Source organism: Camelus bactrianus, chromosome 7, assembly GCF_048773025.1.
Source record: "Camelus bactrianus isolate YW-2024 breed Bactrian camel chromosome 7, ASM4877302v1, whole genome shotgun sequence".
NCBI lineage: Eukaryota > Metazoa > Chordata > Mammalia > Artiodactyla > Camelidae > Camelus > Camelus bactrianus.
Genome location: NC_133545.1, coordinates 78,031,626 through 78,319,983, shown reverse-complemented (window position 1 = coordinate 78,319,983; position 288,358 = coordinate 78,031,626). Strand labels below are relative to the sequence as shown.

Below are 288,358 nucleotides of genomic sequence, written 5' to 3'. Positions count from 1 at the left end.
TCAAATGGAGAAGGAATCGAGTTTAAAAAAGAGAAAAGGAGGATTTAGAAGTTAAATAACTGAAACACAGGAACTCCTTTTCTCCTCCTCTGGCAAGTGCTGAATTTCAACATCGTTAAGCTGAGGGAAGTAACACCACCAGCTGAAATAAATACTTCAAAATAATCCTTAAAATACAATTTTAGGTAGATTGCTATAAGCAAAAGCGATGGATTGACTTTAATGAAGGAAAATTTTTCTAAAAGTTAATAACCATCAACCACTAAGTGTTAGCTGCCTACTCAATTTGACATACATGATTTTTCAATAAAGATTTGTTACTGTTATTTTTTTAATTGAGGTATAGTCGATTTACAGTGTTAATTTCTGGTGTACAGCAGAGTGTTATATATATTCCTTTTCATACTTGCTTTCATTATAGGCCATTACAAGGTATTGAATATAGTTCCCTGTGCTGATTTTTCGACACATTTTTTTTAAAAAAGCAGTCAATACATATCATATTTTAGATGCTAATGTGTTTTGTCCAAGTGTCTGATACAAAATATCTTAAATATTTCTGTAGTAAATAGTCATTTCTTAAAACTTCCAAGTACACAAATAAAAGTGTTTGAATATAAATATTATAGGTGACAGAAGCTGATCAGAGAAACAAGCCAAAACCTTTACTTTGGAAGGCCTTAAATCTTCTCTGTGAATTGGTAAGTACTTGTGTTTTTTAAGTTCTTACTGCCCGTCTTTAGGTAGAGCAGTTATGAATTAAGGTAAAGGTAGAAATATGCCAGAAAAATGAAACTTCGGCTCATGAATAATATTCAAGTCTTACGATGTTTAATTGACTACATTTAAGTTAATCCTACTGTGACTCTGATTTTAAAAAAAATTTAAAAGCTTTCCTGAGGCTCTCCAGGCTTACCACCTCAGCCATTAATCTCTCCTACTCATTTTTAAATGAGGTTAGCAACCAGATGCTAAAATCCACAAACAGAGAATAAACAGTGAACTGAGAGAACTTGCCCCATTTAGAGTTGTTTCTATGGCATTCCTGTTAAATATGGATAACAAATATAAACAAAAAAACTTTGCAATTCATGGGCACAGATAGGGAGGCATGTTGTTTCTACCCTCCTCTCACTGGATGTAAACCATCATCTTGCTGCTCTGTTGCGAGATGAAGTGCAGTGGGTGTGCAGCCTTGCAGAAAACCTGTAAAAAGCCTGTGAGGCCTTCTTACCCCTATTTTAGTGACTACCTTAGCACACTCAAACTTGGGGATTCTCTCACTTCTGACATTTCTTTTGAGATATTTAAGAACAGACAGATTTTACTATTTTTAAGACAGTATTGATAAAGACCTGCCTGAACCAATCAGGATAAACTAGTTATTTGCAGTTAAAACAAAAAGAAAAACCTCCCAGATCTCGGGCTAAAAACAACAAAGGTTTATAACTCTCTTCAACTACATAGCCAGAAAAAAATGTATTGGCTAAAGCAGTACCTGCTGCCTTCAGGCATAGCTGGATCAAGGCAGTCTTGAAGGATTTGCCCTATTGCTTCCCTTGGTTCTGCTTTCCTCTATGTTGGCCCCAGTCTCCAGCAGCCTCTACCAGCTCCAGGCTGACATCCATATAATTCTAAGTCCAGGGAGAAGGAGGATTTCTTCTCTCCCAGGAAAATCCCCGTGATGCCCACAAAAATTCCAGAAGTCACCCTAACTGGAAAATTTGAGTTGCATACTCATCCCTGAACCAATTACTGGGAAGAGGGAGATGGAAAGGCACTGATCAGCCTGGAGCCCGTAGAGGGATGAGGCCCATCCAATGAGGTGGGCTGACTGTGCGAAAGGACTGGTCACCTCAAATCTAGGTGGAGGGACGTTAGTGCAAGCCCGCACAGCAGTTTCTGTTGTGTGGTCTGAGACTTAGAATGTCGGACTCAGGCCCTGATGGTTTCATGTTATATGACTGGTGACAGTAAGGACCCCTCTGTGCTCTCTTAATGGTTATGAGTGAAGTTTATTCAATTATATTATTAATGCAACAAGTAGATACTGAGTATATACAATACCCCAGAAACTCTGCCACCTTATAGGAATACAAATTCCACTAAAATACAGTCTTTGCCCTCAAAGAGCTTCTGAGAGGCAAGGACATTTAACACAAAACTACGAATTACTGTCCTACATACTCATTTAAAAAGTACTGTGACATTTGTCCTGAAGTTTACTGGTCATTGAACTTTTCTAGATGAATTCCGAATGTCACAAAGCACACTGAAATCTAATTTTCAAAACTTAGTATTTTTCAGGAGAACAATGTTAACGTAAACAGCCAGGTTTTAGGACCTAAAGATCAAAGTCTAAAATGTGACTTCCTTGTTTCACTGTCAACCCAGGATTTAAAATGAGACACACAGGTGATCTTGAGAGCAGTTCTTGGTTTTGTTTTTGTTTTTTCCAAGCAAAAAATAATGCCTCAGGGAGATGATTGTCACACACTCTTTGAGAAGATACAGCCAACAATTTGCAGTCCCATCTGCCGCTCAGAACGCTGTAGGACTCTCTAGGGAAGACTGACTTATGCTGAAGGAGGTGGCGCCCGGTAGGTACCGGTGGGGGACGGGAGGCTCCTGTCAGCAGGAGTGAAGAGTGAACCAGCTTCCCTAACAAAAGTGAGTCGTTCCTCCTAAACTGGTAACATCTTCAGACGTCAGAGGAAGTTATATGAAATAGAACAGCGAGGAAAAATCTGTTCATGAGTGAAATTTGCAAGGATCCCTAACATGAACGCAAGTCTGGTGGTGATAGTCTTCTGTCTTTGACCGGAGATTTGTTAGGTGAAAGTAGACATTTAAGATAGAAGAAACTTTTCAAAGCATGGAGAATAGTCTTTATTTTCAGCCAAGAAACATTTCTTGAGCACATAAGATGTGCCCCATGTCACATTAGACAATGTTTAGACACAAAGGAATGTTACACAACACTGGTCCCTGTCTCACTGTCTGTTGGGGAGATAAGGGCACAAACAAATAGTTAGAGCATTAGGTCACTGATGCTGTGACAGGCTTTTACAAGGTGCTGGTGGACAGAGTCGGGTGGAGAAGGAGGGAGACGTCTTGTTTAAGTGGAGGCTTCAAAGATGCATGGTAGCTCACTAAGTTGATGAGGTCAAGGAGGGGCCACGTAGCAGAAAGAAAAGGGAAGTAGAAAAAGTCTGTTATGTGTCGGGGACTTCAGGAGATTTAACGTGGGCAGAGGGAAACCACTAAAGCCTTTTGAACAAAAGACTCATATAATCAAAGCTGTGCCTCTGAAAAATCCTTCTGGCAATGTGCTGGAGGGTTAGACTGGAGAAGGGAAGGGTTTGGAAATAGATTCACCAGTCTGGAGGCTCCTGCGGGCTTTCAGACCAGACATGAGGAGAGACTGAACTAAGGGCAATGAGGTTGGAGCGATGGGGCCATGATAGCTAGTTGCTAGTAAGTAGAAAGGACAGGACTTGAGGAGGCAATAGTCAGTGCAGACTATCCTTTCAAGAACTTGGGCGATGAAGTCAAAGGGAGGAAAGGAATAGAGAGTGTGCAGAATAAAGCTTTTTTTTTTCCCCCTTAAGATGGGAGAATTGAGCAGGTATGTGTGTGAGAGCATTGTTCTCAGGAGGTAAGAGAAGGGGATGTCTTCCAGGACAGGAGTACAAAAGATAAAGGTGGCATGGAGACAGACAAATCCTTAGATGGAGTGGTAGAAGGTGAGTGTTAAACAGACTCCTCCTCTGCACATACACGGGCAAAACCAAAATGGCTAATTTTCTCAATGGTGGTGCCGTTACTGAGACTGAAGAGGTCAGCAGAGCAGCGGGGCTTTAGAAGATTATTGAAGGTAAGGCCTTGCGCTCTAAGAAAGGAGACTGACCAGGGACAGATCCAACTGCCATATAGCAGGAAGGCCTCAGCTGCTGTGAGAACAGAGGCCAGTCTCCAAAAGAGGCAGAGCTGAATGATGCTTGAGATCTGTATGGCTGAAAAAATGTTAACAAGCAACTTTGGACCAGGGTATCAAAAGTTCCACAAATGGGCAAGATGGTGACCTGTGAATATTTGTTTGCAATTAAGTTCTGAAGACTATCACAGCATTGGACTCTCACAGCAGCACTCTCCTTTCTTAGGGTTGCCCCGCCTGCCCCAAGCACCCCAAGTCTCCGAGTCTGTGCAGGTTTGGTGAATAATTAATGTCTCACCAAGACCTGAGGCCCCTGCCTCCCTCAGTGGAAAAGATGTAGATAAACTCAAAAAGCAGCTTACTCTATGGTCTAATGATTAATCTTCCCTGGGCCCTGTTTCATTGCAGCTAAGTTAAAAGCTGACCAACTGGACACTTAAACCCTTCTCCCTGGGTGATTAATTACAAAACAAAACCTCCTGACTGGAGGAACAACTAACTCTACTCTCTCGTGGGGGAGTGGAGGTGGTGGGTAAGGGCAGTTTTGCCGGGAGAACCAAAAGATGAAGCTTTGAGTCCACCAACTGCTAAGGCAGCAGAATTGGGCTAATTCACAGAAAAGTTGATAGAGACCCACCACCAGCCTCTGCCCTCTCCAACCCTCAGGAGCTGGGTGAGCATAAATTAACCCCTTATTTAACCAGTCAGGTCACCCACAGTGCTGCTGGAGACCCGTCGCTAGAGGCTCTCTGGCCCACCTCACCGTTTGTACACTGCGGAGTTCCTGTCTAGAATTTGCAAGGTTGTGCTTTGTGCAGATGGTGTGGATGTGAGTCTCACCAGAGACCTCCAGCTTCGTGGCTGAGACAACTCTTAAGGTGAGAAGGGAAAGGTGTCACTAACAATAGTGTCGTTCGAGAAATTACCTGAATTCGAGCCATTGTCTGGATATGGGGGGAAATACAGGCTTTAAAAACAGACGGGAACACAGTGATGCCCTAGCCACCTGTGGGCAGGGACTCCAGGCACATCCCAAGTTGGTGCACAAAGGCAGCGTCGGGAAGAACACTTCGCTTCCTCCGAATGAAGGCGTCACAGGTGCCGCGCCCAGCCGGGGCTCAGCAATACCGGGGGCTTGGCTTCTTGGGAACAAACCTGACAGATCAACCCTCTTTCTAAAGGGTTAACTCGTCTTCTCCGTGAGCTCCGTGCGGGAGTTTGCAGCCTTGGGCACCTTTTTGTGACTCACTCTTTACAAATGTAAATGCACGAGCTCCCGGGAGGTCTGGACCAGCCCCCTCGCCCGCCCAGAGACCTGAACACCTACCTCCGAGACCAGCCCCAACGCCTCCCGTCCCCCGCGCATCGCTCGGGACGCGCGCCCGGCGGCGGCCCCGCACGCAGCCCAGCGCTGGGAACAGGAAGGGCCACTACCCCGCCGCGTCCGCAGAGGCGGCCTTAAAACAAAAGAGGCTGCAGGGGGGAGGTGGGATCTGGACCTCACCCCCTCCCCGCCAAGTTGGGGCCGCCCGCTGCCCGCCCCCTCCGCCCGGCTGCCCGTGTGCGCATGAGCAGAGGCGCCTCCCTCGGTTCCTCCCAGGGCGAAACTTTCTAATTCCCTTCTTTGGGCTCGGGGGCTGCCAGGCGCCGGGAGAGTACTCGCCCCGCCGGGTGAGCAGAACAAAGTGGCGGTGCGATTTTTCCCTCCCCACTCTCCCACCCGCCGCTTCCGTGGGAGCGGCAGGAAATGCGAGGGCCCCTTTCCTCTCTGAACATTTGCCTTTTTTCTCTCCACCTCTCCAGAAAGGAAGACGGGGGAAAAAGAGCCGGGGGCTCGGTGGCTGTGCCCTCCCCTCCTCTGCCGTGTCTTCTCTGCTACGGGGACGGACATGGGGCGGCTCCAGGTGTTCGCGTTCAGTTTCTTAGGTAATTTCGGGGAAACGGTGCCCTGAAGGGGGTGGGATTGGGCGAGGGGGAAGAAAACCCGAGGCGTCGGACTCAGATTCGAGGGAGCCTGGGGGATGGGGAGGGGGACCTGGTGGAAATTCTGCACTGGGATTAATCGCCAGCGCCCTCGGTTGTGGCCGAAGACTGCGCGCGAGGATCGCCGTGGACCACATCCTGGGGGGCTGTGCCCAGAGCTCCGGGTGCTCCCGCAGCCGCCGCCCGGGGCTTTGCACCTTCGGCCTCCTGTTCTCGGTGGATCTCTCCATTGCGGGGGGTCAGATTTCATGGGGCGACGGCTCGCCCTCCGCCGTGGAGGGCTCTCTGGCAGCCTATTTCCCAGGAAAGTGCCTAAGCTGAGCGAAGGCTTCGTCCTGGGAACAGATTGGAACCATGTGGCTTTAATTAACCATCACTGTTTGCCCCCGGATGGCGCCAGAAACAGCTGGACCGGGAGCTTCCCTGGAATGACGAATCGTTGAAGCCAGTCCAAAGCCGCAGGGACTGTCCACTCGCCCCTCGCTCGGGAAAGTGGCGTCTCCCGCGAACCCCACTACTCCCTACCCCTACCCCGCAAAGCGCCTGCGACCTCCAGGCGTGCACGCGCACACACATTAATGCGCCCCCAGGCTCACAGATTTCCGCGCGCACACTCGCACTGTCACACTGAGGATGCACAGGCTGCTGCGTGCACGCGGGTTCACAAGACATACACACGCAAGCGTGTGTGCGGCTTTTGGCCACCTGCCTCCCTCCCTGTGCCCAGTTCCAGGCAAATCGAAGTGGCTGGTCTGCACTTTGGTGATTTTGGTGGCCGGAGCTGCTTCTCAGGGCAGATAAGGGTGGGCGCAAGTGTGGGTGGTTTTCCCTGGAGTGATGCTGTCGGCTGTTGGACAAACCTGATGTATCTGTGTTGCTTTCTGAACCCTCCTCTCCATGTCCTTGCCTCCCTCATGTCTCCATTGTGTCTCTTCTGTGTATTGTGCTTTTTTTTTCTAAATCGAATCTGCCCTGGCTCCTGCTTATTCCTTCTGTTGGGGTCCGCTCCCTACTTGTTCCCTACCCGGTTGCGTGCCCCTTCCACAGCCCTGTGCGGAGCCCGACTGAGCGCCCAAGAACCCGAGTTTAGCTACGGTTGCGCGGAGGGCAGCTGCTATCCGGCCACAGGCGACCTTCTCATCGGCCGAGCACAGAAGCTCTCAGTGACCTCGACATGCGGGCTGCACAAGCCGGAGCCCTACTGTATCGTCAGCCACCTCCAGGTGAGGGCGGAGAGAAGGCTCCAGGCTCTGCGTGCGCCTCCTCCAGTCCAGACCTAAGGGGAAGGCCCAGGGGACCTCGCATCCTCCCAGCTCTCCAGATAGGAAGCGCGGCAGCCAGGGAGTCCGGGATTAAGCTGGTAGTTCACTCTCTTGCCCCATCTCAGTTTGCACAGTTGCATCCGCCGAACATTTCCTGCCGCCACCGCCGCCGACACGGTCAGAATTGAAAGGCAGGGCTGCAGACAGACCTGGCCCCTGCCGGGTGCCCTGACCCAGGGCTTCCAAAAGTCCCATGTCTCGTTTTGTTTTGTTTAATCTTTTCTCTTTGGAAATGTGTATAAAAGGTGGTTTATACTCTTCTTCTTTATATACTGAGTAGCAATCTTGGGTTTTTCCCCATCTTTCCTTGGATAAAGGATGTTCCAGCACTGATGCCTTGCAAGGTCACTGCAATTACTGATCCTGCTTTTCTCTCATTTGGTGCCGTTCCCATCTACCTCCATTAGATACCAGGATCAGATGCTCTCTTCAAAGTGCCCTGGTTGCCATGGTACCCCGATAGCAGAGGACCAAAATGAAATTTCAGAGTGTTCCGTTTCTGCAGGTAGACCCAAATCTTAGATTTCGAAGGTCCCGTTTTTAATAAAACTAATTTTAAAAGGCACAAAGCACGAACTACCCAGAATCAGAATCCCTTTCCTTGATTTTTAAAAAAGGAAACTGGTATTTCTGGCCTCTGAAGCAAGCCTAAGGGATGAGGCTCCCGTGCATAGTAAGTTCCAAGACATTTGCTCTGACTTTGCTGCCTACACCCACCTGTGTATCTGCCCTTTAGGAGTGGGACAGAATGTTGTGTGGTTTGCACCCAGAAGCCTTAAAATTGAGTCACTTTTATTGAGCAGAAAGAGCCCATTATGAAACCCGATAAATTAAACCAAAGGAATGCGGTAAAGTGGATTCCACTCATTTGCTTCCAGGTTTACACAGAGATGTCTAGACTGCTTCCTCCTGATTAGATGCAAAGCTATAATTAAACTTTTTTTTAAGTTCTGGTAATTGTTCTCCAGTCGTAGTTTCCTTGACTACCAGTTAATGAAGGCAGTTTGTTACCTTTTCTAATATTAGTGTTTAAATTTTACCTAAAATGTTACACTAACATTTACCTCAGAGGCCAGAACATCCTGTGAATGCATCGCCAGATCCTGAAACCAGCTTTGACCAGAATGAGAATTGGACTATGTATCTTAAAAGCAAGTAGAGCCAGACTCTGGTTTATATAATGAACCTTGAAATGGTGGAGCGCTCTTCACAGATAGCAGAGCCTCAGAAAGGGCTGGGCAGGTACCTCTCACAAAGATTTAACAGGTGTGAAAACTGAGGCAGGATGCGTAAGTGTTTTGTCCAGCACCCCATTGCATCCCTGACTTCTGGCCTCTATTTCTAGTTAGTACATCTTGCCAGTCTCTAAATCCTTGGGGAGGAAGGTGATAACTTGTAGCTAGCTAAGTAAATACAGATGTAAAAGTACAGTAAGTTGACACTGCCCTTCTAAGGATAGCGCTCTTACATAAATGTTGTTCGCAAGATGTATGTGAGTTTCTGTAGATTCAGTCTCAGTGTCACTTTCATACTTGAGAATAATATGCATTTCAGAAAATGTAGGTAGAGAGCAAAGCTTCGTGTAGAAAAGGGGACTGCTAAGTGATGCTGTTTAAGATTCACCACGATGGAGTGCAAGGAGGGCTCTTTAACTTTCCTGGCCAACTGCCAGGGTGCTGGGACCCCCATTTTAGGGCGAATGAAAATGAGAAGAGAGAAGTTCAAAGCTACTCTAAAACCTGAAGTGTATATCTTAATTCCAGTTCAGATCCAGTTGGGCATTCTTTGAATTGGTCCCAATTCACAGAGCTCCCAGCACCGCAGGACAGCCTGGTGCCCCCTTCCCGAAATTCTGAGCAGTTTGTAGGACAGCCTGCTTGCCTCCACACTGACTCACTGCTTGGGCAGAGTAGAAGCTAAGAAATCTTGCTCTGTGGTTCCCAAAGCTTTTTTTTTTTTTTTTTTACATTTTTTTATTGAATTATAGTCATTTTACAATGTTGTGTTAAATTCCAGTGTAGAGCCAAAGCTTCTTAAATACTTCTGCCTAATACTTGGTTTCTGCCTTCTATAGGTTTTAGAAAATCAGGCCAATTGAATTGTTAGTTTTTTCCTTTCATTTTCAGTTTGCTTTATGTCAGCAGAAATTCTCTAACACCTCCTCTGCATTTTACTTTAAGAGAAAGCTTCTCTAGCAGCTCATTGAGATTAAGGCTTAAGCCTAGAAGTTTTATTTTGATTAAATTAATAGCTTGTGGAAACAATGCCTTCTTTCACTTCGACCTTGAATTTGCAAGAGCAGAGGAAATTTTCAGGAGTATTTCATACTCAGTAAGTTAAAAAGTGAAAGGCATAGATTATGTCATTTAAGTAATTTTGGCACATTCATTTTTCTTGAAGCAAGTAAGTTTGATTTTTGTTTTGGGAGCTTGATTTTTGGTGTGTATATGATTACTTCCTAGACTCATGAAAGTAACTTTGCTTTCAGGAGGACAAAAAATGCTTCATATGCAATTCACAAGACCCTTACCATGAAACCCTCAATCCTGACAGTCATCTCATTGAAAATGTGGTTACTACATTTGCTCCAAACCGCCTTAAGATTTGGTGGCAATCGGAAAACGGTACGTGGTTGGTGTGGGAACAAGTTCCGCGGAGTGACTGGTCACTTGGAAGGAGGGTTCTTGGGTGTTTGTAATTACGATTGGTTTCTCTATCCTGGAATTATGGTCTTTGACAGATTTACTGCCCGAAGCACTAACTTCTCTTGTTAAAATCTGATCCTTCTTCCCAAAGCATGCACTTCCTGTAAGAAAGCAGTTTTTCATGCTCGACCAAAGGAGTATTTCGTAGTCTTCATCCTGAGGGGGGCTTTAGGGAGTGCGGGCATGTGCTGGGGGCTGTCTGGGGAGGGCGTGGGAAAGCCCTGCCCTATCTCAAGCTCTTCTTCCACGAACCATAGCATCTTTCGTTTTGATCAACCCTAAAGGAAAGGGCAGAATCAGCGCCCACCACCACTACCACCTTCCTTCCATCTGGAGAACATTTAATAATTGTACTATGAATACACATTCAATGTAATTCTTTAGACTCTGTCATGACGGATAATGACCCCAAGTTGATTTTCCCAGTGAGTGGGTGAATCCAACCCTTTTTCCTTTCTTTGCCTTTTGGGTTTTGGTTTCATAAGTTCATCAAACAGGATGTTGCTGCTGTGGTGAAACTAAGGCCAGATTCGTTCTGCATTTGTTCCAAACTTGGATGCTGAAATTTGGAGACTAAAGGTAGAGTTATTGTGCTTGTTAGCTAACAATGTACCGTAAGGTCTTTTTTAAAAAGCATTTATGAGAAAAGGTTCTCAGAGAAGTAAGGCTTAGTCTGGCCAGAGAAAGCGTGGGCACTACTGGACCCTTTTATTATAAGCCCTCCACCCAGGAAGCTTTTGGATGCTTGTGGTCACTTGTTCTGTAGCGAGGAACTCCCTTAATAGATATTTTTGTCATCAATTATGAAGTCACACATGGTTCCTAGAAGACTGCTGGCTTCTGGAGGGTGTTGATTATTCATTGGCCTTGGGACTCCACTGGCGATCAACTTGATTGAGGTAGTCTGGGCTTCAGAGGGCGCGTATCCATTAGAGCCTTGTTATTTCTCCTAGGAGGGCTTCTTGGTTGATAGTTCAGTATCAAAGAGAAGGTTCTGTAAACCTGCACTTGAATCACAGAGGACTTCTGAAGGAGCATAGAGTGGACACTGAGAGTTAGTGTCCACGTCCTTCTAGTGGGACAGAAAGACAATTCCAAGAAGGAAGGAGCTGATAGACAGTAAACTAGTTTATCATGTGCTAGAGTTCTAGAGGCGGGTTTGTCTTGGTTACATAAAGAGTCAGTCAGTTTCTATAACTTTGAATTTGTGGGGGCAAGAGAGTCCAAATGCCAGAAAAAAGGGACTTTCAGATGGAGGGGCGTGAGTGCTCTGTCACTGTGTCACAAGAGATTAGATGAGATTAGGCTGATGGAACTTAGTCTCTGGAAAGCCAGACCCATTGTTACTGTGCCCTGTCATCTCTCTGTCATCTGATCGTTCACAGTTGAAGACTTTCTTTATGAAAGTGGTTTTTTGCTATTTTCTGTGTGTTCTGTCCAAGTTGAGCTGAGCGCAATGATGTTAAATTGTCAGTGTTGAGGCGCAGAAATGGGCTTGAGATACGCAGCTACTTTAACTTGCCCTTCATAACGCTCTTCCTCGGTTTGACAAATCAAATACGCTGTATAAGAATCGTCTTGTTTCTTTTCTCCGTGGATTTTTCTTTCCGTATTTAAAACAAACAAACAAACAAACAGTGTTGCTTTATCAGGTCAGAAATCTAAAATGGAATGTGTTTTAAAGTCCACATGGCCACATACATTCTTACGTTACCGAACTGGTCCTAGGCTTGCTCGTGCTTTACATTATTTTGTTATCTCTTTATTTTAAACAAACAGGGCAGGTTTTTAAAAGCCTGAGAAAAGAGAGAAATATAGTTGCTTAGGTAACTTTTCACTCAGAAAGAACAGTCCAGCATGGGCTGGTAATATGGTCCTTTGTAACAAGTCAGATAAGACTGGTCAGTATGATTATAGTGTTTGGCTTTAGCATTCCAACTAACTCATATCCGTTCCACTGACCGCCTTCCCCCATCCCCCACCCCACCCCCAATTGACCTGGCAGTTTTCCAGTGGGAGAGTTTTTCAAAAGTCCTACTGATTTCCTGAAAGTACACCAGCCTGTGACATAATTCATCCTGACACATTCCTGTCTTCCTGCATGTTAAGACTTCTTAGGCTTCGGGAGGTGGACCCCAAAAGCTCTCTCAAGCACTGGAAACAGGGAAGGGTCTCCTTTACCAAACAGGCAGGCTCGAGGGCCCCGGGGATTGGGGAGGAGGTAAGCTTTCCGCCTCTGGAATTCCAGTGGCCTTTTTAGCCTGTTAACGTGGGACGATCGACCCCCAGGGCATAGTGCAGAGGCCCATCTGTTTGTTCAGGCTTTCCCCTGAAAGGGAAGATGTTAGCATTTGTTCTGGGCCGGTTTGTTTACTTGACCCATTCTTTGTCTCTTTGGCATTACTTCTTGACTGTGGAAATGCATCCAAAGGTTTCTCCAACAGGGATCAGTTTTTCTAAATTGGAGTGTAATTAACATAGGTGGTGGACTCGGATTTGTTTTCTTGGCTGCATAGAAAAAAAGGAGTATTTGTGTTTCTACTGGAAAAGGACCACATCCCTGTGCCTCAGACTCCAAGCTGAACCCCTACTGTGCACAGGAAGCGCCCCCTCTTGTTTCCCCTTTGAGAGTCCCTCAGCTTAGAGGGTTGGGAACACTTCATTTTTTTCCTAAGCAAAAGATGTCTTTCTGAACAGCAACGAAAGATTTTCTGCCAAGTGTCTTGTTCCAGGGAGCAGATTCAATACGTTGAACTCCAGAATGATTTGTGGACCATTGATTTTGCTATGTGCGTTATCCCCTCAATCAAGTCGGGGGTTTATTGTTGTGTTATCTTCAGCTCCAGCTTAAGATAGACCTCAGAGAGAATTTCTATGAGGAGCATAAAAGATAGTTTAAGAAAATGGTCTCAATTGTTCACAGATGTTCCTGTTGACGGTTTCCTTTTCTTTTCTTTTTTTTAATCTCCTATAGGCGTGGAAAATGTAACAATCCAACTGGATTTGGAAGCCGAATTCCATTTCACTCATCTCATCATGACCTTCAAGGTAAGGAATCCATAACTGTCTCACAGATGAGAACACTGGGTCATTCCCCTTTCAGAATGGTCGACTTTTGTGAGTTCACCTAAATGGGAACTTAAACATGATTGTTGTTATAAATTGGGATATTTGAGCAGTTTTTAATCATAGGCGTGATTAAGTCCGCTTAACACTCTATATCTCCATGGCAATAAGTAGAGAGAGCCACTGTTTTAAGGTGATTCGACTGTAAACTTTTCATTAGAAATTTTTCATTTCCCCACGGAGAGAGGCAGCTTTGACTCGCTCCCAAACCACAATAAAACATCTGGCGAGTAAGTCCCCGGCACCTCATGTGGTTGTGTTACTGCTGAGTTTGGTGACTGACGAGGAAGTGTGTTATCATTAGTTTTCAAGGTTTTGCAAAATTTGTGGGAAACTTTTTACGGTTCCTTAAGAAATGTGCCTGCCTCCTTAAATGTAGAGTTTTCCCATCCTTTTTCTTTTCGAGATGTAAAATGACTCCCGGACTAGGGAATGTCTCTGTACAAAGTCCCTTTGTTTCTTCTTAAGCAGCTGCCTGGAAATGACAGACTTCACAGGGCTTAAAGTACACGTTGCTGCACAGAAAACCCATAATTTACCTATTGCGTCTCAGATTAAAATCACTTCTGAATAGTTTTCCATTGGAGTTGGGGGCCTTATCTGTACCCTCTCAGGTTGGGGGAAGGTGCCGGGTAGGTTTACCATGTGGGCAGGTAGCCGTGACAGTCTCGCTGGTGTCCTCTGCCGCAGCCTGCGAGGCCAGGGGGCAGCGCTGGGCGTGGAAGTCACGTGACTGGGAAGGATGCTGGACTGCTGGTTCCCAGGCCTGAGCTCTTCATCCTCTTGCTTCTCCCCAGGAAGCTGCTGTTGCTGCTGGGGGCCTGGTGGTGTGGGAGTGGCCCAGGGGAAGGTTTACCTGTGACAGCTGCTACTGAGAGGGTTAAGGAGGGCATTCACGAAACACCTCCTTGTTCCTTCATGGGCCATGCACTCAGTCTGGCGGTTGGAATTGGAACTCAGCCTGGGATGTTGCCTTCACGTGATGCATCACCTGCAAATACTCAAAGGCATCTTTATTAATGTTGACAGTCCTACCTTTTGCTTTGGCAAGGCATCTGTTTGCATCCATGGGTAGTTCTGAGTCCGTTGACATCCACAAGTCATGTGGACATGTATTCTGTAGCTGAATACTCATTCCAGTGAATACCCTGGGCCAAAGATGACAATCTGCACAGACGTGCAGGAAGTCAGAGGAGGCGGTGATTAAACCGAGATGTGAGGACTGGCTACGAGTGGTCAGACTTTGTGGGAGAGAACTCAGCCTTTGGGTTCTAGCTCATGGGTGAACAGCAACATCTGTGTATGGGGTTGCACAGACCTGGGTGTGAATCCTATTCTGCCCCTTGCTGGCGTGCTGGGCCAGAGCTCTGACTTCCTCCTCGGTAAAATGAGAAGAGACCACTTACACTGCAGGTTGTGCGACACACCCCTCTGCTCCGGGGGGAGGGATGGAGGGGTGATCTTACTGCCCTGACAGAGGGTGGGAACGTAATCACTTTTATAAATGTTGATGCTTGGCATGTCATAATGGCTCTGCAAATATTTACTGAATGAATAAGTGGCTAAATGAATTCAGCCATCTTCTGTTTGTAAGAAACTGCCTTAGATTTTAAAGATAGCTTGTGACTGCTCTCCGTTGTCAGAAAGCTTCCAGTCTTCTAGGGGAGAGACCTAGGCTTGGAAATAACTTAAGACCCAAGACAGGATGGCTAACTGGTAAAGCAGGAGTTCAGACTCTGTCCATCAGCATGGAGGAGGGGAGATGAATTTTAGCCTGGGATAAAGGACAAAGCTTTATGAGGAGAGGGCTGGATTGCAGTTGATCTGGGTCAGGGAGAGTGAGCAGGATTTTAAGGGAAGGAGGTAGAAGAAAAGCCGTTTTTGGCAGAGGAAACAGTTTGAGAGCAAAGTACCAGTGGTGGGATGGTCTGGGCAGGGTTTGTTCACATTGCTATGTAGACCTGCCCGGAGCTTGGGGTACTTAGGGAAGGAAAGGGAAGTCGGATGGTAAGGACCTTGCATCCTTGCTGAGGAATGTGAACTTGATGGGAAACAGGGAGCCATCTGTGAGGAAATGAGACCGGTGTTTCAGGAAGGGAGCCAAGAGGAGATAGATGGGCCTGGGGATGGAGGAGAGAGGACGGAGCAGTGGGTGGTCAGCATTAAGGCAGCGCTGACTTGGGAAGGGCTGGTGTTCACGCACAGGCTGGCTGTGCTGCTCAAGGAGGAAGGGGCTGCCTCCTGCAGCCCGGAGCCTGGCAGTCTGACTTGGAGAACTTTTTCAAACCCCACGTCTCCCCTTGCTGCCAGCCTCTGAAACTCTCTGCTACGCTTGCCTTAGGGACCTTTTCCAAAAGGAGGAGCCCCTGTTTTCTAAGGGAGTCAGTCCAACCCTTTAGAAACAAAGGTTCAGCTATGAATTGGAGAAAGATTAGAAGCAGAACGGTGGAAGACAGGGTCAGGAGGGGGATGAATCAAAGACTACTGAGATATCCCAGCTGTGGAAGTAGGAAGGTGGTGATACCACGAACGGTGGCGAGGACAGGAAAGGGACAAGGATGAAGAGTGCGTTTGTCCTTCCCCATGTCTGTGTGGAGATAGGCTGCTGGCTAAGTGGACTGGGTTTTCTTAGGCTGGCAAAACCCATTTAGCATACTCACAGTATGTTTTTTGAACATAGCCAGATATTTCCAAACTCATAGCTCTTTTATTTAGGATAAATTCAGAGGCAGCTCTGCAGCCATGTGACGCCAAGATTTGACGAGTCAGCAAAGAGCGTTGGAAAGGCATCCGCTCTGTAGGTCAAATGTGTTGTCCTGGTTTCCAGCAGCTTCTTAGCTACACAGGAAATTGGATAACTGCTCAATGGCCCTTTGGGACTCAGAAGGTTCCAGAAGGGAGGGAGAAGGAAACACAGCCCAGACGGGCTGTAGGGCTTTTCCTCTCTGCTCCATTGCGACACAGAGACATCAGGCTTGTCTCTCTCCAAGTGTCGCCACCCAGGATGCAGGTCCCTTGGGGAGCTGACCCTGGTTCAGTTAATTATTGGGTTTTTCCCTCCCCTCCTTTAAAATTCTTAGTCTGATACTCTCTTGGGATGAATAAAGTATCATTTTCTCATGTTCCTGAATAGGTCACAAAATAAAACTTGAGCAATGAGTAAATCTATCAGTCAAAGAATCTGTCAGAATGTAACCTTCCATTTCCTTCCCTTGTTCTCCTTTGATCAGTGAGGAAAACCATTGGGATGATTAAGGAAAGCACAGGGAGGTCTGGGCAGGTCCTGGTTGTCACCATTAGTCATCACCCAGGTTTCTGTCATGCATGGGTTTTCATTCAGAAGTGAGTATCTTTCATGCACCCCAGTGTTCATAGCAGCACTGTATACACTAACCAAGACATGGAAACAACCTAAATGTCTATCAACAGATGACTGGATAAAGAAGTTGTGGTAAATACATATAATGGAATACTACTCAGCCATAAAAAAGAATCAAATAATGTCCTTTGCAGCAACATGGATGGACCTAGAGATGGTCATTCTAGGTGAAGTAAGCCAGAAAGAGAAAGAAATGATATCACTCATGTGGAATCTTAAAAAAAAAAAAAAAAAAAAAAAAGACACTAATGAACTCATCTATAAAACAAACAAACTTGCAGACAGTAAACAGTCTTATGGTTACCGGGGAAATGGAGTAGGAAAGGATACATTTGGGAGTTTGAGATTTACAAATGTTAGCCACTATATATAAAAAATATATTTAAAAAATTTCTTCTGTATAGCTCAGGGAACTATATTCAGTATCTTGTAATAACCTTTAATGAAAAAGAATATGAAAATGAATTTATGTATATGCATGACTGGGACATTTTGCTGTACACTAGAAATTGACACATTGTAACTGACTATACTTCAATTTAAAAAAATTTCTTTTTAATACACAAAAACTGACCCCTCCCCAAAAATGAGTATCTTTGTTCAGATTCTGTCCACTAGATCACCTGAACTTTCTTGATCTTCCTCCATCGTACTCTGACTGCCACCTCCCAAAATGCACTTGTCCTGTTGAAGCATCTGCCTAGTTTTAGTGCTCATTCTGCTTAATCTCTTATTTCCAGTGGACCCTACTGGCCACATCCTCCTAAGCCTCCATCCTGCCTCATTTCCAGGATCCTTGTCTTTTTCCTCCTTCCTCTCTGACATCCATTTTTCAGGCTTCTAGTATGCTGTTAGCCAGCGAGGCAGAAAGGTCTTCATTCTGCCTGGATTGAAATCTCTCCACCAAGAGCTAGCAAGTTAGTCATCACTCTGAGCCTCAGTTTTCTCATCTGTCAGACACATGGGTTGTGAAGGTGTATTTGTGCGCTCAGGCTGCCGTAGCAAAGGACCCCAGACTGGGTGGCTTCAACAACAGAAATTTATTTTCTCAGGGTTCTGGAGGCACAAAGTCTGAGATCAAGTTGTTGGCAGAGTTGGTTTCTTCTGTGGCTGCTTTCTTTCCTTGGCTTATAGACGACTGTCTTCTCCCTGGGTCTTCAGACAGTCTTTCCTCTGTGCATGTCTGTGTCCTGATGCCTTCTTATAAGGACGCCAGTCACATGGGATTAGGGCCCACTCTAACAACCTCATTTTACTTTAGTTACCCCTTCAAAGACCCTGTCTCCAAATCCAGTTTTACTCTAGGTACTGGGGGTTAGGTCTTCAACATCAGGACGTGGGGAGGACACAGCTCAGCCCGGAACGGAAGGTGACATGAAACCCCATGGTTAAAGTTCCCAGTGCTGCTCTCTTGCCTTCATCTAGCCCTTGGCTGATGCATTTTCCTGGACCACCGACCTGGGCTCTTTTATCTTGTCCTTTCCCCTCTCTTTTTTGTTTTGGTGGGGAGGAGTAGAATTAAATCTTTGGAGGTTTCAAATATTGTACGTATACAGTGACTCCCAGATCCATGTTACAAGCCCCATTCTCGCAGCTGTGTCCAGACCACTGTTTCCAGTTGTCCAGGGAGCGTCTCCATGTGGAGTCCTTGCACCAACTCGTCCAAAACCAAATGCCTTCACTTTTTTCTTGCGTCTCTGTTAGTAGCAGCACCACCTTCCCCTCCAACTCCCCCACAAGCTACCCAAGCTCAGGGATTCCTGTTTCTCTCCTCTCCCTCCCTTTCTAATGAAATCTGATTGATCATTGAGTGCAATTCAACGTATTTTACTTTCACTAAATATTCAGGGCTATCAGTTTCATCCCTTTCTTCCAGCTATACTGTGATGCTTGAGTTAAGACCTTCCTCTTTTTTTTTTTTTTTTTTTTTCTATCACTTGGTTTCCCTGTCTCTGGTTTTTTCCGTGTCCAAGAACTTGGCCAGAGTTATTTTTTTTAAAGTGCAGTCTGATCACTTCATTCTGTTCACTTAAATGTTTGTGTTCCCCTTCTTTGCATAAAAATGAAGTAAACCCCTCAGCAAGGCAACTAGTTCCTTTCTGCCCTGCCCCAGACACCCCTGCCACCTGCAGCCACCTCTGACTGCTGCCTGGAAAACACCCAGTTATGTATTCGTGACCCAATTTGAGACTGTTTCTCTCTGAAGCATTCCCTAGCTATGGGGGTGTGTATGTGTGCACTAAAGTATACACAACATAAAATCTGACTTTTTAACCATTTATAAATACAGTTCCAGTGGCAGTAGGTATATTCACAATGTGCGTAACCATCACCACTATCGACTTTCAGAACTTGCTCATCACCCCAAATAGAAACTCTGCCTGTGTTGAGCAATAACTCATCATTGCCCCCCGACCCCAGTAACCCCTAGTCTACTTTCTGTCTCTATGTACTTGCCTATTCAAGACATTCCATGTAGTAGAATCATAACATTATTCTTCTATGTCTGGCTTATTTCACTTAGTATGTTTTGCAGGTTCATCCATGGTGTAGGAAGTATCAGAATTTCATCCCTTTTTATTGCTAAATAATACTCCGTTGCAGGTATGTACCACCTTTGGTTTATCCATTCAGCCGTTGATGGACGCTTGGGTGGTTTCCACTTTTTGGCAGTTGTGAACAACGCTGCTACGAATGTTCACATCTGAATCCCTCTTTTCAGTTCTTTGGGGTACATGGCTGGAATTACAGGTTTCTCCAGCATCTTGAGTTAGTAATTCCTTTCTCTTGTTTTCCCAAAGCACACCACATGTAACTCTCCCATGGTGTTTGACATATTGTATAATAAATGATTTCTCGCCATACCTGCACCTCATGGGACGACTTCCAGCATGTAGACCACTGTCTGGTACTCGGTAGCATTCATCACACGTCTACTGAATGATTAAGTGAACGAATGAAAGAACGAGCCCTCAAACTAACCAGTCATGCCGTGGGCATCATGACTGAATAGACCAAACCTTGTCTGCGATGAGGGCTTGTTTATAATCAGCTTCTAAAGAGAAGCAGCTTACTGATCTCTGTTAGGGCGGGAGAAAGTACAAAACTTAGAAGCTGGACACTTTACGCACAATAATATAGATGCTCCATAGAGCAGCTTGAAGGGTTTGAAATCCACCACAGTGTGAAATCCCAGCCACGTGAAGTCAGGGTTGGTAGCACACAGTCAAATGATATTTTCATCTGGGATTTTTAAAAATACAGATTACCAATAGAAAAAAAACATCAAATGCATCTTTTCCACTCTGCCTTTAGACATTCCGTCCAGCCGCCATGCTGATAGAACGATCGTCTGACTTTGGCAAAACCTGGGGCGTGTACAGATACTTTGCCTACGACTGTGAGAGCTCGTTCCCCAGCATTTCCACCGGCCCCATGAAGAAAGTCGATGATATCATTTGTGATTCCCGATATTCTGACATCGAACCCTCAACGGAAGGAGAGGTTTGTTTGCTCTGTTTTCCCTTCTACTTACAGATCTAGTGTTTGAACACTGCGAAAATGCCCATTACTCCTCTGTCTATTTTTAGGTGATATTTCGTGCTTTAGATCCTGCTTTCAGAATAGAAGATCCTTACAGTCCGAGGATACAGAGTAAGCTTGTTTTCAAATAAAAGCATTGATGGAAAATAGCAATCATGGAAGAGCTCTTACCCAGAGCCCTGTACCCAGAATCTAAATATCCACTGCTGAATCCACCCTCTTCATTTCCCTCTTTGTCTGCAGTACTCTACTGGAAGCTCTTGAAATTGTCAGTAATCAGAGTCCTCACTGATGGGGAACACGTTTTGAAAACAGTAAAAGATTTATGTCATAAGTACTCAAACAATTATGCTAGCCAGAATACCTTGTTTTGTTGCTCAATATCACGTATGCATATATATATATATATAGTGTGCGTATATATATGTGTATGTGTATATATATATAATAAATTAAGGTGTAGATTAGGCTGTTGTAACAAAGTAACCCCCAGAATGCAGTGTCTCAAATAAAATCGAAGTTTATTTCTCTCTTAGGTAATCGCCCAGAGGGATTTCCAAGTAAATAGACAGTTCACTTGCCATATGCACGCTCACCGGATAAAATACAGGGTGACACCCAGTTCAGTGTGAATTTTTAGACAAACAATACTTTTTTTTAGCATAACTATATCCCATTTAATGTTTGTGACTAATGCACATGCAATATCTGTGGTTGGTGTAACTACGTCTCGTGGGATCTTTGGGACATACCTGTACGAGAAAGTGATGATCTATCTGAAATTCAAATATAACTGAGCACCTTGTGTATTTATTGCTAAGCCTGGCAGCCCTAGCCTTTAAGTCACCCAGATTCCCACGTTCCTTCTGTCTTATAGTCTGTTTCCCCATAGCTAGAGCTGGACCAACACCCTATCCTTGTCCCACCCTAGGGGAGGGGACGAGTAAAGGGCGGGCAACCTGGAAGCCGTCCATCACTTCTGTTCAGACCCCATTGGCCAGAATTAGTGCCATGGCTGCTCCACAGGAGACGCTGGGAAACCTCTCTAGCTAGGTGGCTGTGTGCACTCTAAAACTCTTGGCTAGGGTTCTTATGGTTAAAGGAAGAAGAGAAGACAGAATCCTGGGAGAACATCAGAAATCTCAGCCTTGCTCAGTGTGCTCAATAAGGTGAGGTTTGTCATTCCATTTCACAAAATAGTCAACTGAGGCCCAGGATTGGGATAACATGGCCAAGGTTACGTGGCTACTGACTGTCAGATCCTGAATGCCTGTTACGATTCTCAGTACAGAGCTGTTTCCTGCATCCCGCCACCATGATTATGTTTTTACAGAAATATGTTTTGATTTTCTTGGGAGGCAGAATGCGCTCAAATTCAGAGAATGGGCTTTGGAGCCCAACAGAGCTGGGTTTAAATCCCACTTCCAGCATATGATAGCTATGTGACTTGGGGCATGTAAATGACCTAAACTAGAGGCTAAAAAAAAGTTTTCTCGTCTGTAAATGAAGATAGTAATACTGACCTTATGGTTGTTAAGGAAGGGAAAGGAGTTGATGGAGATAAATGACCCACCAAGCGCCCAACACGTCGGAAGTGCTGGACCCAGGAAGCTGCTGGCGCTGTGGTCGCTGCAGTCAGCTGTCACTCAGGTCTCTTGCAGACCAGCCCCGCACCTCCAAGTGGGAGGAGGAGTCCCTCTCCAGCTGCTAAGGTGCCATCAGTCCAGCAGAGATGGGGCGGGGTCTGGCTGACCTTGAGCTTGGCCCTCGTCTTAACCAAGGCCCCATGCACTTGCAGGCTTGCAGCGTGGATGCATAGAATGGAAGAGGTCCAGGGCATATGACCAGAAAAGTGAAGTTTCCCCTCTCAAATTAATTTTACGTGTGGCCTGGACCGTCTCTGGTCTGTAATTTACTAAGTAAGACAAGTATTTAATGACATCTCCAGCCCTGTGCCATATGAGTGAGTTCTGGGAGGCCTGCCCTCCCTACTCTCCAAATCCAGTTGCAACAAATATCCCCATGGGCTCTGTGACCAACACCTCCTGGGTTCCTCAAAGGACTCAGGGGCTGCCCCTTTGGGGTGAAATTTGTGGGACTTGGGGAGTATGCTGCTGTGACAATTCTGTTGTCTTTGGCTGTTAAGTGGCATTGGACATTCTATTTCTTTATTTTTATTCTTTATTGAAGTGTAGTTGGTTTACAGTGTTGTGTTGGTTTCTGGTGTACAGCACAGTGATTCAGTCATACACATGTCTATATTCGTTTTCAGGTTCTTTTTTATTAGAGTATTACCTATAGATAATGTAGTTCCCTGTGCTATACTGTAGGATCTTATTTATCTATTTCTTTTTTTTTTATTGAGTTATAGTCATTTTACAATGCTGTGTCAAATTCCAGTGAAGAGCACAATTTTTCAGTTATACATGAACATACACATGCATTCATTGTCGCATTCTTTTTTGCTGTGAGCTACCACAAGATCTTGTATATATTTCCCTGTGCTACATAGTATAATCTTGTTTATCTATTCTGCATATGCCTGTCAGTATCTACAAATTTTGAAGTCCCAGTTATCTATTTCTATATTAAAGCACCCACTTTAACTGATAGTGCTTTGAATGTCCTTTGCAATCAAGGGGACAATACCTCTTCAGTTGTCCGTGCTGTTTTGACTTCTGAGACTCACTTCAAAGGTGATTGTGCCTCTTAGAAGAGCAGGCAATACGAGGCTTCGTTGTTGTTAAATATGGCAGGAGAGAGTGGGGGGAGCGTATTTGCTCTTCTGAGGGCTTCCACAAAGATCAGCTCGAGGGCTTCTAAATACTCCAGCTGCTCTTCAAGTTTGTTGTCTGGCCTCATGTCAATGGGCGCTTGTGCTCACGCTGTGCGGGAGCGTTTGTGCAGGCGAAAATGTTGGCCTTCATAAATTCCATTCAGCTAAGCAGGACCACGGGGTCTCTGTTTAGCTCTGGATTTTTTACAAAGAGCCTAAGTATCATGCATGGACTCATGGACTTTGTCTTTCAACCCACAGCTGTTTCGGTCATCTTCATTGTAAGCTCTGCATACATTATAAGTCTTGAAAGTTGTCTCTGGGCTTTGAAATTATCCGATGCATTGGGCCAATGCCCTGTTGTCCTGTGTTGTAACTGAGAGGAAGTCATCTGCAGAAATGCAAGTAAAGCTTAGAAGCTTAGGGCAAGTGGACTCATCCATCTTTGGGGGCCCTCTTCGGCAAGAGCAACTTAGCAATTAATGAACACACTGGTGGAGAAGGTTGAATGACTCCTGGTTTATCAGGTAACTGGAGGAATTCACTGATGGCCCAGCCTTCTGTAATGAGCTTAGGCCTATAGAGGCAGGAGAAAGAAGAAGAGATAAAATAAGAGAACGTGGTCTCCAAGTAATTTCTATTTAGGAAAAAGTCATTTGCCCCAACATCCCAATACTAAGCTTCTCTATCCTTTCACCACTGTATTATATTGTAAATTATTTTGTAAAACTAGGACAAGAGAATTGTAGATTGTAATGCTGCCTAGAAACTTGGTTAGGATAGTCCATCCTGGATTGATTGATACACAGTGTTGAATCTATTTTAGTAACTTGGATTTCATCTATGTGGGGGGAAATTTCAGACAGTATTTTCCTGTCCAAAAATGGACACCAAAGTGTTTCTAACTATCTTACAATAATAATGAGAATTGGAGGATTTTGATCAACTTTGTCCCACCTGGATGGAATCTTCTGATTTTGAGACTAACGCTAATTGCCGTGGGAACCAGATGGTGTTGCAATAGTTGCGATGACTCTGTGCCGGTGGGTTCTGGCAATCACGCAGCTGCCTTCTTAAATTTCTCCGCTTTCACACTTCTTCCTGAAACATCAGTCTGCAGACAAATCCATCTCAGGACAGATGTTAAACTGATAAGAAGGGAGTAAACTTTTTCTTCCAGAAACTGTCACATTATGTTCAACTTGACTGTTCTGTGCATCTAGGTCATGCAAGGGGAGTAAACTTCACTTAAGCCATTTTTATTCATGACGCCTTTTCTATAAAAGATGTCTAATCGCAGAAGAAGTCTTGCTTGTTTGATCAAACTTGTCGTCTCCTTGGTGGCTTTCGTAGATCTCTTAAAAATCACCAACTTGAGAATCAAGTTTGTGAAACTGCATACTTTGGGAGATAACCTTTTGGATTCCAGAATGGAAATCAGAGAAAAGTACTATTACGCGGTTTACGATATGGTGGTTCGAGGGAATTGCTTCTGCTACGGCCACGCCAGCGAGTGTGCCCCCGTGGATGGCTTCAGTGAAGACGTGGAAGGAATGGTAAGCCCAGCGCACGCTCCAGGCGGCTTTCTTCTCGTCCAGGGGATCCTAAAGAGCAGATCGGAGCTTGTCTTACCTTCAGCCTTGTTTATTTGGGGTTTTATTTTCCCAGACATCTGCTTTCACCCTTTGTGCCGTTCTGGTGGTTGGTTTTGCGTTTTTCTCTTTGCTGACTTTCTTGGACCGGGAGGATGTCAGGACTGCTCATTTCATAGACACCGAGTTAATTTTTAAAGATTGTTGCTGCAGTAAATATTTTAGTCAGCGAGGATTACAAAGTTTTCTAAATAACAATCACATCTTCCTTTACTTGAGAGAACATTAAAAACCACAAGCATTCCAGTCTTGATGCTGGAAGGCATAAATTGATCCCAGCTTAAAGACCCTGGAAATTTGAACCTAGAACCACGGGATACCGTTTAGGGATCAAACGGACTTTTGTTTCTTGGAATCTTCGAGTTTCATTCTTTTCCCACTTTCATGCAGTGTTTTCAAATTGAGTACTTTTAAAAGTTGGGGGTTTGGATGATTTGCAAAGTGGACAAAGTTAGGATATTTTGCCAATTTCTAAGTGAATTGATAATTCTTGTTAGAAGAGACAAGGAATTAAGTAATTTGCCAGAGGGCCGTAAGTAAGTACATGGCAATGGAAATTCAAATCTTCCTCTTCTGACTCTGAACCTGGGTCTCCGTTGGACTGTGGGCCTCGCTTGTTTTTAAAAAAATTCTTTTTTGGGGGGAGGTAATTTTAAAAATCTTATTTTTATTTTTTAGTGTGGATGATAATTAGGTCTATTTATTTTTATTAACAGGCACTGGGGATAGAACCCAGCACCTCATGCATGCTAAGCACTCGCTGTACCCTCCCCTGAGCCTCCCTTTTTGATGAAAGGTGTGTCTTGTGCAGTTGCTGTTTGCCTTTTCAAAGATTATTAGTCTTCATCTAAGAAGGGAAAGGTGTGGAATTGAGTGTATTCAGCTGCCTAAAACTTCTGCCTTCCGTATACTCCAGCGAGAACATTGATTGCACAGATAAAGTTGAATTTTTACCCGAGCCTAAAGGGAGAATGAATGTAGCCTTACGATCTTTTTGCTCCATCATCCAGAGAATGCTGGGTAGATTATATTTAATTCCCAGTGTCATAAATTCAGTGTGTAGCTAACCTCCTGTAGTCATGTCACTAGTCTGCGTCTCGCAGTACTTTATTTTGTCTGTTCCATCCCTTGGTATGTGCTTTGGGATGGGCTCAGTCTTTGTAAAACCACCTTGTAATGAGAGGATTTTAGGCTCCTGTTAACTGCAGTCCTGTCAAGATGGGTCCAGGTGGACCAGTCTGTCCTGTTTGTGAATTCCATTCTGTAGAAACTAGCATTAAGGTGAGGGCCTCGTGTAGGTGAATATTTGCCAGAGCAAAAGAATTTATTTCTCATTTAAGTGCCCCTGGGGCTTAAGTGTGTCGGGGGCAATGCAGACGAGCCCAGCGTGGGCCCTTCCTAAAGCAAAATCATCTGTATCTTTTTCTGAGAATTTATATTTCTTTCCATTAAGGGAGAGAAAATGTCAATACGGTAAATGATTAATTATTAAAATCTCATTTTGGGTTGAAAAAATAATTTTTAAGGGCTATGCCTGAAGTCAAAAACCAGAGCAAGCACACGTACCTTTCTTTTGTGTAGGACAGTAAGAAAAGTGACAGTAATGTGAGTTGGTTCCCACGTGGTCTCTGCACACTTAGTTCCCTGTTATAACTTTTTTTGATTTTTACTGTAATAGATATTTTTAAACCCTTAAATAACTAGTTTTTAAAAAAATTCTTAAGTGACTGATTTTGTTCATCTGTTCTTTCCATTGATATTTCAGTAAAATATCTATTGAGTATCCATTATATGATAGGAACTATTCCTAGAGATGGGAGTTAAAGCCATCAGTAGGACAGAAGGACCCACTGGGGAAAGGGACAAAATGAAAACAAAAAACGGGGGAGGCGGGTAGAGCTCAGTGGTAGAGTGCGTGCTTAGCATGAACGAGGTCCTGGGTTCAATCCCCAGTACCTCCATTAAAAAAATACATACATAAACCTCATTACCTCCCCTCCCCCCAAAAAACCCTCATGGTGAGCTACCAATTAGAATCAGCACAAAAAGAGGGGTTTATATCTTCCATTGATTCTGGAAAAAGTCTGGCCATTAGTATATCTCTTACTTTGCTCTTTCCTGTTTTTGTAACTTTCAAGGTTCATGGACACTGCATGTGCAGGCATAATACCAAGGGCTTAAACTGTGAGCTGTGCATGGATTTCTACCATGATTTACCTTGGAGACCCGCTGAAGGTCGGAACAGCAATGCCTGTAAAAGTAAGTCTCGGGCAGAGGGAAGTTTTTGAATCAGTTCAGACTCCAGTAGCCACTCTCTGAGGAGAGGTGCTGTCATAGTACACTATTTTGCAAAAGGAAGAGAAGTCCCTACACTTCTCCCAGCCTCCCCCTGATACTCTTAGGAAGTCACTGACCACTCAGTTAACCGACTCGATTGGTATTCATTGAGCAATAGCTATGTGTTTCGTAGATTTGGGAGAAGATGGAGATGTGGGTCCTGGCATTGTGCTTGTTTTTAAGGCAAGATGATTGTGAGAGAAAAGTGAGTGAAGATGATGGCATGGTAGATCAGTGAGGTCTAGGAGAGACAGAATAGTTTTCAGCCTTTTTTCTATGCCAGCCCAGCTGTAGCCTGTGCATCCTTCCGTCCATCCCTCCACCCATCCATCCCAGGGTGTGCTCTGGGCAGAGGGGTAGTTTGGAGCACCACCACCCTCCCCACCGCACACAGCGCCTCTGATATCATCTCCCACCTTTGAGGTGTGCCTGCCTCTGCCCCTGCTGAGAAGGACTGTTCTGGGAGCTCAGAAACCAGTGAGGGCTGGACTGGCCAAGGTTTTGTTAGTAAGTCCAACCAGCTGGCCCTTACCAAATAGTTCCAATTGTTTAGGTAAAGAGAAGAAAGCAGCAGGAAGTGGGAGGGAGTTCAGATAAGGAGAACACAAAACACAAGGCTCCAAGGACACTCTCATGACACCAGAGTCTGTGCTGGGAAGTGATCCCGGGGGTTTTATTCAGCCAGCATACCTAGGGCAGTACTCTGCTGAGCACCAAGGGGATGTCGTGATGAGACAGTCCCTCTCTACGGGATGTTGTGGTGCAAAGGGGAGACAGATGAGGCTAGCGTGTAGAGCCCTGGGAGGACCAATTTGAGTTAAGCTTCATTGTGAGAAGACAAGAGGAATTAATTGCTAGAGGAGGGACAGACTGGACCCAGATGGCCAGCTAGAGGGCTCTTAAGGTCTGCTTAACAGAGCCTGGCCTGATGTGGTGGGAAGAGGGAGGTAGGGAATCTGGACTTCGTTCCCTGCTCCTTGAAGCTGGCAGCCCAAACAGGCTCCCCCAGGAATGAACGTATTGCCTAGAAAATCTTCTAGAGCGATGCATTCCTGCCCCTCCTTGAGCATGACCCAGCTGCATCCTCCATGCAACGCAGTCTTCCCGTCGATACGCCTCCAAGGGGACTTTCCCCAAAGATTTCCAACTTTTCACAGCCCATTCTCTTCTGAAAAAGGCAAATTATTGAGGTTATTTCATAAAGGCTACACATAAAGGTTTCCAGCATGATTTAAGATTTAAACTCACGGCATAAGCAGACGTGACCTTTTCACCACCAGCACCTTCTTGTTAATTGCCCTGTTGCCTGAACTTTGTCCCCAGTTTCCAAAATGAGCTTCCTTCCTATCGACCCCATGCTTTCTTGAAAGTGGATTTAAAAGGCTTTTCCTGACACGAGTCTTGTCACGCAGAGTGTAACTGCAACGAGCATTCCAGCTCATGCCACTTTGACATGGCAGTGTACTTGGCCACCGGAAATGTCAGCGGAGGGGTGTGTGATGACTGTCAGCACAACACCATGGGGCGCAACTGTGAGCAGTGCAAACCGTTTTACTACCAGCATCCGGAGAGAGACATCCGTGACCCTAATCTCTGCGAACGTACGTAGGAGACAGTCCCGAGGAGGGAACTATTTAGGTCACCTTTCAACGTGAATATTGAATAGTCTTTCTCTCAGGACTCAGACCCAGCATGATTTTTGCTGCTATCTAAGAGGCTGGGGGTAGAATTTACCTGTTAATCCAGCCTTTTTTAGACTATTTTGGTGACATTGGGAGGGATGGAGGGAACACACATATTTCTCAACACATTGTGTGACCTGACACTTCTCATTCTTAGAATGTACCTGTGACCCAGCCGGTTCTCAGAATGGGGGGATCTGTGACAGTTACACGGATTTTTCTGCCGGTCTCATTGCTGGTCAGTGTCGGTGTAAATTACACGTGGAAGGAGAACATTGTGACTTTTGCAAAGAAGGCTTCTATGGTTTAAGTGCTGAAGATCCATTTGGCTGTAAATGTAAGTACATTTGTTTGAAAAGTTGGAGAGTGTCCTAGGTATGTAATTTGCATCTTTGCAATTCTTCATCCAGTCTACTGCTTTGGACTGACGTGGTTCATGCTTCTTTACTTCTTTCCATCTTTTTGATAAAGCTTGTGCCTGCAATCCTCTGGGAACGATTCCTGGTGGGAGTCCTTGTGATTCTGAGACGGGTTACTGCTACTGTAAGCGTCTGGTGACAGGACAGCATTGTGACCAGTGTCTGGTAGGTAAATCCTAACTACATGCGATGGGAAGTTTGTGCATATGACGTGTTCTGATAGAGAATGATCCTCACTGTTGTTAGGTTCTACAAAACATCACCCTTTTAGGTAAATATGAAAAGCCACGAGCAGATAGTTCACAAAAGAGGAATTACTAATGAATAATTTTGACAAGATATTCACCATCACTGTTGGAACTATAAAACGAAACCACAGTGAAGTGCCATTTTTACAGGCAAAACTAACAAAAAGTTTTTAAAACTGGGAATGCCGGAAGGAGAGGATATAGCTCAGTGGTAGAACACATGCTTAGCAAGCACGAGGTCCTGGGTTCAATCCCCAGTACCTGCATTAAAGATAAATAAACAAATAAACCTAATTACCTCCCCCCCATAAAAAAAAAAGTAATTAGAAAAACAATAAACTGCAATAAAACTGGGAATGCCGGCAATGAAGTGAGGACACAGCAAGGGGCCGGTACTCATGTGCTTCTGATGGAAACACAGACCGGGTTAGACTTTGCAGAAAGCATTTGGAGACAGGTGTCAGGAGCCTGGAGACGTGTGTGTAGCCTTTGACCCAGTCATCCCACTTCTGGGAATCTATCCTAATGAAATAATGAGAAAATTGGACAAAGGTGTATTCACCAGAAGGCTTGTTCCATCTTTTATAATTCATAGCAAAAAAAACTTGGAAGCAACAGTGGGGAAAATAGTTACGTTTGGGGGCTTCTATACAATGTGATATTTGGTTGCCATTGAAAATGATGGTAACATGAGGAAATGCTTATGCTGGGGTGAAAAAAATCACAGGATGTGAGTAGTATCTTGATTATGTAGGGGAAAAAAAATTGATCAAGAAAAACAAACTCTGGAAGGAAACAGACCAAAAAGTTCACTATAGTGATTCTGGGTGGAGTAATCATGAGAGTAATTAAAAAAATATTTTCTATATCTTTTATAACATTCTTGTAATTCCTTTCATAATTTGGAGGGGGGGGTCCACCAACCGCACATTATGTTGATGACCAGTAAATAGGTATATTTACATTTATGCTGATTCTTAAAGTAAATTTCTGGAAGTCTGATTTCAGTTGGCAAGCCTGGTTTTTTATCTGCTCATTAGGGAAAACACTTAGGGAATTTGTTGAGGTGTGCCATTTGTCAATTCTGTGCCATTTCTTTTTATTTCCATCTCCAGTGGTCTTGGAGCTCAGCAATCCCCTCAGCTTTGAGCTGTGCAAACAGCCCTTGCATTAGTCTGTGTTTCTATGTGGACAAATCCTTGGAGAGCTTTCACGGAGTTTACGACTTAGGGAAAACACTAAGTCCTGCCAAATATTTGCCAAAACTCTCACTGCCAGCATAGTTCTAAGGAAAAGTGGCATGTTTGCTGCTAGCTCATATTAATTCTTGGGTGAAGGCTATTTGCAGGGCAAGGAAACTACTCTGATCTGGGCTCGTCAATACGCAACCGCCTCTGACCCCAGCGACCTGCAGCTTGGGTTCCGCATTCTGGAATACTCATCCTCGTGCCTTTTGTAGGCTTTCTGCTTTCATGGTGCAGATGAACGTTTGGAACACCCAAAACACGCCGCGACTTGTCTCTTGCTGAGTCTGTTGTGTAATTACAGGAACCCCCCCTTTAGACATTTAATCTTTTGTTCTGCAGCCAGAGCACTGGGGCTTAAGCAACGATTTGGATGGATGTCGACCTTGTGACTGTGACCTTGGGGGAGCCTTAAACAATAGGTGAGTGGAGCTGCGCGGACACTCTTGGACCCCGTCACCTCACAGAGTCCTCGTGACCTCTAGGACGAGCAGGACGCTCAGGGTGATAAGCAGGGTGCATTCACCTTGGTTTGAATGCCTGATAATGACTTTGACCTGTGCTCTTAAGATTCTCAGACTTCATTATGAGTTAGCTCTGAAGCCTTCCCTTGGATGTTTGTTTCTTGGTTTTTAATCGTGTTAATTTGTTTCATATTTTACTTTTCAGTATTTTTTAAGTTATGGAAACTATGTATGCTCATGGTTTTAAAACAGAATTCAAACAGTTCAGACAGGCATTGTGCCCTTTTTTCTCACCCAGTTCCACTGCCGTCAATTGCTGCTGTTGAACGTTTCTTGTGTCTCTCTAGAAATTAATAATAGTGCTCCGAATACTGGGAAAAAATTAGTTTCTTTCCTCTCATTTCTTTTATTTTTTTTTTTAATTTTTCTGATGAAGGGAGGTAATTAGATTTATTTATTTAGTAGAGGTACTGGGAATTGAACCCAGGACCTCATGCATGCTAGGCATGCACTCTACCACTGAGCTATACCCGCCCCCTCCTCATTTCTTTTTAAATAACAGGTTAGGTTTTGTTTTTTTTAGCAGGTAGGTAGAAAGAAAGAAAAATAATCCGTGATTTCTTACTTAGATTTTTTAGGGACATTTTTTTAATAAATCAAAGTGATATGTGTATGGCTAGTAAGCTGCAACTTTTTTTAATTTGGAGATCTTTTTTCATATCAACATGTATTCATCTAGCTCTTTTTTTTTTGTATTCCATCATGTGAAAGTGACATGATTAATTCCTTTTTGTTTTTTGCTTTTTAAAAATATTGCAGTGAATATCCTGCAGATACATCTTTTTTTATTGAAGTATAATCAGTTACAATGTGTCAATTGCTGGTGTACAGCACAACGTCCTAGTCATGCATATATGTACATATATTCATCTTCATATTCTTTTTCATTAAAGATTATTACAAGATATTGAATATAGTTCCCTGTGCTATACAGAAAAAATTTGCTGTTTATCTATTTTTATATATAGTAGTTAATATTCGCAAATCTCAAACTCCCAAATTTATCCCTTCCCACCCCCTTCCCCCCACTGGTAACAAATTTGTTTACTAGGTCTCTGAGTTTGAGTTTTGTAGATAAGTTCATTACTGTCTTTTTTCTTTTTTTAGATTCCACATATAAGTTATATCATATGGTATTTTTCTTCATCTGTCTGACTTCACTCAGAATGACAGTCTCCAGGTCCATCCATGTTACTGCAAATGGCATTATTTTATTCTTTTTTATGGCTTAGTAGTATTCCATTATATAAATAAGCCACAACTTCTTTATCCAGTCGTCTGTCAATGAACATTTAGGTTGCTTCCATGTCTTGGCTATTCTCGCAGATGTATCTTGATGAATGTTTGCAGACATATCCCCAGATTAGGCTCTCCATGGTGGAACTCCTCATTGAAAGTGCATGTGCATTTTCTATTTTACTAGAGGACATCAGATTGTCCTCCAGACAGATGGTGCTCATCTGTTTGCCTCCTGACTATTACAAAGCCCCTTTTCCCTTGTACCCACCAGCAGTTGGTATCATTAGACATTTTATTTCCTACCAATCCAACAGATAGAAAATGAAGTCCCGTTTTGATGTGTGTAAAGAATTTTTTCATTTCCTCCTTCATGACTTTATTTTTTCCAGCTTCCAAGCACATTCATGAAAATTACCTATGATAATTTTAGTTACTTGAAAATGTTGGTATTCCTTGAATAGATGAGATGTGAAGCTCTCACAAAAATGATCAAAATACACATTTTGGCAAGATGTTAAATGTGTGGGAGTTTGATGAATCACCTTTGAGTCAAAGAGGATTTGAGACTCTGTTACTGGATCAGATTCAGAACATCTGGTCAAAACAGTGTAAGTGACTGTTGGGAGGACAGGCAGATGTTTCCTTGTGGCCAGAGAGAGCACGCTGGGTTCCTTGAGCAAGCTTCATGTGCATGAAAACTGACTCTTATGAGAATGATTTCCCAGCGCTGTGGTAGTCTGCTTGGGAGGGAATAAGAGTTTAGGCAGCAAGAACATGTTCTCTTTGGCCTCTGGATTTGGGTTTGTTCTATTCAAGATAGTGCGGGAAATGCAGTACAGCATGTGGCCTCTGAAACTCCAGGGTGAATTTCTGTTCTTAGAAAACCTCCGAAGGGGAGGGAGCAAGGATAATCCCATAAAAATGGGAAGGAAGACCAACTGCTATCCGCTTATGGAATCATGTCTGAGACTTTCCATCGTGATTCCCAGAACACATGCTGACTCCTTTAGTAATTGATTCATCAATTCCAAGCTGTCATCCCTCCAAAAATCCTTCTTGATTAGCAGAAAGCGGCATATGTAACTCTCCAAATTATGTCCTAAACTCGGGAATGTCCTGTGTTCCTTGATCCTCAACGGTTTCTGTCACTTACACTCCCTCCCTCTTTCTCTCTCTTTCTCACACATGCTTCCTGTCCCTAAATCCACCCACGCACAGCCCCCAGCCTGCCCCCTCATCTCTCCTGCAAACATGTGTAAAAACCAGAATGTGCTAATCAAGAGAGTTTATGAAGCAGAACATTTTAGTGAAGATTTTAAAGTGGGTCGTTATCTTTCTAGCATGATTGATGAGATGCCTTACGTTTTGGCATCATGGATGGGAGGGGAAAAAAAGAAGCTTTAAAGATGCCTCTAGTCTTGTGACTCCACAGTGTTTGGCAGGGATCCTTTTCAAGGCTGTTTTTCCCCACGAGGACTTTACGTGAGAGTCCCAAAGGGGTGATAGAGGTCCTGTCTTCTGAAGTACCGATTCCACTAGAACGCTGGGTGCATGGCAGATACTCAGAATTCACTTACTGAATGATTTCTTGCGAACACTTGTGAATATCTCCCACCTGATAATATTACTTTGCTTTGCCTTGGCCACTTGTTGAATAAATGTTGTTAGAGTAAAAGAATTTGAGAAACAAAAGATTTTTACGATATAAAAACTAAATATGCACTCCCATTGCCTTGGGAGAGGCAATCTCGAAATCAGTCCCAAACACTCCTTAGTTAAGTTGCTTTGGCCAGGGACAGATGAAGTGTAAAATCACGAAGTGGAAAATGTTTCGTTTAATGAGCCGAACGGGTTTTGGTAGAACAATAAAAGTTTAGTAATCCATGTCTATTATGTTGACAGCTAATCTGAACTTGCGAATATTTTAAAGTAAGACTTAATTGATTTAAGTAACATGACTCAAGCCAGGTTAATGAAGTTTTGCCCAGTAGATAACCTGCTTTCATGAATAAGTAAGAGGGGTTGCTAAGGAAAATGCTGCTTGCCAATGTTTAAAACCATTGAAAAATATAAACAACTTTGCAGCATCCTTTAAAATCATTTCATCAATTAAATTTAGGACTTTGATGTCTGGTTTGAAGCCCATCACTTTTTTGAAGAATTCTCCTTCCCAGACTGAAGTCCCCAACCCTCCCTTGATGTGAAAACACATTCACAACAACACGTCACTTCTGTATCTCTGTCCGTCCTGCTTCTGCTCGATTCTGCTCTGTTGTAGCTGTTTGTATTTCCAAGGTCTCTCTGGACAGGGATTGTGTCTCACCTGTTTTTGCGTCTCCCTCTGTGCCCCCAGCACTGTGGTAGGTGCTCAGTAAATGAGGAACTGAAATTTATCATACTTTGAAACCAGAGCAGAAGTTAATAGATATTTTCATCGGCGTATTGAATGATTATCGCGTATCTAACCTTTTGTTAATTGCTATGGCAGCTGGACATAGAGATTTTGGAATATAGCTCCTACCCTTTAAGGAAGTATTCCAGTTGTAGGGAGGTTGGGGGGAGGCAGGAAGGCTTTGGAAAAAAAAAAAAGTATGGTGCTGATTGCTCATCAACGTGGAACCAACTCTTACTTGTAATCAGAATTATGGAGATGTCAATGTTGAACAGAGTAGTGGTCCTTAGAAACGATGCTTTAAAAAAAAAAACTTGGTGGGGGGCAGTAATTAGGTTTATTTATTTTTAGAGGCAGTACTGGGGATTGAACCCAGGACCTCATGCATACTAAGCACACGCTCTACCACTTGAGTTGTACCCTCCCCCAGGAATGATTTTTATCCTTTAATGGCTTTCTTTTTCTGAATTTCTTAATAATAGAGAAGTTGAGTTTTTACAGTATTTTCCCCTGCTCATCACTGTTTAAATGAAATGGTCTGCCTTGCAATAGTTGCTGATTTCTATATTGATGAGAAATCTGTTTTTGAAAGATACCCTTGGCCTTCACCAAGAAAACTGCGCCTGTGTTAGTTGTCTCTCATTGCCATGACACATTACCACGACTTGGTGGCCTGAAACAACATAAACGTATTATCTAACAGTTCTGATGTCAGACACGATCTCAGTAGACTAAAATCAAGATGTCAATAGGGCTGTGTTTGTACCTGAAGGCTCTGGGGAGACTACCCTGCTCATTCAAGTTGTTGGCAGAATTCAGTTCCTTTTGGATGTCGGGTGGCATCCCCATTTTCCTGCTGGCCGTCAGCTGAGGGCCTGTCCTGGCTTCTGGAGGCTGCGTATGTTCCTTGACTCATGGCCTCCTTTGACCTTCCATGCCAGCACCAGTGGGTCAGTACTTCTCATGGCACAGCTCAGGCCCACCTAGATAAGCCAGGATAATCTCCCTTCTCAAGGTGCTTAACTCCAGTCACGTCGGCCAAGTTCCTTGTGTCACGTGAGGTCACATACCAGAGACTCCGGGGATGAGGATGTGGACCTCTCCACATAATGTGAGAGCCATTATTCTACCTGTCCCAGGACCTGATTTATTGTGTTGGACGTCCTCGCCCTACCTGACTGAGCCGATGAATTGAATCTGTATCGAATTACAGGGAAATTGGTGGGAGGAACATATAAAATTGTAAAGTGTACCATTTCTATCCAGTAGGATTTTTACATGAACACAGGAAAAAACAATGACAGTTATGTAATAAATTGATAAATGTATAATGAATAATCTTTCTTCATGCTGTGGAGGAGGTGGAATTTGAACTTCCAGGTGAAGGCACAGTAGGGCAAACGTGGCTTGGTCCAGGTCAGACCAGATCTTGGTCTGATCTTGACCATCTCTGCTCACGTTCCTCTGTTCCCCCCCTTTGTTCTTGTCTTCTCGTCTTCCCTGCCTGGCAGAGCCTCTGTCTGCAACCTTCAGGGCCACCCTTTTCTGGCGCCCCTCAGCCAGATGAATGGTGTCTTCATCTCACCCCTAGTTCTTTGCGCTTAGCTCTGAAAAGGCACCTCCTGCATTTTGAGCTGTGTCTTGGCCAATTGCTCGATTGTTTATCTCCCCAATTAGACGGGGAGTTCTTTAGGACAGGGGCTATTTTTTCCTTCCATTTTGTTCTCCATATCAGTTAGCTGGAAATAATGGACTTAACGAGGACGTAAAGACTGGTTCAGAGGGAAGTTGACAATGGACTAAAATGTGAGAGTATTGACACTGAAAGAACAGCTTTCAGGGCCAATATTTGCTCAGTAAATATTTGTGGAAGAGGCTGAGGAGTGTGGCTGATCTGAAGCCAGGGGCGGGCACGAGAAAGAGAAGCAGTTGCTTTCAGAGGATGGGTCATGGAGGCTGCTGGAAATTGGGCAGAGGCACCATGACTTGATGAAGAAATAAGGGGTACGTCCTTATAAAGTAATGAAGGCGGTGCTGTGGAAAGATGGGTTTGCCAGTGTAAGTGGATGGATTGGGCAGGGGAGACAGAAAAGCTAGAAAGGTCAGTTTGGGAGGCGGCTAGAGTAACAGAGACGGAATGATGATGTGCCGGACCAGGGTCGTAGCAGCAACAACGGGAGGAAACCGCCGAGTTGAGAAACGTCTTGAAATAACACGTGGGTGTCATTGAGGATAAGGGACAGGGAAGATGACGTCTCCCCTACATCAGAAGAATTTAAATCTGCTGACAGATAGCAGAGGTGAAGATACGAAGTCAGTGTGTGGTGATGAACGCTTGGGGACAAGATGAATTAGAGGTGACAGCTGGGCAGACCATGGAAATGTCCAACCGGAGCACAGCTGAGGAAGAACTAAGAGCTGTAGGCGTGAGGGCCGTCTGCAAGGGGCAGGGAAAGCCACAAGAATGAGTTCATCAAAGGGGGGAAACGCTGCACGGGCGCCATGCCTGCCGATGGCAGCAGTTCAAGTGTGAAGACCCAGGCGTGCGAGTGGCGGGGCTGGCGCGAGGGGAATGCCTTTCACACGATCAGGTTGTCACGAGTCCAGTCCCCTTTAGAGCTGTGCTGCGGGTCAGCGGGCAGCAGGAGTCTGCCCACCGTCTTCATCCTCACTCTGCTTTGCTTGCTCTCCTGTGATGGATGGCAGGGGGGCAGAATCTGGGTCTTTTCTTCCTTGGTTCATGTTTTGGACGTTTGTTCCCTCACCACCACATCTGCTGGGGAGGAGAGAAGGATTTTCTTTAGTCCGTATGATGTCATGTCTGCTGCGTGAATTTGGGAAAATGACTTTGGTTGGTGGGTTGAGCCAAAAGAGGGCTAGGTCCTAACTGGAACAAGCTTTCCTCCTCGGGGAATCAGTGACGGGACGTTAAGTATTCTTATCCCTGTAGGATAAAAACTATTTATGTGACACACAGGAAGAAGACTTCAGCTGGACCAGGACAGGGCTGTTTGGGGTGTTTTTAATAAACCTCTGAGTGTTCAGACTTCCTGTGTGTTATAACTTGCCTTAGGTACTTGGTTTAAAATGAACTTTGGGATGAGAGGAGAAAAAAAAAAAAAGAACTCTGGGAATAGGTTTAAAGTAACAGTTCCAAACCACATCTTGATTTTAATGAAGTAAAAATGGGTGCGTGTAGTTCAGTTTTACCTTGTCTTAGAGTCATGATACTGAGGAAAAAGACAGGCTGAGAAAAAAACGAATACATTATAGTTTATCTGAGGTCTTTGTTACCTAAAATAATGAATCATAACAGAAGAGTGATTTATATTAAATCTCCTATTTTTCTTTTTTTCTATTTTATTCAAAATGCCTGTCCTTCACACATTGATCTGTTCAGCCAACGTTGGAGTGTGTCTGCATGGAGAGCATTGGTCCAGGCCCCGGGGGAGGGCGACTGAGGTGACTGAAGCACAGTTCAGGGCTTCAGGGACTTTACAGCCACCGAGGGGGTGAGGTAGTTCTGTCAGTAATTCTGCTGGAAGAGAGAAAGTGATAACTGTCTTAACAGTAGAGATAAAGACCAGTGGAGACCTTAGAAAGCACCACTTGAGAATAGAAGAGGGAGGGGACCAAACAGGACTTTGTGGAAAGGATGACAGTTGAGCAGAGCTTTAAAAAACAGGTAGGATCTGAAGGCATGGTGCCTCAGCTGTGATGTGAACACCTGCTTGGTGATAAGCTTTGCTGTAGATGTTGTACATACATCATTTCCCCTGCCAGGAGGTGGTGGCGTGAAGGAGAAGGAGGTTCTTTGTGTGGAATGGGGAGTGATGGTGAGGAAATATGACAACAGGAGCCACTTGTGAGCTGAATCTTAAAAGAAGAATGGGAAGGATCTTTGATGAGTAGATAAAAGAGCAGGGCATTCCAGGCTGCAGAAACCACACGAGCAAAGGGAAAGGGTCGTGAACAACCCAGGGCTCGGAGAAACTAAGTAGTTGGGTGTGGTTGGAGAGGCAAAGGGGAGAGGGGAGGCTAGAAAGGTAAGGGAGAGCCAGGTGGTGGGAGGCCTGGTGCACCTCCCCAAAGCCATCGTCCTTGGAAATGATAAAGTTGATGGATCTTAGAAAGGTCATTCAGGCAGCTCTGGAGGAAGGAAGGTGGCTGTTTAGGTTGGGAAGTTGGAAGACTGGCAATAAAGATATCAATTAGAAGAGTGTCACTGCTTTTACTGTGAGCAAGAGAGAGAAGGGCGTAGCACAGCCATGGAAGGAGGGGAGAGAGACACAAGATGGCAGGAGGGGAAGTCAGAACTGGGTTCCTCACTGGATGTGAAGAAGGAATCTAAGGAATAACTTCTAGGTTTCTGACCAGGTTGACTCTGTGGGCGGTGATGTCTTCTCCCCAGCAGAGAACACGGGAGGGAGTGGGTCCTGCCCTTTGGGGTCTGTGGTTCGCCTCTGGGACCGCTGACTGGGAGCTGTCCTTCCAGGAGTTGGTTATCTGGGTCCGAGGCCCAGGAAAGGGGCTGCAGTTGGAAATAAGGAGGAAGAGATAAGATCTCAAAGCAAGAATGTATGTGATACCTACAGAAAACCCCCAGCGTGGCGCTGATGGAGCACAGGAAAGAGGCGGCAAGGGAGTTAAAACTGAAAGACCAGGTCGCAGAGAGCTTTCAACCTTGAAGTTTGGGATTAATTTGGAGGCAGTATTTTTCCCACGTACTTATTTTCTGAAGGAAGTAAGAAAAGCCTCCCTGAATATTTCACGCCATTGAATGCTTAATGGCAAATACAGACCTGCATCCAGGGGATTCGTTTATGAACGTGGTGAGCACAGCTGACCCGACTCTCGTTCGTTTCCAGTTGCTCTGCGGAGTCGGGCCAGTGCGTGTGCCGACCCCACATGATCGGACGTCAGTGCGACGAGGTGGAATCCGGTTACTACTTCACCACCCTGGATCACTACATCTATGAAGCAGAAGAAGCCAACTTTGGGCCTGTAAGTAAGGAGGGGGCGCGCCAGATGGGTAAAGGAGTGTTTCCTGGAGCGGTAATGGCATCTGCACATTGTGTAAAGAGACCAGTTAAGAAGCACCTCGTCAGTGAGCGTGGAGAGGGGATCAAGACCGTGCCTTCCTGAGAACAGTCATATTTAAAGCTAAGTACAAAAAAATTAAAAAATAAAAATGAAGCTAAGTATGTCAGTAACTCAGAAAGAGACTTTGGAACACTCAACAGTAAGGCTTTTGGTGTTTTTTAGCGGAGGGGGCTTGTTTTCTCATTTCATTCTTCCCTCTACTGATGCTCCAAAGTTATTGACCTAATACAGTAAATGCTCAGTGAAGCTACTGTTTGTTTTCTATTGTCACGTGACAAGCCACCCCCAAAGTTAGTGGCTTTAAAATACGTGTCTGACACTTCAGCTGGGGTGACGGGGCACTTTTCTCCAAGCAGCCATCTCGAGCTTCCTCACAGAGTGGTGGAGTCAGGGTAGTGAGACTTCATGCATGGCTGCTGGCTTCCAAGAAGGAGGAAACAGAAACTGCCAGGTCTCTTACGGTCTGGGCTGAGAAGCCCCAGAATGTTGTTTTCTCACATTTTGCTGGTCACAAGTCTCAAGTCCAGACCGGATTCAAGGGCAGGGAAACATGGGTTCCCCCTCTTGATGGGTAAGGCCACACACATACATTACAAGGAATGAAAGACTTCATCTTCGGAGATGACTGATCACTGGCGTTGTATATAATCCTTTGGACAAACCTGAATGCATGTTTGAGTTAAATAACTCAGCTTGATCCATTCTTGGTCTCGGTGACAATCAGAATTCACTCATTAGTTGTGAACATGCATGATTGTACCAAGTTTCCTTACTTGTACTTGGAGCTTGAAACAAATGTCAGTGAGAATGACAGACAGAAAGACAGCCACGAGATAGCGGACCAGCCGCGTAGAAATCCAGGACCTGGTCCTAGGCTTGTAACCACGTCTGGGATGTTCTCTCTCCTTCCTTCATGTGCACTTCCCTGGTTGTATCATAGAAGCTGTATCCCAAACCTAGAATCCCATCCCCAACGTCCCAAGACCCTCAACCTAAGAACTAAAAAGAAACTGATTCCCCGTTTATATATCAAAAGCTTTTTTCAGTGTGCTGGGAAAATGTGATTGCAGAAAGAGGTATAATGTCTTCAGTTTTGGACCTTTGGGTGACTGCAGGTTTCTCTGACTGGTTACATCGAATTGAATTGCATTTCCAATAGAGTGGCACTACTGTCCTCTCGTCCTCAGGGGGTCAGCATAGTGGAGCGGCAGTATGTCCAGGACCGGATTCCTTCCTGGACCGGAGCGGGCTTCGTCCGGGTGCCCGAAGGGGCTTACTTGGAGTTCTTCATTGACAACATACCGTATTCCATGGAGTACGAGATCCTAATTCGCTATGAGCCACAGGTAAGCCCTCAGTGGACTAATGGGGTAGGGAATATTGGTAGAAAAGCCCTTCTTCTAATGGACACGATGTCTTTGTGAAATGTGGTTACATTAGAATAGGAAGTTGTCTGACTTGCCATCGTCCATGGAAGTGAAAGTGTACGTTTTTCTTGAATTCAGCGTCACCAGCGTTTAGTGATCTCCTTGTTAGGCACCCAGCCTTGCTGAGAACTGAGGTGGTGGTGAGAAGGTATCACGTCCTCTCCTTGTCCTGACGACTGCACTGCCCAGGGATGGACACGTGCCCCTAACTGTCATCAAAGGTGGAGGGTGGAAGAGCAGAGACACAAACGGTGCTGGAAGATGAGAGGTTCATTCCAGCCAGGCTGGACCAGGGGCTGCCGTGTTTCCTAAAGAATCAGGTGTAGACCTTAAAATCTAGAAGGAGTTTTGCCACAAGAGGAAGTGAGGGATAGCATTAGCAGCGCAGAGAGAGTGTTTAGGGCGTCCTTCCACAGGGCCGGGTCACTGCTATGGTTGGAGATGCTGTTAAGAGAAATGCTAGGATCAGTAAATGAACTTGGACTCTGTATTAACAAGAAGCTTACAGAGGATTCTGGGCAGGGGGTTGTCCTTATCTAAGCTGTATGTTTTGTTGATGTTGTTATTTTTTGTATTTTTAAGTCAAAGAAAGACAAATATGTGGTATCACTTATATGTGGAATCTAAAAAAAACCATGCAAATGAACTTATTTGTAAAACAGAAACAGAGAAACAGACTCACAAACACAGAAAACAAACTTATGGTTACCAAAAGGGGAAAGATGGGAAGAGATAAATTAGGAGTTTGGGATCAACAGATACACACTACTGTATATAAGACAGGTAAACAACTAGGACCTACTGTACAGCACAGGGACCTATATTCAATAGCTTGTAATAACCTATAATGGAAGAGTTTGAAAAAGAATATATGCATATGTATCATTGAATCACTTTGCTGTACACCCAAAACTAATGCGATACTGTAAATCAGCTGTACTTCAATAAAAATAAAGAACAAGGACCTACTTATAGCACAGGGAACTATATTCAATATCTTGTAATAACTTAACATGGAAAAGAGTCTGAAAAAAGGGTATGTATATGTGTATAACTGAATCACTATGCTGTACACCAGAAACTAACACAGCGTTATAAACTGACTATACTTCAATTTAAAAAGAAAGAGCTGTGTTTTAAGAAGGATGGAAAGGAATGTTGGGAGAGGCCTGGAGAGCAGTGGGAAGGCTGTTACAGTGTCCAGGTGACAAGGGATTTGGGCTGGAACTGGGGTAATAATCAAGGAAATGGTAAAGAGGGAAGGGAAACTTCACAAGTGAGTGTTTTCCATTTCAACTTGGCTAATGATCAATCTTGAGAGGTTTTTACAAACAAACGGGCAGCAGTGGGTCAGCACAGAGGGTCCTTCTGATTGTCTGTTTCTTCCTCTAGCTCCCCGACCACTGGGAGAAGGCTGTCATCATGGTGCAGCGACCTGGGAAGATTCCAACCAGCAGCCGATGTGGAAACACTGTTCCTGATGATGACAACCAGATGGTGTCCCTGTCGCCTGGCTCCAGGTCAGTGTGACGGTGGTTTGCACCCCAGTGGAACTAACATGCAAATTCAGTTTTTTTCTGGTGTCTCGCCCTGTGAGTTGTACAGCCGGAGCCAAATGTGGACTGGCGACTTCCTTCCTTTGGGCTGACCAGTATAGAGCTTTGATAGATCAGATATGTAAAGGTGGACCTTTTGTCGCTGTTTCTCTTTTGTTTCGGGGCAGGTATGTGGTCCTCCCACGCCCCGTGTGCTTTGAGAAGGGCGTGAACTACACGGTGCGGTTAGAGCTGCCCCAGTACACGTCCTCCGACAGCAGCGTGGACAGCCCCTACACGCTGATCGACTCCGTAAGTGCAAGGTCGTTGCTGGCACCAGGGGAGGGCTGGGCAGAAAGTGTGCATCCGCCCTCCCGGGGCTTCTGCTGAGGGCAGTGCTAGGCGGTGAGACAGAGTCACTCTTTCCTGCCTCCAAGGCCAGTTTGCTTATTTATTTTAAAAACTCTGCCGTCTGGAAAGGATCTCCTCAAGCTGATCCTTCCTAAGAATATGAAGTACCTTAACAATGATATTTCAAAAATCATCACACGATGTAAGGGATATCTAAACCTTTTCTGGCAAGTGTATTTAAGAATGGGAAGATTTTCACGTGACTCCATGAGTCTTTATTTTTTTTCTTTTCAAGAGTCTTAGAAGCACTTGAGGGTTTTATGTGTTGACTTGGTTCATGGGTGACCCAGGACATGCCCGTAAGAACAGTGTGTTCTTGTTTCTTCCTAGCTTGTTCTCATGCCGTTCTGTAAGTCCCTGGACATCTTCACCGTGGGAGGCTCGGGAGACGGGGTGGTCACCAACAGTGCCTGGGAAACCTTTCAGAGATACCGATGCCTGGAGAACAGCAGGAGCGTCGTGAAGACGCCCATGACCGACGTTTGCAGAAACATCATCTTCAGCATCTCCGCCCTGTTGCACCAGACGGGCCTGGGTAGGTATTGCTGTGCTGCTGCCCCTGCTTCCTCGAGAGCACGAGGACACTTGGCATCACGAGGTGCGCGGGCAGGTGTGCCCTGCGGTTCCTGTGGGGCAGTTAGCACGAGGGAGATAGTCTCAACTACAGTTGGTCTTGATTTTTTCTTTTTTAAAGTGTATTAGTGAAAGAGCATGACTGACAATGGAATCGTCATCCAGAAACAGACTAGGGACCAGGGAAAAGTCCCTGAGACTTTCCACTCGCAGGGTGGGGAGTCAGAATGAAACTTACATTTTTCACTTTGAAAGGTCACTTGGCTTTTGTTGGAGGTCCTGTGATCCCTGAGCTTTGAAGGCAAGGGGAGAAACCCTTCATGACCTCCTTCCTAGAAAAACTGCCTGTATCTGTCAACCCCGGCTCCTGCCACTTCCCTCACACCCCTCTGAGGGATGTTACTGTTCTAAATGGAGATTCTGAAGGAGCAGAGGTGGTGCAGGTGGGGAGGGTCCAGAACCGGGCAGGACACGATGTGCCCATCGCTGTGTGGGAGCGGCTGCCCTGTCTCACAGGCTCTCACCTCTCTGTCCTGCAGCTTGTGAATGCGACCCTCAGGGCTCGTTAAGTTCCGTCTGCAACCCCAACGGAGGCCAGTGCCAGTGCCGGCCGAACGTGGTTGGAAGAACATGTGACAGATGTGCTCCGGGCACCTTTGGTTTTGGCCCCAGTGGATGCAAACGTAGGTTCATGATAACAACCATACCGTGTTCGTTCAGATGATCTGAGTCATGCTAGTGTGGGGCCCTCAGCTTCGGAAGGCGTGCTCCGCTTCAGAAATTGATCACAGGGGGCCCGAGAGTGTTCTGCCGTGGGCACGAGGGGCTGGTATCTAGACGGGATGTGTTTGCATTTACTGGGCTTCTCACCGTGGTCCCTTGGTTGCCTGTTTCTTCAGCTTGCGAGTGCCACCTGCAAGGATCTGTCAATGCTTTCTGCGATCCCATCACCGGCCAGTGCCACTGTTTCCAGGGGGTGTACGCGCGGCAGTGTGACCGGTGCTTCCCCGGGTACTGGGGCTTTCCGAGTTGCCAGCCCTGCCAGTGCAACGGCCACGCCGATGACTGCGACTCGGTGACAGGAGAGTGCTTGAGCTGCCAGGACTACACCACGGGTCACAACTGTGAAAGGTACGTGGACATGACCTCTTGAAATTTTGGGGACGAGGTTGTTTTTGGCTGAGCAAAGAGCATCTTAGACAAACTACAGAAGGAATCTTGTCTCCAGCTCCAGGTGGCTCATTTCTGACCACCTCAGTATCTTCTAGGAACTCATTCATTTCACCAGTCCGTATTTAGTTTATGCCTCCCATGTGCCAGGCATTGTTCTGTGCTGGGGATACAGCTGAGAACAAACCTGATGTGAATCCACCCTCTTTGGGAGTTAGCCTGGAGATCACCTTAAGGCTGGACAGACATCATCTCCCTGTCTCAGCAGATTTTTGGCCGAGGATGAGACTTGTGAAATGTTAAAACTGCCTGATTTGGGTCAAAGTGGAAACCAAATCCAAATGGGGATGAGTCATTTTCAATGGCTCTGTTTTCCGAAATGTTTTACGCAACTATAATTTCTAGGAGGCTACAGAAAATGAACAAAAGTGGATCTGTTCTCCAGTCAGCAAATGTTAATTGAGTAATTATGGATGCCCTGCCCTGCAGTAGGTGTAAGAATGGGACCCAGAGTGGGCCTCAAATAACATGACAGCCCAGCTCAGTACATAAGGAAACATTCATGTGAAAAAATGACATGCCCACTTAATATTGTTTGTTAATAATGAAAAAAGGCAGACGTGCTATTAAACCTGCTTGTTTTGGACTCAGTCTCTAACTTTAATGTCAGAAATCTTCTGTCTTCTAATACCCATCTGCACTGTATGGGATTTTTGTTTTTAAAAAATTCAGCAAATGCTTCAGCCGGTGGGAAAGTTACTCATCAGATGAAGGAGAAATTGTTAGTGAAAAGTGAATATGTGATGATCTTATGGCAGGAAAATGTGCGTGGCAGCAAATACCGGGCTCTTGGCTCCATGCTGGATGGTACTCGTGTGTTTTAGGGATTCCAGTGACTCCTCAGAGTAAAAGTCAGTCCTTCCAACCGCAAAATTGCGTTGGAAGAAGACAACAGGAAAACAGTTACACAAGATCAAAAGGGAGAAATTAATATGTTAGTGTCATCTTTTGTTTTCTGTGTTGTTTTTCATTACTATTCTTTCAATGGGAAATGGAGAGTAATTTCGAGAGAAAGAGACAGATGAGAAACTCAGATGAAAAGTGGGAAAAGCGCGGGTAGGGAACAGATAAACAGGTCAGTGTCCACCAGGCTGATGTGAAGTCAGGCACACTGTGAATTTGATCTGTCAAGCATTTTGATTTCTTGCAGGAGAACTTGAAAGGGTGTAGAAGAAGAAAAGATATTTAGCCCGAGGTGGATGATGAAGTTTCATTTAAGTGCTTTTGGGATTCTGCTCTCTGGTTTGAGCCGATTTCTCATCATTCTTGTCCTCATTCTGGGATGTTGAGAGTTTCAAACCCAGGAATTTAAAAAGAAGCTCTAGGCTCAAATTGGTCCCAAAGGGGACGGGGAGGGGGAGGCAGGAAATGAACATTCTGTTTCTTTCATGATGTATTTGGATTTATTTCACCCAGAAAAGCCTCATAGAAATCTTTCTCAGAAACCGCTGCACTTCGTTGCCTCATCACTGCTGAGTCTTCCAGCACGTAACTGGGGCATGTGTTCTTGTATGATGTCTGTGTCTAATTAAGTAGAAGGCTAATTTCCTCCGAAGAACTTCCCCTTCTATTTCTTCATCCTCTCTGCACTCCCTTTTAAAAATATTACCTCTGCCTCAAAAAAAAAAAAAAAAGACGACACTGAATTAGAAGTTCTAGGACCAGTTCCGCTTCTAACCTGCTCCAAAACCTTGCGTGTGTTAGCTCACCTCTCTGAGTAGCCAACTTTCTGATAGTTGAATATGGAGGCTGGGTTAGATGATCTTCTATTCCTTCAAGCTCTTATGTTGTAGGAAGTAAAAAAAGTAACCTAATTACCAGTCATGTTGAGAAGCAGCATGACATAGTAAAAGAATTCCTTGCTAAAAGTCAGGAGGCTGAATTCAGATCCTGGCTCATTACTAACTAGTTGTAGAAGCCTTGCAAACCATGTAAGCTCCATGGATGCCTTATCTGTTGAGAAGAGATGGGGACCTGTTGGGTTGGGGAATTGATAAATAACATCTCTCATCTCTGAGAAACAGACACAAGAGTCATGCAGGTGGAGAGCATCCTTATCAGCTTTGTTGCTGGTAAAGGCTGGATTGCAGAACAAGCCGCTGTGGCTTGCCAACACATCACCCATCCCAGGCAGAGGTGGAGGCAGACAATCACAAGCTCTCTTTCCCCTGTGCCCCTCTCCCAGACTCCTTAATGCAAGGAGGGGGCTGACCATGGTGCTCAAGGCAGGCAGCTGATAGGACAGTAGGGTGCACGTGGGCAGATGTGCTTCCTCTGGGGAGGAGTGAATGAGGGTCTGAGTGAGGCGAAGGGTGTCACCCTAATGCAATGGTCCTGCAAGTGGGATCCCCAGACCAGCAGCATCAGCATCACCTCCTGAGTCAGAAATGGGGAGAGGAAGCCCGCAATCTGTGTTTCAGCAAGCACTCCAGGGAATTCTGATGGGAGCTGATGTTTGAGCCACGGCTCTGCTGGAAAGTCCTCCATGTGGAAACGTGAGGAACAGGGAATGATGTTCCCAAATAGAGGACATGGATTTTTGGACTTTTTCTTGTAGCAGTTTTCTCCTAACTGTGGTTCATGACCTTCTCTCTCCTGCGGCTGCTGTAGGTGCTTGGCTGGTTACTATGGAGACCCCATCATTGGGTCCGGCGATCACTGCCGCCCTTGTCCTTGCCCGGATGGTCCCGACAGCGGACGCCAGTTTGCCAGTAGCTGTTATCAGGACCCTGTTACTTTACAGCTTGCCTGTGTCTGTAATCCTGGATACGTTGGTAAGTAATGTCCAGACTTTCGGAGGAAAAGGTGTGTCTTTATGAGGTTAGTTGTCAAGGAAGAAAAAAAGATGGAACAGTGAGCCAATTTAGTTGTATTTTTACAATCCTTAATTAAAAATGAAGGGAATCCAAAGTATAAAAGATGCTCTTTTCCTGTTTGTCATGTGGGGTTAGTCAATTCCTGTGTCTCTATGATAATAACGTTATAACACAGAGCACAGTAGCAAACTCATTTAATCCCTAAGTTCCTGTGCACATTTTTCTGTTCTTAGCCAGTAGCAAGATTAATTTACATTTTACATCTCCCTTCTCTAATCCAGTTCCTAGTGGAAGAGTCTTAAAGTAGTAAAATGCCCAATAGTGGGCAGAAGGGAAGAGAAGAATGTTGTGGGGGGACGCCCAGACGACAGAGTCGGTCAGAGCTGGATATAGTCTTTGCTGTTCATTGTACTCGCATTATCTGTCCACGTTCACGGAGTGCAGCGGGTTGGGAACGCAAACTCCTTTTATTTCATCCTTGATGCCACTGTTTCAAATACTCATTATGCTTCCACATCGTTTGGCCAGTTTGCATGTCATTTGAGGACTTCTGAAGAAGAGAAATTGGGGGGGGAGTGGGTAGAGCTCACTGGCAGAGCACGTGCTTAGCGTGCATAAGGTCCTGGATTCAATCCCCAGTACCTCCATTAAAATCCCCTCCTTTAAAAAAAAAAAAAGAAAAGAAAAATTGATCATCACGAAGGGTCCCATTTTTCAGGTTGCTCGTGTAGGCGCAGGAATTTTTCAGTTCATAGAATCCTTAGGATTTAGCATTAAGCCCAGCTTTCCACTGTGAGCTGGTCTTTGCGCTCCTAACCACTCCATCCCTGGGTGATGAGGAGCTGAAGTCCCAGGTGCTGCTCGGCAACCAGGACTGCGCTGCCTGGGCTGGTTCTCCGGTGGGCGGGGATGTGGGGGGGGGCGGTGGCGGGACCCCTCCCCTCCCCTCCCCTCAGGGGGCGCCGGAGGCTCCAAGCTGGTCTTATTGGACGACAGGCTCCAGATGCGACGACTGTGCCGCGGGCTTCTTCGGGAACCCCTCGGACATGGGGGGCACGTGTCAGCCTTGCGAGTGCCACCACAACATCGACACCGCGGACCCGGAAGCCTGCGACAAGGAGACGGGGCGGTGCCGGAAGTGCCTGTACCACACGGAAGGCGAGCGCTGCCAGCTGTGCCGTCGCGGGTACTACGGGGACGCCCTCCGGCAGGACTGCCGCAGTAAGATGCTCGCTGGAGTGGCTTCCACCCTCTTCCTCCTCGCCGGGGGGGGGGGGGGGGGGGGGGTTAATTTGGGTGTTTGTTTCATCGCTTGTTCAGAGAGGGAAAATTTCACTCTCGACAAAGGAAAGATGAGGCTGTGTTGCTTTGTTTTGGTTTTTACGTCGTTGCCTGGCAGGGCTGAAGTGTTGAGCTGCGCCCACAGCCCAGGAGGGAACTAAAAGGAAAAGCTGAGTAGCTGTCACGGTGATCAATGGCACCCAGTAGAGTGTATTGATCTGATGTTCTACCCGTGAACTTGCTGATTGCCTGGGACTTCTGCATCCTAGATACCCGCTTTGGTCCACACCTTCTCTTACATCACTGATGGATAGAGCCTTCCTACTTAAGGGAGAGAAGGAAGTGACATCTCTGAAGTCTGTCTTTCAGTGTTTCTCATGGAGAGACCAGCCAGCATTTCCTGGCCCCCAGGCCCTGTCTTTGTTTATACAAACATGTGTGGAATGTTGAGGACTAGCAGGATTGGATTCCTTAAAGCCTTCCTGGCTTATAGGGGAGGGTGGAGCTCAAGTGGTAGAGTGCATGGTTAGCATGCACGAAGTCCTGGGTTCAATCCCCAGTACCTCCATTAAAATATATGTATATTTTTAAAAAAGCCTACCTAGCTTAAAGGGCTTTACCTGCTACGTTTCACACATCCATCACTGCTGCTTCCTGCCAAGAGTTCAGAATTAGGTATCTCCACTCCCACAGCATAGTCTTCATTTCCAGTTAAATCCTCAATTTTAAAATAATTCACCGGCAGCTTATTAAATCACGTATTTTGAAACACTGCTGGGCAGAATGTGTCATGGTGCCTGTCTGCCTGAGAAATACCAGAACTCTGTAGAACACCATAGAAGATGAAGAACCACGGTTTTAGATTTTTCCTTCTCATCCCTTCTGTTCCTTTCCCTACTTGTTTGCATTTCCAGGTCGAAATCTGGGGAGGGAAGATTGCAGTCGGTTGATGTAGCTAACTTTTGCATTGTCCGGGTATTTTCTCAGGGTGACTCCATAAGTCAGCCTGGCCATGTGGTTTGTTTGCAGAGTGCATCTGTAATTACCTGGGCACAGTGCAGGAGCACTGTAACGGCTCCGACTGCCAGTGTGACACAGCCACCGGGCAGTGCTCGTGTCTCCCTAACGTGATCGGCCAGAACTGTGACCGCTGCGCACCCAACACCTGGCAGCTGGCCAGCGGGACAGGGTGTGACCCGTGCAACTGTGACGCCGCCCATTCCTTCGGGCTGTCTTGTAACGAGGTGAGGTGCTGTGGCTCCAGGTTGAGGGGGAAGGGGGCTAGTGGGAGGCCCTCCTGGCAGAAGGAAAGATAACTTTGAGTCCCTGTGACAGCTGTTTGGCAGCTTGGCCCCACTTAGAGAAAGTCACCCCTCGTAGTCACAGCTTTGTACCAGGGTGCACAGCTTGGCAAACCCAGCACAGACTGGATAGCTGCCCTCACTTATCCCCCCTCAGCTGGGACCATAAAGCTGTCTGTGCCCAGGGGCCCCATCAGATGCACCCAGAGCGCTTCAGCCCAGTGCCCCCACTGCAGATGCAGCCTTGCTTTAGAATGGATGAGAATCAGGCTTTCTTCTCTTAACCACACAGCCTGAAATGAACCATGTAACCATACCCAGCATCATAAAAAGTGCTCTTGTCTCCTGACACACGCACACATATTCTGAAGTTCTCCCCCACTGCAGGTGAGTCCCAGGTGGTCCAAGCTCATCCGTGCTGCGTGAGGGAACATGCGAATTAAGTGGACCGTGCTCCGGGCCCTCCAGTCCCAGGTGCAGGAGAGCAGTGAGGAGATGCCGGCATGGGGCCCTGAGCACCCAGGACGGGAACAAGATTCCCTTTCGCTGGTCAAGCTGTGAGGCTTTCTTAGGCCCACAGTTCAATCCCACTTGCCCTAACTGGCAGCTGAAAAAGGAAAAGGAGCCTGGCCTCTGCCCGGCAGCTGGTTTGACCGAGGTGTGTCTTCTGGCCGCAGTTCACGGGGCAGTGCCAGTGCATGCCTGGCTTCGGAGGCCGCACCTGCAGCGAGTGCCAGGAGCTCTTCTGGGGAGACCCCAGCGTGGAGTGCAGAGGTGAGCTCTTGGATCGGGCGGGAGAGGATGGATGTCTGCAGGACATTCTGTCAACTCTATAAAGTACAGCGCAAGTGGATTGCCCTAGAGAAACTATGCTTGGTTACAAAGGAAATTTATGCTCATTGTTTCAAAAAAAAAAATCGAACTCAGTTAGCCCTAGAGACAGGTAGGTAATAAAAAGTGGACCTGTGTGCTTCCAGCTCCGTTCCTCAGGGGTGATGTTTGTTTGTCTCAGCTTGGACAAACATACCTACGCACCCCAAATACATACTCAATGGCTTTTTAAAATGCTTTTAACCCAAATGGGCTCAGTCACCCTATAGTTGTGAAGATTGATTTTTTTGCGCCTCTGAACAGTATTCTGTGGCAACTTCCTTGCCCGCACGCGCAAAGCTGATCGGTGGTTCTGGTAGGACTGTTGGATCCCAGTGTATCAAGTAGGTGATGCCGATAGTTAAAGTCCTTGGCGTGAGTGTTGGGTCCCCACCAGCGGGAACTGGAGGATGACATCCTAGAGCCCTCGTGTCCCCACAGAGGAATAGGTGGCAGGAGCTCCACGTCTGACACATGCAGTTAAAACCCAGATTCCCACTTAGGCTTATGATTGGGTCTGTGAGGGAAAACTTGGTGTTTTCTTACGAGCAGAAACTTGTTCCGATCACGTGAATCAGAAGGATTGCTCAATTTTGATGCTGTTGCAGTTTTTTTGACCTGCCATATTATTTTTCAGATCTTAAAGCACTTATGAAAAGGACTTTAATAGACCATTTCTATATCATTTTCCTTTTCTTTCTTTCCTACTTGGATTTTCTTCCCCATGTTTTAAGTTTATATGGATATGGATAAATATCTCCTGTAGTTTATTTGCTCTCTGATATGTTTTCTTCATTGCATACCTGGAATCCTAGGTCCCTGTTGGACTCTACATTTAGAAAAAAAATGGTCATTTTCTCTTGGATTCAACTGTAGTGAGAAAAAAAAAAAACAGATTTTCAAACTAGCGGTTTGTCAAAAATCGCTAACCTAGGTATGTGTTCCTTTAGAGTCAAACCGTCTGTTCATTAAGGGCCAGGAAACCTCACACAGTGGACACTACGAGAACAAACGGCGTGTGATGTGGTTTTCCATACGAGGTGCAGCCAGAAGGGTCCGCACCAACATCTGAGACAAGATGGAGGCTTGTTGCACAGGCGGGGTGGTGTCTGCTGTGTTGACACACCAGCGGGTTTTCACTCATCATCCTTCAGTCCAGATGTTGGTTCCTAATGGGATCTGATTTCCTCACTTCGTTAGAAGGTCCGTGACAGTTAGTGGACTGCTTGCTCCAGGATGTCTCCTGCAAGTAAAGTCCTGCTTACACTCTGATTTCTCCGGGGCTCTAACCACTATTCTGTGAAATTCCTCAATCCTGTGCTGCCTCAAGGACTTGGTTTTATTCAGATAATGGTTCTACCATCGTTGATAGCCCAATTCTGTCAGCGTGTGTCATTGGCAAAATGGCCTGGGCTGCAAAAACTTTCCGACCTTTTCCTCCATCCAAGCTTTGTTAGCATGAAAAGCCTGTTGCCCGGAGTTGGAGTCAATCAGAGGATTGTTCATTTAATACTCAGAACTTGACCCCTCCCCCTTTTATCTTTAAACTTTCGCCTCTAAATCTGCCAGAGAAATCGTGGCTTATAGGAACAGTTACCAACTTGTTGAGGTCAAAAGTTAGATCATGTTTTAGAAACTTTGCAGGAACAGAAATCCACAGCGCTGAGGTTCACCAGCTTCCTTGTTCATTTCATCTGGAAGAAAGGTCAGCCTGTTAGGGACCCAAATGCTTTTGACTCCCCTTGGAGGAAGCTTATAACTTACAAAGCACCCAGAGAGGGTGGGAATTGACTAACAGCGGGGGGGTCACGGCCAGCCACGGGCCTTGTGCACACAGGATGGCTGTCGGAGTGGGACCAGGATGATTTGAAGGCGGCAGGGACAAGGATGCAGGTGCAGACGGAGTTCAGGGCTCTCGATACTGGAACATAGTCACCAGTGGTAACGAGAGGACCAGAACTTGAAGGGACAGGGTCCAGCGACCAGCAGGGACAAGAATAAGTGTCACCTGACCTTAGATGGAATGATAGGGGGAAAAAATGTGACCACTTGGCTCAAATTATGTAATGAATTGCGCAGAAGTCTTTAGCTTCAAATCATTCAGCTGAACAGGGCACAAATGTAGCCCCTCTGGGGCCTCCTCACTAACAATATGCTTATAGAAAGACTTAGGTCATGGCCAAGTATTCTTCTTATGGAAAAAACCCAGAGTTATGTGAGAGACAAATGAGTTGGGCCTCCAGCTCATGAATTGTTGAATGTTCCTATTGTCCAGGCGGGTGGGGTCTCTGGGCCAATGGTGCCAAGTCTGAACAAGCCCCCCACTGTGCTGGCTGGAGAGCATCTCGCCCACCCTCTCCTGAACGTGCCTGGGGAAACCTCTGCCTTGTGCTCCAACGAGTCAGGGTCACAGGAGGAATCTTGTTGATGTGGAGATAGCAGAGGGCCTCTGGCTTTTGGGAAACGCTAGTGTCTCCTAAACCTGGGCCAATTGGAAATGTGGGCCAGAGGTGAGAGGCTCTGGAGGGGGGCTGGGGTTTTTTGTTTGTTTTTCATCCAGCTTTTCTCATTTCAGATCATTTTTAGTAGAAAATTTAAGTACATTCCTTTGCTCACACATCCATTCTTTTTAATGCTTATCTTTTCTGTGGCTGGGATTCATTTACCCACCTTACTCTTTATTTCCAGCGTGGCTCAGGAAATCAGATGGCATGGGATTCTTTCAAGAATCACAGATATTATTGTTAGTGGAGGGAAGGCTTGTCTGCAGCTCCGTGCCAAATCCAGCTTGCTGCCCCTGTCGGCAAATAAAGTTTTATTGGAGCCCCACCTTGCCTGTTTGTTTACGGACGGTCTGGGGCTGCCTTTGTTCTGCAGTGTCAGAGTCCAGTAGTGACAGACCAGAGGGCCCACAAAGCCGAAATATTTACTATCTCTTATAGAAAATGTTTGCCAGCTGCTAGACCAGAAAGCCAGCTCATTTCTGCAGCTGAAATTCCATTCATTCTCCAACTTCCATTTCCAAACTGAAGTTCTATTCCTGAGGACAAAAAAAAAAAAAAAAAAGGCGGGGCTGGAGGAGGTAGAGGATGTAAAGAAAAAGACAGTCCCATTGAAGAGATTAAAAAGTATTTCAATTTCCCTTGCTTAGAGTGAAACAGAAGGGCCTCGGTAAAGTTAGAGTAGACCTTTGGGCATTACCGCACCTCCGGGGGTCCCCTGTTGCTGGGAGGCAAGGTCCCTGGCAAAAGCGAAGAGACCCGGTCACCTGATTTTAGGATATAGTACTTTCTCGGTTCCCAGGGAGGTTCGGGTTTCAAAAGGAAAAGCGGGTGACCAGCAGCACCCTGAGTGACAGCCCACTGGCGCCTGGGGCGGGGGTGGATGCAGCAGGGGGAGCTGGAGACAAGCCGTGGGGACCTTTCAGCCGCCAGCAGAGGGGAGTCCGGGAGGAACGGGAGTCATTCAGCAGGTGTCATGTTTTTACCAGATGATGAAAAGCCATTGAGGATGGACTCTCTTCAGTGGCCAGCGGAGGTCCGCAGGGGGAGAGGAGAGGATATGGAGAAAGCAGGAAAGTTGCACGTACTGATAAAGAGGTCCACAGGCCGGTGGTTCCCACTCTGGCTTCGACTCACTAGCCTTTTTCTCGAGGTCTCAGTGTGTGTGAAGTGGGTGCAACATCCTCCATTGACCTCCCTTGTAGAGATCATGTTCTTATTGTTTGGGATTTTTTAAATTGAAGTATTGTTGCTGTATAATATTCTGTAAGTTACAGGGTACAATACAGTGATTCACAATTTGTAAAAGTTATACTCGTATTGTAAAATATTGGCTTTATTCACCATGTTGTACAGTAGCTCCTGGTAGCTTATTTTCTACCTAATAGCTTATCTCTTATTTTTTTATTGAACTAACACTTGATTTACAGTCTTGTGTCTGCTCTATAGCATAGTAGTTCAGTTATGTATTCTTTTCCATATTCTTTTTCACTATAGATTATTACAAGATAGTGAATATAGTTCCCTGTGCTATGCAGTAGTTTCTTGTTGTTTATCTGTTTTATATATAGTAGTTTGTATCTGCTAATCCCAAACTCCTAATTTATCCCTCCTCTTCCCTTCCCCTTTGGTAACCGTAAGTTTGGTTCCTATGTCTGTGAGTCTTTTTCCATTTTGGAAATAAGTTTGTATCATTTTTTTAGATTCCACATATAAGTGATATCATTTGATATTTGTCTTTCTCTGTCCAACTTCACTTAATATGATAGCCTCTATTTCCATCCACGTTGCTGCAAATGGCATTATTTCATGCTTTTTCATGGCTGAGTAGTATTCCACTGTATAAATATACCCCATCTTCTTTATCCAGTCATCTGTTGATGGACATTTAGGCTGTTTCCATGTCTTGGCTGTTGTAAATAGTGCTGCTGTGAACACTGAGGTGCGTGTGTCTTTTTGAATTAGTTTCTTCCAGGATGTATTCCCAGGAGTGGGATTGCTGGATTGTATGGTAACTCTAGGTTTAGTTTTTAAGGAATCTCCATACTGTTTTCCATAGTGGCTGCATGTACCCCTTTGTTTTAAATGAGGAGAAAACTTAGTAAAAATAGAGAGAGCCCACTGACCACATAGCTAAGACTATACCTACAGATGAAGGTAGAATTCTCCTGGCTCTTTAAAATGATTACTGTCTCATTTTTAAATTCCTTTTCTCCATCTTCATGAGTGGTTCATCTCAAAGACCAGGCAACAGCTTTTGTATTATTCTTCTTTCCAAGAGAAAGTTTTTGATCCTCTGCCAAATAATCTCACTTCTTAAAGCCACACTGAGCCACAGGTCCACCTGGACTTCTGTCCCTTTCTCTGCAGAGAGGAGCAGACTCATTGGACACTGTCAGAGACGGTCTGCACAGTTAGGTGATAATTTTTCAGACCCCAGTGAAAGAGATGACTGGAGAGTCTCCTTCACAATTTTAGTGTCTGTGAAGTTTTCAAATTGAACCAACCTTTTTGCTTCAGTAGAAAGGAAAATACTCTTAGGCAGGGTCTTTTTACAGGGTCGTGAGTGCAGGTCTTCCAGAGCTGGCCTCCAGGTGACCCCATCGGAGAAGCTGTTCTGGAAACTCAGGCAGGGAAGGGAGCACTGGTCCACCAGCACTTGAGCGGTTTCCCAGCTTCAGCTGGAAATGGAAACCTGGTGCATCTTAGAGGACAGTCACCCGGCCCCCTTGCAGAGGAAGGGCAGGGTCGCCTCTTGCAGGGATGCCACTGCCAGCCCGCCGTCTGTGACATCTGACCCTGCTTTTCAGATGGAGGAAAGGAATGCTGTCAGCTGAACTGGGCCTGGTCTCTGGAGAGTGCCAACGCTCTTCCACCCTTTGGGATGCTGGTCTTGAAGGGACAGGGTCCAGAGAGCAGCAGGGACGAGAATGGGTATCACCTGAAATTAGGTGGACTCTGGGAAAAGAATGTGACCGCTCTTCTAAAATTATGTAATTAACTGCCAAGTACGTCCCCCACTGCAGATCTTTGTGTTGGGGTGGTTTGTCAGAGGGTACGATTTTAGGTGTTCTGGTACTGCCTGGTACCAGATGTAGAATTTCCCGACCCCACTAAATCATGGTACTCTTACCTGCAGGAGCACGTCCTAAAGCCGAGGGTCTAGGGAAAACACTCAAAGTTACCTATCCACAGCTCACCTAAGCTGTTTCCTAATTCATGAGAATGCCCCCAGAGAATACAGGAAAAATAAAACATGCCTGGAAAGAAAGAATATGCTTGAGGGAAAAAAAAAGTTGAGTGCTTAAAGAAAGAAAAGTTTAGTTTTGAAAACCTAAGGAACCAAGAAAATGCTACAGGTTTTAAAGCCTGAAGGTTGAGGACCAGAGTATTCCAGGCTTCAAATTTTTTAAATAATCAAGAAGTTACTGGCAAATATATAAAGAGAAACACAAGGCCATGACAGTTTCTGTTTTTCCCATGGAAATGCGGTCAAGCAGTGCTCAGGGCAGGGAGCACCAGACCCTTGCCTGGACACAGTGAACATAATGAAAACATTTATTGAGTGCTTACTGTGGGCCACACGCTCCTCTGAATACTTGAGAATTAAGGTGTATCTACCTGCAAGCAAGCCCGGGAGGGTAGGTATCATCACCCCTTCTGCAGACGTGGGCACCGTGACCCAGTTCTGCAGCGCCCCGAGTCTCACCGGTGGGTGCGGGGAAGGCGGGACCCACAGCCAGGCAGCCCGGGCTCTTCCCGCGACACTGTGCCGCCCCAGCTGGCTGCCTAAGAACTTGCAGCGTCATCGTAGGTGGCAAACAAAGGCAGTGAAAAAGCTCGACTAGCAATGCAGGCAGGATGCAGGGAGGGTCATGTGGATGGGATGGGCCACACACACGCGTCCTCCTGGGTCTGGAGTTGAGACATGCTGTGTTTCGCAGGACCATCCGTGACACTGGTTCTGGAAGATGCTTTGTTTTTCCGTCTTTCACAGGCAGCTGGAGCTGCGGACTCGAGGAGGTGTCGTAAAGCTGCCCGAGAGAGTCCTGCTCTGCTGTGCTTTGCCACAGCTGACGTCATGTCTTAGGATTATTTTCTTTTATGGGGATCGTGTCTCTCTGTCTCCCGGGTGCCTCTCCCAAAAGTGAGGTTAGAGCCTCATTTGGCAAAGCCCATTGGACTCCAGTTTGCAAGTTTACCCTGTGCTCAGAGCTGAGAGTGGAAAAATGGGTTAAGGTGCGCGTACCTGTGCCCCTGGGGGCCTCGTCTAGTCAGGGAAATAAGATATTTGTTTTTATTTTTATCCACATTTTCTCCCAAAAGCATTTCAGGCCAGAGGTGAGATGTGGGTTCCAGCCCTTTGTTACTCGAATACGCTGCAAGCACTGTGAAATGTCACGTGTCGACATGAAACTGGCCGAGTCACCTGAGCTTCGGGACTCTAAGCCGGGGTTCAGTGCTGCAGCATCTCAGCCCCAGTCCATCGGCCAGCAGTGCCAGTTTCACCCTGTGTTCCTTTGCTTCTGCCTAAGATGCCAGCCCTCTTGGGCCAGTGAGCGGTGGGGACCGACGGGCTCCGAAGGCCCCTTCCATCACGTCTGACGTTTTCCGAGCCTCTGCTCTCAGTGCTGGGAGTGGGTATCACAGTGGTAGGTGCCCACGAGCTAGATTATACTTATCGGGAAGTCTTTCAACCACATACTTAGAATTCCTGAGACTTCTTTCTGATTTCGTTTTCTTTCTATCAAGTTGATTGCATTGCACCAAGTGTCCGCTGTTCTGCTCTGTGACCAGGAGGGGGAGGTGTGTAGGGAGCTGCTGGTTACTGCTGTATCTCAGGCCAGGGGCCTCACGTCATCGAGGGGGTCACCTGAATTGTCTGTCCTGACAGGTTGCACAGGCAAGTCAGATAAAAGGGAGGCAGAGGCAGGACGGAGCTTAAGAGCACGGACTGGAGATGCAAAGTGCTGAATTAGAATCCTGGCTCCGCCATTTCCTTGCCGGCAGACTTGGGGGCAGTCGTGTGATCTCTCTAAACCTGTTTCCATGGCTGGGAAGCTGATTATGATGACACCTGGATCCCGTAGGGTTATTGTGAGGATCAGATGAGTTGATGCATGTAAATTATTTGTACACTAAATATTCACGGGGAGAAAATGATTCTAATTAAGAAGTGAGCTGGTGGCCACAGCCCCAGGGAGCACCCTTGGGGGCCCCTAGGTTCTTCAGAATGAAATCCAGTGGCCTCCTCTGGGCCCACCACAGCCTCAACTGCCTTCAGCCTTGGTTCCCCCCTGGGGGAGCTGCTGTGGCCTCTTTGGGAACCTCGTCGGCCCAGGGACAGCCCATCTAGGAATGTCCACCCAGCCATTCTGGGGTGGCCCATCCTTCCTCGAGTTGTCACCTGTTAATTTCTACTTTCGTGGATGGCTGGTTGGAAGGAAGTTTCCAGGACAGTTTTTCCTGTTGAGGACCTAACAGTAGGGCAGGAAGGATGCTCGATGTTGGGAGACCTGACCTGAGCTGTCTACCACAGCGGCAGGGGGCGGAGGACGGTGGTTAGAGTGGACAGAACTAGCCAAGGCCAGGCCTCCCGTACAGAGCTCTGCCCGCTGCCTCGCCCTGAGGCTCCCTGCGTTAGCTGACTGCCCCTGCAGGGCTGTGGGGACGTCAGGCAGGGTCCTTCCTCATTCTGGTTATTTTTATAATGAGACTGTTGAATAAAATCAGCTCCACTCTTTTGCAAAAAAAAAAAAAAAGTTAGCTGGGGTTGAGATCATGAGTGTTCTGGAAGGAGCCTCTGAGGGTTGTTGGCAAGTTGTCGTGGACCTTTTACGTAGTTTGCCATTGTGATGGCGGCTGGAGATTCTGTGGTCTGTGATCGAGTGGATCAGCCAGCATTGCTCTTCCCCTTCTAGCCTGTGACTGCGACCCCAGGGGCATTGAGACGCCACAGTGTGACCAGTCCACTGGCCAGTGTGTCTGCGTCGAGGGTGTGGAGGGTCCACGCTGCGACAGGTGCACTCGAGGGTACTCGGGGGTCTTTCCCGACTGCACACCCTGCCACCAGTGCTTTGCTCTCTGGGACTTGATCATCGCTGAGTTGACCAACAGGACCCAGAAGTTCCTGGAGAAAGCCAAGGCTCTGAAGATCAGCGGCGTGATCGGGCCTTACCGGGAGACCGTGGACTCGGTAGAGAAGAAGGTCCATGAGGTCAGAGACATCCTGGCCCAGAGCCCGGCCGCAGAGCCGCTGAAAAACATCGGGAATCTCTTCGAGGAAGCAGAGTAAGTAGCTGATGAGCCCGAGGGAACAGCTCGCGGTGTGGTTTGAACTTCATGAATCAACAGCTCGGTGCTTCCATCGGGAGGCGGGGTTAGTGCTTGGTGCCGGGCGTGCACTTTCCACAGCTGTGACCCTGGGCGTGTGGGTAAGTGAACGCTGGCGTGTCGCTGGGGACCACAGTTGTGGGGACTGCAGTGCAGGATGGGTGCCTGTCACATTCTTCGTCAGCACCCTTGTCTGCAGACCACGCTCTCTGGCAGTACGACGGTGAGGATGCCGGATTCGGGGACGGAGGACCCCTCATGGAGTTGCTGCTCTGGTACTTTCCAGGCTGGTGAGCTTGAGTGACTCACCCATGTCTGAACCTCCCTCTTCTTTCCTGCGGAGGAGGGGAGGATAATATTTGCCTTTCCTTTAGAGGAACAAAAGGATTCGTCTCTCAAATGATCATCTAATTGCAAAAAAAAAAAAAAAAAAAAAAAACCACTGTAAATTTACGTTGTTATCATAGTGATTCCCATCGCCGAGCTGTTGGTCCATAAAGCAGAGCTTCATTCTCTAACTGTAAGAAATTTTCTACAATGAAAATTCCTCCTCTTAGCCGTTCTCTGGGTGATCATCGTCTCTCTGGCTGCAAGGAGTTTATTTTGCCAGAAGAAACAAGAGAACCGAGCTGAGGGATGCAAACTCCCCGTGAGAGCCTTAGCTCTCCGGCTCTCAAACACTGCCGCTCCCTTTGCCAAAGAGAACCCCTCACCCCTCAAACCAGCATAAAACCTAGGCTAAAGGACAAAACAGGAAAGGGTGTGAAGCCATTTGTTTCCCCAAATACTATGGGTTTTTTTTTTTAACTTTTTTTTTTATTGAGTTATAGTCATTTTACAATGTTGTGTCAAATTCCAGTGTAGAGCACAATTTTTCAGTTATACATGAACATATATATTCATTGTCACTTTTTTTGCTGTGAGCTACCACAAGAGCATGTATATATTTCCCTGTGCTATACAGTATAATCTTATCTGTTCTACATATGCCTGTCAGTATCTACAAATTTCGAACTCCCAGTGTGGGTTTTTTTATTGTAGACCTGACATTTGGCACAAGTGGGGGCACTTAGCTAAATTATGTGCGCCGAGCTGCTGTTACAGCAGGATGGAACTGCAGGGACGTGTTTGTGTGATGGGGCTTGAATCAGCATCTCTAAGAAGCCAGATGGACTTTGCATCTCAGCACTATGTGTGAGAAGCAGGAAGCTAAGAGCTGACACACCAGCTCAAGTACCTGGTGGCGGGTTCTTCCTAGACCTTCTAGACTGAAAGTCCCTGGTCCCCTGATTTCAAGCCTCAGATCTTGTGCCCAAGGTCACGTGGTTGGCCGGGGTGTTAGGAGATGTCTGATGCAGGGCGATGACACAATGAGGAGTGTCACCTCACTAAAAAGTCTGATACAGCTCAGCCTCCCTGTATGTAGTGATAACAAGCTTTTGGAGGCTGTGGTCTGAGGGCAAGGCCATTTAGGAAGTGATTTCTTGGCCTTGCTGTCATGCACTAAGGTAGAACAAAATAGTCTGGTACCCTTCCAGAGTCTGCCGGAAGAGAGGTCGCACTCTTGAAACAGCCCTGCTGCTACCTGCACTGCTCATCTCATCAGACAGATTGTATTGTAATCATCTCAGGAAAACTAGTTTCATTAATCTTTTTTCAACACAAGATCCAAGGATGTGTGTTTTAGGATCCAAAGTGGCATTATTTAAAAATATACAATATTAGATGTGATTTTTTTTTGAAGTTACGTTTTATGAGACCTGAGAAAAAATGAAAGCCTTCTGTGAATCAACAGATGAATCAAAGCAAAGCACTGATAACAGAAACTAGCTTCAGGAAGAAAAGCCATTGGGTTTATAAAATGTCACCTAACCTACAAATCCTTGAAGGAGTGGGGGCGTGTACGCAAAGCCCCTTTGGGGTGGTGGCTGTGGGGCTTGCTTTCTGTGTGTCCCATCTTGAAGGAGATCCCTGAGGTTCAGATAAGAGCATTTTTGGCTGGTGGCTGGGAGGCTTAATTCTACACTGGAGTCACTTAGGTCTGAGTGTATGGGATTGTGCAGGCTGAAGCTGCTTATGCACAGAGCTGGATTCCATGCTCTGAGTCCGTGCTCATGTTGCACCAGGTATTCGGAATCCCTCAGCTCACCCACCTGCCACATCACAGCTGAGTGGCATTCCTGGGTTTTTCTTCAAAGTCTTTGAAGAAAGAAAAATTATTAGATTTAATATAGTCTCTTAATGATAAGGAGACTAAAAGCAGTACTTACAGGTGAACTGTTACAAACGACTGAGTTGGTTTGAAATCACAGAGTGGTGGATACAGTATTAGCAGAAAATGTGAAAATGAGACTTCATGTTTTCCCTTCGATTTTGCGCAAGTAAATTGACCCTTCTCTTCCCAGGAAGCTAACCAAAGATGTTACCGAAAAGATGGCTCAAGTAGAAGTGAAATTGTCTGACACAGCTTCGCAAAGCAACAGCACAGCCAGAGAGCTGGACTCTCTACAGGCAGAAGCAGAGAGCCTAGACAACACGGTGAGAGAGCTTGCTGAGCAACTGGAATTCATCAAAAACTCGGACATTCGGGGTGAGTACGTGGGGTTGCGAAGTCATAATCCTGAACAATGGATTTAACTGTCTGTCTAACCTTTTGTAATAGAGCACTTTCGGAAAAAAATTAAGTGCTTTGTAATCATTTTAAAGCCTTTTCTCATTGAGTCTGGGGCACAAATGAGGATTAAAGTCCGCACTTGGGACGTGGGGCACAGACTGACACAGGAGGGGTCGCCTGGAGCGAGCAGTGCTTGTTGCATTCGGATGGACTATTTCCTGATTCGTTTCCAGCTAGTGGTTAACCTCCTTGGCTTCTCTTGGAAAGGGGCCTTTGTGAATAGTGAAGAACTTAACTGTTAAGAAAAAAGTTGATTGGTCTGCAAATCCTTTTATATTCAAGAATGTTACTTGATCAGGAAATCACATTTGCAAATCCTTCTTGTATTGATATCGTAGGCCCTAGTAGAGGACCCTCCCCCAAAAAGCAAAAGAAAGTAAAAACTGTCAGATCACCCTGTCCATCCTGCTTTATGCAGGATCGCTTAATTTTTTTTGGCTAGATTCTTAAAGCCAAAACATGGCGTGCTGTTTTATGTATATGTATCAGCCATTTGAGTGGATCTAAACAGTTAAATGAGAAAAAGGAAAAACTCATCTGGACATGTTGACAGCCTGCCTGACACTAGCTACTTAGAACTGGATGCTTGCCTGTGTGTAGACACAACATCTGAATGATTGACTTAATGTTTTAATCCAGATGTTTGGCATCTTCCACAGCCAGACATGCTGAAGGGGACTCAGTATATTCATGGATCATGAGAGGAAAGTTACATTTTTTCATAAAAATCTTATTCCTTGAATTTTAAAACAAAACTATGCAGTCACTTCAGGGCTGGAACATACAGCCATCGCTTGATGGGGAGATTTGGGTCCATGGGGATTAACTGTGGGCAATCTCATTTCATGCCCCAGGTGCCTTGGATAGCATTACCAAGTATTTCCAGATGTCTCTAGAGGCGGAGGAGAGGGTGAACGCCTCCACCACAGATCCCAGCAGCACTGTGGAGCAGTCGGCCCTCACTCGAGACAGAGTCGAAGACCTGATGATGGAGCGAGAGTCCCAGTTCAGGGAAAGGCAGGAGGAACAGTCCCGCCTCCTGGATGAACTGGCAGGCAAACTTCAAAGTCTAGACCTCTCAGCTGCTGCCGAAATGGTAAGGTTTGAGGGTTTGGCCTCAAGGCTGTCTTGCTGCAGCGGGGAGAAGTGCCCTGCTTTGTCTTTCACTCTGTCCGCTCTGCAGATGAGTCAGCAGGAGTGAAGCTGTTTGCTCTGGTCTCTGGACCCCAGTGTGGGGCAGCCATGACGCCGCCAGATTCTAAACAACAGCATGTGGGTTTCCAGCCCTCTCTCTCTTCCAGCAGTTGCTCTGTGGTTCTGCCAAAGAATCCGGGCTCCTCTCCCACACTGCTGAATTCACTCGGTGACTCCTTACTTAAACCCCATCCTTTTTAGACTGTGCACGTGTCTTTTATACTTTGTTCTGATTGGAAGTGCAAACTCCGAGTGGAGCAATTCAGAATCATTCTGGGAGAGACTTCCTAAAAAACTCAAGGGAGCTAAGGAATTTTTCTCACGGGTGGGTGTTAGTTAAAATGTGCCTTTGTCCCAGTGACTTTACCTGGTGAAGATTAACCCGGTCCAGCTGCTTTCTAGGCTCAGGTCCAGCCTAGAACGTAGATTCATTTCCCAGAAGCTTTTAAAAAGTAACTCTGGAGCCAAATGAAATTGAGTATTGAGTTTAATGAAAATCAGGCAGAAAGCCAAAAAAAAGGGGGGGGAGCCAGACTCAGCCTGCTTCTTCCTCTTGCTTCCTTATTGTTTTTCATGGCCGGGTACCTATCGGAGAGAATTTGGAGGCTGTTTTTTATGTCCCTTTGTAAGGCTTATTTGTGCTCCCTTAGCTTAGAAACAGGGGAACAGGACAAGAAGGGGGAAGGTGGGTGCACAGGAGGCTGGGAAGAGTTCAGATGGATTACAGTTCTCTTAGTGACAGTCCCCCTCCCCGTCTTCTCCCTCCCTCTGGCTTTCTCTTTAAATAGGCAAAAACGTACTGTATCGCGACCAAATTAATTGATGCCTCCACAGTTACATACTCATTACCTTAGGACACTTGTTAGCAGCTTCCACACTGTCGCCACTCATGGAGAGATTTTTGCCCCTTTGTGTTTTTCACATACCTTCACTGCTTTGCCTTTGTATGTATTTAGTTAGACCCGTGGTGCTTTTTCCCCCCCCTAAGCCTGCCAGTCTGCTGACATAACGCAGATATTCTACTGTGTCTTAAGAAAGCATCCCTAGAGATAACGCTTCTGGGCTTAAGGCTCATGTGATTCTGCAGCATGCAGAATAAACTTACTTCCTGAAGCTTTTTATGTGCTCTAAACCAGGTATGTGAAAGACTATTTTATTTATTACTTAAAGATATAATGGGATCATAATTATCACGAAATTATTAAGTTAAAACTGTCCTGATTCCAAAAAAACTTAAAAAAAAAATACTTTCCTTGTTTGGGAGTGTCCTGTGAACTCTTAACTTTTATTCACTGCAGGGTATCTTTTGCCTCTTCTCAGCCTGCGCATTGTTCACAAAAGGATAGCCCCAAATAGTTTTTCCTCCTGCTCAGGCTTTTCCATCATATAGCAAACTTTTTTCAATTTGCCTTTTATATGCTACATCCAAGTCTTGGTCTTTGGAAGTTTCTGGTAGGTAATAATGAAGTCATCCGTGGGGGATTTGGGTGGGTTGTTTATTTGGAAAAAGTAGGACCACCTTTATTTTCTCTCTTCGTTTCCCATCTGGACTATCCCCCCACTTCCCCTGCTCAGATCCCAACAGCCAACCCTCCTTCCCCAACTACAGCCTTCAGTGGTCACTCCTTGGTGTGTTTTCCCATAACTTGCTGCTTCTGACCTGTTCTTGCCTGTTGTGCATAGTGATCCTGTCTGCCTAACTAGACGGGAAGTTACTAAAAGGCTGATAATGGGCCTTTAATGCCACCCTTTTCAGAACAGTTAACATGGTGCTACGTCAAAAGAAGGTTCTCAAAACTTTTCCTCTTGGTGAACCCAGTTGGTTAGTGGAGAGGGGAAGCATCCTGTGGCTTCCATACCGGCGGACTTAAGCCCGACAGAGCGCAGGATGTGCGCACCCCGCACAGACCCCATATGGTGTTCCAGGTCATTAGGGCAGAAGGCACTGATGGAGGGCTGTAAGCAGTCATGGGTTCCTTGGAAGCAGGCAGGTTAGCTTATTCCTAAGCTCTCTGCTCCTCGCTATCCTGAACGCTGTTCTCAAGCACCCTGGCTGAGGAGCTCCTGTCCGGCTGTGAGGCTGCCACAGACTCACTCCCCACCCCTGGCCCTTGCAGACATGTGGGACGCCTCCAGGGGCCTCCTGTTCCGAGACGGACTGTGGTGGCCCGAACTGCAGAACCGACGACGGACACAAGAAGTGTGGGGGGCCCGGCTGCGGAGGGCTGGTCACTGCTGCGCACAGTGCCTGGCAGAAGGCCATGGACTTTGACCGAGATGTCCTGAGCGCCCTGGCGGAGGTGGAGCAGCTCTCCAAGATGGTAAGTCAGTGCGTGGCCTGCTGTGGTTGTTGGATTTCAGTTAGGGACTGGAGGATCTGAAAGGGAGAAGTTCATTCTACATGTGGACTAAAAGGAAAAGAGCGTAAGTTTTTCTGAGGGCACGGAAAGAGAGGGGCTTTTATTCATAGGTGGCTTAAGAATCTGCTTATTTCTCATAATTGAGATAACCATGTTACTAACCAGGGGTCCAGGGTTACGAATGCACCCAGCTGTACTTCAAAAGTTCTGTACTGAGCAACTGAGCCTTTAGTCTTGGGAAGTGACAAGTATTAACCTCATGTTAACTGAAGTATCTGTTGGTACCCAATAAAAAGACTTAAAGCAATTTTATAGGTCACCAAATGTTTTGGAGGAGTGAAAAACCAGAAAAAAACGGTTACACGCTAGCCCTAGCTATAAGAGAATACGCTATAGGCATCTGTATACTGAATACTTCCAGTCTACACTAAAATACATGATGTTTAAGTGGGAGACATCTGTTTCTAAAAGCCGTGATTCCCAGTGCTTAGGTTTTCAACATCACTTTCTGGACCGTGTATGATATTCTCACTGCATTAGAGAGAGTGACATTGTTGAAGGGGTAATTCATTCCTCACATCCAGGTCTCTGAAGCAAAACTGAGGGCAGATGAAGCGAAACAGAATGCTCAGGACGTGCTACTGAAAACCAACGCTACCAAAGAAAAAGTGGACAAGAGCAATGAGGACCTGAGGAATCTAATCAAGCAAATCAGGAACTTCCTGACTCGTAAGGAACTTTTCCATTTTACTTTTACACATTTCTTCCTATCTTGACATACACAGGTTTTATAGGTGGCTGTGTCTGAGAGACCATAACTCACATGAGCATTTTAGACAAAATCATCTTCAGGCAGGGAGTAAAATACTCCCCCCCACCTAAAAAAAAAAAAAAATCCATCTTAAGAAATGTTTTTATTGACTCACAAACACATGTATCTGTGTGTACATACTGGCTGTTTATGCAGGTACAGACACACTTGAGGTGATACCCATGTAGCAAAATCAAGAAGTCGAACATAGGAGAATTAAATTAGGAATGTGCGTTAGAGACGTACATATAATGTCAGAACCATAACTCGAAGGAGGGACTTTGTGTCATTGTCCCCAAAGCTTTGTAATCCTGTTACATACAGGATCTTACACATATGGATAGACAGTTACATACCTTAAGTGTTCTGTACACAAATAGAAAATAAATAGACACAGTACTTGCTCCATCATCCAACAAAAAGATAGAGACTGACAGAGCCTGGCTTGCTCCTCCAGACAAAAAAATACATGGCCAGCGGCACCAGCCTCAACCTCCTCCCTCCACACAGAAACACACTTAGACACTAGCCTCCTCGAGACACACAGACAGGTAGAAAGATAGAGACAGAAGCCCCCTTTTTTCAGAAAGAAACATAGGCAGACACTAGACTCCTCCATTAGAGAGACACACTGACCACCTTCTCCTCAGATAGACACACTAGCCTCCCCCTACTCCATTGGATAGACACTAGCCTCCTCCTCCATTAAATAGATAGACAGAAAGACAAAGAGACACACAACCCTCCTCCTCCCCCTCCAGTAGACAGGTAGCTGACATACAGATAAATACAGACACACTAGCCACCTCCTCCTCCATTAGACAGATGGACAGACAGGAAGACACTAGCCTCCGCCTCTTCCTCCAGTAGATACACATAGATAGACAGACTAGACCGCTCCTCCTCCTCTAGTGATACACAAACACATAGACGGACAGAAAGATACAGTCACACTAACCTCTTCCTCCTCCAACAGGTAGATAGACGGACAGAAAGATACAGACTCACTAGCGACCTTGTCCTCTTCTATTACATAGACAGTGACGTAGACACACACACACTAGACTCCTCCTCCAGTAGATAGATATACAGACAGACATACACACTCTAGCCTCCTTCTCCAGTAGATAGACACACAGAAGGAAAGACACACTAGACTCCTCCAGACAGAAAGATAGATAGATTGAGACACTAGCCACCTCCTCGTCAAGACAGACAGACAGTCAGACGCTAGCCCCCTCCGCCGTACCGTGTCTGAATGGGGGAGCCATCCACGGTTTCCACCTCTTCACGGGAACATCTCTACTTCTAACAGAGGACAGTGCTGATCTGGACAGCATTGAAGCCGTTGCTAATGAAGTGCTGCGAATGGAAATGCCTAGCACCCCTGAGCAGTTACAGAACTTGACAGAAGATATTCGTCAGCGGGTTGAAAGCCTTTCTCAAGTAGAGGTCATTCTACAGCAGAGCGCTGCCGACATCGCCCGAGCTGAGCTGCTGCTAGAGGAAGCTCAAAGAGCCAGGTATCAGAACACAGCATGGCAGCTAGGGGGGCTTATTTCATGTATCCAGCAGGGAGTGAAAAAGCGTTTCTTTAACTAGTGAAATTTCTACAAGTGCTCTCTGAGTTGTGAGTCTCTCTGGGAAGCCTGTTCTTCAGAAGAAATGTTCTCTTCTGAGGAGAAGTACTTTCATGTTCACAGGTATTGTCTCATTCTTTCACTCAGCAAAAGCGCAACAGATGTTAAAGTCACGGCAGAAATGGTGAAAGCAGCTCTGGAAGAAGCAGAAAAGGCCCAGGTTGCAGCAGAGAAGGCCCTTAAACAAGCAGATGAAGACATCCAAGGAACCCAGAACCTGCTGACTTCAGTAAGCGCTGGCAGTCACTTGTGTGTGTGTCAGAAAACAGTCACGCAGTCTGGCACAAGAGAAGTGCGCTCGTCAGTTACTACTGAACATTGACGGAGCCCTTTATAGCTAAACAGATGCTAAAAGTGTTAACAGTTTCGAGGAAGAAAAAGGACTCTGAAGACAAACATAAGCCCCCTTTCATTTTCAGCTCCAAAAAAAGCCTAAGATAAAAACATAATTTCCTATTCCTTCAAGGAGTCACACAGCCTTATTCGGTAGTATGATCCATAGTGTTAATTTCCAAATCCAAGTTAGAAAAGTCCTGCTGTGTTATTTAAAGCAGCCCCAAAATAACTCTATGATTAAGACCAGTGTCTCAAGACCTACTGGGTGCTCATTCACAGAAACATTACTATAGTTTTGAAAACCACTGGAAAGCAACAAAGGTCAAAATGTCTGCTTCCAATACCCAGTTTTGGAGGAAACTACCCGAGATCTTACAGCTGAACAGTCTTGTTCAGAACGCACTGAAAAATTAATTTATAAGCAAAATATCCTTAGAGTCTCCCAGATATTTAAGATCCCCACTAAAATTTTTCACATGGATTTAGTCTGCTGTATTCTAAAAATCTCATCTCTCAAAAGTAATGCAAACATTTTTCAAAACTGTTCTGTAGGCAAATTTTTCCTTCCAATTTTAGGAAAGTTCATTTGTTACGAAAACAGGTAAAAATGATGACTCATTTCATCCACACTCACCTCCTCAGAACGTACTGTGACATTAGAGGCTCCTGTTACTTGGTGTTTATCCTTCTCAAGCCGACAACCCCTAATGTTTAAAACCTGGGAGGTGGGTTTCAACCTGCTTTCCACACCATTAGTTGATACAAACCCATCTTCCCCTATTCTATTTACTGTCAGTAAACTAAGACCAGACAGCTCCCCAGCCACTTTTCTTTCTTAAATTTAAGAATCAGTATTTATGGAGTACTTTGAAGAGAGATCAAGCATGGCTCCTCACCAGCTGCCCAGATGAGACACTTTTTCCCTAAATAATTTTGAGTATCTATAGCTTCCAGCTGTGACTTCCCAGGCCACATGCCATCTCACAACCCTACAGTAACCTCTCAGTTTTAACTCTCCAGGTAGTTTCAAAAGTTGTATAACCGCCACTACTGGAGTTGATGGAAAAAAACTAATGGTGACTGGGGAGTTTCCCCCCCACATTAATTTAGAAACTTAGGTGGAAAAGCCGTCTCCTCACCCACATCTGCTTATTGGTGAATGCTGTTTAGCCAAAGGTTGCAGGTGCCCTTAAAATGCTTTCTCAACAGATCAAGCTACCTGGGCCTGGTTCAGTAAGGGAAAACTCTACATGAGAATTACCAAAACAATAAATGTAATATATGAGATGTAGCAATAACTAACTGTTCTTGAAATGGTATTTTCTTTTTAGTAATTCTTTTCCAGAGCAGTGGCATAGAAGCATTTGAAATCTTCCTCTAACTTGTACTCAGAGCACTTCCTACCGCTTCTTGAATTAACGTCTTACTGGATGACTGACCTTATACTTTCAGATTGAATCTGAAACCGCAGCTTCTGAGGAAACTTTGTTCAATGCCTCCCAGCGCCTCAGTGAGCTAGAGAGGAACGTGGAAGAACTTAAGCGGAAAGCTGCCCAGAACTCCGGGGAGGCAGAATATATTGAAAAAGTAGTATACAGTGTGAAACAAAGTGCAGAAGATGTTAAGAAGGTAAGGAAATCTTTCTAACTTCATAGGTATGTTGATAAAGGAGCAACTATTCTCCCCTTTGACTTCCTTGGAATTAACAGGGGACATGGACCTAACATGGTTATTCATCAGAAACATCCCAAGTGACCTATTGTGAAATAGCAGTCTTCAGAGAGACAGATGGGAAAGAACGGGAGTGGATATTAAAGTATCCTTAAGTGTGATGTAAGCACTTAAATCCCAAAAGTGGGTAAGAGTTTAGAAAAATGAAATTTAACTTACCGGTTAAACAGGCATACTGAGCTTGTATTTCTGTATTTTAATTAGGAATTCTTAAAGCATTTTCTACCCTACCTTTAAAGATTTCTCAAATGGCCAGGTAATTACTGTTTGCCATAAAGATCATCCTCACAGAACAGCTAGGCGGCAACCACATCTCGCCTCTTCTGTGTTCATTTGGAATTAACCACCCCTGGCTTCTCATAGTGTATTTTGCAGTGAAAAATCTCAAACCCAAATTTTTCACTAGAAGCCAGGTAATCATTAAAACACATTTAATTTCTTAATTTGTATAAGCAAATACTTCTCTCTAAAGAAGCTTTTTTAAACTTCTCAGGGGAGTGCTGAAACTGTTAAATGAATACAGGGAGTTATAAATTAAAATGAAGTCAAGATTTTTCCTGGAAGTTACTATAGCTTTTAGGCATTACATACGGGTGACTTCCTTACACTGCTGGGTTGGAGAAGAGAGAAAGAAAAGTTCACTGTCACATCTGTCTCTCGTTCTTTGTAGTTTCCTACAGGTCTGAAAGCATAAATCTCCCAAGTAGTCTTCTTACAGAGCATTCTGCATAAATAATAAAATTTGAGTGCAGTTAAGAGGAACAAAACCCGTTGACATGAAATTCCTCCATCAATCGCTACTATTCAGTGTCTTTCAAAAGAATTACTTGCAACCATCTTTCCAGACCCACACCAACCCTACATGTGCTACAATCTTGTCCTTTTCCCTCTGATTTCCTGATTAGTCTAGATCCAGATGGTCCTCCCATTTTTTCAAAACTTTTTTTGATGTCTAAATATTTGGATCTTAGCACACCTACCTTTGAGAAAACCTGCTTCTCTAAACTCTCCCTCCATACAATTCTCTTACAACACCTTGGACAAATACCAAGCCTGTGACCTAATACAACCCCAAAAGCAGAGTCCTCTTGGTGGTGGCCTTTAATTCAGAATGCTTACCAAGCAAGTTCTATCTATGTTAGCCAAGCTTGCCACAATTATACTACTACTATTAAATGTCACTAATAGTATTACCTCTTTGTGCCTAAATGTGGAACTTCAGACTCTCGACGGTGAACTTGATGAAAAGTATAAGAAAGTAGAAAATTTAATTGCCAAAAAAACTGAAGAGTCGGCTGATGCACGAAGGAAAGCCGAAATGCTACAAAATGAAGCAAAAACGCTTTTGGCTCAAGCAAACAGCAAGCTGCAACTCCTGAAAGGTAGATTTTTCTTTTTCACTTAGGCTCATGATTTTATTAAGCATTTTAAAATTAGGGCAGCTTACTTAAAAGGCAAAAGTCGATTCACTTTCTCTTAGGCACTTAACTTACAGGCAGAAAGGATCGGTATTTGATCTCGAGGTCTTCATAGTGTAACTGCTCAGACCTCTTCTTTTTATCTTCCAGATTTAGAAAGAAAGTATGAGGACAATCAAAAATATTTAGAAGATAAAGCTCAAGAATTAGTAAGATTGGAAGGAGAAGTCCGTTCACTCCTAAAAGATATAAGCCAGAAAGTCGCTGTTTATAGCACCTGCTTGTAACACAGGCGGCGGGAGCTGTAAGTATAAAGGGGCTGAAGTAACCAAAGCCAAATCGCTACGTTTTAAAAACTGACTTAATGATCTTCAAAATAAAACTCCTTATCTATTTAATGTTTTTAATCACCACTTTTTGTATGGAGTTAAAATAAAGTACTGTGCTTTTATATAAATATACATTTAGTACAATTCTTAAATGCATTGTTACTTTCCCTGATTTAGCATTCATGAATCCCTTTATACTGAAAATAACAGTCTTTGTTACAGATGGATTTATAAGCAAGTGGACTGCCTCCATGGGGACCCTCCCTTCTGTTATTTCTGCAAACAGGCTGTATTACCCTTCTGTTTGGTAGGTCAGTATCCTCCACAAATCCGCCCCCAAAATCACCTCCCACTTGGAGTCCAAGGTGGAGATTAAGGAGGAAGGATGCGGCCTGAGCCACCTTCACCATTTCAGTGGCTGTTCAGTTGCTCCAGTCTCCAGAACTCCTGTTATGTATTCCTCGCTCTAGGAAAGAGAACAAAAAGCAATTTTTAGGCAAGCGTGACTTCTAAGCACCACCACCTAGAACAGGGCTAGGTTGCGGAGGTGGAGCATTTAAATTAAACTGAGCCCAAGTTTGGGGACACTGCTATGCCAACTGAGCAGTGCTACACAAAATACAGAAGGATGCTATGATTTCTGATTTTGTTATATTTTATTTGATTTCACAATCATATACCAACCACTTATTCCACAGGCTAAAGAAAACAGCTGGAATACAATTGCCAAGCTTGTGTCAACTTTATCGCTGAGTTAGCTGGGTAACAGGCCAGGCTCTCAGTGGCTTTTTCACACATTCTTCTTGCAGCAAGGCTATCCTGCGTACTACTTACCACCTACCCACAAATCCGACACAGCTGCATTTGAAGCGAGAGCCGAACAAAAGAACAGTAAGGCAACTAAACTTCCGCCCAGTTCCAGGCAATTAATTCTGTCACTTTTTTTAGGATTCCTACCTAAATAGAAGTGGTTGTACATCCTCATCTGCTGGAGCAACTAAGTCTTCCCCCTTATCCCTTGTCGACAAGTATTTTACTTAGATAGAAGTACAATTAAGTTCACTACTCCTCATTCCCTTTCAGCTAAACAACTGAAGATCTCACTTTGAAATTATTAATTTTAATCCGCTCAATGACTGGACAGCTAACAGCCGCACCCTTCACAAGCCAAGAAATTATTTAGAACTTAGTAAATAACAGTAAGTGAACATTTATTTGTTTTACACCCAGGACTTCATTCCCAACCAGATATATTTCATTCTCATATTGAGTAGGAACGCTTAAAGTTATTTAACTATTACTTTGTGTCTCTGTAGAGCTAGGACTTAATGAAATATAGTTTAATACTGTTCTCTAATCAGAAACTTTATCTCCCTAAAGCAGGGGACGTGTCTAAGGTTTAAATAAACTAGCACTTCACATAATACTGGGATTTCAGATTTTAAAAAGATGCAGAGTCTGTTAGCAATAACGTCAAATAGCACATATCAGACCAATACTGCTATACATAACTGAAAACCCTGAATATAAAACACTTGGTACTAGAGAACAACCAGAATTGGGGGTGGGGACACTCAAAGAACAGCACTAAAGCCAAGTTTTGACTGGTGAAGGAATCAGAGGACAGAGTTTGGGGCAACCAATAGCACCTGAAATGGGAGGGGAGGAACCCCAGAAAAGAGACACAAATTCCTTAATTCCTTTCGACTCGGGGACAGACAGACAGACAGACACACACACACACACACACACACACACACACACACACACACACACACACACACACACACACACACACACACACACACACACACACACACACACACACACACACACACACACACACACACACACACACACACACACACACACACACACACACACACACACACACACACACACACACACACACACACACACACACACACACCCCTACCTCTGCCCTAAGAAGAAATTCAGTATGTTTCACCTACATAGCAGAATCCAGCGTCTTTAAAATATATCCCTTCATAATGACCATAAAGGAAAATCGGAGACACATATATAAAAATTAAAACCTAAAGACTACTAAACATTTCCCTTTTATCCATGATCGACTGATGGTATCTTATTCCATACAGCTTTCTACTAAAAAACTTACATTCTCCAACCTTCATTATGATTATATAACCTTTAAATTGCAATCAAGTGAACATCGGGTTTGCATATTTCAGTACTTTAAGAAAGTATGCTATATAAAGCCATCTATCTCAAATTTAAGAACTACTTAATGAATCTGAAATGATTTTTAAATTTACTTCTCATATGCAAAAGCCCATTTAGTACTTAATACTTTGTCATTAAGTGTTTAAAGACATAGCCAGCCAGAATACACGGAAATTCACTTTTCCCTTATGTTGTTTCTCCAATAATTATGCTAAACATTTAGCTGGTATCACTAAAACAGGTAACAGAGTAACCTTTTAAATGCCTTAATACTGTCCTACACTGTGGAAAAAAGATACACCCAGACATATAAAAGTAATTATAAAAAGTAATAAGAATATACACACTAGAGATAGTCATAAAAAATGAGGACCATCTAGACATCCACTCAGAATAACCAGTATGTGAGTATTTAAGACGTGTTTATTTCCCACTGTGATACATTGGTTCTCCATTTAATATTTGAATTTTATAGATATGCCACCTTAATTTGGTTAACTGTATGTAACAATACCTCAGACTGTGGACCTCGATGGAATCTTAAAAATCTAAACACATAAATTCTAGCTCTAAACTCCAAGAATCTGGGGATTAAATAAAAGAGACCATTTTTTATTTACAAGTTGTTGATGTATGTTTTCAACTTATTCTAATGACTGCTTCCAATGTGAAAACCAAGTTTAAAATAACTTGATCACCTTGCTTCAAACACAGCTGTTCACATTACCATACTCCAGCTCCATCCATGTAAGTAAATCCAACTTTACTGTATCAGAAACAAAACCTAGTTAACATAAACTGAGTGAAGTTGAACCATTCATAAACAGCATGAAATTTTCCAGGATGCTACTATACATAGCTTTTTTCTGCAATATGAATGCACTGAAACAAAATATTTAAAATAGATGAGATTATTCCATTCTGTCCAAGCCTATTAAATACATTCCAAAAGTTTCATAATTCAGTCCTAGAAATTTTTGGCGCTCTGAGCATTTCCTGTTCAGAAATGTGACCTCTACAAAAAGCTCCTGGGAAATTTCAGAAAAATATAATCTTCTAATTTAAAAGTTGATTGATTTGCCAAATGATGCCGCCAGGTTTGCTTCTCTGAAAGCTTCTGATAAGGTCTGCAAGGGAAGAAATTCAAAATTAAAAACCAAGGGTCTGTGGGTCAGAAGACAATGTAGGCAGCCGTTAACTGTGGATGCTCACTTACCGGATGTGCGTGACAGACTCTGGCTATATCTTCACAGGACGCTCCATATTCCAGTGCAAGAGCGGCTTCATTTATCATTTCACCGGCACCCTTTAAGATAATACACCAAGAAGTAATTTTGTTTCCATGGCAAAGACGACTACCTTCTGATAGGAGAGACTGTAACAGTTAAGCTTTTCCTGACTGGAGGCAGTTAACAGATAAAGCAGCACACAAGTTAAGAGCTTGGGACCTGGAGCCAGGTGGCCTCGATGCCAATCCTGCCACTTACCACATCAACCGCTTGCTGACTCTGTGCCTCATTCTGTTTATTCACCTCCAAAATGGGAACAGCAACACTTACCTCACAGGGTTGTGAAAATTAAAGTTAATGCACATATTTAGGGAAAAACTGTTCAAGAGTAAATGTTCTGTTATCACTACTGACACATCAGACACCCAGCAGAGGGCACACTTCACATGCAGCGGTAGGAAAAGCTTCTCTTAGAAGGTAACATTGGAGCAGAGACCTGAATAATCATCCTGCCATGCAAAGATCTGGAGGCAGACGATTCTAAGCAAAGGGTACAGTAAGCACAAAGCACACACACACAAAATGGGTGGAGAGATGACTTCAGAGAAAGATAGTCAGGACCAGATTGAGGGGGGCCTTGTGTGTAAGTCTGAAGTTCAAAGGACCGCTAGAGAGTTTTAAGCAGGCAAGTGGCCTGGTCTGCGTTTTAGAGGAATAATGGACAATCTGAGCTCTGGTGGGCAGGACGGTGAGTGCTGGCGGTACTGTCCTAGAAAACGATGCACAAAGAGGCCACATTCAAACCTTTGCTAGTAAGTAACAACCTCAGAAGGTAAACGCCAGGTGGTTTTAAATTAATCTAAATTGCACTGCTTTCCCAGTACTCACAGGTCCGAGAATATGTGCTCCCAATACTCTGTCTGTCGACTTCTGCCCAATAATCTTCACCATGCCGTCTGTGTCAGCATTGGTCTTCGCTCTGCTGTTAGCAGCAAATGGGAATTTCCCAACTTTGTACTCAACACCCTGTGAGAGAGAAAATGAGAACCTACATAAACTCTGAAAGAGTTCGTTCCCCTTTGGTAAAATCTTCTACCATTTGTTCAGAAAACCAATCCCAAGAAGGCAGTTCTTCACAAAGCACACAGAAGGAAAGACCAAAAGGCTTGTTACTGATAAATATTTTGGATACAAACACAAGCAAATGCAAATGTCAGTCCCCGGGGATATATTTCAAAGCTAAAGATAAGAGCTCTAGAATGACTCGTTTTTAAGGAATACAGGCAAGTGAGTGAGCTCCTTGATGATACTAGCAAAGTAAAAAACACACAAACTGACCTATAACGTTCTAGTTATTAAAATGCATTAATGCAATACCAAATGGATTCTCAGCCACCTGTGTCATTAACCCAGTTCCCACATTAGAGTGAAACCACCTGCGTTCAGGATTACCTCTTCTTTCAACTGCTCTTCCGATTTGCCAACCCAGGCAACTTCAGGGTGTGTGTAGATCACCGACGGGACACAATTGTAGTCAATGTGCACGGCGCCCCCGGCCATCCCTTCAACACAGATGATGCCTTCATCCTCTGCTTTGTGTGCCAGCATTGGGCCGGCAACCACATCACCAATTGCATAGATGCTGCCACAGAGATCAAAAGAAACAGTGAACTTCTGAAATCACAGACACTCATCTTCAGTTACGCCATGGTAACAAAAAATTTAAGTTTCCAGTTAAGCCACCAAAAAAGCCAAATAAAGCTCTTCAAATATCTATGAGTTCAGGTTTTAATCTTGGGTAATGAAAAATTCAACTAATTTTTGCTTTCACATGCTAAGTTTAGTTCTTCCTTAAAGCCAATGCATTTTTTAAGCATGACAAAAGTCTTATTTTCAAAACAGTGTCTGAAATTTTTCAATGACTGAAAATACAGATAAATATCCAACTTACTTTGGAATTTTAGTTTGGAATCTAGTATTCACTGGAATTCTACCTCTAGGATCTAGTTCAATTCCAAGTTCTTCTAGTCCCAAATTCTGAGTAAAGGGTCGTCGGCCAATGCAAACCAGGAGTACATCACAAGTGATAACCTCAGCTTTACCACCAGAAGCAGCTTCAATGCTAGACAGTGAACAGTACACATCTGTTAGACACACATCTCCGTGAATAGCTGACAGACTTGGGAATTTAAGACCAGACACTTCTCAGGTATTGATGACACTTCTAACAATGTAAGTTTGTTACAAATACAACAAACATAAGGGTCAGGCAATAAAAAAATGTACATAATCCTCTAGAGGTCCGTCATTAAAATCTCACAACAGGCAGGGGAACACGGGTTAAGAACACAGGTCTTAGAGTGAGACAGACCAGGTTCAAGCAGTGGCTCTGTCCCCACCAGCAATGCGACCTTAGGAAAGTTATTTCAGTATTAAATAAACAGAAAGCCAGGCACACAGTAAGCAATCTAATTATTACTGATTTCCTCATGTATCTGCCAATAAAAATATGGAGTTATTTTATTGAATACTGAATATTGAATAGTTTAAATTTTTCTAAATGCATACTATGAAAAAGGACGTTACACATGAGAACACTGGATTAATTTTTCTAGCATCAATGTGATCATGAATTTCAATGGACAGATTTACCAAGCAATACTGAGTTACATACCATGCAATAAAATGGTATTAAGTTATTTAAAAATCTGATTCTAAAACCTGACTTTCTTCTTAAAGAAACACACAGCAAGGCATCCCATCAAAAGCAGATGCAGCACACTTACGATACATCGATTTTTCCATCTGACTTCTTTGTAGCACCAGTAACTTTCGTGTTCATTTTAAATTTAAATCCTTGCTTTTGAAGGATGCGTTGAAAGTTTTTGGATATCTCCATATCAATTCCAATCCCACCAATATGACCCAAAAACTCAACTGCGGTCACGTCTGCACCAAGTCTTTGCCAAACTGAACCCTGCAGATAATTTTTTAAAAAATGATCATAAAAATAAAAGTTTCTATAGCAAATGTTTGAAAAAATCATCTTAAATAATTTATTGTAAGATTATTTTCCTGTGTTAATGTCCCTATTAGAAGCTCCGAGGTTTAAAACTGTGGCAAGTATGTATAACTTCATATATTTATTCACTCACTCAACACTTACTGGGCACCTACTGTACGCTAGGCACCACTTTAGGTGGTAGGCATATATCAGTGAACAAAACACCGCCCTGAGGGACCCTGAATTCTGAAAGGAGAGACAATTAAGTAAAGTTCAGGCAGAGGATAGTAAAGTGCTATGAGAAAAACAAAGCAGGAGGTAGAACCAGACGACTGAAAGGAGAGGGGTTACAGTTTTAAACAGCGTGGGTAGGGAAGACTCACTGGGAGTGACATCTGCACACAGACTTGGAGAGAGGGAATGAAATACACAGGTAACTCGTCCAGCAAAAGGAACACGTGGGCAGGACGGTCCTTAGGGGAAGAAGTAACATCTTATTGCTATTACTGCTATTTGCAAAATATTAAACTGGTTTAAAAATTTCATGAGTTTTTGGGGTGAGAGCTGAGTTAACTAGAGGCAATACAGCGACATGAAAAATCCAGTAACAAGCATACACAAAAATTAATTCAAAATGGGTCACGGAGCTAAATATAAAACCCAAGACTACAAAACGTCTAGAAGAAAACACAGGAGAGAACCTTTGTGACCCTGAGTTAGGCAAAGATTTCCTAGCTACACCACTAAAAGCACAATCCATAAAATTAAAAAAAGGAAAATTAGACTTCATCAAAATGAAAAACCTCTCTCCAAATGTCAGTATTACGAACACAAAAAAGAAACCATGGGCTGGGAAGAAATATTTGCAAAACATCTGATAAAAGATATATTCAGATTACATAAAGAATTCTCAAAACTCAGTAACAAAACAAACAAACCCAATAAAGAGGAAATATTTATGCAGGCACTTCACCAAAAGAAGACAGAGATGGCAAAAAGCACATATATGTTCGACATTACAAGCCACTAAAAAACTGCAAATTAAAACCACAATTGAGTTACTACTACACACCAGTCAGAACAGCTCAAAAACAAACAAAACCACCACCAACTACTGGCGAGCAAACGGAGCAGCTGAAATTTACACTGCTTTAGCAGTGGGCGGGTGTAAAATGATGTAGCCATTTTGGAAAAGAGAGTTCCTCTAGGGGTTAAACACAGAATTACCATCTGACCCAACAATTACACTCCTAGGTATATATTCAGGAGAAATGAAAACAGATGGTCACACAAAAACTTGTACACAAATGTTCACAGCAGCATTATTCATACTAGTTCCAAAGTGGAAACAACCCAAATGTTCAACCAATGAACGAGTAAACAAAACGTGCTATATCCATAATACAGAGTATTACTTGGCCATCAGGAGAAATGAAGTATACATGAACCTTGAGAACAATGTACTAAGTGAAAGAAGTCAGATACAAAACGCCACGTGCTGTAGGAATTCCATTTGTATGAACTGTCCAGAACAGGCAAATCCACAGACACAGCAGGTAGATGAGTAGTTCCCAAGGGCTGGGAGAAGGGAGGAATGGAGAATGACTACTAATGGGCACAGGGTTTCTTTCTGGGGTGATGAAAATGATCTGGAGTTCGTGGTGACACCTGCACAACTCTGAATATACTAAAAACCAGTGACTGTACACTTCAAATGGGTGAACTATATGATATGTGAATTATACCTCAATAAAAATGTTTTTTAAAAAAGGAACCACTCTTCTGAATCTAAATCAGAATAGTAAGAGTGTGGAAATGATAAGAAGCATCATCTCAAAGTGTGTAATTCAAAGTGGGGAGTCAGCACAGCCAGACAAGTGTCCTGCTCTTCAGGAAAGCTGACCTTGAAATCCCTAGAGATAGGAAAACTCCAGTAACATCTATACCATTCACTTAGAGCTTATTAGACGCCAGGCACTATGTTATGGGTTTTAAACGTATTAACCTTATTAAATCCCAACAAAATCTTATAAGGCAGTTATTCTTATCCCCGTTTTTATAATGAATCAACTAGTTCAGAGAGGGTAGTGAATTTAACAGGGACATAAAGTCATTAAGTGGCAGAACTGAAATTCATTACATTCTTTAAAGCACTACATTAAATTGTAATGGAGGAAGATAAACTATAAAAAATAAGTCATACAAATAATCTTTATGAGAAAGTAAAGAGATATATAGGACTACGTAGGAAGTTCTCTATTAAGCCTAAATTTTTAAAAAGACATGTAAAAAATTCAATATAGTAACAGGCACATAGAACACTGTGTCAAGATGCTTGAAATGATCAAAGGCTTGTACAAATCGTAAAGCAAAGCTGAATTATTGCTTGGCGATATTATTCTATTGACCAACAGAAGAAGGGAAATCTGTTAGTCCTTTTTTCTTGCTTGTTTTATCCATCTATGAGAAAAATTTTCAAAGTAGAGTGAATAGGAGAGATACCACTAAGCAAGAAGTGAAACCCAAGATCAGAACAATTAGTCATTTTGGACAAATTAATTCCCAAATCAAATAAGTTAGATTACAGAACTTAGATAATAGAGACAGTCAGTGAACTCTGGGAACTTAAGTAGTATTAGAAAATTGCCAAAAGGTAGCAGACAGGCAAACGTTGCCTAAATTTTCAAAAGTGGAAAAGAAGAGATTCTAAAAAGAGAACAGATTCTGAAATGTGGAGTGGAGGTCAATCCCTGCTAAATACTAGAAGAGACTATTAAACAGCCAGTTGGACAATCATTAGACAGTACCACAAATGTTTCAAACGGGTCATGTAAACTGCCTATACTTTATTTTCTGAAGATTCTTCTGGGCTGGTTAATGTAGTATACCTTGATATCAGCAAGGTGTCCAAAAAAAAGAAAGAAAATCTCATCATATCTTGTAGATGTGATGGATCAATGGAGACTCAAATACATTTGTAACTGGTTAAAGACTGCAGTATTAGATGGTTTTTCAATACTTAGTACTGACAGTGGATGACACCAGAGAATGATCGATTAACCAATTTTAGATCAGATGATGGACTACGTGCCTTAGTTAACATGCTTCTCCAATTTATGATTTACATAAAGCAAGAAACAGCAGTTAAGTGTAAGCGACAGAATCAAGACAAAGAAACAGACTGGAATAATGTGTGCAAGTGAACAAGATTAAAGAAAGGATAAAGGTCTTGAATATGTGTAAGCACATCTGACTGTCCTTTATGACTGGGTTACTGCATTCTGTTGTTTCTTATTTTGTAGTTGGTTTTATTCCTTTGATAACTATGTAAGTTTAAAAAGCTAAAGATCTAATCTGTTCTTAGAAACAATAATTAGTACACATATGAAAACTGAAAAAATGTGCACTATACTGTTTGTATGTATTTACACGCAATATAATGTTTGTGCAGTCAAGTTGTAATAATTTTACATAATAAAACTGGAAAAGAAGAAAAAAGAGGTGAAAGAGGGAGATGAAAATAGTATTTTTATTTCTGAATATTAAAAGGTATTATCACTTAAAAAAAGATAAAAGTTCAAAGACCTTTATTTACGTTTTAAAAAATTAGAATTCCTCAAGCAAAAGATGTGAGGTTTTCATCTGACTACAAGTCAACATATGCTTTAAAAAAAAAAAAAAACCCTCTTAAAGGATTACATTAAAAGTATATTATACATATCAAAAGATGAAAAGACATTCTCTCCAAAATAATCCAATCAGAACAGCATGCAGAAAGAAATTGGAAAAAAAAAAAAAGAAATATACAAAATAATATAAAGCATGCCAACGTACACACAATAGGGGTCCCAGAAGGAGAAGAAAAAGAGAAGGAAATCTAAAATGCATTTGAAGAAATTATGAACAGACAATATTAACAGACCAATTACCAGTACTGAAATTGAATCAGTAATTTTAAAACTCCCAATAAACAAAAGTCCAGGACCAAATGGCTTCACAGGTGAATTCTACCAAACATTTAGAGAAGAGTTAACATCTATTCTTCTGAAATTTTCCCAAAAATTTGCAGAGGAAGGAACACTTCCAAACTCATTCTATGAGGCCATCATCACCCTGATACCAAAACCAGACAAAGACATCACACAAAAAAAGAAAATTACAAGCCAGTATCACTTATGAATATAGATGCAAAAATTCTCAACAAAATACTAGCAATTAGATTCTAACAATGCATTAAAAGGATCATACACCAGTGACTGGGATTTTTCCCAGGGATGGAGGGATTTTTCAATAGCTGTAAATCAATCAATGTGATACACCACATTAACAAACTGAAGAATAAAAACCATATGCTCATTCTCAATGCATGAGGAAAAAGCTTTTGATAAAATTCAACATCCATTTATGATAAAAACTCTACAGAAAGTAGGCACAGAGGAAACATACCTCAACGTAATATTAAAGGCCACATATGACAAACCCACAGCTAACATCATTAGAGTGAAAAGTTGAAAGCATTTCCTCTAAGATCAAGAGCAAGACAAGGATGCCCACTCTTGCCACTTTTATTCAACATAGTTTTGGAAGTCCTAGTGACAGCAATCACAGAAGAAAAAGAAATAAAAGGAATCCAAATTGTAAACAAAGAATTAAAACTGTCACTGTTTGCAGATGACATGATACTATACATAGAAAATCCTAAAGAAGCGACCAGAAGACTACTAGAACTCATCAATGAATTTGGTAAAGTTGCAGGATATAAAATTAATACTCAGAAATCAAGTGCATTTCTATACACTGACAACAAAATAGAAGAAAAAGAAATTAAGGAAACAATACCATTTACTATCGTACCAAAAAGAATAAAATACCTAGGGATAAACCTACCCAAGGAGGAAAAGACCTATGCTCTGAAAACTGTAAGACACTAAGGAAATTGAAGATGATATAAACAAATGGAAAGATACACCGTGTTCCTGGATTGGAAGAATCAATATTGTTAAAATGGTCATACTGCCAAAGGCAATATATAGATTCAATGCAATCCCTATCAAATTACCAATGACATTCTTCACAGGGCTGGAACAAAAAATGTTAAATTTGTATGGAAACACAAAGACCTTGAACAGCCAAAACAATCTTGAAAAAGAAGAACAGAGCTGGGGGAATCATGTGCCCTGACTTAAGACTATACTACAAAGCTATAGTAATCAAAATCATATGGTACTGGCACAAAAACAGACACACAGATCAGCGGAACAGGATAGAAAGTCCAGAAATAAACCATGCACTTATGGTGTATGACCATAGGAGGCAAGAATATACAAGGGAGAAAAGACAATCTCTTTAATAAGTGGTGCTGGGAAAACTGGACAGCTACCTGTAAAAGACTGAAATTAGAACATTCTCTAATACCATACACAAAAATAAACTCAAAATGGCTTAAAGATTTAAAAATAAGATCAGATACTGTAAAACTTCTAGAGGAAAACATAGGCAGAACACTCATGGACATTAATCACAGCAATATATTTTTGAACCAGCTCCTGCAATAATGGAAATAAAAGCAAAACTAAACAAATGGGACCTAATTAAACTTAATAGCTTTTGTACAGCTAAGGATACTATCAACAAAACAAAAAGACAATCTACAGAACGGGAGAGAATATTTGCAAATGATGTGACCAACAAGGGACTAATTTCCAAAATATACAAACAACTCATACACCTTAATATCAAAAAAAAAAAAAAAAAAAAAGCAACCCAATCCAAAAGTGGGCAGAAGACCTAAACAAGCAATTCTCCAGTGAAGACATACAAATGGCCAATAGACACATGAAAAAATGCTCAGCATCATTAATTGTCAGAGAAATGCAAATTAAAACTACAATGAGGTATTACCTCACACCAGCCAGAATGGCCATCATTAAAAAGTCTACAAGTGATATTGCTGGAGAGGGTGTGGAGAAAAGGGAACCCTCCTACACTGTTGGTGGAGTGTAGATTCGTGCAGTCACTATGGAGGACAGTATGGAGGTTCCTTAAAAAACTAAAAATAGACTTACTATGTAATCCAACAATCCCACTCTTAGGCATATACCCAGAGAAAAATATAATTCAAAAAACAAATGCACCCCAATGTACACAGTAGCACTATTTACAGTAACCAAGATATGGAAACAACCCAAATGTCCAACAGATGAACACACACACACACACGAATATTACTCAGCCATAAAAAATAAAATAATGCCATTTGCAGCAACATGGATGTAACTGGAGATCATCATTCTAAATGAAGTGGGTAGGAAAGAGAAAGAAAAATGCCATATGATATCACTTATATGTGGAATCTAAAAAAATAAGGGACACAAATGAACTATTTATTATTTATAACTTAGATGACTGATTTCTTGAATATGTGTGAGCACATTTGACTGTCCTTTATGATTACTGCCTTCTGTTGATTCTCATTTTGTGTTTGGCTTTATTCCTTTGATAACTATGTAAGTTTAAAAAGCGAAAGCTCTAAACTATTCTTAGAAACAATGAACAGTACATACATATAAATTTTTTAAAATATGTGCAGTATATTGTATATATGTATTTACATGCAATATATTGTATATATGCAATCAAACTGGAACAAATTCTACCTAATAAAGCTGAAAAATGAAAGAAAAAAAGAAATTATGGCTGAAAACTTCCCAAAATAAAAGGAAGCAAATAGCCAGATACAAGATGAACCCAAACAGACCCATACCAAGACATATGAATAAATGATAAAACTTAAAGAGGATTCTAAATATATATATATATATATATATATACACACACACACACACACACGCACTCAGCCATAAAAAAGGATGAAATTCTGCCATTTAGAGCAAAAAGGGTGGACCTAAAGAATATCATACTAAGTGAAGTAAGTCAGACAGAGAAAGACAAATACTGTATGATATATCACTTATATGTGGAATCTAAATACAAATGAATGCATATATAAAACACAAACAGACTCAAAAGATTTTTGATACCAAAGGAGGGGGCAGATAAATTAGAAGTATGGGATTAACAGATACAAACCACAATACAGAAAACAGACAGGCAACAAGGATTTACTGCATAACATAGCAAACAATATTCAGTATCTTTTAATAACCTATAATGGAAAATAATATGAAATATATATATATATGAAACATTGAATCACTTTCCTGTACACATAAAATTAACACAATATTATAAATCTACTATACTTTAAGAAAAAAAAAAAAAAGGAAAGAAAGAGTTTGAACTTATCCTAGTGCTATTTTGAGTCACTGAAAACTTTTAGCAGGGAAGGGACATCATTACATTTGTGTTACAGAAAAATCAATCCAGCCACTCTGAGGAGAACAGATTAGAAACTGGAAAAGTCAGAAAAACCCAGTTTGAGATATGATCCTGGCCTGAACTGGGTCCTAAGCAAATGCATGAAAAAGGGGATACACACATGAGGTATCTATCAGGTAGGATCACACTAGGAAGTAGACTGACTGACAATATGGGGACAAAGGCATTAGAAGAGTCACATGATTCCCAAACTCGTTTAGGCCTCTAGATGGATGACAGTACCACTCACTGTTGTGGGAAATGTTAGAAAAGAAATAGGTTTTGTTTCATTTTGTATTTTGGGGGCAGAGGAGGGAGAGAAAGCTTAAGTTACACACTTATTGAACTGAGTGCCTGTGAGACCCACAAATAAGAGTAGCTAGAAAGCATTCAGATATAAAGTCTGGAAGCAAGGAGAAAGGATTAGGCTGCAAATATGTAAGAGTCCTTGGGTAACTGAGATAAGAGTAAAGAGAGTACCCTGTGGAAAGACAAAAAGGATCTGGGCTAGAACCCTGAGACAGAACCTAGAGTAAGACTAACAATTAAAGGGAAGGCTGAGAAAGGGAACCCACACAGAAGACGGAGAAGCCAGCCCGAAGGGGAGGTGCAAAACCCTGAGTGTGGTTTGGTTAGAGAAATTAAGGGAAAAGTTTCAAAGGCAAGCAAGTCAGCAATGCTGTTTGCTACCAAATAAAGCAGTGAAGAAAACAGTCAACTAGACTGAGCAATAAATCCATTCATGGCCTGTCAAGAGCAATCTGATGGCACAAGAAGCCAAGGACTGCAATGAAAGGAGCTGATGAAATACAGCGTCAACATCTCTTTCAAGAAGTCTGGGTGTAGAGACAAAGTGAGAGGGCAATTAGCAACTGGAGGACACAGAATCAAGAGAAGGCTTATTTTTGTGTACACAGCCTGTGTCTGTGAGTGCAAATGCATCTTGGCGTGTATGGATGCACACAGGTGCCCCAGAGAGGGCTCAAAAGTAGGGGAGTTTGAAGACTAAAAAAAATACAAAAACCACAAAACAAAATCCCTGAAAAGGCAGATGACGCACCACCAAGTACAGGGCTCAGTCTTAGAGAAAAAAGCAATTCCAAAGTTACAGGAGAGAAGATCAAGAGAACAGGTGGAACAACAGGCAAAAATCTCTTCAAAGCTGGGGCATCAGGTTGAGGGAGTTCTCATCTGATGGTTTCTCTCTTAGGTGGTATTTAGGCAACAAGGTCACCTGCAGGGAAGGGAAGACAGTGTGCTGGCAGAAGTGTGAGACAGGTGGGAAGTGAAACAGCCAGCGCAGACACCAGGAGAGTGCACCAGCTAGGGGAATAACGGGGTTGTCAGCAAGGCTGAGGTTCCTGTTGAGATTTGTGCCCAAGCGTTTACACAGGCACTCATCTGCAGGATGTGTGTTTTTTTTCCTGGTATAGTCAATACCCTGAGTATAGCATAAAAAAGGCAGACAGCTGAATTCAACCAGGACCAGAGTTCTGCCAAGCAGGTACGACAGGACAGCAAGGCAAGGGACTCAAGAACACCTGTAAGAAAGTGGTTAAAGTGAAGGACTAAGGAATCGACATTGATCGGGAAAGCAGTCAAGATGGGAAAGGGCAGACAGCAAAAACACAGAGGGATCTGTGGACTAGAAAACTTGATAGTTACTGAGCCTGTCTAACAGGAATAACTGAGTAAGAAAGGAGGTTACGGTTAGAGAATAAAATGTCTGAATTTGTGATTCCAAACTAGATCAATTCTTGGTGATTACGAGGTAAAATGGCCCTGGAAAGGTACCTAAAATGTAAAGAGGTCACTGGACATACAAGAAAGTTGCCAGATGGACAAGGAGGGACAAGAAGGCAGGCAGAAGCCTCAAAACAGCATAGTACTCAGAGAACTGCAAGTATGTGACATCTCTGAAACTTAAGGGGAAGGGAGAAGAGGACGGAGAGGCAGAGAAGAGCCAGATCATGTCTTTATCTGAAATGCAGTCTGCTCAGAAGAAGAGCTGTCTGCTGAAGGGCTGGCAGATTTAAATATCTGAAAGGCTGGCAGATTTTTAAAAATTAGTCCAGTTCTAGGGAACAGGAAGAGTGGAAGATACAGGGAAGCAGATTTCAAAATAAAAGAGAATGTTCTAATAACGAATGATTACATAAATAGACTGTCTTGATAACTCTTTACTACTAGAAGTGTTTAGGTAAACAGTCTGATCTACTTGTGATGCTATGTAAAGAGCATCATTAAACCCTTTCCAACTCCACGGGAATATAAAGAGGCAGAAAAAAACATCACTTACCAATTCTACACCAATTACTCCTGCACCAATGACAACCATCTTTTCCGGAACTTTTTTTAAAGACAAAGCACCTGTAGATGACACTATTGTATCTTCGTCAATCTATAATATGAAAAAGAAAAGAAAAGACACTAAGTCACTTATTTGTTTTGACCTATTTATGACTTCTATCCGTTTACTCATTTTTATCAAAACCCATTAAAACTGCTTGCCTGAAATTTTATCATTCAGCATTTCAAACCAAAATGGTCAATTTTAACTTCACACTGAATTCAAATATATCTTAATATAAAGTGTTCTATTTCTCGTCAAGATCACTGCGGAATAAAGACGGGCCAATTTCCTAAAGCTGAATGACTGTCAGCATATAGTACTTCAGTCAGAAATCTCTCAAAGTCTATATACAGCATAAAGTAGTTTATAAAATACATTTCTGAAGGAAGGGTGTGAGAGCTATAAAACGTGTAAATACCGTAATTCCAGGAAAAGGAGAAACTTCTGAACCTGTGGCTATAAGAATGTTCTTTGTGTCAATAACTTGAGTGCTGCCATCGGCTTTCGTAGCGGTGACCTGAGTTTTCCCAGTTATCTTTCCATAGCCATTCACATGAACAACCTTAATAAAGTAATGTTTATAAATTCACAAAGTTTAAAATGATTTTTTGGATAAACAAATACGATTAGTAAGAAAAAAACTGTTAAATACTTTACAATACAAAATGCTGCCTTCCTTAGTAATGCTATACATGGAGCAGCAAAGATTTTGTTTTATGTATCAGGGAAGTCATTTCAGGTTAACATGCTGTTTTAAATTAAATAAATATCCCCCAGCAGCCAAGCTCTAACAGCATCACTGTCAGCGTAAAGCAATGTTCTATGTGAATATAAAATAAAGCAAAAATCTGAACATTAAACACACTGACCTTATTCTGTTTGAATAAGTGGGCAATTCCACCCGTTAAAGCTTTTACTGCATTATTCTTCTGCTCCATCATCTTCTCTAAATTCAAGCGAACTTCAGACACTATAATTTGTTAAATAAATCTTTAGTCCTTGGCTAAATTCCTGAAGCAATGTGTGATTATTTTTCACAAATCAAGGTCTGAAAAATTAACCTAATGCCTACAGAACTGTACAAAAGGCAATATTAAAATGTTTTAATTTAGTAACTGATATAGTAATTGTAGTGGACAACAGGCCAAAAGCATCCTATCACAGTAACAGAATCTACCATACCCTGTAAAAAGTCTACCTTCAGGAAAAACAAAGCCCAAAATAAAACATTATACCCCACTGTGACAACGTATTCTCCAAACACCTTATGATGATTATCAGTCTGGAAGAGATTTAAGTAATAAAGTAAACCATCACTGGAAATTTTAAATAAAAGGAAATGCTCAATTTCATGAAACAAAAACTACTGAAAATACACATCTGAAAACTTCAAATACAGAAGCTTAGTATAAAAGAGTTTAATCAACTAGATTTTAATCATTCATTTAACTCAGAAGAGAACTCTGAAGCAACAGTAAGATAAAGAAGCTCAACTCAATAGAACTTCAGAAGAGTATCTTAGAAATCAGCTCATGCAACTAACACGTATCTTAGAGAAGAGGAAACAGCCCCTGACAGATTTGATTAACTATGGTTACAGAACTAGAACATCAAGTTTTGCCTACAATGCAGGTCTCTGACTAACCCTGTCTCTTCTTTCTTTGGTGGATAAGCACAGATGGTTTTGATTCAACTTGACATCTAGTTTAATGTATTTGCTTTAATGTCTATACGTCACCCCTATACCTATCAGTCTGCCTACACTACAGACCCATCTTTCAGAAACCTACTGCTACAAAGAAACAGATGAAGGAAAATTAACACCTCTCACCCCTACCCTGCCAAGGTGTGTTTTGGCCCTTCCTAGAACAGACTACCCTCATGGACGGTTCTGCCAACAATACTTGGGAGAGAAAGGATGAAATTAAAACAGCCCATAAAGAATGGCAGAAGATACAACATACCACATTAAAATGTTACCAAGTGTCCTTTCCCACTATGCACGTCCCTCCCTCTCTCCCTGCATCTCCTTCCACCACCACCAACTTAGGCAGACCTGCCTTCCTTCACCGGTATCTGCCCATTGCACTCAGGAATCCGGTGCCCCTTAGTGATCTCTAGGTTTCAGGGAATGAAAACTGACTCCACACACACACTCAAGTTGGCAAAGGAACAGATGTCACAGTAGAAATATGAAGTTAAGCCTTCTTTCTTAAATAAATGTCTCCACATTTTTTAGATTTTTTCTTACTCTTTCCTCACTAAACATATTACACACTCATTAGACACACGTAAGTCCTTAACCAGAAGACTTAAAGTTAAGTGATAACATTGCTGAATATGAAAGATATACATACTTTCAATTCCCCTAGATGCAAAATCTTTTCCATGGGCCAAATGGTAATAATGAGAGTTATTTAATAAAGCCTAAAGGAAATAAAAAGACTAAATTATCAAACATTCAGACTATATATAATCAAAAAACACTTATGAAATGACATTCTCTACATGAAATAGTACATAGGACCGTACCAATTCAGTTTCTGTTCTTATGTAATGAATCTAAGACAAACAATAACGACTTAAACATTCAACAAAAAAGAATGAGAAACAAAACATCTTTTTTTAAAGATTTGCATTCTTTTTTATTGACATATACTCAGTTTACAATGTTTTATCAATTTCTGGTGTCCAGCATGTTTCAGTCCTACAAATACACACCTATATTCCTTTTCATATTCTTTTTCATTATAGGTCACTACAAGATATTGAGTATAGTTCCTGTGCTATACAGTATGAATTTGTTAAAAACATCTTTACTTTTTTTTTTGAAAGCAAAAGATTAAGTACACACTTCAGAACAGCAGGTGAAAAAGGCAGTCACGTTTTCACACATAAAGGGCTTAAAAGAAGAATTTACCACCTATTATCTGTTTCACTGAAAGGAAAGCTAGAGAAAAAAATGGAACATCAGAGACTGTTTGAATGGAAAGGCTAGGCATTCTGAGACAAGAAGTTATTTCAGGAATGTATGGCAGACTGGTGACAGTCTTACCAAGGAAAAACATACATTTTTTTAAAATCATCTATGGGTTATTTTTTTTTTATAACTGTATTAGCTTAATTAGCTTAATATTCTGATCTCAATGTAACCTTCTAGTTGGTGGCTAATGAAAAGATTTCTGCACTGTATAAAACATATGCTCACCTTAGAAGGAATACAACCAACATTCAAGCATGTTCCACCAAGTGTTTCATTTTTCTCAACGCAGACTGTCTACAACCAAAAAATACATTATTTACTGCATTATAACCTGAATTGTTTCAGTTCACTAAAATTCCAAATGTATCTGTCTTAATTGTACAAAGCACACTACTCCAGCTGTGTTTGTGAAAATGAGATACAGATTCCTTTATAATTTATTATTTGAATAATACTAACCCCAAAGTGAATTACCCTAAAAGATTTAACAACCAAATACATACTTTTAATTCTATTATTGTATCTTCCAAAGTGTGATTAGAAGCCAAAACGAAAAGTACTGGGGGGAGGGAAAAAATAATGACTTTTCTTTCCATTTCATGAAAATACTTCAACCGAATAACCCTCAATCTTCATTAGTCTCAGGCCTAAATATAATTTATAGAATTAAAAAATTAGTTTCCATTATTAATAAGCAGCAAAGTATTTTGTAACTATGATCAACTCTTCCCAAATGAAAATGAATCAACACCTAATGTGAATCTAAACCTTACCCTGAAGCCTAACTGGGCGGCTTTAATAGCAGCGACATATCCTCCAGGACCAGAGCCTATCACTGTTACATCAGCATCAACTGCAATAAAAGCACATCGATATAAAACAGTAAATTACTTAATACTGACCCAAAACAGTAACTTTGAAAAACAAACAAAAAAAACTCTTGCATTTTAAACCTCCAAGAATGTGCAAGTAACCAGCATTTTTTACACAGTACTTTTTATTCCTAGGTACCTGATGCTCTTTGCTGTACCCGAAAGCAGCTCAGGACAGGCATTTAGTGACACGTCTATACACAGGAAAGAGCCTGAGCTCTGGGATGTGACATACCTGGCTTCAAATCTCAGCTCTTGCCACTTAGCTCTGTGACCACGGGACTTAATTTTTCTGTCATTTACTGGCTTAAATGACTGACGTTAGGGTTAGATAAATTAATTTCGTATAATACCTTGGTACTCTCAACAGATTTAAGGCTGCTTACACCCCTTTCAGGTACTCAACTGCTAAGATATCAGGGGAAGAAAATCTGCTTCCCTATAACACATGGCAAATACCTTTTGGACTGTATTTGAATAAAGATAAACTGTGTAGTTTAAGATAACAGGCTAAACAGAACATTTGATGAGCTATTCTGGACATTTATCATATAAAGACAAGAAACTGAAAATTAACTTTGATTAGCAGCTTTAGGAATACAATAATTATGATACAAATGTAAAAATAAGTCCAAGGTATTCCCACTCGCAATTCAACATTAAATAAAGCAACAATAACTGTTAAGAGTTAGAGAAGCCTCCTTTCTCCTTCCCCTCCACTGTTCTTACAACCTCAGTTACTCCAGCATTTAGCAGTTTATAACACACTTTCACATATACTATTGTGGGAGACTAGGTTCTTGCCTCACACAGGAAGAACTCAAGAGCAAGGCACAGTAAAGTGAAGGGAAGTTTATTCAGAGACGTATTTCACAGGAAGCAGGGTCTGTCTCACTCAGAAGGGTAAACAGCTTAGGAGATACAAACTCCATAGGCAGAATGTGGGCCACCTCAGGTGAGAGGGAGAGAGGCTGAGAGGTGTGGGAGTGTGTACTTTAAAGCAGAAGTAGACGCACACTCCATAGACAGAGTGCGGGCCTTCTCGGAAGGTGAGAGAGAGAGCGAGGTGTGGAGTTATTACATTTTATGGGCTCAATAATTTCATATCCTAATGAGTAGGAAGACTATTCCAACTACTTTGGGGAAGGGGTGAGAATTTCCAGGAAACACCACCAACCCCCTTTTTGCCCTTTTATGGTCAGCCTAGGAACTGTCACGCGCCTGTGGGTGTGCCAGGAGGCTCAAGGTCTACTGAAAGTCAGATCTTCCGCCATCTTGGTCCTAACCAGTGTGTCCTGTCCTCAGCTGCTGTGTCATTCCTTCAATGGTTGTGCCCTGCCCCCTTTCCGCCCACTTCACTGTCACGTTTGAGTCTCAGGACTTCCTATGAGAAGGTAAGGACTGCATACACCTGACATTCTACAGATAAAAAACACTAAGTTCAGAGAGGTCAATTACGTTGCCCAAGGTCATCTGGCTACTATGCGGCAGAGACAAAATTAACTTTCTGTCTCTCCTTCCAGTGGTCTTTCCATTATTCAATACTTCTCCATTCCTCAATTTAAAACTATCCCGGAGAGCAATAATCAAGCTTTCTAATTACCAGCTATCTGACCTTCAGTGCGTAATTTAACCTGCTTCACTTTCAGATTCCTCATCTGCAAAATAAAGAGCACAAAAAACCTATCTGGGGTCATAATACAGAATAAACAATGTATGTAAATGGCTTAACATAGTACCTGGAACGTACATAAGTATTCGCTATATAATAACTACATGCTGACCTACAAAGACGGCAATTTTAACTTATCACCCCCTCACTGACAAAACACAAATGCGACTGTAGTATCATTCAAAAGACCTTTGCTGGCCTGAACAGAATCACAGAAGTTTTGTGTTGGAAGACAACTAACAAGTTATCCAACCCAGTTATCCACAAAGTCTAAGAATCTTCCTACTGAATAAACCAAAGTACTGGTTATATCAGTTCTCCTTGGTTACACCACGTGATAATTGAGAATACTCGATACGTGAAAAAATACAGCTAGTCCAATTCATGATAAAACTACTGCTTCAATTTCTACTGATCCATTTGTGCTTTTTGGCTGCACTGCTTGGTTCACTCATTCATGTTCAGAATTAAGTATATAATAAAATGCATTTCTATTTTCAAACCTTGAACCAAATGATGACCTAAACAGTATCCCTTAATTTGGGTTCTAATTTTTAATTTCACAGTAATATAAGTAAAAGCTACAAAATGGGTTCCTTTGCTGAATTTTTAACACCTTTTTAGATTAGATTTACTCAATAAATCTGTATATTATAAACACAGAAAAGCAAAAAAACTTGTATTTTATTTCCCAATTTACTATGTAATCTTAGATCTTTTTAAATAGTATTTAAAAAATATCAGAAAAAAGTTCACTTTGCACTGACGATACTGGACGTACCATGCCGTCAGAATCCCACTAACGTGCTAGGAAACACAAAGATGAAGTGAAAAAAGTCTTCATCTAAAAATTTGTCAGCTGCAAGTATAGGAGGCTATGATCCAGTGCAAAGCTTCAAAAATAAGCCATTATTTAGGAGAAATATACCAATGTCTACAACTTACTTTGAAATGCATCAAAAAAGTAAGATGAATGGATGGATACGTATGTGGAGAACAGGTAAGTCACAATTAAGATGGTAAAATATGAAGAATCTATGGGTGTTCCATGTAAAATTCTTGCCAATTTCTAAATGTCTGCAATTTTTCACGATAACATATTAGAAACATAAACCAGGTAGCTCTCACCTTTACCCAAGGCTGCTTGCAAGTGAAAGTTTACAACACGTGATTCTGACTCACCATCTCCTTGTCAAGAAGCATTACTTAATTGGGTTCCCATACGTATTTTTAAAAATTAGGATACAGTAAAGTAGTTAAACATACATTTACTTAGGGACATCTCATGGAAAATTTTACAAAATTAGCATCAGCCTTTAAAAATGAAAAAGAAAAACTGAAAAGAATATACCAATTGATAGCATAAGAGAAGGATGACTAAGCAAAAATGGCAAAAGACAGCTGGATAGCTGTCTGCATTTCAGGTGGCAATAAAATACTGGGAGAAATCTATCAGGTTCATACTTAAAAAAATCCTGGGGTACAATGAGAGGTGACTGACTCAATCAGTCAATGCCATGAAATACACTGAAAAAGTAAGAAAAAGTGCTCTGAAAGTTACTCTAAATCTGTTACTTAAACCATTATAGGGAAAATAAGGACACCACATTACTAAGGCTGCCACTGAAATAAAGGTGTTGGGTTACAAATCAATTGTAATCATCAAATTATACAACATTAAGAAGTTAGCCTGCAATAGTATCTGCCACTTGGGTAACTTACTACAGGCCAGGCAGTGAGCTAAATGCTTCTCGTTGTCTTATTTAAGCCTCAGGACATCTCAGTTACACGGTTATTACTGTCACCTGACAGGGAAGGAAAAAATAAGGCCGAGGGTAACTAAATAACTTGCATAAGGTTGCACATCTAGTAAGTGATCCAGCCAGGATTCAAACCAAGTTCTTGAGATTGAAAAGCCTATGCTCCTACACAACCATGCCTTCCAATCACTTGGAAGATCCCATACTCTCCAGGGCAATCAGGAATTCCAAGTAAGATAGCAAGAAGGTCTCCAGTATCAGAATGAAATCTAATGTTCATGAATGCCTACCCTATGAGGAAATCATCACTGCCTTCAAAAACTTTACATTATAGTTAGGGAAAATAGGCACATATCAAAATGGACATAAACCAAGATTATTTTTAGAAAGAAAAAAAAAAGGGAATAGGGAAAGAAACACCCTAAGGCAATAATCATTAATTACCAAATTCACTAAATGAGTATAAGAGCTGTTTGGTAAGGTTTATTTGTCGTTGTCTTGTTGGGGGGTAGGGGTGGTGTTTAAAATTAACAATAGCCTTAATCTTCAGTCTGTTTCCGTAGTCACACCCTATACTTGTGATCACCAAAAACTGCTCGGCTTCTAAAATCTTCAATCACTTTCTCATCATAACCGTACAACCTCCTAGTTGATAAGGAAAGAGAAACACAGTAAAAGAAGAAAGGATCTGAAGTAAAACAAAGACTTCAAAAATGAGCTCTACCATCTCTTAAATTCTTGGGCAAATTATTTAAATCTCTCTGGGCTTTGACCCAACACAGGGATAATAGTGATGGTAATATCTACACCCCAGGGTTGAGAGGTCAGAGATGAAGTATGTCAAGACCCTGGGAGGATGCCAGGTGCATACTAGGCACACGATAAATGCTGCTTCTCTCAGCTCCACCTCCAAACTTCAGTCCTGCAGCCTCCAGTTCATTCCCAGCCTCCATAATTCCCCCACACTGCTAGCCCCGCTAAAACCCAATTCAGACCTCATTCTCTTGCCCTTCATTGGTTTCTCTGTCTCTTTTTATGGTCCAAGTTCCCAAACACATCATCCAAATCTCTTTAGTAACGATTTCTCCAGCCTCATCTCCCACCACATTCTGCCCACCCCACCAATACCAGGAAGCAATAATGCAGCACCAAATTTTGCTGGTCCATCCATGCATTCTGTCCCATCTCCCTAGAAAGAAATGCCGCAGCGTGCATTTCACATTGCAGACACTATTCTAAGCTCCTGGGCTACCTATAAATAAATGACAGAGCCCTGGTTCCTGTAGTCTAATGAGAAAGAAAAAGCATTACAACAAAAATGCCAATCTGCAACCAGAATGAGCTTTAAAAACAAATTTGATCATCTCACACCCCTGCTTAAAACACTTCAGTGACTTCCAACTTCCCTTAAAAAAAAAGAATCAGGGTCTTTCACAATCTGGATCTCCAACACATTTCAGTTACACGGGCCCTTTTCAAGCTCCTCAAATGCACTACCCTCCTTCTCACACGAAATATCCCCAAAGGCCGTTCCTTCTACCTGGAACACTTCTGCCCAAACCCACTCCCACCTCAACCCTTTTCAGATATCAACATCATTTCCTTAGGAAAGTGCCCGTGACCATTCCCAACCGTGTATAGATTTCATAGCTCCCTATGCTTAGTCTGTGGAGTCCTTGTCACAATTCTGTTCACTGAATGTTTATCTTTCCCAAATGTACTGTAAGCTATAAAGCTGCATCTTGTCTGGCTTGTTCACTGCTGCATCCCAGCAACTAGCCCAATAACTAGCACACAGTAGAAATTCCGTATCTGTTGAAATAATGAATGAATAAATGAATGTAGTAAGTGTGACTAGTGAAGTGCTGTAAGTCCACTCCTGTCTTGAAATGGATCGTATCAACAACACCACACAATACTTTTCAAATCGTGATGAACTTGGTGCATATTCAAACATCTCCCAGATGCTGTAACAGGGACTGTATCATAATAAGCTTCGAACTCCTCAAGCTGGTCAGCCAATGCTCATCTAAGGAAGCAGGCCAAACAGAAACAGGATCAAGAGTCTAAGCTCTAGAGTCAGAAGACTTTTACCAGCTCTGTCGTTTCCTGGCTAACCTCTCTCGATTCAGCTCCTCCATTTACAAAATGGATAAAATAGTAGCTCACACCTTGCAGGATGGCCACTAGGACTAAAGGCTGTGCCTGAGACAGAGTAAGCCCTCAGTGCATCAGTTACTGTTACTGTTGCTGGGTACTTAACTGTGTACCAGACACCACACTGGACGCTTGTGATGGAGCATTAATTACAATAGATGTGATTCCAGGGTTCATTTATTCAATAAATATGTATCGAGTACCCACTGTACCACTGTCAGTGCTAAACAGTCACAGACCTGGCCCTAAAGAAGTGTGCATTCTTGAGGAAAAGACAGCCACTAATTACCTGCCTCAGATGAATATAAATATGTATAGAAAATGCTTGTTATTTTGTCGAAAGACTTCACACACTGCACCTGCACAGGTACCAAGGGATTTATACTCTACTAGATGTCAAGGATCACTAAAATGTTTGATTCATGAGTGCTCAGTTATCCTTGCTCCACTACAATCTAAGCTCCTGCTCAGGGACTGCCTGGCAAACAGAAGGTACTGAATAAATATTTGTTGAATACATAATACCACAGGTGTAGAATTAGCCATGAAGTCTTTAATTGTAGGTTTTGGAAATGAAAATCTAGTATTTCTCCTGTTGAGTTGAGACAAGTAAGTAATATTCCCATTTAACAAAAGAGACAATATGCCTTATAGCTCAATAAAGCTGGGGGAACAGGGGGACAAAGGGTATAATGGGTCCAACTTTTTCTCTTATCATCAAATTAGTATTTTTTAAAGGACTTGACCTGCTCAAATCCAGAATAAATCCCCCATTGTTAGTCATTAGTGACCAGAATCCTCCTACTCTTTCTTCCAGGAATAAAATATGCAAAATGATAATAGTTTGACAACAGCTTAAGGATACAGGATAAAATTATTTCACATGCAGAGAGACTCATGGCCACAGTTCCCCCCAGCTAAAGGTTTCTACAATGAAGGTTTAAGACATGTGCAACTTTACTTATGATTATATGGGCAAATCCAGTAAATGTCAAAATAGATCATTTCAAATAATCAATAGCCTTCATACTGGGAGGCCAAAATATCTTACTATAAATCCATTAACTTCCTATTTTAAATACCTTAAAAAACACAAATCCTTTAGAAACTTCAAAAATAGAAAAAGGTATAATGAAGAAAATATCCATAATCCATAGCATCCTTTCAGGGTATATCTTTCTCGTCTTTAAAGTGTGCTTCTCGGGGGTGGGTATAGCTCAGTGGTAAAGCGCGTGCCTAGCATACACGAGGTCCTGGATTCAACACCCAGTATCTCCATCAAAAAAAAAAAAAAAAAAAAAAGTAAACCTAATTACCTCCCCCCAGAAAATTAATTAATTAACTAATTAATTAAAGCATGCTTCTCTAAGCCCATCAAGATTTCCATTTAGCACGCAAAAGTCATCTCACCATTCCAAAAAGTGTTAAGCAACTAACACACTCAATCTTACCCAGTGGACAGAAGTAACTTTTTAAGTTCAAACTTACAAAATCTCTGCCTTGCTCAAAACCCTTCAGTGGTTCCGCATCACACCTGGAGTAAATCCTGGCCTGGCTCCTAAACCCTCCATGATCTGATCCCTGCCTACCTCTCTGATTTTACACTCTAGGGGTCTCTGCTCCAGCTAAACCAGCCTTCTTGCAATTCCTTAAACCTCACAAGCTAATTCTCATCTCAGACCCTTCTCACTGCTGTTTCCTTCTGCCTAAAATAAACTTTTCACTCCCTCACTTCACTCAGGCCCCTGTGTAGAGAAGTCCTGCCACCCTACCTAAAACAGCCTCCTCTCCTCCCAATTACCGGGTTTAATTTGCAGTCACTTCCCAAAATATCTCCCTGTTACTTGTGTACTGCTTGTCTTTTACCACCGGGCTCTAGGTTCCAAAAGAGCAGGGCTCTGCCTTGTTCACCACCTGGAACACATTAGCTGCTCAATCAGCATTTAAGTGAATGAATATGTGAACAAGTGAATTCTACGGCTGCTTACTTTATTATTAGTTATTCTAATATTCACTTGCTTTTACATTTCAACACAAAGGAAATATGAGCTATTTTGAGGAAAAACTTTCATTGAATACTTACTTGGTTGATCTGCATAAGTTCTCAGCGGCACTGCAGAAACTCCTTGCAGACCATGAGATATTCGACTGAAATGGCCTCTCTGAAAGAAAGAAAATGTTTCTATTATGCAAAATAAAAATTCAAAACATAAAACTACTGAAGGTCCATGAAAACAATGATTTTAGGCAAATGAAGCAAGCAATGATTATTAATGTATCTTCCACTGCCACACAGGTTACATTAGCAATTTCTCCTCTTCCATAACAATCAACTTGCCACACTTATTACTATGAATATCCAACAAATCATCTCATATTTAACCTAACTAAAAAATGTTACTCAATGGTGCTAAGTTTTCTTAAATTTTCAGTAAGCATGGCTAGGTTTTTAGTGCCAAGAATCATTTTAATGTCGTAATTAAAACTTTCAAAGCTCTAGCTTAAGTAGTCGAATAATCTGCACTATGATAGTCCTTTCACACGTAATTATTGTTTCCTAACTCAACTCTACCATGTACAATCTATGAAGATGAGACAAGATACCTCAGGAAAATGCAAAGTAATGTACTCGTATTCAAGAGCTACTACAGTTTTACAAACTGCACCATAATCTCCACAACAATCTCTAAAAATGGATGGCTACTATTTCAAACTAAGACACTGAGGCACAGAGAAACAGAGCAAATAGCAGGTAAACAGAAGGCAGTGACAAAACCTACACTGATCGAGTTAACTTTATCCATTCCAACGCAATTCTTGCACCTAAGGTCAAGACAGCAGACCAAAGCACAGCAGACTAGATGTCAGTCCTGAGCTTTAGTCCTAGCTCCGCTTTTCACTAAAAGTATGACTTCTAGCATGTGACATTAACTTTGGGGAACACAGGCAACTCATCTTTGGAACAAAGAGTTGGATCGCTGTTATTATTCCTAAGGCCTCCATCAGTATAGTATCCTGCCACAATCCCACATACATACAATCTGGCTGTAACTGATACGTAGATGAAAAGGTAAAGCTGTCTTGACGATAAGCCGCTACAATTAAAAATACAAGCTTCTAAGAGGGAAGTCAACGGACACTAGCTTATAGCTGCAAACACCGAAGGCACCTTTGAGGATTTGCTAGGGCTACTTGTTAGGGCTGACTCGGTCTAGGGCTTTCAAGCGCTGGCCCCAAGGTTACCTGCCCACTACGGACAGGCCACGCAGGGGCCGGGATGAGAAGTAGGAAAAGGTGTGAAGAGTCGACCATACAGGGCAAGGGCGACTCAACTTCCTCCAAGCTGGAAAGGACTCCGTGGGACCCCCAGGTCCCACGGCCCAGGCTTGGAGGGGGCTGTGAGTGACTGCTGACCATCACACAACCGGCGGGGCCTCTCCGCAGCCCAGGCCTCCGCCTCGGAGCCGCCGCCGGGGCTGAGCCGGTTCAGGGGCGGAGCCGCAGGTGGTCCAGGCCTGGCCGCCGGCCTCTCCCACCCGCACCAGTCAGGCCGCACCCCGGACGCCGTCAGCGGCCTCTCTGTGCCTCTGGCTCAGCACGACTCCACCCAGTCTGCCCCCACCTTGGCCAAAGAAGAGTACACGCGACTCCAGCTCTGCATCTCGCCGCTAGACTCTCCTTTCCTCCAAGGTTTTCACCTCCGCTCACCGTCGCCGCAGCCTCGCCAAGGTCTCCCCGCCCTGCGCATGCACAAGCGCGGCTTACGTCATTGGTCAGGAGCAACGCGATTGGCCCGCGCGGTGCCGGGCTGCCAGGCTCGGCGTCGTACACTGTCGTAAAGAGCGTAGTGCTTTGTGGCAGCGAGGATAGAGGGACCATTTTACGGGTAGTAGAGTGTCCGGAATTGCAGTGTGACATTAACCCTTGGAAAACGAAATAAATAAAACTGTTGTTGGCTTAATGCACGCTACAGAAAGTAAACCTTCACAAGTTCTTGATTGTGCTAGGCTGAGGAATCTCAGCATTTTCCAGGCATTGTCCTTAACTGTATGAAGGATTACGAGTATTTCCACTTCTTGGATGAGGCCCTGAGAGGTTAAACAATACCCTCAAGGCCTCCCAAGGGATAGGTAACTGCAGCCCCAGGTCAAAGCCTTTTGTCTTAATTATTACTTTATAATCTCTCCCTGGGATCAAATGCCGTATGAGAGATGGGGTCACAGACTTAATCACTAGCATCGTGCTCAAAGTAACTAAGCTAACTGGCAGTATGTAGAAAACACCTTCTACCTCCTCAGTTAAGAAACACACCTCCCTGTTAGAGCACATTAGAATGGGTGGGATGGTGGACGAAATTAGAGGTTTTTATAAGAGACACTGAAAAACACTGTCTTCAAGATTGAGCACGGAGGCTTAACTTCTGGTTCTTGCTTTGCTTTTTGACTATACAGTATGAATAAAACTTATTCTACATTTCTTGTAAGTTTACTGCCTAGGCACCATGCTGGGCTCCGTGGATTTAAATACTAATTAGAAATTACTCCTTAACCAGCTAAGCTGTTTTAGGGGAGAAGATATGAATGATAATCAGTGTTTATATGTTATAGAGGCTGCTACTTGTCATTCAGAATCCATTCTCCCTGTTTTTCCCTCTGTCCATGAGCATTTTGGCCAACTTAACCATTTTCGTGGCTTTAGCACCCACCTGTATACACTGAAAACTCCTAGATCCTTGGCTCCTGTCTCTACTTCTCTCCTGGTCTCCGGTTCCCTATTTTTAGCTGTCTACTGAACAGTTCAAGTGGGTGGTCCTGCCATCACTTCAATTCAATTGTCTAGTATCTGAAATGTTAAATGCATATTTTCTAGCCATTGTCAACTCTTTCCTTTATCCCAGTATCTAAATAGTCACTGTTTTAGTTGATTATGCCTAGAAGCAAACCTGGAGACAAGCATTTGAGTGAGCACCAACAGCCAGAGAAATTGCTCAGGCAAAGAGCCCAAGTGCTTCCAGTCAGAAGGCTTTGGGTTAGCCTGCAGAAGAAAAGTGAGTGCTAAAAGGATGCAGGTGAGACACCACTACGGTCTGCTGCAATCACCAAGTTCTGTCAATTCTGAATGTGAAAATAAGACTGAAGGAAACATTGATGATGGCTCCAAAGTTTCTACCTTAGATGGTGGGGTAGTTAGTGAAACAAATACAGAAATAGGCAGACAGTACAGAAATAGGAGGGAGACCAGCTTTGGAGAAAAGATAATGAATTAAGTTCTTTGAATCTGAGATGCCAGCTGGACAACCCAAACCCAGCTGAGATCTTCAATCATTACTAGAAATACAAGTCCAGAACTTAGACACTTCAGGGATGTACTTGAAAGTTTGCTGGCATATGGATAGCAGTTGACACTTTTAGGAATTGATGAATTTGCTAAGGATAACACTTTTAAAGGAGCTTATGAGGGGGAGTGAGAAGGAGACATCAGAGATTGTACACTCAACAGTGTCCGGCACAGAGCAGGTCCCAGTTACTATTTGTTAAATTACGTTTAGTTGAGCTCTGTGGCCCTCTAGAAGAGACTGGTGCACAAGTAGAATCCCCCATGTACTGCCACTCTCCTCCAAACTGCCTCAGACAAGGGCAGAATTGGGGATACCCTCACAGTGAGATTTAGGGGATCCTTAAAGAGCTCTCTGCCTTGAAATATTTCTGCTCTACACAACCACTGCCCTAACTCCTGGCCTAAAAGTTTCCCATTAAGAGATTCATTCCTGTGGTTCCTTTTCCAAAAATTCTCTATTAAAACGAGCTATTGGATACTGGCTACAATTCTCCCCTTAGGGAAAAGAGGGTAGGGAATTAACGTCTGTCAAGCAGATACTCTAAACACTGTGCTAGAGGCTTTTCATCACGTCTGCATTTAATTCTCCTCTCAGCCCTGGAAACTGGTTTTTCAGTGAATCGTCTTCCGGATGGTCGGTGAAAGAAATAAGATCCTTGAGTGGGTGGAGGGGTTATTCTGGAGGGTAAGAACCTTCCCTTATTGGGCAGATCTGGGATGAGGGGAATGGAACAGAGTGGGTGACAAGTGGACATCAGGTGAAGGGTATAGGCATTTAAAAAAAAAAAAAAAGGAAGAGCCAAAGTAGATCAGAAGTCAAAGATTTGGGGTGGGGGGATAGCTCAAGTGATAGAATGCACGCTTAGCATATATGAGGTCCTGGGTTCAATCCCCAGTATCTCCACTAAAGCAAATAAATACATAAATAGAAAACCTAATTATCTCCCCCCCAAAAAATAAATTTTAAAAATTAGTCATTAAAAAAAAAAGTCAAAGACTTTCTCCCGATGATCGCCTTGAGCGTGAATAGTAACCACTGTAATGATGGTAGTAACAACTCTAATAACATGGGTTTTCTTTATAGTCTGCAAGCTCTCTTTATCCACGCACTTCTTCACTAGGCCAATAATCACTGAAGGCCCACTGCGTGCTGGACATTGTGCTAAACGCTGGGGAAGCAATAGGGGGCAAGCCTAGAGCCAGTCCGTTTCCTCATGGAGTTTGTCCTAATGGGGACATAGCATCAACCAAATACTTCCCTAATTAAACAGAAATGTGTAATTATGATAAGGTGATTGAAGGAGAGACACGGACCAGTTTGACAGGTTGGAGACAGAAGCCTCTCCTAAAAAAGTGATGCTCAAGCTAAGATCCAAACAAGGTGAAGGAGTGCTCCAGGCAGTAAGTGTTATCATCACACTCATTTTACAGTTGGGAAAGAATGCAGTGAGAACTGGAATGACAATTAGGGGACCAAAGTTCTAGTCTCGAGTGCTCTTCACTTTCTGTGTAATCTAGCAGAGGTCATCTCTTGGACCTTGATTTCCCAAATTTTAAAGTGAGGGGCTACAAGCTCCCTTTGAGCTATGGAGCTATTCCACTGAGTTGCAAAAAGTTGGCTTCCAGAGAAGCATATAATAGTCACACCTGTAGTAGATGCTTGTTACTTACTTTGGGAGCTGATGTCTACTGTAACCCTCATTCTGTGTTTGGGGGATCCACTGCAGGGTGAGATCTCACTCCACTGGGAAGCCCAGGTGGCTGTCCCTGGCTCTCCAGGTACACAACCTAAACCAGTCAGATGCTCCTTCCTACCAGGACCAAAGTCAAAAGCAATGGCACAACTGACAACTTAGAATTCATCCCACTGGCAGCTGCAGTGACTCCGGTGTCAGTGGCCAGTGGTGACAATGGCAGTGTTCTATTCAGACCCTTCCTGTGGAAAATCTCAGCTGGGGCCATCTATAGCCTCCTGCTTGCTTCTCAAAACTTCACATTGTTTCTTTCACCATCAGATAGCCTCCCAATGAATTGCCTCTTGCAGGAGTGAACCAGAGATTATTTCTCAGAGACTGCTTGCAATCTAGAAACATACTGGTACATTGCCATTTATTGAAGAGCTGCTGTGTACCAGACACTTTCAATGAACTTTAAAAAAGGAAACCTCATTACATTGCAAGACAGGGATCATTAACCTCATTTTTAAGGGAAAGAAACAGAGGTTCAGACAGTTTAAGTTACATACCTAAGGTCATGCAGTTGATAAGTGGCAAACTCCATTGTGCCCCGATCTTTACACTATTCTGTGTTACATCTGTTCATGCTGGACATGGTACTAACTGTTGAGAAGTTGAGTTCATTGGCTCTTTTTCTCTGCAACCTCATACTCTTGTAGGGGAAGACCTCATCTCTGGCATTAGCCGGCTGATTGTTTAACTCAAGTTTTACTGGGGTTGAATTTCTCCATCTATTAGGAGACAAATCAGCCCAGTCTCGGAGGTAGTGCTCCTAAAACCCTCTCCCCTGGGTATTTTGTGGGTTTTGTTGAGGAAATAATTGTACTTCATTTCCCAATCATCTCCTTTGTTCCTGAGAAGTTTCATTTTCTTAGGTGATGCTTAAGCCATGACAACAAAATTATATCAAAATGCTAATTTGAGCATTTGTGGTTGATTGAGCAGCTAATGATCAGTCAGAGTCAGGACAGTATGTAAATAGAATAATTTTGAGTCAGAAGCCGCCAGTCCTACCTGCCCAGCAGGGGGCAGTGTTCTCTCCTTATGTCATTCACTCGGAGGTAACTCGAAAAAGCAGGGACCTCCATGGGGGAAATGTGTCTGTTGGGGTAGAGATGGAGAGATTCACCACTGTATGCGTCAAAACGGCTGTAAGTGCAAAGATACTTGTCCACAGCACTCACCATCTTCTAAAAGATGGTGGTAATTCCTTAGTGGTGTTTATAAAATTTTCTATGGCTCCGTGAGAGCTACGATTTCTGCTTTGTTCAGTGATAGTTCCCCCAAGTCTACAGCCGTGCCTTGCACGTAATAAACACTCCAAAAAATTACTGAATGCATGAAAGTAGGTAGAAAAGATAAGAAGTGCTGGAGGAGTTTGGAGGTGGAGAGATCCTCGTGGGCTGGGGACCTGAGGGATGTCTTCATGCAAAATATGAGATTCCTTAAATTGGTCTTTGAAAAGTGTATAGGATTTTGACAGAGAAGAGAGGGGGGAAAACACAAAGAGAACATGATTTCAGAGGCATGAACTCTTCTGGGCAAATAGAAATAAAGGACAAAAAGGCATCATAGTTTACAGCATGGTGGAGGAAAAAAGCATAGACTTCAGAGTCATGAACCCTCCCCTTCTGCAATTCACTTATTTGCTTATGCCCTTGGACCAATTTGCTAATCACTAAATCGTTCCTTCATCTGTAAAGCGAAGAGAATGATACTTACACTGAAGATTGTTTAAAGGATTTTTTTAAGCTTAAATAAAGCACCTAGCACATAGTAGGTCTTCAGAGAAATTACTATTACACTGCTCTAACACATTGAGACTTATCAAGAGTATTATTTGGTGGGGGGAGGGTAGAGCTCAGAGGTAGAGCGCATGCTCAGCATGCACAAGGTCCTGGGTTCAATCCCCAGTACCTCCATTAAGAAAAAAAAAAATTTTTTTTAAGCACGTTTGTTGAATTTACGTTCAAAATAGTACATTTTGAGTCACTTGGCTTGACTCTCTGCAGATGTTCTAGTGAATCTTTCATAAAATGGATTAAGGTAGTGGTCATGTGTATGAATCTTTAAGAATCTCTAAGAGTAAGTATGTAATGCCATTCTAGCATTCATAAAATTCCCTCTCACATACACCAGCGCTGTGTGGCCCTGAGCAACCCTGACATCAAAAGTATTAGCAGCATCATTTCTGACGATAAAAAAAAGAAATTCCTGCTTCAGTGAGATGAAGGTACTCGTCCAAGTTTACAAATCTATTAAAGTGACAAAAACAAGACTCACATCCAGGATTTCTGACTCCAAGTCTGTGGCTCTTTTTGAGAAATGATTCTCCATTTCTAATCATTCTAACGGATTTGAGCCACAAATTATACTGTTGGTCTGTTCAATCAATTGAAAGATCCCTTAAGCCAGAAAGAGAAAGAAAATTATCATATGATATCACTCATACGTGGAATCTAAAATAAGAAAAAAGACAGTAATGAACTTATCCACGAAACAGAAACAGACTCCCAGACATAGTAAACAATCTTATGGTTACGGGGTTGGGGAAGGGGGTGGAAAGTGATAAACTTGGGAGTCTGAGATTTGCAAATATTAACTACTATATATAAAAACAAATCTCTTCTGTAGAGCACAGGGAACTATATTCAGTATCTTATAATAACATTTAATGAAAAAGAATATGAAAATGAATACATGTATGTGTATGTATGACTGGGACATTATGTGGTACATCAGAGATTGACCCATGGTAACTGACTGTACTTCAATTAAAAAAAAAGAAAAGAAAAATCCCTGATGCTTCTTAAATCTGGAGCTGCGGAGACTTCATTCATTCCCATTCCCATTCTAATTCTAATAATTGTAATTCTAGTATTCTAATTCTAATTCTTCTCTCTGTCTCTATCTCCCTCTCCCTCTCTCTCGTTGACACTGGGATAAGAGGAACTGGAGTGTAACTCTCAAGGCCACTTTCTGCCAACTTACGAAAGATTTCCTCTTCATAGTTTTCATCCTCACAGAATTAAAAACCCCTTCAGGTAGAAATGGTACTTGAGGGGAAATGAGTTGGAAATACCCTGTACTTTATGTCATTCAACATGTTTCATCGGATGATGTTTCCAGTTAAGAAGGAATTGAGCCATTGAGAGCTTGAAAGAGAAAGCCGCTAAATGACCAAAACACTAAGGTTATGTCAATAAACACACCTTAAGGTGAGAGGGCTGTTGGCATATCCAAGGATTCACAGAGTAAGAAATAATGTGGGAGAAAGCTGTGGTAGGTCTTAGAAAATCCATTAAGCAGAGAGGACCTGGACCTGTGCAAAGAGGGACATAGGGGCGGGTTTATGAATTTATGAATGAACTTGATATAATAGGGTTAGATGAAGAGACTTGGGAGAAACATAACTACTGTAGAAGTACAGTGACCCCTCTGACTGAACGGGTTCTCTGAAATACTATACAAAAGAACATAATCATTGTCTGTACAAAACAGGCATTTCTTTGGTTGCTGTCCACGGGCTAAGGAGGATATTTTGTTTATTTATTTACCAGCATCAAGAAGAAAGCTGCTCAAAGAGGTAATCTCTGCAATTCATTCTTTCTGCATATCTTAAAGAGCTGCAAGTTTCCCCTGTGCCAGTGGTCTTATCCTTTATCATTATTTTTCTGACAAAATGTTAGAATATGTTTCTAACATTCTTTAATAACAAATATTTATTTTCTTAAAATATCCAATCACTGTTTGAATTTCCAATGAAGACTTGTCATCACTTATTTAAATTGAAGTATAGTTGATTTACAGTGTTGTGTTAGTTTCTGGTATATGGCAAAGTGATTCAGTTATACACACATATATATATTCTTTTTCAGATTTTTTCCATTATAGATCATTATAAGGTAATGAATGTAGTTCCCTGTGCTATACAGTAGGACCTTGTTTATCTATGTTATATAGAATAGTGTGTATCTGCTCATCCCAAACTCCTAATTTATCCCTCCCTCGCCCTTTCCTCTTTGGTAACCATAAGTTTATTTTCTATGTCTATAAATCTGTCTTTGTTTTGTAAATAAGCTCATTTGTATCATTTTTTTTTTAAGATTCCACGTGTAAGTGATATCATGTATTTGGCTTTCTCTAAGACTTGTCATTATGAAAATAATATTTACAGAGTACTTCATATATGTCAGTCACTGTGCCAAACATTTTATAAACAGTCTGCAATTTCACCTTCATCATGACACTGTGAAGGAGCTAGGGGCATTAGCCTACATTTTACAGCTGAAGGAACTAAAGCTTAGAGATGGCAAGAAATGTGTTCTGGTCATTGCCTTCAGAAGGTGTACAAGAAAGGGAGAGAAACAACCTGCAGAAACAGAAAGCAGGACCCATTACAACAGATTGCTGACTTACACAGATAAAGGTATGAAGGAGGGAGAAATCTATGTGTCTAGCAGAGAGAAACAAACATCACCCTGGTAAACATTGTCATGAGAATACATTATACAAACTATTAAGGCTTTCCATGCTCTGGTATGAATAGGAATTCCAAAGAAAAGTCATTTTATGATGAGGCTGAGGAGTGTTGCCAGAAATGCCTAGGACTCAAAAATGATCAAAGCCTGTCAGGGGTTTCTGTGACTGCAATATGCATGACCACCACCAAGTGGCAGCAACGTGCAAGCAATATTAAAAGTCGCCAATACCATCCTTGATCTAACCAGTAACAACTGTGCCTTCGATTCTCAAATACTAGAAAGTATTTCAGTAGATCTCTCAGTGTTCCCACCATTTTACGTATGATTTGGGGAACACAAAAGAAACTGTATGACAGTTTTCCTCAAATTATGTTTTATAGACACACTTCCCCTTATGTTATCACCACTTGAAAGCCTTGTTAAAATGCCGATTTTGAAGTTAGTACAAGGAGGGTGTAAAATATTTCATTAGAAAATGTTTACATTGACTAATGTTGAAATGATAATAGTTCATATATACTAGATTAAATTAAATCTATCACTAAATTTCATTTTGCCTGTTTTTACTCTGTTTTTGCCCTTCATTCACGTTTTTTCAAAAACCAGAATTTTATAACTGATAAAAACATTTCCATTGCATCAAAAAACAACTAAATACCAAGAAATAAACTTAACCAAGGAGGTTACCTATACAATGAAAACTGTAAAACATTGATGAAGGAAATTACAGATACAAAGAAATGGAAAAGATACCTTGTGCTCTTGGATTGGAAGAATCAACATTATCAACATGGCTGTACTACCCAAAGCAACCCACAGATCCAATGCAGCCCTTGTCAAAATATTCACGACGTTTTTCACAGAACTAGAACAAACAATTCCAAAACTTATATGGAACCATGAAAGATCCCAAATTGCCAAAGCAATCTTCTGTAGGTCTTTTTGTTCTCTCTCTTTTTTAATTTTGTATTGAAGTGTAGTCGATTTACAATGTTAGTTTCAGGTGTACAGCAAAGTGATTCAGTTACACATATACACAGATATTTTTTCTTTTCAGATTCTTTCCCACTATATGTTATTACAGGAAATTGAATATAGTTCCCTGTGCTGTACAGTAGGTCCTTGTTGTTTATCTATTTTATGTACAGTAATGTGTGTCTGTTAAACTCCAATGTTTTTTGCTTTTTTAAATGTGGCTACTAGAGCATTTAAAATTACATAAGTGGCTTACATCTGCATCTCACATATATGTTTCCCACTATATTTTTCTTGAACATCTGTGCCCCAAAGTCTAGAAATAGAGCATGTGACTCAACTCTGGCCAATCAGAGTGACACATTCCCATGGCCACAGTGATTGGTTCAGGGATTCAGGATGCCGTTAAAAAGTGAAACACATCCTTGCTCCCTCTAGATGTCCATCTAAGTGGATACAGGAGCTGGAACCATTGCAACTGTCTTACTCCCACGCATGGCCCTAAGATGCAGCAAACACCAAGGACTGAGAGCCAAGAAAGGGAGAGAAATGACATCTTCATGATATTTTTTAAGTCCTAGATGAAGCCATACTTGTCCTTAGTTCTGGACTCCTCAGATACAGGAGCTCATACATGCTTTTTTGCTTCAGCCAGTTTGGGTTGGAATTGCTATCACTTGCAACAGAAAGGTCCCTGATTGTTACACCTTTGTATTTGGCACTGGTCATCTCAGAGAGCAAATTCAGTCAGAGGAGGAATGGGTGAAGGGGAGGGATTTCTGTTTGTTCGGTGTATTTTGTTTGTTTTGGCTTGGGGAGAACAGGACTGTCCTCACTGCCTGGCTTCCGGCTTTGCTGTCAACAGCAGCCGGGAGACTGCTCCTGTCACTCTCTCAGGAGTGCAGGCTCAACGTCCGGGCTTTCCTCACCCCACAAGAAGGACCTCTTGAAGTCACCCAAGCAATAAGTTATGAATGCTTGAGGTGAGGAATAGAAGAGACTAAGAATACACAACTAAAGGGCTAGTGGTTGACTGGATGTAAGGGATTAAAAAAGAGAAAGATGACCATGACGCATTGTTTCTTGCTTTGGAACACTTGGTGGTTCATGGTGACATCTGTCACCTACAAGGATGCACAGGAGAGCGAGCAGACATGATGGAGGGGGTGTTAGATATGATGGTTAGTCCATTTCTGTGGTCTCCAAGAACCACAGGAAACTGGGGTGAGGATGCCCCCTAACCTTTTCCTCCCAGTCGCATTACACTTGGCCCTTCGTGCTCTGCTCAAGGGGCTACTAAAAAGCTCTCAGTCTCAAGACCTTGAGACAAGAATTAGACACCAGTCTCCATGATACAGGCCATCCCTCGCCCTTAGAGGACTCTCACCAAACTCTCCTAAAAAGGCTCAGCTAATTCTCCACCCATAGCAGCACCAGAGTGGGCTGCATGTTTGGCTACCCAGCTAGCATCCAGCCAGGGATCAAGAATTGGCCTCCCATTCTTGTAGGATCTCCAGTCTCTGTGAGAGATTCTCTTGGAGACCCGTAGCACTTTGCCTGGGGGGGGGGGGGGGGTACAGAAGAAACTTCCCAACAGGTAGGACAACTCACCAAACAAGGCTAAGAAAGAATTCTTTTTTTTTTGGCATTCTTTTTTACTGAAGTATAGTCAGTTTACAATGTTGTGTCAATTTCTGGTGTATGTTCTGGTATAATGTTTCAGTCATCCGTATATTCTTTTCCATATTCTTTTTCATTATAGGTTACTATAAGACATTGAATATAGTTCCCTGTGCTGTACAGCATAAAATTGTTTATTTTATATATAGTGGTTAGTATCTGCAAATCTCAAACTCCCAGTTTAACCCTTCCCACCTCCTTTACTCCCTGGTAACCATAAGTTTGTTCTCTATGTCTGTAAGTCTGTTTCTGTTTTGTAAACAAGTTCATTTGTGTCTTTTTTTTTTTATTTTAGATTCCACGTATGAGTAATATATAGTATTTTTCTTTCTCCTCCTGGCTTACTTCGCTTAGAATGATGGTCTCCAGGTCCATCCATGTTACTGCAAATGGCATTATTTTGTCATTTTTATGGCTGAGTAGTATTCCATTGTGTAAATATACCACACCTTCTTTATCCAATCATCTGTTGATGGGAATTTAGGTTGTTTCCATGTCTTGGCTGTTGTAAATAGTGCTGCTATGAACACTGCTGTCCACGTGTCTTTTCCAGTTATTGTTTTCTCTGGATATATGCCCAGGAGTGGGACTGCTGGATCATATGGTAAGTCTGTTTTTAGTTTTTTAAGGAGCCTCCATACTGTCCTCCATAGTGGCTGCACCAATTTATAGTCCCACCAAAAGTGTAGGAGGGTTCCCTTTTCTCCACACCCTCTCCAGCATTTATCATTTGTAGACTTTTTAATGATAGCCATTCTGGCTGGTGTGAGGTGATATCTCATTGCAGTTTTAATTTGCATTTCTCTGACAGTGATGCTGAGCACTTTTTCATGTGCCTATTGACTATTTGTATGTCTTCATTAGAGAACTGATTGTTTAGGTCTTCTGCCCATTTTTGGATTGGGTTGCTTGTTTTTTTGATATTTAAGCTGTATGAGCTGTTTGTATATTTTGGAAATTAGCCCCTTGTCGGTCACATCATTTGCAAATATTCTCTCCCATTCTGTAGGTTGTCTTTTTTGTTTTGTTGATGGTATCCTTAGCTATTGCAGAAGCTTTTAAGTTTAATTAGGTCCCATTTGTTTATTTTTGCTTTTTCCCATTACTCTAGGAGCTGGTTTGAAAAAAAATACTGCTGCGATTTATGTTATTTGTTGCTTTTCTCTTGCTGATTTTAATATTGTCTCCTTATCTCCAGGTTTTGTCAGTTTGAATACTGTGTGCCTCGGTGTGTTCCTCTTTGGGTTAATCCTGTATAGGACTCTCTGTGCTTCCTGAACTTGGGTGACTGTTTCCTTTCCCAAGTTGAGGAAGTTTTTAGCTATTATCTCTTCAAATATTTTCTCAGGTCCTTTCTCCTCCTGAAGGAGACGTCCTTTGCATCGCAGCAGCGCACTCCCCTCTCATCACCCTAGGGCCAAGAGCCAGCAGGGCCGCAGGGTGGATTCTGGCCTGCCTTTGCAGACTCCTTCCACCTGCTGTGGAACTGCTGTTTTCTTACTTCTGGTATCTGCCCCCTGGTGGGTGAGGCTGGACTAGAGGTGTGTGCGGGTTTCCTGGCGGGAGGAGTCGGTGCCTGCCCCACTGCTGGGTGGGGCTGGGTCCTGGCCCTCTGGGGGACAGGGCTGTGTGTAGGGGCGTGTCCACAGGCAGCTGTGGGCTCAGCTGAGGGGTGGGGCTGGTTCCCACCCAACGTGGTGTTTGGCCTGAGGCGTTGCAGCACTCAAGCCTACAGGCTGTTGGGCGGGGCCAGGTCTTGGCACCCATGACCCAAGCAAAGTGTCAACCTCCAGGAAAGCCCATGTCGATGAACACTCCCCAAATGCCTGCCACTGCTTTTATGTCCCCAGGGTGAGACACAGCTGCCCCCAGGAGACCTTCCAAAACTGGGTCCCTAGGGAATCACTGCCTCTGCCCTTGGTCCTGGTGCACGGGAGCCTCTGTACACTTCCTAGAGAGTGAAGCCTCTTGTTCCCCCCCGGTCCCGTGGGGGTCCTGGAGTTGAGCCCCACTGGCCTTCAAAACCAGACATCCTGGGGGCTCCTCCTCCCAACACTGGAACCTCAGGCTGGGGAGCCTGACATGGGGCTCAGAACTCTCACTCCTGTGGGAGGGTCCCCACAATATAACTTTTCTCCAGCTTCTGGGTCACCCACCCCGGGGATGTAGGGCCCAATTATATCTCGAGCACACCTCTCCTACCAACCCGCTGTGGTTCCCTCTTTATGCTTCCAGTTGAAGAGGATCTTTTTGCTAGATTCCAGTTTTTTTTATTCACGGTTGTTTAGCAGTCAGCTGTGGTTTTGTTGTGATCATGAGAGGAGGCGAGCTTGTGGTCCTACGACTCTGCCATCCTGACCGGAAATCCTCAAACAAGGCTAAGAACTCTTGACCCTGCTCTCCCCTAAATCATCTCCCCTTCCCCAGCTTTTCCTTATTTAGAGGGTGAGGAGTGCAGGAGTGGCGGCTGACGGCAACAGGGCTGTTTAGGTTGCCTCAGATCACACTTATATAAAGTTGCATACATATATCTATAAATATATTTATACATTGTAAGATACCTGAAAGTTTATTTACCAAAATACTAACAATGATAACACCCCTCTGTTAAATCACTATGTTTTAAAAAATTTCCACTGGAACAAAGATTTAGATACAATAGTATAAAAAGTATTCAAAGCAATATAAGTGCAATATTTGAATGTATTCTTATGCTTTGTATCTTAAAAAAACTAAAATCATACAAGAATAAATACATACGCCTTTGAAATTTCTATATGGGATAGAGGCCATAAGCATCACTGAAAGGCAAATTAAAAGCTAGGAAATAAGGGACAGACTGGGATTTCAAAATGTAGAACAGATAAACAAGATTATACCGTATAGCACAGGGAAATATATACAAGACCTTGTGGTAGCTCACAGCGAAAAAAAAAATGTGTGACAATGAATATATGTATGTTCATGTTTAACTAAAAAATTGTGCTCTACACTGGAATTTGACACAACATTGTAAAATGACTATTACTCAATAAAAAAAATGTTAAAAAAAAAGCTAGGAAATATTTGTGATCCACATGACAAAGTTTTAGTATTTGTAGTATTCAAAGGGCATTTAGAAAATAATTTTTAAAAAAACAGTACATCCCAATAGAAAAACTGTTGAATAACACCACTAACAAAAAAAGGCAATTCACAAATGTCAAGAAACAAATGGTCAGAAAATACATGAACCTCCTACCAAATGAGAAACCCTAGGAAACACACCAGGAATTCAAAGTTACTGATTGGGGCTTTTTTAACTCGTTGTAAAATTAACTCATTCAATACTCAAAACAATTGTTCTATGGTATTGTTTTTTATTATTTATATTTATTATATTATGATTATTTGTCTTCATTGTTTTGTTTTGTTTTTTATTGAAGTGTAGTTGATTTATAATGTTGTGTTAGTTTCTGGCGTACAACAAAGTAATTCAAATATACCTATGGCGCGGTCACACGCCCCCGCCAGCTGAGCATCCCCGCCACACCTACTGCCCAGGCTTCAACAGATCACAGCAAAATGCCATCTAGAATGGAACCAGCCATGGAAACCATGATGTTCACATCTCACAAATTTGCTGGGGGTATATGCTCCTTAACAAAGGAGGACCTGAGAGTACTCAAGGAAAAGGAGTTCCCTGGATTTCTGAAAAATCAAAAAGACCGTCTGGCCATGGACAAAATAATGAAGGACCTGGACCAGCGCCGAGAGGGCGAAGCCGGCTTCCAGAGCTGCTCCTCGCGAATCGCTGGGCTCAGCACTGCATGCAGTGACTCGCAGTGCACGTGAAGCCAAAGGGAAATAAGCAGGCGGCTTTGAGCAACTATTCCCGCCCTGATAAGAAGTCTCCCAAAGGGTGGCTTAAGCAATCTGCCCCACAGCTTCCCTCTGTCTAAGGATTCCCTGAGCAGATTGGGACCCTTAGAAAATATACAGATAAAATCCAACTCCTCTTTGAGAAGCAGAGAAAGGAAAGTCAATTAAAGCCAGATAAGCTTTTGATTTTTATATGGCTTACATTCTCTTGCCCCCAATAAACAAAATCGTTTTTTAGTTCTGAAAAATATGTATATAATTTTTATCTCAATTTTTTTCCCCATTTTATAGACAAGGAAGTGGAGATATAGAGAGGTTGACTAACTTGCCAGAGGTCACACAGATAGTAAGTGATGGGGCAGGGATTTGCATCCAGAGAGTCTGGTTCCAGAGTTCATCTCTCACTATCTTGTTATATGTAAGCACAGATCACCAAGCAACATCTGATAATACTGCCTCCCTCTCCATGCTCATCTCATGTCACCGCTCTCTAGTTCCATGATCTCCAGACACACAGGCCTCTCTTCTGACCCCCAAACATGCTAAGACCTTTCCTACTGTGGAATCTTTGCACTGTTGGTCCTTCTGCCTGCAACACTTTTTCCCCAGCTCTACTGAGGTTGCTTGCTTTATTCCATCACTCATTCATCCTTGAACTCATTCATAGTACATTCAAACTGTCCCAGGCAGTGTTCTAGGGACTAGGGTTACGACGGTAAACAAATCAGAAGAAAATCCTGGTTCTTTCTTATGCTGTAGCCCAACTATTATCTTTTAGAAAAGTGTTCCTCAGTCACTTCTCGGAAGAGGTGCTATGGATGAAATTGTGAGGGTGGGGCCCCTGATGGGCCCTGACAAAAAAAAGACACCAGAGAGCTTGCTCTCCTTCCCTTTCTCTCTGCCCCCACCATTTGAGAACACAGATAGAAGGTGGCTGTCTACAAGGCATGCAGAGAATTCTCACCAGAACCCAACCATGCTAGAACCTTGATCTTGAATTCTAGCCTCTAGAACTATGAGAAAATAAAATTCTGTTGTTTATTGCCACCCATTCTACGGTATTTTATTACAGAAACCCGGGCCTATTAAGACAGATTTTGGTACCAAGAGTAGGGTGCTACCTTAACCAATACTTAAATACATGGAAGCAGCTTAGGAACTGGGCAAGGAGTAGAGGCTGGAAGAATTTCAAGGTGCATGCTAGAACTTTGGATGTTTAAAAGGTGATTCTGGTGAAATCTCAGATGGAAATGAAGAACGTGCTACTGGAAACTGGAGTAAAAGTGATCCTTGTTTAAAAAACGGGGTACAGGAGGTGAGGGTGTAGCTCAGAGGTAGAGTGCTTGCCTAGCATGCAGGAAGTCCTGGGTTCAATCCCCAGTACCTCCATTAAAAACAAAAAAAAATTGGGTGCAAAGAACTTGGCTAAGATGTGTTCTAGTGTTTAATCAAAAAAATGAAATTTGTGAGTGACAAAATGGGATATTTAGCTGAGGAGACTTCTAAACAAAGTGTCCAAGGAGCAGCTTGGTTTCCCTGACTGCTTATAGTGAAATGCCAGAGGAGAGAGAGGAATTGAAGGAGGATGTTGTGAGTTTGTTTCATTAAAGTTGCTCAGCTGTGCCCCAGAGTGGCAGAAGGTGAGCCACAATTCAAAATACTGCAAGGGTAAGAGAAATAGAGAAGTTTATCGCTCGCAGGTCCTGGAGAAGGTACACAGCCTCTCAGGGAGGTCATGGCAGGGTGTGGGTAGAGAGACCCCTCCAGAACTGGGAGCAGCTGCCTTTATTAGGGTGGAGGGCTTTGAGGTTCTCATGCTAAGGCCAGAGTGGTTGGTTCAAACCAAGAGCGAGGTTTTGGTAAGCTTTGCAGGAGTCTTATCTAGGGAGGGTACAAAGGGAAGGCCCTGGGCTGTGGGGGACAGTGCTTATCACAAGCACTGTGGGGGGAGTCATGCCAGGAACTCACATTTACTTGTGACTGCAGGCTGCGGTCTAGGGAGGAGCTAGAGGCTTGCCCCCCCCCCGCCCCCCCTCCAAATGATGCTGACTCGGCAATATTATGAGGTAGTTTAGCTAAACTCTGAACAATGGCATTGTTAAGTGAAAAGGCACCAGAACTTAAAGATTTAGAAAATGTGCAGCCTAGCCACATTGTAGAAAATGAGCTCATTTTTAAAAAATTTTTATTTTGTATTGACATGTAGTTGATTTACCGTGTTAGTTGCAGGGGTACAGCAAAGCGATTCAGTTGAGAAAGCTCATTCTTAAGAGAACGCTAAGGGCGTGGCTGAACAACGCTTTGACAAAATGAGCGTGACCGCGAACCACAGATCTCATCATCCATCTCAGCAGAAGCTAAGAACAGGGCTGGGATCTTTCCAACAGAAACTGCCAGCTGAGACGAAAGGAAACAGAGAAAAGGGGAAGCGTGAAGGAGGGCTGCAAGCTCGTGCGATCCTTCAAGAAAAGGAAAAAATGAAACCAAAGGTGAATCAGAGCTCAGGGAGCTGCCACTCCCACCGCGGGCCAGGGGGCAAGGCTGCTTCCTCCTTTCAGAGGGTGAGGCCCTGGCAGGGAGCTGCTGCATGGGAGGTGGGAGGGGCCCGCTGGGTGGAAGGGACTGGGTCACCTGCAGGGCCATGAGGGTGATAGTGCCACCCCGGCGAGCCTGAACCCAAGAGGGCTGTTCTCCAGCCCTAAGCTAATGCAATTTTGCCTAGCTCAGTTTTGGATTTGCTTGGCACACAACTCCCTTTTTTCCTGTTTCTCTCTTTTAAGAATGGGAATGTCTATACTATGTCTGTCCCACCACTGTTTTGGAAGAAACATTTGGCTTTACACAGCTGGAGAGGAATTCTGCCTCAGAATGAACATACTTAGTGTCTCACCCGTCTCCAATTTAGATGATACTCAAAGATGAGATTTTAGACTTTTGAGTTAATAAAGACTTGGGGAGCTGTTTGGATGGAATGTATTTTGCATGTGAGAAGGACATGGATTGGGAGGACCAAGGGTGGAATGCTATGTGTTGAATTGTGTCTCCCCAAAATCATATGTTGAAGCTTGAACCCCAGTGTGATGGTGTTTGGAAATGGGACCTTTGGGAGATACAGCCATCTCCCTTTATCTGCAATGTCACTTCTCATGGCTTCAGTTACCCATGGTCAATGGCAGTCCAAAATTACTCAGTGAAAGATTCTAGAAATAAACATTATAATGTTTTAAATTCATGCCATTCTGAGTAGGGTGATGAAATCTCACACCGTCCTGCTCTGTCGAGCCCAGGATGTGAATGTCCCTTTGTCCATCCAACGTAGCCCCCATCCCTTTAGTCACTTAGTAGTCACCTCAGCTGTCAGATCGACTGTCATGGTATCTCAGTGCTTGCATTCAAGTGAGGCTGGCAATTCAGATATGACAAAGAGAAGCTGTGAAATGTTTCCTTTAAGTGAAAAGGTGAATGTTCTCGACTTAATGAGGGAAGAAAAAAACTGTTATGGCAAGGTGCTAAGATCTATGGTAAGAATGGATCCTCTAAACAATTGTGAAATTGTGAAGATGGAGAAAGAAATTCGTGCTAGTTTTGCCACTGCACCTCAAACTGCAAAACTTATGATCACAATGCATGGTAAGTTAAGATGGAAAAGGCATTAAATTTGTGCAGTAAGGTATTCTAACAGAGAGAGAGAGAGAGAGAGAGACCACATTCTCATGACCTTTATTGTAGGATAGTGTTATAATTTTTCTATTTTATATTAGTTATTGTTAAGCTCCTATCATGCCTAATTTCTAAATTAAACTTTATCATAGTTAACGTATTTACAGGGAAACTCATAGCATATATAGAGTTCCATATTATCCTTGGTTTCAGGCATCCACTGGGGCGTCTAGGAACATACCTCCCACAGATGAGGGAGCATTACTGTGATGAGATTTAGATGAGGTCATAAGGCAGGGAGGGGGCCCTCACAATGGAATTGGTGCCCTTATAAGAAGAGATTCTAGAGAGGAGGGCAGGGGTCTTGTCTGCTCTATCCCCAGAGTCTAAAGCAGTGCCTGGCTTATAAAAGACACTCAATAGAATTTACTGAATGAGTGAACAAGGAGAGAGAAGAGCTAAATATCCTGCATCTTTAGTTTTTTCAGAAATTTTTTTTAGCTTTTTTTTTTAGGTTGCAGACTCCCCACAGTCCTCAGTTTCCTCCTTTCCCCATTCCTTCCTCTTCTGTTTTCAAGGAAAAATTTAAATCAGATTAATTTGGAGTGGTTTTAACTGGGAAGAAAGAGGAAACGGAAGTGACATCCAGGATCACTTGCACCGCTTAACATCTATGTTTGATTTTATCTAATTAGAAAAAATAAAAATTCCAGTCCTGCAGAAAGAGAGCAAAAGTCAAGAGTCAGGAAAAAGCCAAAGATTACAGGTTACATAAGGCCCCAGCACAATGTAGTTTTATTTTTACTAGAGTTCCTACTTTGTTAAAAATAAGATCAATAAACATTCAACCAAAAGTATACTTCTTCTTTACACTTTGCACTAAGTACACAAAGGCTAGAAAACACAATGATGTTATTTAAAGGAGCAGGAGCTCAGAACTTTTTTTTTTTTTTTTCCCTTCTGGGTCAATCTTGGCCAAAGGGGACTCAGAACGAATGAGAAAATTCTGTGCTTTTTCCAGTGAAATTTCAAGAAGGGGCTTAGAAACTGGCAGACCCAACCCATACAGTTGTTTTTCCCAAAAGATCCAAATTTTGAGATTCTTTTCAATGTGCATTTCCAGTGGCAACGATCAGCTGGAACTAAATGGGTCCCGTCCTCTGTGGGTGATTGTTGAGCTTTAAAGTCTGAGCGGATCTCACTACTTCGTATTTGTCTTACCCTCCCTTCCTTGCCCTTATTTATATCATTTGCTTGGTTCTTGGAAGTTTTAAGTTTGAAATCTCCATCTTAAAATAGAAATCAAAACCACCTAGTTTAGTACCAACTAAAATCAAGCCAGTGTTCAGCCGGGACACAGTGGAGTGGTTGTACCTTTTATTCCCAATGATCATTTTGATTGTGCCCATGTTGTACTGGTTGTTAAATATTTTCAATATAATCCTTGCCTAAAATTCTTCTGGAAAAAAACAGTCTTAACTTGGAAATATGTGTATCTATTTAAGCTGACCGTTGTTTGAATTGGTATTATGTATATTCAAGTAAATGAAAAACTACTATACAATGGAGGCAAAGAAGTTAAACTTGTAGGCAGACAGTTTAAACCCTGTTAGATTTGGCCTAAAAAAATGTCAAACCGTGGATGAGTAAAAAATACTTATTAAATGGCAAAAATCCAATAATATACGTATATAATTCTTTAGGTTAATCTTGTGCATGTTTACCAAGGCAATAAATGTTACAATTTAGGGTGTAACTGATAATTCAATCCTGAAAAATAAAACTCATAATCACAAAATATTTTTAGTGATACACATTGATACACCTACTTGGCTGGGTTTCATTACTGTGATAAGATTTTTTTCATAATCAACAAATCTGTGCCTTTGTCCCTTGTCTTTGCTAAATGAGTTATGTCCATGTCTTTGCTGAATTAATTGGTTTGAAAGACAGATATTCTCAGCCCTGTGTGAGTCACCATAATCACAGAGCCAGTTTCAGAGCAAATCCCAGTAAAAAGATTCTCATAAAATAATGCCAGAGCGCCTCAAGTGGGCCCCTTCCATTTCGTCCTTCCCTGGGATCCACGGGAGAGCTGGTGATGACTGGCCCCGGAGGATGGCATCTTAGACCTCTGCCTGTTTACTGCTTGGTCCACAACAGAAATCCAATCACTCTCCTTTCCCTGTTCTGTCTCGTCTGAAGATGCAAACAATTCAGGGTGAGGGACTTGGGCCTATTTACAAGTGGGTGCAACCACTGAATTATGGAATATTATAGAAGGAAGGAGCCTTTATAGTTTATTTAACCTGCTCCATCTCATTTACAGTTGAAGAAACAGAGGCTCTTATGAGGTCCTACGGTCAGTGAAATGCAGTCAGTTTTAAGAACTTATCCCCATCATTTCTGGTGAGCGTACTGGTAGTGCTGCTATCAGCATAAGGAGATCTCCCAATGGCAAATATACCATATTTCAAAGAAGTTCTACATTTGACTCTAGGATTTTGTATGCCACTGTCCTGCTAAATAACTTGAAGGCATTCTGAAATGCTAGGACTCTCATTAATATTGTGCTCAGCTTTAATGTTGACAGTCAAGACTTTCGGGGTGAGTTAGAAGAAATGTCAACATATGCACACAGTCTGTGTGAGGAAGTGAAAAGAAATTGGCTGTGGTCAGCGTGACCTACGCAGAGGTGCAGCTGACAAAGGAAACTCCTCGTCCCCCTCGCTGGCTTCTCATCCTGTCACCTTTCTTGCTCTGTCCTCTCCCCTAAGCTCCAGATTAAGGCATCACTTGCTGGACATGTCTAGTTGCACAACCACATTAAAAAACCAAAGTGCTCAGCAGTTCTCAAACCATGTGTACCATTGTCCCCATCAAAGTACACTCTACCACCTATTTAACAACTCCAGTTGGCTTTCCCCAACACATCATGCAGCATTTAACTCCTATTTCTACCGTCTTCACCTCCACCTTGGCCGTGTTGTTCCTCCTGTAAATCTCTTCCATCTCAGTGAATGGCCATTCCAGCCCTTTACAGCTTGAGCCCCAAGCCTAGGAGATGGTCTCCACCCCCTATTTCCTCTCTGCCTTCAGTCCTGCAGAGAGCCTTGTTAAATCTAGTTCCAACTATAACTCCACGGAATATCTTTTTTCATCCCTCGTGTTCAGTTTGTGTGGTCTTTCGGTTTGAAGAGAGTCTATTGTAGGCAGTAAATATGTGGGTCTTGTTTTTGTATCCATCCAGCCAGCCTAGGTCTTTTCATTGGAGTATTTAGTCCATTAACATATAAAGTAATTATTGATAGGGATGCACTTAACTGCCGCTTTGTTATTCCATCACTTCAGATTTCTATACAAGTGTCACTACAATGGTAGCACTTAATATTATGGCCTTGGGTTTTTATGGTACTTAATGAAAAGAATAACCATTAGAAAACCACCCCTTCGATCTTAAGTAAAAGTACATTTGAAGACAGTAGCCTCTATTTTGTTCAGTGGCAAAATATCAACTGCTTTGTTCATTTTGTTCAATCAGTAAACGTTTGTTAAACACTTTTGGACAGAAACGTACTGACTATTCATAGATAAATCAACTATTCTAAGAACTCACAGACTAATGTAGGAAATTAAAGTAAACAGATAATTGCAACACGATGAGCCTAATGCAGTACCAGGGGTGTCCTTGTACTAACAAGGTGCCCCTCGGGGCCCCGGTTCCAGCCTGGGCTGGGCAGAGAAGGAGGTTTAAAGGGGTGGCTGGGGTTAGGCAAGTGGACGTGGTTTCTCCAGGTAGAAGACTTGTGTTTAAATTTTAGAAAGACGATTCTGGTAGCCACAAGAAGGGATACTGATTTAACAAACACATATCGTATAGCATTTACCGTGATCCACTCAGTTTTATATGTTTATGTAGAGTAATTCACTTAATTCTCAGAACAACTCTTTGAGGTAAGAACTAACATCCCCCTTCACAGTTGACAAAACAGGCACACAGAGATTACGCAACTTGATTGAAATTGTATGGCTGTTAAGGAACAAAATCAAGATTTAGATCCAGACAGTTTGGCTCCAGAGATGGACTCTGGATGCACCTCACCATTATGCTGCACTGCCTCAGGGAGAGAGACAGAAAGCAGGAGGGAAACTGATGGACCAGTTATATGGCCGATACAATCGTCCAGAGGAAATGGACACCCTGTGTTGAGGTGAAAACAACAGAAAAATGGACTGAAACTCGCTCCCTGATTTCTAGCTTGGGGGAAAATTAGTAAGCTTTTAACTAAGCTTAGGAATGCTAGATGTGCAAGTCTCAGGCTGAAAGGAAGAGGAAAGGGAAATAACATTTAGGAAAACAACACTCATGTTCTAGACACTATGTATTCATTAGAGTAGCTAATGTCCTCGCGGGCATCATGCCAAGTGCAGCAAGTCAGACAGAGCAGGACAAATACTGTATGATCTCACTTATATAAGGAATCTAAAAAACCAAAAACAAAACCAAGCTCACAGATATGAAGAATGATTGGTGGTTGCTGGGGGTGGGGGGGCGGGTGAAAGAGGTCAAAAGGTACAAACCTCCAGCTATAAAATAAATAGGCCATGGAGATGAAATGTACAGCTTAATGACTGTAGTTACACTGTATTGCACCTTTGAAGGTTGCTGAGAGAGTGGATCTGAACAGTCTTCCTCACAAGAAAAAAAAATCTGCACCATGTATGGTGACCGATGTGGACTAATTGTGGTGAGCATTTTACGATATACACAGATATCGAGTCATTATGTTGTTCTCCTGAAACAAATAGAACGTTGTATGTCAATTATACCTCAATAAAAACAATAATAATAAAATTAAATTAAAAGGTGCTTGTTTCAGGGTGAGCAAAGATTTTTGTCAGGCAATTAAATAAAATCAGGTTTACTGAAGTATAGTTTACATACAAAAAAAAATCCATCCTGGTTCGTGAACAGGTCTATGATTTTAACATGAACAGTTGTGTAACTGCCATCAAAGTCAAGATACAGAATTCCCTGGTGCCCCTTTATAGTCGACTCCTACTACCCCAATCCCTGGTAACCACTGATCATTTTTAATAAACAACAAGTTCCTATGATATAGCACAGGGAACTATATTTAATATCTTGCAATAACCTATAATGGAAAAGAATACAAAAAACAATCTATGTATGTGTGTATATATATATATATGAATGAATCACTATGCTGTACACCAGAAACTAACACAACATTGTAAATCAACTACACTTCAATAACAAATAAACAGATAAAATAAAATCTCTGCAGTTTTCCCTTTTCCAGAATGCCATGTAAGTGCAATTTTACAGCATGTAGACTTTTGAGTCTGGCTTCTTTTACTCAGCATAATGCATTGGAGACTTATCCAGGCTGTTCCATAATTATTAGTTCACTTATCAGATAACTTTTTACTGAATGTTAAATGTGTTACGTTGTCAGCCAGTTAATAAATATTTGTTAGGTGGGGCACTGTTCCAGGTCCCGTGGGTAAAGCAGTGACTGAAAGAACCTGGGTCCCTGCCTTCAATGAGCCGATACTCCAGTGTTGGGTAGGGAGGCAGATAAGCATAAACACATAAATAGAACTTTTTAAATAATTTAATTCCAAAGACTTATAAGTGCTAAAAGAAGATATAAGAGAGAGTGGCAGAGGTGGGCAGGGGCTGCTAATTTATCTAGGTGACCTTTCAAGGTCTCTGTAAGAGATGAATTGAGACCCACATAATGAGATGGGAGCAGCCAAGCAAAATTCTGGGAAAAGAGCAAATTGCAGAAAGAACAGCACGTGCAAAGGCCCAGTGAGGATTCAGACTTGGTATGTTCAAGGGACAGAAAGAAGGCTGAAGAGACCAGAGCTTCAAGTCCAAAGGTGAAGGGTCAAGTTCACCAAGGACCAGGGGCGAGTTGTGGGTTAGTTGGCAGGTAGGTTTCATAGGCCAAGGCCAGAGTGTGGGTTTTGTTCTCATTGTAAAGGGAAGCCTCGGGAGAATTTTAAGCCAGAGTGATGTGGTATGATTTACACTTTATAAAGATAGTTCTCACTTCTGTGTGGTGGATGAACTATGTTGAGCAGGTGCAGGGTAAGAGCAGAGGAAGGGAAATGTGTCCGAAAACTTTGAGTGTTTGAGAGGCAGTTGGCAGTGACCCAAACCAGGAATGGAGCAGTGCAGATGGCGAGTAGTCTTGAAATTTTCTACTTTTGTGGCATGGCATGGAAAAAGACAAAAAAAAAAAAAAAATCCCCAAAGCTGTTAAATTTTAGTATTTATTTTAAAAGCTTTGAACTTAAAAATCTCATTAATGCAAACGTGGAGAAATACACTAAATTTAAAATACTCTCTGTAACATAAAATAGGTGAGTGACTAATCTGTAGAGTGCAGGTAAACTGGTCTTAATAACTGAGGTCTCTATATCCTAAATCGTGGAAATTCATTAGATTCACTATGTACACGGACCAGACTAAGCCAGCAGCTCTCCCTACTCCACCTCGTTCGGTGTTGAGACCAGCAGGACGTGAGCTCACAAGTGCCTTTGTCTGTATGCCCTCACATGAACCCCAAATTCAAAGGGCTATCTATATATGGGGGTTAGATTCCAAAGTTAAAAGAGATTCATTGCTGAGGCTGTCCCTGGCCAAAGTCCCACCACAACTACACTTGTCAACCTTTTGGCTTAGAGATGAGAAACATTCATAAAGTTGAGTCAGGAACATGGTAAGCTATTAAAAAAAAGAATCATGATCTCAGAATAGCATCAGTAAAAAGTCCACAAACAATAAAGGCTGGAGAGAGTGTAGAGAAAAGGGAACCCTCCTACGCTGTTGGTGGGAATGTAGCTTGGTGCAGCTGTTATGAAAACAGTATCAAGATCCCTTAAAAAACTAAAAATAGACTTGTCCTATGATCCAGCAATCACACATATATCCTGAGGAAACTAATTTGAAAAGATACACACACCCCAGTGTTCATAGCAGCACTATTTACAACAGCCAAGGCATGGAATAAACTTAAGTGTCCACCAACAGATGACTGGATAAAGCAGCTGTAGTATATTTATACCATGGAATACTACTCAGCCATAAAAAAGAACAAAATAATGCCATTTGCAGCAACATGGATGGATCTGGACATTGTTATACTAAGTCAAGTAAGTCAGACAGAGAAAGACAAATATCACATGATATCACTTATATGCAGAATCTAAAAAAATGATACAAATGAACTTATTTACAAAACAAAGAGTCACAAACTTATGGTTACCAAAGGGAAAGGAGGGGAAGGGATAAATTAGGAGTTTGGGATTAGCAGACCATCTACTATATATAAAATGGATAAACAAGGACCTACTATATGGCACTGGGAACTATATTACATATCTTGTAATAACTTGTAATTAAAATGAATATGAAAAGGAATATATATAACTGAATCACTATGCTGTACACCAGAAATTAACATGACATTGTGAATCAACTATACTTCAATAAAAAAATTAAGAAAGAAAAAAATCACATTCTATGGCTTTCAGTTTTTATTCTCTCCATCCTCCATTCTATCAGGACATTAGGGCTCCTGCAAAAGGCTGTGTTCTGAGATCATCATTTGGGGGTTATCAGTTTGATCTACATATGACCATCAGTTTTCCAGCCAAGACCAGCCTTCCTTGTAAATAAAGATCTCTGTTCAGAGGAAATGAAGGAATGCATCTTGATAGAGTGTTCTGTTACTTTAGCTGTTCAAAGGATCTGAGGACTTTGTTTTGAAACAAGCAACTGGCCTCCTCCAACTACATATTCCTAACCTCCTGGGATAGCCTGCAGGGTGTCAGACCTGAAGGACAGCGGAGGCCAGGGTGACCCTCTGTTGTTGTCCTGTCCCATCCTTGCCTTGCTTTCTGTTGGTTTTTTTGGTTTTGTTTTTAAACCGAGGATATATCTGACATGAGGGTCCTCTGTTCCCCCTTAGATATTCAGTTAGGGCAAAATACACGGCAGGTGTTGGACAGAGACATGATCCAGAACAGGGCCAGCAGCTCATCAGAGATATTGTGGCAGTGAGCCATGAGGGAAATGCAAATTGAAGCTACAGTGAGCTGTCACCTCACACCCATCAGGATGGCTACCATCAAAAAGACCACAAATAACAAATGTTGGCAGGGATGTGGAAAAAAGGGAACCCTTGTACATTGTTAGCGGAAATGTAAATTGGTGCAGTCACAATGGAAAACAATATGGAAATTTCTCAAAAAACTAAAAATAGAACCACTATATGATCCAGTAATTCCACTCCTGGGTATATATCCAAAGAAAAGAAAAACACCGATTTGTAAAGATACATCCACCCTCAATGTTCATAGCAGCATTGTTTACAATTGTTAAGATATAGAAGCAACCTAAGTGTCTACCAATAAGTGAATGGATAAAGAACATATGGTGTACACACACACACACACACACACACACACACACAGAGGAATATTACTTAGCCATTAAAAAAGAAAGATTGTGCCATTTACAAAATCGATGGAGTTACAGAGTATTATGCTTAGTGAAATAAGTCAGGCAGAGAAAGACAAATATTGTATGGTATCATTCATACGTGAAATCTAAAAAATAAAGCAAATCAGTGAATATAACAAAAAAAAAACAGACTCACAGATACAGAGCACAAACCAGCAGTTACCAGTGGGAAGAAGGGGAGGGACAAGATAGGCAGAGGGGATTAAGAGGTGCAAACTATGATGTACACAATGAATAAGCTACAAAGATATATTGTACAACACAGGGAATATAGCCAATATTTTATAAAAACTCTAAATGGAGTAAAACCTTAAAAAATTATGAATCACTATGTTAAACCCCTGAAACATATTTAATATTGTACATCAACTAATCCTCAATAAAATTTTTTTTTATTTAAAAAAAAAGGAGATGGTGTGTCCATTGCGTTATTCAACCAGGACGTAGAAAAATGGAGGATGAGAGGAGAAAACTTAACAGGATTGTCTACAGATCCCTCTCTTCCTTTTTCACCATGAGTCTGCTCCAGGGGAAGTGGCTTGGCCAAGGCCCTGGAAAAATCTTTGTAGGGCATAGGAAGACCCCAGAAGAGGACTTGCCTGAGACGAGAGCATATGCAGGGGAGCAGTGTCCCCAACTCTTCACAAAGTCACACAAGTGTCCTCTCTTGGTCCCTGGCTCCTGTGCTTGTGCCATAAAAACAAGTATGGCACGTGCAAGCCATTTCACAGTAAAGACTCCATCCTTCTGAAGCCTTTTCACACTTTAAAACAAAAAAATTTTTTTAGTGGAGGTACTGGGAGTTGAACCCAGGACTTCACGCATGCTAAGCACATGCTCTACCACTGCGCTATATCCTCCCCTTGGAAGCCTTTTATCACTTTAAGAAGCTTCTTTTGAAAAACAAACACACTTGCAACTAACACGATAACCACGGCTAACCATCTTTCTAGGGGTTAAATAACACCTCGTTGAGGACAAGAGTGGAACGCGAGAGGTATCTCCAGAGGAAGAAAGGAGAGAGAAGAAAGGTATTACTGACGAGGTGGGACAGTACAGTGTCTCCCCAGGGTTGCCTGAATCACACTATTTGAAAATATCTTGTCAGCAACTCTTGGCATACATTCATTTATTCACTAAATAAAAATCTTTTTTTTTTGTACCTGACAAGGTAAGACAGCCCTTTGGCACATCTTAGGTGCTCAATAAATGTTAGTTATAAATGTTATTATTACCACTACTACTAGTATTCATAGTGCTGCTACCATTACTGTATGTCATGTTGAAACTATGATGGGTTCTGGGGGGGCAGAGAGGTGCAAAATTTAGTCTCGGGCCTCGGGGAACTTACAGTCTAGGAGAAGGGACAGGTGGATGAGTGCAGGTCACGCCGCGGAGCCCCCCGTGCTGAGCCGAGGCAGACACACATCTATGGGAGCGCAGAAGAGGAGCACCAGCGGTGGGGCAGGGATGAGTGTGGCTTCTGGAGAAAGTTGTAACTGAGGAGTGTCTTGAAGGAGGAATAGAAGCTAGTCAGGTCTAACAGTCAGAGTCTTAACTGCAAGTAATAAAAAAAAAAAGGGCTCGAGCCAGCAACTACAGAGAGGACTTCAGTTAGCCACATAGTCTCTGAGAAGGCTACGGAACAATTTGGAAAAGCGAATGCTGTCGGTGATGGGGCAGATGTACTATCACAGGTGGCCCCGGGAACCTGCATGCTGCTGCCCCCACCACGGCCATGGCCGGAAGGGGGTCTTCCCTGCTTTGCTTCTCAGTAGCAGTACTTCCAGAAACCACATTCCAGACTGGCCACGGCAGATGGGCCAAGGCTAGCTACCTGTCCACACCCTGGGTACCGGGGTAACTGGCAAATTGAGGACTGGGGCTTTTCCACTTCTGTAAAGGAAGACAGGTGCTCTTTCCCAGTAAGACTCACAAGGGAAGGAGTGTTCTCACATGGAAAGAGGGTTCAGAGGATGTGAGTCAAAATGTGTCAAGTGCTTTCCACAGCAAGTGAAGCAGGAGGCGGAACGCCATCGGAGCTGGGGAGGGGGCGCCAATGTATACAAAGGCCTGACTGTGGGGGTGAGAGATGACATGGTGAATTTGGAGAATATACTCCAATTTGACTGGAGCATGGGATAGGGGAGGGAGATATCTAAAGATGAAACTGGAAAAGCAGACAGAGTCTAGATCAAGGAAAGCCTATTATGTTTTATGTCTTCTAAAGAGTGTGGTCTTCATTTTGTGAATGAAGCTATGATGAGGTTTTAAGTTTGGGAGTAAAGGACAGGATAATAGAGGAGGGATGGGGACTGGCAGGGAAGATCAGATTTTTGAAGGCTGAGCTGCACCCAAGAGTCTTATCAGAGAACACCTTCTTTGTAGTGTTGGATCGGGGTGTGCATTTCACTTTTGCGTCATCTGGTCAACCGCAGCTCTCCATCCTACCTTTCTAAGTCATGAGTTAAGTCCACCTATCTTAGATAACAACTGTCACAGAGGTTGCTCCTGGACCATGAACTCTCCTTACGTGGAAGCACCATATAGACTAAAGCATGTAGAAACCGGCCAGGTTTGCCAGAACTGTGTTTAGATCCAGCACAAACGCTCAGCTACAGCTAATTTTCCCAACGGTGCAAGCACTGCACTAAACCACGTAGGCAAATTGCTGAAAACAAACATCCCTTGGGTCTCCTCACCCACAGGAGGTGTGGTCTGCAGAATTCACGGAGTAAATTAGAGGTGTGGTGCCCATCTTGTTCATCTGGGACTGATGTTCTGATGGAATCAGTAAGCCAGCGTGGACGTTTAGGAGAAGAGAAGGAACTTATAGGTTTGGGGAATGCCATAGCCCTCTGGCTCTCTGGCCAGGAGAAACCATGAATAATGAATAACATTCACTGGATGAATAACATCCAGGGGAGGCAATGCCCTGGGAGTTGCTGCAGCCACAAATATCACTGTCTTCAGCACCAACAGGAAAAGGCAAAGGGAAAAACCCATTTCTGCCCTTATTGGGGGGATTGGAAGGAACAGAAATTCAGTCTTGGTTCAACTTGCTTTCCCAGTTCACCTCCTCTCCTACATTCCCCACCACACCTGCCCATAGAACAAACCAGGACAGCAATCTCTGCAAAATCATTGCTAGCCCCTAAATCAGGAGGAACTGGAGAACCGGAGTTCTGGGGGGTGTGGCTGACGATGAGCTCAGGGCTGAGAACTGAATCTGATGATACCTTCTCACCTCTGAGAACGGCCACACTAGTTAGTATCTGGAATCCCTCGGGACCGTAGATAATAGGCTTGCAGTAAGTGAGGATGAGTCTTAGACAGTCCTTGACAGCAAAGGACGCCAGGGGTAGAGTGAATCTGAATCTAGAAAACCCCTGTGACCTGTTTGTGAAGTCTCACAAAAGCTTACCGGGAAAACACTTCAGACAGCTACATGGCTACTTCTTTCTGTATGGTTTAGAGCTTATGAATTTTAAAGGAACTTTTAAAACTTCAACCAGGACTTTGAAATAATGGGGAAAGTCTTCCAGGGATAAACATCTGCAACTCTGACTGAATTACCTGGTTAGCTAGTGAATCTAGCTAAGATTTCAAATACCTTTGGGGGGATTCAGTGATAAATCACTTGGTTCCTTATTAAACCACATTCACTAGATAAACATCAGATGTGCACTTAAATGTATTTGTTGATGAGCAACCCGGAAAAACATCCTACACCGATAGTGTAAAAAAAGGCGTCATAATCACTGTTCCTTATCAACATGGGCAGAGTGGGGCGTGTGGAAGTCTCAGTCCCACTGTCCAAACACATTACAATGACCTGGAGGGAACATGGCTTTTGGCATATTTGCTCAGGCAGAGTTTTGTAGACACAGCCTCAGCTACGTGAACAGATTTTTCTTTGCTTGTTCTATCAGAATAAGAGGCATCCTCTCCTCCAGTACATTTTAGCTAAGCTTTGGGGCAATTTAGAGACCAAATCATCTCTGGGTGCTTTTTCACATGATGCAATTTTTAAAATGTATGTTCATTTGTTATTGTATATTTTACATTGAGCACTTTAAGAAAATAATTCCAATGATTTCAATGTGCAATTCTCAGACTCAATAGATATTTTTTATAATTATACCCAATCAGTATCTAGAAATGTAGAAGACAATGTCTAGAAATGACATGAAATCAATTAAGGAATAAAAATAACTATGAAAACTATAAATCTTAGGGACAGGAACATATACCACCTTTTAAGTCACTTTGTCACTATTTTTATTTTTGGAAACATGATTCACACTGTGGGTATGTATTCAATCACATATACATCCATTGCAAGAGTTAAATTAGACCACAACTGAAAACTGAGTCTCAACACCAGTATTCATAACAACATTATTCGCAGTAGCCAAATGTAGAAACCAGCCAGGGTCCATCAACAAACGGGTAGCAAAACAAAATCTAGTCTATACATACATTGGAATATTATGCAGCCTTGAAAAGAAAATCCTGACACATGCTACAAGATGGATGAACCTTGAAAATGTTATGCTAAGTGAAATAAGCCAGTCACAAAAAAGAGATACTGTAAGATTCCACTTATATGAGGTACCTAGAGTAATCAAATCCACAGAGACAGGAAGTAGAATGGTGGCTGCCCGGGGCTGGGGGACAGCAGATGGGGACCTATTGTTTAGTGGGTAGTTTCTGTCTGGGATGATGAAATAGTTCTGGAGATGAATAGGGGTGGCCACACAACAATGTGAATGCACTTAATGCCATTGAATTGTTTACTGAAAAAAAGGTTACAATGGTAAATCTTGTGTATATTTTACTAGTTTTAAAAACAAAATAAACCTGAGTCTCAGGAGAAGATTCTCAGAACCCTGGCCCTTTCTTTGTTGCTCAAGGCCCCCCGGCTTTTTCTTTGTCCACAGTCTGTATACTTGGTCTCTGGAATACTCTTCACCAGCACTTCACATAATTGGTTCCTTCTCGACATTCAGATGCCACTCACTTCCTCCTTCTCCAGTCTGTGTCACTTTATCCCGTTCTTTGTTTATTTATTTATTAACTGTCTGTCTCTTCTAAGAATGTAAGCTTCCAAGAAAATTCCATCTGTTTTGTTTCCTAGTATGCAGAGTCTGACCCTAAATCGGTGCTCCTTAAATATTTGTTGAATGACTGAATGACTGAACCAATGACTCTGGCACTTAAAGCATCAGTCTGTGTTTTCTATAAATAGACGTTATTTGAAGTCAAGGGCACAGACTCAGGGTTGTGCCTCAGTTTTCTGGAGTCTACATCTTTACACTATCTTTTCCTTCTCATCCTCTCCTCCCAATTTTCCAAAACCGAATCCCAATTGTGTCACCTAAGTGAGTCATACCGAGCCTCTGGACAATGACCTCACCCATGTTAAAGTCCATTTGGTCCACACCCGCCATGCTGCCCTGCCCATACTGGAGAGGTGGGGTCTTTGGAAGAGGGAAGGTGTTTTAAAAGGTGACAAAGTCAAACACTCCTGTCCATGGGGCCTTGCAGGATGATTCCGGAGTTAAATGGAAAAACACCAAGTCTTCCTCCCATATTCACATTTTATTATAGTCATCAGCTAGTGCAAGGCTGACTTCTAGCTGTGACTGGCCAACAAAGACATCGGGTAGGAAAAACCAGGAGCCATCTGAACTGGTGTCCATTCTAGCCTGGAACTTAGCCCTGTGCAATCCATATGACCAAAGCCACACAGCTGCTTTTGGGTTTTTGTTTTGTTTTGTTTTGTTTGTTTTGAACAGTTAATTGGCAGCCGCTCGGGTCATTCTGTGTAGGCTCACTGTTCTCTGCCCACACTGACCTCCCGCAATCCTGGACACTGCCGCTCCCTCCTCACCATCACCCCTCTGTGCATGCACCTGCCTTGGTGGGGGCTGCTCCCTGCCAGCTGCTCCCCTGACCAGCTCCTTCTGACGCTATAAGTCCCTGCTTAAGCATCACCTCCTCAGAGAGGCTCTCCTTGATTCTCTCAAGCTAGACTGAGTCCCCACTGTTACTCTCTGTCACCATGCTCCATTGGTTTGCCTCAGTGGGCATGATCTTTCACTTGCTATTGTTTATTTGTTGATAAACTTGTTTATCACCCTTACAGAACTTCCTCGACTTCTGAGGGGGTTACATCTCAATAAACCCATCATAAATTGAAAATATCATAAGTCAAAAATGCATTTAAGCAAATCAAAACTACGATGAGTTTTCACCTCACACCAGTCAGAATGGCCATCATTCAAAAGACCACAAACAATAAATGCTGGAGAGAGTGTGGAGAAAAGGGAACCCTCCACTGCTGGTGGGAATGTAGTTTGGTGCAGCCATTATGGAAAACAGTATGGAGATTCCTCAAAAAACTAAAAATAGACATACCATATGATCCAGCAATCCCACTTCTGGATATATACCCAGAGGGAATTCTAATGTGAAAAGATACACGCACCCCAATGTTCAAAGGAGCACTATTTACAATAGCCAAGATATGGAAGCAACCTAAATGTCCATCAACAGATGACTGGATAAAGAAGCTGTGGTATATTTATACAATGGAATACTACTCTGCCATAAAAAAGAATAAAATAATGCCATTTGCAGCAACATGGATGGACCTAGAGATTGTCATTCTAAGTGAAGTAAGCCAGAAAGAGAAAGAAAATACCATATGATATCACTCATATGTGGAATTTAGGGGGGAAAAAAAGGACACTATGAACTCATCTACAAAACAGAAACAGACTCGCAGACATAGTAAACAATCTTATGGTTACTGGGAAGAGAGGGTGGGAGGGATAAATTTGGGAGTTTGATATTTACAAATGTTAACCACTATATATAAAAACAGATTTTTTTAAAAGTTTCTTTTGTATACCAGAGAACTATGCTCAATATCTTGTAATAATGTTTAATGGAAAAATATGAAAACAAATATATGTATGTATATGCAAGACTGGGACATTGTGCTGCACACCAGAAATTGACACACTGTAGTTGACTGTACTTCAATTTAAAAAAAATGCATTTAATACACCTAACCCTCTGAACATCATTGCTTAGCCTAGCCTACCTTAAACGTGCTCAGATCATTTACATTAGCCCACAGTTGGGAAAAAATCATCTAATGCAAAGCCCATTTTATAATAAAGTGTTGAATATTTCATGTAATTTAATGAGTCGTGTATTGAAAGTGAAAAAAACAGGTTGCCCAGGACAGAGTGGTTGTACATGTATCGGTTATTCACCCTCATGATCTCATGGCTGACTGGGAGCTGCCCAGCACTAAGACAGAGTATTATACGGCATGTTGCTAGCCCAGGAAAGACTAGAGGCCCTGCCCAGAGCGAGCAAACCAAACCAGCAGCAGCAGACACTGACCCAGTATTATGATTACCTTAAAAACTAACAGTTGTTATCTCCTGTCTCAGAGGCATAAGGTGTCTGGACCATGTTGAATTGCACTGAAACCCAAGCTGTATGAAACAGGACATTTCTTCTCCATGTTGAAAGACTTCTGCGGTGAGGTCCATGCAGTTTGGGTGGAACCAAATCACGTCTATTGTGCACTGGAACGTCGTGGCGACCTGCATGTGCTCATAATACCTTTGCCCTGTGCGATAATACCACAGTGTGAACTCAAATCCCTCTACAATATGAAAGAAATAGGTTTGATCAATACATTATGCAAAACCTTCTCATAGTCAGTGAATTATTAATACATGAAAGTTTTTCCTAATGAAAAAGTGATTTGAAAACATAATTTCCTACTTAAACCCCAGGCCAAGATTCAGATAATGATTTCTTCTCTGGTAACTATCTGCCAAATGTCTAAATTGTAGGTTTGTATATTAACTAAGTACTCATTCTCCTTAATCAAAACCTACATCTGCAGGAACCACCAAACAATATATTCTATGCAGGGTTTTCCTAACCATATGTCATTCGGGTTTTGTAGCAGGGTCTTTGTACCCACTGTTCCCTCTGCCTGGAACATTCTTCACCCATATCCTCAAGGATTACTCCTTCACTTCCCTGGAGACTTGGCTCAAAGTTCATCGTATCAATAGGTTCACCCCTGACCTCCTAACTTACCATGACAGCCATCATTTCCCCACCCAAACTCTGCCTTCCCCCTTTCTCCACGGCCCTAGTCTCCATCTGCCATAACACTGTCCAAGCTACTTGTTTGTTTATTGCACATGTCTCCTCACGAAAATATAACCTCAACGAGAGCAGAAAGCTTTTACTCTTATTAACAATGGTATCCCTCAGGTCTAGAACCATGCCTGGCACACAGCAGGTGATCAGTAAATACGTGCTGCAAGAATAGTGGATAGAATGACCCCATTGACAGTATCGGCCATTTGTCACTTCCCTCCAGATGGTACATTTATTTTCCCAGTTGCCCCATGGGAGTTCAGAGCTCGGGGGCTGCAGAGCACAAGGGGAAACTAACATGACTCAGGTAACTGCAGGTCCCGGGCTATAGGCACCCATGAGGGCACATCTCTGAAATTCTCAGCACAGACCAAACAAATCCCAGAGGGAGGTGACATGACAGGAAGACTGTTGTCCTAGGCTCCAGGACTCACTACGGCTATGGTATCAGGCAAGTCACTTAACTCTCTGAGCCTCCGTTTCCTCAGCTGAGAGATGGAGACAGTGCACAGATGAGTGAGTACATGTACAACAGGGCAGACCTGAATGGATGTCAATAACCTCATTGTGATCATTGGACTAGAGTTGTGCAGGTGTTACCACTGAGGGAAACTGCATGGAGGGTACACAGATCTTTCTGTATTATTTCTTTTAACTACATAAGAATCTACAATTATCTCAAAATAAAGTTTTAAAATACTTAATTAATTAATAAAACGGAGACAGTGCTTGGCCAGCCTCCCTTATCAGGCTGAAGTGTGGGTGAAGTAAGAACCTTTCCCACCCCCATCACCCCCCAAAGCACCCCCACTCCCCTGTGGGCCCTATTCCATTGCAAAACTCTGATTAACCAAAGCCAGTGAGAGTTAATGGGTTAATGCGCCTGGGTTTAAAAAAAAAAAATTTTTTTTTTTTAAATGAAGACTTTAGGAAGCCCTTGGCCTTAATCTGGAAGAATAATTTTAGATTAAATCGAGAAGGGAAGAATTTCAGAATTTCAGCTAGAGTGTGGGAGTGGTGGTTAATCACTTAAGGACCAATGTTCCTTTTGGCACATCCCAAGTCAGACTTCAAAACAGTCCAGGCGGCAACAGGCCCTGGAGAATTATTTATCAGATTCTGCAAAATATCAGGAGCACCTGCCGTGTACCTGGCACTCCATGAACACGGGGCTTCTCCGGGTTACCCTACCCCAGCTATACACGTGCTTTCTAACGGAACAGGTTCCCAGAGCTGCCAATCCAGTATTCTTCTGCTGCGAAGACACAAATCATAGGTCATCTAGGGAGAGGAACCCTTCCCTGCCCTCCAGAATCCCTCCATGTGGTCTCCAGCCCTGAGGAGTGTCACGGCCGACCCCAGACGTCTGAGGATCGGTGGTGAACATTTACTTCCTGGCTTCTACGTTCCTGTCCTTTGTGTCATGTGAACATTCCCCGGTCCTTCTGGGTGTTTTCCTCCTTCTGTGTCAGCATCTAGGTTGGTGGTTGATTTATGCTGGGAGAAGCGAGGCGGCGATGGTGAAGGGGGCACTTAAAATCCTGCTATGTTGCTTCCTAGAATCTCTGTGTGGCTCTGGGCTCAGGGCTGGGCTTTCTGCATTCCTGGCCAGTTCAGTCTGTGCTTCATAAAGAATGTACCTGATGTGGGTCTGTGATATGTGTCTTTGCCCTTTTTTAATCCTCTACAGAACAGTTAAAGCCAAATCTTCCAAGACTTCCCCTGAGAGAAGAGTTGGGGGCGGGGTGGGGGAGGGGCAGGGAGAAGGCAGTACATCCTCCCTGGGCCTCTTAAGATTTTGCTTATGGGAGAAAAAAAAATTAATTTTCTTTTTTAGCTGTAAACCTGACTCCTTACTCTCTATTCTGACTTTCTGGCTGGCACACACAAACACACACAAATATAATCTTAAACACAGAGCCCCAGAATCCAAGTTCTTTCGTTCATTCAACAAAAATCAGTTGAAGTCTTCCCATACACCTGCAGGTAAGAGTGCATAAGACAGAATGATGGCCAGGGCTGGGGGCGCTGGTGGTGGGCGAGTCAGTTGGAGAGGACAGAGCAGAGTCAGGTGAGGCGAGCAGTCAGGTTCTCCAAAGTTCTGCCCCAACCCACCCCCCACTCCAAGGCTACCATCACAACCCCCTTCCTCCCAGGGCCTTCGGCCAATGGTAAGTGTGGTGGGACACATAGGTGTCCCCCACCCCCATTTTTTTTTTAGGGCAACATTGATCTTTTCCCTGCAAAGAAAATTTGGGGCTTGACTAATTGGGTGAGGACAAAGGGGGAGTACAGGGCACAGAAATGTGGGAGAGGTCTAAGAGGCATTTTGATGCAGAACGCAGGACCATCAGTTCAACTCTAACTCGACCTCGTTGAAACCAAAAACACACTGCTGGACTAGTGTACAACCTGTCACCTAAATTTCTCCCGTTCTGCAAACTCTGGCTCTTTCCACACCTCTAACAACCATCTTTAAAAAAAAAAAAGAAAATTTCCCTCTGACTATATCTTATCTCCAAGTGTGCTGTCAGGAGTATATGTAGAAATGGTGTGCCTTGCTGAGGTCAAAGCTCTAAAGACACGATGATCCCTGACCACCATGCATATCCCTCCAGGTGACCTTGGGATGTCACCAGGAGAGACACAGAAGCCAACTTTAGGAGAGAGGAAGTGTTCCCCTGGCCAAAGACTTCACCAGCCCAGCTGGGTGGCGGAAACGAAAGAGTGACTGCGTACCTCCCCACTATCTCCCACGCCCTCGCTTGGACTTGGCAAGTGTTAATCCTCCTCCTCCTTGGAGTTTATCTCCAGAAAATGTCAAGATTCCTCACCCTGCTTTGGGCAGCTCAAGCTTCCACAGGGAAGGTGGAAGAGGCAGATAATTACTAAAACGGTTAATCAGTAATTCCAACCTAATTGACACGTGACCTTGACAGCAATTTATGAAGGATAACATGGCCCGCAGTAAACAATCAAGAGAGATAGCCTTAGCCCGATAAAGTCCACATGATTAACACATTGCTGCAGTTAGGACAGATCCGGTTTCTCCTGCACCTTGGGACGAGTGTTCTTCCATTCCAGGGTGGGCAAAAGACTTTCTGCTCAATTGGCCAGGTATGTGGCCTTCACCTTGAGCTACTGAAAACAACAGCAACTAGGTATTCACAGCTAAGCATGAGTCAGAGCCTGGGCTGAGCACTGTACTGCATTTAACCATCCTGTTCAGCCTCTGCAGTAACCCTGTGTGGTGGGGTCTATCGCCATCCCTGTTTTAGAGATGAGAAAAATGAGACGTGGGAAAGGTGTAAAACTTGTGCTATTTATGCCCTTAGTAAGTGGTGACTGTGAGAAGCAAACTGAGGTCCTTTGATGCCCAATGCATGCGCTCGCCCCTCTTTAAACTACTTAGTATCATCTACTTTTGCTGGCACCAGAGGGGATCGGTCACGGCTACTTCCAGTCCCCTGAGCAGGGCAGTAGAGAGTCAGTGGGAAATCCCAGGAGAGTGGGAGGTGATCCGAGGCTGGGAGAGGTGGAGCGAGGGCTCCTCTGTGCTCCCCTCATTGCAGGAGGGAAAGGGCCACACAGAGCTCTTTACCTTCATTCAGGGATGTTTCTCCATTCAGAATTCAGGCCGGTTCAATGTTTGACTTTTGAGTTGCAAGAACTGTGCCAAATATGGGAAGGATGGCTTTTTTTTTTTTCTTTAAATCATTAAGTTTGGTCTCATGTTGCTAATTGTGTGAAAAGAAAGTGTGTGCATGCACGTGTGTGGTAGATACCTCCACTGGTTAGCAAAGGGGCAGAAGTATTTGCCTCACTCTTTTATTCCATGTTCTCTGCACTCAGTTCACACACAAAATGGTGAACATGGCAGTGACTTTCCATTTACTGAGCTTTACTAGTACTGACTTTAACTTCTGCCCTTTTAGGTCTCTCTTCTGTTACTATTTTAATCAACATACCATGCAGATGGCAAGTCTACCTTCCAACAGTGTGGCTCCTGCCACAGGTTCAGACCATGTCCCTCAGTGCCTCCTTTATATTTGTCAAGTTACCCACGTTGGGGGGAAATCAGGTGTCGTGAACAGGCTCAGAGGTATGATAACAGGGAAATACATTATCGGCCATATATTCTTATCATTTATACCCAATTATTACACAAGTATTACCCACGTGCTTCCAGCAATAGACTTAAAGCAAGCACGGTTATACGTCTTGAGTAGTTATACTCTGGGACAACTCCACTGGAGAATTCTCTAGCTTAAACATTGGGGGCAATATTGATATGGAGACAAACATTTGGTAAACAGTTCAATTAGAAAACATAGATCAAAAGCCAGTAGTACTTCAGACAAAATTTTTTAAAATTACAACCATACTCATCAGTTCACTCAATCCTGTGCAATCAGTCCCCTTCACCGACAGCTTTATGAAATCAGGGTTTTCACTAAATATCTTGCCCAGTTCAGCAGCATGATCCAAAAGAAACCTGCACTTGTCAAAAAGAATCCGTTGCCCGTAAATTTTTTTTGAAGATGAAACAGTCCTGCAAAGAATCAGCCCAATTGTCCGCGGATGACAAAAGACCCAAAAATGCAAAGCAAAAGAACCTGATCACCATGCCCTCGACAAAGAAGCTCAGTCAGGTTGTCACGACCCAACATGCCCAGACAGCCGGAATCATGCCTGATAGCATTATACCAGGACGGAGCCGAACCCCAGAAACTCTGTAGCTTCTGGAATACCCACATCAATCACATTTATCCACGTCGGGTAATCTGAGGAGGCTTATCACTCAGTTGGCAGTGCTCCCCGCGTAACATAACATACCAACCAATGCCAGTCAGTTTAATATTTTTCTCTCAGATGCCTCAGATGCCCTCTGAAGCATCTCAAAGTTATTTGACGTCAAAAGAACTTGAACTAAAATTTGATAGGAATTTTGTCAAAAATATCAAAAAGTTTCACACATTCTGCTATCAGAAGCATTCTAAGTAAACTTGCTCTCTTAACCGCGAGGAAGCAAATCTAGTCCCGCACCAGCCTACTTTTAATAACAAAATCCATTTACTTTATTACGTTTAATCTAATCACAGCCTGATGGTGCACAAAACTCCTTTTTTAGGGCTCCCTTCCCACAAACCCTCCACAACCTTCTGTATCCACACTGGTCTTTCCCCTATTTTTTTTTTCCCATCCAGAAGTAATCAGCCCCAGGCCCAAATCGCTTTCTTTTAACAAAATGCAACTCCATTCTTCATACTTTTCTTCACTTGAAACATACAGCTACTTTCCTACTGTATACTGAAAAGTTTTCCCTTATTATTTTCAGTGGCTTCAACGACATGTTTAAATTAGAATCCTCAACTCTTAAAAACTTCGATTTCTAGTGAAAAACAAGAAGCAAGCAATTATGAACTGTCCCCTCCATTAGCATTCTGCAGATTGGCAAACAAACACCAAACATTAACTTCTAGAAACATGTGCTTTTTATAGAAGTCATCTCAGGGTGGCACCAAACATAGCCATCAATCGTCCCAAATATTTCTAGCCTCTCTGCAAAGAGAAACCAATGCTCAGCAATTAATGTCTCAGTAGTCCGTTTGGGAATGACCCAGTCATTCAAAAAACCTCCATTGTTCAACCTAACCCAGCACAACTCCAAACTTTCAAGCTATCAAATATCCAGAGAAATCATTTCCAACTAGACATTCCTAAAACACAGTCATTCCCAAGGAATTTACCCAAAAGCTCCCATCTCTCTTGCAATTAAATCACTTATAAGAATTTCATCATGCCAAATTCTTTTCTTTCTTTCTGCAAACTCTGTAACACAAACATGAACTTATTGACCTTCAGTAAACCGAGGTTAAAAAAAAAAAAGATTTATATCTGTATCGATTATACCAATAAGCTTAAGGAGCTTTACTATCAGATATTAACTCAAGTTGAATAATTCCCAGATCATGCGAACCTGAAATTCGTTTTGTCCAGCTTTTATACTTAGAAATATTTCATCCATAAGTGCTTACTTTACAATTAAATAGAGCTCATTTACAAGTTAATTTTTTATGTAAAGACAGAACCAGAGATCTGTTTTCCAATTGGAGTTTAAAAAAAAAAAAAACTTTTTTTATTTTTGGTTTTTTGTTTTTTGAAAAGCCAGGTAGATTATTTACAACTCTAAGTCACAGGAAGAGAAATGCAAATTCCTCCTCTAACTGCTTTTTACAAAACCCAACTACCTTGGCTATTTTCAGAGTTTTTTTTTTTTTTTTTCTTCCAGTTCCCAAATATCCACTAGACAATGATTCATGTATCATTCGCTCATTTTCACATGCCTCACTGTCAGCAAAACCAGGAAGAGAGACTAGGATTTAGACTCAGGTAGCAAGACACTCGCGCACACACACTCAAGAAAAAAGCCAGATTGCAAAAGGCCCACTTTTTCATTAGGGGTGTTTGTTCTCCAGACCCCAGGGAGTACTGAGCCCATACAGTGTGACAATAACAAATATTTTCTTTCATATATAGGAGCATAGCTGAAGATCTCCCAGTTTTGCAAAATACACCCTAGAGGGACTCTGATCATCCATACTTAATTATCCACAGCTGATATTACCAAGCATCAAGCAAACAGCAATTAAAATGGCCTCTCAGGGTCACAGTTCCCTAGCCCCAAAAGTGGAGCGGGCAGAATTTCCCCATTCTGCTCAAGCCCGCGTGGCTCACTCTAAAATGATACACAAAACACAAATAACAAATTTGCTCTGGTCCCACAGAGGCGTCGTCTAGAAATTCCTCCTCCACTCCCAGACAGAGGTCTCCAAACAGACTGGCCCAACTCTTGAAAGAGAAAGGACACAGAGTGGCTCAGAATGAACCCAGAGCAGCTCGCTTTTTTGGAAATAGGCCCAGACAAAGACGAGAGAATTCCCAGCCTGCACAAGCTGCAGCAACTCACCTCAGGAGACACCCAAAGCGGAGCCGACGTTTCTTGGCTCCAAACAGCCTCCTGCTGGGGCGGCTGGCGCCCATCCGGGAGACATCCTCCCAGCTCTGCAGGGCGAAGTGAGCTCCGGCAGCTGCTGGGGACCCGGGGCAGGAGCTGCCTCTGGCTGGGGTCCACCTGCCACGGGCACAGACTCCGAGGCTGGCTCACCAATTGTTACCGAACACAAGTTTGTGTACCTGATACACAATGAGGCAAAAAAACACCATTGGAGTTTGGAGCAGAGAAATGTTTACTGCTGAGCTGAGCAAGGCGAATGGACGGCTCATGCGCAAAAAAAAAAAATCCCTGAACAGCCCCTGAAGGATTTCAGCTGAGTCTTTTTAAAGGCTCGGTGAGGGAGGGGCATCCTAGGGTGTGTGATCAGCTGTGCACAATTCCCAAAATGAATGATGGTGATCAATCCTTAGGCATCAGAAGGCCTGGGGGCCACGTGCTCATGATCATCGTGGTTGATGTCTTCCATTTGGGGTTTGTTTTTTAGCAGCTGAAAAACTCAGGAAACCTGTGTGAACAAAAAATACTGCAAGCCATATCACTAAACAAGGAATGCTGAAACCATCAAGCCATCAGCCACTGCTGCCACCCTCCAGTGAGGACAGGCCTGCAGCCCAGCCTCTCCAGCCACTCACAGTGTGCACTCTGAGGGGACTCAGAAAAAATAGAGGACAGGATACTGGCTAGATACTAGATAGCTAGGTGCTTGTCAAAGGAATGATTTCAGTGAGCCCAAATATTTGCTTCTTCCCATACACAGAAAAGCGTTGAATTCTTTAACTTGAGATTCCTGGTTTTGTTTAGTTAACAAGTAATCTTTTAATGTTCCAACTATCTGCTCTTTATTGCAAACATCCTATATATCTTAGGTCCTCCCCTACCTCTTCGGAGCAGTTCCTCGGCTGTCATCCCAGCCTCGAAGGGGTTCATGTCCTCAGAAATGTCCACCAAATAAAACATAACTCTCAGCTTTTAGGCTGTGCGTTTATTTCAGTCGACACTTGCATGATACTATTGCTCTGGGTCCTTCAGAGAGGAGCTCCAGCAGAGGATACAGGGAGGAGTCTGTCCCAGGAAGGGCCCCCAGGGTCCTGCTCGGTTACAGGGTGGAGAAGGAGGAGCTAAGGAACAGTCTTTCTTCTAATCTGGGGCTTCCAAGGAGTTGGGAGAAGGGAAGGTGATTCACAGTTTCTGAGTGCCTTCATAAGTCATGCACTGCATTAGGAGTATTTATAAATATTTTACAGTCTAAGTGTTACAATTTTACAGCTAATAGCTAACATTATCAAGCACATTCTTCTAAGTACGCCACACGCATTAACTCATTTGAGTCACGACTAGAAAAGCAGGTTCTATTATTACTCCCACCTAAACATGAGGAAACTGAGTCAGGAAGAGGTTAAGTAACTTGCCCAAGATCCTGCAGCTGGTATATGTCAGAATTAGGGTTTAAACCCAGCTCCAGCAACACGGCTCTTCCCCTCTGCACGGCTCTACTTCTCAGGATGAGGGAAACGAAGCTTAGAGAGGTTACCTGGCTCAAGGTGACACAGAACGGCTGCCAGGATCAGAGACCGGGTTCATCTGGCATCAAAATGCATGCTTCCCGCTATACCTCACTGCTGCTTTGATCTTGTGATCACTGGGAAGATTTCATCCTACCTTTTAGGAACAAATTTAGATAACCTGCTTCCTTTTCTGTTTCTCTTCTCTCTCATCCTTTCCATCCCCCCACCCCCTTTTCTTCCTCTCCTGTCTTTCTTTCTTGTTTTCCCTCCTCATTTCCCCCTTTCTTGCTCATGCCTCGAGTCTGCCAGTTACAGCTCAGAAAGGGCGACGGGGCACACGAGGTGACTGAGCCTGGACCTCATTAGTTTAAGCACGACTGGAATCGCTTAAGAATCGCTTGGAATCACTTAGGAGTCACTGACAATCTGACCAGAAGCCTGTTAATAACGGAAAAATTTGAGTGCTTATCTCAAGAAACGTCTACATGATGAATTGGACCACCTCTTGCGACAGAGGGGCATTTTAATTTTCATCATGGTCAGCCTTTTGACCAATTAGATCAGATCATCAAGTGCTCCCTGGATTAACTGTTCAATGATTTGATCAAGGGTTTGGGTATTGACATGGGTGTTCAGGTTAAGCAAATCACACAGCCTAATCCTGAGGCCAGATCCCAGGGAGCCAGCTGGCACAGAGGCATAGGCTGCCAACCAAGTTCCCAGTTTGTTGGTCTGGGGACAAGTCCAGTTTCTAAGACACACCAAAGTCCTTCAAATGTAGGCATTTACAGAAATCATCAACACGTCCAAGATGCCAGAACACTCATTCATGTCTATAATCCTTTTGGTGCATTCCACCATTCGTACGTTTTCTCCTATTCAAGTCCTAGTGCTGTCCAAGGCTCTGACCTTGGTCTCCTCTTGTCTCTCTGCCTGTTCATGCCCTTTCATGCCTTCAGGTCCCATCTCTTGCTGATGACTTCCAGATCAATATTTCTAACCATCTCCCCGAAGTCTCTGCTTGGCTATCCCTCAGGCATCTTACATTGAACCAGAGCTAAATTCCTAGACCTTTCCCCACACAACTCTGTTAATGGTATTTCTAAATACACAATTGATTCATCCTGAGTCCTCTCTCTCCTATACTCCCTAGTTAGTAGGTCTCCAAGTTCTGTTAGTTTAAATACCAAGGAGATGTCTTCCAAATATCTCCATTTCTCTTTCCCTACTGCTAATGCCTTAGCCCATCATCTCTCACAGGATCTCTGCCACAGTCTGATAACAAGTATCTGAGATAAAGTATGTGCTTGCTTCGCTATGGATTTCCTCTCGTAGTCTCCAAGCTACAAAAGAGCAGGAACTGTGTCTTACTCACCTTTAGATAGAGTTACTGGCAGAACTGAGCTGACCTCACCTCTCTTGAGTCCACTCTTCATGTTGCTGCAAAATTTCATTTCCCACAAATCAGTCATCCATCTCTTGCCATTAGTTTCCTGTCACTTACACAAAGGGTAAATTGCGTTGACATGGCATGCAAGGCCCTTCAAAGTCTGGTCACAATTTAATTCTCGACCTCCTTATTTTCCACCATTCTTCTCCACCTTCCTGACACTCCAGCTGCATCCAGATGTCCCCTAAACATGCTGTTGGGGCCCAGGATACGTGGCCCCCAAATGTGCCTCAATAGCATATTGATTATTTTGAATTAAAGTCGCTGAAGAAACAGCCGATGGAAGAGTGACACTCTGACCCTCCTTTCTGTCTCCCTGAAAGCAGGAAATAAATCTTCCATGTGAAAGGTGTACTCCCTGCATCTGGGGGTTGAAGGACACCCCTATCGCCAAAGAGAGGAAATTTGCCAGAGAAGCCTGTATAAACATACCTTGTTACTTCTTTAATTTACTCCCCCAAACCCAAACTCTGTTTAGATTCTTTACTAATTGGGCAACCCAAACCTCAGTTTCTTTGTCCTGTCAATTTCTCCCAAATTTATTGTTTCTTTGTTTAAAAAGTATAAAAGCTGCCTGCTTTGGCCACTCCGTAGGTCCCATTTCTCTAAGACCTCCATGTGCACAAATTAAAATTTGTTTCTTCTTTTTTTTTCCTGTTTATTCAGTCTTGCATCGATTTTATTATTAGTCCAGCCAAAATAACTCAGCGGGGTGGAGAGGGAACTTCCCCCTTCCCGACAATGATGCGCTCTGTGTATCCTCGTGTCTTTAGACACATTGCATTGCTGCCAAGAATGACCTCCCCAAGCTTCAGCCCTGGCACTGCTTGGAAAACGGTTGCTATCTTTTAGTGTCCTTAGTGTCCTTGGTGTCCTTCTTCTGGGACACCTTCCAAGATGCCTCCCAGACACCTCTTTTCTCTGCAAACCTACACCTCCTGGATTCTTATCTCCTTATAAGATGAGGTTTTGCAAGGATTTGTTTACCTGATCACGCTCTGTACTAGTTTCCTGTGGCTGCTATGACAAATTACCACAGACCAGGTGGCTTAAAACAACAGAAGTTTGTTCTCTCACAGTTCTGGGGGCCAGAAGTCCAAAGCAGGTATCACTGGGCTAAAATAAGGTGTCAGCAAGACCATACTCTCTCAAGAGATCCTAGGGGAGAGTTTGTTCCTTGCCCCTTCCATCATCTGGTGGCTGCTGGCATTCCTTGGCTTGCGGCCCCATCACTCCAATCTCTGCCTCCACCTTTACATCACCTTCTCCTGTGTGTTTTCTAGAACACCTTCTGCCTCCCTCTTACAAGGATACGTGTGATGGCATTTAGTGCCCACCTGGACAATCCAGGATAATCTCCCTCTCTCAAGATCCTTAATCATATCTACAACGACCCTGTCTCCAAATAAAGTAATATTTACAGGTTTAGAGATTTGGGTCTAATATTTGGGGGGCAACATTCAGGCCACTACTCTGTCTTAATAGACTGAGATTTCAGAAAGGGGAGGGATGTGTTTTATTCCTTTTATATTCCCAGCACTTAGCACTAATCAACATTCAATAAATGTTTAATAGATGACTGAGGAATAAATGGAATTAAACTTTCTTGTCATGCAGATATTGGCTGCTTTTTAAAAAAATTTATTTTGTTTGGGTTTTTTTGTTGTTGTTGTTGCCTTTTTGGGTTTTTTTGAGGGTAGGAGGAGGTAATTAGTTTTATTTAGTTAATTTTTTAATGGAGGTATTGGGGATTGAACCCAGGACCTTGTGCATGCTGAGCATGTACTCAAACCATTTAGCTATACCCACATTCCCCCACTGCTTATGCATTCAACAATGCATTTATTGATTATTATGTACCAGATACTACACCAGGCACAGGAAGTACAGTAACAACACACAAAAAAAACAAGGCTCTGCCCTCACATAGCTTACACTCTGGTGGGGGAAATCAGGCAAAAATTTACGATATAACCCAATAATTCCACTCCTAGGAAATATCAAAAAAATTGAAAACAGATTTTCAAACAAATACTTACTCATGAACATTCATAGCAGCACAACCCAAATGTCCATCAGCAGATGAATGAATAAACAAATTGTGGCATGTCTACACAGTGGAATATTATTCAGCCATAAAAAAGATGAAGTACTGATACATGCATCAACATGGATGAACCTTAAAAACATTATGCTAACTGAAAGAAGCCATACATGGAAGGTCATATATTGTATGATCTCAATTACATTAAATATTCTGAATATCTAAAACCATAGAGACAAAAAGTAGATTTTGTGGTTATCAGGGGATTGGGGAATGGAGAGAGACTGCTTAACAGATTTAAGGCCTCCTTTGGCCATGATGGAAATATTTTGGAGCCAGATACAAGTGATGGTTGCACCAAATTGTGAATGTACTAAGTGCCATTGCATTTGTATGCTTTAAAATGATTGCTTTTATGTTATGTAAATTTTACATAAATTTTTAAAAAGTCAACTGAGTTTTGGATAGAGTCAGAACAAAGAGATAGTCCTGCCAGCTCCTTCCTTCTGCATTTTAGAAGAAAATATAAGCTATATTCTCTGGACATTTAAGGTGGAGTGCAGCACAAGGAAAAGCTGTATTTTATGTTAGCAAAAGGACCTTTATGAAATGTTTTGCTGTGGAACCCCCAAATTTCTATATATACTGAGAAGCAATGACATCATAAAATGACACATGAATAATCTAAGGAATGAATAAATGGAATGGATATAGAGACTGGTACATATAAGAATTTATTGACTGGACAAAGGAATGAGAGTGTAATATTCCATATTGGCAAGGAGTGGGTGCTGGAAAGGGGTAGTATGTCTGCTTCTGTTACCAAATACACGGAAGTTTTACTGCTTAAGGGCTTACGGGGGCCACAGGGAAGAGGGGTTCTATGGAGGAGGACTGGGCATTGAAGATAAATGCTTGCTTGTTTCTAATTCTTTAATATTCTCAATTGTTCAAGTCTAGTTCAGAAAATTTTTAAAAATAAAACTTCAGACAAATGCTCAGTCTCATATTTACTGAGTACATAAAGATAGACAGCAGAACATTAGCAAGACGTGGCCCAATCAAAGCCATGATTTCCAGTAATCCCTTAATTCATTACTTCTAGTTCAGTCATGACAAAGGGTTGATCATGCCTTCAGCTATTTATTCTTTTTTTTTTTGACTTTTTTGTTTTATTTATTTTTTTTTCAATTGAAGTATAGTCAGTTTACAATGTTGTGTCAGTTTCTGGTGTACAGCATAATGTTTCAGCCATACATGTACATACATATATTCCTTTTTGTATTCTTTTTCACCATAAATTACTACAAGATATTGAATATAGTTCCCTGTGCTATACAGAAGAAACTTGTTGTTTATCTATTTTATATATAGTAGTTAGTATCTGCAAATCTCAAACTCCAAATTTATCCTTTCCCACCTCCTTTCTCCCCTAGTAACCATAAGTTTGTTTTCTATGTCTATGAGTTTCTTTCTGTTTTGTAAATAAGTTCATTTGTGTCACTTTTTTTAAGATTCCATACATAAGTGATACTATATGGTATTTTTCTTTCTCTTTCTGGCTTACTTCACTTAGTCTGACAATCTCCAGGTCCATCCATGTTGCTGCAAATGGCATTATTTTATTCTTTTTTATGTCTGAGTAGTATTCCATTATATATACACCACATACCACAACTTCTTTATCCAGTCATCTGTCGATGGACATTTAGGTTGTTTCCACTATTCTTAAGAGTGAAAACTAGCATTTATGGAGCATTTACTAGATACTCAGGCATTACACTAACATTCTCCATACAATATCTTGTTTTATCATCTCAAATATCCTTTTAGGTAGATATTGCTTACAATCTCATTTTACAGGTGAGAAAAGTGAAACAGAGGGGGAAGCACCTTGCCCAAGGTCACAGAGTACAGTCTGGATTGGAACCCAGGCAGTGTGATTCTGGAGCCTTGCTCTTAAAACCACTTCACTAGAGAGTCTACTGCTCACTTTTCAGAGATTTAAATTTTACTTGGCTCCTTGAAAGAACATTAAGATATCTAATAACAAATGAGAAAATCAAAGTCTCTCTCAAAGGGAGAAGGACCCCCCCCCCAACCCTCTACCCTACCCTCAGCCTCTAAAATCAAGACTCTGAAATTGCAAACATCCCTTCTGCTCGTATCCTGTTGGCCAGATCTGGTCATGTGGTCACACCCAGATGCAAGGGGGCTTGGAAAGGGCCATTATGGATCCAGCTGAAGATTCTACTGAAATCAAGTAATCTCTACCTCATGAGAAAAATCTAACTTGATGATGGAAATTACTGAGGACAGCAGAGCCAAGAAAGTCTCAAAGAAATGAAGCCAGACCAAACTTACGTGAAGCCCACTTCTGAGCTTTTCAATAGCATGAGCTATTACTTTCCTTCTTTATGTTGAAGCCTATTTGATTTAGGATTTCTGTTACTTGCAGCCAAGAACTATCTGTTCCAGTAACTACATAGTGTCTTCCTAACCAAAAGGGAAGACAATGACATAGATGATATAGAATTGGAGCCCTGGCAAAAAATTAGGGAAGCCAGAGGGAAATGCCAGATTCAACACTAATTCTAATTATAACACAGGCTCCTTATCAGCTGAAACTCCAGCTGTAAAAAAATTTTTAAGAAGCCTTGAGCACAGTGGATTAACGATCTAATTTATTTTTTTACCTGGACAAGCTGTAGGACTATAATGGAAAATGATATCATTCAACACAAAACTAAGGGTCTTTTGGGGCTGGTACAGAGTCTTCATGGTATCAGGGGCCTTGGCTTCTTCTCTCTGGTTCTACATCCCGAGAGTGGTTGCCTGTACCCACATGATTCAAAATAACTCACCACCACATCTGAAGTCTCCTCAGCAGGAAAAATGAAAGGAAGATCATTCTCTGGGTCTCTAAGGGGCATGACTTTTTGTCAGGGAAAATCATCTGTCATGCATCCTTTAGATTTAACTTAAAAAAAATACTTAAGAACATAGATAAGGGTAATTGCTTACATGCTTTCTTTTGAATTTTAAAACACTGCTTTATTCTCAAAGCTATAAATAAAATGGACATTGAATTATTGCAAGATTTGGGGAAAAGTTTGAGGCGAAGGCACATTTTAGGCCGTCAAACAATGTTGGATGGATGGATGTTAAGAGACAGATCATAGCAAACTTATTAGAAAATTGCATCAAAATCAGGGATCTTGTATTTGGCACCCCTGAAACTCACAGAAAATATGGGGATGTCCAGTTCACACTCTCATATGTCAAGCTTTTCCCTCTATAGACACGGAAAAAACAATGTCTAAGAACTTGGATATGAGAAAGTGAGTTTTCTCAAATTAAGAGGAAATCAAGAGAATAGACCAAAAATGAACATTTGGAGGCAGGAAAGGGTTAACAAAGGGATGGAGGAGACTGTCCTCACTTAATATCTTAGCAGCGTGCTCTGGAAGAGGGACTACACAGTCAAAATTTTATTTATGACAACATTGTTTTGGAGAATGAAAAGCCAGTGGGACAGAACACGATTTGGAGATTTGTTAAGGCTCTGTAAGTGTTCAAAAAACTAGAGGATGACGTTTGGGGCTGAAAACGAATTTAAATTAAATGTAAGGTAATGAGTTTTTGAGCTAACAGCTGTATCTCTAAGATTCACTATAGCCTGTCCTGTGATCTTGGCTGCATTACATGCTGGATTTGCTGGGATCAGAAAGGTGTCACAGGAAAATAGTTTTAATGTTACTGCAACAAAAGAGAAAGAGTGACAAAAATCCTGTTTCTCATTTTTTTTTAAATACAGCACTGCAGCAAAGTCAATTATTATTTAGCATCAGTGAATTTTGTCAAGAAAATGCCCCCTTTTTCAATAAAGGAAGTCATTTTCCCTTCCCTTTCATACTCAGTTGCCCATGATTTTTGTGTTCCTTCCTTCTCTGTTTCTAACACGTTGATTACATGGAAAAGACTACAGTAAAGTTGGCAGTACTTGCCTGTTCAGTCTCTTCACAATGATCTCAACAATCATGCAATGATTATAAATAGCACTCATAGTAGAAGCAGCAGTTCTTGAACTTACAATGGGTTGCATTCCTGAAAAAGGTATAATAAATCAGCAGCTTGTGAATCAAATCCGATTTTCTCATAGGAACAATGTTGCAAGGCAGGGTTGTATTTGTAACCAAATGCTATACACTTTAGTTTTTAGAAATGACCACAGCATCACATCTAATCAATTCTAAATCATACGCCTATATACTATATAAGAATATACTTTTTAATGAGTACATAAATCAATGGCCAATGCAGCCTGATAACCTAAGTATAAGAATTGTATTCATTCAAGGGGTTCTATGGAGGATTTTGGCAAGATGAGCAGAGAGGCTTTCAGAGAACAGGAGGGCCCAGGAGACAGCACGGTTCCTGGGACATGATGCATGTCCGGTGAGGTAACCTCACCCTGGAATGGGGAGTGCCTGGGGTGCGGGGATGAGGAAAGGGGAGAGATCCTGAGGTCTTAAATACCTGGCCACGCCAGATGGTATCTCCTTTCACCCAAGCGTGGGGTGGTTCTGGGAACCTCCCCTGCAAGGCTTCTGTGCTTCACTCATTTTCGATGCTATCGGCCACTGGGTCCTCTGCTGGGCGACAGGAGTAGCCAGCGCCTACCTGCCCTATGAGCACATGCAGAGAGAAACGGAATGTTTGCACCCCATCCATGAAACTCTTTAAAAATCTCCAAAGGTCAGTGCTATTTAGACAGATACAAAAGGTAAAAGGATATTACAGTTGCTCTTTTTATCTGGCTCTATCGGCAAAACCAAAAATTCTATCTTAACTCTCTCTTGATGAGCTTCGTTTCTTGACTAGTCAAGTTGGGATGGTAGAAGGGTACTCTCATTTTCATTCGGTGTTTTCCCGTAAAATGTAATGCTTTTTTTTTTTTTTTTACAATGAGCATGCATATTTTTTGTGTTGAAAGAAGTAAAAATAGAAAATAAACATGGGAAGGACGGTACAAAAAAGGATTGACTTGGGTCAAATTAAGGAACAATTAGAAAAAAATATGAAATAGATATGATAGAGCAAGATCTTTTCTTTCCCTCCAGTTTTTTGGAGATGTAATTGACATCCAGCTCTGTATAAGGGTGAGGTGTGCAGCCTACTGATTTGACTTACATGCATCATGTAATGATGACCACACTAAGTTTAGTGAGCATCCTTCATCTCATTTAGACACAACATTAAAGAAACAGAAAAAAAATTTTTCCTTGTGATGAGAATTCTTACAATTTACTCTCTAAAAAACATTCATACGTAACTTACAGCAGTGTTAATTATATTTATCGTGTCTTACATTACACCCCTAATACTTGTTTATCTTATAAATGGAAGTTTGTACCTTTTAACTACCTTCATCCAATTCCCCCTCTCCCCAGGCCCATGTCTGGTAACCACAAATCTGATCTTTTTTCTAGGAGTTTGCTTGCTTATTTTTGAAGCATAATTGAAGTACAACACTACATTAGCTCCTGGTATACAGTGTAGTAATTTGATATTTCTATACATCTCAAAATGATTACCATGCTAAGTCTAGTTGTCATCTGTCACCCTACAAAGTTATTACATAATGATGGAGTATATTCCTCACACTGTACATTTCATACCTGTGACTCATTTATTTCGTAACTGAAAAGTTGTCTGCTTAATCTCACTCACCTTTTTCTTTCCTCCCTGCAACTCCCTCCCTTCTAGCAAACACCTGTATCTCTGGTTCTGTTTCTGTTTGGCTGTGCTTGTTCGTTTGTTTTGTTTTTTAGATTTCACATAAAAGTCAAGTCACACAGTATTTGTCTTTCTCTCTCTGACTTATTTCATGTTGTCACAATGGCAAGATTTTACTTTTAATGGCTGAGTAATATTCCATTCACATATTTACGTGCCACATTGTCTTTATCAATTCATCTATTGATGGGCACTTAGGTCACTTCCGTATCTTGGCTATTGTAAATAATGCTACAATGAACATAGGGGTACATGTATCTTTTCAAATAAGTGCTTTCATTTTCAAATACCCAGGAGTGGAACTGCTGGATCATACGGTAGTTCTATTTTTAATTTTTTGTGCAATCTCCATACTGTCTTTGATAGTGGCTTCACCAATTTACATTCCCACCAACAGTGTATGAGGGCTCCCTTTTCTCCATATCCTCAACAACACTTTATTTTTGATAAAAGCCCTTCTGACAGATGTAAGGTGATATGTCATTGTGGTTTTGATTTGTATTTCCCTGATGATTAGTGATGTTAAGCATCACTAATGGTGATGGATGAGCTGGGTCCCATTGCTGGCTGTGGGGCCCTTGGGATCTGGGGCTAGAGCCCGCCCATTGGTGGGTGGGGCTGTGGCACCACCCAGCTAGGTGCTCAGCCTAGTGTCCCAGGACATGTGCAGACCGACTGGTGGGTGAGGCCAAGTTCAGCGCTAATTAGCTAGAGGGAGGATTTCAAAATGGCCCTTGCCAGTACCAGAATCCTCATGGTGGGATGAGCTCCCAAAAATGGCTGTTGCCAGTATCTATGTCCCCAGGGTGAGTTTCAGTTGCCTCCTGCCCTCTGGGAGGTGCTCCAAGGCCAGCAAGCAGGTATGACCCAGGCTCCTTTCAAATACTACTTCTGCCCTGGGTCCCAGAGTGTGTGAGGTTTTGTGTGCACTTTTTAAGAGGAGAGGGTCTATTTCCCACAGCCCTTTGGCTCTTCCAAGAGTAAGCCCCACTGGCCTTCAAGGCCAAATGTTCTAAGGGCTTATCTTCCTGGTGCAGGATCCCCAGGCTCGGGAGCCTGACGTTCGAGCTCAGACCCCTTGTTCCCTGGAGACAAGTTCTGCAATTATCCTCTCATTTGTGGGTCGCCCACCTGGGAGTAGGGGCTTGACTATATCATGTCTCCACCTCCTACCCAACTCGTTGTGGTTCCTTCTTTGTATCTTTAGCTGTAGAAGATCTTTCCTGCTAGTCTTTAGGTCATTCTCGTCAATGGTTCCTCTGTAAATAGTTGTAACTTTGGTGGGTCCCTGGAAGGAGGTGAGTTCAGGGTCTCCCTTCTCCACTGTCTTGGTCAATCCCTGATAGGATAAGACCTTGGACATTTAGTAGAGAATTTGGGGCTGCATCTACTTACCCATTGATTCCTACATAAGTAGATCAAGGAGAATTTACAGAAAGATCTCAAGGAAAACTTTGACTGGGAAAACTTTGCTCCAGGAGTCGCCCCCAGCTCTGCTAGTATGGACTCACGATGACAGTAATAGCAACCTCCCTTCCTCCCAGAAGAAATGCTCCAAGAGCCTCAACAACTCACCAGCTGTAATGATGCTGACTACTTGTCATTCTGTGATTCCAGCATAAAGTCATAGCACAAAAGGAATGTAACAAAGGAATTCAATGAAGAAAATAGTATTTATAGAAAATCAACTTGGTATCTGCATAATTTAATATAAATTAGAGGATATAGTAGGAATATGGAAACTTTCTAGAGAGAAAGTGGAAAATAGCATTTACTGAGCACATACTATGTGCCAGAAACTTAAATCTCTTACCTAATTTGATCCTAAAATGTCCCTTCTGCCCCAAGATAGGGGTTATTATTTCCATTTTACATATAAGGAATTTAAAGAGTGATTAAATGGCTTTCCCAGATTCCCACAAGAAGTGGTGAAGAATCAGGAGCCGGGCAGAGGTAGCCTTACTGGAGGGGAAAGGATGAAACTCAGAGACATTGAAGAGAAAGAAGATTTAAAGACTCTACAATAAAGTTAAAAATGATAGAGAAATCAAGGCTGATTCCAACCCTCAAGCCAGGTGGATAGGAGAGTGATGTGGACAAAGTTGGGGAAAACAGGAAATGAACTTGTAAGAAAGAAAGAAGTCATTTTCTTTTTTAGTGTTATCAATAAAACTACAAACAGTTTCAATACCCAAGAAATACAATATGGCATATAATGAAAAGTAAAATCCTCTTCCCCCTCTTTCCCAGCTCATAGTCTCAAAACACAGTGACCAGTAGCTGCTTCTTGTGTATTCTTTCTTGAAAGTGTCTTTTACACCAACATGATCATATTCTACCAACTCTTATTTGCATTGCCTTGAATAGTATATTTTTAAGACAGAGCTTTCCAGAGAGGACTTATTCTTTTTGACAGCTATATAGTATTTCATGGTATGGACTTACTTTATTTAACCAGTCTTCCTGATTAGCTGTGTTTAATGGGATTGCTTTGGTGGGATGCTGTTGCTACTATTATTGTCTGCACCTACAAAACATTGCTACAATGCAAATTCTTGTATGCAATTATTTTTACATATTTATGGACATATATCTCTAAGCTAGATTCTTAGCAGTAAATGAGCTAGGCCAAATAATATATTTTTCAAAAATGTAATAGGCATCTTTTAAATGTTGACAAACATTGCCAAATAAATGTGTACCAATAAATAAACACCTGTACTCACGGAGCACAAAGAGCCATGTCTCCACACTCTCATTAGAATGAATATTTTCAAGCTTTTCTGTCCTGGCAGACTGACACATGAATAATGTTGCTGTCTTATAGTTCTAGGTTGCTGCATGAAATTTTAGACGTTCTGAATTTGGAGAGCTGTGGGGTCGCTTAAAGGGAGCATTTACATGGGCAGCTACCAGTAGAGGATCTGCACTAGAGTGAGTGGGGAGCATACATGATTCTGGAATCACAACCACGGAAAGAATAAAGTTCTCTCAAAGAGTGAATGTGCTGAGGTATAGCTGATGTACCATATTATATAAGTTTCAAGTGTACAACACAGCGATTCACAATTTTTAAAGGTTACACTCCATTTATAGTTATTATAAAATATTATCTATATTCCCTATGCTGTGTAATACATCCTTCTAGCTTATTTATCTTGTATACAGTAGTTTGCACCTCTTAAGCCTCTACCCCTATCTTGCCCCTCCCCACTCCCCTCTCCCAACTGGTATAACCACTAGTTTGTTCTCTATATCAGACAAGAACAGTGAGTCTGTTTCTTTTTCCTTATAAGAAAAGTAAATTTAAAAAGTAATAAAGTATCTGGGAAAATGTGCATAGGTTATATGCAAATTCTACACCAATTTATATAAGGGACTTGAGCATCTGTGGATTTTGGTGTCCATGGTGGGGTTCCTGGAACCAATCCCCCATGGACACTGAGGGATAACTGTATATACAGTTTGACAAAATATAACAAACACTTACCATTTATTTAAATAAGTAAATGCATCCACATATACATACATATTTGGAAGACCATAAAAAAAGAGGGGAGGGGAATGAATGTAGAGTTAGAAAAGCAGAGGAAGAAAACTAAGCCTTGGGGAATCAGAGATGATTGCGGAAAGAAGACTGATAAGAGACAAGAAAGCTGAGAGAATTTTAGATGACAGACAGCAAAGGAGGAGAGTTCCAGGAAGGAGGTGAAAAGTCTAACACATTGCATCAAGAACTAGGGACAGGGCCAAACAGGAGCCCTTTGATTTGGCAGAGAAATGGAAACAGACGCATGTGGACAACATCCACGTTAGAAAACTTTACCGTTTACTAGAAAATTCTACCACGATGAAGCTGGTGCAAACCCCAGCCAGCTCTTTAAACCCCGCAAAAGATGAAGTTGGCTCACTTCCAAAATGTTAGGTAATGTTGGCAATAAAGTAGAATGCAGTTTCCCAATGCCCAGTTTGGCCATCCCATCCCAATGTACACTCATTCTTTTACTGGGAGTCCCACCTCTGAAATGAAGACTAGCAATGGGAGGGAGGCCTGGATTGATGAGGACAGGAGGTTATAATGTTAATATTTAAACACATAAAAAAGTAAACCTGCATTCCAGCATTGCTGTAAGAAGTCTTATACTACTACACGCAATAAAACGAACTGAAATAACAATAAACAATAAAGGGGATGTGACTTAGGCTCGGAAGGAGAGTCATGAGCCCTAGGTGACTTTTCAAGTTTGTACAAAGTGTACTTCCTGCAAATGTCTCAGAACCCCCCTCCCCCACACTCCCATTTATATCTGATGATGACTGACTCCCCTGGGCCACTCTAATCCAGACTCTTCCAAAGGATTATATTCTACAGGTTTGCTTCTTCTTTCGCCTTGTACCCTTTCCTAAATCTGATTGGTAATCCTGGTTTGTTTTACTTTTTTCTCTGTTCTGAAATTTGAGTTTCCATCTCGTGTCTAGTCTCATCTTGACACTAAGAGGAATCAAGAGATTCATACTAAACTGGGAATTAGTTTTTGACGGATTGGAATCCTTTGGGGGTCAATCTTTATGAAATGCCAAAGAATAACTATCTCATTGCCTGACCCCTCAAGGAAACAGAAAAAGATGATCTGGATGGGCAAATTGGACCTTTGGAAAGGCAGCCTGAGTCTATTAGAAAAATCAGAATGATTTGAAGTCTAGACATAACAGTAAATCTCAGAGAGGTGAAGTTCTGTGCTTTCTATGACCGAGAGATTTGCCTCCTGGTGAAATTTCTTCCCATTGTGTCAGTGATGTCTGGAGATGCACCTGCATTATGTCAGGAAATTGTTTTGATCTATTCAAGCAAACACTTGTACGGTCAACTCAGAAGAAGAATAATCAAGTTAATTATTTAATTTAATGAGTTGAGGGACTGTTATGCACAAATAGACGTAACTGGCAAGTCAATGTAGCCACAGCATTAAATCTGTTAACTCTGCTCTATAATTTTTCATATTTCTTGGCTTTTGAAAATCTGATGAAAAGTGGACTGTCTTCCCTGAAAAGTTCACACTTGCACACTCACACACACATACACTTTTATTTATTTATTTTTTTTTTGCAGAATTTTAACAGAGTCCCTGAACTCTACCTACAGATTCGGAGGTAACAGACAGGCACTTCTGGTTACATTTAGATTCAGTTTGACTCACGAAAATTTTATCCAGAGACTTTCACTTCTAGTAGAACTCAAAACAGCTGGAAGGCCATGGCCATGACTTTTGGTGTAGAATAAGGTGATATCAGACTACTAAATATAAAAACAGCCACCCCAGAAGTGTTATGAGTCATGTTATGTCACACCTGAAAACAAGCCTGTGGATGGAAAATTAGTGGTTTAAGAGAACACGGACATCAGATCCCTGATCTTTTTTTTTTTTTACAAATGCTAATTTTCTTCTCAAGCGAATTTCACTATAAATAGAATTAAAAGGGTTTTATCTCTTCAACTATACTTCAGTAAAAAAATAAAACATAAATTAAAAAATAAAGAGAAGGCAACCATTAAAATAAATATAAATTGAGTTTAAAAAAGATTTTATCTCAACTCAAATTTGTAACTGAGGTCAAATTAAGATTTAAGCACAAATCTGAAACTAGTTTTCTATTATAAGAGAGATAGGTAGCTCTCATCTTTCCTATGTGGCTTTGTATCAGTGAGCATATTTATCTGTTTATGCATTCAACAACCTTACTGAGCACTGGCTATGTTCCCAGCACTGTGCTATGCACTAGAGACAGAAAGACAGATAAATAAAACAGCCCATCTTCAGAAAGTGGGAAAATGTTGAAAAACCAAGAGAAGTATTTAATTAAAGGCATCAGGTCAATTACAAGGATGAAATTTGATGGGAGAGAAAAAGATTGGTTTCCTAAGATAGATATATATAGATATAGATATATATAGATTATATATAAATCAATAAATTTCTTATATTAAGAAATTAATTTTTAAAAATTTTAAGAATACTTCTAAGTTATAATCTTACGATGGCCATAAAAATAATTTGCTAATGTATACCAACAAAGCTTTACTCTATAAAACTCGAGCTAAAGTTTTGAGGAATATTCCTTATTTTGTTGTTGGAGAAAAAAAAATTGCTTCTGTTATCCATTTTTAAGAAATAAACACCCACCTAGTGGCTAAAACTGAAAAGATCAATAATATCAAATGTTGGCAAAGATAAGGAGGAACTGGAATTCTCATTCACTGATGGTGGGAATTTAAATTGGTAAACACTACTTCCGGAAAACAATTTGGCAGTTTCATATAAAGTTAAATATTTTCTGTCCCATGACTCAGCAATTCACCTAAGTTTTTACCCAACAGAAATTAAAACATGTGTCCAAAAAAGATTTATATGAGAAAGTTTATAATTACCTCAGACCAGAAAATAACCCAAATGTTTCTCAAAAAGAGACTACACAAATTTTCGTATATTCGTAAAATGGAATACTATTCAACAAGGAAAAAGGATGGGTAACTGATAAATGTAACAACATAGAAGGACCTCAAAAATATTACGCAGTGAGACAGAAGCTACACACAAAAGAGAACATACTGTATGTCCTATTCTAGAACAGGCCCAACTAATTGAAGATGATAGAAATCAGAACAGAGGTTGCCTCTGGGTGTTGGCTATGACTGACAGAGAAGAGGCATAAAGGAATTTTCTAGACATTTGGAAATGTTTTATACTTTGGGTGCATATTTCACGGTGTAGTAAGCAGAATAATGTTCCCCAAAGAAATCCATGTCTTAACGTTCCAGGCCTGGAGTGTGTTATCTTATCCAGCAAATCTTATCTTATCAAATCCAACTTTGCAGAGTTGATTAGGATTAAGGGCCTTGAAGTGGAGAGATTACCTGGGTGGGCTCAGTCTAATCATAGCAGCCCTGAAAAGCAGAGACCCTTTCCAAGCGGTACTCAGAGTGAGAGCCTGACACCAGAAGACAGGGCAGAGAGATGTAACGCTGCTGGCTTTGAAGATGGAGGAGAGAGCTATGTGCCGGGGAATGTCCTTAGAAGTTGGAATAGGTAAGGAAACAGATTCCCCTCTAGAGCTCCCGGAAAGGAACACAGCCCAGTCAACACCTTGATCTTCATCCAGTGAGATCTATCTTACACTTCTGATCTAGAGGAGAGTAAGATAATAAATGTGCATTGCTTTAAGCCACTGAGTTTGCGGATCAATAGAAAACTAATACAAATAGGCACATGCATTTGTCAAAACTCATCAAAATATACATTTTAGATCTGTATGTTTCACGGCATGTAAATTATATCTTGTTATGGATTGTACTGTGTATCCTGAAAAGATATGTTTGGGGTTCTTCAGTTTCTCTTTTTAATTGAAATATAGTTGATCTACAATGTTGTGTTAATTTCTGGTGTACAGCACAGTGATTCAGTTATACATGTGTGTGTGTATATGTGTGTATATATATATATGTATATATTCTTTTTCACTATAGGTTATTACAAGATATTGGATGTAGTTCCCTGTGCTATACAGTAGGACCTTGTTATTTATCTATGGCCACTATTAAAAAGTCTATAAACAATAAATGCTGGAGAGGATGTGGAGAAAAGGGAACCCTCCCACACTGCTGGTGGGAATGTAAATTGGTGCATCCACTGTGGAAAGAGTATGGAGAGTCCTTAAAAAAACTAAAAACAGACTTAGCATATGATCCAGCAATCCCATTTCTGGGCATATATCCAGAGAAAACTGAAAAGACATGTTAAGGTCCTAGCTCCCAGCACTTCAGAATGACTGTATTTGAAAAAAGGATGGTTGCAGATGTAATTAGTTAAGATGAGGCCATACAAAACAGGATGGGTCCTTAGTCCAAAATGACTAGTGCCCTTATAAAAAGGGGAGATGACAGAGACACACAGTGAGAACACCGTGTGGTGACAGAGGCAGAGATGGGAAAGAAGCGACTGAAAGACCAGGAACGTCCAGGGTTGACGTCCATTGTCAAAAGCCAGGAAGAGGCAAGGAGGGGTTCTACCCAGTGTATCACACAGGGGCGTAGCCCTGTAACCCCTTAATTTTGAACGTCTGACCTCCAAAACTGTGGGAGAATAAATTTCTGTTGTTTTAAGTCACCTAGTTTGTGGAACTTTGTTAAGGCAGCGCTGGGAAACTAATACATATTTTACAAGAAAAAAAGAAAGAAATCTGCAGTAAGAAACAGAAAAGAAATATTAAAGATACAGTTGAAGCCCCTTCATAGTTCTGCCCAGTAAATGTCTCTCCTCTCACCACAATTAACCAGTATCCTTAATTTCTTGTTTATCATTCTATTGCTTGTGTTTAGACATTTGCTCTGAGTGAATCACAAACATTTTGCATGTTTTTAAACTTTATATAAACAGAATCATAGTGTATGTATTCTTTCATAATTTTTTTACTCAATGAGCGTGTTGCTACGTGCAGCTCTGATGCACTAATTTTCATCATTGTATGGAATTCCACTGTATGAACAAAGCAACATTTCTTTATCTGTCACCCTGTCAATGGACACTTAGGGTATTCCCTTTTCCCCCCACTATTACAAACATTGTTGCTAGAAACATCTTTGAACACAGGTTGACATTTCTTAAGGGTACAGACTTCAGAAATTACAGAGTAGAATTGCCAAGTCTTAGAAAACGTGCATCTTCAACTTGATAAGACAGTGCCAAGCTGCTCTCGCAGTGATGCCCCAATTGACATTCAGTTGTCTCAGCACCGTTTATTGACTAGTCCATCCTTTCTCTGCCCTAATATAACATCAGTCATATATCAGGTTGCAATATGCTTCTGGGCCTTCTGCTCTGCTCCACTGCTGTATTGGTCTCCTGTAGCACAGAGCACTGTCATAATTACTGAAGCTTTGTAATAAGCCTTTACATCTGGCAGAATAAATCTCCCCACTTTTTCTTCTTCAAAATTGTGTCTTCCCTTTCGTGGTCCTTTGTGTTTCCATACAAGTTTTAGGGCAAATATTTCCAGCCCCATGGGGAAAAAGAACTTAAAATTTTCCATTGCAATAACATTTAATGTAGTAGATTAAATTGGGGAAGAAATCTTAATGATACAGAGTCCATGACGATGTATGGCTGTATATTTTTCTCAGATTTCCTCCTCCTCCCTTAGTGATGTTTTGCAATTTTCTCTATAAAGTTCTCAGATGTCTTTAAATAAAGTGGACTCCTACTTTGTATCTTTTGTTGCTATTACTGACAATATCTTTCTTTCCACTACATTTCGTGCTTGATAACTGCTGGTATATAGCAATGCTTTTGACTTGTCTTCGTTCAGCTTGTATCCATAAACCTTGCAAAGCTCTCTTATTTGTTCTAAAATAAATAATTTTTAATCTGACCAATGGTTCTGAGATTCTATCTTTATATGCAGTGTTATTCAGTTCTTTCAAGAACTCAACCTAAAAGCACAGTTTGATCAATGCACAGTAGTTCTGAATAAATGCTGTACATTTTTTTAAACTATAAAAAGCAGTATTACATGCTTTAAATGATGCCACAACTAATCCAGTTACACAGTTAGTACATGTTTGAGCCACATGTGAAAATACAGGTTAGGTTAAGTTAGAACAAACTCTAGAGACTTGTCCAGATTCTTAAGGAATTGTGTTTTACCGAACACAACTCATTCACTTAACTGTCATTCAGCCGGTTCTGCAGTAGATTCATCCTAGGTACTAGGGACAGTCGTGAATAAGACAGTCCAGGTCACTGCCTGTGTAGAGTTTTTATTCTAAGGAGGGAGCAAACATTTAACAAATAGTGGCAAAAATGATTACTTTTTAGTTATGATGCTATATCAGAGAAGTACAGGATGCTCTAAGAGAATGCCACAAGAGGAGTTCACTTAGATTCGGAAACCAAAGGGGTTCTCTCTGAGGAAGTGATATGGAAGCCAGTAGCAGCCAGCCAGACAGAGAGGGACAAGGGCATTTAAGCAGAGGAAACAACCCCTGAAGGGGGCTGACAAATTCAAGGCACTAAAGATGCCACGATGGTTGGCGCAGAGAAAACAGTAAGAGGCAGAGCAGGACCAGCTGAGGTTGGAGAGTTGGGCAAGAGGATATCATGCAAGACTTTGGCGGTCTTTTATCCCAAGTATAATCATTAGCTCTGTGAAAAGATCATTCTAACTCCTGGGTGGTGAAGAGACTGGGAGGGATGAGAGAGGAAGTGAAAAGGCAGCAAGAGGCTATTGTGAGAGATGGTGGCGACTTAGGCTGCGGAGGCAGGAGCGAGTTGAAAATAATATTGCTTTGTGATATATTTTGGAGGTAGGTTCAACTGGACGTGGTGAGGATGCACTGACTGGAGACGGGGTGCCTGTTTGCAAGAGAAAGTGCCAAAATGGCTCTTAGATTTCTGAGATGAGTAGAGGAGGGTGTTCTTTACTAGAATGGGGAAGACTAGAGATGAGGCAGATTTGAGAGGGAAGAGAAGGACTGTCACATTCAGTATGTCAAGTTTGAAATGCTGGTGGGGCAGCCCAGCAGAGATACTGGGACCACAGTTTAATATGTGGATCCAGAAGGCTGCAGTTGGAAATCTGGAAGTCCCTGGGGGCCATGGGACTCGTGTTAAGGTAAGAGGGTAGACAGAGAGAAGAGGAGGGAGTCTAGGACAGAACCTTAGGAAATGCTAAAGAAAGGCTTGATGAGAGGAGCTGGCAAAGAAGCATGAGGTGAAAAATGGAGAGAAGTGTGATTTTTTTTTTTTAACTAACATTTTAGAAAGAGGATTTCCAGGAAGAGTAGTCGGCATGGTCAAATGCTAAGAGGTTCAGTAAGCTGAAGATTCAAAATACTCATTGGATTTAGCAACTTAGGGGTTACTGCTCTTAGCCAGAGTGGTAGGGCAGAAATGAGAGTGAAAACAGAAGCCTATGGCCGGAGTTGGGGGAGCTTCCTGGCACGGGCCTCAATCGTACCATGAGTTGGCCTGTGCACCACGCTTTTACAGCTCATGAGCGCTCCATAAGGTGAGCCAGCCAGCCAAGAAGTAACACCTCTGAACACCCATCTAAACTGGTAGGTAAAATGTCAGAAAGATAACTCTTGCTGAGATTTTTTTTTTTTTTACTTCTATATACACATCTGCTGTGCAAATCTCTGCAAACCAATGAAACACACACACTCACACACACACACACGTGCAATGAGCGGTGTAATCTCACAAGGAACTTGAGGAAGCTGTTGTCATCATCCCATCTGCTGATCAGAGTCTCAAAGGTCAAGACCACATTGGAGTCTTTCTATTGTTGTAAAAGTTAATGAAAGTTAATTATTAAAGCTGACAGAAAGATGATCTTCCCACTGCCATACGTAACCTATATATAGACATCCCTGTACATATGGATGCAAGCAGAACCCATAGACCTAAGTGGACAGACACTGCCTCTAAGAACTGGGGTATTTCCCACCATCGCTCAAATGCCTCAATGAGTGTGAATCAGGTAGGAACCAAATTTATGATCATTTTACTCAAACTGGTTTTTTGTTCCTTGAAAATGGTGTCTTTTCTGATCAAAACCTATTCAAAAGTTCAGGCTGCATTCTTGACTTGATTCCATGAGCAGGAATATTCTGAATGATTCCACTAACAATAGGCTAGAAGTGTTAGTCTGGAGCCTTAGCAATGTGAAGTAAATATTTGAGTAGGTTTTGATTTGACCGAGTAAATGTTTGTATGCATTGTTAAGTTTTCAATAGACTTTTCAAAGATAGCAGGGGTTTTTGCTTTCATTATTTACAGATTCCTTAAATCTGCACCCAAATTTGACTTTTTAAGTAGACCATCTGTCCTGAAGTTTGGCAAATAAAGCAAGCTTTTAGGAAAGTTTTTTCCAGGAGACAGAGTGATCTAGTAGAAGGTGTTGAGAAAAGTCTTTTGGTCCAGAAGTAAAGGATTTATCTGCCAGACACCCCTAGAAAGTCCGAGAAGGGAAATATGGGAGAGGAGAAAAGGGAATAGGAGCAAGTAGGGTGGACAGTGAAAAAGGAAGAGAGATCGAGAAGAAAAAGTCATTGGGGAAGATATCTTAATGGTAGAGTCCTGACATCCATGACGATGGATTAGAGTGTCATTTGCAACAATTGGAAAGAATTAGAGTGTCATATGCAACAATTAGTATTACACTGTGCAGGGGTACTTTTCCTACAGGTTTCCAGTCCTAACAAGAAAATTTATTGCATGTTTTAATATGTCAGAAGACGATAACACAACATTTTTCAAATGTGAGAATGAGAAAGAACTTATTAAATCTTTGGACTAAATAATTCTCTTTTTCAAAGTAAATTTGTCATTCAGAGGAACAGTGTAGTAAAAGTTGGCCACATAAAGATTATTCCTATTGGGACATTAGGGAGCAAGTATTTGATTTCAGAAAAAAAGGAGTTTCCAGTGGATTCATACACCCCTTGCCTCCTCCACCTGGATAAATGAATAAGCAAGTATTTAAATAAAGGAACAAATAGCTCAGTATCTACTAAACAGCTTATATTTGACTAAGGAACAAAGCAGTTCACAAAGTGAGAATGGATATTTTGTTTGGTTTTGAGGGGGGAGGTAATTAAGTCTCTTTCTTTCTTTCCTTATTTTAATGGAGGTACTGGGGATCGAACCTCCTGCGTACTAAGCATGTGCTCCACCTCTGAGCTATACCTATCTCCTGGATATCTTTTAATTACTAGAATAAATGAGTTACAGCTTGGTCCAGCTTCTCTCCATAATGAAGGTCCTTGGTTCTCCAAACAAGGAGAAAAGAAGGGCCTTCCACCAGCATCTGTTTCACTTTGTTGGGTCGCAAAGAGGAGAATAAACCGATTCACTTCCATGAGATTGAACCCCAGGCTCCCCAGGCTCACATTTTGTGTTGTGAAGAGTTTGGCAGGAGGGGCTTCTACCAGCAGGGGCAAGAGCACTGCAGGGGCCGCATCTGGAGCTCTGATCTCTTGCTTTGTCTCTCTCGCGGATCAGGGTGAATGGGCACCTCCAGACCAAAAGGCAGAGAAGAGAGTCTATCGGAGGGAATCATTTACAAGACTTGGCTTCTTGTCCAGGCTCTGTCACTTGCCACCTGTGAGACTTGGGGAAGTCTTACATCTTCTCTGACCTCAATGTCTTGATCTGTCCATTGGCGATAATGATGCCTACCTTTTCTGCCTACTTCACAGGATCATGCTCAAGGGAGAAAAACGAAAGGGCTTAGGAAAAGGCAAAGGCTTATAGCAAGTCAAGGGGTTCTCTCTATTATGTTGTGTTATGTTTATTCTCTTTATTATGTTGCTTATTATTAGTGGGTCTGAGATTCCTTCCTACGGCACAAGTTAACATTTCTCTAACATTTGAGCCTTTTGGCCAACAAAGTCTTCTCCCATGTTTGGATCACAAGCCTTTGAACATGATGTGTTCATTCCCCACTGCTTTCTCATCCTCTCTTTCAAACGTACCTATTCTTTAAGGTCTAACTCAAGACCCCCAGTTCCTTGATGAAATTTTCCTCAACTCCAACCCACAATCACATCCTTTCTTCTTACAGTTTATTATCTGTACCAGTCATTTGTGGCACTCCTTCTGTGCAAGTAAACTTGGCATCATTTGGACATGTATTGTTCATAGTTCAGTTTATTTCAACAAACCTTTCGGAGTAATTACTGGGTTATAGGTACAATGCAAAAGGGGGAAAAGTGATTAAGATCTGGGCCTTGTCCTTGGGGAACAGAGTCTTATTGGCAGAGAAACTTATAAACAAATATTGATAATACAGTACACTATCAGATAGAAATACACGCAAGGTGTGGACGAGAAGGAAATGATTAACTCTTTTTAGGGGATTCCATGAAGTCTTTACAGCATCGACTTATCTTACACAGTTATGTTAAGAACAAAGTTTCTAACAAACAATAGGATGATAAATGCTCAAGGAACAAAGGGACAAATCAATGGTCAGGGACAGCTGAGTATTTTTAAGGGTGAATTGGAATTTACCAGGTGTCAGAGGAGAAGAACACAGATAAAGGAAATAATGTATGCAAAGGGGTGCGGATGTAAAATACCATGGTGTGTTAAGAAATTGCTGTAATTGGAAGGAGGAGGTGGAGTGAAGAAGATTGTGAGATTGGCCAGAGCCAAAATATGAAGGGCCTTGTACACCATGCTAAGAAGCTTGGGTAGGTAGATGCTTTAAAATTATGTTCAGATGAATGGGTGAGAATGGAAAACTGCGAATTCTGGGTAAGCTCAGAATAAACATGAAGTCATAGAAAAGATGGCGACACTAACATTTTCCCACAGGTTCCAGTTGACTCTATCATGTAGGGCCTACACAGTCGATATTAAACTTAGCCCTGAAGCCATTATCCATGCAATTAAAGCTAAGAAGGCTCTCCTTACACACCTTACTTTCAGTCTTGACAAGGCCCTACAAGGAAGGTCATCCCTCGTTTCACCATTAGTAAAACTAAGGCTTCAAGCACTTGCCCACAGAACACAGTTAAGTGATGGCAAAGCAAGGATGTGAAGGCAGGTCTACTTTGCTGCCAAATTCTCACTCTTTTCTGCTGCACCTCCCAGCTAAATTAGATTTGACTTAGTTTTTCAGCAGTGTAGCCAATAATAATAATTGCCAATAAAAAGAGTCATCAATAGTAGTAATAATAATGCTTAGAGCCTGAACTAAGATTAAGATAAAACTGAGCTAAGCTCCTAGAAGATAAGACCACTATAAATTAAATAAGCCACATAAACAGACTTCTTGAATAAGCAATACAAGACACCTGTTAACATTCTTGCTCACTAGGAGATGCATAAATCATCCATAATTTTTTGGCAAAAAAAAAAAAAAATCCAAAATCTTTTCCTTTAATTGTCTCACCTTGGGACTCTTTGGAGATACTGTCTCCACGCCCTTAGCATCCTCATTCCAGCCCCATCATCCTTAATTGCCTTCCATGTCAGAGTATCCCCTCTTCCGGGGGAGGACTCTGGCTTCGAAGACAATCTAGAAGGGTTTGTGAGATGCTGATAGTTTTCAAAGGATCGTGACTAAAGGGTAGGGGGAAACAGGAGTGGTTTTTTTATGTTCTGAATTATAACAGATCCATTTATTTCTCCCAACGAAAGAGCTGCTGGGTTCGGGTTCACATCTATACCATAGCTTAATTAATTAATTACCCCACTGTGTTTCAGAAGTGACCGAAGCACACAAGAATCACAGCATTGAACTAGACGTTAGAGCCTGCCCCAGCCTCTGACCCCTTCTGACCTCTCTTCATCAACATCTGCACCGACACCCTTCCCACCCGCCTCCACTCCCACCCCCGCCCCCGCCCCAAGCCCGGTTACTCCTAACCACCACTCTAGCACGCTCCGATATGATGCCATCATCTCCCTGCTTCCATCCCGCTTGACAGCAACCAGAATGCGGATGTGTGTGCCGTGCTTTCCTGGTTCCTTTTTGCCTGCGGATTGGGGTCCCTGTGAAGGTTCTCACTGAGCAATTACTCTGCTTGTTCCCGACCTTTCCCCCAAGTCTAGCCAGCAAGACACAGCTGTATTTCCCTTTTTCCAAGGGTCAGTTCATGAAATAGGGCTGGTCTACCTCTGGTTTTCCGCTGACAGGCACCGGGTGTCTGGAGCTCCTAGTGAGGGGCGGCGACCCTGCGAGCCCGCCTTGCGCGGGAGTGGGGAGGGATCTGCCGCGACTGGGGAGCGGCCGGGAGACGCTCAGCACAGCTGCTTGCCTCCTGGTTTCCAAGGACCACCAATTAAAGAAAAATACGAGCATCACTTGTGAGCATCTTGGTTCAAATCAGTTGTTTCCTGCAGAAAGGGCAGACCTCTGAAAGACCAGAACACTGGCTGGATACATGCTGAGACGTAGAAAGGTCAGGGCCATTGACACTTCTCCAGGCAGTGGGGCGGGGCAGAATGGAGGTGCCCAGGTAACTGGCAGCCAGGCGATGACAGTGCTGGGCTGAGCTGGGGATGTGGGGAGCTCTGCAGGGGCGGGGGCGGGAGCGGGGCGGCTAGGGCGACGGCTAATGCACATATCATCCCTAATTCCTAGAAATGTCAAAATGTTACTAATAAACCAGAATAATTGAATTGGAAAAAACAGCCCAGAAATTAATCCCAAGATTAAATTTCTGCTCAGAAAAAAGAAAAAAAATAAAAGCAGAGAATAACATGTACATGACTAAGCCATAGGGCCAAGGTATGTAGTTATATGTATGTATATGTGTGTGTACATGCATGTCTATGTATGTAATATGTATATAATAAAGGCAAAACAATTAAAAGAACACATCGTAGGAAAGGTAGTTAAGAGTGGAACTGTATACAAATCAAGGCTTAACGTTGAAAAATTATTAGGAGGAGAAATCCCTGAGAATGAATTTCAATCCCCCCAAAGCCACTGACACCCTAAGGAACCCAGAGAAAAATGTGAGGCATGAAGATAAAACAGAACATGAAAAGGTGGACATTAATATGAGTGTAATATTTGAAACTGGACTTGTGATTCTAGGAACCAAGAAAATTTTTTCCAAGAATTTCTGGGGAAAAGGTAATTTGTTCAGGGCTGTTTTTTCTTTTTTTAAGTGAAGAAAAATCACCTTTAAATTCCTAACTAAAGTAGGTCATTCTCAAGAATCCCAGAAATGATGAAACGGAGAATGACATGAATTTATGAGTATCTGGAGTGTGTCTCAGCAGAGGCACCATCCAGGTGGTCGGCTCAGTGGCTCAGATGGTTGATTGCTCGTGGAATAGGAGGCAGCAGCTTTGGGAAGCAGAGATGACAGCAAAGAGAAAACCGCAAGACTGGAATTGTGACCCTCGAGGCCTCTTGCTCTGAATTCTGGAACGATTTCTCAAACCACCCTGATTCCAGCCCTCCAGCGTTCCCCTTGTGTGAGGTGGAGACATTTTCCAGGCTGTGGCAGGATGCCCCGAGCTCAGACCTTTGACCCACTAAAGAGCCAGCTATGATCATCCTCAGGGAAGGAAGCTTCATAACGATGAAGTTTTATCTGCCATCATCATCACTGGCAAAAAAAAAAAAAAAAAAGATTAGACCATGACTTAGCAGAGAAAACACACATATAGAAATAAAGGAAGAAAAAAAAGTACTTTCAGGATCTTTCTTAAGGAAGAGAACTAATGAGTTTCTGTGAACAACTTGGTGAAAATACGAGTAAAGCAATAAAAGAGTGGCATCCTTTTTTCCCCCTCTATCCATGGCAGCATCTGCCAGAAATAAAATGCACGCTACCGAAGTATTCTTCATCCTAAGGTTGGCTAGGTTGTATATCTCGCAGGATTAAAGCTGTTCTTGAAAGACAGCCTCTACAAAAGACTTCAGGTGCCAGGAGTCACTAACGTGGATAAGATCTTCCGTTAATGCCCCAACCGTATAGTTGGTAATTGGCAAATGAGGATAAAAATCCGTGCTCTGCACAGCAATGAGTATAGCCAACCCCAATTCACGTCCAAGTTCTTCTGACAATGGGAAGTACTATATAGTGAGTGGGGTGTGACACCTGGAACTGGGGGTGCAGAGGTGGGATGGGACAGAGATGAGAAGCAGGGAAGACAAGCAGCTTGGGGTCAGAGGGGGCTCAGAAAGAATAGCAAAGGGGGTCTAACAGTTGTAACAAAGTTCAAGGGGACTCAAATTCTGGAGGTCAAGCCAGAGGGTGGGGCAGAAGCACTACCTCATGGTCAGAAAAAGTCCATAGAAAGGACTTTGGAGGAAGCTAGGGAATGGGAGCAGGGGAAGAAATAGGTGTCAGGGAGAGATCAGTGGGGCCAGAAGTTGAGGCCAGCATCTGACTCCCGGTTATAGCGTGAGCTCTGCAAACACACTGAAAGTCCCCTAAGCTACGGGAGAGCGCCATGTGACAAGGTACAGTCTAGTTTGAGATAATTCCAGTAATAACTGTGATTGGGGTCAGGGAACAAAACCCTGGGTATTACGGGTAGTAGCAGAGAACCAAGATCAGAGGGGAAAAGTGCTAACAGTTAGTCAGGAGGTTCTTCAATTATGTGCACATTGGGCAGTAGAGAGGCTGCGTGTTGCAGAATAGCAAAATCTAAAAACACAGGTCGCATTTTTGACACCATTGTAGCTGTGTGACCTGAAGCAAAAAATACTTAGATTTTTGTGGGGAGGAGTGTGCTATTTATTACATTCTCATTTGTAAGAAGAGGACAGTATTAACCATAGAAAGTGCCTCAAAAGCTTGTGAGGGCTAAATAGGTAAGGTGCCTTAAGAGCATTTGCAAAACTGATCTTTTGACTATAATAAAAGCAGAATTGAGATAAGAACAAAAAACTTAAACACCTTGTGCAGGAAATGCCAATAGTTAGAATAATAACTACCATTTAGTGAATGCCTGTAGTGTGCTAGGTGCAGTGCTGGATGCTCTGAAAATGTTCTCATTTAATCTTCACCGTCACCTGGAAACTTGAGTATTATTCTTCCAAGCATATAATGGAGGCTCAAAAAGGTTCATTGCTCAAGGTCGTCCCTTTAAAAACCTCATCACTAATGAACTAAGTAACCAAGTGATACTTTGTGCTATAGTTTCCTCAACTATAAATTACAAAACTTTAATTCCCAGAGGCAATAAGAAATAACTTAAAGGGGCAATATCCTGGAATTTCACAAATTAAAAGCATTTTATAAGGTATTATGAAAAGTCTGATGGGTAAAATGGAACAGGCTTGCCTAGAGTTGGGGGCAATGAATAGACTTTAATCTGGCCCAGTCCTCCAATGCCATCACTTTGGAAACAATGCTGAAAAAAAATTTTTTTTAAGTAAATTTCTTTCTTTCCTTGATGAGACCTCAACTTTACAGGTAAAAAAAATGCACTCACTGGTTAGTAAACTGAGTCAGTTCCTATTGCTTTTGAGTAATGTTTTAAAAATAAATAAATACAAGCCCTTGTTTACTTACCCAGCGGAGCCGTGTCCAGCTCGTTGGAGTAAAAAGCAGTATCACTGTGGCAAAACACAATCTAGGTCCCTTAATCCTGCCTCTTTTGATCTCAAAAGGTGGTAACATTCAGTTCAGAGCTCACTCATCTGTAAATTGCATCACATTATCTCCGAGTTATTTAAGAAGCAAGCTCTGTTTGGTTTCAGGCATTTTAACCTGCTTTAAGACAAGAAGGGTTTGCCACATAGTTCCAAAGGTCTCCCACTTACCACAGCCGTCAGAGAAAGCAAAATGATCGAACCCATTGGGAATCAGTACGTCGTGTCCAGGCCAGTGTATTCTGCAAATGCTTTTGGGGAAGAACATAAGAAGAAACAGAGATATCATAAGACATTTCTGGATTGTCTCAAACAGTGTTGCAGGTAAGGTTTTTTTTTTTTTTTTTTTTTACGGTACTGACTGGCATTAGAAATAGATGAAGCACTTTCTCTGCAGTTTTTCAGCTTCCAAGCTCTCCTTTCTAGCTGTTGCCCATAGTCTCCGGAGTCTTTTTCTCTTTGGTCTCCAAACCTCCTACTCCCTGCCAGGGCTGGAAAGGTAAAAGGTAAATTTCTCTAAAATGAACACCATCTTGGCTCTCAACACCATCTTTCCATATCAGAGGACGAATAGATGAAGACACAGGAAACTTCTCAAACAAAGTGCTACAGAGCAGAAGTTGACACAGTGTAACTGATTATACTTCAGTTAAAAAAAAACCCGAAGTGGGGTACAATACAAGCTGAGGATGACAAATTAGTTTATTATAGCTAAAGAAAAGCAACATTTTTCTTAAGAAAAAAATCCTTTTGTGGTGGTCAGGGAGCAGTTGACATGGCAAGGAGGTAAATGTTAGTGGGAAAGTTAAAGTACTTGAGTATATTATCTTCACCAATTTTTCCATCTGCAGTTGGGTGCTAGACTTAAAATTGGATGTGCATTAACTGACCTGTGGCTCTCAATGTTTTCTTTCAGCTGTTCCCCGCAAAAGGCCAAGAAAATTGCCCTCTCCTTGTTCCCTGTAGCATCTTGGTTGCCAGCGTACCGCATAAGGGAATGGCTACTCAGTGACATTGTTTCTGGGATCAGCACAGGGCTGGTGGCTGTACTACAAGGTAACTTTTTTTTGAGATGTAATTCATAGATGATAAAATTCAATCTTTTAGTGTGTAAAGTCAGTGTTTTCTTACATTGTAGTGTAATTGATTTACAGTGTCATGTTTGTTTCAGATACCCAGCAAAGTGATTCAGTTTTACATATATATGTCTGTATATATGTATATATATTCATTTTCAGATTCTTTTCCATTGTAGGTGATTACAAGATACTGAATATAGTTCCCTGTGCTATGCAGTAGGTCCTTGTTTCTTTGTTTTATGTGTAGTAGTGTGTGTATCTGCTCATCCCAAACTCCTAATTTGTCCCTCCCCCCACTCTTTCCCCTTTGGTAACCATAAGTTTGTTTTCTACATCTGTGAGAAGTTGGTATTTTGGGGGGATACTCACAAGGCTGTGCAACCATCACCATTATGTAATTCCAAGACATTTTCACCACAACCACCCTCAAAATCTCTTGCCTATTAACAGTCACTTCCAATCCACCCTCCACCCATCCCCGTTGGCAACAAACTTCTGTCTCAATGAATTGGCCTATTCTTGGCATTTCATGTAAACAGAATCTCAGAATATGTGGTCTTTTGTGTCTGGTTTCTTTCACTGAGTATAATGTTTGCAAGTTTCATCCATGATATGTGGGTGCTCCATTCATGAATGAATTATATTCTGCGGTAGAGATAGACTACATTTTGTTTGTCCATTCATCAGTTGATGGTCTGTGGCTATTATGAATAATACTATTACGAACACTTGTACACAAGTTTTTTTGTCAACATATGTTTCAATTCTCTTGGGTATGTACCGAGGAGTGTAATTTCTGTGTCACATAGTAACCCACTAGCAGTGGTGAAGGTTTAAATTGCTCTGCGTCCTTGTGAACACTTGCTATTGTCTGCTTGTGTTATTTTAGCTATCCTAGTGAGTTTGGAATGGCATCTCATTGTGGTTTTGACTTGCATTCCCCTAATTACTAACAATATTGAGCATCCTTCTGTGAGCTTAGTGGCTGCTTGTACATCAGTGGAGAAATATCTCTTTTACTATTTTGCATATTTTAAAATCAGGCCATTGTCTTTTTACTATTGAGTTGCAAAGATTACTTATATATTCTAGATACTAGACCCTTATCCAAGATAATGATTTGCAAATAATTTCTCCCTCTCTGTGGGTTGTCACTTCACTTTTTTGATATTATCCTTTGAAGCACACATTTTTACATTTTGATGGAGCCCAATTTATCTGTTTTTAATCGGTTGCTTATGCTATAGGTGGTATTGTTTCCAAAAAACCATTCCCTAATCCAATGTCACAAAGGCTTACACCCAGGTTTTCTTCCACGAGTTTTATAGTTTTCCCCCTTACATTGACATCTTTGATACATTTGAGTTAATAATGTAATTTTTAAGGTGCAATCTTAGATACTTGAAGAACCAAATGAAAACTTCTGTGATCCACATGCATGCAATAAGGATATCGATGCTTGTATATTTGCAGGTTTAGCATTTGCTCTGCTGGTCAATATTCCCCCAAGCTATGGATTGTATGCAGCCTTCTTCCCTGTCATCATCTACTTTTTCTTGGGCACATCTAGACACATATCTGTGGGTAAGTGAATTACTGGGCTAATTAATGCTCACACCACTTTTTCTTTATGCATGCCATTAGCCACACGTAGTGTCAGTGCCAAAATATGCCTAATCCAGGAAAAGAGTCATAGTTTCTCGTTAGAATTAGGACTGGAGCTTGGGGAAGGAGGCCAGGACTAGAGACGACAGTCTTTATACGCCACATTATGGCTGAAAGACAGTTGTGCTGGGAGGTCATCTACTGACTGTAACTCAACCTCTCTCTATTAGGTCCATTTCCGGTTCTGAGCATGATGGTGGGAGCAGCAGTTGTGAGATTAACCTCAACAGACGAGACAGGGGATTCAATTGTCTCTAATAGCTCCATGAGTAATGATTCATCGTTATTAGATGAGCAGAAGGTGCTGGTGGCTGCGTCGATCACAGTTCTTTCTGGAATCATCCAGGTGAGCACTTTGTCACATAACCTACCCTCCCCAGTCTAATTGTCCTGACTGGTACCCATCTTTCTGGTTTTTCTCCTTTGTGCCACCCTTCTCAACTCTTCCCATGAATTCGTATGCCTCCTCCAGTGGCCCATAAGAAATAGTTTAACAACCAGAAGTGGAGAGGCAGATCCACAAGGCAAAGATGAGTGAGTGTGCGTCTAGAGAGGAGGAAGAATGAGAACAGGGAGGCACATGTGGTGACAAGTGAAATGCTGATTTCAGCAAAATACTCACCATAACCACAGAGAAACTGGAAGCTTCAGAAATTTTTTCTTTCTATTTCCTCATTAACTGTAATCTCATTGGAAGGGATCAAGGCTTAGTGTTTTGAATTGTCCCTCTCAAATATTTGGAGATCGTGGAAAAGGGTCATAGAGGGATCTGAAGCTCGCTCCCAAGCCGCACCCCCGACCCCATGGCTGGGTAGTGAAAAAATGTCACAGACTCCTTAAGACCTTGCCAACTTTTATGCTTAATGACATTGTTGGTTAAGACCATTCCTTAAAAAAAAAAAAAAAAGGCAATTCAAACCAAGACAAGCGTCTTGACCAAGGACGGGGTCAGTTCTCCCCAGTGCATTTCTGATCCCAGCGCCTTTGGACATTCACAGCTCCAGCTGTATTCCGGGGACAGAAGTGGAGAGGCAGGCCAGGAACCCATCCATTCACTTTTGCAAAATCCCGAGGCTTTGGGGGGAAATGAACCACTCTTGCTCTCAGTTAAAACTGAGCACTATTGTTGTCATACGCAGTTACCTATTTCTTAACGAAAGTCGAGCGACTTGTTTGAGGGCATCTGAATGGATGTTCATCCATGCCTGCGACAGCAGCTAAAAAGGGTAACTTAAAATTCCGTGGGAAAATTTATGAGGGCTGATGCTAGATAAGAAAGGTTTATGGATGAGTGTCCTAAAGATACTGCAACTTCAAAAGAGGGAAGAGAGGAAGCCTGTGACTTCTTGGGGGTGCACTAGACTTCAGTCCTATTTGAACGCCAGCTAACATTCCACCTTGGCGGGTGGGATGGGGGAGGGAAGGACCCTGAACGGGAGATGTTCCAGGAGGCAGCGGCACTGGCTTCTTCAAGGCACACGAGTACAGGGCGAACCTCTGTATTGGACTCATTTCAGTGGCTGGTCCTTCAGTTTGCCAAGGCGTACTCTGAATCTACACTCACAAAGGCTTTACCTTCTCTTTCCAGTTGCTCATGGGGGTTCTGCAGCTGGGATTCGTGGTGATATATCTATCCGAGTCTCTGATCAGTGGCTTCACCACAGCTGCAGCTATTCATGTTCTGGTTTCCCAGCTCAAATTTATTCTTCAGCTGACAGTCCCAGCGCACACTGATCCATTTTCCATCTTCAAAGTAAGTATTCTTCTCACTTAAAAATATTGGAAGGAAGGGCAGAGCTGAGTGGTAGAGTGCATGCCTAGAACAATTGGAAGTCCTGGGTTCAATCCCCAGTGCCTCCGTTAAAAAAATAAATAAAAATATGAAAAGGAAGATATGTATGTATATGCATGACTGGGGCATTGTGCTGTACACCAGAGACTGACACTTAGTAATTGACTATACTTCAGTACAAACAAACAAACAAATAAACAAACAAACCACATTACCTCCTGCCAACAACAAAAAAATACGGAAATAGGTGAAATTTACTAGCATGTTTCCCGGAGGACTTTGCTTTCATGCTCTTGTGGCGGGGCTTACCTACAACTTCCAAGAAATCGATGGGTTGTGAAATATATTCACATTAAGCACAAGTTAGTGGCAAAAAGAACAACACTGAAAATCTCCCATAGCTGCCATACAGCTACTGTGAAGAACAGAAATTAAGTATCACTTCTTTTCAATGTTTAAAAAGAAAAAAAGCCAATGCACATTATTAAAAGCATTGTCCCAAGTTTTAAAAATGTCCCTAAAATCTTGTTTTGAAAGAAACGTGCTAATTGAGTAGCAGTGCATCCCTATTTCTGAAAAGCTGGTCTTAGTCTTTTAGAACTCAAGTTCTTCTGACTCTTTTATGCAAAAGGCAGTGGGCCAATATGCAAAATAGAACATATGTGTTTTCTCTCCTCTAGAGGATGCACTGTAGAACAGTGTTCTTAGTGCTTCTGATTTTATATGTTTAAATCCTCAGCCTTTTTTTTTCTGGGAGATTCTAGCTAAAGGTTTGTCTATGTCTTTTATCTTTTCAAAAATCCAGCTTTTCCTTTCATTGATCTTTTCTATGGTCTTTTTAGTTTCTATTGCTTTTCTTTCCACTCTGATCTTTGTTATTTCCTTCCTTTTGCTACCTTTGGGCTTGTTGGCGCTTCTATCAAGACAGTCTTCGGGAGTCTGAGATAGAACTTGCTCCAGATTGGAACCAGCACTGTCTCACCCCCATCCAGAGCAATCCCAGAAGTGGAGTCTTCTGGGGGCAATTTAGGATCTAGTTTGGACCTGCTTGAGCCGTTCCAGATCCCATAGATAAGGAATACAGTGCACAGTTAGCCAGGAAACTATTTTCCAGAAGTGACAGATTCAACAAAAAAATAAGAGGGGTCTGAACCCTACAAAAGACTAACAATTAAGGGATACATGCTAAGAAAAACTATCAGAAATCAGAAGTTATTCCCTGAACAGAGCAGTAGTGTTGATTGTGAAATAAAAAATGATGGCAAAGAGACCTAAGAGCAGAAGAGACCAGTTACAAAAATGTGAAAAGCATCCAAGATACCAGCCAAAAGAGATTTTCAGCAAAAATGCCAGAAGCATCCCTGAATCAGTGTGGTTGATGGTGCTTTACTAACTCACCTTTCTTGTATCTCCATGCTGGTCTCGGCAGTGACTCACTCACAGTTCACATGAGCTGAACAGGGAATGACTATCAGTCTGTCAGTCCTTTTGCTTCTATGTTTATTTTTATCTGTTTGGAAGTAATTGTATTGTGTCCAAATTATACACTAATGTAATATTTGGTTGTTTTTTGCTTTTATACTTTTAGGTACTAATTTCCGTATTCTCACAAATAGAGAAGACTAACATTGCAGACCTTGTGACATCCTTGATTATCCTAGTGATTGTATCTGTGTTTAAAGAAATAAACCAGCGCTTCAAAGCCAAACTTCCAGTGCCCATCCCAATTGAACTCATCGTGGTAACTTACCGTCTTAAGACTTTCTTTCATTAATACGCTAGTCCTGTGTTTTCATGTCGGAAGTCCTTCACCATGTGTAGATCAGGAAGTTTTAGTGGGACCAGCCCCCCTCTGCAGTCTCTGGGTATGATATTTAGTATGGTTTTCTCTTCATTCAGAATTTAATAGCTTCCTTCGATGATCTGGGGGTTATTCTTTCCACGTAAGACAAGGGTAGTGCGGAGAGCAGGACCTGTGAGAATCACGGTGATACAGCCACTGGAATCAGGGCTGTGGTTCCCAGCTCCGGTGGTGCATTGCAATTGCCTTGGGACTCTTCAAAAAGTAGCAAAACCTGAGCTTGAGATTCTTATCTAATAGGTCAAGGGGTAGCTTTTGGCAACAGCGGTTTTTTCAAAGCAGGTCTCTTCGTTACATCTCCTATTTCTAATCTGGGCAATTTGCAACTTTGCAGACGGTGATCGCAGCAGGCGTGTCCTACGGCTGTGACTTCAAGAACAGGTTTAACGTGGCCGTGATTGGGGAGATGAAAAGAGGGTAAGTGTGTCCCTTATGATGGCCTCTCCAAGCGCTAATTAGAGAGTAAGCACTCGCGATGGAGGACTCCAAGCTGAAATGCATTCCCCTGTCTTAGAACCCTCCCTGCATCTGGCATCTATGATGCACCCAGGAGGAAGGTTCACTGTTCTTGTAGGAAGGAGCCACCAAGGACACGAGTGTCTGCAGTTTATAAGATCAGAACGTTTCTCTGTGTGGAAGAACTCACACACCAGAGGAGGAGGGACTCACACAGAAGTAGAAGGGAGATAGTAGGCAAATTAAAAAAAAAAACAAACACTAGGCAAATTAAACTTGCTTCTCTTCATAAAAAAGAACCAAATGAAACCAGATTTCCTTGGCCATAAATTACTATAAACAATATGCAGTGTTTTGTGTGAGGTTGCTAGAGCCAAATGCCGACAGTTCAAAGGAGACAATGAAGGAATACCTGGCCCACGTGGCTTGAGCAGTCCAGATGGGCACACTCTGTCCTTTCTCAAGATCAAGTTCAAAACAAGGCCAGAGCAACTCTTACCTCTGCAGCAGGATGGGAGGTCCAGTCTGTATGTGGAATTTGAAAGCATATTCCACTTAGCATCAATTTCTTCCAATTTATTTACCAAGGGAAGTTATATTCCTATCTAAAAAAAAAAAAAAGACCTCCTTCCCTCTTCATGCTTAAGGAGTATTTGAAAATTCCAGACATCAGCATTTCTATGCAGTGCCTTGTTGACTTAAAAATAGCTACATTCTATTAAAAGCAAATATATATATTTTTAAAAAATATTTTTACCATCAGATATTCATGTGTTACACTTAGTGAATCACAAACATCACATTTACAGAATTTTAGTTTTTATTGACATGTAATTGATTTATAATGTTAATTTCAGGTGTACAGCAAAGTGATTCAGTTAGACATATACATACATAGTTCTTTTTAGATTCTTTTCCATTATATGGCAAGCATCACTTTTAATTTAAAAGGTAGAAATTAGGCTGAAGCCAAAAGACTGTTTCTAGGGTTTCTCTCTACTCTGCAGCTTTCAAGTGATTACACTTTATTTAAACATCTTGGGAGACTTGACAGACAGATAGAAAATTTTAAAGGATCTCGTCAGAAGGGTTTTGGAAATAAAGGATAAACTTAAGATCCCTGGGTTACAATCTCAGAGACATTACTTAGTAAATATATTTTAAATGTCTGTGGATGTGTCTCCACTGTGTGTGCAGGTGGGGAGGAGGGTAACTCATTTATAGGTCATTATGAGCATAATGGAGAGGCAGGTAGCCCCGCAAGCAAAGTCAGGTTTCCTAGAGGCAGAGTGCCCTGGTGGGATTTACTTCTGACTCACTTCCTGATCTTGGGCAAATAATTAAACCCTGTGCCTTAATGTCTTTGGCTGTAAAAATGGGGCTAAAAATAGCAGTTATCACATAGGATTCTCGTAAGGATCAAGCGAGTTAATACGTGTGATGAGCTCCTGTGCCTGGCTGTCACAGTATTTTATGTGACCCTCCCTCCCACAAAAATTGTGAAGACAGGGAAACAAGTTTATTATCATCACTTTACAGATGAGGAAACTGGCTCCAGGTAGGGTAAGTGGCAGAGCCAGGAAATGAATCAAGTTTTCAGACTGTAAATCTCCACCATGCCCCTCTGTCTATGGTGTTTAGAGGCCGGAACAGAAGAATCATCACCTGGGCTTCTGGTTATTTGGTATAAAATGCAAATTTTAATTATATCGCTGATTATAGGTTTATATACATGTATAATATTCCAAGCCAACTTTCTGATTTTTTTTCATTTGTTCTTTTTCTTATTTGTTTCTTTTTTTTTAATGGAGGTACTGGGAATCGAGCCCAGGATCTCGTGCCTACTAAGCATGCACTCTACCACTGAGCTCTACCCAGCCCCACAACTTTCTGATTTATGACAGCTGCAGAATACAAAATAATAGTACTTCTTCAAAATTAGAGCTAAAAATGTATTCACATAAATATTCTCACAACATGAACAGCAATTAAGAAAGCGTTAAGCCACTTCCAGTAAGTTTTAGGTCAGAAACAGATATTTATAGGCACTGAGCATTCTAGTTAAGTGATGTTGAGTTTGAGATATTAGTAGTTTTATAATACAATTAGTATTGATCATAAAAAAAGAACTGAATGAAACCAGATTTCCTTGGCCATAAATTACTGTAAACAATATGCAGTGCTTTGTGTGAGGTGGCTAGAGCCAAGTCCTGACAGTTCAGAGGAGACACTGAGTGAGGCATAAGCCCAAAAGTAGCCTCTGGGAGTTGAATGTTTCCCTGACACTATGTCACTTTAAATAGAAAGCCACTCTCCCTCAGGGCCATGGTCAGCTCTAGCAAGTCTGCAGAGTGCAGGGCAGAGTCCAACACCCATATGTTTGTTAAGGATTTTCCATGAAAAGCTTATTGTTATCAACGCAGGGAAGAATTTCTTGCTTTCCTTGTCTCAGAATTGTGTTTGCTCGGAGAGCCTTCATCCACGGATAACTAATGGAGGCATCGTGGGTGATGCTTTGCAACCCAGCATAACAATACAAGTAAGATCGGAGGCATTTTGTGTGAAGCTTATATTGATAAAAGTGTACAAAAAAAAGTGTACACTGTCACGTAGCTATCCTAGCAAAATCATATCAGGTTTATCGCTATCATTGGACTGGATTTACAATCTTATATCAAATTCAGGCAGCCTTACTTTCCTACAGTAAGATAACAGATTCCAAAGTTTTCAGCAGTGTGAAATTCTTGCCAGTCAGACTCCAAAGTGAGGCAAACGTGGCCTAGTTTGCATTCATTCATTCATTCATTTGCCCAACAATTACTGACCACCTGATACATGCTGTGAAGAGTGTTTGGTCCGGATCATAGAATAGTGAACCAGTCCCTGCTCTGGGTCTGGGAGGAGAGTTGGGTGAGGAGAGAGGGAGGGATGAAGATGGGAGACACCAAGAACTGGGGAAGCCCAGAAAATCTCACCTACCCTTGACCTTAGGGGTGAGAAAGGACTTTCTGGGGGGAAGGATGGGGATGAGGGGAGTGGTTCAGGCAGAAGGAACAGCGAATGAGACGCTGTCAAGGTGAGAGAATGGATGATGAGAAACAAACAAAAACAGCTTGGTAGAGTTGGAGCATAACTTCTGGGAGATGGTGGTGATTGAGCTGGATGGTGGGGAGGCGGGTAACTGCGGCCCTGCTAAGGAATTTGGACTTTTTCTGAGAGCAAATGGGTGCCGCTTGAAGGTTTATAAGCAAGCGGGCAACATTCTGACTTAGTTTCAATTTCAGATTTCAGCCCCCTATCACACCTGACGTGCAGACTTTCCAAGACGCCATCGGAGATTGCTTCAGCATTGCCATTGTTGGCTTTGCAGTGGCCTTTTCTGTGGCCAGCGTCTACTCCCTCAAATGTGATTATCCGATCAGTGGCAACCAGGTGAGGGTACCACCAGCACTGGGTCTACTTGGGCCACTTTAATATTCTGTGTACTTAATATCAGTGATGCCACGCCTGAAAAAACGCTCCCCCCTGTTCTCCTGGCAGGAGTTAATAGCCTTGGGCATCAGCAACATATTTGGGGGATCATTCAGAGGATTTGCCGCGAGTACCGCCCTCTCCAGATCGGCGGTTCAGGAGAGCACAGGGGGCAAAACCCAGGTACTGGGCGGTGTTGGCTGCAAGGCCATCCTGGCAGGGGTCCCTGGGGATTCGGAGCCCCGGGGCAGGGAGGGGGGAAGCTGGGCTGGTGACAGGCGTGCTCTCCTCTTCCCAGATCGCTGGCCTTATCTCCGCCATCATCGTGCTGATTGTCATCGTAGCCATTGGATTTCTCCTGGAGCCTCTACAAAAGGTAGCGCTCCTCTCCCTTGGAAACAGCTTTCTCCTTTGGGTGATGAATCAAAGACCCTGATTCTTAAATCCTGGGAGCACAAACTAAACTAGGAGAAATGAGGGATCTACAAACTCTCAGGTACTCTCTTGGCCAATACTCTAGGGGCCAAAAATATTCATTTTTTTCCCCTGGCAGTATTTTATGAATGTGAGGAATGCAGGTGTCCAGCTACCTTATCTACTCTGTGCAGATTTGTAGCCCCAAATATAATTAATGTTCAGATAGAAAGACATCCTGGCACTGTAGCTTCAATACCAATTGATGGAAGTGAAGATGTTCTTAAAGGTTAAGGCAATCAGGGCCTGTGTCTCATTCAGAGAATGGTGCTACCAGCCACACAGCCTGTTCTTAGGAATACGCCCGGTGGCTCCCAGAGCTTGGTTTGACTCCAAGACCAAAGCTGTCAGATTGCTGGGTGCGAGCCAACAGCCGGACACTGACCTTGCACCTCCACCCTCGTGGTCCTCTGTCCAGCTCTCCCAAACTGTTATCTTTGAGGTTTAGCTGAATGGTCTGTCCACTGCTGCAGCACCCAGATGACCCAAATGACAGCAGACCCTGAAAAGCACATCCAGGAAGCCAGGTGACGGTCAAGACGCTGTTCTTTGTGGTGTTCATATGACCTGGAGGTAGTACCTGGAGCCCTGGCCCAATCCTGGAGACCTACTTTTAATCCTGGCTCTGCCACTTAGTATCTGTGTATTTCAGGCAAGTTGCTTAACCTCTCTGAACCTTGAGTTCCCAATTTGTAAACTAGGGAGGGAAATAGTACCCACTTTACAGCGTTGTTGCCAAAATTAAATGAAGCAATACATGTCAAGTATTCAGCCCCAGGTGTGACACAGGATGAACCCTTCCTAGAGGAGAGCCTTTGTGACTATGGCCACTGTTGTTGCTATTCTGGTTCTACAAACATGTTATTACTGACTACAAAGGACATCAGAATAAGACCCAGCCCACCAAAATCGGTGGTTGTGATCTAGGCCTTTTTCCTTGTTGGTTGGTAGCTGGAACCTGGATTTTGTCCCAAATTTCTGGAATCCCAGGTTGGTCATCCCAAATCTGGCCAAATCTGTCTTCAAGCAGTGTACAGTGCTGTGTGCCAAAATGACCCACTCTTCATGTGCTCACCTACTGATTTCCAAAGGGATGGCATAAAAAAAGTCCAAAAGTCACCACCAAGGAATTAGAAGAATGTATATCTCAAAAATAAACCCAGGGAGAAGTATAGCTCAGGGGTAGAGCACGTGCTTAGCATGTGTGAGGTCCTGGGTTCAATCCCCAGTACCTCCATTAAAATAAATTAATAAAAACCTAATTACCTGCCCCCCCCAAATAAAATAAATAAATGCACACATAACCCCCCTACATTGAGAATTCTGTCCTGTGTGCTTCTCCCCAGGTATACCCAGAATCTAAAAAAACCAAAAAACAAAAACAAAAAAAAATTGCCGTTTAAAATCCCATCTCTCATGAGTAAGCCACACCCAAGGATGTTAATCAAAGGCCCTACTGTAAAGGATCCATGTGACAATTTCTTCTTAGACCCTTGTGTCTGCATTGTCTTTGTTTCATCTGAATAACTGGTCTGCCTCTTTTTATCATATGAGAGCAAAATAACCCTTCACGATAGCTAATAACAAATGTTTCTTGGGTGTGGACTAAGCAACGGCAGAGTTCTAAGCGTTTCATTTGTAGTTCACCCTTTATGTCAATTCCAGTATGGATACCAGGTTCCTGGGAAAATGATCCCCCTTTTCCTGTCTATGGCTTCTCAATGCTCGTGTTTCAAATTGGTTTTCAATGGAACACTGACCAAGTGGGAAATAATGCCTAACGGAAAGAAAAAATGAGATGTCTCTTCTGCAGGTGGCACATGGCTTGTTTTATACTAAAGTCCCCCAAAGCGAGAGGCATACTGCACAGGGTCCTAGGAACCTTTCCCACAGCTACCACAGGGGTGACACCTTGTATACCTAAACTACAGTACCAAAACCAGTCCGCTGAGATCGGCACAGTACTGTTAAAGCAGAGTACAGCCTTTATTCAGTTTCTACCATTTTTTAACTGGTGTGCATTTGTGTGCAATTTCCTTTTTAAAGTCACTTAAGACCATATTTCGCCTTCTGAACAACGACCTCTATTCTCACCATGAGTAAAATTACCTGGTTAGGCATTACCTTATAAACGTAACCTATGAAAATTAAAAATGTCTGGATCATTCAAACTGTCTTTGAGATAGGAAAATAAAAACCGTGTTTGTTTTTTTTCTTGGATATTTCTTTTTTTTTTTTTTTTTATGGTGGGAAAGTAGTCAGTATCCAAATTCTCTAGTCCATTCAGAATGGAGGTGCTTGAATCGGGGGCAGGGATTGGGGGGGCCTGTTCCTTCCACTGCATGAAAACCCAAATACGGAAGAGAGCAGCCTTGGCTATTCAGCATTTTTCACCTTTATGAGCATAATTCCCTGCAAGACAAATGAGCTCGTTTTGGCATGAGAAGAAACAGAGCGCTGAAGTGTTGCTGTAGCAGAGCTGAGTCACCCAGACCACTCTTTGTGAATCTCCTATTCAGTGCTGTCAACATCAGGCTCTTTTTTTCCCCACCATCAGGCTTCTCAAAAGGGGCAGTTACTGCCTCTTCTGCTCCCTAGCTGATCCACTCATTCACTGAATAATGATTAAGCCCCTCCCACGTGCATTTACCCCTGCAGGTTCTGGGGACCTAGCCGGGAACAAGGCAGAGGCAGTTCATGCTGTCCCAGAAAGCCGGCCTCAAATCTCTGTTAATTCCTCCATGATCCTCCCCTTCCTCTTCCTCAGTGGCACAACTGCTGATTATCATCGAAGGTTTGAATTCTGATTCCAAGATTCAAAGCTCCCCATTTTTTTTTTTTGAAGCATAGAGCAACCTTCTCTCCTCATCTATAATAAATAGACAAATAGACACACACTAGACTATCTCTGATTGGGAAGAGTTTATTTCAATCGTAGATCTTCAGATCTGCCTTTCTCTGTCCCAAGGTACAGGCTAGTAAGTGCTATCAGATCTTCAATGGCATGTCACTGTCACTGAGGCGGGAACAAATTCATCCCTGGGGACAGACCAGAGTCCCAGGTCTGGGCTGTCTTGCGCAGCATTGCACACCGGAAAAGGGTATATCCTTCAATAGGCTTGGAGGCCCTTTAAAGGACTCGCTTATCTGCAACCTTCACCTTTGCTTCTATATGGTTTACTTGATTATCTCAAAATACATCTGCGGTTTATGTGTTTTCACAGTCTGTTCTGGCAGCTTTAGCACTTGGGAACTTGAAAGGAATGCTGATGCAGTTTTCTGAGATACGAAGATTGTGGCGAAAGGATAAGTACGATTGCGTAAGTAGAGGCAATGGTATCCGAAAGGGAGGTATTGGAATAGCATTTTAATGCTGATGTAGAACGCATACGTATATCATGAACGAAGTGAAATTTTGTTTTTATACATCTGTTCAGGTAACCCGAGTTTGTTTTACTTGCTACCTTTAAGCTGCATTCTCTAATGATCATTCTCTGGGATTTTAATGTCAAAGGTTGAGCCACTTGCTAGTAGGAAATGGTCCACGAAACACTGATAGAGAACTTCTTCCATTTGTTCTAAAAATTCTTGCAGTCATCTCCCGTGCCACAGGAACTCTCTGAATTTTAGGATATGCATTGCTTCTGTTCTTCATTACATCGTATGTTAGTTTCCAGAGTATCTGTGAAGAACTTAAATTCTGAACATTCCTTTTGGAAATACTCTACAAAGGCTCCCCTTGCCCTCAAGTGCCTTGAGATGAGAGGCCGTGTCCGTAATTATACCAGGGTCAAAGTCTGTGGTGTAAAAAGACTCGTTAAACTTAGCCTATGGTAATAAACAAGCATAAAGTAATAAGCTACCCTTGGTTTAGTTTTCTCCCCATGGATAATTGTGGGGGATGTTAACACTTTTATTGGTATGCTAAAAATCCCATAGAGATAGTAGCCTTTAATGAAATCTGCAGACCAAAAGGAAGAGATGAGCACAGACTCTGCCAATTAATTGGCTGATCTTTTTTTTTTTTTTTTTTTTTTTTTTTTGAAGTATAGTCAGTTTACAATGTTGTGTCGATTTCTGGTGTACGGCATAATGTTTCAGTCATCCATCCATACATACAGTCCTTTTTATATTCTTTTTCATTATAGGCTTTACTACAAGGTATTGAATATAGTTCCCTGTGCTGTACAGTAGGACCTTGCTGTTTATTTTATATATAGCAGTTAGTATCTGCAAATCTCAAACTCCCAATTTATCCCTTCCTACCCTCTTTCCCCCCGGTAATCATGTTTGTTTTCTGTGTCTGTGAGTCTGTTTCTGTTTTGCAAATAAGTTCATTTGTGTCTTTTTTTTTTAGATTCCACATATAAGCGATATCATATGGTATTTTTCTTTCTCTTTCTGGCTCACTTCACTTATAACAGAGGCTGGTTCCGGAATTCTAGCTGTGACAGACTCAGTCATTTCCTTAAGTGGTTCAGGGATGGGATTAGAGATGGATACACTCTCTTTTGAATTTTTCTTAAAGATTTGCTTTGTGCTTTCATGCGACTCAGAACCTGAGCCAGGGGAAATGACCGCTGGAGGCAGGACTCTGTATTGGGCCCTAGAAGTTCATGCCTTCCCATAGCTCTAGAACAGAGACACTGTACTGAATCAGAGTAAACTGTAACGTGCACGTTGCCTTCTTTTGACAGCTGATCTGGGTCATGACCTTCATCTTGGCCGTTGTCCTGGGACTGGGTTTAGGCCTGGCGGCTAGTGTGGCGTTTCAGCTCCTGACCATCGTTTTCAGGACCCAGTTGTAAGTGCTCACTGTCCTCTGCACCCTCGCAGGCTTTGACCCTCCAGTGTCAGAGGAGAAAAGCTTGCCACTGGTTAAGGGGAAAGTAGTTTAGTTGCCAGGAATGCACGTCTATCAAGATTGGCCAGTGTGTTCTTCCTCACCCCAAGGCCTGATGGTGAAAGAATGGCCCAGCCCTAGCACATGAGTCAAGGTCCCACCAGCTGCTGGTCGGCTCCCTGCTTTGACACCAATTCAAAGAAATCATAAATCTCTGAGTCTGTCTGCCCAACTTTACACAGGAAGTCATTCTGTCCTGATCAGGTTTAATGTCTTTGCCTCAGACTTGTTAAACACAGGAAAGCATTCCTGAGAAGCCTGTAAGGTTCTCCGTATCTAGTGCAGAGTGGTTCCCCCGGCGGGTTGTTAGATTGTACGCCCACTGAGAATCGTGGAGCCGGATTAGAGAACTTCTCAGAGGCCCCTGTCCTCCTAAAATGCCACAAAAGCCACTTAGAATTCTTGACTCTTAACAGACACCCAGTCCAAACATCTTTTGGATTCTTAAATCTCTGCCATATAATGTCACCACCAAGTGGCCACTCGGCCTGTGCTGGACTACGTGGCAAGACAGAGAAATGAAGCTTTTTGGGCATCTGTGGATTGGGTGTTACCATAGTCAAAGCTGGTCCTGGACCGATGGAATACGTTTACATTGAGATGTTCCCACGCTCTTTTCTTCACTTACATTTTCACTCATTTCTTGGGGGCCCCTCAAATGCAAAGACAAACTGGGTGGTCGTAGGCAAATCGTGACACTTCTTCATGTCCTCATCCATACAGCGAGGTGATTGTATCTGCCGTATTTCACCGAATAACTGTGATACTCAAAATCAAAAAGGCCACCGCACATGGGAGTGCTTTGTAGACTGGATTTTACAACCAGGTGGATGGGAGGTGCTGTTCCAGGAACTGTGGGAGGATTAGTCAAATAAGGTGTTTGCCCTCTGGGGCATGATGGTGTGATGATTCCCCAACCTTTCAAATCTGGAAAAGTGAGCCGATTTTGGGATCCTAGGAAAGTAGCAATGTTAGCCTTATAAGCCTAACAAAGACGCATGGATGATTTCTTGGTGTTGATTTTCCCCGCAGTCCCAAATGCAGCACACTGGCTAACGTTGGAAGAAGCAACATCTATAAGAATAGAAAAGACTACTTGGAAGTAAGGAAGACTCTTTTTTTTTTTAACTTTGATTTGCTAAATGGTAGTAATATGAATCCAGTAGGCACCACCTAACACGATTTCTCTGCCTTACAGATGTATGAACCAGAAGGAGTGAAGATTTTCAGATGTCCATCTCCTATTTACTTTGCCAACATTGGTTTCTTTAAGCAGAAACTTATCGATGCTGTAAGGCTTGGGGTTATTAATATTTTTAAAAGTTCCGCTGAATGTCTAGGAATGAAATGCTTGTGCTGTAACGGGAGGGTCATTGATGTCACACATTTGAGACTGGGTTGTATTAGTGTTTTTGCTTCATGTGTCCCAGGGCAGGTGAAACTACCTTATAAGGGGTCCCTTAACATGTTGGGTAATGAGACTCTTCCGATGCGGTCCAATATAGACACACTTTTTATTAAATTCTGCTGTAGAGTAAAAAGACTTAACCCCAAGACTTTGGGCTGCTGGATTTCAGAGATTTTCTACAGATTTTCTTTGGGAATCAACTTCAGAGACAACAAGAGTGTCTTTAATATTTGACAGCATCATTGAAGAGATTCAGGATAGCAAATGAATATTTATTATCTAAGTGAAATGAATAAATATAACATAAATGAATATTTAACTCTAAATAACAGCTAGTGTCCCAGGTGGACTGGAGAGAAGATAACACAGAAGCAGTCTTTAAGGTTTAGAAACAAACGCTCAGCTCTCTTTGTTTTTTCGGTCTTTTTCCAGGGGGGGAAGATAATTAAGTTTATTTATTTACACATGTATTTCTTTAATAGCATTTAGTCTTGAAAAAGCCTTCTGGTCTACTCTGCATAAGGTTTCTGCCTTAAGCCCCAACTATTCTTATTCATCTGCTATGCATCACGTATTTTTCTACCTAACTTTTTTTTTCCAACTTTTTATTATTTATGCAAAAATGGGATGATCTTGTATATATGCTTTAGACACTGACCTTTTCACTTAATCTAGTGTCTTTCCATCTCACTACAATTTTTTGGTCAAGGATTTTTTTACTACATAGTTTGAGCCTCCTTACTTATTACTCTGGAGCTAACTTCTGCCACAAAAAGAACACATTTGCTTTGAAAAGGGAAAAAAGCAGGCTACCTACAAACCTAATCCTAAAGTTATAAAACTGGAGCATATAGTAGTAGATACCATAAAATATACTCATACATTTTAATAGACCAAAAATTCTGTAGAAGCAGGGTACTAATTAGACACCACTTGGATTCAACAAATAGAAGGGAAAGAAAATTCCCTAAGGGGTTGTGTGGACCGAAAACGCAAACAGATTCAGACAAGATTTAGACCCATTTGTGGGTGATTTATAGACAAAACCTGGATGGTACAGAGGTTTTTGAATGTTGATGACTGCATCCAGGCTGCACAGACCATATGCTCTCAATGATGATGTTTGTTTGGGCCACTTTTAAAATTTTGCTACAAATATCTTTCTGTGCCCCGGTCTCTCAAGCCATCCCACTTAATTATGCTATTTCGGGAGAATGATGCTATGAACTAAAATTGTGCTATGTTAAGTAGCAGAATATTCAGGACTCTTGTAACACAGCAACGGGTTTTTCAGGTTGGCTTTAGTCCACTTCGAGTTCTACGCAAGCGCAACAAAGCTTTGAAGAAAATCCGAAAACTGCAGAAGAAGGGCCTGCTGCAAGTGACCTCGGTAAGCCTCTTGCCTACATCCTGTGCGTTAGAGCTAAAAGCTTAGGGAAACGTGCTTCAAGACGTTGGTTTCATTCCTTTAAATGAAATGCTGAATAAACAAGGTAACTCATGTATCAATTAGTGTCTTATTTTTAAATGTCAGCTTTGAGGGACTCCTTAGAATTGTTACTCTCCAAATGAAAGAGTTTACAGTCCCATCGCTGGACCCAGCTTTGAATCTGTGCTTTGGAAGTTCACTGCTTACCCTTGACATACACAGTGTTTTTCCTGGTCAGAGTTCTCACACGTATTGTTACCCTCCCTTGCAGAAAGGATTTGTAAGTACTCTCGATGACTTCAAAGATTCCGATGACGAGCTGGACGATAAGACAGAAGAGCTGGATCAGCCAATCAATACCACAGACCTGCCCTTCCAGATAGACTGGAACGCGGACCTTCCTGTCAACATCGTGGTCCCTCAGATCAACCTGCACAGCCTCATTCTGGATTTCTCAGCAGTGTCATTTCTTGACGTTTCTTCAATGAGGGGTCTGAAAACGGTAATTTCTTCTTTCTTGATGGAAACATACAATCAGTGGCGAAAGTTAAAAAAAAAAAATTGTGTGTGTGGAAGGATGCTCCTTTAGATAGTGCAACTTAAGTAGAAATCAGTTTTAATCTTAGAAAATTTCCAGGTGGGGCGTGTTCAGGAAACTCTTTAAAAGTGCATTTCCCATGAGACTGCAGATAATTTTGAAGGCAACCAAACCTACATATCTGATGTATGCTGGACCTGCTAGTAGACAACTATGCTCACACCCCTATCAAATTCCAGTTCTGCGGGGCTTTCGGATCCTTGCAGGCCTTGTATCTAAATTTTCCAGAAACAGAGATGTGGAAAGGCCTTGGGCAAAAGTGGAAGAGTGGATCCTGTTGTTTTTATCTTCATCTGTCATAAGCTGATGAAATTTCACTTGGCTATATAACAATCTGTCTATTTTTTGTTTGTTTGTTTATTTGGGGAGGAGGCGGTAATTTGGTTTATTTATTTGTTTGTTTGTTTTTTAAATAGAGGTACTGGGGATTGAACCCAGGACTTCATGCCTGCTAAGCACACACTCTTCCATTGAGCTATACCCTCCTCCCATACTTTTTTTTTTTAAAGTAGATAAATGAGGGAGTAAATGTCACATGTGATTTAAAAACAGAACTGTAACAATCAGGTTGCAGGCTGTTTTCTCACCAGTTTTATCAGCATTTCTAAAATACATCAGTTTCTAAGAGAAATGCAGAGATGAATGTAAAGAAAATTTAAGAAATTCCACGTCCCTTTCTTTTGCTTGTTTTTTGTTTGTTTGTTTTTTTACAGAAATCTGCCTACATAAGAACCAAGCTAAGATAGGCTCTATTAAGTACAGGTTAACTGAATTTAAAATTAGAAAAGAGGATTGATTTCATTTCCTTCAAAGTTGTCTTTAAAAAAAAAAAAAAACAACCTTAACATCACATAACTTTTCAAGCCTGCTTACTACTTCTTTTCTTTCTTTGTTTTTGTGTCTGTTTTAGCTTTGGAAGAGAAATTACACACACACACGTAAAATTTATTTTTTGATCCCAGCAGTATGGCACAAAGGATAAGGGTTCTGCCTTATGTTTTCTTAAGGCCCTAATTCTTAATTCAGTCCCCAGAGGAGGTTCTAAACGTGTTTATTGATGATAACAGTGATGTTAATGATTATCTAAGTTGATCAACAGTACAAGCTACTTTTCTTACCTTATATGACCTTACTCATGCCCCTCCTGGCACTTGTTCTGAGCCTAGGGACCAAGAAAGTGGATAAGGATCCCTTGGTGCTAGGTACATCCAGTCGCCGTGGACAGGAATAATGAACAACATGTCGGTCCTGGAGTTTTTTTACTTTTATGTAGATTGAAAGCTCTAGTCAAGATCATCCCGTAGAAGAAACTGTCTTACAATTAAATCAGAGTCCATCTTTTGGGTTGAGGCAGAACATTTTCCCATCAGACATCCCTTGAGAACAATCGTTTCTAACTTCCTAGGGAAGAGGAGAGCTCTTTTGTTTGGATTTCTTTCTTTCTTTCTGTCCCAGAGTCTTGTGATTAACTTTAGCGTCTCTGTACTATTACCTCTTTTCAAAATGTAAAAGGCTCTGAAAGCAACATATCACCCATTATGCAAAATTACGATAGTTTTCTTGACGTTTCTGACGAGTGAAATTGTTCCCTAAGGAGGATCTACTTTATTTTTAACAGATTTTGCAAGAATTTATCAGGATCCAGGTGGATGTGTATATCGTTGGAACCGACGGTAAGCTGTTTTATTTTTCTGTTCTGACAGTTCCTTCAGGCTCACTGCTAGCACTCACTCTAAGCCTCTCCAAAGAACAGGTATTTTTATGATTATCAAGAAGGAATCTAATTTGTAGATTTCCAACAGAAGTCTCTACAGAAATAACATCTTTACATTTTAGTTGTGTCCATACATAATTCAGTTAACTTTACAATGTGTATCCTAGTATAACAGGCAGCAAAAAAGTGCACATGTAACCATTTTTAAAACTCTAATCTTCCTGGGAAAGTAGGCTTGTTTTGTCTCTTCCTTGCCTCCCTTGATTCATCGGCCCATGTTGACCTGGTTTCTGCTCCACGTCACCAGTGAGGTTGCCCTTGCCAAGGTCATCAGCGATGTCCGGTCGTGGAGATCAACTCCCGCCCTCCCAGCCTCATTCTCATGGTGCTTACTTTAGCATCTGACCCTTTCTTTAGCCTCTGCCTCCCTGACTTCTGCAAGACCATTCTTCTGAGTCCCCTCCCACCACAGTCAGAGTGCTGCAGGGTCTGACATTGGCTCCTCCCCTCTCCTTGACTGTCAGTCTTCCCCAAGCTTCAGCCCTAAACCCTGTAGCTCGAATTCCCTGCACCTGACTCTCCCCAGTCAATCTCCTACATGCTGAGGACTGCACGTATATCACCATGATAATGAATCCCCAAACCACTCCTCCAGCCCAGGCCATTTTTCTGAGCTGCAGACCCATGTATCCAACTGTCTCCATGTCCCCCACCCTGCCCCAGCACCCAAGATACACATATTCAAAGCCAAATATATTACCCTCCCTCCCCAAACGACTCCTTCTCCTCTCCTATCTCAGTCACTGCACTGCCACATACCCACCCAACCAAAGTAGAAACCTTGGGGCCATCTTTAATTTCTCCTTCTCCCCATCCCTCCAGAGTCAGTGAGTCACCATCAATATTTTCTGTTGAATCAGTCTCTTCCTCTCCATTTCTACAACCTTGATCCAGTCCCTTATCATTTCTTATCTAGGTCTTCTGGAAGAACTAACCAGTGTCCTTGTTTATCTCTAGAATGTTCTGCCATCCCATTTTTTGACTCATCCTATTAATCTTTCTCATGAAGCTTATAATCTATTAGGAAAGCCAGATAATAAACAAATCAGAGATATTTCAGGTAATAAGTGCTATAAAGCAAAGAGCAGGGTTCAGAGGCAGAGCAGCAGGGATGGTGCTCTTTTAGACAGATGATAGAGGATGTCCAGTAATGTGACATTTGAGCAGAGACTGGAGTGGCGTGTGGGAATCAACCTTGACAGTGTCTTGGGGGAATGCGTTTTAGGGAGAGGGGGCGACAAGCACACAGGTTCTGAGGAAGACATGAAATTTTTTTGGCATCTTTAATTTTTATTCTCTACTAACTCCTTAACACCTACAGATATATTCTGGTTTCAGTGCTTCTTTACAATTAAAATATTCTCTTGATCTCAGTAACCCTTTCATCTATGAAACAATTTACTCCTTCTCCAAAGTCCTAGATCTTTTGAAAGTGTGCCTTCCCACTACCTCTGCTGCCTGATGTCCCTCTCAGTCCTTAACTAAAGATCACCACCTTCCTTCCCACTGCGCATCACTCGCCTCCATGCTGGGCTCTGGCAACCGCAAGGCCATCCTGTCTCCCTCAGTCACTGCTAGGTCTAGCCATGTTGAAAGCTTGCCGGTGAACACTTTCCCACCTCCAGGCTTTCGGACCTCTGTTCCTCCATCGTTCTTCAACCTCCAAGCATTCTTTTAAATGATGTCTGCTTCATCAAATCTTCCCAGAGTCCGACCAAGAGGAAGCAGTCTTTATCCTTCTTTCTCTGAATTTCCATAGCATATGATCTGTACCTCTCTTATTCATTCAACAAAAATGTGAGGACCCACTATGTGCATGGGCATTATTTTAAGAACTAAGAAAACATTAAAGAAAAAAATCAGATTGCTAATTGCCTTTATTATTCTATACACTTTCCTTTCATTAAGATAGTATATAAGCGCTCTATCTGCCTCGAGGGCAAGATGCATGTCTAATTTATCTTTTGATTCTTCAAATTACCCAGCCAGAGTTTTGTATATAGTAGACATGAGGTAATATGTGGTTGAGTGATCTGTGCAAACAAGTGCTGGTTAGTGCCTACAAGAATAGGAGTCCTCAAGGATGGCTGCAGAGGTAATGCAGGGTACCAAGGAGAATGTTTCCTGATGGAACCCAGCCGCTTTGGGAAAATGGACTACAGTAAGTGATAAATAATAATAGGTCCAGCAATCCAGAACCATAGCACATCACTGGTCTATGAGCATGCTTTCTATTTTGGCAGAATCCCAATTTTTAGTAATAAGCCACGTTTGATGCTCTAGTCATTACGTGGGGAGATTAACTCACAAGGCTCCTGCCTAAAGAAAAGTGGATTGATTTTCTTCTAGGAACTACTAAAAGTTTTTCTCATTGGAACATTTTCCTTCTTTCTTTTTACATTAAGGCATTAATTGTGCAATCTTATTAGAACGGTGTCCTTTAGTTCCAGAAAACAGTGCACTAATTAATGGTACACTGGTATTGTACCATTGCAACCCCCAAATACCTAAACAAACACCAATGAAATGCACATTTGCAAATGGAAGTTCAAATCCCCAGCCTTAAGGAGAAACCTGTGGCCAGACGATGACTTCCTCCTAACTCTTACTCTTTCTTTCCTCTCTTCAGATGACTTCATTGAGAAGCTTGCACGGTGTAAATTTTTTGATGATGAAGTCACGGATTCAATATTTTTCTTAACAATCCATGATGCTGTTTTGCACATTTTGACGAAGAAAGATTACAGTACTTCCAAGTTTAATCCCAGTCAGGTACCAGCTTTTTGGTGACTTTCACATTTGTATAACCCATTCGTATCTGGGCTTCTTAAATTTCCCTTTCTTTTTCAACATTGGAAAAAAAATATTCCTAATCCATAATTCCATTCTGGTTTTCTCAGGAAAAAGCAGCAGCATATGATTTCGCCTTAAGTACAAATGGAGGATTACGTAATCGGGAATGCCAGGTGAGATTCTTCAACACGTTCATCTTTATATAAACATCACAACAAAAAAAAGTAGCGAAGCCTCTTCCACTCTTCCAGCATTCTGCAGAAAGCCCAGCACGTGTTTGAACCTCTGTGTCTCATCCTTAGAAAGCTGAAGCAATGCCAATCTCTAAAGGACTTTGTGGGAAGATAAACTCAGACCAGTTCAAGAAAGGATGGGAAAAAGAGATACTAGATCTCTATTAATGCAATATTGGGCATAGAGAGAGAGAACACTTTATGTCTTCAAAGTATTTACAACCAGGATCTTATTCTGGTCTTGTAATAATTCACAAGGCAGGGAAGGAATCACTTTTGCCATTTACATATGAATTTGTGATGGAGCAGAGAAGCCAATGCACACTTCCTGACTCCCAGAAGCACGCAAAGCCCCAAGCACAGTGCCTAGCCCAGCACTGAAAGTTAGGTTCCTTTACTTCCTTACTAGAGAGAGTTGCCAAACCCTCATTTAACTGGATAGGGCCATCTCGTTCTAGAACCTTCCTTTCTAGAATAGTCAGTACTTTAAGGGACTCTCTCTAGTTTGGGAAAAGCAGAACTACAAATCAAAATGGGTATCTGCTGTAAGCCAAGCATATGGTAGGTGAATTATATTCATGATCTCAATCCCTACAACAAAATGCAAAGAAGATATCTTCATTTCACAAATGAGAAGATTAGGAAGGGCTCAGACAGCCTAACTAATTTGCTTAAGGTTGCACAGCAAAGTGACAGCAACAGGATTTGAAGCAAGAGCTGTCTGATGCCAAGACCTGTGCTCTGCACACCCTATTCTACAGGCGCTATCCTTTGCTGAAAGACTAATGGAAGCGAGGGTCCTGAGAAAGAATCTAATAATTGTCTTCAAGTACGGGAGGTGGCTGGCGATATTTCTCTTATTTGAAGAAAGGTCTAGGAAGAATGGCAAAAAGGAATTTAGATTAGAAATTTAGAAATGGATAGCCTACGATAACCCTGGATGATTAAGAGTTTTATCAGATAGGAAAAGGTTAGATGAAAAAGCCATTCCAGAAAGTTAGAGAGACATAAGGATGGAGAGCTTTGAAGAACACCATGATTCTGTTTCCCAGGGCTGGGTTCTGGAAGAACCCACATCTAGTGCCTTGCCAGAGGCCCCTTTGAAAGAGAGCCTTGCCGGACATCCTCTGCCCAGTAGTTGGATTTAAAGTTGTCACCAAGTTTTAAAGGATAAAGTATAGGAACAGAATTTAAGTCTGATGTCTGATCAAAGCTTTAGAACCAACTGTGGAACAGACTGTGGCCAGTCCCATCCTGTACCTGTTTCCCTATGTTAGAAAAAAGGAACATTTAACACTAGTTCTTTGTGTTGCTTAGAGGAAGATAAACCAGTAGTCATGGATTGGCCACCAAAGTACATTACTACAACACATTATATTGTTATTTTGATTGAGTTAAATTAGGCCTCTGAAAGATGCATTTCTAGTACAACATGGTATCACATGAGTCTAATGTTAACCAAGTAGAAGCCATGGGAGGTATTTGATCATTAAAATTCAAGACAAAAAAAAAAAGCATGCTGATGACTCTGGTAAATTCTAGCTCCTAATTTTAATCAGATTGACCACATATATGCTTTTTAAATACAGGATAGGATTATTAAAAGGGACAGAACTTAACAAGTCTCTTTTTTTTTAACAAGTCTTTTAAAATAAGAATTTTCTGTCTTCTTCCAGGTACCAATGGAAACAAAATTCTAATCAAAATATAATTCAGAAGGAATCCTCATCTGTCACATAAAGAACAACTTTATACCCAGAAAGTTACTGATAAATTCATACATTGTATGAAGAATATTTTTACTTGACAGAAATTATGTTTCAAACTTTGGAACGAGATTGTTCTAGCATGGTATATTTTTCACATATCTAGTATAAAATAATGTGAAATACTCTTGATTTTATACCTTGTAGATTTATCAAAGGAAGAAAATTATTTTGTTTACATGTGTATTTATAGCATTAACAGATTTCTATCCAAGTCACTACCTTCGTGCATGTTTTGCAGTGTATTTGCACCACTGTTTTGAATCTTGTAATTTATACAGCTCCTACTAATATATATCCCTTCATTAAAAATCAGTTGTACAGCGGGTGTGTCATGTTTTGTTAAATTTCTTGTTAGCTTTCTGAAACATGCTTGCTGTGGGTCCTCTTTACAGTGATCTGACTGGAATCCTGCTGCATGAGCATCTTCTAAATCTCCTGTAATGAAACCTGTTTGCCCAGATTTTATGAATGTCACTATAGCTTTTGAAAGCACTCAACCTCCTATCCAGATTTAGATATAATCCTGATGCCGTATCTGTAACTATAACTACTTTTTGAAGCAAATCCTTATTTTTTTTTTCACCTCTTAGTATGAAAAATGTATATGCGGATGGAAGATATAAAATGAAAAAGCAAGAAGATGAAAAGTAAAGAGATAACGTGATAGGTAGACAGTTCTTCCTGGTCTTACCAGGAGGAAAGAAAAGATAGTTAAGAAACAGTATGACTCTTCCTTCACTGCTGGCCATTACTTGTAACTCATAGGGCAGAATAACAGCTCTAGAGTTAATTAGGCTGGAGAATGAGATTCAGCACATGCTTCTCTTTTTCACTGGCACTGTTCTTGGTGCAAATTTGTATTTATTTTATGTAATAGAAATTAAACATCATCACCAAAAGAAAAAGATTCAGTGACCTCTGTTCAACATCAAACAACTCTGTCAATTGGAAAAGTTGTCCCAATTGTTTTAAATCTCACCTCTCAATATTTATTGTCAAAGTACCCTTCCATCCTTTACTGAGAGGGCTTGTCTATTGGACTTAAAACCAATTACAGAAAGGTAAAACAAAGGCTTATTTACATAGCTACTCGCAATTAAAGACCAGAATATCAGCACTCTTTATAGCAACGTTTCTTGAACTTTTTGAGTCATGGACACCATACAGAGCCTCGTGTACACTATGGAGTTTGGAAGAAAATACATACACACATATACATTTGTATATGATGTCCTATGAACCTCAGGTTAAGAGATCTCTCTTTATAGAGAGCAAGTAGAAATCGAAAATATGAGACTACTTTATCGATCATTTGGCTTGGGAGTGGGGCAAAATCCTTAAGTAGAACTTGTCACTGATGTCTGCATCTTTCCAAGCAAAGGTGTCCTCTATACTCTTCTTGCCAACAAAATATCATAGAGCAGGAACAAGCACTCCAACTATCGTGACTCCATCACAATCCATTCAACCTCAACATCTTAGAGGTTCACTACGCTCACCCTTCCATGTTTTTTCTCTGAAGCCTCTAAGGTGGATGTGCTTTGGGTAATGGGCCTCTACTTGCCTGCTTCAGAGCAAATATTGGAAACTGACTAGGGCAAAACCTCTGGTCCCTGATTGAGAAAGAGGCCAAGAGATTGTGCTGAAATATAAAAATAAAACTTTCATAAACCAAAGTAAGACTGAAGGGGAGATGTCCAGTGATGCAACTGGGAGACAGAAGCACTTGTGAAGAAACAGACACAGTATAGAAATTAAAGGTTGAAGCTCATACATGTTGAGCAGTTTATCTCTGAAATTATTTTCTAATACTAACTTAAGCATTTGATACATATTCTTGTTTAAACACAGTAACTTACCACTTAGTAATGTAAATGAAATGTCTTAAGTGCAAGATTGACTTTACACTGCTAAGCAAGAACAGAGGAGATGTAATATCCGTCTGCCGTCTTCATCGGGACGTCTACATGTCAAAACCGATCTACTGATCTCTCCCACCTCAGTTAATGCCAACTCCAGCCTTCCAGCTGCTCAGGCTAAAAAAATTTGTCAGAAAAATTCTATTGACTCTACCTTTTAAATACATCCAGAATCAATTCATTTAATTCTTAAAATAGCACCCATAAGGAAGGTACTATGTTTATCTTCATTTTTTAGAAAACAAAATAAATCAAGACTCAAGGAAGATAAGTAATTAGTCCAAGTTATACAGTTGCAGGCAGTACAAGCAGAATTCAGTCTAGACTGTCTGACCCCAGAGCCTATGCTCTTTATCACTATGAAATATTACCCGCCTGAAGAAATTAAAACCTGTCTGAAAACTGGTCTAGCACAAGGCAAGACTACACTCAGGAACAGTACAGGCTCATTCTACAGATTTGTTCTAAAGTCACTTATTTAGCATTGCACAATTAAATATACCCATAAAAGGTACTAGGAAATATATTATTAATGTCCAGAATCAAATAAACTTAACATCTCTCTCTTGTTATGTTTGTATATGTGTGTGTGTGTGTGTGTGTGTTTTTGTAATATAACACGTTGAAAAATTTTTTTTCCTAGCCACTATATTTTGAAAAAAAATATAATAAAAATTTTTGAGGAAAATTTAAGTTACTATCAAGAATAATTCTTGGATAAGTTAGAATATAAGCTCCTAATGAGCAGGGACCATGTCTATTTTATTTATCACTATATACACATGTCTAGCATATGTGCTTAATTTATGTATATAAATTTATATATAAAGTATATATACATCCAACCTTCAAGTCACCCACTTCTTGATACTAATAATGTTACTACCATCATCTTTTGTGTAAATTATGAAAACCACCTTCTAGCTGGCTTTCTTATCTTTGCTTCCCTCATCTTTCCTCCACACAGCCAGAATAATCCTCTTAAAAGAGCCAGACCATTCCACTCCTTTGCTCAGAACCCCACCGTGGCTTCCCATGTCACAGTAAGGTCAATGTCTTTCCAATGGCCTAGAAAGCCTATGACCTCCCCGTTACCGCTGCCATTACCTCTGAATTGAGATAAAGGGAGAATTTTAAAGGTAGGTTAATAGGAAATGGGCTTAAATAAATATAAAAGTTGGTGCTTATAACTATTTAGAATAGAATTGGGATATTCTGAGGATGTAGAATTAACATCTCAAAATGCTATCATTTTTAAAAGACAGGGTCCTGCCCAAGTGTTAGAGCTAAGCCTATGATCTACCATTGTTCACTTAAATCCTGTGATTCAGTAACGCCTCAAAATTCAAATTCTAAGGAAGGTGAGAAAATTAAAGTTTAATACTAAAATGTAGCTTTAAGAATTCTGCCTTAACACTTTTCCCCTCAAAGATGAAAAACTGAAGGGACATGAATCAAAACAAAAATGTTTCAAAATTCAAATGTTTTTATTAGTATCGTTACTGAGTATTTTAACTTGCTTCTCGCGCGCTCTCTCTCTCCCCTTTAAGCCTAGTATACGAAACATTGTCTCATTAGACTGGACATATATTGTAATAAGTAAATTCTGCTTGGTCTAGGCCACACTTTAACAGATTACAGTTACAAACCAGTGAAGAAAAATAAATCCACTTAGTCAGAATATAGGATGACTATGTCAAGTCTCAATGAACATCAATAAACCAATTTGATGGCCAATCTAATAATTAGAAGAGTACGTTTTGGTTTCAGGTATTTGTTAGTTGTTTCCCACATTTTTATAACATAAAGCTTCTTCAAAAATTTTGATAGGGTTTTTCCAAAAAGAAGTATGAAAGATACTCTTCCAATATGTTAGAACAAAGCCTAAAGCAGTTCTGTATACTTCACATAGTATAACATCACCTACTGGGAGTTTTAAAGTATGTTCAAATTTTCTTTTGCATTTATATTTCAGAGGTATCTCATTAGTATTTATACAGTAACTTGAGCAAGTAGTATTCATAGGGCAAAAAGGCTATAATTTCTTATGGTTTTTGCAACTGATAGTTCCCCCAAATACAATATCATACTCTGAACAGGCATGCCACTTGAGAAATACTAATGTTCAGCTTGCTGGTTTTAATCTCCAAAAAAGTTGTAAAAGTTGTCTCAAAATGAAAAACTCTGCATTCTCCCAAATGTGTCATCATTAGGTAAAAATTCACCTAGGCAAAATAGTATTTATGCTTTCATTTTATTGTTTTTAAGAATTAAACTGCCACCTCAGTAGTCTTAAGAGCAATATAATGAAACATACATACATTTAATTTAGACTTATGTCCATCATAGCTTCAAAGGCTTCCCTGAAATAAGGCTGGGATTCACATCTTTTTCCTTAAGGAACGAAACACTAACAGTAACTTTATCCTTCTACCCACCCACTCTCATTCAAACAATAACCGGATGAATTCAAGTCTAACACCGTTTCAAAAAATTGTCTGCTACAACACATTCATCTGATCTGCCTCCCTGCATAACATAAATTCCTTAAACCTAACTGAAAATAAATCATTTTTTAAAAGCCTACAAGAATTCTCTTAACATGTGGAACTTTATCATATTAGTTTTTTTTTGTCCAATACATACAGTTTAAGTGGTTCCATACCACGTTCAACTCTACTGAATTTCAATTAAAATAGTTGAGAAGACCTACTGTGAATTTGGCTATTTCCTATTACATGAAACAAAAAAGGGTACTGGATTTTCAACAATAATATTTTAACAGCTCCTAAATAGGGCCACAAAGGGGAATCAAGTTTGCACCAGTCCAAGTACCTACAGTAACACGATAGAAGCACTCACCATCATTTCACACTATTTCACTCCCATGCTTCTAATGACAATTTCTCACTAGAAATATTGCATTAACACTGGACTCTCAAATTGCTAGGTGTGAAAAATCACTTACTTTATCTTTAAAAAAAGGTTTATGAGTTATTTTCGGCTGGTCAAGGTTGAAAAGGTCATTTAGATTATTTCTAACTTCAACTCTAAGTTCATAGATGACTTTGCATCTGATTATCCGAGATGAGAAATTGTTTTGCCTGTATCTGACACAAATAAATGGTAAATTATTAATCAGTTCACCCCTTGTCAAAAAGAAATGTTCTAAATTTATACACTACAAACTATTTAATAAATGGTATCTGCATACTACACATTTCATGTTTATATTATGCACCATTGTAGGGGGGAGGAAATACTTCACAGGGGTTTATTCAAAGGATACACAGTAATATCCTAAGAATATTAATTTGTACATATGAGTTCTGCATAAACTGTAAGTGGTCATGTTATCTGGACTGTATCAAGCCCCTATAATGCAAAAGCTGACTCTGAAGGCACCTTATAAAGCACTGAAATTCACAATTTAGACATTACTTTTTTCTTCCCAATACAAAATTATCTGGCAGTCTTCACTGTTGACTCCATGCTAACATGTTCCAAGTTTTAGACTGCTTAATCAATAAAAGAAACAGGAAAGAATAGTTTTTAAATGTCAAGTTAAGAGAAAAAACCCTTATCACACAGTAACGAAACCTGAGCAATGCAAATCTGTGACACAAGAACACCCTTCATTAATACAGTATTCAAATCCCTCCACGGCATTCAAAGCACAGTTTCAAACCCAATCAACAAGAACCCACTTAAGTACAGGATCAAATTCTACCATGAAATGAGGAGTTACACATAGCCTATTCAGCCCTAAATATTTCATTTAAGACAATGAGCAGAGTAGAGCACACTTTATCTAATAACACCATTTAAACAGTTCTACAAAATTATGTTACTGAAGATTAGTAAGTGTGGTGCATTATGTGATTCCAACCATTCAGTAAAAAGCAGTAATGATTAACAGCACCCCCCAACAACTTGGAGCCCAAAGAGCTGGTGACTTTGGCCACACCTTTCCAAATAATTAGCAATGCCTTTTAACATTACAAACATACATCTAACTTAATACTAGAATTCCAATGTATTTCGGTGCTCCTGAGGCTGCCTAAAAATGAAAAGGCATCCAAGTGAAGTGCATTACGTACTTAAAATACCTCAAAATTTCAGTGCCTGAAATGTGAAATAATTTTCTAGCATTTAACAGTCTGCCTTACAGTAAATTCTAGTAGATTTTTACTTTTAGGATTTTATTGTAACTTTGGGAAATTAGTGGTAAAACATATGGTTTAAAAAACAGTATGTGGCTGCACTTAAATTCACATAAAAATAGCATTTTTACAACCATATTGAAATTTAATCCTTTTACACAGGTTAACAAAAACGTATCACAAGAAAAACTAAACATTGGGTTTAACAAAAAGCAATACTTTTGAAAGTGGAACGATGAAAAATTTTTTTTTCAAATTTTTTACAAACGGTCACCTTGGGGTCAATTTACCATATTAGGGGAACGAAGGTGTTAAAATATAGCTGTGCTCAACGGAGCCACTTATCTGCACTATAGCATAGTACTTGAAATCAATCCTAAGGTCAAGATTTAAAACCATTTTAAGAGACAAGACCCTAAGTGTTTACAGCCACCTCAGCAAGAGGTGCTTTTCCTTCCCCAGTCAATGCTTAATTAAAAGATTGGCCATACACAAGTTTTGTTTCCTCATCATATCTTCAGTTCAAAACACTATTATCATTGGTAATACGGTCTGTATCTTGTCTGATCTGGATGATGTGGTCCAGGAAGTGGGGTTTGAGAAGGCGGACCCTGCATTCGTGGAGGAGGAGGTGGCCCTCTTGGTGCAGGCCATATACCAGGACTCATTCCCCCTGGCTGTGTAAATGGAGGGCTCAGAGTTCCTTGATCTTCAGTGAACTGGGGTAGAGAGTTAGGATTATAATGGTGAGGAGGGGGTGCAGTTACAGGTGGACCACCGTGCTGAGGTGGGGGAGGTCCAGGAGGAGGATGATTCATATAAGGTGGCATCTGGGCAATAATATGTCCAGGGGGAGGGGTTATTGGTGGTGGAGCAGAGGTCATTGGCGGAGGTGGAGCTTGGCTATAAACCAAGTGAGGAGTACCTGCGGCCTGGGGAGGATGTGGCATTGGATGGCTTATTGGTGGTGGAGGAGGTGGGGGTGGTGCATAATGTTGCTGTGGAGGCATAATATGATGAGGGTGCGATACCACTGGTTGACCCTGATACTCAGGATGATGGTGAGCAGGTGCTGGGGCAGGAGGTGGTGGTTCTCTAGCACCTGAATTTGAGTCATCCTGAATAGGGACAGTTATTAAATTGCTGTGTTTTCTTGTTGAGATACGAAAGGTTTCCTGACTGACCGAACGAGGTGGAGGTGGAGCCATGGACAATTCTGCTGGAGGAGCACGAATATCCTCATGTGGCTGATTATAGTGCTCGTGTGGCACATGTTGCAAAGGAGGTGGTGGCATCATGATGTGCTGCTTTGGCGGAATATGGCTCATGTGGTGCTTGTCTGGCGGCATAATAAACCGATCGGGGATCTCAGCTGGTGGTGGGGCAATAGGAGGATGAACATTCTCAAGTGAAGCACGGGGAACAGGTTTTCCAGCTCTCATATGGCGGTGGTTGATATGAGCCTGTAAGTCTCTCTGAGACAAATACGTTCTCTTGCACCCTTGCACAATGCTACACATGAAGAGAGAACCGCGTGTACACTGCTCAATTCGCTGCACGGGATCACTACAGCTAAATGAGAAGGGGAAACAAGTTTGATTTACTAAAAACAGACCATAAAGATAATGCACTTAGTATAGCACAGGGAACTAAATTCAGTGTCTTGTAATAACCTATAAAGAAAAAGAATTTGAAAAGGAATATATACATGTAACTGAACTGCTATGCTGTACACCAGAAGTTAAAACAACATTGTAAGCTGACTATACTTCAAGGTTAAAAATTCAATAAAAAATTAAAATTTAAAAATAAATAAAAATGATGGTTCATCTATATAATGGAATATTATGTAGTCACTGAAAATAATAAACTAGCTCGATATTTACTGATGCCCAAAACGTTAAAAAACAAACAAAAAATAATGCACTTAGTTTCAAAGATAAAGATACAACTAATTTTCAAATTTGTTATGGAAAACATTGCGAAAATTCACCATTAAAAGTTATGGTTACTGTAAGTGAACCTTTAACCTTTTCCCCTTTGTTGTCTGTTCACTATTAAGAACCAGCAATTTTTTTAAATTGACGTATAGTTTATCTACAATATTATATTAGTTTCAGGTGTATAGCACAGTGATTCCATATTAAGCATCAGCATTTCTGTCAACCTCAGAACTCTTAGTACAAGAAAAATTTCAAAGTGTTTATGAAACAGAGTATATTTTAAGAAAAGACCTTATTCTTCCCAAGACCTATAATTTACCTGATTTTTTCAAACAATTCTATGCTTTACAACCATTTGCAAAAAAAATCCAGGAAGCGCCAGTAACCAAAGGATCTGTTACAATCATGGAATTCAAGCTTGTACAGTATTTATTGAGCAGTCAAGTTATTTTCTGAGCAAATACTACTAAGTGGAAGCTGCTACAAGGACTACAAAAATACATAGAATCATCCTAACCATCAAGGTTCTCAACATTAAACAACACAGACAATGTAAACTTGAACTCTCAATACCAAGAGTCTCTTACAGAAGAGGTCTTTCTGAATTGTTAGACAATGTTACTGCTACAAAGTGTTACACATGTCTGCTTTTCTAAATTATAATCACTAAATTTAAGTCACTATTTGCTTAACAAGTCAGGGTCAAAATTGTAACTATTCTTCATTCACTATTTTTAATTCACTCTTGCTTTCAGAGTCTTCTTGAAATAGTGGAAAGAGGACTGAATTAGTAATCAGAACTGGGATATGGTATCAGTGCTGTCATCTTGGAAAAGTCATTTAAACTTTGTTTCATCTGTAACATCGGGTTAAAACATTTACTCTACCTAATTCACGTTTTTATATCCACTGCATCCTACTTAAGAGAGTATCCTTAACAAACAGAACAAAAATGACAGTATTTAATCACCAGTTAAGCACTATGCACATATAAGCCATTATCACTGAATATGTGTGTCAGGTCATTTGACACTATATTAAGTGGCTCTGTATTCTTGATTTTGAGTTGTATCTGTTTTTCCTTCCTTGTAGTTGCTCTGAAAGCTTTTCTCAAACCCACCAGGGTTCTGAATTGATATAAGAATTCATAGTTTATTCTGGATCCTTCAAGACCATCCCAAAATAGATCACTATCAACTAACACCTCCAGCTCTCCATAACTGATCTGATTCTATGCCATGATGGTGGTCTAAGATATATTCAAGACATAAGAAACATATTTGAAGGTAATAGATAAAAGCTTATACTTACTTAGTACTTACTGTATGCTAGGAACTATGTATGTATTAACTCATTTAACTTAATAACCCAGGGAGGGAAGCACTATTATTATTAGCTCCATTTTATAGATGAAGAAACAGCCTATGTCACACGGCTAATAAAGGACAGGAATAGGGATTTGTACCCAGGAATTCTAATTTCAGAGTCTTTGCTCTCAATCACTCCGTCATACTACCTCTCTCGTGTCCTATTAAAACAAGAAAATAACTAATTTTGGTTTATAATGTTAATTGTGATGGTGAATATACTGTTATTTTGGCCAATTTGAACTGACTGATAACAGCTGATTCACCCTATCCTGAGAAGGATAAGGACAACTCTAGGCTCACAGACAAGGATTAGCCATGTCTACACATTTCATATCCTTCCAGTGGTTTATATTACACCACAACCTTTAACCTAGATCATAAATCACTTACCACAAACTTTATTATTTAAAAATTTAATGATGATCTTACCCTGGACACATCTTATCTCCCTTTTTTTCATGTAAAATAGCACAGTCATAGCAAAAAACATGCTTGCATGGAATCTGTGAACAGAGACATTACAGTTAAACACACTAAAACAAGTTAAAATAGTTTCATAAAAAAAGTGACCTAGGCAGAGAAGGCACCTGAGAGCTGTTTGTCAAAAATGAACATTTATTAAGCACTAATTATATTAAAGCAATAGTTCACCTTTTCCAGTCACAACGCTCTTTGTGAAAACGTGATGAAAATATTGGCCCTTTCCCCAGTAAATGTATATACGCACATTTGCTTACACATTCACGGTCCCTATAGGTTAAAAGCTCCTGAGGAATACTGTATAATGTTTTATATTATCCTGTTCCTCCTGAATCTATTCCAAGGCAGTAAAAGAACAAATAAGTAGCATTCTTCCCAGATGTTATACCACGTAAAAACTCCCAGGCCCTTCCTGTTTCTTAGCTATGTTATTCAGCAAACCAACAATGTACCATCCATGCCCTCTACCATCACCGATATATATGACTGAATTCAATTTTCTTCAAACACAAATGTAAAATTTTTTTAAAGGGAGGATATGTCAAAATTACTATAAAATTACAGTAAGGTAGTATTTTTTTTTAATGATTAGAATTCAATTCTTGGAAAGTATAAATATTATTTATTCAGTTTTACATTAAAATTTATAGCCTTCAGAAATGAGTAATTGATTCTATTCTGTTTCTGCAAGAAAACAAATTTTTTCCTTATAAACTACAATAAATACAAACTAACAGGTATCAAATAGTCCAAAGAAATTATTTAGTTTTCAGAATTAGTTTCCTTAATTTTTTATAAGAAAATTCAAGAATTTGTCAAGATAATTATAATAAATGCATATTATCCCCAAATTTCCCATAGCTATTTTTCACTTATTTAAAATGTTTCAAACTTAATCATTGAACAATGATAAACACATCTACTTAAATTCCAGAATCTTACCTCTACACAAATGATTACATTTACAAAAACAGAATTTAATTTAGTTATACTTACCATTCGCCCATAGATTTTAATAGGCAATCCACATTTGTCACAGAAATGAACTGGTGTATCATCCTTTTCACCTAAGATGTTTATCTGTTGAAATGATACGATTAAATTTTCCTTAAGCATTTCTAAAAATTCTATCTATAATTTACCCAGTGAATTGGTTAGTATTTTATAAAAGTCATTAAAACAAGTAGAAATGAAGGTTTCTTGGTACAATTTCCACACACTCCACATTATCTGGGCCACCATCAGTTCTGGGGGGCTGTTCTCTTTTCTCTTCAGAAGTGTTAGTGGTTATTGATTTTACTTGACTTTACTGAAAATTACTTCAAATTAATTTTGGAAACAGCAGAAACAGGGCACTAATAAATGATTTGTGGGTGCCGAAAGACATAACTATGATAAAAGTTCGTACCATTCTTTATGTATTCTACATTGTTCTAATAACACACTTAAAATTTTTTACTGTCCTAATAAAATTTTTAGATTTTAGTTATACCTGAAAGTCCCAAAAAAGGTGTCCGGGAAATCTTCGCTGATTTCCAAATACTTCGCCTCCTTTACAGTCATATCGTTCTTCTTCATTATAGTCAAATCCTTCTGAGAAAACAAAGTGTTACCTATTAACTTTTCATATCTCAAATCTAATTCTAGAAGCACATATACATGACAAAACAGGCCTGTTCACTGATACCATTGAAAGCTCTTCTAAGAACAAGATTATCAAGACTAGTTTAAAACATCGGCTGGAAATGATCTTGGCAATCACGCAATCCAGCTCTCACAACTGAGAACACTGTGGTATTGGAGATCATAATTACTCAACACAGAGAAGACCAGTGGCAGAGCTAGGAACAGACCTCCGATCTCTTCACTCCCATTCAAGTGCTCTTATTAATTCACAAAACTATTTATTAATTATCATGATCATGATTGTTACACAAATAAAAGAAATTAATCACCATTTATTCTGATCTAGCTATAAAAGTGGCATCATGCTGCAAGAAACTGCTATTATTGCCAAAGGAAAAATGAAAACATATAGAATTCTGCAGATTTTCTTCTTATGACATAATAAATTAGGTATCCTCTTCTTCAGCTTTAAATTGAACCTGATTTTGGAAATATCAACATATTCATTCTTGCAATTAAAACCTCTCCTTGGTTAATCCCCCGAACAGCAGAAGTTGTATCATATCCACTTACGAATATCTTCCCCTGCACTGCATATATTGCCATCAATAAACTTAAAACAATATAAAGATCCAATGAGCTCAACTGTTCTGACCTAATTAAAAAGTTGATGGTAATCCTCTCATCTCATACAAAAGAAAAGAAAGCCAAGGAACAGTCTGATGGGGATTCTAGGTAGAATCCAATTACCTAAAGGAAAGCTGAGAAGACAGATCTATCCCTCCAAGGTGCTAGGCTTCTCATGACTCTTTTGGCCCTGGAACTGGTAAACAGAGTAGCCAAAGCACACAAGTTTTAACTTCACCCACATGGCTACATTACAGCACCTGCATACAGACCCACAGACACAAACAGATGGACACCCACACCCACATCCACACACAAGAATTTTCGGAAGCTGACAGACGTTCCAGTGGAGTCCAGTGGAGCTATCTAATTAGCACCAACACAAACGGAGAGTTCAAAGAGTGTTCTTGTAAGTTGCATCTGAGTGACCCTAGGCTCTTAGATGGCCCATTTATTTATACCTTATAAATCCTGGTGTCATCTAAACTCAAAATAAGGCAAGTCAATTTTCCTACTTATCTAAAACTCAGAAAATTACTGAGCCGAACAATAGCCCAGTAAATCAGGAGCACATTACCATTTTCCAGAGTAGTTCAACCTGTACTCCCATTGTTAAGCTGATATGTTTTTGTATGGATAATACACCAGTTGCAGCAGCTCTATCAAAAAACCCAGGGTAACCCTATTGGGCTTTTTGTTTTTTAAATAATTTTTTCAACTACATAGTAATGTACAAATAAATTCTTATTGTAATAATAAAACAATGTAAAAAAGCTAAAATCCCCCTTCCAGCCCTTTGCTCTCAGGTATCCCTTCATCCCCTCCCACTCCAAGCCCACACCCCTTTCTGTTTTAATATCCAAATACATATCCGTAAAAGTTCCAAAGCAGGGGTCAGCAAACTCTTCCTGCTTAAAGGGCAGAGAAGTAAATATTTTAGGCTATGTAGGCCATACTTGCAATTACTCAACTATGCCGTTATGTAGTGAAAGTAGCCACAGACAATACTTAAATGAATAGGCATTCATTTAAAACTTTATTTACCAATACAGGGCTCGATTTGGCCCATAGGCCATTGTTTGCTGACTCTGTATTAACGGGTAAGATGGGAAAACTCTTATACTCATTGAACAGGGAAAGGCCTTTCTAAGGATGTCATAAAACCCAGAAGTCACATCAGAAAAGATTGGATATCTGACTACATAGAATTGTCAAGCATCTCTACAATGAAAAATTTACATATAAAACTCAAAAGACAAATGGGGTATATACACAGTATATGACAAAAGGCCAATTTTACTAATTTACAAAGAACTCATAAAAATCAGCAGAAAGACAATCAAACAGGAAAAAAAAGGGGGGAAAGGATATGAACAGGTAGATCCTAGGCAAAAGAAATGACCAACACTATGAAAAGATACACAACCCCACTCATAATTAAAGAAAGTGTATCAGAACAAAAATTTTTAAAAGTTAGTAGTACCAATATTGGTATGGGAATATAAAGCAATGTACTTTTTTTGTAGAGCCATTTGATGTTATCTGTCAAATTCTAAAATGCATGAATTCTAAAATGCCCAAATTCACACAGTTTAAATTCTATAAAATATACACACTAAGGTTTATGTACAAGGATACTGACTGCAAATTGTTCTTAATCGCAAAAAATTAGAAAAATTGTTAAATAAATTATGGTATATCCATAAATGAAATATCTAAACCTATTTTCTCAAATGAGATACATATGTGTGTACTGAGAGGGCAAAATCTCAAAATGCATCTTACATGGAAAAAGGGCAGTTATACATAAAGTAACTACAAAAATAAGTCTCACCAGGCATTATTTTGGGGGAGAAGAATTAAAGGGAGAGAGGGACAATTTTCACTTTTATGTTTTCTGCAATCTTGTTTTAGGTTTTTTTTAAACAAAAGGCAGTGTTATCTTCAACAGCAAGAGAAAGTAAACCAAAAGTATTTACTAAGGGAGAAAAAAGCACAATGTCAAAATGAGAAGTCAAAAAGACTAAAGAATGAAGAGTGTGTAAGATTAAAAAAAAAAGAGGTGGCCAAAAGTAAGTAAAATCACATGGATTGTTTGGTGGGATCAGATATAACAGAAAGGCTTTGGGATCTGTTAGTTTAAACAAATTACCTTCATCACCAGGTGGAGCCTTTGCAGGCATTCTGTTTATAGTCCTTGGAGTTCGAGGTGAAGCTTTGGCTTTGTTCCCTTGTTTGGAGATGAGTTTTATAGGAATTCGTCTTCGAACATCAAGACCACCCACTGATCCAGAACTATTAGTGCCTTGTAACTCATTGTCTACGTTAGAAAAAAAAGTTGTAATTTCTTTTAGTTTTTCTTTTTGAAGATTATTCTGCCACAGGTATTAAAGCAATATACTCAACATTATCAGATGTTGAATATCTGAGTTCTGATTTTAAATACTACGTTATGTCAGTTCAAGTATTACTTTTCTCTATTTTGGATAAACCCTTAAAGCAATGCTTTTTGAGACACAGAACCCTTTAAATAGTTAATAAAAGTTATTGAACCACTCCCTAAAAAAGTGGACAATGAAATTTTCCATGTAATTCCAGGGTACCTTATGTAAACATAAAATCCATCACAAGACTAAAATAAGAACCTCTGTCTTGGAACTGTAAGAGATTTTGTTTTATGAGACTGACGGACTACCTACTGTGCTAACGAGGCACCTAAGAGATTCTGTTTTAAAAGAAGAAAAAGAAAAGTAAGAGGAAGAAGAACAAGAAAGAAAACCATCACTATCTTTATCAAGCATGCAAAGTAGTCACTCAGTAAACTGAGTAATCTGCATCTACATCAGGACAACCAAAAACTGGAAACAAAGAACTAACACTGACAACGGTAAAATTAAATAAATAATGCACTGAAAATAAAGTTAGTTTTAGAAGGGATTATTCTCTTAAGTGTAAAATAGTTTTTCTAAAAAGCATTCAGGAATATAGTAAAACATTATAGCTTTTAGTAGTAGAAACACAGTAATTTATTTGTGTTATAACATGTCTACATATAAATGTAACTGTTTTGTTCTTAGCCAGCACTGTAATGGAAAATTATAGTTTAGAAGGATGCAAGGTTTCTGTACTTCAACTAGGTCTGAACAACTGACTGTTACTAGCTTATGTAATAAGTTAACTCATATCCCATGAGTAACAGGAGCATTATTTCATAGAACTGACTCCACTTGAAGATTGAAAGCCATCCCTTTTCAAGTCCACGACAAGACATTACAATCCAGAAAATATCCACCTTTACCTACTAAACACAGAAAGGGAAATGCCCTAAGTAGGAAACGGAAATAAAATAATTTTTAAAAAATAGTAATGTTTTAAATACGACATTTAGTGAACAAGGATGTTTAACTGCCACTGCAGGAGACAGCACAATTCAGAGTGACAGCCAAATTGCCCACATTAAATTCAGTAAAGCCAAACTTGGAAGTAGTAACCTGGTTACTACTAATGCCCTCCAAGGGTACTAGAATTACAGATGCATGTTAAACTCACACCAATTCGTACTCTTTCTGAACAATATATAAAACAAAATTCAAAACCAGCCCTTAATTATTAATTTAAATATCCTTCAGTCTACTTTCTACCACTGCTTTCATAATTCCTCCCCCTCCGAAATTCATGGAAAAGGGATTACATGAATAGCTATAATCTTAAATTAGGATAAATCCAACTTGACCAACTCTTAACACTTCACTAAATGTATTAACAACCCGAATAATGTATTTCACCTGCTTTTATTCTAGTTTCTTAAAATACCTACAAGCAACGTAACAGCAAAAAGATAGATATGACAGTGATTTTTTTTCCCTCTCTCAAAAGGCTTTCCTGATTTTCCAAAGCAAGTTGTCATTGACAGATAGCTATTCAATGCTGTCCTTCGGATATTAAAAAGGACTCTTAACAGTTTGACCTTGCTGAATGATCAAAATACAAACACTTCACTACTACAAGTCCCTTTCACAACACCCTGGACACTTGAGGTCACTATCATGGCTTGCTTAGCCTACTATGACTTTCAAGAGCCTGCTTCCCTTTGACACCTTGCAGCCTGCTTCAGATTGCAAGTTCATAAACAAAGAACAGCATTTAATAGTGACATCATTCTAGGTACGTCTTGGGGTTTGGGGGTTTATTAAGAATCAGTACAGCATAATTTCCTTTTGAATATGTCAACTGAAAACATAAAGCCCTAACAACAAAAGTCTCTACAGAAAGTGAGAATTAAGGATGTAACTGGCACATTTAAAGTGAAATCCACTTTAAAAAGGCATAATGCTTTTACATTACACAGGTTTTTAAAAGTTTTGTTTGCAATTTTATCTCGAACTAAAGGAACCAAGAAATATTGTACAAAAACCAGGTTATAGTTACAACTAAGTGCTAATTCTTAGAATGACCAAAGGATGAATCAAGTGTTAATTAAGAGTTTCTTGGAGAACACCACAGGATAGTGTTCATTTTATGACTGGCTTTTACTGCACGATCACAAAACCAGTCATTTCTGCATAACATTCAAGGGCTTCATCAATTTCCCCAAGGGCCTCTCTTAATCCTTTGATATTAGAATCATCCTTTTGAAATTCCTATCCTGTCATAATGTATTCAATTAGCTAGCCAACTGGCATTTCCTCACTTGCCAAAGATTTTATTTGTGATTCAAATAGTTCCCAAATTCACATTTATGAATTTCATAAAAACCTGAATCTTCTGTAAGGCTTGTAATCACAATCAATGTACAGCATTTGATACCATTTCTTGATATGAAACACCAAGGACACTGGCTTATAACAAAATTAAATAAATAACAGAAAAGAAGCTGGTGTTGAGCAGCAGGGATATTTGACTAGAAACTAATTTTTTAAGTGGTCAGCTCATTAGTGAATATTTTCATGTTAGGATCACTTTTACTTTCTTAGGCAAACTTTTACCTTAGAGAACTAGGATAATAAACACTCATATTACAGTTTCCTAACATCCTCTAAACTGTGAAAGGAGCTTGACTCCCAATTCCAGTAATAGGTTCAAACGAGAAACATTTTGCCAACGTGACATGTATGCCACTTTAATACCAAGATCCCAGAGTTTTGACTCTATAAATTTCCAAACATTAGAGTTCCTGAGGCCCTCATCTGTATTCCTTTTCATTAAGTGATCTCATCCACCCTCATGCCTTAAAATATCAGCTATGTGGTACTAAGTCCCAAACTTTTGTCTGATCTCCACTTGACATCTCCCTTTGTGTCTCAATACACATTTCATACTTAGCAGTCCAAAATCTAGTTCCCAAATTCCCATTTCTCACCTCTTCTTCATAAAAAAAAAAAAGTGGTTTTCTTTCAAGTTTTCCAGTAATGGGTGTCACCTAGCTACTCAAACTAGAAACCTAGGCACATCTGCTTTCTCTCACATGCCTCCAAACCAACCCACTGGTGCGTGTTCAAGCTCTACCACCTGAATCCGCTCACTCCCCTTCTCATTAAACCAAGCCATCTCAACTAAGCCAAGCCTCCCTTCTGGTCTATTGCAACCATCCCCCAAATTTTCTATTTTCTGTCTCTTACACCATTCTCCACAGAACAATCTATTATTTTAAAAAGAGATTATGTTCCTCCTCTACTACTGCTCAATGGCTTCATAGTGCATTTAAAATTAAATTCACATCTTTACCATGGACTTGCACAAACTGATTCCTGCCTTCCTTTCCAATCTCATCTTAAGGCTCTTTCCCTTTTGCTAACTAAGGTGCAGTTGATTGGTCTTCTCTGCAATTTCCTACCTCTTTGTACTTGCTGTAAATGCTTTCTTCTTGATTTATTCAATGCTGGATTCTTCTCATCCACCAGATCCCAGCTTACAAACGTTACTTTTCCAGAAAGACCTTTCCTGACCACCCTCTCTGAAGCTTCCTCCTAATAGTCTTTACCACCGCACCCATTTATCTTCTTCAAAGCATTGACAATCTGTAAACATTTAAGCTTTGAAAAAAAAAAAAAACTTGGGTTTATTGTGTCTTTCCCAATAGAATGTAACCTACAAGGGAACAGGAACTCATTTCATCTCGTTTACCATTCCATTTCCAGGCCTAGAATATCTGGCATACGTTATGTTTATATATACACAAACATGTATATAAATGAAATCAAGCAGACAGTTTGTGACTGAGTATACCCTAGCCAATATTTAATACTGGAAAAAGCCTTTTTCCACTACTTGTAATACGGCTGATACAACTGTACGGAACAGTATCTAACTCCAAATGCATTCACTCAGTATCCAAAAACCAGGAGGAAGCAAAAGTCAAAAACCACATAACAAAGAGTGGAGCCATCCTTACTTGGAGAAAGAGATGAGAATAGCTTCATTTTAAGCTCACGTAGATTGATTTTAAGCTCAAGATTGATGGTTAACGACCACTGCCAAAGTGCGGGGCATGCTTTGGGCTTAACCAGAAAAGCTGCTCCCGGTATAATTCCGAAAACCATATCCGACTCCCTTCTCCCACCTCTAGAGTCCATGAAAGACCGGAGAGACAATAACGAGAAGCGGTGACCAACACAGCACCCGCCCAAAGCTGACTGAGACAGCAGGAAGTCTCCAACCCACTCTAGCGCATCGACTCCCAGCGTAACGAGGCTTCCCCGACTCCGAGATTGGAATCTACCCGCCAGTCCTCATAACGTGGGGCAGAGCACCCAGGATGAGGGGAAAAAAAGTGCCGGCGCTCTCTCCTCCCCACGAGGCCCGCGCCGCCCGTCGTCCCGGCTGGGAGCTCAGCAGAAGCAGAGAAGGAGCGGCTGCTGCCGGCACCGAGGCTGTAGGTACCACACCGGACGGTAGGCCGGGAAGTAGCAGGCCTGGGCCGGGCACTGGGAGGGGTCTGTGAGATTTCTTTCTCGCCGCCACACCCCAGTGCTGTAGGGCGAGCGTAACCCTTCTATGCTCGCTGGGGGACCGGTCCCAAGCCGGCCAAGGGGGCATGGAACCGGGACCCCCACTGCCTCCGCCTCCTTACCAGTGTGATCCATGATTCGGCTCGCAGGGCACAGTGGGAGCGGAAGTCAACCGCGCCGGAGTCGCAGGGAGCGCGTGCGCGCTACCTTCCGAAGTCCGGGAGGCGGAAGTGCGACCAGGTTGCCCGGGTTGGGGCCTCCAAAGGCTTCCTTCTCTCGCGTCGGCTAGCCGACCCCGGTGAGGGAGTCAGGCATAGTTCGGGCAGAGGGAGAAAGAGCGAGAACGCGGAGAACTTCGATGTCGAGGTGGCTAAGGCTTCCTCTCATGTGCTTCAAGAGGAAGTAGCCGTTAACTGTGGAGAGGAGACCGACGGGAACAGGGGAGGGGGAGAGCGGTAGTAACCGGAGGACTAGGCTCGCGGCAGGTAAGGCGGCCGCCGGCCCCCGGCGGAGCGTTGCCTTCTGGGACTTGTAGTGCGCGCCGGGACCCCGGAGCCGGCGAGGCCCACTGCGCAGGCTCGGCCGTTGCGCAGGCCCCACCCCGGCGGGCGGAGTAACGGTTTGGAATCCCCCAGAGTCCGCGAGCGACGGTCTCCTACCTCCTGGTCTAGGAAAAGTGTAAACACGCGCGCTCCGGAAGGCGTCCTCCAGTGGGAGGTTGCCCGGGGAACAGCTGAGCTGTGTGAGGCTCCGAGCTAGAAAGAAAGGCTCTATGCTTATTGTCTGCATTTCGCTTTGTCGTGACGAGCTGCGGAGACCCACGCAGAGCAGACTTGAGTATCTGCCCCCGTTCCCACCTCTTAAGTTGCTAACAATTGAAACCCATTTCTAACGCTTGGTTAGCACTAATTTTCAAGGGAAAACGCTGGTGGCACTAGAATCCCTCCCCAGAACATCCCTCCTAAGGACTGGCAGCAGGGCCAGGTGGAGGCCGGGTGCAGCGCGGCCGCTTCTTACTAGAGGACAGCGACACTAAAGTGCATTGTGGAGCTGAGGACCGGAGAGCGCGTTAGGGCTGGCCGGAAGGGTGAAGTGAAAGAGGAACGGCCTAAAATGAGGAAGAGACAGTTATCACCACCGGCAGTACCTAGTTCCAGTTCTTGGTCCCAGGGGTTCGTGCTGGCTGCCGCTTTCATCGTCCTCAGCCGAAACAAAAGGCAAGTGCCAGAGAGTGACTCCTGAGGACCTTTAGTGCGGTCTGCACCTCTCGGTCTTGGCGCATCTGTGTCCACTCGCTTCTCCAACCCTTCACACTTGATGCTCTCGAATCAGTAGAAAGGAGCACAATTAGTGGAAAACACAAGCTCGGGAGTCAAGGGATTTGGGTTCTATTCCTGTCGTCCCTCGGTGACGACATCATTACCTTGTGTTATGCACGCTTTCTGTGCCAGAGTTCCTAGATCAATCAGATTATTGTATTGACCTCTTATAGAAGTGGTTTCATGGGGCTGAATTACGAATAAAGTAGGTGTAGCAATGGGTTATATCTGTTCGTTAAACAGTAAGAGCTTTAATAATAATAATAAAGAGCAGTACTGTAAGTATTCTGTGTTATCTGGTGAGTGTTTTACTGGGATCTTTTTAAAGACTTTCCCACTATATCTGCAGCATTATAAACAAGTTTTTAGGTACATTCACAGCTACGGCAATTGTGAATCAAAGGAACTCCTGCTTTTGTTAAAATGTAAGTTTCTGTATTGCTAAGTGGTTTTTCAAGATGCTCTCATCTGCTGCGCATTTTTTTTTTTAAATTTTGCAGGCTGGTGGAAGCTTAACCTTTCTCCCATACCTCCCTATTTATCTAAATGCAGTGCTGATATGATCAGGCATTTTTCACCAATTTGGGGTATAAAAAAAGGTCGCTTTCACCTAGGAGGAGCTCTTTTTATTTTTCCTATCCTCGTATTTAGCCTGTCAGCCATTGACGGAATTGATGCAAATCCAGGTTCAGAGTAATAATATTAGTGTCTGCTGATGCTAATATTTAAAGAATTAGAATTAAAAAGAGCCTTCAAACTGTGGTTTGCGTAATTTAATATGTAAGTCAGAAGTTTTGTCAGCATTTTATGGTGCATCAAGTTATGAAAATTTACTGAGAGAAAACTCACTTATTTTAGATTTCCTGTTGATTTGTTGAATTGTTTGACTTGACCTCTGTTGCTCTATGTATTGTTTTAAACTCTATATTCACCTCCCCCTTAGCTGTAGTTGCCTCACTTTGCCAGTGCAGTAGCAGTATGACACTAATTTCTTCACCTAAATTGATAAATGAAACAGTATGAAGACTTACATTTTATTACTGCCCTCTGGTATCCGTTGCTGGTAACCTGGGCTCTGTAATTGGTCACAATTTCTTTATTGAAAGTCGACATTCGTATTTATTTTATAGCTTGGTACTGTCCTGAGGTTTATAAAAATGAAATGTCATCGTAATGGACGATCTGAGCACTGAGGTGCGTATTTTCATCCTACTGACAGGCATCTGCTGGCCTGTGCATTATAAGCAAATGTTCTTCAAGGTGTTTTGATGGCTTTCCATTTGTATAGCACTGTTCACCTATGAGGAAAACAGTAGGGGTACCAGAGAGCTTTCCCCAGGAGCCTGTGTGAGACTCACCAGTACCAGATGAGGACGGTAACCTTCATGTCCTTCACGCTCTTTCAGTTGTATCACGCTGCAGGGGCTAAGGCTGCAGGAGGCAAGCACTGCAATCCTGCAAATAATGGTCCCTACAGCCAGGACCATACCAGCCAGCCTTTATAGAAATAATTAAAAACATATAATGAAATTCTCAAGTGTTTCAAGGGAATGCAGTGCTACCTACTTGCAGAGAAAATGACGAGCAGTAGGATAAAGGTAGGCTTTATGGAGGGATATAAGATGACCCTTGATGAACGGGTCAGGATTTGAAGATAAGAGCAATGAAGGAGGCATATCAAACAGGAAGGAGCAGGGGCACAGATGTAAGAGTTGTTATAGCTTCTACAAAGGACAGTGATCAGCTTCAGTTAGTACTGCTGATCCATGTTTGGAAGTACTGAAAAGTGAAATAAAGTATGATTGTGGAGAACCTTGAAAAGTAAGATTTCAGAGTAACAGTTAAGAAGGAGCATATATACAAAACCTAGTGTGGGGGGGAGGTGGATGGGAAGGGACAGACTGGGAGTTCGAGATTGTATAGCAAAGGGAAATATATTCAAGTTCTTGTGGTAGCTCACGGGGAAAAAGAATATGAAAATGAATATATGTATATTCATGTATGACTGAAAAATTGTGCTGTACGCCAGAAACTGACACAGCATTGTAAATCGACTATAGCTCAATTTAAAAAACAAAAAACCTAGCATGATCTATTCAGCAAGATATATTCAAAAACAATGTGCAGATCTTAAATTCGGGGTGGGGGGTGGGGGTGGTGGCGGGGGGAGCAGAGCAATTCAGTACTGTTACACATAAGAACAGTTGACCGAGAAGCGTGAGACCTCTTTGATGGCCAAATGCCAGCAAGTATGAATGAACTGGTAATGATCAGGGTGGCATCCACCACACATAAACAAGTTTGTTAAGTAGCGGTGGACGGGAAAAATAGTAGCATAGAGTGGTCAGATATATGCACTTGGGAATGAAAAACTGTGGGTTCCAAGCCCAGCACTTCGGTTTACCAGTTATAAGACTTTAGATTACCTAATCTTTGTGATTGACTTCTTTCACTTGTGAAAAGGGGATAATGATAGTACCTACCTTTAGGGTGGCTGTGGGAATGAAATGTTATTTTCTATTGCACAGTAAGCCCTCATTAAATGGTAGTTAGTATTCATTGCTTCTTGAGGTGACAGTAAGGATTACATGAGATAACGTATAGCAGCTGGCACATTATTGAATGAGTATTGAATGTTAGCCGCAATGTCACTATTACTTGTAGGTATGGACTGGAGATAGGTTTTGAAGATAGGTTCAGTAGGGCAGCCGTGGGCCTGTTAGCATCCTGATGCACACAAAGCAAGCCTGATGTTTAGCCAAAATTCTTTGACTTCTGTATATTGGAGTCAGTTGAGTGACTGGAAATGAAGCTCAGTTAGCTGACTTAACTCCAGCCCCACACAGTCCCAGCTTCAGCATATTACCACAGTATGGCAGCCAGCTTTCCAAACACCGTCAAAAACTGGGCAACAGACAGATTCCGGGAATAAGAAGGAAGTAAGACACAAGGACTGAGCACTGCTGGTGGAAGGCCTCTCCCTACTCCCTCTGTACACCCGCGTGGGCAGGAGTCTGAGCCGGAGAGGCCCTGCAGCCTGCCTTCTCTTTCGAGAAGGAAAATTTGGCCATGGATATCCTTTGAGCTGGACAGGCCTGCTCTTCCCTCCATCTCCTCTGCTCAGAGATAACCATCTTGGTTTTTCTCTCTGCATTTCTATTCAGCTCACTCCGGAAGGAATGCTTAGGGTCTGAAATTGCTGTGAGCAAGCAGTCTGTGATACTGTTTCCTAGACTTGAGAAAGCTTTTGTCCAAGGGCTCCCTGACCCTCACCCCAGCTCCCACTCCATGCCAGTTGGAAGGGGCTTTCCCTGGTATACTTGGTTTGTAAATAGGCCCTGTTAGAGTTAAAGAAATCTCTGTCACTCAATCAGAAATATATTTTATGTCATAGCCCAGTACACAAACACACACACATATACATAGTGTCATGAAACTATACTTACCCTTTCTACAAGCAGTGCTCTCTGCTATTTCTATTCTGTTCTGTCCTTAAAAAAAAAAAGGGGTGGTTATGACCCACTAAAATGTTAAAGTACATTAATGGCTTGGAATTTAAGTTTGAAACCAGTGCTTTATATCTCCCACAGTGTTTTGAAGAGGTTATACTATTCTAGAAATGTCTGAAAGGAGGGATAAATCTTTGCACTGGGAGGACCATGGTGTTGGCTGCATAAAGGGGTGATGAGGAAGAAGATAGACATCCAAGATTAAACAATACCAGGAAACTCAAGAACAAGGCTACTTGGAGTTTCTCTCCTCCTCAGAACTGGGGTTTCAAATGAACAAAAACAATTTCTTGACAGTAGATTTAACACCCACCTGTCCCTCAGCTGAGAAAAATACTAAGCATGGATTTGCAATTCTTACTCCCACCTTAAAACCTACCTACCCATCAAGGCCCCTGCTCAGATGCCACTCTCCCCATCAAGGCTTGCCTGACTCATCCTTGCAGTGGGTGACATGTGGTAGAGAAGGAGCGTGAGCTTTGGAATCAGGTAGAACTGGATTCACATCTCCACCCTTCCTATATGACACTGGGCAATCACTCAAGCTCAACTTGTATATCAGTAAAATGGGGATAATAAAAACTTCCCTTAGAGAGTTTTCCTGAAAAGATCAAAGAAGATAACATCCTTGAAGGCTCTTTATTGCTTGCCAAATAACACGTCTTCCATAGATGTTCCTTTCCTTCATTCCTCTTGGTAATCACTGTCCCTGCAGAGCATCCAGGCACTATGTTTCCTTTGAGACATCACTCTCTACTTCATATAGCAGCGGCATACTTACTTTATCCACCCTGTAAGACAAGCTCCCAGGGGACAGCGTCCATTGGCCATTCATAGTCTCATAATACCCAGTAGTATAACAGAAGGCGCTCACAGAATACTTGTTGACTTACTGAAGAACGTCATCAAAGGTAATATGACCCTGTCAAAGAAACGTTTAAAGTGCTTGCACAGAAATGAACGTGATAACTGGATAAAAGCTTACAATAAAAATAGTAACTGATAGGATGGCACTGACCACTAAAATTGTAAACAATCAGTGACAATTTATTACACCAGTATTCGTAGTTCATCCAATAGAATGAGCAAAGAACACTGACTAGCAGAAGACATTAGCTCATATCTTCAAATGTTAAGGAACTCAAGCAGCAGAGCACACCTGAGCTCTTCTTGAGTGAGCTGGAGAGGAATTTTGCCTCAGGATGAATCCTGTCTGTCATTTCTAGAATGAGATTTGGACTTCAGACTTCAGAGTTGATACTGAAATGAACTAAGACTTTTCGAGTTGTTAGGATGGCATGGGTGTATTTCGCATGGGATAAGGATGTGAATTTTGATGGGCCAGTGACAGCGTGTGAAGGACTGAATATTTACATCCTTCTAAAATTCATACATTGAAGTCCTGACCCCCAATGTGGTGGCATTTGGAGGTGGGGCCTTCAGAAGGTAATTAGGATCAAATGAGGTCATGAGAGGGGGCCCTTGTGATAGGGTTAGTACCCTTGGAAGAGACCCCAGAGAACTTGCTCTCTCTTCCTCCACATGCACCCCGTGGCTGGGAAGGGAGCTCTCACCAGAACCCAAACAGGCTGGCATCCAGATCTCGGACTTCTAGCTTCCAGAACTATAAGGAAATAAATTTCCATTGTTCAAACCACTCACTCTGTGGTATTTTGTTGTTGCAGCCCAAGCTAACCAATACCTCTAGGAATGACCTGATTTTCCTGAGTGATGAAGAAAATCCTTGAGAGCACCATGAATCTGAAGGCTACTCAGCAGAGAAAAGATGAGAACTTGTGTGCCCTGAACTTCTCACGGAGGGGCTCTTCTGTCCTCTCCCTTCATCAGGAATAAAGACTCTAGTTTGTCAGGGCAGAGTCAGTGCTTTCTAATTTGAGGGGAGGAAGGGAAAGGGTCAGTCTTCACCCTGCTTCACCTAGCCTATTTATTGTGAATATTTGCTTATCTCTTGCAGTGAAAGACAATAAAAATGATGGCGTGGTCCCCCTGCATTCTTGCCTAGGGCACCAGAGAAATTCCGAACGAGTCCTGTCTGCCCAATGTCTGCTGCTAGATGTTTCTTTGGCCCCTTCTTGTTGCCCCAGGAGGCAACTGAGCTGCTTCCTTGGAACCCGTCAGGACTTGTCTTCTTTAGTCATCTCCCAGGTGCTAAACCACACCATCCACATCCACCCACTTCCCAATATATTAATGCGTGGACTCTGGAATTTTAACTCTGCCATTTATTTCCTGAGCGGCTTTAGGCAACTCACTCAAGCCTTCCTTGTCTCGGATTCCATATTCTGCAAAATGGGGACAGTTGTTTCCACCTTTTAGTGTTGTTTTGGAGATTAATGACTTTAAATAGATTAGCATCCCATCTAATGCCGTGCCCAACAAGCGATAAACACGCAATGATTGTCAGCCATGGCCACGTTCATCTTTATCATCACCTTTGCCAGGTAGATACAAATCCTGGACCCAAAGCTGTTTAGGTGATGTCCACTAGATGGCACTAGCCACAGGTAAACAAAATTTACACGTATACCATATTTCATCGAATGTTTGAAAGTATGAAGAGACAGAAAACTGTAATAGTAATAAGGCAGTGTGCATATATAGGGATAAATATATTGTGGCCCCAAAACTAAGCATTTGCTCCATGATAATTACCTAAAGCAGTTGTTTGAGAACAGCTACTAGTCAAACATGTTCTGGTTTGATTCCCAGACCCCAGGAGATTCTGATGCAGGAGGATCAGCAGAGAAACAAAAACGCTCCCATTAGGTTATCACGGAGTGCCAGTGTATTGTTCAGTCAGGTCTGGCTAACAACGGAGGTTTTTGTTTTGCAGAAATGTGTTTCTCCAGCTTTTGTTAGGCTGAGTAGGGTGTGATTTGGAGAAAGACCTTGCTGCAGGCCTGAGATTTTTGTGTGCTAAGGGAGGAAACTTTTGCAGGCAACCAACCGCTGACAGAGACAGAAACTTGGAAGTGCAGAAGAGTTCAGACAGAGCGTTTTGCAAGTTTTTCTATGTGATAAAGAGTATCACCAGAGCTTTTGCGAGTAGATGTGCTCTTCTGACATCTGTGAAAATGATCTCAAGGTAGAGCAAGAACAAAACGGGCTGGACATTTGAGTTACAGCACCTTCTTACTTTTCTTTCTTGTTACTCCTTTCTGTTATCCCTAAGCCTTCAAATGGAGTCTTGTTTAAAATATCTTAGTTATACTGTAGGGAGTTAAGGGAGAGATTTGTGTCCACCTTTGGGCTGAATTATTATACCCATTGGAACTGAGTTACAGAAGTGAGGTGATAAAGATTGAAACGCGAAAGCACTCAATGGGAATCCTCATTGATGTTTAAAGAAATCAGATAAAAGCCTGGAATCCCTGTAGTTTCCTAGGATGGAAGGTTTTGTCGTTTGGGTATCCAAGAGCAGGGCAATCCTAGAAGACTGGCCATGGTCATACCCTAAACCAGCTAAAGGTCTGGGGGCTGCAGGCACATCCAGAACAGGGGGAAGGTTATAGAGCACACCTGGGCGGTAGTGATGAGAAATGCAGACAAACGGGACAGAATTATATTGGTTAAGGGGAGAGACTGACAAGAGCAATCTGGGGAGTTGTTTCTGAGCTTTCTGTTTAGAAAGAAAATAGAGCCAGTGGCAGACCCACTTCTTCAGCTTCCTGACCCCCTACCTCCAATTCATCTTACCTCCTTTCTACCCCAGAGGAAAGGGAATTCTTTGTCCTTATATATGCTAGATCTCTTCTGTCCAGACTCCATCAGTTATCAGTTCCAATTCTTTCATTGCTGGCTCTAGTCTCTAGACATATTTTTTTAAAAGTTCAAGTCCGTACCTTTTGAAACAAAACTCTCTCTTCATTTAGCATCCTGTAGTTACTGTCCTGTTCTTTCTTCCCTTTGCAGCCACGCTTCTAGAAAGAGCAGTCCCCCTGGCTCCACTCCCTTTCTTCCCTTTCTGTTCCCCACCCTGCAATCCAGCCATTTTGCCCACACCCACCTGCAAATGCCCCCACGGAGGTGAGCAGGGAAATTCTTCCTGTCAAAGTCATTGGGTGGTTATCAGCAGGAACTCTAAGCCGGCTGCAACGTTTGCAGCTGTTAACGTTTATCCAGTAATTACTGAGCTCCTGCTGTGTGTTTGACACTGTTCTAAGCACAGTGGTGTCTCAAGGGTGCAGTCAGGTCCTGCTGCCATCAGAGTGACCTGGCCCCGGGCCTGGGCTCGGGGTGTGGGGAGCCCTGCAGCTTGGATTGGCGGGGCAGCAGGCTCTTGTGAAAGCGCCAGCCTTTGACTGCCTTCTCCGCCTGCATGACGGTGTGAATTCCAGACCGCCTGCGCAAATGTTATTTTCATCATATTGTTAACCACTCTTTTATCAATGTAGTATCTTAAAATTGCTGAAAATGTGTTATTTTAGGAGGAAATGACCACTCCCCCAACAAAGCCTGCCTTCTGTCCTCTCGTAGCTTGATCTCTGGTGGGGTGAAACTCACAGTACCCATGTAAACATTTAATTTCAGAGAACTGTAAATACTGTGAAAGAAATAGAGCAGGACAACATGATATAAAGCACTTAATAAGCTCTGAAGGCTCATATCCCCTCCAAATTCGTAAGTTGAAATCCTTACCCCAAGGTGATGATTAGGAGATGGGGCCTTTGGAAAGCGATTAGGTCTTAAGGTGAAGCCCTCATGAGTAGGATCAGTGCCCTAATAAAAGAGGCCCCACAGGGATGCCTTGCCCATTCCTCCCATGTAACGACACAGTGAGAAGGCACCTGCCGTGACCCAGGAAGTGGGCCCTCCCCAGACGCTGATCAGCCTCCAGAATTATGAGAAAGAAATGTTTGTTGTTTGTAAGTCACCGAGTTGATGGCTTTTTTGTGATAGCCACCCAAACAAACTGAGACCGGCAGCTGTGGCACTGGGAGAACTGGGTTGGAGTATGGTCAAAGAAGGCCTCTTTGAGAAGATGACATTTAAGTTGAGACTTAAAAGATGAAAAGGTTTAGAAAAACCTGGGGGAAAGCCTGCCAGGCAGAGGGAAGAGTAAATGGAAAGGCACCGAAGAACTTGGAATGTTGGGGAACTGGGAGGAGAGCCATGTGCCTGGAGCTTCAGGACATGACAGTGGTTAGAAAGGAGGCTGGACGAGGTGGGCCTTGTTTATCAGATGGGAGATGCTGTTGGCAGGTAGAGAGACCCCAGATGGGAAAGCCCATCAAAGTGTGGGCAAGCCCCCGCAAACTTGTGGGTCCTTGCCTGCCGTTGAGAAAGAATTCTCACTAGAGGCAGAGGGACAACATCGGGGGATGGGAGTAAAGACCTGCTTTATTGATCAGAGAGAGAAGGTGGGGGGAAGGCAAAAAAAAAAAAAAAAGAAAAAGAAAAAAACACTTGAGCAGGAGCCGTCAGCAAGGGAGCTAGATGAGACAGCTCCAGCCCCCATCCGGCCACGGGGCCTTTTATTGGGCAGCTTTGCCATCGTGACCATCACTCAGGTGGTGCCAATCATTTTCTGTTACTGGCTCTTTCCTCCCATGGAGCTCAGCCCAAAAACTTTGGCAGATGGAAGAGAGCAAAGAAAGAGATATCAGGATATGTCCTTGGGATCAATGCAGCAGTTGTGGCGTGTTGTATGGTTACGTCCTTGGAATCAAGGTGCCAGCTCTGGGAAGAGAGGAACAACTTGTTTTTTAACAGCCTGGCGTTTTCTTTCCCTTGTTGTTAATCAGGCAGGGTCAGTAAGCCTGCCTGCTCACCTCTCACAGTCACTGGAGCAGGTGTAAGTGCTAATAGATAAGATTCAGGAGAGAGAGGAACTGAGGTGCAGAAGAGGGTGGGACTTCACCACACACATGGAGGAGTTTGCTTTGATAACAGCAGAAATGCACATACCTTTTAAAGCTTTTCCCCCTTACTTTTCACAGTGTCACTCCTGATTCTCTGCCTTCCTCTCTGATTCTTCTCAGTCTCCCCTTTCATTTCTTCGTCAGCAGGGTTCTGTCCAACTATCCTCTTTACATCTTCCTTAGACAGTCTTTCGCCCAAGCACATCAGCCCGGACCACTCGCGTGGACTTCATACTCTCATATCCAACTATAGTTCTTAATCTCCCAAATTATATCTCCAGCCCAGACCTGTCCTCTGACCTGATTTAGCTGCTTATTTGACATGTCTGCTTGGATAGAGGCATCTTGAATTTAATGTGTCCAAAATTGGGATTCTTGAGTCTTCTCCACACACAAAACACAGCACTGAATAGGGCGTGGCAGACGTGGAGGGTGGTGGGTGCTCACCGATGGCCCAGGTTCCACCTCTCCTTGTAACCTCCACCCTCACTCTCCTGATACAGACTCGAAGTGTTTTCGTTCTTACGTGTAGTAAGCATTGCTAGAGCGCACCAGTACTGTGAACTCTCCTTCCTCTCCTAGACATCATATTTATTTATATAAGAGGATTTTATTTATCCACTTCCTTGAAGGTAGACTTGGCTGTAGCTCTTACCTTGGCCACTGATATGTAAGTGAAAATTATACGTATTGCTTCTGGGTGGACATATTTAAGATTAGGTGCACAATTCTCCTTGTTGTCTTTTTTTCCCTTCTTTATTACAAGGTTTTATCATTTATCAAGACATAGATGCCTAAAATCAAAGCAGCCTAGAATGCTGAGCCATTATGTGGGAAAAAATTGCCCAGGGAGTCACTTGAACATGCAGCAAATGTTGAGCAAGAAGGGGAAAACAAACAAAAAAAGACCTTTGTTGTGTAAGTCACTGAGGTTTTTGCTCTTTTTTTAGTTCTCAGGTGTGTCCATGTGCGTGTATCTTCGGTTACCACATATAATCCAACATGCCCTGGCTGACAGAAATGCTCTGCAAAGTCAGTATTTAAAACAGATCTCTTCTAGCCTCTACTTCCAACTAGATAGCCACCCCCCAAGCCTCTTCTAACTAGAAACTGGAGCTGCCAGTGTCCCCAAGCTGATCCTCTTCAGCTCTCTCCAGTTTCAGTTATCATCTACTTAGTTGCTTAATCCTAGATCCAAAAACAGAAATCATCTTCATTCCTCCCTCGTCCCTCACTCCCACAGTCTGATCACCAGGTTTTTGTCAGTATGTCTCCGATTTGTCCTGGACGTCTGCAATAGCTTTCTTCCTGTTCCTGCGTCCAGTATTAAAATACCGACAATACCCTCAAAATCAGATGTGAATAAAGGGTCTCCAGGAGGCCTTCTTCCTCCCGCCCTTGCCCCCAGCCATCTCCCAGCTCCTCTTCCTGTAGGCAACCGACATGACCAGAGCCTGTGTGATTCCTTGAGAGATGCTCTCCACATGTGAAAACAAACAAGTCTGTACATCTCCCAGAGTAATCTTACAAAAACACAAAACTGGCCGTATCTCCCCTAGTTTAAGGCCTTTCAGTGCCTTCTGGTTACAAAGCCTTGAGTATTTAGGACCCTGCGTTGGCAGCCTCCTCAGTCCTGCTGATCTTTCAGTCCCAAATGACTGCTTCTCAGCTGAGATTGTTCCTGCCTCAGGGCTCTTCCCTCTGCTGTCCCCAGCTTGGACAGTTTCCCCCCAGGTCTGTGTCATTCTCCATGACGCAAGGCCCTCTGTTTGTCGCCTTCAAGCCCCCACCACAAGCAGTCAGCGTATCTTTATTGGGATGTTTACCTGCTGATCAACCATCTCCCACATTAGACTCTGTCACCTGAGAATAGAGATGGTCTCTTATTTTGTTTACCACTTACTGTAGCCCCAGCCTCTAGTTCCCTGCCTGTCACTGAAGAGGCACTTCAATAAGGAACTGATGGAGAAGCATGTGCCCTGATTAAAAAAGAAAAAAAAAAAAAAAAAAAAGACAGGTGAAACTAAAAAAAGAAATAGGTCCCAGCTATTTAAGCAGGTAAATCTGGCCTCTGTGTGGTTTCTACCCCCGAGTATAGATTTTATCCTGAGCCTTGTCACACTGCGTGTCTGCTGGCTGCGTCTCTGCCACCCGGTGCGGAGAGCAGAGCGGGCCTCACCCCCACAGGGTAGAAGCCTTCGGTCCTTTGGGAGGAGGTGACAGCAAGCACAGAATGCTTGTGTGCCAGACCTTGTATTTTGTCACAGACATTTAATAACTAGTTTAAACAGAAATATTAAGCAATCACTTCGTCCTTTGTTTTAGGCACCAGAAGTTCCTTTGTTTTTTTAACCAGCAAGTAAAACCAGAAAAGACAGCAGCTCCCGCATAAGAAACAGTATAACGTGTCTGTGATGGAACATTAATGCCACAAACTTGAATCAGTATCTGCTTCTGCCTTCAGTGTTTTAACACAGCACATACTTTCCTAATCATAAAAGTAATGTCTCAGATAGATAACAGAATACTAGTATTGTCTTAAAGGGGTAAACTGGGGAAATAAAAATTACATCCATGGAACAAGGTTTTTATTTCTAAGTCACAAAAGCTAATCTTTCATCTGTTTCCCTGTCCTTGGAAACCAAACAACAAAAGCTGCATTCATCTCTACTTTAATTTCTCCTGAATTTATTTCTAGGTATCCAAGTCAGCTGATTGGATTAGCTAGGTAATGTAACCCAGCCATTTTGCCTTTATCTCTTACCAGAGTAGAGGATAAAATCCAAGCTCCTTAATGTAACATACAAGGTCTCTCGTAATCTGGCCCCAGTCTACCACCCAACCTCGTTTCCCACCACTGCCTTCCCTTACCCACTTTATTGGGAGCTTACCGGAGAAAGGTCGTGGGCACACAAGTGTGTTCCAATGGTCCAGACCTCTCTTCACCTGAATACTTCTGTGCCAGGGTATAGCAGGATGCCCGTATATGATACAGGCTTGGAGGAATGAGTTAAAGGATCCTGAAATCACAAAGTGATGAGCTAGGAAGTGAATTCACCTGAAAGGGGTAGGGTTGCCTGCTCTGATCAACACACAGAGAGCAGGACCCATCCTCAGTGTGTAGTCGTGTCCCCTAGCTCACAGGTGCCTTGCAGAGAGCTTCAGTGAACTAACTGTATCCCTCCCCCAAACTTACATGTTGAAACCATAGTCCCAAAGTGATGGTATTTGGAGACGGGGTCTTGGGGAGGTAGTGGAGCCCTCACGATGGGATGAGTGCCTTGCAGGTAGAGAGCTAGCTGGGTGAGGACACCCTCTGAGCGCCCTCTGTAAACCAGAAGAGGGCATTCCCCAAGAACCTGCCTATGCTGGCACACTGGTCTCAGACCTTTACCCTCCAGAACTATGAGAAGTAAATAGAAATGTTTGTTGTTTAAGCCGTTCGACCTATAGCAATTTGTTACAGCAGTCTGAACTGACTAGGACAAGAACCCTATGTGGTCTCCATCCTGAAGCGTCTCCACCACCTTGTAGCTCTGGTTGGTCAAGGACTTGTATCTTTCTTTTACATTCAGAGGGTGACCTTTAGATCCTCCTCCTGTGCGGCCTAGAACTCCTCCATGACTGGGATAGTCATGAGTGAAACTGGAGAAAATTGCAGACAAAGTCTAAACTGGCATATTAGGCAGTCAGCCTATCCTGGCCTCAGGAAGTGTAGTATCAGAGGTGCTTCTGCAACTCAGAATGTCCTTGTCGGTCACAGGGAGTCTGGGAGTGGTGTGACGTGGAAAGGTGTATCTGCACGTGGCGGGCTTTTTTAAAAGGGCCCTCGGGAGGAGTCTTGTGCTGATGGCACAGCTGTGCATCTTGATCGTGGTGGTGTTTACGTAAAGCTATACTTGGGATAAAATTGCATAGAGCTTCGCACATGCATGGTGACTTGTGAATAAGCCCTATGGTGTATACCAATGCCAGTTTCCAGGGTTTTATACTATACTGTAGTTATGCACGATGTTAACACTGGGGGAGGCTGGGTGAAGGGTGCGTGGGAGCTGTGCCATACAGATTGCTGTGAATCTATAATCATTTCAAAGTAAAAGTGTTTTTTTTTTTTTTTTCTTTTTTAAGCGTAATGGGGAGGGACTCAGAATACTGAAGCACTTGATCTAAAACAGTGCATTGGGACTGGCCTTTAAGCTAGATCTTATGCAAAAACAGTTCCTCTGTGTCTAGACTTAAAGATGTTCCTGAAAAAAGGGATGAAGTGGGCTACCTTAGCAGATGCAAAATGAGTGCAGAGTCTAGAAGGGCCTTCAGCTCCTTGGAGCTCTGTGAGCATCCAGGTGAATCCCCAGCTGCTTTTCTGGAGACCTGCAGGGAGAGCAGGCAGACGGGCAGGTGAGTTGTGGTAGGCCATAGGAAGGGGGCCGAAGGCCCAGGAAACTGGATGTCTTGTTTACTCAGGTGACTGCCGTCCTCAAACCATGCTGCCTTTACTCAGCATCACTGCAGCTGAATTCAGTTTTCCAACAGTACCAGTCATCTGCTGTGCTCCTGGTACTCCTCACTCTTCTAGAGCTTGGAATCTGTCCAGGAATAAAACAAAGATCCCTTCCCTGGTGGAGCTTCTGTTTTAGCACAAGGGAGGAGGCAGGGAGAGAAAATAAGCAGTCCTGGGTGGGTTATAGAGCATACTAGAAGGTGGTAACTATTATGGAGGAAAAAAATAGGACCAAGTGGGGGGACCTAGAATTCAGGAAATGGTGTGATGTGTGGGAGAGGGAGCGTTGCTAAATACTCTTGAGTTCTCAAATGATATGATTGTATTGCAACCAATCCCCTGTTTGAATTTTCTTTTTCTACTACCAGATTCTCTCCCTCATCATTCCTTTCTGCTTTTCCCTGATTTCCTGTCTCTTCTCTCCTTCATTTTAGCCTTCCTTTTTTCTCTTTCTTCAATTAATTCACCCTTTCTTTTTTCTTTTCTAATTCCCCCTTTCTTATTTACCTACCTTCTCTGGCGCCATTTTCTTCATCAGTGGCTCTTTAATCTTTTTCCTTTTTATCTTCCTTTCCTTCCTCCCTCATCATTTTTATTTTTCTCTCCCATTCTTTCTCGCTATTTGTCTTTATGTGGCTTTTCTGTGGAACTGAAGTTCATATGATTCAAGTTCATGTGGCTTTTGTTATATTGTTTGCATGATAAATGCTTCCTATTCTAAATGAAACCAAACTTCCTTTAGGAACCCAGCTGGATGCAAATGGAAACAAGCCCTGATTTACTGACTCTCATCTCATCTGTTCACACAGGTCTAAGCCCCAAATATTTCTGGAAGTTCCAGTAAGTGCCTGACGTGTTCATGAGCAAGTCCGTTCTACCAAGGACTGCTGTCCTCCATGCACTCTTTCAGGGGACCATCGTTAAGACCTGAGGTATCTCCAGAGCTCTAGGTGTGCCTGGAGACTAGGGCAGAATGCCTTCCTTTGTCTTTGTCTTTGGAATTATATTGTTATAATGGTTGCCAAGAGTATTGCATGTGCCCCATCCTTTTATAGGGATCTTGGTAAAGCAGCTTTTTTGGATTATATTTTTACAGCTTCATTTCTTCATAGGACCCAAACGTGAGATCTGGCTTAGAACATACTCCAGAATGACAGGCACGGTATTACCCCCAATCACCCCGTCCACCAACAACTCAGCCTTGTTACTGGGTCAGCTCTTTAAGTCTGCTCCTTCTTGCTTTAGAATGAGTATCTCTAGCCCAGGAGGCTTCTCAGTCATTACACAGACTTCTATTTAGCCTGGCCCATCAGTGTCAGTGCCTGGACACATCTCAGTTCCAAGAAGACACAACTTGACTTCAACTCAGGAGTCCCCCCCTGAAAGTTCATGAGGCAGACAAGTTGAAATTTACATTTCTAATTTAAAAAACCACACAAAGATAAAAATCATGTTGCTTTTGTATTTTATATCATCTAGTAAGATATAACCATGATTAATTTTTGTAGGTTTCAACATGTATTATTTCATTTAATTTTTAAGTTGAGTGTCATTGGTCCCTGATGAAAATTTTTGCTAATTCTAGAAAATACACTAAGAATTATGATTGCTAGAAATTGAGAGGCTCTTCTAAAATATGTATGGAAATGCAGAGGGCTAGGCATATAGTAGAAAAAACTGGGTGCTAGTTATGTTTTGCTTATTGATATGGGTGCTAGCTATACTGGTGTGCTTGTTTTGTGAAAATTCTTCATGCGGTATGCTACACTTTGTAACATTTTTATGTGTATGTCACACCAGAGAGAAAATTTTGCTTAAAATAATGAAGTAAAAAATAAGCTGGAAATATTTGGGTAAGAATTACAAGATTGAACTTAGATATTTGTACCATCATTTATTGCATTAAGTCTTTTTTTTTTTTTTTTTTTTTTGGTGGGGGAAGAGGTAATTAGGTTTTTATTTATTTTTAATAGAGGTACTGGGGACATTAAGTCTTTACAAAAAGAAATCACACACAAACAGATGAAAGTAGAGCTATAAAGAATACATCAAAATGATGACTGATTACCGAGTACTGACACACTGCACAGCACAGGAGACCACTGACAAAATGAAAACCTACTGAATGGGAGAATGTATTTGCAATGATATGACCGATAAAGGGTTAGTGTTCAAAATATATAAACAACTCATACAACTCAGTATCAAAAAAACAAACCACCCAGTCAAAAAATGGGCAGAAGACCTGAATAGACATTTTTCTAAAGAAGTCATCCAGATGGCCAGCAGACACATGAAAAGATGCCCAGTGTCGTCGATCATCAGAGGAATGCAAATCAAAACCACGAGATATTAACTCACACCTGCCAGAATGGCTGTCATCAAAAAGTTAACAAATGTTGGTGAGGATGTGGAGAAAAAAAGAGCCCTTATACACTGTTGGAATATAAATTGATGCAGCCATGTGGAAAACAGTATGGAGGTTCCTCAGAAAACTAAAAATAGAACTACCATATGATCCAGCAAATCCACTGCTGGATATATATCCAAAAAAGAAAACAAAAACACTAATTTGAAAAGATACATGCGCCCCAATGTTCACAGCAGCTTTATTTACAATAGCCAACATGTGGAAGCAACCTAAGTGTCCATCAATATATGAATGGATAAAGATGTGTTGTGTATACATATACATATATACAACATACACACACACACATAAATTTCCAATAGAATACTATTCAGTCATAAAAAATAATGAAATTTTGCCATTTGCAATAACATGGATGGACCAGGAGGGTATTATACTTAGTGAAATAAGCCAGAGAAAGACAAAAACTGTATGTTACCACTTATACATGGAATCTAAAAAAATAAACAAATGAATATAACAAAATAGAAACAGACACACAGATATATTGAACAAACTAGTGGTTACCAGTGGGGAGAGAGAAAGGAGGAGGAGTAAGATAGGGGTAGGGAAATAAGAGGTACAAACTACTATGTATAAAATAAGCTACAAGGATCTGTTGTACAACACAGGGAATATAGCCAATATTTTACAATAACTTTAAATGAAGTATAATGTATAAAAAATTTGAATCACTATGTTGAAACTAATATAATATCATAAATCAACTATATGCCAATTAAGAAAAAGTAGTGGCACACTTAAAATTTAGCATTTTTACTATATTTAATAGTTTTGTTCAGAAAGGACACATCAGAGTAGTTTAAAAGGCAACACTACATCTCAAAAAATATGCACAAATATTTCCAAATGTACATGATTTGACTTTTTCCACTTGTTATTGAAATTCATATACAATACTGGAATCATATTCTACAGGTTAAAAATATAACAAAAGCTTTAATTTCAAGTAAAATTTTCATTGACAAACAGAATTAAAAGTATGTTTACTATTCACAAGATACATGGAAGAGATAGTATTTCTAGAGTGTGCTTGGGAAACAAGTCAAATAGACTGTGGTCTTACGTAGCCACAGACAGACCCAAGATTTTACAAAACTCTAGCCTTTGAAATGTAACTTTGGTATTTCCTTCAACTAATTAAAAAAAAAATGAGCAGTGCATATTTCCTCTATTGAACAGAGGTATTCATCCATTTTCTGCAAGACTATTATGTTCACTCTTTAGAGATATGATTTGTCGCCCTTGTAAGCAGGTATAACTGTGAAAATGAGATAGTGTTATAATCCTGGTTACGCTGTACCCAACAGGGGGAGAAGTCTGTTCCACATCAATTAAAGACATTGTAACCCATGAGCATGAAAGACTGTTAGAACACCACAGCCCATTACGACTTCCTGCAATTCCAATATGTAGTATGGGAAGGGGAATGGAGAGGACGATGAGATTCTCTTAGTCAACCAGTTTGATATGATCACTAATGATACTCCTCCAGAAGTAGACGGAGACCTTATTTCTGATTGTGTTTAAGAAGAAAAACAGAGATAAGACATGCTGTCTTTGGACAGCCAAACACATTTGGGAATTTCACACATCTGCCAAAGGTACAATGTAGTTCTCAGTCAAGTTAAGACATTGTCTTAGTTGGGGACCTGAGTATTTTTCTCTAGAAAAGTACAACTTCGTTCTCTCTAGTGTGAAATATATGAGACCAGTCCAGAGGACCAAAGCCGTATACATTGTCATCATATTCAATGCCTGAAAATTGTTGGCACTCAGAAATGATCAAGTAAAAAATATTTTCTGGCCTAACATACGGATTTTTTTTAAACTTACATATTTTCAATGTGTATATTCCAAACTAAGTTTTTTCCTTTGATACTGAGTTCATTTAGAATGTTTTATCTTAACCAATATAGGCAGTTTGCTTTTTAGATTTTTTTTTTTGAAAGGTAGTTAGAATCAGTTAAAGATCACTTCACATCCTGCTAAAATTTTATAGAAAAATATAAACTTGTTTCAATCACCAGTCATAAACATATCAAAACTGATTTTTGTTCCAAATAACAATTCTTGTGTTAGATTTTAAATAGACCATGCTTAAATATATCTCTATGTAATGACAATTTCTATAAACTAAGATAAAGCAAACTGCATTTTTGAACTAAAGATAGTCTGTCATATATTTTAGTTGATCTTACTAGTGATGGGGAAAAATCATAAATTTTCTATGGCAGGACAATCAAACTAAGACAGAAAGAAAGACAAATGACATTCCCCCTTTGTGGTCGGCCTATCCCGGTGTGCACTATTCATCTACATAATGTATTAATCAGACATCCTCAAAGCAAGAGGATGAAATCAATCTTTGAGAATAGTTCGTCCCTTTTCTTCAGATGCCAGCATTGTAATTCTGTGGTTAATATTTCTTTTTCATGTCATACAGGGGGTCACATTTACCAAAGGCTTGTTCTGTATATGCATAACTCACTAACAGATGGTTTTTGATAAACTGCATACAATGCTAATCTGTCAATATGGTACATAAATAATTTGTCTCCAAAAAATGTATGAAACTGCATCTCTAACTCCTGATTAATGGAGCAGTTCTCAGAGCTTCTCAGAATCTATTTCCCAGGTTATAAGCCTCAATTTGGCTGAAATAAAATTCTCTTTTCTTTTTTTCTTAGCTTGATTGTTACTTGATTTTTCATTGACACTTGTGATCCTTGACTATTATCATATTGAAAAATGGTTTCTGTAAACTACAGTAATCTTATCACTTCACTTCTCTGAGTCAATATTTCTAAAATGTTATCAGCCCAGTTCTGTAGCTTTTAAGTGAACCATTTCCTTTATTCTGAATTCTGGTTACATATCTGGTAACATATATAGTAATACCTCATTATTAAGCACTAACCAAATACGCATTAAAAAATTTATTTTTGTACTTACCAAGAGGGATTTTTAAAGGCATGTATTGATAAGTACATTAGTAATTATAGTTCAGCATTTATTCATCGTGACCTTACACTGTGATCAGTGCAGCTCATGGGTCTCAAGGTCAGTCAGAAATAGAATTTTCTGTAGGATAATCACTCCTGACTCACCTGTCCACAGAGGCTGTTGGGCGACTCTTGCCCCAGCTGCAGGGAGGTACACGCGCACCGACGCGAACACTGTTGGCAAGTCCGTGGTGGGGAACAGCAGCAGAACATCAGCAGGTCCTGGACATTGCTAAATTCTCCTCACCATTTTGCACATTTTAGAAGTAAGCTACTCATATTATAAATAAAGCCTCGAAACAAACTTAGCGCTTCTCTTTCAATGGTTGAGAGGTTAAAAAGAAAAATCCAAGAGTTTAAAAAAATAGAACAGAAAACGAATGAGTGCTTCAAGTTCAAAGAAAATAGTCAATGCAGAAAATATTTGCATAGAATTACGTGGTAGGTAACTTTTGCCTTCCAGTCCTGGCTTAGCATGACCTCCTGAGCCCAGTTTCAGGAAGCAAGTCTTCGCATAGCCTGTGAAAGCCAAGGGGAAACAGCCTTGATGCAAATGAATTCTCTTTAAGTCTACCTTACTTTTTTTGCAACTATGTTTTTGTACTGTTGGTTGCTTACATATACTCATCTTAGGTGTACAACATCACAATAAAAGAAGGGTAAAAACTTCATTTTGTACCTCATCATACTTTAACTGGATGTATTTTAAAAGCAATAATTACTATTTCTTGAACAATTATATTATGTACAAGACACCATTTTATTACTATACATGCACCTATTAATTTTCATAACTCTGTGAAAAACATGAAAAACTAAAGTGAAGACAGGGTAAGTAATTTGCCCTGGGCTACCTAGCCAGTACGTTGCAGAAGCACTCAAATCTGTCTGGTTCTAAAGCCCATACCATTAAAACCACTCTGCCATACTGCGTCCCTATGTACAGGAACCCTACCTGAATCATGATTTTATGCAGCATCAAAAATACTTTTATAGTGTGGCAACTTCTTAAATTCCAATTTTGATGTATGAGTTTTTACTCAGCTAAGCTGGCCCTGTATCCTCAGTCATAAGCTACTGAATCTGGAAGGACTTCCCAGCTCAATAATGACATTTCTGGGCTCAGTAAGCTGATGGACTAAATGCAAAACCTCCAGTAGTATATTTCTCCCATAAAAATCTTCTCTGCCTATCATCCTCGCTGCCTGATTTTATCATTGCAGTTTGAATGTTATTCTTTTCAACATTTTTATCAGGAAGTAGAATAAGTCAGAGAAGGCCTGCCTATCCAAATTTGCATATGGCACCCGTAGGGTGTATATTTAATATGCTGGATGATAGATTCAGAATTCAAAATAATGCCAATAAAGTGGAACCAATAAGCTGTAATCTAGCAGGAGAATTTGTAGTTCTGCATTAGGGTCAAAGCCAATCACATAAATATAAATGGGGGAGCCCAGCTAGACCATAGTTCATGTGAAAATGCCCAAGTCTTTTGTTGACCCCTGCTCAATAGAAGCAGAGATTCTGATGTAGTTATTATGAAAATAAACCTGTTTTTAAGTCGCAGTAATGGCAGCATCTTGATGAGATCAAGGTAGGTCATGGTTGACCCTGTGTGAGGTTTTGTGTCCCCTTCTTGACCGGGGATGGATTGACAAATTTCATGTCTATGAGGAACGGTGAAGAACTGGAGGAGTCTCGCGTGCGGTGGAGTCTGCTGGAGACATGAGAGCTCCTCTCAGATATTTAAGGGCTGTTCAGAGAAGGCAACACAAAGGGTCTCAGTCCACTGGGTGGTCATTGGAGAAAGACTGAATCTAATTTGCAAGCACAATGAACACTTGGAGACTTTCAATTGTGTAACAAACTCCCTTGAAAAGCTACTTGTTGCCAATATCTGGAAATGTTCACACAAAGGCTGAGGTAATAACCTTAGGGATGAGGTGGGAGAGATTTCAGCATGGCCCAGGGTATGGGACTATTTGACTTCTAAGACTTCTTTCAACTTTAAAATTCTATGCTCTTCTTTTTTGGTCCCATTTCACTGAATGATGGAGCCACAAAGTTCACTCAGATACTGGAAGTTTCATTCAGGTTTCCTAGGAATAGTCTGAAGCCCCAAGAACATCAGAAATACACAGAATCAGCCTGGAAATTGTGAGAGTCTCTTTTTTAAGCCATTATTAGTCAGATAAAGAAAGGTCATGAGGTTTCTGTTCCTCACGTACTGTTTCTGAAGCTTAAGAAACTCCTGGGTTAAAAATTCCCACTATTCACCTTTCTCCTATCCCACGGACCTTAGGTCTCTGGAAGAGAAAGTATGTGAGGCGTCTGTATAAAGTCAGGACCAGCGTGTTGGCTGCTTCTAGATACTGATCACACCTGTATGCCTGGGGCAAAAGGTCCCCCCAGGTACTTAATATCTTCAAAGGAGAATTCTTGTTTTCTATTTTCCCCATTCAATGAAGCCATCCTCTTAGAATTTTTTTTAACAATTATTTTCCCTGAGTAGTTTTTATCAGACATAGTCACTACATGTATTATTCTATTTAATCCAAAGTATTTTCTTTGAAAGAAAATAATGATCATACCTCATCTTGGACATCAAGTTCTTCTTCAATCAGCTCTGCTTCCATTAACTCAAGAGGATCTTTACAGTCCTGGATGAGGGTGATCTTGACAGAACACAGAGAGTATTTATTGGAAGTATAATAGCGTCAACTCACTTGGTACTAAGAATGTTTTGCTGGTGCCTCTCATCTGCAATCTGTACTTCAAAGTCCTTTCCAGCTCTCTTGTCCTTTTCTATTTCCCACTTAGAATTTTCCCCTTATCATTTCTTCACATCAGGTGTGAACTGGTATCGCTCTCCATTGTTGAACCTCCCTTGCAGCTCTCTTCCCCAACCTCTGAAGTGCATGCCTCTTAATGAGTCACCCCGTCTGCCTAAACGAGTCAGCAGTCAGTGGTGTTTTTCTTTCAATGGCTAAGCTAACAGCACTCAGTACAGCACTGAGGATGCAGTGAATGCCCGGGGAAGGGTTCGTGACTGATGACAATAAACAGTCTCAGGTTGAATTGGGTGGGGCTTAATTTTATTGGAGATGGAAACCAACATGTATGGACCAAGTAGGTTGTTTGGGAAAGTTCTGCTGTTGTTTAACAGTAGTTTGTAAAACCAGCAGCAACCTGGACTTTGTCCTATGTGTAAAGGATATCCCCGGAGCAACTCTAAATGTGTATCAAGGCAAGAGTGACATTTCAAAATGCTTCTTAGCTACTTTTCATCTCACAAATAAATAAGCAGTGAGGGAGCTCATAGCTCAGTGGCAGAGTGCATGCCTAGCATACACGAGGTCCTGGGTTCAACACCCAGTACCTCCATTAAAAAAAAAAATCCCTAGTTACTCCTACCCCAAAAAAAGCAAATAAATAACCCAGTTCTCTTTATATGATCCTGCTTTGCTGTTGTTATAAACGGGTTAGAGAATTTTAAGTTAGATTAAAAAAAAGTTTATGAGTTTTCAAAGCTGAGCATCTTGCGTGTAGTTTTATTTTTGTTTTTGTATTTAAGATCCACATTTTGGTATTTAGGACTAGTATTTTTTCCAATAGCATTAAGCAGAACAATCTCTTCACTAAAAATAGCTAAGAAGAATGTATTATTGTTTTCTAAATTAGTTTTACTTCAAATATTAACTTCCCAACTACAGTAAGACTCTACTTATCCTACTTGGAGGAAAGAAAAAAAAAAAGGAAAGCAATTTAAACTACAGTAGGCTGTGTCACTGGAATAATAATTATTGTTGTTATTTTTATAAAGTATTTGTTTTAGTTTCTCAAATTCATGGTGAGATGAGGCTCTTGTACCAGGCAGTAGGCCCAGCCCAGTGACCCACACCAGAATACTCAACTCTCCTGGCTGTTTTACAGGAGAAACGACAAAATACGGAGGCCTGTGGGAAATCGCGGTCTATTTTGTTTTGTGGGGAACGGTTAATTCTGGGCTGATCGATGGCTTTTAATTTTTTTTTTTTTTTTTTTTTTTTTTGGTTTTTCAAAGGTCACTTACACCTAATGGATCCTATTTAGAGACATTTATAATTGAGAGTTTCCAGACTGCTGAGAATTTAAAATGCAGTTTATATATGAATTACAGAAGATCCAAGATTCAGTGCCTATATTCTCAAGTCACTATAGCTAATGCCCACTTTTATTAGTAAACTCACACGTTGGAGAATTAATACATACTAGGTACTACCAGTTACTTTCCTATAAACTGTCATATTTAGTCTTTGTCGCTCCCCAGCAAAGGTGCATGTTTTTACTCCCATTTTACTGATGAGAAAACTGAGGCTATAAGAAGTCAAGTAGATGGCTTGAAATCCCAGTAGCCTGGGATTCAAACCTAGATTTGTGGAATTTTTGCCATTTACAGAAAGCATTATAGTTTAGGAAAGACACATACATAGAAAGGTCGAATGCTTACTGTTTCTAAGATGGAATCTTGAACCTCTTGGGATTTAACCTGGCTCTGTAGATGGAGGACAGCATCATGGACGGTCAGAAAGAATATGTCCTTCCTAATGTTGTCATTAAAGAAGCCACATTTCTCCAGCTTTTCTATCACATGATCTTCAAAAGAAAGAATGTTTAGTCTCTAAGAAAAGACATTTTTGTAATGCCAACCAATAGTAAGTTGTGGTTCCTCCTCTTTTTAGTTTTTTGTTTTGTTTTTTTCTCATTTCCAAAATGTGAGCCTGCTCTAAACAGAGTTTCTTTTCCAGTAGCCTATGGAATGGCTATACCCTAACTGGCTGTAGGAGACGGCCTCGTTTCCCCAGCCACATCCCCTCTGCCGGGGACTCATTCTCCAGCTGCCCTGGGTCTGGCTGCTGATGGTTCACAGCTGTGCCCTTTTCTAGAGAACTTTCTTTCAGGACCTGGGGGGTTACACCACCCCCTTGGGGTGGCCTGCAGCCACTGACTGACTGATACGGAGGTACAAGGGCCAGCGCCCTGACCTCGAGGAGGGGTGACCATCTGGTGCTTTTCCTGCTGTGTGCTCCCATGGACTTGGGCTAAGGTAAATTCTGAAACCATGTCTTTGTCTTCGTTCCCTGTCCTATCCTACTCCCCTTGCTCCTTCCTGAATTTTCCAGAGTGTATCTCAATAAATCACTTATGCAAGAATCTTTATCTCTATTCTTCTAGAAAACTCAGCCTAAACTCTAGTATTTTCCTACACATGAACACTTGCACATAGACACAGACTCATACCTGGAAGTTCCTCTAGTTCTAAGGGGTCTGTCATCTCTGTCTCTGATCTCTGCATGGTAATTCTCCCCATGGATCCTGCACTGCTGTCAGGACAGAGGTTTCCATGCCTTACCAGCTCTGTGGTACAAATTGGATATAATCTTTCTAGGTTCAAAAAGGCTTTCCAAGTGATTGCCTCATGGGTAGAGTTTCTGTTTGTGGCGATGAAATTTTTGAAAACAGATGTGATGAACATTGGAGAGCATGTAACTTTTCAAATTAGAGTTTTCGTTTTTTTCCAGATATATACCCAGGAGTGAAATTGCTGGATCATATGGTAACTCTATTCTTAGTTTTTTGAGAAACCTCCATACTCTTTTCCACAGTGGCCGCACCAATTTATATTCTCACCAACAGTGTACAAGGGTGCCCTTTTCTCCACACCCTCCCCAGCATTTATTATTTGTAGACTTTTTAATGATGGCCATTCTGACAGGTGTGAGGTGATATCTTGTTGTTTTGATTTGCATTTCTCTAATAATTAGCAAAGTTGAGCATCTTTTCATGTGCCTGTTGGCCATCTGTATGTCTTCTTCAGAAAAATGTTTTTTCAGATCTTCTGCCCATTTTTTGATTGGGTTGTTTGGGTTTTTCGATATTGAGTTGTATGAGCTGTTTGTATATTTTGGATATTAACCCCTTGTCAATCACATCATTTGCAAATATTTTCTCCCAGTTCATAGGTTGTCTGTTCATTTTGTTGATGGTTTCCTTTGCTGTGCAAAAGCTTTTAAGTTTAATTAGGTCCCATATTACTTATAGTAGCTAAGACATGGAAGCAACCAAATGTCCATCAACAGAAGACTAGATTAAGATGTGGGGTGTGTGTATGTATATTTATAATATTCCACATATATAATGGAATATTACTCAGCCATTAAAAACTAAAATTCTGCCAATTGCAGCAATGTTGGAGGACCTAGGGAATATTATGCTTAGTGAAGTAAGTCAGAGAAAGACAAATACTGTATGAAATTACTTATATGTGTAACCTTTTTTAAAAATACAAATGAATATATATGCAGAACAGAAACAAACCCACAGATATAGAAAAAAAAGCTTGTGGTTACCAAAAGGGCAGGGGGGGACAAATTTGGGGTATGAGATAAATAGATACAAACTACTATGTAAATAATAGGCAAGCAAGAAGGACATAGTATATAGCACAGGGAATTATAGCCATCATCTTGTAATAACCTATAATGGAGTATAGTCTGCTAAAATAGTAAATCACTATGATGTGCACCTGAAAACAATATAATATTGTAAATCAACTATACTCCAATAAAAAAAGAAAAGAAAAAAAATTAAAAACTGGAGGATGTGGGTATAGCTCAGTGGCTGAGTGCATGCTTGGCATGCACGAGGTCCTGGGCGCAGTCCCCAGTACCTCCAGTAAAATAAATAAATACAAAATCAACAATAGCAACAACAACCAAAAAAATGTTCAGTAAATGTAAAATACACACTAGATCTCAAAGACGTGGACAAAAACAAACAGCATAAAATAGTAAAAAAAAAAATACATAGTTGTGATGATTGTACAGCAGTGTGAATGTACCTAATTGTACACTTGAACTTGACTAAAATGGTGAATTTTATATTATACATCTTTTACCACATTAAAAAAAGTTTTGGGGAAAAAAGGCCTTTGGACATCATGTACTTACATTCCAAGGTAGGAGAAAGGGCTTAGGGGAAAGTCTTATAGATAGATATGTACATATATGCATTTACCTTGAAGTGATGCAAAGTACACATTTACATCAATTCTTTGGAATTCTTTGACAATCTAAAAATTTAAAAAGGAGAATTTGCAACAGTGAGTAACTTTATCTGCCCATAATTCAGTAGCATTCAGTCACTTGCTCAGGAGAAACTTCCAACACTTTCACGGTTAATCAGGAGTTTGAGGAAAGCTCATTATTAGAAAACCACAGTGGTTTTCAGTATAGTGTTAGGGGTGAAAAGACCGTATCTCAAGAGGTAGCAGCATCCAGTGCTCAGTAGGATAGCGCAGAGATGCGCCATAAATATTTGTGGAAGGACGGAGAGACAGGAGGACAGAACGCTTCCTAATGCAGCCCTTGCTGATTAGAAAGAAGAGTATTAGTTTATATCTTTGAATGAAAGACATATGGGTGTGGATATGTGGCCACCAGATTCCAAATGTAAAAACTGACCTGAAAACCAGAGCCTTTGTATCTTGACTGTAATTTTGTACTATAGTTTTGCAAGATGTTATCATTGAAAGAAACTGAGTAAAGGGTACAGAGGATCTCTCTGTATTGTTTGTTACAACTTCACGGAGATCTACGATTATCTCAAAAGAAAAAGTTTAATTAAAAAAAATCAAGGCGCAAGACCTATGGGCGACAATTCAATAGAACTTGAGGTTTTGGGGTGAAAGATCAAGACCTCTATGCAGGTATGTTTGGAGTTTTCAGAATTGTCATTATAGCATCTGAAAGCAACTATTTGTTAGATGTGGAAAATATCCTGGCATGAAGTTTGATGACTCTTCCCCAAAGTAATTCATTAAACCCTTTGGCCGACAAAATGGATTTGAGCCAATGCCTGGAATGAAATGCACGAGGACGAACAAGACTACGTTCTCAAATGAGCCAATAACCAGGTCTGCTAAGGGACCTGGAATAGAACCTACCAGCATATTCTCGCACGCTTTTGTCAGGTATAGTCACTTTTCCACCTGACCTGCCTAGCACCCACATCCTGGCATCATTTCCTGCCCTTACAGAGGAAGCCAAGAAGCCCCAGCTAAGCTAAACCTCAGGTCGGGGTTAGTTTCAGATTATTACATCTGATTGTTGGAACCTTGAACCTGTCTGTTTCTCTGCCTGATCCTCTTGAACCTACCTGAAGCTTCACCTAAACTTGACACTCCTGGTCAAGGTGACACCCTATAGCTAGTCTGCTTTGGAGCACTTAGTACAGTTGTTATTTGCGAGGTTACTTAACATTTGCTTTGCCCCCCAGACTGCTTAGTCCCATGAGGGTAGTGACTTCGTAATTAATTTCTTGCGCCTGGCTGAGTGCTTGGCACACATGAGGCATTTCACATCAATTTGTTGAAAGAATCATTGAACTTGAGCTTGCAAGCATACCTGGTTTCTGATATCATGAGTGTTTCTGTCCTGCATGCTCCTCGACTCTTTGACGTCATAAATGCCCAACCTGCTTCCTGCTGATCTAACCTTCATACTGCCTGAGTTTTCCAGTCCTAAGATGAACCTCATTCTGCTGCTGTTCACATAATAAAAACATAACATATAATTTTGTCCTTTTTTCTTTCTTTTCACATTCCATGTCCTGTATATTCTCAGAAAAATAAAACAGATGTTAATATTTGTTGACGGATGACTATGTTCCAGACACTCTTCATTCTTCTGTTATTCATATATATATGAATATATTCTCATTTAATCCTCATAACAACCCCATGAAGTCAGTACCATCATTATCCCCATATTACAGATGAAGAAATTGAGGTACAGACAGATGAAGCAACTTGCCCAAAGTCACACTACTAGTAAGTGGTAGAGCCAGGATTCAACTCCAGGTAGTCTGTCTTCACAGCCTGTGCTTTAAAATATCATACTCTTTTGCAAAAGCAGCCCCCTAGAAAAATTACAGAGCCCACGCAATGTCACCCTTTCTACAAGACTGGGCAACCCATACCATTTTACTGTTGCCAAAACTCCAGATCGAAACACCAGATGCAAAAACACCAGAATTCAAAACACCAGAACCTTACCACTTGCAATGATCTCACTCCAACAACATCCAAGAAAGATACAGCTCCACAGTCAAGCACGAGGCTGTGGATCGGCACTTTGGGAACATTCACTTTGACTGGGAGCTCGGAGTTCCAATCCACCTGAATCTCTATTTCCTTGGTTGGGATACCAAGTTCTTCTGGATCTTCGATATCTTCATCAGGCTCAAAAGCATTATTGGATGTACCAGCATCACTTATAATGCCATTCTAAAGAAAGAAAACATTGCCAACTTAATTACCAATGATTTGGGATATCTTTCAACAAATTAAAATTTCTTAAAGGGAACTATATTCAATACCTTGTAATAGCCTAGAATAAAAAAGAATATGAAAGGGAATATATATAATTCATATATTTTATATATATATATATATAAACTGAATCACTATGCTGTATACCAGAAATTAACACAACATTGTAAATAGACTATACTTCAATTTAAAAAAATAAAATAAAATAAAATTTCTTAAAAATCCTACAGACTGTTCCTTGGTAAGCAAAACGTCGAGGGGATGAACTCTTCAAGAATGAGGTTTACCTCAGCCCAAATTTTAATGTGCTCCAGGAAGAAAAACGGATGAGTGGTGGAGCCAGAACATGCATGATTTCTGGAAGACTGTGGACCTTAGCCAAGAGATACACTGGCAGGAGAGTTTGAATAAAAGATAATAGCGTAAAGTTAATGAACTTACGAGTGCTTTCTGTTGTAATTTTCTGGCATTGAATTAGCACTTGTTTTGTTCCTTTCGGTAAAATTAAGGTTTATTTCACGTAAGGAAAGAAAAAAATCACACCCTGTGTTTCCAAAGAGCTCTGCTGGTTTCGTTTTATTCCTTCTTGCCTACAACTCAGCTGTCCTCTGACATACATATGTCATCTGCTTGTACGCATCTGAGTACCAAAGCGGGTATATTTCATTTTAGACACTCTAACTGCCTTAGTCTCATCTGAGAAAGTAAAGGATTTAAGAGGGGAAAGAATGATGTTACCTCACCTTTGTTGCTCTTAATTGTCCTTTTTTGATGAGTTTTTGTATTTTCCTCAATGCTTTCAGCCTCTTATTATACACTCTAATGGCATCAAATCCAACCTTTGGAAATAAATATCAAGTTACTTAAAAGTTCTGGTGCCTAATGCTCATTAGTGGCAACTGTTATCTGGAAAGCCTATTTCTCAAGTGACATTATTCTTCAATATATCCTGCCAAAAAAGAAATTCTGAGGTCTGATGCAGGTCTCCACTACCAGGCCACCCTACCCACACAGAGACTCAGCAGTAGCATATTAAAGACTCCAAGACAATTAAAAAAAAAACAGCAAAAAATAAACTCTTGAGCTTTAAGTCTGTTTTCCAAACTTCATTGACATCATAGAGCCCTTTTGTTATTGCAGCATCTGTGAACATTCCTCTGAACCTTAGGAAAACAGTGATCTAGAGGCAAACCCCAACTTCAAAGTATAGCATGGATTTGAACCAGGATTTCCTGCTTGTGTATTCCACTTAGAGTTTTTACCCTTTATTCCAGCTGGGCACACACACCCCCCCCCACCCAAACCCCGACTCCTGCCCACGTTCCCAGACTTTCCTCTCAGCCCACATAGTTCCCAGACACCTGACATCCTTCCTTCTGCCCAGCTGCCACCCAAAGCCTGATCAACTAACATGGACTGCTCCCTTCCAAGAAATCTTAACACTTAACTGTCTACACTACTTAATCTTACTTTTGGAACTTACTCAAATTCTGCCTGGAGACATCTCTTAGTGGTTTTGTGTGGCAGAGTTATTGCTACCTGGATTTTAACATATGTGTTGTTGTTGTTTTTTTCCTATCCTCAAATAGATTGAAAGTTATTTGGGGGGAGGGCATAGCTCAAGTGGTAGGTTGCATGCTTGGCATGCACAAGGTCCTGGGTTCAATCCCCAGTACCTACCTCTGAAAAATACATACATAAGTAAACCTAATTACCTCCCTGCAAAAATAAACAAATAAAACTTAAAAAAAAAGTTATTTGAGGGCAAGGATATTTTAATTCTTAATGTCTTGTACGAAGGGAATAGGGTATAGGGCCTGTAGAATGAATGAAGTCTCAAAGGAGGTTAGAAGCCAGATTTCTAGGGATAAAATACTTACTGTGGACTTGATACATTTTTTTAAGCCATCAACGTTGCCATAAAAAATAGGACTAGAAAATCTAAGAATCTTTACTCCTTCAGGCTCTTCAATCTAGCATTAAAAAAAAGAAAAAAAGAAATTGTGTGAGTTTAAATTATTTCATGCCTCAAATATGCAATTAAGTTTTTGGCTATTCAGTGAGGAACTGAGTTGCAGTTGCTCAGGGGAGCCAGGCGGCTGCACTCAACTGTCTTTGAAGAGGGGCTGCATTGCATTTGAGAAGCACTGGGGTTATACACACAGTCCCACAGAAGGTCAAGTTAGAAGACCTTAGAAAACAATTATTCAACCCTGTGATTTCCAGATGAAGACACTGAGGCTCAGAATGGTGATATGATTTGCCTTAAGGTCATATCACTGGCTCTCTCTTCCCCACCCCCAAGCCAAATTCTGTTATAAAGGGAGGGGGCAAAATCAAGGGGACTTGCAGGAACTGAGGCCTATGATGTCATTTGCTTGTTCTTACCCTGATGCACAGTGGCCAGACCACAGGTGGACCCCACAGAATCACAGGCTTTTCTGCTTTTAGGGATCATAGTGATTTTAGTCTATGTCTATTTAGTCTATTTTAGTCTTTTAGATCATAGTGATTTAGTGATCATAGCCTCTCCAGATGAGAAAACTGACGTCCTGAGAGGCTGCGTGACTCAGCTACTCGGCAAGGTCTCCACAAGCCAGAGCCTCAAACTCTGAACCCGAGACTCACCTAGGGTTCCCTGCCACAGAGCAAAAAGATTCGTCTCTAGAGTCATTTCTAGCTCTTGATGGTACCTGGTTCAACATAACTGAGAAAGATTATAGAAATAAATGAAGCAGCAGCTACTGCAATTCCAGTCAGTAGCCAACATTTTTTTTAATGTTAAGGTAATATTAGACTACAACTTCCTAGGGTTCACATTAAAAAAAAAATTTTTTTTTTGCTTTTAAAAACTATTTGTTGTGAAATTAATACTTTCTTACGTTTCTTTCTTCCTCCCTCCCTCCCTTCATTTCTTTCTAACTTTCCTTCATGGCAGGTCCACTTTCTCCATAAGCAATTTCTCCAGTGATCACCACAGTAAATCTGGTTACCGTCTGTCACTAGACAATGGAGCCTGTTTACCCATTCTTTGCTCTTCCGTGTTTTGGAAGTGTTGAGAAGAATAGGTATTCACTTTTCTTTGAATCTTTGTTAGAATTTGCCAGTGAAACAGTCTGGTCCTGGGCTTTTGTTTGTTGGGATTTTTTTTTATTATTATTACTGACTTAATCTCCTCACTAGTGATCAGTCTGTCCAGATTTTCTTTTTCTTCATGATTCAGTCTTGCAAGATTGTATGTTTCTAGGCATTTATCCTTTTTTTCTCAGTTCTACAATTTGTTGCTGTATAGTTGTTAATAGTAGTCTTTTAACGATCCTCTGAATTTCTGTGGTATCATTTGTAAGTTTGCCTCTTTTGTTTCTGATTTTATTTATTTGAGCCCTCTCTATTTTCCTGTTTTTTTCTTAGGTGAGCCAAGCTAAAAGTTTGTCAATTTTGTCTATCTTTTCAAAGAACCAGCTCTTTGGTTTTTTATCTTTCCTTTTCTTTTTTCTTTCTTTTTTTTTTTAAGTCTGTTTCATTTGTTTCCACTCTGATCTTGATTATTGCCTTCTTTCTACTAACTTTGGGCTCTTTTTCTAGTTCCTTTGGATGTAAATTAGACTGTTTATTTGAGATGTTTCATGTTTCTTCTGTTAGGCCTGTATTGCTGTGAACTTCCCTCTTAGAACTGCTTTTGCTGCATCTCATCAATTTCAGAATGTTGTATTTCCATTTTCACTGGTCTCGAGGTTTTTTTTTTTCTTTTTCTTTTTTTTGGGGGGAGGTGGGAGGCAATTAGGTTTATTTATTTATTTTTTTAGATGGCGGTGCTGGGGATTGAACCCAGGACCTCATGCATGCTAGGCATACACTCTACCACTGAGCTATACCCTCCCTCCTTGAGGTATTTTTTTTTAATTCCCCTTTGGTTTCTTCATTGACCCATTGTTTGTTCAGTAACATGTGGCTTAGTCTTCATATATTTGTGATTTTGTGGTTTTTTTAGTTTTCTTCTTATAATTGATTTCTAGTTTAATACCGTTGTGGAAAAGATGTTTAATACCATTTCAACCTTCTTACGTGTGTTGAGACTTGTTCTGTTCCTTTCTCTTTCTCTTGCTCTCTTCGCTGTGGTTTGATGACTTTCTTTAATGTTATATTTAGAGTCTTTTCTCATTGTCTTTTGTGTATCTACTGTAGGTTTTTGCTTTGTAGTTACCATGAGGTTCACATATAGCAGCCTGTAAATCTATAAATAAAATAGCCTATTTTAAGCTGACAGCAACTTAAGTTTGAATGTACTCTAGAATGTCTACATTTTTGCTCCTCCCCCACCTTTCGTTTTAGATGTCATATTTTACATCCTTTTGTTTTGCATATTCCTTAGCTATTTATTGTAGTTATAATTAATTTTACTACCTTTGTCTTTTAACCTTCATGTTAGCTGTGTAAGCAGTTAACCTACTACCTTTACTATATATTTGCCTTTACCAGTGAGATTTTTACTTTCATACATTTTCTTGTTGCTAGTTAGTGCCTTTTCCTTTCAGTTTAAAGAAATCCCTTTCACATTTTTGTGAAGCTAGTTTAGTGGAGATGAACTCCGTTAGCTTTTGCTTGGCTGGAAAACTCTTTATCTTTCCTTTGATTCTGAATAATAACCTTGCCGGGTGGAGAATTCTTGGTTGGAAGTTTTGTCCTTTCATGATATACTCTGCGTACGTAATGCCACTCCCCTCTGTCCTGCAAAGTTGCTGCAGAAAAATCAGCTGACCCCCCCCCCCTTGGGGGTTCCCGTGTATGTAACAAGTTATTTTTCTCTTGCTATTTTTAAGACTCAGTCTTTAACTTTTGATATTTTAATTATAATGTCTTGGTATAGATCTCTTTGGGTTCATCTTATTTGGAACTCACTGTACTTCCTGGACCTGGATGTTTGTTTCCTTCCCCAGGTTAGGGAAGTTTTCAGCCATTATTTCTTCAAAAGGTTCTCTGCCTCTCTCTTTCTCTCTCCTCCTTCTTGTTCCCCTACAATATGAATGTTATTCTGCTTGATGCTGTCTCATAGGTCCCGTAAGCTGTCCTCACCTTCTTTTTGCTGCTCTGCTGGGGTCAGTCCCACTGCCCTGTCTTCTAGGTTGCTGGTCCATTTTTCTGCTTCATCCAGTTTGCTGTTGAACTCGTCTAGTGTATTCTTCCGTTCGGTTATTGTATTCTTCAGCTCCGTGACTTCTGTTTAGACTTTCTTATATTTTCTGTCTCTGTTGAAGTTCTCATGTGTTCATCCATTCTTCTCCTGAGTTCAGTGAGCATCTTTATAACCATTAATTTGAATATTGATTGATTGATTGATTGTTTTGGGGGGAAGGTATTAGGTTTATTTATTTTTAGAGGAGGTACTGGGGATTGAACCCAGGACCTTGTGAATGCTAAGCATGCACTTCACCACTGAGCTATACTCTCCCCCCTTACAACCATTACTTTGAACTCTTTATCAGGTAGATTACTGATCTGTTTCATTCAGATCTCTTTCTGACGTTTTATCTCAGTCTTTCATTTGGAACCTATTCCTCTGTTTCCTCATTTTGCATGATTCTCTGTTTCTGTGTATTAGGCAAAACAGCTACCTCTTCTAGTCTTAAAGGAGTGGCCTGTGTAGGAGAGGAACCTTATTGTTCAGCCTTGCCCTTGCTCTTAGTTGGCTCTCAAACCTTTGTGCTTGTCTGAGTAGCCTGGTTTATTTTTGATCTGTCCCAGTTGTTGAGGGTGTGCCAAGACCTGTCAGTGTTCCAAAGGGAGGGCTGTCAGTCAGCACCTGGTTTCAGGCTGATTGGAATCCAGCTCCTCAGGCAGCAGCTTTTAAAGTATGCAAATACACACAGTCTTGTGGGACCATAACTGTAAACCCTGCTGACCTCCAAATCAGGAGATCTGGAGATACCTGCTGGATAATGGCTGCAAAAACTGGAGCTTCAGATGAGTGAATTAAGCTCCTTTCTGGGAGGTACCACAAGCTGCTGCGAGGCCGAGGAAAGGTGCAAGGATGGTGTCTCCCTGCCTACATGGCCAAAAGCACCTCTGTAGCCACTACATGTGTGGCAGACCTGCAGCCTATCCCTCAGGTTGAAGCTCTAGGGTAAATAAATGGGCCTTTTTCACAGGCAGACCAGGGTATGTTTCAGTCTGCTCTGTGCGCAGTACCCTGGGTGTGGTAGACTGCCCAGGACTAGCTTTCCAACTGTTTCAGTCTGGTGGGGCCCAGGCATGCAAGCCCCTCTGGTCCCCCAGGGTCAGGGAACCATGGAGCATTCCTTGTGTGGACTGTGTTGGCCTGTCTGCTTTAGTCTGGCTGCAGGAGAGGGCTGAGGGTGGGGCACTGCACAGCGTTAGCAATGCAAGAGAAGAGCACCAGGGGCGGGGTTGCTGTAGCTCTACTGAAGTCGTACCTGGGTACAGCCACCTGCGCTAGCAAGGTATGGGGAGTACGCAAATATGGCATCTGCCAGCGCCTTCCTCCCTGACAAACGTCCCAACTGGTCCTTGCCCCTCTGGCAGATGCTTTAAGATGAGCAAATGAATTTCTTTCACATATAGTCCAGGCACTTTCAAACTGCTGCCTTCGTGTTGAGTCCCAGGATGAGTGAGTCCACAAGTTAGCCTCTCAAAAGAAATATCTCATTCCCATAGCACCCCTCCCAGGGCCCCTGGATGTAGCCCCATTGGTTTCCAAAGCGAGACATTTTAGAGGCCTCGTCTCTTTGGTGAGGGTCCCAAGGGATGTGGGGCACAAACTGCCTGCTCCTCAGGGAGGAGCCCTGGACTTAGGAGATCCCTCCCTATCATGGGTTGTGGAGCCAGCAGTGGGGTTTTGGGAGACTGCATCTCTGCCTCTCCTACTTGTCTCCTGTGGCCCTTTAATTCCTTGTTGTGGAAGAGCTGCTCATCTAGCTATCAGTTCTTTTTCAGCAAGAATTATTCCATATGTAGCTGTAGATTTGGTGTGTCCGTAGGAGGTGAGTTCAGAATCTTCCTGTGCCACCATCTTGGACCAACCCCCTTTATTTTCTCTCCTTCTCAGTTTTTCATCGTTGTTCCCCCTGGTGGTCACTGAGCAGTCTTATTTTCAGGGAACACAAGCCCATCATTGGGTTGTTTATTTTCTTTGTTTTTTGTTTTCTGTATTAATATTATTTCTTCTGATTCCAAGGTTAGGGAAAGATGTCCAACAAGGTTCTTGGTGACAGAGAACATGAAAGTCTCTTCTTAGAACTGAACAGAAGAAAATCTTACAAGGATTCCATACAATTTCACAGAGGATAAGGGTAACATAGTGCAGAAATAGAATTTTGTTTCTCTTACTTAAAAAAACGTAATGTCTTGGCTTTCAACAGTGTTACTATAATGTGTCTAGGTGTGGACCTTTGTGTATATTGATTGAGCTCAGTGGGCATTTTGGATTTGTACATCATATCTTTCATCAAATTGGGGAAAATTTTGATACTAATTCAAATATTGTATCTTTTTTTCTCTCTTTTGGGGGACTCCCATCACAAATATGTTGATATGTTTTATTTTGTTCTAGAGATTTCTGAGGCTCTGTCCTTTTTTGGAGGTATAATTGATGTATTACATTTGTTTCAGGTGTACAACCTGATTTTTGTGTACAATGCAAAATGATCACCACAGTAAGTCTAACTAAATGTCACCATACATAGTTACAAAATTTTGTGCGTGTGATGAGAACTTTTAGGATCTACTCTCTTAGCAACTTTCAAATATGCAATATAGTACTGTTAACTAAGGTCACCCTACTGTGCATTACATTGCTATGACTTATGTATTTTATAACTGGAAGTTTGTACCTTTTGACCCCCTTCACTTGGAGAAATAGAAGTTTGATTCAACTCTGGAAATAACTGAATTGCCTATTTTTTAAAATTCCTCTTACAGTGGTCTGACATTAAAATGACATTTAACTAGCGTGGACAAAATTCATATAAACCAAGGATATCTGAGGGTACATTGGATCAAAAGTTTTCATATTACTCCCAGTGGACTTCTAGACAGACTTTCTCAAGAGAAGCCTTCCCATTTGGCTACCTTGAGAAATGCTACAAGAGAAATACGCAACCCCGGAAAATCCAGCTTAGTGAACCCAGATCCACCAAATGTCAAACAAAGGCACTTACGTTTTTATAATTCTTGGTGCTTTTGTAGATGTCTGTGCTCGGGATGCTTCCAAGGCTGTTCCATGAGGGACTAAAAGGAGAAAAACTAAGGTCAGAATTTTGTGGAATGGGCATATTTTGGAATAAAAAGAAGAAATTACGGATACTGAAGAACCCATAATTTGGGTGTTTGGGGACTCTGTCTTGAGTGTAGATGACATTTTCCGGTAGCTAACTCTGAAGTGAACAGCTGGTGTTTGCGTGGAACTGGGGGAGAAGGAGGAAGTGTGACTCTTTTCTGGTGGTGGAGAGACGTGCATGGCATCCTACTTTCATATATTTTAACACCTTATGGGATAAGCAAAGAGCTTTCACACAAGTTAAATCTTATTTAAGGACATAACCCTGAAAGGTCACAGTATTGCCTTCATTTTTTTTACTGGTGAGTAAACAGGTTCAGAGAAGTTCAATAAAGGTGCTGGGGGGAAAAGGCAGCCCAGCCTCTAACTGTAACCCCTGGGTCCTCCCTGCCTGGTACAGTGCCTGCAACTTACTTGGGAGCTAAGCAACTCTCTGATTAATTCTGGAGAGTCTGCAGTGATCAAGTTAGTCTCTCTTCATAGAGACAGGAGTCTGGGAGGACCAGAAATAAGTCCTCCCCAGCCACCAGGCTGCTGGTTTCCTGTCCCTGGTGCAATCAAATAAATTCCATGATTCTTCAGGTGTGACTAAGGACAGATTGTAAATACAGTTCCTGAAGAAAGAGTATCTGTTTGGGGTCCTCTCAGCCATGTGCTCTCTGGATCAGCCTTATAATTACTAGAAATTAAATACTGGGGAGGACACTGCTTTTGCTTGGCTGAAAGCCTCGTTTACCAAACCTGCAGCTAAACTGTTTCTCCACTGATTTCCCCTGGGCCTGCTGTGCTGTGCTGAATTTTACCTTAAAGCTCAGCAACTGTGAAAGTCTTCCTCTACAAAACCCTTCTCTCCCCATCACACTCACACAAGGAAAAACAAATACGGAGGCACACAAAGCACAAATGGCATCCTTTTCCAAGGACAGTTTCTGAGGGATTTCCCCACAGCAAACTGGATACTTTGGAAGCTTCAGAATTCTTCCGGGCCCTTGGGCAACCATTGAAGGGTGCTGGGGGCATAAACACAAGCCCTTGGGCAGGCTCCCACCTGCCAGGGTAGGGAAGGAAGGAGGGAAGGAGAATTAGTTGCTGGAACAGGGAAGGTGGACTCATGCTAAGCTGAGGTTTTCCTGGGTTTCTTATTCCTTCATGGCCCAAGCGCAGGCAGAGAAGGGACCAGAAGTCTGGGGAAATGACGGAAATTTTGAGGAAGGAGAGAAGTTCTCCTCTGCGCTCCGTCTAGACAATTCCAGACACCCAGGGCACCTACCAAAGGCCCCTCTAGAGACAAAACAAAATGAGGGAAGCAGCACGCCCCTTCAGGCTGCCTCACGGAGCCATGACTTTAAACTGTGTCTCTGCGGCTTGCACTCTGCACATGATCTGATTATGTCGACTTCACCTGATCCGCGTGGCTTATTGGGTACATACCTTATTTGGCAGATCGGAATGAATTTTGGCTACAGTCAACTGTGTTGAAGTCTCCAGTTCTTGGTTACCTAACTTCTGGGTTACGAGCTTCCAAAGAAAATGAGCTGTAATACATTTAGCAGTTGTCTGGTTCCAAGCCTTGGGCCCAGTGCCTCTCAGACTTCATCTCATTTTATAAAGAAACTACACAGCCACCTCAGTCTTTTGCTGAACCAAATGTATCTTTTCGTCTCACCATGACTCAGGGGAGAGCACAGCAGTAGAGTAGGTGAATAAGTGCATAGATTTGGGGGTGAGATACACCTGGGTTCAAATCCTGGCTCAGCCACTTACTAGCTGTGTGATCTTGGGGAAGGTTCTTAACCTTTCTGAGCTTCAATGATCTTATGCATAGAATGGGAATAATAAAACCTATTCACAGGATTTCTTTTTTGAAGGTTAAATATAACAACATGAGTAAAGCACCATATGCTTAATTCGTAGAAGCACTCAGTATGTAGGAAGCATTATGAAAGGAAGTATAAGAAATCTCAGGGTGTGCTGTCCTGTTTATAGGTAACCTGGATCTTGTATTACTCACAATTGAACTCTCAGGACCACAGTCAGAAATCCAAATATAAGGCCAGCTAGTAAACCAAGGTCGAGCCCCAGAATGATGGATGCTATGCATGTAAACACCCAGATAACCTAGGAAAATATGGAAATGGAAAGAATTATGTTAATTCTTCATCAGGTGCCATCAGGTGAGTGACTACCTGTAAAAATAATAAGATCAATTGCCCATGAACAAATCACAGCTTTTTAAAATAGCCTGACTTCATTTCATATTTTAAGTGGAAGTGGAAATTGGCCTTTTCAATAAAGGCCATTTAAATATTTAAATATATGTCCCATTTAAATATTTTAATGTAATTTTTGAACAGGTAATATATTAACGTAGTTCAAAATGAAATTAGTATAAGAAAGGTGTGCAGTGGAAAATCTTGCTTGCAGCCTTTTCCCCACTCCCAACCTGTCTCCCTTGTTGTATCTTTTATTTGTGTGTATGTGTGCAAAAGTGCACACTTTTTGCTCATGACTTTTCACAAATACAAGCAAATATGACTACAAAGCGTATTTTATTTTCCCATCTTTTAATGTGTTATACACAGTCTTCTGTTTTGCACTGGTATTTTTCACTTAACAATTTGTCTTGGAGGTCTTTCCATCTTGATATATAAGAAATTTTCCCATTCTTTTTATCTGTTCTGGTTTAAATTAGAGGAGAATTCAAAAGAGTTTATCTTTTTTTTCAACCATTCCTCAGAACAGTTGTAAATGTGACTTTAATCAGAATTATAATCTGTGTGGGTTTTTGTATTTTGGCTTATTGTTTTTGCTTTGTTTGCCCTTCTAAATTGGGGGATTTGGGGTTTTTTTTTTTTCCTCTTTTTTCTTTATGGGGAAGATAATTGGGTTTATTTATTGATATTTGGAGGAGGTACTGGGGATTGAACCCAGGACCTCGTGCATGCTAAGCATGCACTCTACCGCTTGAGCTATACTCTGCCCTGAGGATTCTTTTTTAATATATATAAAGTTTGTTTGTTTTCTTTTTTGGCTTTAGAAGACCAAGGGTATATGAGTGAGTTCTTATGGGATTCTTGCTGGAATTCCATCTTCCCAGAGATACAGGACTTTCACAAAACGCAGCTCACGTGGGAGGTTTCGCAGCTTTGGCTCATCCACAAAATTCTAATTTCTGCTGTAGTCCCAAAATGCAAGTCAGACTTAGGAGATACAGGGATGGAGTAATAGGCAAGAAGCACGTAAGAAGCAATTCTTATTTCAGAGAAAAATGGGTAAGTGACTTACGGCATCAGTCTTATTCTGCCTCCACAGGCGAGGTACGTCACACACCTGCATAAACATCCCTTTCAGGTTGGCAATTACGACAGCTGCCAAGACCGACTGCCAGGGGAGACAGGGAAGGCTGTGTTATGCTGGGGAATGGATTTCCATGTGATGATGTTTAAATCTGTTATTTCTCTGGGGGCAGAGCAGTGAAGGGAGATTATGCAATCAGGGTGGGGAGAAGCAGGGTTATACCTTCTGCAAGGGTTCCAGAAGCTTCCCCAGGGCAACGATGGCAATCATCACGATCCCAGCCGAGATGATGCCAGCAACCTGAAAGACACACATCTCCCATCAACAGGGTTCATCCCGTCCCCTCTGGATGTCTGTCTGCTGGATGTGTGCGTGAGAGAGCCCGCTCAGGGGTGCACTTGGCGCTTCCTGACCTCCCCCCTTCTGCTCAATACTGTTGAGAGAAATGAGAATTAGTTGCTAAAACTACAAAACTGAGGGAAAATGGAAACCATACATTTAGTAGCTGTGGCAGACAAATTAAATGTGGAGATAGCCTATTTGACCTGGATTGCCCTTGGATATATTACAGACCTATACTTTTGGTGTCAGTTCAGGAGGGCAAACTTCTAGTCACTTGCCATACCAGGAAACAGGGACCACCCCCCTTTCTCGACAACAGATCCTCGTCGTAATGTGCTTGGGAAATACATTCTCAGCACGAAACTGATTCTTCTGCATTATTGAATCAGCAGCCTGATAACAATTCTGCTATTGCTTTTGAGCACATGGCTGCCATGAAAATCTCAGAGAAAATACGCTTACCAGTCCCACTGCAAATTCACAAAACCACAGGAGCCTGCTGAGAGGTGAGACCACACATCCTCTCCCAGCTGCACAGACGCAGGCTCAGAGCTGTGCCCCGCAGCAGCCCCAGTGAAGGCGGGTCAATTAGCAGGAGAAAAGGAAGCTTCAGAAACTTTACCTTCGCTGGCAAAAAAGCTCTCCTAAGATCCATAAATAGTTAGGAGAGAGGCTGAGGGGGTGGGGACTATTCTCTGGTGTGATTAGATGACCAGTGGATTCTCTGCTGAGACAGCTGGGACCTGGCCGAGGTGAAGGCTAGAAGCTCTGAAACAAAGGAGAGGAGACAGGGAGCCAGAGGCAAAGCGATCAGAGGGGAAGCAGCAGAGAAGGTTGCATTGGGCACAAGTACTGCCACGTGCAAGATGCTTGAGTCAAAGGAGACACAAAAAGCCAATATACATAGAAAATCTGAAAACTTAAGGCAATTTCACAGTCACACTCATTCACTTCACCTGGCAAATTGATCATGCACGTTCAGAGGACAGCTAGACCATCCTGAGGCAGTATTATGTACATGATGTACTGAAAAGTCTGCTCTGTTCAGACAGATCTCCTTTCTAGGCAATTTATTACCTCCCAGAACCATACCTCTGGGTTCCCAGTACCTTGTGAGCTTTCCCCTCTCCTATCTAAGAGAAGCTAGCATCCTCTCTCCCTCCTTCCCTCCTTCCTTCCATGCAGTTTCTTAACCAGTATCTATTGTCTGTCCTGAGCCATATGTATCTCACTGTGGATGTAGGGCTCTATGGACTGGTGAGAGAGATAGAGAGCTGGGGACAGGAACCACAGCCAGCTGCCCAATTCACGCCAGGAGGGTGGCCACCGACTCACCAAGCATAGGGAATAATTAGCCTGCAATTAGGGGACCAACATTAATTTTCATTACTATATTAAAGTCTGTGAATGACCCATTACCTGTACTTAATTTATAAGGGGAAATTACTTATTTTGTGGGAAATGCTGTAGATTTTATATCTCTGAGCAGACTCGATTACTAGAAAATTAATTCTTCTGTTGAGTGAGAGGGTAATCAGAGCTAGAGAGTAGTTTGTCATCAGAATTACTTTTTAATGAAGCAGTAGCAGTCAGATGGGACTGAAATAGCAGGTTGCAGCGATGAGCTCGTCTACAGTCTGCAGATGTGCTGGAAACACTTGATGTCCACCAACACTCATGCTTCCGTTCACTCACTCAGCAAATATATGCTGGATGTTTCTTACGTGTCAGGTACAACGTATGTGTCTCAGGTGCTAAGACACTGTTCCTACCTGGAGAAGCTAATGACTGGAATGATCCACATTTACAAGTATGGGCAGGGATTTTACAAACATTTTCTTATTCAATCCTCACAACGTCCCTATGAGAGGGATTCAGTGATTATCCCCATTGCATAGATGCTGAAACTGAGGCTCCAACATTAAAAGAGAGCATGAGAAGCCACACAAGGGAAGACCTGCCAGTTTATTTGATCATGGGTCCCTGGATTTCAGTCCAGGCATTTAGACTTTTAACCCCAGAATTTAGTATACATTTCAGTAATTAAATATCAAGCTATTTCTGTGCTTGTTTCATTCTTCAGTACTGAAATCCTGGCATCCTTCATTCCTAAATATAATACACGCCAGTGTGTGGCAGGGGCTATTAGCTTACCAGAACACCATTATCCCCAAACCCTCTGCCAAGGAATCACTTTACATGGGCATTCTCTCCAGGGGGCGGTGGGGAGGGTCGTATGGAGGGGGGTGTGCCTCCGTTGAGCCTGGAGGTAACAGCAGGAGTGTGGAGATCACCACGTGGGGGTCTGCCTGCATCCTCTTACAGCCGTGTGCCCTGGGGAGCTCATCAGTGCCCCATTTCCAGTGGAAGCAGCAGAAACTCTAGCTGTTGACAGCTGCCCCCGAACACTGGCAACTCTGGAAATCACCCCCGACCTCTTCCCCTTGACCCCGATCTGCGCTCATGCTTCCTGTTGGGGCTGTGTTGTTTTACATGCTCCCTCAGAACTAGAAATGTTTGCAGAAAAAAAAAGAATACTCCATTTTTAAAATAAAAATTCTGAAAATGAAAATTAAATTTTTGTTCAGCAGGAGCCATGAAATGGGAAGAAGTTGATTCTTCCAACCCCGTCACAAAGACCTATTATAAATGGGAAAGTAGAAGGATGGAAATAGCTCAGGGGTAGAGCGCATGCTTAGCATGCACAAGGTCGTGGGTTCAATCTCCAGTGCCTCCATCAAAAGATTTTTATTTTAATTTTTTAAAAATGGAAAGGAATACCACGGGCACTTTGGGGACAATGAAAACTGTCCCAGGGAAGCTCAGGGTTGGAGTCAGTTATCTCAGTTACTTGCTTTCATGCTTATTTGTTAGTGTCTCTGCCTTAAAAAAACCTTATTTGAAGACCGTGTGTAAGGGCAGGGGGATGTATATGTGTGTGTGTATGTGTGTGTGTTACACTATTTACTTTGGGTTTGTTGTTCTTTATTGTCTCAATGAACTTTTTACTCTTCAATAATAGTTCTTTCTGTGTTGTTAGGAGAAAACTCACCAACAAACAGAAGCCTAGTTCCTGAGCCTGCCTCCTGCCCCATCCGCTGGTTTGGCCTTGCTGACTCACATGCAGCTGGAAAGGATGGCTTCTGAGAACAGCTCCCAAACTTTCTGGACGACTGAAGGAGGGGTTTGCCAGAGATTAACTGGGATGCTGGGTTTTGGGTCACCTTGCAAAGGCAACAACTAAAAACCACATTTAAACAGCAAGATTAAACCCACATTCAGAATGCCAGGAAGAAAAATCTTACTCAGGGATAAATGCCAAAATGTTCCAACAAAAATAACGTTGGCCAGCAAACTGCTGTTCTGTGGGACCAAACACTTCTGGAGGAAGTCCCTGACTCTTATAAAGGAAATATAAATTGACGCTTTTCATTTTCCTGAAAATATAATAACTCACTCAGCCATGAAGTGCTCTTACTACCAGGCCTTCTCTATCCTCAGATAACAAATTGGTAAAAATAGCATTCTTCATTACTGATTGCTTGTCAACGGTTATTTTCCCTGAAAAAGCAGGTAAGCATAGCTGGCTGCCAGCTAAGCAGGGACACAAAGAGGCTGGAGAATGGCTGCATCAGAAAACCATAAATGTTGTTGTTGAGGAGGTTTTCCGGGAGGGGGTAGATCGCGAAGAGAGATAGGCCCGAGGTGAAATCAGGTCAGAAAGGGCAAGTTTCTCTCTTCTCAAAGGCTAATAGTCCTGCTCAGAGCTTTGCAAGCCTTTCTGAGCCACCACTGCCCTGAGTCACTCTCTGTGGCAGGGATCACCGCACTGCTTCCATACCTGTGTCTTTCCCCCTGTGCTCTCCTGGACAGCCGTGCGGGACAGGGCCGTAGTGGCCACAAAACACGAGAAGAATCCAGAGAAGATGTTGCTGATCCCAAAGGCAATGAATTCCTAAAAGAGAGACTAGATGAGAGTGATGCTCCAAATACAGTCTTGGTAAGATCCTCACCAGGAGGGTTTAAAGAAGAACGTTAAGAAAGCCACCTCCCAAACCCACCCTGCCTGGGATCCCCAGTTTTATTCTTACCATTAAAGGTGCTTGGAGCCCTTGAAAGACATCCACTGAGCCTGAGAGAGGCCTCACTGCTCCCAGTTGTTTTTAAGATTGATCTTTTGCTCAAACGCTAATTTCACTTCCTGGTGAATGGCATTTGTGGAGCTCTCACATAGAACATTTTTTCTGTGGTTGGATATTTGCTACGAAGCATATTATGACTAAGAGAGCTACTATTCTGAGTACTAATTGTCTAACTGCTGTAATTGCTATGCTGTGTTTTCAGAAACACCATACTTGCAGCTTTGTGAGCAGTGGAAAATGCTCACCTGGTAACACATCATACGCTATAAAACCTGTCCTGTAGCTATTACAGGCATCCCCTGCTTTTCGAAAGTTCGCTTTGCGCCACTTGGCTTTTGTGAGAGACCTACATTAGTACTTGTTTTTGCTAACTGAAGGAAATCTCAAGAGGATTTTCGCTTTCATGAAAAAGGGCACAAAGCGTTTGTTTTGCAGTAAGCCAGTACAGAGGCTGCGTGCCGCCCCCCACCCCCAAGCAGGGAGAGCGGCGCCGCCAAGCTCCTTCCCCAGGAACCACACTCAGCATCTCAGCATCAAGCTGCCATCGCTCTTAACTGTATTATTGTGAACACTTGTTCTCCATCTCGGTTTATTTCGTGCATCTGTTTGCAAGATGTGTCCTAAGGTGATTGCTTCTTCACTTGACACAATTTCAGCTTAAGAAAGATTTCATGGGAACACTCTACTTTTGGATAGAGGGCGAAACCTACCATTGCACAGTGAACTGCCTCAATTTAAAATGGTCACAACATATTACTGATGTTTGTTGTATTGTTTTGCTGTATTATAACCATCACTTAAAAAAAAATTACCGGGAGATACTAGATTACATGAAGAATTCTTATTCTGACTTCATATGTTAACCTTAAATGTTACTTACGATTTGACTGAATTATTTTCTTAAATTAGGATTACTTCAACTTATTTCTTAAAAAGTAAATTGATGTATACAGCAAGGACATATAGCCAATATTTTATAATAACTATAAATGGAGTATAACCTTTAAAACTTGTGAATCACTGTGTTATACACCTGAAACATATAATAATGTACATCAACTATGCCTCAATTAAGAAAAATAAATTTTTTAAAAATGTAAAAAAGAACTATATCAAGCTAATACAACCCATGGGGCTTGTTTGGATACTTAGGCAAACAAAACAACTGTTTAAAAAAACTTTTTAAGATAATTTGAAAACTGACTAGATATTTGATGTTATTAAGGAATTACTGTTAAAATTTTTAGTTGTGAAAATGATATTGTGGTTATACCTAGAAACGGACTGGATATTAGATGTTTTTAGGGAGTTACAGCTCATTTTTTAATGTAAGTGATGTATCATGATTGTGTTTTTTAAATGTTTATCTTTCAGAGATATATAATGAAATAAAATATGGATAAACAGTAAAATAGATTTTAAAAAGTAAAGTGATACAGCACACAGATTTCCAAATAATTTCACATTAGCATACACAGGAGAGAAACCAACTCAATAGAGGTGGGTGGAAGAAACCAGTCCCTTCTTTAGCAGACAACAAAATCTTTGCTATTTTCTGTTTTCTCCTTATTTGCAGCCCTTCAAAACCAGTTCAGCCAAAGGGTGACCCTACCTGGTTCCCATCGATGGTGTAATCATACTTGATGGCGTATACTTTTCCTACAGACACTGCGATGGCATAAGCTACCACAGCGATGGAAAATGATGCCGTCAGCATCTCGGAAAACAGGCTCACAGGAGGAAGTACAGGAGGCAAAAACCTAGTGAGTTTTTAAACAAAAAATGCCGTGAAGATTTGACCACAGCACTCTTTCCACACCCCACCAAATGCTCTATCAGTGCAGCCACAAGTCACACATGAAAGGACTTAACCCAAAAGGACAAGAGGTACGTGAGATGTATCAACTGCTTTTCCAGTTTTTAATCAGAAGTTGGTGCTTTCTCACTGGCTGATTCCTTTATTTGAGAGCCTACAAGTGCTGCTTTATCTATGCCTCTGACAAGAACAAATCTGTCATTACTGATTCTTTACTACCATACAATCCCATGCCACGCCATTTCACACATTAATGTTTCCCCTGACACAATTTCATCTTAAAGGTCTTTGAATTTAAAAGACGTCCCAGCCAGAAAATGAGATTTACCTCATACAAAGAGATGTCAGGTCTGTTAAAAAGGCAAAGAATATAAGATGCTAAAATAGTGGAAAATCCATTTCTAAGAGCCATGATATTAAAATCTTCTGGAGTCCAAAAAGGATGAAATTTATGTAATTACCGGAATAGTCACAGCGACTAAGACATCCCAATGATTGTGGGTTCAAACAATTACTGTTCGACAAAACTAGAGCTACTGTACCAACCATATAAAGAAATAAACCTGCAAGTTTATAAGCATACAGTTGTCGCTAAATATGAAAATAGAAAATTGGAGGGATGGCTTTCTTGTACCTGTATTTTGATGACTATCCATATGGTGTAATTCCAGAGGCCCCTGGCCAAAAAATACAAACAAAAACCAATCTCCCTGTCCTAACTCACTTAAGCCAAAAGTTCCCTTAATAGGAAACTACATTCCCCCCCCTGCATAATTAGAGGGATATGGTAAAGTCGAAATAAGACTCTTATAGAAAACAATAGACATCTAGAGCTAGCTAATATCTTAATATTATCCAAATTAATATCCTAATCTAATATCCTACATATTGTTGAATCCACTTCTCTCTTTTTGCTGTTAAGGGAACTGACTCTCCGATAAGTGAAGTGATTTGCTCAAGGTCATTTAGTAGGTCTAGGTATGAAGTTAGCCATTAGACGATTTCCTGGGTAGCAAGGGCTGATGGGCCCTCTTAGAGCCTGCGTGTTAAGAAAAAGCCTTAGTGAGGGAATGAGGGTTTGGGTGAATCTTAGTGGGTTACTCAGAAGCTGACCGGACATGGAGAAATTGTGTATTTCGCCAGGATAGGGGGTGGGGAGAAGGGTAATGGTCATGATCTGGGGGACGGTGTCATTGGGCACCGAGTGACACTAACACATGGCCTTGACCCTCAATAAGACAAAAGGAAGATGCTTTTACTCCCTTATTGGGGGACTGAACCGGGGAGGGGTATAGAGGTGGGCTAGCGCCACGTTTCTCTTTCTCTTTGTTCATGTTACCAGGCTTGTTTCTGTGCTACCAAAAAGCGAACAAGACCAATGGGATCATGCCCTGGGGGAGGAGCTGTAGTCCCAGGGCCAGATAGGTTAGGTCAGCTGGCCAGTCACACCAGGTGGTCTGTCAGCGATACAGCTTGATAAGCCCCAGAGCAAGAGGCCAGAGATTCATTCTCAGCAGGAGTGCAGCCAGGAAAGCTCTGGACAGGACCAGAAAGGATCAGCTAGGGAGCAAAACTGAGTTCCCAAAACCTCTTAACGGAGCATGGACTTCTGGGACAGCGCCTTTGCTGTGGACCTCCTCCAAGTGCTACATCCTGGAAAGCCTGACAACAGGGACCTCTAAAACGTCTCTCTTAATGTAGCTCTTTACAACTACTCAAATCATCTAATTGTTAGGGTAGAAACGCCGTCACTCAAGTAGCCACGCTGCATCTTTTATCACTGAATTTATGCCGGCATTAGGATTCACTATCAAAATGTTGATCCTAATGTAAAGTTTCCCAAATTTACCTGGTTGTTAGAATCACTTGAGGACCCTTTGAAAAATATTAAGTCCCAGGTCCCTCCCCTGGAACGCCTGACTCCATAGATTCAGGGTGGGAACTGGGAATGTGTGTTAACCAGGGTCTCCTGTGATTCTTACAAAGAAGTAAGTCTGAGAAACACTGGAATGGATGATATGTAAATTAAGCACCATACAGCCAGTTGTAATTTTTCAGTTTGTTTTTTTTTTAACAGATTAGAAGGAACTGTAAGAGTAATCCAATAGCAAGGCAGCAGTTCCTGGGGAATGAGCACCAGGACTTCGCCAACCCAGGGAGTTTGTACCAAGAGCATGAGAAACACAGACTGGTCCAGGTTCCTCAGCTAGTGTTGAGGGAGGGGAGACTAGTACTTACTGGTTATCTAACTGCAAGTCTAGTCGTAGATGCTATAAGTTAGTGTTACAGATCTAATAAACACCTGGGCTTCTTTTTCAATGTCCTGTGATCAAATTATAGTGTAGGGCCCTTGGTCCCCGCTGCACTATGTGAACGACCTCTTTGGTGTTCCACCACAAGCTTCAGTTGAGATTTCGGAAGTCTGTCATTATCTCTGTGTTATAGGAGAGCCCACCAGGGCCACAGGGCTAGATAGTGACAGAGGTGGACAAGGGACTTCAGTTCTTTACTCTTTTATTTTTTTAATGGAGGTGCTGGGGATTGAACCCAGGACCTCATGCATGCTAAGCACATGTTCTACCACTGAGCTATTACCCACCCTCTCTTTGTTCTTTTCATTCACCAAACTACCAAACATATCAAACATCAAACCTCCCTTGAAGATAAACCATTTTATTTATAAGATCAAATGATGTAACTGTTACCTAAGACTGATTAAACTAAATGGAGGAGAATTTAGGCCAGATGTCCCTTATCCTTTAAGCAGACCGTTCTCAGTACAGTAAATGTTACTAGCCATGGTTCTCTTTATTGTATACTGTAATTATACATGTGAGTTTAAGTCAGGAGCCTGGCATTAACTGTGCCTGTCCTGCTGTGTTTTAAGAAAGAGAAAAGAGAGCATCTGGGGGCTGCTTTTAAACAAACAGCTTGATCTTTATCTACTCACATACTGTTTATCCACTAGTTTGCACAAATGGGTATTTCTTTAAGAGTGTTAAAGGAGCACCAATGAAATGAAGCTTGTAATAAAAGGTTTCATTTAAATAGAAAGCACCGACAATATATCAGCATTGCCTAAGAGCAACTCCGTACTCACCCCCTAGGGATGGATTTAACAATGCCAGCATTAAATTTTTTTTCCAGGTTAACTCCATATGAAATACCAGTAGCAATTATTGTCTGAAACAAAATGAAAGAGGTAAAAGTTCATGTGTTTTAACAATTTCTTTCCTTTCTCATGAATGCTGAATTTTCTAATGACATATTCTACTTACCACAATGACTTCTATAGGAATAGGGACTGGGATTTTGTGTTTAAACCGATCATTTACTTCCTTAACTGCCATGCAGATGATAATGGTGAGTAATCCAGCAATGAAATCAGCAAGGTTGGTGTTACCAATATTTTGAAAAATCTCAATCAGAGTCTGTCAAAAAAAATAATTTTATATACTTCCCATGTGAAAAATCATATCATCACCAAACAGCACTTAAGAATTGCATGTAAAAATCATAAAAGTGTGTTGGCTAATACAGAAACAATTAAATACCTCCAGTCTCTGCAATACATATACCAAGTTATTAATGATGGTTAATTTAGAGTGTAAAACTATAGGTGATTTCTGCTTTCTTATTTTTGCTTATCGGTACTTTTTACAATAAAAATGAGCCCTTTTAAAAAAGAAACTATATCATAATTGGGGGTGGGGGTATAGCTCAGTGGTAGAGTGTGTGCTAAGCACATGCGAGGTCCTAGGTTCAATCCCCAGTACCTCCATTAAAAAACAGTTAAAAAAATAGAAATTATATAAAATATATCATTATATACTGTCTTTTGCTTGCAGAGAAGCTTTAAAAGTTTATAGCTTAAGTGGTTTTACAGGTGCCATTAAATGACCTATAAATTTTTACCATGCTGATATGGTATTGTTGAGATTAAAAACTGATAAACCAAAAAGTCCCAATTAACCAGTATTTTAGGTAGAGCTCTTCACTAAGCCTGAATGATACAGGTGATAATAAAAATTCTTAAAATACTTCATAGGTAGATGCCTATGGACTGATCCATTCTTTACGGCAAAGAAAAGCTACTGAATTGATATATAGGTCAAGTATAAATTTTTAGAAATTAACCTGGTACTTAATTGAAACTTGAACTAAGATGACTGAAATAAAAATAACTCTTTCCAAGTGGACAGACAAGCCAGCTCAAGAAGAACTCGTTTTGTTTTGTAAATAGGAGGTTTCTGGGAATCAAGGGAGATTAGCAAGGGAGCATCCCAGGGGAGAACACTGGTGTCTTTGTTATAGCAACGTCAGTTCTGTAGAAGGCATGACTGAAGGAGGTATTCCTCAATTCTTTGAGACAAGTAATCCCCCGGTGAAGGTTGCTTTTCTTTGAATATGCTTTTTATATGAAGATATAAAAAGATATGCTTTTATATGGGGATAAAATACTACTTAAAATAATTATAACAACCAGGTAACAATTATCTATAACGATCGCTAAGTAATCTAAGAGTCATCTTGCCAGCAACCTTAACTCTTTGGAAAATATTCAGGAGTAAGGGAGCAAGAGAAGTCATTGTGCAAGCATAGTACATTCCTGCACGTGCTTGAACCAGAGTTCAAGATTCTGACTTGCAGTTTTGCTCTTGCTTTCAACCCAATACTAGCACATTTATGTTGCTTTCCAGAGTTAGTAAAAATGCGGATACATTGATAGTAACAAGGTGAAGCAAGTGGCAGCAGGGCGAAAAAAAATGGAGAAACTACCAGGAGTGGACACAACTTAGGGCGTCTTCCATGGGGGTAGACAGCCCCACACACCTCAGAGTCTTGAAGATATTGCTGTCTGGCCCTTTACCTTATCAGTTTTCTAGTGATGACCCTCCTTAATTCATGAGCTAGATACAATATTTCAATTAACTGTCTATACGATGAAGGTTTACTTTAAGGGCGTGATGGAAAAATTCAAACTCAGAAACAATCAGAATGACTATCCCAATCCTAAAACCTTTCATCTTACAAAAGTGGTTACTGACAGGGTTCCCGTTTAAGCTGAGAGTCACTTAGACCTTTGAATAAAAAGCATCTCTTGCAACTATGAGCTGCAAAAACCAAAATCAGTTTATATTACACAATTGCACCCAGCAAGGCATATGAATATACTAGCTGACTCTCTTAAGTTCTGCAATAGAAAGTTCAACCTATTTGGAAATAAAACTCACCCATATAAACTGAAGTAGTGAGATTGTTCTCAAAGATACAGAAATGATGCTTTAAGAAAGCACTGAAAAGTAATTCTAATTTAGTTTACTTTTAAAACACTTACTAAAATATGTTTAAAATATGAATACGCTTATGATTCTCTATTTTAGCCCAGAATAGTTCAAATCAAGATAATGAAACTTTTCAGAACTGGGTAATATTTTACTATATTTCCTATCATGCTTGGAGAATTTTAGGACCATTTCATTCAGAGAATTTCTTCCTTCTGGGTATAGGCAGCCATAAGTTAAAAATTATACCTGGTATTACATATGAGAAAATTCATTGGTTAACTTTCGGTGCCAAGTTTATTTTAATTCATCTTATCTCTACGAATATAACAAATCCTTCAATAATCACCCCTTGCTCTCAGGCATTTCCTCCTGCCGGAACTTCTGTGTGTATATAAGCTCGACCCTTAACGTGTTACTTTCCTTATTACAATGGCTTCATTTTTACATACTGAACTAGGTTCGAAGTAATGAATCTGATCGAGCTTAGTGGTGGCTTTCAAAACTCTCGCCATCTGGGCAGAACTTTTCAGTGTATTCTTCCTTCTCATTAGGGGAAGCAATGGGGAAATAGCATCAATTTAGTAAGAGGCTCCCCTTGTCTATGGAGACAAGCAACTCACAGAGAAGGACAGGAAAACATGAACACTCGGAAAGGGACTGTGTGGTTTACTTACATAACTGAATAGTACACCGTGGCAGGAAGAGTATTACTAATTCTGAATTCTGCCAACACCCTGTCCTTTTCCCTTCTGCATCCCATACCCAGCCTCTCTGGTGTTTGTAAATCAAGTTTTCTATTTTTCTTTTCTTCCCCAATATTTCCTTCTCCTATTCTCTGTATTCATTATTTCCTTTTTTGGGGGGGATGGAGGGGAGTGGCAGGCAGGCAATTCAAAGTACAGGCTTGTAACAAAAGGGGTGTTAACTGCATTCCAGGAACAGCATTTTACAACAATCTTACAGTCTTGCCTGGAGGGATCCACTGCTGCCCTGCATTTGTTGAAGGATTCTTTCACGAATAATTGCAACTGGTAATATCATAAGGAGAACCCTCTGTTCAGGTACTGACTGGCTCATTCAACCCTTATGCAATTATTTCCAGATCTGTTGACTCTCTTTTTCCGGAGGAGCAAGCTAATGTTCACCCTCACATAGAGACGATTGAAGTATCCTTATCCAACCTGGCTGGTGTGGGAGGAACTGCTTGCAGAATTCTGGGACACACTCTAACCTGAGGCTTCAAGAACAATGTTCAACAGGACATAAGTTGCATAATGATCGCATTTGGTTTAGACTAGTTTTGATGCTGTTCTAGTGTTTCCTGGTTATTTTAGTCTTTGTTGAAAGTGGGATTATTTGCAGCGAGATTCATCCTCAACATAGTCCTAGGAGACCAGAAGAACTGATTCAGCCCCCCGTCTGTAGAAGTCCACCAACGGTCAGGGATCCAGGTGAACGACTGGCCTAGGCCTCCTGTGATCTGTGTGGATGCGGGCCTAGCACTGTTCACACAAAGAGGCATTCGAATACACTCAGGGGTGTCTTGGTGGATGCAGGAGTCAGTGGGTTTGTACAGGGAGTGAACAGTGCTTGACACATGGTAGGTTGTCAATAAATACTTCCTGAAAAGATGAATGGATGACAATGAAGGAATAAATGAATGAACAGTTGACAGGGAAAATATGAATGCAAGAAAAAGCAAGGTTCGTAGGGACGGCCAAAGTGAGAGGGCTGTTAGAAAAAGGCAGTCAGAAGGTCTCAAAGCAAACCAAGGACTTGGTAGGAAAAAAATCAACAATGACAAAAATAATGATGACTTCAAAACCAGCCTGTGCTGATGTCTGCTAATAGCCTGGGTCCTTGAGAAGCGAACAGTGACCTCCGCAGGGTCTGATCATCACGAGACTGGAAATAACAATAGGAGACTGAACTCTCACCATGAGCCCTGGAGCCTAAGGGCTTTCCACACATTTTCTTGTTGAATCCTCACAATTCTACAGGCAGCTACCATTATTACTCCCATTTTACAACCGAGAACACTGAGAGGTTAAATACGACATGCCCAGAATCACATGGGTGGGTAGGTGGTGGATCCAGGACTCCAGCTGAAGTCTATTGAAGGGCAAAGTCCATGGTCTTAATCCCTGTGTTATACCCCCTCCTCTACCTTGTCCCACGACTTAGCACAGTACCTGGCCTGTGCTAGCACTTGGCAGTATTTGCTGAATGGCCCAAGTAATGGGGGATTGTGGCACTATTGTGAACTTGAGCCAACTCCCCCCAACCTCACTAAGTTTTAGATATGATCACAGCCTTACATTGTTTTAGAAACTAACACCTGGCTCATTCAAGGACTCAAACGCCATTCTTAATGCTGGCACATTCTATTTGCATAGGCCCGTTCTCCCCCAGCGTGGGTGACATCATGTTACTATTATCACCACTTCTCAAGCATCGATAACATGCTTTATATAGAACATACATTTCGATCCAAGAACTGTTGCAGATCTAATTAGTGTGATCTACATCCTCCTTTTGCATCTCTTTTGCATGTTGAATCATCTCTGAATCTAATGTTCCTTTTCATCTATAATTGCTGAGACATTTATATTATGCATTTTATGGACTCTCACAGTTAAAAAGGGCTTTAGAGATACATCTCAAGTCATTTCATTTTTATAAATAAAACAGAAAAGAAGCCTTGAGATGTGAAATAATAATTTCAAAATAATGCTTTTTTTTTTTTTTTTTTTGAGGACTTTGTTAAGTGCCAGCCCTGGGGGCCAAGTGCTTCTCTTATGTCCTTATTTAACTTAACTGGTAGATATTATTACCAACCCCATTTTGCAGAGAAGGAAACTGAGGCATGGTGATACGCTCATAAAGCTAGTAGTCAGGATATGAATCCCGGTCATCTTGCTCCAAAACTGAGATTTCAACTGCTATCCTCCATGATATGTCTACATGGGTCACTTCTTGTCAGAGGCAAAGTTGAGACCAGAACTCAAGTCTGTTGCCTCCCAAATCAGTCTTCACTTCACTATACCACTTTGCTTTCATTAATATTTTTAAGAGCAGTGACACATCTGAAACCATTTTGATCAGTTGAGAACAATGATTTGCAAAATCCGTCTTCTTCAATGTTACTCCTGATTCTACGGCTTATTTCAGAGAAGAATATTTTCAACGGCCCCCAAAGGCAAGAAGGAACCGTACGATCCCCAGATTCATGTTAAACAGAAAAAGTGAATCATCCCCGGAGTAGGGAGCAACACTTACATAGATAATGGAGAGAATTCCATTATAGTTTTTGGTTGAAACGTTGAGGACGATCTTCAGCTGTGAGACCAACACTTGGAAGGCAGCAGCTGTCGTGAATCCACCAACCAAAGGATCTGCCAAGTACCTCACTATGAATCCAATCTGCAAACCTCCAAATATCAACTGGAACACGAAGAAAGGAAAATTACATGTTTGCCTGGGAGAAGAACCAACCCCTTTGAATTATTAGTAAATTAAATTTAACACCAATTAAAACTCTGGTAGCCTGCCAATACATACCTGGGGAAACAAATCTGAATTTCTTAATTCCCTATCTCCCCCCCTTCACCAATCTAAAATTTGAAAACCATGTGTAACATGCACCTTGAAGTATTTCTAGATATGTAACAAGAAAAGGAAAAATCCTGTAGCTTATGTCTGTGACTTTGAAGTTTCATGGCTCTGCTCACCAGAATGCCTTTTTCTCTTGATAGGTTCTTGCCCACTTCCCTTCTCTCATCGTCATTTGAATCACTTGAATCAAAAGCATGTTCTTTTACTTTTTTTTCTCTGTCTCTGATGATTAAGTGAGCCTTAATAAGTGGGCTCTCGCTGACTATGTTAGCATCTGACCTAAAACAATATAATTTAAAAAATAACTTTGGGGAACCAGTAAGTTGATTTGTTTTGCTTTTAAATGAATCTTTAAGTCTACTTGCCTTACAATTAAGTTATTTCAAATAAAAATCATGCCAATCTATATATTCCTTGTAAACCCATTACCTGTATGATTCCAACTAAAAGAGTAAGGGTGCTCGCAATTAATACTCTCGTTGTGTCTCTAGCCACAGAGTCTATCACGGTGGTATTCAGTGCAGTTCCATTACTGCTGGTTATGAGAAAGTGTTCATCGGGGGCCATGCTCAGAACAACAGATCCCACCATTAAACTGACCACTGGGAAAGGTCCTGGGGAAAGAAGCCTCTATCAGTTAAAAAGCATTAATTGCAAATATTTAAGCTCAATATGTCTACATAGGATTGGAAGTACTGAAGTAATTAGCTGTGATTGAGAAAATACTGTTTGTTCATAAAAGAAGCTAAAAAGCAGGTATTTCAAGGCATTCATGACCCAGAAATGAGCAAGACAGACATGTAGGTGGGTAATTATAATACAGCTTTCAGGATGCGTTCTAAGTACTCATAAAGGGTGTCTAACCTATCTGTGTTTGATCTTCATGTGTATGGGTGAGGACGAGATGGAGGGGGGAGCTATCAGGAAAGGTTTCCTGGCAGAAATGGCATACTAGCTGAATCCTTACTTGTCCCAGGATATTTTTACTCCACGTAAGTTCAATTCCTACAGTGTCCAATGTCCTGATCTCTGTAGAACTGAGTACCTTGATCAATATCACAGGGCCAAAATTCAGATAAAGAAATAGCAAACGGAGTATAGATTTTCTCTCTTTCTCTTTCCAAGACAGATTATTTTTTCATATCAAATGCCAATCTGTAAGATTCTATATTTAAAAAGTACTTTTCTTCCAGCAGCTGCTTCATTCACTACTGATATTTTTATCCATGATGATGACGATCCTATCATTTGATCATGGAAGGTTTTAACAGTTGGGAGGACTCAGGATCCAAGTGCAGTAACCTGGAGTATCTAAATGCATAGAATACCAAAGGGAAGAAAATCTGCTTCTATGTTCCTCAGCTTGTCACTCATTTGATACTGATCCATTCTCCCAGGTGAGGAAGTCCCGTCAGTCAATAACCTCTTCCTGATTCCCTTTTACAGAAAAGGCAATATGCCCACTACTGGGGAAAGTACAACTAAGGACCAGGATAGGGGTAGGGGATATAGTAGTAGGTGGTTGAATTTGTTTCAAGAAGATTGTCCAGGCAGACATGTCTAGCCAGCAGATGGATGTAGGCACAAAATTATCTCAAGTATAAATGTCAGAGTTGCAAAATAGCATTGAAACATTCATTTACTAGAACATTCTAGCAAAAGAAAATTCAAATTTTAGGAACATTAGGAAATAAACCTATTTTGAGCCATGCCAAGAAGGAAAGTCAAGTTTAGTTTCTAAATTTTTTTGGCACGATTTTGCCAGTCTTCCAATATTAGTGACTTTAAGTATGCTCCTTAACAAAACAATGAATATGTATTTGATGAACATAATTTAGTCAAAGCTGAGTTAATCTAGTAAAACAGTAGGTTCAAAGACCGCTTGAAGATTTTTTCCCCTTGGAAGAGAACACTTTCTAAATATGGATTCAAATGTATGATATTTTTGAAAATCAAAACATGCTAAGATTTGAAGGTAGGCTATAATTTTTAAACAATCTTTCCAATTCTTCCTCTTCATTAAAAAAAAAAAAAGTTAAGCATAAACCTGACTAACAGCATAGTATTCTGAAAGCTAAGAACCATTGCATCATTGACTAGGAAGGGCTGTCAAAGCTCTTATGTCCTACATCTCCCTGGCAAACGTTAACAAAGATATGGAAGCAGAACGCACATAATACAGCCAAAACACATGAACAAATACAATTGTATATGCAGATAATTACCAACTGAGATGTGTCTTGATGTTCCAAAGATAAAGTATGTCAGGATAGGGAAAAAAGCAGAGTAGAGACCATATCCCACGGGAACAGCAGCTAGCAGAGCGTACGCCAAGCCTGAAAGTACATCCAAAATGGTCAGATCCACAAACAAAAGTTACGCTATATTCCTACTGTACAAGGAGACGTCTTTTCATAGACCTCTTCGATTTGCAGCTCGTCCTGAGTGATCTCCTTATTTTGCATACGGTCTGTGGCTACCCTAGGATGCAGAACATGATTCGAGTCAGCTGGGATAATGATTGCATCTTCACGTGTCACCTGCTCAAATGAGTTGACTCCACCGATCAATAATCCAGTCATCCTCTCATTGGGTGACATAAAGACTATGAAATAATATCCACCATCATGCTTAAGAAATAAATTATTGCCAGTACAGTTGAAACTCCCTGTATACTCTTTCTCCATCCCTTCCTGTCTCCTCCCTCCACCCTCAGAAGGCAACCACTATCCTGAACCACTCTCCTGAATTTAGTGCTTATCATTCTCAGACAGTTCTTTCTTCTTTTATATACATAGGCATTTGTGTGTCTAGTAGGATGTTTTCTAAAATACGGGTTCAGTGGGTTGTCGCTATGGTAGCATCAAAGGAGACTTCTAGTTTGTTGGTAAGGTATTTTTTCATGTTCCTTATATGTCTTTTCTAGTTTCCCACAATGAGCATTCATTTAATCATTCATTCATTCAACAGCTATTGAGTGTGTCCCCTCCATGTGCCAGGCGCTGTTCGAGGTTTGGGGGAATACGGCAGTGGACAAAACAAAGTCTCTGCCCTTAGAGAGTTTGCATTCAAGAAGAGAAATCTGTATTACTGATGCTGTTGCTTCAATATATAAATTACAGCAAGGAATTGCAATAATCAGTTGTTCTCTAAGAAGATGGAATAAAAGACGACTCTACAAAGGGAAGACAAGAAAAGAAGGAACAGGAAATGAACTTCCAAGTCTTTCTCAAACTTCCACTTCCCTAAACTGGACTCTACAGTTCTTACAGGCCTGGGAAATGAGGACTTTTACATTTTTCACATAGTATCCTATTTAGGGACAAATGCCACTCAAATATCCTGTAATCATATAGGAAGTTGGTACAATAATTTTGACATTATACAATTTGTAAAGAAATTTAAGCCATTGTTTTAAACTATGGAATCTCTGTGTTGGTGCACTTCATGTGTAGAATGGTGCATATATTGATAAAGGTGGTGCCAGCAACTATTTGGAAGCATCTAGAAGGCAAAAGTAGAGAGTGGAGAGTGCATTCCCCATAGCTGTGAATAAAAATAGCACTAAAAGGGCTGCGCTGATTTCTTGCTGCCTGCTGGGAATTATTTTAAGAACAAAAGTAAAAAAGACCTCGTTATCCTTAGCCTTTCTGGCTTCTCAGTAACTCTGTCGCCTTGATGAGTTCTCCTCCACTCCTCGGCTGCCCAGCCAACGGATATGTCACAGACGTTGCTTCCGTAGAAACAGCAGCATCAGCTCTGAAATATCAATGTTGAGCCTCCGTCTCTCGGCCTACATCCGCCTAGCTCTTCCGTTCACCTGCTTCAGAATCCTTCCTGCAACATTTCTCTGTTCTCATGAGGCTTCTAATCCACGAAGTGACCCACTTTCCCCTATCCTTGACAGCTTCCTGCCTTCACTTGCCACCTTGTCCGTAGAATTTTCGCAAATACCCTGAATTTCCTCGCTCCACTCTCTCTCTTCTCTCCTTTTCTTGTCCGGTGAAACCCCAATCTGGCTGAACCCAAACATCACCCTTTTCCATGCCAGCATTGGAACAGCTAGACAACTGACATAGAGACTACATTGGGGCTGACAAGTTTCACATAAATTTCACGATGGCCCACCCCCAGTGGGCACTTAACACTGCCTGGTGATCCAATCCCATTTCCCAGGAAGTGTGCTCTTCCTATCTCTGAGCTGGATACTCAGACTTCCCCTACTTTCCTCAAACTGCCCACCCCACCCATCCCACACAGACATGATTCACGGATGAATCTTCAACTTCATCCAAACCACAGAATCCACAAGATGTCCCTAACTGGCTTTTTACCACAATTTCAAGTCTCCTTGCATCTGCACCATTTTGTCTGTCTTTCCTCCTTTGAAAATGAAGGAACTATCCCATCGTTAGGCCCTCCCCCTTCTGTCCTTGAACCCATCTACACTTGCCCCTTCTCACTACTTTCAGTTGATTTCTCCTCTACCTCTTGGACCACAAATCTTTCTATTAGGTCATTCCCACTGGGTCACAGATATGTTCTAGGACCTCATATATTAAAGGAAAAATAAATCCTCCTGCCACTCTACCTTTGTCCCTTATGCCTCTGGTTACAGCCATTTGTCTACTCTGCTTCACAGCAAACCTTCTTAAAAGCATTTGTCTGTCTCATCATCATACTCTGCCCTCTAGAGCATTCCACACTATCAATACCTCTATACTGAGAAAGAAAGAAAGGAAGAAAGAGAGAGAGGAAAGAAAAAGAGAAAGCAAGCAAGCAAGCAAACTTCTTTCTTGGCTTCTAACCCCACATTGCTCAGATTGTTCTTTTTCTCTAACTTCCTGAGCCCAACCTCTGCATGTTTCTTTGTGGGCTCTCTTTATCCTCCTCACCTTTAAGTACTCCAGCCCAATTCTCTTCCTCATCTGCCCCTTCTGCCTAGATATTCTCTGGCATTCCCATTCCTTTAACTATCACCTCTAGAGTGATGCTTTCCTGACTTTGATGGCTAGCCCAGACCTCTCCAATGACCTTCATGCCTCCAGTAATTCCAACTCTGTATTGAGCATCTCTGCTTAGATGTCTCATGTGCATCTCAAATTTAACATGTCCAAAAAGAAACTTGGTTTTTCATCCCAAACCTGCTCCTCAGCCAGTCCTAATCCATCAGTATATGATCAGTAATTCTTGCTCCAAAATATATTTCAGATCTGTTCAGCTCCATCTCCTGCTTGACCTGCTTCAAGCTGTCTATCCTCAGGGCTGGGACTAGGGCGAGGCAAGTGAGTTGCCCAGGGCACATTATTTAAGAAGGCTCCCTGTAAGTGACTCATCCATCTCACCCTAAACCCTGGCCCTAACCTTATCTCGTTGTTTGCTCCCCCACCCTGGCCCTTTCTCCACCCACACATTAGAATTCTTCCCGTTCCTCCCTTGAAAATATTAAGCTTTTTTTGACCTCAGGGACTTTGCACCTTTGCCTGGTACACTCTTCTTTCTGCTCCTTTACATGGTTGTCTCCTTCCCATCTTCCTGACACTGATTAAATCTCACCCCTCAGGAAGGCCTTCCTTGACCATTGTATCTAAAATAAACAGTCCCTCCCCAAATTAATCCCTATTAAAGCATATTTAATCCACCATAATAGATACCACAATCTATAATTATTTCTCTATTTCTTTGCTTATTTAATTCCTCTGTCTACTACTCAAAATGAGCTCCAGGAAGTCAGTACCTGTGCCTGTCAGTAAACCACTGAATCCCCATGGCTGGTCTTATAAATATTACTAAGTGAATGAATGATGATGGATGAAGAATGAATGTATGAATGAACCAGGTTACCCTCCTAGAAATTCACCTTACAAAGATAACTTTACAGAGATAATGTTTCTGGAAAACATATTCATAAATCAAGGAACTGCATGGTGTATAAATTAAGATCCTAGGAATTAGACTCTGGGTTCAAATCCCAGCTCTACCATTTCCTGGCTCCACGACCTTGAGCAGGATTTAACAGATGTCTCAACTACTGAAAATGACCTAATTATAGTTGTTGTGAGGATTAAATGAGATAACTGGCCAAAGCCCTTAGCATAGTGTCTGATAATAAACAAAACTAAAATTAAAACTAAGTCTTTATAAGATACTTGTCTCTGAACACTTGGGAGACACAGTTTGAAATACCATTTTTCATATATAAAGATGATTCATTATCAGGAATGCAATTCGGTCCTCTTCATTAAGTGTTACAGGGCCATCTATTCTGTGTCAGCCTCATGCGAGGCACGAGCGGACCAAACATGAATTAGATGGTTCCCGTCCCCGGGGAGCCACCGGGTGTTGCCATGTCACAGCTACTAGAGCCCACTGTGCACACAGGTACTTGGCATCATTCAACATAGGAGCCGCACAGCCCCGTCCAACTCTCCTGTGCACCTTTGTGATTGAAAACACCGTTGACTAGGTGGGGGCTCCACACTGAGGCCACAGCACATCCTCCTTCTCTGTGGAACTCTACCTGGCCTGCTCTTAGTAATCCTGAGAGCTCCACAGGCAAATTTTGGCTCATGACATTGCACAACCATTATGACTAATTTCTGAAATAGTCCATTTCCGGGCCATCTTTCTACACACGTTTCTATTCCACCCTACTTCCCATCACTTGGCAAACTGAGACTCAACCTTCAGGGAAACAGCTCTGACCAATCCTCCTCCAGGAAGCCATTCCCAGTCTCCAGGGTCGACTGCCCCTGTGTACACTCCCTTCCCAAGCAATGTTACCCCTGCTACAGCCCTCACATTGAATTGTTATCTATCTCCCTCCCCATTGGACTATAATAAACACCTAGAAAGCAGGAGGTGCATCTTATTCATGTCAGTGTACCTACTGCCCGGCATAAACATATGCCCGTTCCATAAAATTACAATAAATAAATGAGATTTCTGTTTTCATGGTTCAGGGGATTTGTAGAGTTGAGGGGAGGGCAGAAGCAAGATGATGGGGATGGGAGATAGAGGAGAATGCCCATACAGCTATTCACCAGCTATGCCACAGATTTCCAAGACCCTCATGGAAATACAGCATAAAGGCAGTTAAAATGAATAACCACCTAGTCTGGGACATTTTGCCAGAAAATATGGGAATGGACTAAAAAAGTGGGGGTGAGGGTAGGAGCAGGAAAAAAATGCTTACGTGTAGTCTAGACTAAAATACTTTCTTCTCTTTTCCTTAAGAGAAACTTAAGTCAGTTTCAAACTGCAGGTCAAGACCATGCATGAAATGTCAAATAACTTACAGGGCTACAATCATCATTTTTTAAAAAATACAAGCAGAATAGAATAGGGCAGGATAGAAAATATCAGAGGGTATCACTTGTAGTGAAGGTAAATGTTATTTCGCAAAAGTTGAGATACTGATCATGTGTATGGGTCATGAAGTAATACATACTTCTTCCCATGGGCTGTGGTCAATGAAAACTGGGGAGTCACTGTTTAGGTGCTAGGGCTCTAGTTGGAGCCAGGCAGCTAGCGAAGCAGCAGGGTTTCCTAGGAAGAGAAGAAAGAAGGGACTCTCACCACTAAGGGGCAGGCTCTGAAGAAAAGATGAAGGTCTTAAAAGGTCTTAAAAGATGAGCAAGCATTTGGTGCAGACTCATGGGAGCCAGGCGGCAGTTAGGAACTGCGGCTGGAAACTGTGATGCTCAATCACTCACGAGCTAGCCCAGCAGTAGCTTACCTTGTAGTGTCCCCACTAGCCCAGTACTAACTCCCGAAATGATATCACTAAGCAGCCATTCCTTGATCCGGTATTTGGGGAGCCAGTCCAAGATGGGCAGGAGAGTCTTCAGCACACCAAGGGTCCTCTTTCTTGGACAACTGTCAAAAGACAAGAAAACTAGACTGCCAATTCAATCTCGGTCACAACCCACTGCAAATCACAAAATTTTGAACCGAACTCTGCTAATGTTTCTAACTACTTAGAAAAAAGAATCGGAATTGCATGGAAAATACTAACAGTGAAGTGCTTACCATGTTTTTGCCAAGAACTCTATTTATTTACCCTTTTAAATGCACTGTACTAGAAAACACAGGATTAAGTGTTCCCTCCCCTCTCCCACTTTCTTAATCCTCTGAGAAAATATCCCTAAACAAGAACCCATTTTCTGGTCCAGCCACAGACTGATCAATGTTGGAGTCTTTAAATGGAGATTAGTTTTCAGACTTCCTAACCCAGGCACCTTCTTTTTCTTCTATTTTGCTTTAAAGAAACATAAATAAGCTCTGTCTATTTTGGCAATAGGAGCTTGGAACCAGTTTTTACAAAGCTCTTTTAACATGAGTGTATATCTCACTGTCCCTTGCTATCTAGTTTTTTAAATTCAACAACCTCTATCTAGGCAAAAGAAAAACACATATTAAAAGTAGGTGAACACTGTCTCCTGATTCAAATAAATTATTTTAAAAATTATATTTGAGACAATTGGAAATTTTATTGACTCAATTTTTATATGAAGAAATTATTTTTGTGCGTGATAATGGAATTGTGGTTGTATTTTAAAAAAGAGTCCCTAAAAGATATATACTGAAATATAGACGACGACGACAACAACAACAACAACAACAACCAGCAACACTATATGGGATTTGCTGCCAAAAAAAAAAAAAAAAATAGTGAAGTGAGGCAAGTGTGTGGTGATAGGTGAAACAAGATTAACTTTGAGATCATCGTTGAAGCTGGGTGATGGGTAAAAACATGGAGGGGGTTTATTACACGACCACGCCTACTTTTGAATGTATTTGAAATGTTTTATAATGAAAGTTTTTTTTTTTTAAGAAAAAGTCTGGCAGCACCTGACAGTTCTTTTTGTTTGTGATCTCTAATTACCGGTGGCCCGTTTGGATTTAGAACCGGAGCGGGGGCGGGGTGTCCCACTGCCTGATGGTGGAGAACCTGGAGCACACAGCGCTTCTCCTGTGCTCTAGCCTTCATTCCGTGTCTGAGTAGCATCCTGCCTAGATGAGCTTGAGGCTTTCAAGGATTCTAAGTCAGGTGATGGGGTTACCCATCATCTCTTTGTAATCGAGCTCCTTGCTCTCCCACTCTCAGCCTGGCCTTCACTAGAAGGCCGCAGGAACTCGCTGAATCCCAAGGCGCACTCCAAGTACTCTTAAGAAAGGAAAAGGAGATGGCGCTCCCGGAACACACTCTCCCCAAAGATGAGTTTCCGAGACTAGGGTCGATTCCGGCCGAGAATGATGGCGCTACCCTCCCCCCAGGACAGCCCGCGTTGCGGACGGGAGAACCAGAGTCCGTGCGCTGGCATCAGCCGGCGCGACTCGTCAGGGCGGCGCGGCATCCCACGCTCCGCGGCCAGGCACGCCCGCCGGTCCGCTCGCCCCGACGCCCGGCTCCACCGCGTCCCGCGCCCCGCCTGCCGCGGCCGCTACCTGCAGCCCTTGGCCAGGCTCTCGCGCATCGTCTTGCGTTCCTGCAGGCGCCGCTCATACTGCTGCTGAAAGGCGAGCTCGTTGTAGACCGGCCGCGACACCACGTAGCTGCAGCTGTACTCGGGGAGCGGCGGCGGCTCCAACCTGCCGCCAGGAGCTGCCATGACCTGCGAGGAGGACGAGGAGAACGGAGACGATGGAGCGCCAGACGAGAAGAGGAGGTGAAGGCCGCCCGTTAGCTGCCTCCCGGCCCCACCTGTTGCATCCGATCCCCGAAAGCCTGGCCGGCTCGCTGCCGCCCTCGGCTTCCCAGGCCCGCCGCCCCCGGGCGCGCACCAGCAGCCTCCCTGAGGGGTCCCCGAGGACCTCCGGGTCCTGAGCCTGCACCTGCTGCCCGGAGCTCCGGGACTTTTAGGGAGTGAGGCCCGCTACGGGGGCTGCCGGAGCCGGACCAAGTCCCTTCCGACCTGCAGCCAGGGCGCTGTCCGCGTCCTGAAATCTCCCCAAACTCGAGCTGGGGCCCACGGCGCGTATGGGGCGGACAGGGGACACTACGAATGAGTGTCCCTCTTCTCCGGTACCTGACCCAGGGCGCAGCGCCAGGCACCCCTTTAGAAAGAAGCACAGCCCCCGGGGCCGGGCGTGAGACCCTCAGGCCACACTCCCCAGGTCCGGAGGCTGCGCGCGCGCTGCAGGCAAATTCCAACAGCGGTTCCCGCTCTCCCCGGGACAGAAGTTTGGGCGGGTGGAGCACGTCTCACCCCGGGCCTGTTTTCTTATCTTCCCTCTCGCTCTCAGCTTCTCAGAAAGAAGGCTGTGCTGCCTCTGCCCGGAGGCTCCATGCCCAGCCGCCACACCTCCCCGGCCATTAGTCCCATCCCCAAACTGCGATGCCTCCCCGAGAGTTCAGCCAGGGCGGGGTGGGGTGCGCTGCGTCTTCAGTGACGATCTCACCTGCTTCGGCTCACGTCCTGCCTGGAATGCCCCCGGGACGGCCGTTCCGCCGCCTTTATAGCGCTCGCAGAAGGCAGTGAGACGTTTTATTTATGGAGCAACAGAGACACCTTAGTCCAAAAGAGGGACACACAGGCAGCGGTCTTTCCCCACCTATCCTACCAGGAAAGAAAAATCTTACCCCTCCAGCATTCTTTCCCTTTCCTGAAACGAACCGGGAAGGCTGAGAATCTTACCGGCTGTCACCCAGGGGCCACCCGAATCCTCACTCGCCTCGCAATTAATAACGTGGGCTGCGAGGTCAGGGGCGGGACAGCCCCAGGGGAACTTGTTACAGGAGAGCAGAGCCCAGCGTGGAAGAAAGAAGAGGCCAGCGATTACCGGCATCGCTGACCTTGACGCCTAAATCCGAAAGCTCCGTGGTCTACCACAAAGCCCTCACACTAGGTGAGGAGGAGGAAAGGAGCAGTGGCCAGTCTGCATTTAATTAGGCTTTCGGTTTCTAAGTCTTTTTTTAAGAAGTACCCGGTGGGTGGTGGTTAAAAAGAGTTCATAATTTATTCATAAACCTTAGATACCAACTTTTCTGTGACCCTGTGTTTTTACTACACCATCAAAATCAAGCGAATATATGCATATTCTTGTATGGCTGAGGAATTGTGCTGTACACCAGAAACTGACACAACATTGTAAACTGACTATACCTCAATAAAAAAAAATCAAGTGTCCAGCTGGCCCCCTTTCTTACCTAACTGACTCTTTGGTTCTTTCTTTCTTCTCATGCATCTGGAAAATCAAGGAGGGAATAAGCTGGACTAGACAGGAATCAGGACTAGAAGGGAGCGAGGGAGAGTGGGGTGGATCCTACCTCATCCATGTTTTGTCTTCTGCTGGGATGAATCTTGCTAAAACTGACTAATTCAGGTCACGATGAAAGGAAAGAGAGTTTGGTAAACAGGAAGATTCTCCCCTGATTGTGTGTTCTGAAGTATATGCAGAAGAGGCTCCAAAATGTGGACCTCCGGACACCAGCCTTCCGTTACCTGGAAAATACAGACCATGACAATTCTACAAGCAACAGAAAACAGAATCCTCTCAGGAGAACCCAAGTGTAAATCCCCTGAAATTGTATTTGATGAGATATAAGCGTGTGTGTGTGTTTTTTTTTCTGAGCAATGAATGAGTCTCCAGCTTTCTACAGATCTTCCAAAGCTTACTTGACCATTATTAAGGTTAAGAACCCTTGAAGAAATGATCTAAAAAGAAAATCCAAGTCACAAAGTTTAGGATTTTTATTCCTCTGCAGAGGAGAGTATATATATGGTAGTGGTTCTTAAAACTAAGGACAATCCCCCACCCCCACTCCCACCCGGGAGAGATTTGGCAATGTCTAGACACATTTTTGGCTGTCATATTGGAGGGACACTGCTGTAATCTTGTGGAAAGAGGCCAGGGATGCTACTAAACATTCAGTCATTATTACCTTCTACCTAATGTCTTCTAAAACGATGTATCTACAGCCCAAACATATTAAAAAAACAAAACAAAACAAAACAAGGGAGGGATGGTGTAGCTCAGTGGTAGAGGTCCTGGATTCAATACCCAGTACCTACACTAAAAATAAAAAAACAGACAGATAAATCTAATTACCTCCCCCTAAAAGAAATTAAAATAAAGTAGAATAAAAACAATTAAAAATTACACTACATATTGGTCTACAACTTTTTTTTTTTTTTTAGTTAAGTCTATGTCATGGATATTTTTCCAGGTGAGTACATATGGATTTTTCTTAACTTTATCAGTAGCTGTCTAGGATTTCATACTATCAGCTCACATACTCAGTTCCACAGTAACTTACCCAGACAACTCACCATTCTTTACTAAGTTAATCTGAAAGCATGCTGTGCAAATATAAATATAATCTGAGTCCCATTCTGATAGGCATTTCTGACCCCTGTTACTTGCTACTGTGAACAGTTTTAGTGTAGTCCAGTCAGCTCTGTGGACCACTTTGCTTCAGAACTTGGTGATGATGGTGATGGCACAATTCAAAGGAACAAAGAGTGGGATAAAGGTGTCCGAAGGACAGAGGAGAATATAAGCTATCAAATAACCCTAGGAGTCAATGGTGTAACTTCTCTTGGAGAATAGACAGAATTCTTCTTTGCATCTTACTATGTAAGAATTCAGTTTAATAATTATCACACTAAAAGACTTGTATGTACCTGGATGAAGATACTGATTTTTTTTTTCCTGTTAAAAGCCTTTTCTACTGAAGAAATGAATGGTGCATGGACAAAATGGCATCTCCCTTACAGTTTTCTATAAAGTATAAAACTACTTTTTTCAATGGTCTGAATGTGGCCATCCTTTAAAAACAAAGAGTAGGACGTGATAACAGCTTGCTCTCCTCATCTGATTTACTTGTTATATTAAACACCTCAAAATTACTCACTTAGGCTTTAGAAATCAAGCTTCACCTGTTCCTCATGCAGGTGGGTGGTTCTTATTTCCAGAATATAATTGTTTCCAGGACTTCTTTCCAAAGAGATGGATGTGTCATTTCAAAACAAATGTCAGACAATATTAGTGTTACTTTTCAGCACTTATTTAGCAGTTAATGCTGATTTAAAATGCATTTTCTTATTTAGCCTTTAGGTACTTGGAGTGTAAGACAGAGTCCATTATTAGATCTGCACACTCACTCATTTATTCATTTATTCAAGGATCTATTAAGAACTATATTCAATATATTGTAATAACCTTTAATGAAAAAGAACATGAAAACTAATATATGTATGTATATGCATGACTGGGACACACATACACACATTCATTTTCATATTCCTAACGATGGGATCTTGAAAAATCATTGGGTAGGAATGAAACTAATTTTTCAAGATGAGAATTTTTTTTAAGAAAATCACTAAA

At 41.8% G+C, this 288,358-nt stretch overlaps 6 protein-coding genes and 1 long non-coding RNA gene across 12 annotated transcripts; 4 read left to right on the top strand and 3 right to left on the bottom strand.

Moving 5' to 3' along the window:
- Nucleotides 1-5,451: 5,451 nt before the first annotated feature.
- Nucleotides 5,452-77,590, top strand: LAMB1 (laminin subunit beta 1). Of its 4 annotated transcripts, XR_012508273.1 has the most exons (35): nt 5,812-5,863; nt 6,968-7,143; nt 9,731-9,866; nt 12,922-12,995; nt 19,768-19,956; nt 20,043-20,106; nt 24,125-24,327; nt 26,562-26,682; nt 28,173-28,361; nt 28,600-28,779; nt 28,914-29,026; nt 30,696-30,775; nt 39,377-39,512; nt 40,799-40,957; nt 42,431-42,558; nt 42,762-42,885; nt 43,315-43,519; nt 44,097-44,240; nt 44,457-44,688; nt 47,398-47,561; nt 48,600-48,824; nt 49,914-50,128; nt 50,863-50,959; nt 59,478-59,847; nt 62,295-62,479; nt 63,418-63,659; nt 65,875-66,078; nt 66,702-66,846; nt 68,244-68,451; nt 68,656-68,797; nt 70,357-70,533; nt 71,858-72,017; nt 72,204-72,357; nt 73,466-73,581; nt 75,841-77,590. XR_012508273.1 is itself a non-coding variant. In XM_074367668.1 (34 exons), exons 2-34 carry the CDS (start codon nt 5,827-5,829, stop codon nt 72,338-72,340), a joined length of 5,361 nt encoding a protein of 1,786 aa, XP_074223769.1. In that variant the 5' UTR covers nt 5,452-5,608; nt 5,741-5,826; the 3' UTR covers nt 72,341-72,514. The 4 variants fall into 4 exon arrangements, 3 of the variants coding, with proteins under 3 accessions (XP_074223769.1, XP_074223770.1, XP_074223768.1); XM_074367668.1 differs by lacking the exons at nt 73,466-73,581; nt 75,841-77,590 and adding an exon at nt 5,452-5,608 and having other exon boundaries at nt 5,741-5,863; nt 72,204-72,514; XM_074367669.1 differs by lacking the exons at nt 73,466-73,581; nt 75,841-77,590 and adding an exon at nt 5,487-5,628 and having other exon boundaries at nt 5,741-5,863; nt 72,204-72,514.
- DLD (dihydrolipoamide dehydrogenase) lies at nt 74,993-101,773 on the bottom strand. The gene is made up of 14 exons (XM_074367670.1): nt 101,617-101,773; nt 100,078-100,156; nt 92,307-92,386; nt 91,759-91,827; nt 90,908-90,977; nt 89,420-89,520; nt 88,969-89,112; nt 88,497-88,598; nt 78,603-78,793; nt 77,768-77,938; nt 77,269-77,458; nt 76,705-76,842; nt 75,804-75,893; nt 74,993-75,714 (listed from the first exon to the last, which is right to left on the bottom strand). Exons 1-14 carry the CDS (start codon nt 101,653-101,655, stop codon nt 75,649-75,651), a joined length of 1,530 nt encoding a protein of 509 aa, XP_074223771.1. The 5' UTR covers nt 101,656-101,773; the 3' UTR covers nt 74,993-75,648.
- A 13,997-nt stretch (nt 101,774-115,770) lies between these two features.
- Nucleotides 115,771-116,040, top strand: LOC105063199 (protein S100-A10-like). The gene has a single exon (XM_074367896.1). It carries the CDS (start codon nt 115,771-115,773, stop codon nt 116,038-116,040), a length of 270 nt encoding a protein of 89 aa, XP_074223997.1.
- A 49,699-nt stretch (nt 116,041-165,739) lies between these two features.
- On the top strand, nt 165,740-199,458 carry SLC26A3 (solute carrier family 26 member 3). The gene is made up of 21 exons (XM_010947459.3): nt 165,740-165,840; nt 173,539-173,754; nt 174,347-174,486; nt 175,983-176,093; nt 176,345-176,520; nt 177,763-177,927; nt 179,555-179,707; nt 180,162-180,244; nt 183,568-183,715; nt 183,824-183,937; nt 184,053-184,130; nt 187,453-187,548; nt 188,926-189,032; nt 190,164-190,233; nt 190,330-190,422; nt 191,834-191,929; nt 192,240-192,470; nt 194,185-194,239; nt 196,970-197,112; nt 197,241-197,306; nt 199,043-199,458. Exons 2-21 carry the CDS (start codon nt 173,624-173,626, stop codon nt 199,064-199,066), a joined length of 2,280 nt encoding a protein of 759 aa, XP_010945761.1. The 5' UTR covers nt 165,740-165,840; nt 173,539-173,623; the 3' UTR covers nt 199,067-199,458.
- A 3,831-nt stretch (nt 199,459-203,289) lies between these two features.
- CBLL1 (Cbl proto-oncogene like 1) lies at nt 203,290-218,667 on the bottom strand. 2 transcript variants are annotated; one of them, XM_010947479.3, is made up of 6 exons: nt 218,333-218,667; nt 213,416-213,583; nt 210,503-210,600; nt 210,007-210,090; nt 208,960-209,033; nt 203,290-206,789 (listed from the first exon to the last, which is right to left on the bottom strand). In XM_010947479.3, exons 1-6 carry the CDS (start codon nt 218,343-218,345, stop codon nt 205,754-205,756), a joined length of 1,473 nt encoding a protein of 490 aa, XP_010945781.1. In that variant the 5' UTR covers nt 218,346-218,667; the 3' UTR covers nt 203,290-205,753. The 2 variants fall into 2 exon arrangements, with proteins under 2 accessions (XP_010945781.1, XP_010945773.1); XM_010947471.3 differs by having other exon boundaries at nt 210,503-210,603; nt 218,333-218,650.
- A 254-nt stretch (nt 218,668-218,921) lies between these two features.
- LOC123614654 (uncharacterized) lies at nt 218,922-224,908 on the top strand. Its single transcript, XR_012508272.1, has 2 exons — nt 218,922-219,427; nt 224,724-224,908. It is a non-coding gene; the product is annotated as an uncharacterized LOC123614654 (long non-coding RNA).
- An 8,955-nt stretch (nt 224,909-233,863) lies between these two features.
- SLC26A4 (solute carrier family 26 member 4) lies at nt 233,864-286,046 on the bottom strand. Of its 2 annotated transcripts, none has more exons than XM_074367664.1 (21): nt 285,428-286,046; nt 284,474-284,640; nt 282,762-282,901; nt 277,249-277,359; nt 275,453-275,637; nt 274,688-274,852; nt 269,399-269,551; nt 269,221-269,303; nt 265,917-266,064; nt 264,004-264,117; nt 260,043-260,120; nt 259,809-259,904; nt 258,535-258,641; nt 256,405-256,474; nt 250,111-250,203; nt 248,974-249,069; nt 247,955-248,185; nt 245,917-245,971; nt 243,350-243,495; nt 241,452-241,535; nt 233,864-239,376 (listed from the first exon to the last, which is right to left on the bottom strand). In XM_074367664.1, exons 2-21 carry the CDS (start codon nt 284,635-284,637, stop codon nt 239,353-239,355), a joined length of 2,343 nt encoding a protein of 780 aa, XP_074223765.1. In that variant the 5' UTR covers nt 284,638-284,640; nt 285,428-286,046; the 3' UTR covers nt 233,864-239,352. The 2 variants fall into 2 exon arrangements, with proteins under 2 accessions (XP_074223765.1, XP_074223766.1); XM_074367665.1 differs by lacking the exon at nt 285,428-286,046 and adding an exon at nt 285,235-285,398.
- Between the last annotated feature and the right edge of the window lie 2,312 nt (nt 286,047-288,358).

Bases quoted from the DNA above. Each gene is read 5' to 3' on its own strand.
- DLD (XM_074367670.1), bottom strand. From the start codon at position 101,655: ATGCAGAGCTGGAGTCGCGTGTACTCTTCTTTGGCCAAG. The intron at 77,459-77,767 runs GTAAGTTGGATA...TCTCTGTGGCAG, and splicing joins TTCCAAACTAAAATTCCAAA to CATCTATGCAATTGGTGATG. The intron at 76,843-77,268 runs GTAATCCTGAAC...TCTCTCTCACAG, and splicing joins AAGAGCAGTTGAAAGAAGAG to GGTGTTGAGTACAAAGTTGG.
- LAMB1 (XM_074367667.1), top strand. From the start codon at position 5,827: ATGGGGCGGCTCCAGGTGTTCGCGTTCAGTTTCTTAG. The intron at 44,241-44,456 runs GTAGGTTCATGA...CTGTTTCTTCAG, and splicing joins TGGCCCCAGTGGATGCAAAC to CTTGCGAGTGCCACCTGCAA. The intron at 50,960-59,477 runs GTGAGCTCTTGG...TTCCCCTTCTAG, and splicing joins CCCCAGCGTGGAGTGCAGAG to CCTGTGACTGCGACCCCAGG.
- CBLL1 (XM_010947471.3), bottom strand. The intron at 210,604-213,415 runs GTAATTTGTTTA...TTGTTTTCTCAG, and splicing joins GGCTCCACCTGGTGATGAAG to AAGGATTTGACTATAATGAA. The intron at 206,790-208,959 runs GTAAGATCATCA...CTTCTCATTTAG, and splicing joins GGAGATAAGATGTGTCCAGG to CTGTAGTGATCCCGTGCAGC.
- SLC26A3 (XM_010947459.3), top strand. From the start codon at position 173,624: ATGATCGAACCCATTGGGAATCAGTACGTCGTGTCCAGGCCAGTGTAT. The intron at 173,755-174,346 runs GTAAGGTTTTTT...GTTTTCTTTCAG, and splicing joins TGTCTCAAACAGTGTTGCAG to CTGTTCCCCGCAAAAGGCCA. The intron at 190,234-190,329 runs GTAAGGAAGACT...TCTGCCTTACAG, and splicing joins ATAGAAAAGACTACTTGGAA to ATGTATGAACCAGAAGGAGT.
- LOC105063199 (XM_074367896.1), top strand. From the start codon at position 115,771: ATGCCATCTAGAATGGAACCAGCCATGGAAACCATGATGTTCACATCT.
- SLC26A4 (XM_074367664.1), bottom strand. From the start codon at position 284,637: ATGGCAGCTCCTGGCGGCAGGTTGGAGCCGCCGCCGCTCCCCGAGTAC. The intron at 269,304-269,398 runs GTAAGTAGAATA...ATTTTGTTTCAG, and splicing joins TTCCTATAGAAGTCATTGTG to ACAATAATTGCTACTGGTAT. The intron at 260,121-264,003 runs GTATGGAAGCAG...TGTGTCTTTCAG, and splicing joins GCACAGGGGGAAAGACACAG to GTTGCTGGCATCATCTCGGC.